The sequence below is a fragment of the Lithobates pipiens genome, unplaced genomic scaffold (genome assembly GCF_037356315.1).
Source record: "Lithobates pipiens isolate NorthernLeopardFrog02 unplaced genomic scaffold, aLitPip1_a1.2 Scaffold_10, whole genome shotgun sequence".
Taxonomy (NCBI): domain Eukaryota; kingdom Metazoa; phylum Chordata; class Amphibia; order Anura; family Ranidae; genus Lithobates; species Lithobates pipiens.
In genome coordinates, this window is record NW_027507686.1 from 58,359,824 (window position 1) to 58,648,181 (window position 288,358).

The 288,358-nt window shown below is 44.3% G+C and overlaps 3 protein-coding genes across 6 annotated transcripts; all 3 read left to right on the forward strand.

Moving 5' to 3' along the window:
• The first annotated feature begins 48,121 nt into the window (after positions 1 to 48,121).
• Positions 48,122 to 77,173, forward strand: LOC143930869 (inactive hydroxysteroid dehydrogenase-like protein 1). Of its 2 annotated transcripts, XM_077455516.1 has the most exons (6): positions 48,129 to 48,205; positions 55,645 to 55,763; positions 57,301 to 57,559; positions 69,990 to 70,435; positions 72,624 to 72,851; positions 76,525 to 77,173. In XM_077455516.1, the coding sequence occupies exons 2-6, from the start codon at positions 55,731 to 55,733 to the stop codon at positions 76,627 to 76,629; spliced, it is 1,071 nt and encodes a 356-aa protein (XP_077311642.1). In that variant the 5' UTR covers positions 48,129 to 48,205; positions 55,645 to 55,730; the 3' UTR covers positions 76,630 to 77,173. The 2 variants fall into 2 exon arrangements, with proteins under 2 accessions (XP_077311652.1, XP_077311642.1); XM_077455526.1 differs by lacking the exon at positions 55,645 to 55,763 and having other exon boundaries at positions 48,122 to 48,205.
• Positions 77,174 to 81,246: 4,073 nt separating this feature from the next.
• Positions 81,247 to 134,044, forward strand: DNAAF1 (dynein axonemal assembly factor 1). 3 transcript variants are annotated; one of them, XM_077455542.1, is made up of 13 exons: positions 81,247 to 81,384; positions 81,484 to 81,588; positions 86,138 to 86,222; positions 88,835 to 88,926; positions 95,604 to 95,825; positions 109,953 to 110,119; positions 113,466 to 113,587; positions 116,035 to 116,198; positions 117,444 to 117,773; positions 119,217 to 119,323; positions 120,504 to 120,578; positions 131,622 to 131,952; positions 133,205 to 134,044. In XM_077455542.1, the coding sequence occupies exons 2-13, from the start codon at positions 81,486 to 81,488 to the stop codon at positions 133,291 to 133,293; spliced, it is 1,887 nt and encodes a 628-aa protein (XP_077311668.1). In that variant the 5' UTR covers positions 81,247 to 81,384; positions 81,484 to 81,485; the 3' UTR covers positions 133,294 to 134,044. The 3 variants fall into 3 exon arrangements, with proteins under 3 accessions (XP_077311668.1, XP_077311674.1, XP_077311682.1); XM_077455548.1 differs by having other exon boundaries at positions 131,625 to 131,952; XM_077455556.1 differs by lacking the exon at positions 81,484 to 81,588 and having other exon boundaries at positions 81,324 to 81,384.
• A 13,520-nt stretch (positions 134,045 to 147,564) lies between these two features.
• LOC143930910 (5-hydroxytryptamine receptor 3A-like) lies at positions 147,565 to 227,511 on the forward strand. Its single transcript, XM_077455598.1, has 9 exons — positions 147,565 to 147,701; positions 171,477 to 171,625; positions 172,786 to 172,830; positions 176,034 to 176,140; positions 178,596 to 178,768; positions 199,000 to 199,136; positions 215,094 to 215,301; positions 220,448 to 220,672; positions 227,065 to 227,511. The coding sequence occupies exons 1-9, from the start codon at positions 147,656 to 147,658 to the stop codon at positions 227,331 to 227,333; spliced, it is 1,359 nt and encodes a 452-aa protein (XP_077311724.1). The 5' UTR covers positions 147,565 to 147,655; the 3' UTR covers positions 227,334 to 227,511.
• Positions 227,512 to 288,358: the final 60,847 nt, after the last annotated feature.

The window sequence follows — 288,358 nt, forward strand, 5'->3', positions numbered from 1 at the left end:
AAGGAGACCAATAGAAGGGTAAATAGGTGGTTCCTGGCCCTACACGAATTTAACTTTACAGTTAAGCATCGCACTGGTGTTAAAATGGGGAATGTGGATGCTTTGTCTCGGATACATGTGTGTCTGACTGCTTGTGTTACAACCCCAAGGTTGAAACAAGAGGGCGTGGGGGAGGTGGCAGCACGCAGGTAAAGTCACCTAGTTGTATCCAGGATGGGAAATATGTGTGCCCTAGATTCAGGCTTTACGCAGACTTGTACAACTAGAGGGGAAGAGTTAATGAGCCCAGCTGAAGTAAGTGGGCTCATTAAGACCTCTACAAAAAACCCCAGCATGCTTAGGGAGATGCTCCATCCTGGAACCAGTTTTGTGTGTATAGACTGGGGAGTGTGATACCTGTTCTGTGCGGTAAGTTAACGCCTGTGTGGCAAACCCCTACAACAGAGACAGGGACTGGGGGCAGCACAAGGCTGCACTCAGTTGTTAGACAGGGAGTCTAAGTGTGTAATTAGAGGTCAAGCTGACCAGGATTTATTTTCATGTTTTATTTTTGTTTGGCTGTTATATGTTTCACTGCATGTAGCATAAATAAACTGCATCTTTTGTGTTTTTGCACCTACAACGCTGTCTGCTGTGCCTAATTTTGTGTTGTGAACCCATCCAGGGGGTCACACACACCCGCTGCCGAGCTAACCCCTCACACCTTAAACCACTCTACGGAGGAAACACTCAACTCCCTGAACAAGGCATTACTGCAATCAGCAGACTCGGTAGCACCAAAACGCAGGGCACTCATCAGGAAGAAAAATGCTGGATGGTTTAATAGCTCCCTCTCCGTACTAAAGCAAGAACGCAGAAGAGCGGAAAGAACATGGAGAAGAAATCCCACCGAGGAAAACCTATTTAACTACAAAGGTCTCACAGAGAATTATCGGAAAGCAATCTTCAAAGCCAAAAAGGACCACTTCTCATATACAATCTCAACGGCCGCAAACCAACACGGGAACTGTTTAAACTGGTTAATCAATCAATGAATCCGGTGTGCCTAGAACCTCCAGAAAGCGAATCCCAGGATTACTGTGACAAACTGTCGGATTTTTTCATCGATAAAGTCAAAACCATCAGGGAAACAATTTGTCAGAAGAAAACATCTAACCTCAGCCAGCAAATACATAAAGAGGATGTCTGCACCAACATACCTCAACCGCCAAAATTTTCACTATCCCCAATTACCGTAGACACCGCAAAAAACATTAATAAACTGCGTGACAGTACCTCACCTATTGACATCATCCCCACAAAACGACTGAAAGAATGCTCCGACATCGTGTCTCCAACCATAACCCACCTCATAAACCGATCATTCCACGAAGGGATTGTTCCCAGCATCCTCAAACAAGGCATCGTCAAACCTCTACTCAAGAAACCAAACCTGGACCCTCAGGATCCAAACAACCATAGGCCAATTACAAGCCTCAACACCATTTCTAAGATCATGGAAAAAGCTGTAGTACGTCAGCTACAACTTCACCTGGATACTCACAAACTCCTGGACCCGCTGCAATCAGGCTTCCGCCCGGGTCATGGAACAGAAACAGCTCTCCTCAAGATTTGGGATGACACCCTCGAAGCAGCAGATGACGGAGAGCCATGTCTCCTCGTACTGCTAGACCTAAGTGCAGCGTTTGATACAGTAGATCACAATACTCTACTCGTCCGCCTCACAGAAGTAGCCGGAGTCCAAGACATAGATCTCCAATGGTTCGCGTCCTTCCTAGGAAATCGGTCACAGACAGTGAAACTTGGAAAATTCCTCTCCGAAACTCGGGCAGTCACCTGCGGAGTCCCTCAAGGCTCTCTGTTGTCACCCGTTCTCTTCAACATTTACATTCGCCCACTCCTTCAAATCATCAGATGCACAGATCTCTGCTTCCACTCTTACGCTGACGACACGCAACTTTATTTCCAGATCAATGGAAAAAAAGATCACCAACAACAACTTGAAAACTGCCTCAAATCAATAGAGGACTGGATGACCACCAACTCCCTCCAGCTGAACGAATCAAAGACAGAGCTTCTTATCTTACACCCAAATCATAAGCCCGCAACCAAAACCTCCTGGTCTCCACCAACCGTCTTTAGGCAGACTATCTCCCCAAAGACCAAAGCGAAGAGTCTCTGGGTTATTTTAGACGCACAAATGTCAATGGATGCGCAAATAGGATCTGTAGTCAGTCGATCTCACCATCTGCTGCCCATTCTTCGCAGACTCATCCCTTTTATCCCAAAGAATGACAAAGCAGTGGTAGTTGGTACAATCATTAATTCACGACTGGACTACGCAAACTCGCTTTACATAGGATTACCACAATATCAACTTGCGCAAATACAACTGATCCAAAACACGGCGGCAAGGCTGATAACAGGAAAAAAACTCTGGGAATCCATCTCTCCTTCACTGAGGAGCTTACATTGGCTAACCGTAAAAAATCGGATCACGTTCAAGACCCTTTGCCTCACCCACAAATGCGTGCATAGAGAAGCTCCGCAATACCTAATGGAGAAAATAAATCATTACACACCAAACCGCAGTCTTCGATCAGCCAACAAAAACCTCCTCCTCGTGCCCAAAGCCCAGTATTAATCCAAGGGTGATCGGAGATTCGCTGTCCAAGGGCCTCGGCTATGGAATGCTCTACCAATCAACATCCGCCTGGAAGAAAATCACCTGGCTTTTAGGAAAAAACTCAAGACCTTCCTCTTTTAGCAGATGATCAAAGCTCGCCACAGCGCCTAGAGGCGATTCAGTTCGCATTGTGCGCTATACAAGTATTTCATTCATTCATTCATTCATTCATAATACCCATTTTTTTTTTTGTAAAATGTAAAATATGATGTTAGGCTAAGTAAATTCATACCAAATAATATGCCATGTCTTAAAATTATGCACACCCGTGCAATAGCGACAAACTACAGTACATCATACAATCATCCATAGACAACATTTTAAAAGCCTTTATTGGGTACCAGTTGAGAGTTAAACCAAAGGTCTGTTTCTAGAATTACTGCTCTTGCTTTGGCATTTGCGGTGATATCTTACATGTGTGGTACGATCATGATTTACATTTGCATGTAGGACCTAGGTATGTATTCGCATTTGCAAGTGAATATGGGGGAACAGTGTGCTTTATTTATTTATTTTCATTTTATTATTTATTTTATTTGCAATTGGTTTTTTTCCATCTCTTTAAATTTTTAAATGAACTTTATTGCTATCACAAGGAAAAAAACAACATCTCTTGTGATAGCATGGGCAGTGACAGGTACCCTTTACTGAGAGATCTCTACTCTGCCCCCAAAAACATTTGATCAAATAGATTTTCGGTTTAACCAGATGCTTTACAAGCCAGGAAAGGCTTGAAGAGATCAATCTGAAACCAGAAGTGACAAAATCCTCAACTCTTCTGGTTTCTTACATTACAGAGGTGGGGGGCAGGTACAAATGTACCTGCTTCCCCTCTGCATTTATCGGACCTGAAAAGGCGCAGCACTCCCAGGCTCCTCAATAGCACTGGAGAGCCCAGGAACAGCAGTATCCTATCAGTCTGCTCATACTTTTATGTTTGCCTTGAAGTTTAAAAAATGCTTTGTATGCCAGGTAGAATTTACTCTTAACAAACTGAATTTTTTTTTAATCAATTTGACCAGACTGATTTAATGTTCTTGTAGGGGTTCAATATTTCTCTAGCAATATAATGGAAAATTTGCTATTAAATACTTACTGTAATTTTCCTTTCCTGATGGACTCCTTGGCAGCATACGTTTGGATAGCCCCACCCTCGCTCCTACCCCATAGGACCCCACTCCCATAAATTTTTAGGCTGAGCCAAAGGCCGCGTTCCGTATCTAGCCTACTCATTACAATGGGAGGGCACCTACTGCCATGTAGTCCATCAGAAAAGGAAAATTACAGTAAGTATTTGATAAGAAATTTTCAGTTTTCCTGACAGACTCCATGTCAGCATATGTTTGGGAACTAACTAGCCCAAAAAACAAGGTTTCCAACATACAGTAGCACTTATCCAACAGAAACCTTATGGATAGATACTAACAGTATAAGGAAGTTAGCCACACCCTATGCCAGAACAGCCTTAATGAGACATGTTACCCCCCCTACAAATATTCCTGGTGCCCTTTCACAAGAAGCCCATGAAGCCTACTAACTCCTGGTTTAGTGTGTTGTCACTGCTTCCATGAGGATTAAGCCCTAAGCTCTATAAGCCTATTGGCTAGCTGGAATGACCCATCCAGCCATGATTCTGGATGATATTGCCACCCCGACGGTTCTACTAAAGAGAGTGACAAATATGTCCCAAAACTCTGAGCAAAGCTGTAGCTTGAGAGTATGCTCAAATTATACCAATATCCATGGCATGGAACCAGTTATCCTTGGTGGTCCTGCACATGGGAGGAACAAATCTTTGTTCTCATTGGATGCCAAAGCCACCTCAGATTGCCGCCCAGTATGGATATAAACACTACCCATACTAGGTAGAATGGCCAGATCCCAGCAGACCTCCTGACTGAGGAAAAAAGAACCCTTAGAGACGCTGCCTTTACTCAAAATTGGACTGAAAGAGATCCCATCTGGAGCAGCAAACTACCAAAGGGTCTTACAGATCCTGATTCTGGCAAACGTCCTTCTGAGGATGTAGCTCTTAGAGAAAATGACAACGTGTTTAAATCCTTACTCCAACTGGACTCAAAGTGATCCCACCTGGAGCCATAAGTCCCCAAACGATCCTTCCTAGCCTAAAGTTTTGATCTTGGCAAACTTCCTGGCTGAAGAAATAGCTCTTAGAGTGTAAGTCTTCATAGCTCAGTCTTTACCCAAGTGTAATGTCTGATTCATCCACTGGGAGCTCAGTCATCTCCACTATCCCCTCAGCCCATTGATGAGGTCTCAGCCCCATCACTTGATACCTCCTCCTCTGTTACCAGGCCTAGTGCACCAGCCACACGTTGCTGCTTACTTCTCCAAGTTTGGGCCAGACAGAGCCCCACTTCATCCTCTTCATTTGGGCTGGATAGAGCCCCACTTCCTCCTCTTCATTTGGGCCAGACAGAGCCCAACTTCATCTTCTTCGTTTGGGCCGGACAGAACCCCACTTCATCCTCTTCGTTTGGGCCAGACAGAGCCCCCACTTACTACTCCTTATTTTGGGCCAATGAACGCTTCACCACCATCTCTCCAGACCTACGGAGTGTCCACATCAGCATAACGCAACTCATTGCAAGTATACCTGAACTGCATAAACTTTGTACTTCTGAACTGCTAATGCCTTGCTGACCCTCCTGATACCTAAGTTATGGCTGTATATAAACTCTATAAATAAACCCCAACTAATCCTTCAACATACCTTCATTCCTTTATCTGTAATTTGCCATAAGGTGTAACCACTTAACTACATAGTATGTATATAACTCCGAAGCTGTGATCCTCTACAAAAACACTACTAGCTCACTGCCTGAGACATTACACCAAGCTGGACTGAAAAGAGATCTCATTTGCAGCTGGCAAGGAAGTCCAGAGCAAGTATTAAATCCCACCTAGAGAGTCTTGGCTCTCCTTCGAGTCTCAGTTGCAGCCCCCCATCAAAGTATTGGATGATTAAGGAATAGTCCACCCAAGAGACATCGGATATGATAGGGACTGCATAGATCTGCCCTGTAAAGAGAGCTTTAGGATCACTTGAAGTCCAGAATGTACCTGACCACAGAACTGAAGCAAAAGAAAACAAAGCGGTCCAAATTTAACAAGATTTATTCAAATCCTTTTGTAAGGTTTATAGATATGTTTTGCGTACACACGATCGCACCAAATTCCAGCCGTCAAGAATGTGGTGATGTAGAACATGTACGACAGGACTAGAAAAAGGAAGTTCAATAACCATTAGCCAATAGCCACGTATACTTACTGTATATACAGTAAGTAGTCTGTATAAATACATCAGCATAGCTCCCATTAGAGGAACTGTCTGTGATTTGGAACAAAGTCCCCCTGTCCCTCTTTCCTCCTCATTTGTCCCTCATTTTGGTATGATCTATATAGTTGTATATAAATGCACTATTTATCTATCAAAAAGTGTTTCCCAGTACTAAACCTTTCATCCAATTTCTAAATTGCTACATTTGTAAATACCAAAAGCCAATTTAAAGGTATAGTAGTGGTAAAAAAAGCACTTGTGGGTTTAACCAATCCTTTTTTTTCTGTTTCAATATTTTTATTGAAAAGTTCAATAAACAGGAATAAACAAGAGACTACAATCTGCTCCTTGTGCGCCCTCGCAGGGGCTACAAAGCATGAATATAAAACCAAAGGGCCAGCCATCACATCATACTTATAATAAACAGAAGAAAAGGAGGGAATGTGAGTAGGGGATGGTATCGAGACTGGTTCCAGAACCAGGCAACTCGTTCCCTCGTCATTTCCGGAGGGCAGGCCCTTCTTCCACCACCCCCTCCTACGGGGTGCAGCAGAATTCGTTAGCAATGGGAGAGATTACAAAGAAGAGTGAATAAAAATAGGGAACAAAAGAAGAAAAGATAGAGAGACAAGAGGGGGAAGGAAGGGGGGGGGAATGTTCGGGTGTGGATGCCTCGCCAAGAGGAGTTAGACCAAGCCCAGGCATGCAGCTTGGAGCGCAGGGAACTCATAGGAGATCCACGGCTCCCAGATTTTTAGAAATTTAGCATGAGAATCATGAACAATACTGGACATACGTTCCTGAAGTAACATTGCAGTCATGTGGGTTTTAACACCTTGAAAATCTACCCGTTGGGACTTCCAGGCTTGGGCAATGGTCCGCTTGGCCGCTATAAATAGATAAGTAGCCAACTTCTGTTGAGGGCCCCGCAAACCAGGTACCGGGCAATGTAGGTGAGCTAGCGTAGCGTCCCTTCGGATGGTTAGGTGGAAAAGTGTCTGCAGCAAACCAAAAATCCTAGACCAGAACCCCACCAGCCTTGGGCAAGTCCACCATGTATGCATAACATCACCTCGCTGTCCACAGTTGCGGAAGCACCTGTCCGTACGCCCAATGGTATGGAAAATGGTCCTGAAGGCGCTGCACCAGTTCCAGAGGGAGGTTAACATTCATCGCTGTGGTCTTGGAGAGGTTAATTTGAAGACCTGAGAAGTCCGACAATCGGTCTAATACTAGTTGCAAGTTGGGCAGGGAGATAAGCAGGTTGGACAGGGTCAATAGGGCGTCGTTCACTTTGTATTGAGTGCCCGCGTAAGGGATTCCCGAGATATCACCACAGGCCCTGATCGCCGCCGCCAGCGGCTCCAATGCCAGGATAAATAGTGCCGGGGACAGGGGGCATCCCTGTCTAGTCCCCCGGAGTATCGGGAAAGGTTCAGAAAGGAAGCCCGCATATTTCACCGACGCCAACGGTGCGGAATAGAGAGCCTGAATCCATTGTAGAAAATGTGGGCCAAATCCCCACCAATCCTTTTTTTTAAAACAATTCTCCTTTAAGGGGGCGTGGGAGTGGTGTGTGTCCAATGCCTACATACTTTTGGTAATAGGTCTCCCTCATCCCCATTTCAGAAAGTTGGGAGGTGTTCTAGCAAACATGCGTACCTTATTAAATATGGGACACAAACATGAAAAATCTTAAGTGCTCATTTTAAAGGCTTATGCAAGTTATTGCCATATAAAGTGTATGGGGACCCAGGTACTGCCCCAGGTGACATGTATCAACGCAAAAAAAGTTTTTAAAACAACCGTTTTTTTAGGAGCAGTGATCTTAAAAATGCTTAAAGTGAAACAATAAAAATTGAATATTCCTTTAAATATCATGCCTGGGTGGTCCCCTTAGTCTGCCTGTAAAGTGATGCATCTGTGCAATGTATAGAACAGTTCTGCAGCAAAATGACATGTCTAAAGGAAAAAATGTCATTCAAACTTGCTCGCTGCTGTAATGTAGTGCTGGCTCCCGGCAATATAGATGAAAAATCAAGTAAAAAAACAGCGTAGGCCCCCCCCCCCCAGTCCATACCAGGCCCTTTCGGTCCTGTAGGGGTTTTAAGGGGAACTGCACGTCATAAATGTAAAATAAATTGGCGTGGGGTTCCCCCCAAAATCCATACCAGACCCTTATCCATGCATGTAGCCTGGAGGTCAGGATGGGGGGCGAGTGAGCGCCTCCCCGAACCATACCAGGCCGCATGCCCTCAACATGGGGAGGGTGCTTTGGAGTCCCCCCTAAGCACCTTATCCTCATGCTAATGGGGACAAGAGCCTCTACAATGTACCCGATAACCATTCACATAAGGGGGGACCAGGACCTAGGGGCCCCCTTGTCAAAGGGGGCTTCCAGATTCCGATAAGCCCTCCACTGGCAGACCACAACAATCAATGGTCAGGGTTGTCAGGAAGAGACAACCCAAAGGATCCTCCCCATGTAGAAAGCAAGCGGCCTGGTATGGTTCAGCCTGCCAGGATGCTTTCTCAGTCTGGTATGCATTTTGGGGGGCCCCACGCAGTTTTTTTTTTAATTGGTGTGGAGTTCTCCTTAAAGTCTATACCAGACCTAAAAGGACCTGGAATGGATTTGGGGGGGGACCCTGCGCCATTTTTTTCTTAATTCTGTAGGGGCTGCTAAGTGCTGTGGCCCATCTGTCACCCCTCCCAGCCTGGCATTCAATCCTCAGTCACGCCAAGGCAACAGTCCATTAGCTTTGTTTTTATTTTATTGAGGGGATTAAACTGGATTGGATAGGGTATAGGAAGTAATGGATGCCCAGTGAATTTTAGAACAATCAATTGGTGAATTTTAGAAAAATCAATTGGTGAATTTTAGAACAATCAATTGGGACAACTTATATACTCTTCAGTATATACAGGCCTCTCTTCCACCAGCACTCTACTTGCATGAGCTTCCAGGCAGAGCTAGCACCGCATGGTTAGGCCTGACACTGGCTTAGCCAGGCCTTAGTAATTGCCCTTCACAGGCAGGGACCATGGGTCCCTATAGTGTAGCAAGATAGAAAGTCAAGAACACTAACCCCTCACAGTTACTCTTGGGCCCTGCTGTTAAAAATTAGTAAAAAAAATGAAATTACATGCCCCTGTCAAACAGGTGCAGAAAATTTGGCCGTTGAACCTTGGCAGTGCCTGAACAATGTAACCCCCCACAGTTACTCTTGCTGGGTGCAGAAATGGGCCCTGCTGTTAAAAAATTGTGAAAAAATTGAAATGAAATGCCCCTGTCAAACAGGTGCAGAGAAATGTGCCCTTCGGTGTTGGTGGTGCCTGAACACTGTAACCCCTTACAGTTAATCTTGTTGGGCACAGGAATGGGCTCTGATGTTAAAAATTATTTTAAAAATTGAAATTACATGCACCTGTTAAACAGGTGCAGAAAAATTGGGCCGTAGGTGTTGGTGGTGCCCTAAACCAAAAATATTGTTGGAAGCTAGCATAATCAAGATTCATGAATAGGATAGGCAGCATAGGCAGTCTTCAAGGGATACCAGATCCCTAGCAAATTCAATCAGTTACATCATCATCAGGGGCTTGATAGCTGCTTATCCAGGACTGAGTCATTTTGATAAATGTAAGCCTACCAACGGAGTCTGTGAACAGGCGCATTCTTTGATCCATTACAAACCCTTCACTGAATGTCCATTCAGAAAGCATGCTGGATACAGGACAGGCCAGTAGCTTGATTGCATAATGAGCAAGTTCTGGCCAGTGGTCCATCCTCAAGACCCAGTAACCCAAGGAATGCTCAGTTGGAAAGGTCTCCAGGTCTGCTCTTGCCCCTAGATATTCCTGCACCATATAATGTAGATGCTGCTGATGGTTGCTCAAACCTAACAGCCCTGGGCGCTAAAGACTAAAGAATTGTTTAAAGTCATCGGTCAGCCGGCCACCTTACCCACCGCTCTCCCCCTGACCAAACTAAGCCTCAGAAACACGTTGTCTAGGACCAGAAAATGATAACCTCCCAGGTTCTGGAAAGGTGTTACACAAAGTTTTCTTAAAGGCATCCTGAAGATGTTTCATCCTCTGCTCCCTCTGCGAAGGCAGGATGAGCTCTGCAATTTTACCCTTGTAACATGGATCAAGAAGGGTTGCAAGTCAGTAATGATTCCTCTCCTTGATACTACAAATCCTCTGGTCCTTTCACAGGCTTTGCAGAATCAGGGAGCCCATGAAGCGTAAGTTTGAAGAAGCATGAGATTCTAAGTCCTCTGGGTCACTAAGGAGGACATTGTCACAAACTACCTCCTCCCAGCCACGTACAACTCCTTGGATTTCTGGGGACTGAAAACCATCCCTTGAAGACTGCTGCATGTTATCCTCTACATCCATGCTGCTCCTCCTCCTCCTCTTCCCCCTGTGTGTTTGGCAACCCCGAAGGAAAATAATTTGCAGAAGGGGGGCCATGAAAGGAAGTCCTCCTTTTCCTCCCTCTGTTTTTCCTCAAGTGCTTTGTCCATGATTGCACAAAGCATGTACTCCAGCAGGAAGACTAGAGGGACAGTGTCACTGATGCATGCATTGTCGCTGCTCATCATGCTTGTGGCCTCTTCAAATGGTGACAGGACAGTGCATGCATCCTTAATCAGTAGCCACTGGCATGTCGAAAAAAAAGCCAAGCTCCCCTGAACCTGTCCTTGTGCCATACTCACACAGGTACTCATTTATAGCTCTCTGCTGTGTGTGCAGCCCCTGCCAGTGTTGAGTTTCACCTGGTGGACATGTCAAAAATGAGGCAGTTGGTGGGCAGGTTGAATTCCAGTTTAATGTCAGCCAGCCGAGCACTGGCATTGAATGACCGCCGGAAATGGCTGCAGAAATTTCTGGCCTGCCTTAGAAGATCTTGTAAGCCTGGATACCTGATTAAGAAATGCTGCACCATCAAATTCGGGATGTATGCCAAGCATGGAACATGTGTCAAGCGAGGGCGGAGAGAAGGTTGGTGCCATTGTCTCATACGACCATTCCTGGCTCAAGCTGCCATCCACCTCTGAGCCTGCCCCTGCAGAGCTGACAGAATCTCTGCCCCAGTGTGGCTCCTGTCCCCTAGACAGACCAACTGAAGCACCGCATGTCATCTTTTAGCCTGACTGTTTGCGTAGCCCTTTTAACACTTAGGGAGCACTGCTGGTTCCGCAGAAGAGGCCATAAAGGAAGAAGAGGAGGATGGGGTGGAGCAGACAGATGCGGCACAACCAATGCCAGCTTTCTGGAGGGTGGTGGTGAAACAAGCTCCAACATTGAACCCTGTCCGGCATCCTTTCCAGCTGCCAGCAGAGTTTCCCAGTGCACCGTGAAGGAAAGTTAACCTCCCTGACCATGCCTGTTGGACCATGAGTGAACCTTGCTGCTGATCGCCCTGTCCAGTGAGGCCAATACATTGCCTTCCATAAGATGGTAGAGAGCTGGAATGGCTTTATGTGAAAAGAAAATTCATTTTGGAGCCTGCCACTGTGGTACAGCACATTCCACAAATTCACAAAAGGGGCAGAGTCTACAAGATTAAAAGGCATCAGTTGTAGTGCTAGAAATTTGGCCAAGCTAGCATTTAGACACTGAGCATATGGATGGCTGGAAGAGTATTTTTTTTTTTTTTTTTTTGACGGTTCGGCAACTGGGGTAGCGAAATGTGCCTGCTGAAATCAACAGGTGGTGTACTGCCAGCAGATTGGCTGCAAGTACTTGTGGCACCTATTGCTATACCTTCATTCCTCTCAGTGCAGGTTTTTGAGAGGACTTGAGGTATAGTAGGGGTTGAGATCCCAGATGAGGAGCAAGAAGTCAATTTTTTTATGATGTGGCTCTTTCAGGTGCTGTTGCCAACGACTGCATGGCAGGTCATCATATGTCTTATCAAGCATGTGGTGCCCAAGCGGGTGGTGTTCTGGCCATGCTTGATCTGCTTCAGACAGAGATTGCAAACAGCAACGTTGTGATCTACTGCACATGTGTTGAAAAAAGCCCACACCAATGAACTTTTGTAAGACAGTGGGAAGTCAGCAGCGCCCTGCACCTGTGGAGCTCTGTGGTGTGATGCAATAGGATGGCTGCCCTTAAACTGGCCCCTGGAGGATACCCTGCCTCGTTGGATGTGTGCCTCCTTCTTCTCCTCCTCACTTTCCTCCTCTCTTCTCTCAGACACCCAAGTACAGTCAGTGACCTCATCATCCCCTCCCTCCTCATCACTAGAGCAAACTTGGCTGTATGCTGCAGATGGGGGAACATGACTGCTAGTTTCTTGTCCTTCTGTGGCACCCCCTCTCTCTAGGCTCACGTTACTCCCTTTCTCAACCTGGGAGCCAAAATTGGAGCATTCAAATTGCTGCGCATCCTCCAGCAGCATGTAAACGACACTATGGTCGAATAATTCTGGTGACTCCTCTGTGCATGATGGTGGGGCTACGGACAATGAGCTGGTGGAATAGTCCGCTTTGGCAGCTGTGTTCGAAGCCAAACTAGTATGAGCCTGGGTGGCAGAGGATGAGGATGGCTTAGTTATCCACTCCACCAACACTTCTGCATGTTGTGGCTCAATAACACAGCCAGCAGCAGAAAAAAAGGACAAGCGTGCCCTGCCTGCAGATTATGCCCCATGTCCAGGACTACCACTGACACAGAGGCTACTTGCGCTCTTTTAGTGGCCTGTGAGCGTCTGCCCCTTCTTGATGGCGTGATAGGGATTTTTTTTCACACAGCACTACACTGTATTATATACTGTACACGGCCTGCACTGTATTATATACTGTACACTGCCTGAAGTGTACTAGAAACTGTGCACACTGTATTATATACTGTGTACACTGCCTGCACTGCATTAGAAATTGTACTCAGAGTCACTCTGTGGATAGTAAGGAAAGGAACAAAGAGCAACAAAGAACATAGACCTGAAGTGTGCCAGGGTCACGTGGTCAGTATGCCTAGAAGGGGGCATACCCAAGTATGAAATGTAATGAAAGAAATTAAAAGAAAAAAGGGAATGGGTGGGTGGGACATGAAAGCCGACGATCACAAGAGGAGGAGGCAGAGGAGGGCAGGCTTTATGCAGCCTGACTCCTCTTACAAATACAAGCTGACCTGCGGTCAGCCTTACACTTGTACTCCGAGTCACTCTGTGTCACTCTGTGGATAGTAAGGAAAGGAACAAAGAGCAACAAAGAACATAGACTTGAAGTGTGCCAGGGTCACGTGGTCAGTATGCCATTGCCTAGAAGGGGGCAAAAATAACACAGTAGGATGAAAGCTTAACAACCATATTACTCCGTGAATAACGTCCAACCTGGGGTGGCGGCAAATGAGGTATGTACTAAACCTGCAGAAAAGGAAGCGCTAGGAAAGGCAGTAGAGGACCAACCCAGCGTAAGACAAATGTAATACAAACAAGCTTGGTATAAAACAACACCAAGCACCACACCATACCAGGCTCCAAGAACCTGATAACAGTGCCGTCCCCGAATGCCAGGTCTTGCGCGCATGCAGGTGTAACAGAAAGGGGCGGGTGCCAACCAGTAGATTGGCTAAAGTAAGTGAGACCCTGGGCCAGAGGCACCACTCCCCTGGCCCAAGGCACCACAAAGCCAGCTAAGCCCCCCCCCTCCAGAGCCCCAAGCTAGTAACCCACGCAAAAGGAGACCTGAGAGTATGTCAAAAACGTCACAAAAATAAGACCCACAATGGAAAGTCAGCTGAGCACAGCAGGGAGTCTACTCTGCTGGAACCTTGGACGGCTTCAAACAAAGGTGCAGAAAAAATAAAACCACCTGACGGATCAAACAACATGAAAAGCTGAAACTTAACTCAATATGCCCAGAAAGTGCTGAGGGCCGATACAAGCTGGAGGAGGCAAAAAGAAAAACAGAAAAGCAAATAGGAACTGGATGTTAACCATCAGGACTGAAAACCTAACCCGGGAGGCCCAGAAACCATGCCAAGCAGTGTCAAGAGCCTACCTGGTATTAAAACAAAACCCAATGATCAAGGCTGCTGCGCCAGCAAAAAGGAAAACCAAGCTACCACAACTGGATCTGAAAAAGTGAGACGCTGGAACCTGCTTCCGAGACCCGGGCCTACAGATACTGGACCGGGCCCCGAGAGGGCCCCGGGATCCATGAAAGCCCCTGAGCCAGTGAAAGCTGACTAACCAATCGTTCCATGCCCTAGCGCAACTCCTGGCTGGCCGCAGCTAGGAAATTGAAGATAGTGAGGAATGACACCCAACTGGTCAGGAACACAACTAGCGAGAGAAAACGTGAGCAGACAAAGAAACCTGCAACAAGAATGTAACCTGCGAGAAGGAAACGTGACTGAACAAGAACATGAGTAGCGTGATCTGATAACCGTGAGCAGCAAAAGAACAGAGGCTGCTAGAAATCACAACCTGCCTAGGAAAAGCAGGTTGCATGAGAAATGCGAAATGATGAAACCTCGGGGACGCCATAGAAAACCCTGGGGACGGCAGAGAAAACCCCTGGGACGCCAGAGAAAACCTGGAAAACAAGAGGAACCTCAAAAACGAGAGAAACGTGACATAGCATGAGAAAAAGTAACATTACATGAGAAACATAACATTACATAAAAACGTAACATTAACCGGAAACAGTAACATTGCATGAGAAACCGAAATCGGCCTGAGAAACGTAAACTGTATGAGAAACGTAAACTGCATGAGAAACGTAAACTGCATGAGAAACGTAAATTGCATGAGAAAACAAAACGTATGAGAACTAACTGCATGAGAAACGTGAGTTTGAACAAAATGTGAGTGGTGTAAGAACAGATGAGAAGACTTGCCACCGACCAAGCCAATTAAAAACGATCACCCATAGACGTGATGGGTAACCCGCGGTGGAAAAACACGGACAACCCAGCTGTGTGTGACAACCAGAAAACCTAACAACCACCCGCCCAAGACACCCCAAACCCCCTGGCACCTGACAAGTAAAGGATGTGGAACCTAAGGTGTAAGGACATAGGCGAACAGCGCATGAATGTGAACCTGATGACAACACCCTAATGAATGCAGAAGTGAGCCCGAGCAACCTGCTGCGCCAAGACAGGAAATTAAAAATGTACACTCAGGGCTGAGGTACCCACAGACAGTGGTGGGTATTAGTAAAAGGTGTAACGGTGAACGTATACGTATGATGTGTGGACTACAGGCGAGAAGATTGTGGGACGACAATCAATTAACAACGAAACCTCAGCCTGTATGGACCTGTAGACGTGACAGATCCTAGATGTATGTACCAGCTATCAGAAAAGCCACAAACGAAGGGCCACATGAAACATACAACATATGGGAAAACATGAACATGGGAAAGACGTAAGCAACATGGGAAAAATATGAGAAACACGGAACACTTATAAAAGCATAAAAAGTTGCCTGAGACACATAAATAGCATCAGACCAGTACAATACAACAGACATGTAAAATGTAAAACCTGGGAACCATAACTACCCTAAAAAACTCAATAAGAACCTAAAACAAAAACGTAAAAACGTCCACCGCCAGAGAAACGCAAAACGCATGAGCAACGCAAAATTGCAAGAAAAAACGCGTAAATTGCAGAAAACTGTAAATTGCATGAAATGAAAATAGCATAAAATCATGAATCGCACGAGAAAACCATGACCACATGAAATGTCCAAATACAAATTTGCATGAGAACCGTAAATTGCGTCAAGCGCAAATGCATAAAGCCGTAAATTGCAAAACGTTAATTGCGTAAATACTCGTAAATTGCCTAAGAAACCGTAACCTGCATGAGAAACCGTAAATCGCATGAGACCGTAAATTGCATGAGAAACCGAACATGCGTGAGAGCCTGAACATTGCATGAGGACCCCCACCAGACGGACGGACCCCCCCCCCCCCCCCCCGACAGAACCAGGCAATCGAATCCCCCCCCAGCAGAACCCCCAGGAGAAGGAGGCAAGCGTGAGAATCGGCTCTCCGGAGCCACCAGGCGGACGAACCCCCCCCCCTCCCTTGGCAGACACAAGTGACCTGAACCTCCCCCCGGCAGAAACGCCTGAACCCCCCCTCCCCAACAGTAAGCCAGCGGGCAGGAGAAACGGGCCACCGTGGAGATGGAGGAGTCATCAGGTGGCTGAACACCCCCCCCCCCGGCGGAACAACTGGGAGCAAAGGGGGGCAACAAGTGGAGCTGACGGGGGACGAACTCCCCCCCCAGCATGAATACCGGGAGAGGAGCTGAGTAACAAAGCAAACAATGATGATGCCATATCAGCTGCCAAATAATTTCCATCTACATGCATTTTGACAGAAGAACACGCCTTAGAGGTTAAGCACAATCTGCCTTATTTATACTGATATAAACATGGCTTGCATCAGAGCACATTTGTCTTTCCTCAAGCTTAAAGTAATTAGCAAAGAAACAAAAACAAAAAGAATATCACATGCACCAACAGATATCTGATTTATACGCAGTATAGCTATCTTTACACGCAAAGTGAGTCCCGCAGCTAGCATCCACAAGGGGGAGGTAGGCATAGGGACGGCATGACATGTGCTGCACAGTCTCAGTTTTAAGGGGGGTGTATGGCCGCTTTAAGGGTTAGGGGGTGGGCGAAGCCCGGGGCGGAGCCACGGCGTCTATCACGAGCTAGCAGGGACAATGCTAGCAGTTGGAGAGCGGAGGAGGAAGCAATCAGACGCACCCTCCCGCTCTGTGCATTCGGAATCCAAGATGGCGGCGGCGGATTTTCTGGCGCAGTTGCGCTCGGCGTTAGATACACGGGGCGCCGCGTGGCTACAACAACAAATAGCGGCCATGGCGGCGGACGGAGGTGCTGCGGACGGCGGGGGAGCGGAGATGACACCTCGGGCGCGGCGTTCCCGGCCACCCGAGCGGTACAGCCAAGATGTCGGTTCGGGGGGCCCCCATGGAGCTTCTGCAGGGATGGATCGGAGGGGGATCGGAGCGGTGGCTCACCCCCAGCTGCAGGACACCCCAGCCTCCACCCCATCGGGGGTCAGGAGCGGCAGGAGGAGGGGCCCAGACACCGCAGTGGAGGAGGCTAGCTTGTCACAGGTTTCCCCCCCCACCAGCCCGGCGCAGATGTTTGTTGCGCAGCACAGATGCCGGAGGGACAGGGGCTGCAGGTCCATCCGGACAGCGGGGGCAGGAGGCTCAGCGGGTGGGGGGCCGGGCGTCAGGCGCGCCCCCCAGTCCCAGCCCAGCCGGAGGACAGTGGAGGGGTGGCCAGGGTGTTGGGCGGCCATCAAGTGCAAGAGGAGGTGCAGAAGGCAGTCAACCTGGACAGCGTAATCAGGCGGGTCAGCAGGTGGGGGACCAGGCATTAGGAACGGCCCCCAGTCCTCGACAGAACGAATTTGGGCGGAGGAGCGGCCGGAGGGCCAGTGGGGTGGTCGAGGAGTCGCTGGACAGAGGGAGGTGGATGGACCGGCGACACAGGAGCATGTTGCCAAGGCAGGAGGGCGGGGCTGGCGGGCGGAGGAGCAGGGACTCTCTTCCACAGCGCACCAGACCCCAGGATGAAGGAGCAGGCTCGTCCGGGATTCACACCCCACGCCAGCAACAAGTGGTCGCAGACGGGAGGTCCGAAGGCGAACTGTCGGGAGTGAGATGTCGAGGAAGAGTGTGGTCGGTCGTCTCCGTTGGGTCTGATGCCGGCGGCTGTGAGGCCTGGTCCTGGGCAGCCCGGTGAGTGCGAATCTTCTGTTTCCATTACATCCTTGTTACATGACTTGCTTGCACAGGGTAGTTCGCGTGGGGGGGACAGGGCTGGGGGGGCGGAGGTGGACCTGCATGGGGGCAGAGCGGCCTGGGGGGTCTGCTGCTGGGGCTCAAGGAGCTGGTTAGGTAGTTCTAACAAGGGGCGAGTGGTCCGGCACAGGCGTGGCGCTCGACGACTGAATCGGCCACTGGCGCGGTTGTGACCAGGGTGCAGGCGTCTGTGGGCGCTTCGGGGGCACCTGCCGAGCAGCTGGCCAGCTCGAGTGCGGTCGGGGAGGTGGCTAAGGCGCCGGAGAAGAGTACAGAGGCGGTGCAGCTGGGGGACGCGGCAAAAAGCAAGGTCTACGTCTGCTTTGAGGGACCGTTGGGAGCACATCTGAAGCCAGAGGTGAAGGAGAAGATTTGGAAAGGTGAGTATATCGAGATCTACACCCTGCTGCCGCTGGAAAAGTTCAACCTGGACAGGTTGAAGCCTGAGGAGAGGAAGAAGGAGGACGAGGAGAAGCGTAGGTATCGGTTGATCCCTCGTACCTTTGCTAACTGGCTGCAGACATTTGTCATTTTGGCAAGAGTGGTTGGGGAAAAGGCTCCGGAACACTGTTCCGTGCTATTCGTGTACTTGGAAGCCATCAGTGAGGCACATAGGACTTATGGTGGAACAGCATGGCTTCGGTATGACGAGCAATTCAGGCAGAGGATGGCAGTCCGACCGTCGCTTCGCTGGGACCATAAGGACATTAGCCTATGGATGAAGTTGATGACGGTGGAGCGGGCACCTAACCAGTTTTTTCAGCTAGGGGTCGGAGGTTCAGCAACCTCAGGGCAACCGACCAAAAAACGTTGGGGTTTCTGCTGGCAGTTTAATGAGGGCTCCTGCAAGTTTGGAGCCAACTGCCAATTCAAGCACATGTGTTCTGGCTGTGGGGGATCCCACGCTCTGGCAAAATGTTTCCGAAAAGGGAAGGGACGTCCTGGAGATCTTGCGAACAAGAGGGACGACTCCGGTGCAGGTGGCAAGGATGCTACATTTTCTGCGTAGATATCCGGACCAGGTTAGGGCGCGCCTGCTGGAGGACGGTTTTACATACAGTTTCAAGATCCCTTGTTCTCTTACGGCCATCCCGCCATTGGCTAACAATTTGAAGTCTGCGTTGCTACACTCGGCGGTAGTCACCTCAAAATTGGGAAAGGAAGTTGCATTGGGACGCATGGCCGGCCCTTTTAAGACAACGCCCCTTCCAGATATGGTGGTATCACTGCTGGGGGTGGTGCCGAAGAAGGAGCCCAATAAGTTTTGGTTAATTCACCACCTGTCCTTCCCAAAAGGGGCTTCCGTCAATGATGCCATCACCCCGGAGGAGTGTGTGGTGTCGTACACTTCTTTTGATGCGTCCATTTCGTGGGTTCGGCGGTATGGCCAAGGGACTATGATGGCAAAATCGGACATTGAATCAGTTTTTGGGTTGCTGCCAGTGCACCCGGATAGCTTTTGACTGTTGGGCTGTCTTTGGAAAGGGGGGTTTTATGTGGATCGGTGCCTGCCGATGGGGTGTTCGATTTCGTGCGCTTTTTTCGAACAGTTTAGCTCCTTCTTGGAATGGGCAGTTCGGGAGGTGTCGGGCATCAACTCGGTCATCCACTATTTGGACAACTTCTTATGTGTTGGCCCAGCATGCACCAATGTCTGCGCAGTTCTTTTGGGGACACTACAACACTTGGTGGAGCGCTTTGGGGTTCCGTTGGCTCCGGAAAAAACGGAGGGCCCATGGACTGCATTGAGTTCTTAGGTATTGTGATCGATTCGGTGAAGATGGAGTGTAGGTTGCCGGTGGACAAGCTGGAGCGGCTTCAGGAGGAAATTCGTGGAACTATTGGGATCCGGAAGCTGCAACTACGGCAGTTGCAGTCACTCCTTGGAAAACTAAATTTCGCATGACGGATTATGCCAATGGGACGGGTGTTTTGCCGCCGGCTGGCGGTCGCTACGGCAGGCATCCGGGCTCCCACTCATTACGTGACCCTTACGCGGGACCATAGGGAGGACCTGAAGGTTTGGCAAGGGTTCTTGGAGTCGTTCAATGGCCGGGCGATTTGGATGTCTGGTCCAATCAGCAATGGGGATCTTGAGTTGTTTACCGATGCGGCGGGGTCCACGGGATTTGAGGCCGTCTTTAAAGGTCAATGGTGTGCAGCTCCCTGGCCAGTGGAATGGTCAGAGGCGGGGTTGCTGAAGAATTCGGTTCTGCTAGAATTGTTCCCCATCGTGGTGGCGGTGGAGATATTGGGGGAGGCGTTCAGAAATATGAAGGTGAGGTATCATTGTGATAACTTAGGGGTGGTTCAGGTGGTCAATCGGCTGACGGCGGCCTCTGGGCTGGTGGTCAGGCTTCTACGACACTTGGTACTGCGGTGTCTACAGGTGAATGCTTTCATTTATGCTGTGCACTTGCCTGGGGTGGAGAACACGATGGCTGACGCTCTGTCTCATTTTCAGTGGGACAGATTTCGGGGACTGGTGCCAGAGGCGGAGCGTCACGTGATCGACTGCCCCACTTGGTTGTGGGGCATTGCGCTGGAGTAACGGCAAGGTGGATTCATCAGTCTGTGAGCAAGGCTACCTGGAGGGCATACTCGAAGGTGTGGCAAGAGTGGTCGGCTTGCCTAGAGGCTATCGGCATGGCCCTGGGCGACACGGGCATGGCTCAAGCGGCCTTTTATTTTCTGGTGCTATGGATAGAGGGGTATCGGCGGCCACAATTGACCGAAAACTGTCGGCATTGGCCTTATTATTCAAATGGCAGGGACAACGGGATCATACAAAGGAGTTTTGGTTGCGGCAGGCGGTGAAAGGCTACAGGAGGGCACACAGGTGTAGGGATGGGAGGCGGCCTGTTTCTTTTGGCCTTCTTCAGGGCTTGTGCCAGGTGGTAGCCGGTGTCTGCAGTTCAGCGTACGAACAGTCACTGTTTCAGGCGGCATTCGCCCTCGCTTTCTTTGGGTGTTGAGGGTTGGCAAACTGGTTAGCCAGTCAAGACAGGCGGTAGGGGGTTTGGTGCTGGGGGATGTGGAGCTGGGCCGGGACAGGGTTCGCCTCTGGATCCGTCGGTCCAAGACTGACCAAGCCAGGAAGGGGGTTGCTGTGGAGGTGGCTAGAATTGAGGAGGACGATATTTGCCCGGCGAAGGCGGTCGACAGATTTTTAGCGGTGCGGCCGAAGGTTGCGGGCCCCTTTTTCATTCATTTGGATGGTTCTTCGCTGTCCAAGTTTCAGTTTGTTTCGATTTTCCGTAAGTGCGTAAGGGAATCAGGCTTTGACCCTCTGAATTTTTCTTCCCATTCCTTTAGGATTGGGGCGGCTACGGAAGCTTCCAGGGCTGGTTTGGGTTCTGCGGCGGTCAGGAGGATTGGGAGGTGGGATTCGGATCCTTTTAAATTATATGTCCGCCCGCAATGGTTAGGTAATTGAGCGGGTTGTGGGGATTAGTGAGGGTTGGTGGGGTATGTTTACATTGGTGCTGACTGTTCTAACCCCCCCTCTTTTGTTTTGTCGTTTACAGGTTATGAAGTTGGCCTGGTATGGATACTGGGCCATTCTTTTGTTTTTTGGGGTGCGAAGAGAGCGCACATTCGGTCGAACGGCAGACAACTCCGCATACCTAGACAGGAGGCACAGGTTCGGTGGATCTGGGTTCCGGGCATGCGTTGGAGCAGGGTCTTGGGAGAAGTCCATAGATTTGCTAGACTGGACAGGCCTCCGAATGTTCTGTTATTTCATGTTGGGGGCAATGACATGGGTGCCAGGTCTATGAGACAACTTATCAGGGATATTAAGTGCGATTTCCTGCGGTTGAAGTCGGATTACCCGGGAATGGTCATGGTCTGGTCGGATATGGTGGGTAGGTCATCCTGGCATTGGGCGTTATCGGATACAAAGGTTGACAGGGCCAGGGTGAAGGTCAACAAAGAAGTCAGCAGGTTCTTCATCAGGAATGGGGGCCTGGCTATCCGCCATAGGGAGTTGGAAGTTGACACCTGGTGGTATTTGCGGAGTGACGGAGTCCACTTGAATGATGTGGGTACTGATCTATGGTCGCTGGGCCTTCAGGATGGCATTCAACGAGGTCTGTGGGTGTGGAGATGCTCGAAAGGGTAAGGTGTTACCCCTTTCGGGCTGTGGCGGTTCTGGGGGCTTTAGATGAGGAAGTGAGGTACAGGTAAAAGGCCTGTTGTACCCATCCATGGGATGGGGGTGGTTTATGTACTTCCAGGTTACGAGGGTTTAACCTGGAAGGGTTTAAAACGGGTAGGTCACTGCTACAGTTGGTTATAGCCTCCGAGACAGGGGTTGCTGTCTGGAGGTCAAGAGGTTACAGTACAGCCTTGGAAAGGCTGGGAAAGTTTTACCGTATTTAAATGTTGGTATTTATTAAAGATTATATTTTGTTAATAAAGTTTAGGCCTGATGGCCATTTACTCCAAATCTGTCCAGTCATTTGTTAAGAGGGACGGGGTTTGGAGGGGGGGCGGGTAGGACGGGTTATGAAGGTTTTGAGGTAATATAGAAATATAGCACTGGGTTGAGTCCTACAAATGTCAAGCCATATAAATAAAACAACGGCTCATAAGTCAAAAGATGACAGTGATTAGGCGCCCTCTCTATAGTTACATAGAAGGAGCACCCATCTTCTAGACATCTACTACACATAAAGGGGACCTCTGTCTCACGTTTGGTTACAAGGTTGAGGAGAATGGTGCGACCTCCAGATCTAAATGTCTGGTGCCACCACTGGCCATGTTAACTCACATTTGGTAGGCGGGACTGCCGCCATACGCAACCCAATCAACTGAAAAGGGGTGGAGCTGCGCCGCCATGGAACCTCAGTCCTATCGAGGTCCTCTACCAGGTTCAGGCAGCCCAGTTTCTGATTGTGTGACAGCTCACTCCGGAGATGGACCAACCATACGGGGGAAGCCTGTGATGGAAAACCTCCCGCCCCCCTCCCCTCCAGCAGAGGCAGCCAGAGAAGGAGGCGGGCGGGAGATAGGCCCCACCTCCCCACCCCAGGAAACCTGTAGCAGAAAAGGCAGCAGGAGAAGGAGGCAGGCGGGAGAAGGGCTCCCTCGTGGAGACAGCCGACAGCAACCCCCCCTCCCTCAGCAGCACCATATGGAGGAAGTCTGCAGCTGGCACCCCCCATTCCCCCCGGTAGTGGAGACAGAAGCTGCAGACGAACACCCCCCCACAGAACCACACGGGGGAAGCCAGTGACAGAACCCTCCATCCCCCCTCCCCTCCAGCAGAGGCAGCCGGAGAAGCAGGTGGGCGGGAGAGAGGCTCCCTCGTGCAGACAGAAGCTGCCGGTGGGTAAAACACCCCCCTCCGTAGGAAGCTAAGACCCATGCCCACAAGAGGCACCGGCGGGGGCCAAGAGCACCCCCCGAGCAGAAAGTAACCACCCGCCCGCCTCCTCTGATCTGCCGCAAGTGACGTCAACACGAAAGCCGACGACCACGAGAGGAGGAGGCAGAGGAGGGCAGGCTTTATGCAGCCTGACTCCTCCTGCGGTCAGCCTTACACCTATACACACTGGCTGCATTGTATTATATACTGTGTACACCACCTGAAGTGTATTAGAAACTGTACACACTGTATTACATACTGAGTACACCGCCTGCACTGTATTATATACTGTAACCGCCTGCACTGTATTATATACTGTAAATCGTCTGCACTGTATATACTGTACACTGACTGCAATGTATTATATATTGTTCACCGCCTGCACTGTATTATATACTGTACACAACCTGCACTGTATTATATAGTGTACACTGACTGCAATGTATTATATATCATACACCACCTGCACTGTATTATATACTGTACACTATGTGATTAGAGTAAGAGCACTACCTCGTGCTAAATACATCAATACCATAAAACAATAACCAAAATGAAAATATCAATAATACCATTAACCATATAAATCAATAATAATAATTGTAGTCAGAGTCTTCAAGCGGGAAATGCGATACTCCTAAGAACCTAGGCCTGAGGTGTGCCTTGGCTTAGCTGGTCAGTATGCCTGAGAAGAGGGCATACCTTGAATGTAAGAATAAGAACAAAATACTATGAGAATGTATGAAATGGGGAACGGGTGGGTGGGAACCCAGAAAACCTACCGACAGTGGCCCTGACAGAGGAGGAGGTTTAAATAGCCCTCTCAGGCTCCTCCTACAAATACAGGCTGGCCTGCGGCCAGCCTTCAACTTGTAGTCAGAGTCTTCAAGCGGGAAATGCGATACTCCTAAGAACCTAGGCCTGAGCAGTGGCGGCTGGTGAAGTTTTTGGATGGGGGGGCGCCAGACCCCGCCCATCATGACCCCACCCATCATTTTGGCCCCTCCCACTTCTCATAAAACACGCCCCTTATGTAATCTGAAAAAAATGTTGCCGTGGGTTCCCCCTCCGAGGGCATACCAGGCCCTTAGGTCTGGTATGGATTCCAAGGGGAACCCCCTACGCCGAAAAAAGGGCGTGGGGGTCCCCCCAGATCCACACCAGACCCTTATCCGAGCACGCTACCCGGCCGGCCAGGAAAGGGGGTGGGGACGAGCGGGCAGCCCCCCCCTCCTGAGCCGTACCAGGCCGCGTGCCCTCAACATGGGGGGGTGCCTTGGGGGAGGGGGGCGTGCGGCCCCCCCACCCCAAAGCACCTTGTCCCCATGTTGATGAGGACAAGGGCCTCTTCCCGACAACCCTGGCCGTTGGTTGTAGGGGTCTGCGGGCGGGGGGCTTATCGGAATCCGGGAGCCCCCTTTAATAAGGGGGCCCCGGATACCGGCCCCCCACCCTATGTGAATGAGTATGGGGTACAATGTACCCCTACCCATTCACCTGTGAAAAAAAAGTACAAAAAAAACACAACACAGGGTTAAAATATTTTATTGCACAGCTCCGGGGGTCTTCCGTCTTCGGGGGTCTTCTCGCCGGACTCCTCCGCTATCTTCTTGTAGCTCTTTTGCTAGCGGAGGAGCCCCGCTTTCTTCCTCGCCGCCGGCCTCTTCTCCCGACTTCGGGGGTCTTGTCCCCCTCTTCGGTTCTTCTGCCGGGCCACCGCGCCTTCTTATAGCTCTTTTACAGGCGGGGGCCCGGTCTTCTGTCGCCGCCGCCGCCGCCGCCGCCGCCGCCCGTTCTTCTTCTTCTTCTTCTTCTCCTTCTTCTCCAGGAGATGTTGCCTCGACGATCTCCCTAGTCGGAATGCCAGGGACGCGCTGCGCTGCCACTTATATAGGGAAAATGGGGCGGTGTCACATGGGTTGATGTCACATGGGTTGGTCACATGGGTTGATGTCACATGTGACATTGTACCCCATACTCATTCACATAGGGTGGGGGGCCGGTATCCGGGGCCCCCTTATTAAAGGGGGCTCCCGAATTCCGATAAGCCCCCCGCCTGCAGACCCCGACAACCAACGGCCAGGGTTGTCGGGAAGAGGCCCTTGTCCTCATCAACATGGGGACAAGGTGCTTTGGGGTGGGGGGGCCGCACGCCCCCCCTCCCCCAAGGCACCCCCCCATGTTGAGGGCACGCGGCCTGGTACGGCTCAGGAGGGGGGGGGCCGCCCGCTCGTCCCCACCCCCTTTCCTGGCCGGCCGGGTAGCGTGCTCGGATAAGGGTCTGGTGTGGATCTGGGGGGGACCACCACGCCGTTTTTTCGGCGTAGGGGGTTCCCCTTGAAATCCATACCAGACCTAAGGGCCTGGTATGCTCTCGGAGGGGAAACCCACGTCAAATTTTTTTTCAGAAATTTGGCGTGGAGTTCCCCTTTCAGAGCTCATTCTCTGATTGGCCACGGCAAAAGTCGCCTGGCCTAGGGAAACCTTTCTGGCTGTGAAAGCTTTTTGCATTCATTCAGCTAAATGCATGAACATTCTCAACAAAGTAGACACTAGAAAGCCTTTATGGGGTGACTCACCTGTCTCACTGTCTGGCAGCTCCGCTCGGGCTAAGGAACGGAGCTGCCGACGTCACTTCCGGGTTTTGTGAAGCAGCCGAAAGCCGGAAGTGACTGCCTGTCTAAGAATGACAATGCTCCCGCCCGTAGAATCACAGTGATTTTACGGGCGGAAGCTAGTCGGCGTTCTGCAGTGCGCCGCAAGGCGGGTTTTTAACCCGCAAATGAAGCGCCATGGATGCAATCTTGTGATTGCATCGACGTGGCGCTTCTCATAGTGCACTGTGACCGGCGCCACAGTACACTATGTCAAATTGTTAAATGACAATTTTTTATTTATTTTTTTAATGTCTTAAAGGGCCCGTTTTTTTTTTTTTAACTTTTTTTTTTTTTTTTTTTACTTTTTTTTTTTTACACCTAGGGAGAGGGGGGGCGGCTCCCGGGCGCCCCCTATGGGCGGGCCGCCACTGGGCCTGAGGTGTGCCTTGGCTTAGCTGGTCAATATGCCTGAGAAGAGGGCAAAAAGACACAAAATTTAGGTGAAGAAGGGAAGGTAAAGAACCATCACGGATAAAGGTGTGCTCCCGGACGGCAGCAGTACGTATCCAGCAAGTAACTGGAAAGTGTTCGCAATGGCAAAAGAACACACCGACTCCTGACTTGGCGATGAGAAGGAACCCCCTATCGAACCTGTGACACTACCCTAAACCCAACTGAACATCCCCTGAAAGATTGAATTGAGCCAGATGCCCGTGACACCCAGACCCGAGAATGAACTGCTTGTGAAATGAGAGGCTACGAGAGGGGAATGGAACAAGGCCTGGCCCGAAGAAACCCCTGCAAAAGATCGCAAAATACCCCAATGAACACCAGTGAAATAGCCCAGAGACATACACCCCCCCAAGAGGGTAAGTGGCAAAAAGACCACTAGCAGGAGTGCGAAAAGCTGGAAACCTGATGGATGTGATGGAGTAAGCGGATAAGACCCAGAAAACCTACCGCCACTGGCCCTGACAGAGGAGGAGGTTTAAATAGCCCTCTCAGGCTCCTCCTACAAATACAGGCTGGCCTGCGGCCAGCCTTCAACTAGTCCATTGAAAATTTAAGTGTGTGTAGCCAAGTCCCGGGCCTCTCCAGACCTAATGGTGACCTCCGGAGTTAAGGACAGCTGACAACCTTCTGTGTAGAGTGGGTTACGAGGCACTTCTTGAACTTATTCACTTCTACAATCTCCTATTGTAGATCTTCACTCAACTGAGCCCCCAGTCTTTAACTAGACTTGCTACTGGATCCCCAAGCTTTTCCAATCTTCTCATTCAGTGTATTCCTCAAGCATCACCCACCGCTTCCCTGCTGGGTTCCTAGCTTGGCACTCACTCCTCAAGTGTCACCCCACTAGCCTGCTTGGTCCCTGGCTTGACACACAATATTGCTCTGCAAGCGTTACCTCCACTGGCTGGGTCACTAGCTTGACATCTGCTAAAGTTTCCCAATTCTTCACCATCCCTGGGTTGGTGAGAATCCTGCTGTGGTACTTGCTACTCACAGTGGCTCTGGTAGTAAGGTGGATGATCCCTTAGTGGTGACAGCTTCCAGGAACATCACTTCTGGTTAGACTGCAAGCCGCAATCACAACTGTACGCTGCTCTCTTGCTTCTGGTTAGGCCCTCAAAAAGCCTAGCAGCCACATGCCCCAGGGATAGGCCTCAGGCTCTGGCTTAGCAGCCTGGGCAGCACAACACACGACCATCCAGACAGCCATCCAGGTGACACAGAACCCTGATCACCTGACCTCATCAAAATAAATAGCCAAGGGACCTAAGAACATCCCTGCCCATTGGCTGACACACCCCATTCATTCCTAATTTGTCCTTGCAATGCCCTTGTCTTATCTAAAGCTACCAGATACCGAGCCATCTAGTGGCAGAAGAGTAGCAATTCCAGAATTAGGATGAAATCAATTGACCTCCTATCAATGGGCCAAGGTAAGTATCACTTGGCAAATACATTTACTAGCAACCCTGCCTAAACATCAGGGTGCTACATGTGTAAAGTTCATGAACTTTAAACGTTGCAGTGCAGTTTCAAAATGTTTCAATATGCGGTATTCCGATGCACAAAATTCTACGGATGCTCTGAATCAATTACGAAACGGAAGCACTCATCTGATAAAACTAGCGTTCGTAATGGAGATTGGAATGGAGCACATTCGGCACGCTGCAAATTTTTACATCTTTTAATGCAGTGCATTCTCTTCTTTATAATGCTAGAATAATGAAGTTGTTTTGCTGCTGATATTCACACAGAGTTCTGAAAAAATAATTTATTTATTATTTCTCCTGATCTCCTGAATAATATTAGTTATTTTTTTCATCAGATCTCCATAATAATGTTTTGAAGTAAAACACATAGGCAAGTATTAAAAAAAAAAAAAAATAGCCATTTATTATGGGTCATAACAAAATAAAGAGGAAGGCACCGCTGGATAAATAAAAGCCTTTGTACCCCAGGGCACACCTCAAAACTATTTTACAGGCAAAATTGGTGGCCTAAAGTGTCCATATAATATTGAGCACAATCCGGTCCAGGAGTCCAAGAGATCAGGAACAGCAGAAGATGACATATGTCCCCAGGCTGTGGTCATACAACAGCCTGCATCTTTTGCGAGACCAGACTAAACCCAGGCCATCACACTCTTGTCTTCCTTAGACACTTCGTTCCAGGCTGTGGCTCCGATCTTGAAGTTGTGGCAGGAGGTGGAGGAGGATGATGGTTGACCTCCTGGCTGCCACTTACCCCATGCCACTTCCTGGCTGAGGCTTTCCTGTGTATGAAAAAGGGACATAGTTTTAGTTTAGTTTTTTTTTGTTTTTTGGTCATTAATCACACACAATTTTGAGCTCATAACTGTTGCAAATTGAATGTTAACAAAAATAAAAGACTATAATTCTGAGGCCAGCATTTTCCATTCTTGTCCCAATCCTTTTTGGCCACTAGTGTCTATTGATATGTAAACCACTTTGTTAAATCAGCAATTAGTGATCAATAATAACATTTAGTTAACATCATTAATTTTACGACAAGAAATATGTTGAACAATGCTCTACCCGACTCCTCCGCATCTTCCTGGGTGAAAGGCCTAGGTTGGACATCGGAAGCCTCAGCTGAGGTCGAAGGAAGCCTTGAAGGAAGAGTGGACAGTGCTGGCCTGGGTTCACTCTGGTCTGACAGAAAATGCAGTCTGTCATAGTACCACAGCCTGGGTACATAAACGTCATCTGCTGCTTCTGATCTCTGGGAATTCTGGACCTTCTTTCACTCCCTAAGATAATTACTCCTCATGCCACCAATTTTGCCTTCAAATAGGTGATGTCTGCCACGGGGATCATCGGCTTCGAATTCAAGCATTTTCTCTAGCGCTGCCTTCCTCTTTCTTAGCTTATTAAAAAATGGGTAGTTTACCTGCCACAGACAGGGCAGCTCCCTGAGCATGTTAATGAATATTGCTAGAAATTCCCTATCATTGAATGGATCCATTTTCTCTGCAAGACCCAACACAAGACAAACCCTAATATCAGGCTAAACTCTTCTAATCTTGTCCCAATATAGGCCTCAATCTAGAAGCAGCATAGGCCACTGATGCACCAAGTTCAAGTTGTACCTTCATTATTACATTCAATGCTTCCACTACTCCTTCCTCCGCTCACAGATCATACGTACGACACACACGTGTTACTCTTAATATACACTGCGCATGCATGAAACTCCACCCGCCCCTGACGTTATTTCTAGTCTATTCCCTACCCCTTGTCTTTCGGCGCAGTGGGAGAGCAAATGACAGAGAAAGAGCAAGTGCATGCAGACAGCAGCTGCAGCGATGAAAGGCCGGAGCCACGGATGTCCCGAGATTTAAGGCGTCAAATATGTGCTTTATAGAGATGGTGGAGATGGTGGACATCTTGAAGAGGGCCGACTATGATGAGAAGCATGGACCTTACCCAAACCGAAATGTGAGAGAGGCCAAGATCATGACTAAAGTTGTGAAAAGTCTGCACAGGAATTTTGAGGTATGACGATCCAAGGATCAATTGAGGAAACTCTGGTCAGAACCTGAAATTGAGGGAGCATGATCAGTACAGAAAGATCAAGAGAGTTCTTCAAAAAAGTAAGTAGTTGTGTGTTCCTATTATTAATATTATTATTACTTACCTGCTGCTCCAAGTGTTTTTCTTTACTGTTGTACAGTTTAAAACGGCAACTTTCAGGTTCATGGGCACAGTGATTGTTTGTAGTAAACATCGTCCGTTCGTCTACTAATAAAATTTTTTGGCAGATCCAGGTTAACTATATTTGTTCAGGCCTATTTGTATTAAAATAAGTTTAGTACATTGTTGTCTAGATGAGTTTGTAGTAGAATGAAATGCAAACTTGATTCAGTGTAAGGAGAGGACACTCAGCAGCTGTTTACATATCTGGATGCAGGAGCACTAGTGTGGGACACCAGAACACCCTTTTTAGGGTGTCCCACACAGGTGCTCCAGTGGATACTAGAGGTGTCTCCATGTGTGAAAATTACAAAAAAGGTAAGTATTCCAGCTTTATAAAGGGAAAAAAAATAATGTCTTCAGCTTGGATCTCTGCCAAAAAAGACAATTGTACGGCACTTCCAAGCAATGTTTCATATTACTATTTCTTGCTTCAAATATCTGTGTGCCAAGTGTACCTTTTTTATTCACATAGGGGAGAAAAGACTTGGGACATCTGAGGACACCAGGGACGCCCCACCTCCTAAAAAAAGGAAATCCCCACACCACAACCAGAAGATGTGGAGGAAGGAGAGGTTTATGAAGTGGGCGAAATAGTGAACACAACAGGTGAGTGTCTGAGACCACAGCTTCAGGTAATAGATGGATGCCTGCATATTTATAATACATGTTGTGTTTTTGAATTTTAGGTGATGTGGATGTTGTGGAAGAAGAAACATCAGAAGATCATGGTGTGCAATCGGTACTTACAGAAGATCAAGGAAGACATAAATGATTTTGAAAAAAAGACTCAAAACATAATTTATGTTTTGGCAGAATATAAAACACACCTAAATTCTTCAATTTGTTTATATTTAAAAAAAATGTTGTAAGTATTTTGAAAGCAAAATTTTGAAGATGCACACAGTGTGTCAACATGTGCTATCTGCCATCACAGATATGTGATGGTAGATAGCACATGGATATCAATGTACAGGTTTTGTGGGTGCAACCCCTTCCTCGCAACTCAAGAGAAAGGGGTTGCACCCCTGAAACACGTCTATTGATCCCCCATGATGGGAGCTAGCATATGTTGACATTAGACATGGGATCAAAAGGGAAATCCCCATTTTGACTCTCAATTTGTGTGCATCTTCAAAATTTGTCTGATGAAGGCAATATCAACACAGTTTGGACATACTAATGTCTGATATTACCTTCACTTTGTCAAAGTTGAACTTTGTAAGTTCCTGAGTTGTGTATTGTTTTATGGTATTAAACATGCCTGTTTTAACAGTTTTCCACTCAACAATGTGTGGCTTCTTCTTTCAATGCTCAATATAATTTTTTGGAATTGGGATTTTTTACTAAAGGAAAATCCACTTTGCACTACAAGTTTACCTTCTGTGCAGTTTCAAGTGCACTTTTGCAGTGCACTTGGAGTGCAAAGTGGATTTTTCTTTAGTAAATAACTCCCACAGTGCTTTATAATTTGCCACAATCATGCCATTTTCATGGCTCACCAAAATTCATTCATGGTGCTGAAAATGATGTATATTTTTTATCACTAATGCATTACATACATTAACAACAAAAACAAGGGGGGTGTGTGTGTGTAGCAGACCCACAACAAAATAATAGTTCACTGAAGAAGATTGTCACCTCATGTATCAAATAAATTACCTTTGCACTATTGAAGAAAATGGCCCAAAAAAAAAGCCCATTGGATAACCTAGGAGACAGCTAAAAGAAACACAAGCAGTAAATCAAAGAAAATATTATTTCAGTTTAACCTCAACATTTTCTGGCATGTCAATGCCTACGCTACCAGAGTACCAAAGTACTCCATATATTTTATACCGACCTCACGTGCACTTTGGGGGGCAAGCACTGAAAACCAGATACGAAGGCACAAGCACAAACTGAAAAGCAGTAACCATCTAAAAAGCACAAGGCTGAAAAGCATGAATTGTCTCTCACCAAACTTCTACTAACTAGCAGAAGGTGCCCAAACGGGGGCGCACTGGCTATTGAACTTCCATATTATAATGCCGTTGTATGCGTTGTACGTAACTGCATTCTTGACATTCAGAATTTCCGACAAGATTTGTGTGACCGTGTGTATGCAAGACAAGTTTGAGCCAACATCCGTCGGAAAAAAACATGGATTTTGTTGTGGGAATGCGTGGCCAAAATCTTAGTAAATGTCAATGTAATTTTTTTTACGCTGGTTCAATTTTATGTATTTTTTTAAGGAGATTTGCACAGATGTCATGTTAGCATATTACGTTGCCAACATGTGACATGCACCTTGTTAAAATTATGTACAACATGCCCCAAATTTGTCAAGCTTCTTACCTGGGTGCAGGTTCCTCCAGCTCCTCCTAAAAGGGCATTAAACCTACCCCCTCTAATACATATGATTTCCTTGGGCTAGCTTTTGCTTTTAAATGGGAACTCCACACTCCATTCTCCAATGCTCATCTATCCCCCCTCTAACCCCTTGCATTTTCATGGGCTAACTTTTGCTTTTAAAGGGGAACTTCATACTCCACTCCATTATCAAAAGGCTGTGAGCTGCCTTCACCAATCCAAACCACATCCCTTTTCAGAGCATAAAACAGGGCTAGCTATGAAAGGGGCGAGAATAGCAATCACTCCACCCCCTCCTGAACCATATAGGCCACATGCACTCAACATAGCTGGCTGCATTTGGGGCATGTTGGGCTCAGCCCAATAACAACCACAAAGCACCTTGTACCCCTAGTTTAAAGGGGCTTTCCACATTCCATAAAGCCCCCTGCCTGCACCCCCCCACAACCCCAGCCTAGGGTTGTGTGGACGAGGCCCTTGTCCCCCTGAATATGGGAATAAGGTGGTTGACTTTTGGGGTGCCCGAGCACCTCCTGCCCCTAAGCATCCACCCCCTTTCATGGGCTGGCTTGCTGTGTGTTTGGCTAGGGGTTTGTTAGTATGTGGGGGGGCACACTATTTTTTGAGTTTGAAGTGGTATTTTTCACATAGGGGTTCTCATTTTAAGCCTTAACTGACCCAAATGGCATGGTATGTATTGGGGGGGAGGCTATTTTTTGTTTTGTGTTAAAATATTGCAGATGCCATATAGATTTGTAACTTTTCTCTAAAGCCGTACATCTTTGCAGCAGTAATTTTGGATACATGCTACAGATGCACCACTGTACAGGCAGTTGCTAGCTTTTAAGAAATGTTAAATTTTTAAAAGGCACTTCTTCTTGTTTCGTTTTTGGGGTTGTCCAAATTGGTGAGATTGATATATGTCCCTTAGGGTGGGACCTGGGCCTCCATACCCATTTTAAGCCCTATAACCAGAAGATAAACCAGCCAAGTGGGGACTAGCAAAATTAACAAGCCAGTTCCCATAGACTTCAATGATATTTGTTGTATAACTTTTGCCCATGTTAGACTCTTTGTTTGCCCCCTGGACTGGGGGGTGTTTGTCCCATCCAGAGGCTTCAGTCAGGCTCTGTCCCCAGCTTGGTAGGAAGGCACAGGCAGGCGACTGAAGTCAGCATGGAGTCTGTACCTATCGTTAGCATGTCACAAAGCCTACTGGACTTGTGCCCAAGTGGAGCGAAGACCACCGAGATGCTGCTTTAAACGAGGCAGGCAACACGGGAAGTTGGAAACCATAGTTCGCCATAAATGGGGACAAACGAGAAGCTGAATTCAAGGCACTATTGTGAGCAAACTCCACCCACGGTAAGAGGTCTAAACAGTTGTTATGATGGTCAGAAATATAGCAACATAGGAATTGCTCCAAGGACTGATTGGCTCGTTCTGTGGCCCCATTACACTGCGGGGGATATGCAGAGGAGAAAGCAAGCTGAATACCCAACTGTGCACAAAAGGCTCGCCAGAACCCGGGAAACACAAACTGACTACCCCGTCTGAGACAATTACCGTCAGTAACCCATGTAAGAGGAAGATCTCCCGAGCAAAAATAGAAGCTAGTTCCTTAGAAGTAGCCAACTTCTTGAGTGGAATACAATGCAACCGGTCAACCACCATAAGGATAACAGTGTTGCTCTGGGAGTTGGGTAACTCCACAATGAAATTCAGCTATGAAGGCGGTTACATCAGCACATAGACTAGGCCACCAAAATTGTTGGGAAATGGACCAAAAGAGTTGATTCTTCCCAGGGTGTGTTAGAATATATCAAATTCTTGTAATGCATAATGATTTTTATCTAATATAAGTTATGCAATCATCAGCCTGACCTTATTATCAGTATAATTTTACCACAAGTTAAAGTAGGAGCTTTGTCTAAGTACACACCTCCAGCAATGGCAAGAACAAAACGTCCTTACCTTGTTTCCTCGTTCCAAGAATACTGGAATCTTAAATTTTGTAGTGTTTGTTTCCAAATGTTCATAGCACACACTGTACATGATTTGTTTTGAGTTAGCAGGACAACTTACTGCCACAAATATTGAAGAGGTATTAACCTCTTGCCGCCCATGCTATACCCGAAAGACGTGGCGTGGGCCTAAATTGCCGGGAGAGTGTCTATATATGTCTTCCCGTGCATGTGATGCCTGCCCGGCCCGTGCAGGGGATGCTCTGTGATCAGAAAGTCCATGAGACAGCTGATCACAGAGCATCACATGATCAGCCAATGACAACTGATCACAGAGCATCACATGATCGGCCAATGACAGCTGATCACAGAGAATCACATAATCAGCCAATAACAGCTGATCAGAGCATCACGTGACCAGCCAATGACAGCTGATGAGGTAAACAGAAGCCAGTAATCAGCTTTTTTTACCCTCACACTGACAGTGTGCCACCTATCAATGCCCACCAGTGCCACCTATCAATGCCCATAAGTGCTGCCAATCAGTGTCACCTACCAGTGCCCATCAGTGCCATCTATCAGTGCCCTTCAGTGCTGCCGAACATTGTCCATCAGTGCCACCAATCAATGCCCATCAGTGCCACTTATCAGTGCCCACCAGTGCCACCTATTAATGCAGCCTCATCAGTGTCTCCTGATCAGTGCCCACAGATTCTGCTTCATCAGTGCCTGCCCATCAGTGCCACCTATGGGGGCCCATCAGTGCCTATCAGTGCAGCCTATCAGTGCCCATCGGTGCTGCCTCATCAGCGCACATCAATGAAAGCGCAAAATTACCTGTTTGCAAAATTTTATAACAAACTCTGAAAGCTTTTTTTTTTTTCAAAATTTCAGTCTTTTATTTGTTTGTTTAGTAAAAAATAAAAACCTCAGTAGTGATTAAATACCACCAAGAAAGCTCTATTTGCGTAAAAAAAAGATAAATATATCAGATGGGTACAGTGTAGCACGACCACGCAATTGTCATTCAAAGTACAACAGCGCTGAAGTCTGAAAATCAGCCTGGGCAGCAAGGGGGTTTAGTGCCCAGTAAGCAAGTGTTTAAGTACTGCCTCAAGTCTTAACCACTTCAAAACAGGGTCCGTTCTGACATTTCTCACATTTGAAAAATGAAAAATTTGAAACATGTTCCATTTCTAAAGTCTGTCAGACTTTTGCAAATCAAAAGTCCACTGCAGCCCACACACGATCGAATAGTCTGCCGGAATCATTCCGTCTGACTTTTGATGTTGAAAAGTCCGGTCGTGTGTACGCGGCATAATACTTAATCCAGGGGTGCCCAACCCTTTGAAGAGAGAGGGCCACTTAAGCGACTTGGTAACCAGACATGGGACACAATGAATGGAGCAGGCAGATGACAGATCTGTGTCCACTCTGCATATGCAGAGCAGACACGGACACAGCCCACTCTACACTATGGGGGTTATTTACGAAAGGCAAATCGACGTTGCACTTTCATGTGAACTTGAAAGTGGACTTGGAAGTAAAGTCATTGTAGATCCGAGGGGGACATGCAAGGAAAATAAAAAACAGCATTTTAGCTTGCACATGATTGGATGACAAAATCAGCAGGGTTTGCACTCATTTTAGATCTATCCCTTAGATTGAGAGCCACTGCACTTTCAGTGCACTTTTAAGTGCATTGCAGTGCAGAGTGGATTTTCCTTTCATAAATAACCCCCTATGGGCCCTCCCATACGATCAGACGGAAAGGGACGGATCCCCTTCTGTTTTTTTTTTTTTGTGGATTGGAGGTAGGCGTGTGTAAATGAACACAAGTTCATTTACAGCTGCTGCTCCATAGAGGTGAATGGAGGTTCTGATTGGGTCAGACCAGTTGTGTGAAAGTGGCCTAAGGCTGCTTTCACAATGATGCACTGTGGTTTACCATAGACCTCTAGTATACCTTGTAAGTGTGTTGCACGTTCAGAAAGTGCACCAAACTCACAGGTAGTAACAGAAGCCTTTAGCACAGTGCAGCTAACCCTGCAGATCAGTTTGAAAGCAGCCAAGTAACTTCTGTAGAACAAATATGCCCATTTACATGTAGCGCACTACCCCCTTGGGGGCTGCTGATTTTGTTAATTTACCTTTTGCCAGCCTTCTCCCATGCAATTCCATAACACAGCACTTCATACTCTGAACTTTTGCTTGCTTTATTTGGGAATACATTTATAGGGCGATCTAATATTAGCTCCCGAGGACATGTGACCCCCCCTTTTATGAGGGACCTCCTTCTGTGACCAATCAAATTAATCATTGGTCAGTTCTCTCACATGGGGTTTCCTGCCACTCAGGTCTCAGCCCATCCTCACTGTCCAGCACACCCACCGTCCAGCAGAGAAGGCATCCCCGAGCCCAAGTGTAGGCGGTCACACCCCTCCCCCCTTAGTCCTGACACTCCTAACACTGAATCCACAACCAGGCCCAGCAAAAAGACATGGCCCTGGCCAAATTTACCTGTCTCTACACCCTACGCTATCAAAACACCACTAAGCACCTACCAAAAAAGTAGGGGGTGCTACATATACACTGTGATTTTAGTAATAAACGTATTTTTAATAACATTCTTCTATTTAGGTATCACCGGCTGTTGCTGTCCCAGGAAGAGCACATTTGGTATCACTCTGCTTGTGACAGGAGCCGGCACTATACAGGAAGCATTGGCTTCCTGCATCCGCTTGCTTCCTCTACTGCTGGCTCCATTCACAACACTGAAGCTCTGGGATGGCGGGTCGGCAACCTACGATCTGGGCTTGCCATCCCAGAGCAGGAGATCTTGGGCCACATCAAAGGGCTCCGCGGGCCACTGGTTGGGCACTCCTGACTTAATCCAGTATGAATACTTTATCTAAGATGATAGTTGCCAATGCAATCCCTGCCTGTGCAAACCCCTGGCTGTGCATCCCCTAGAGAAGGCCTACATTTATACTGATTCTGACAGAATATATGTGTATAAGGTGTAAAAATACAAATTCTATTGATTTTTAGATATTTTTATGTGAAATTTTGTTTTTTCCTTATGTACTTAAATAATAAATTCAACTATTTTTAGACTGTTTACCAGTGTGCCTCTAAAAGTCCAATTACTAATACTGTGTACACACGACCAGACTTTCCGGCATACTAGCTCTGACGATCTTCCCAACAGAGTTCCAATGGACTTTCTGAATGAACGGACTTGGCCACACACAATCACACCAAAGTCCGACGGATTCGAACGTGATGATGTACGATCGGACTAGAATAAGGATGTTCATAGCCAGTAGCCAATAGCTGCCCTAGCGTCGGTTTTCCTCCGATGGACTAGAATACAGACGAGCAGATTTCTCCACAGGAACTGGGTCCGGTGGAGTTCCGGCGGAAAAATTTGAAACATGTTCTATTTCTAAAGTCGGTCAGATTTTTGGACAGCAAAGGTCCGATGGAGCCCACACACGATCAAATTGTCCAACGGATTCGTTCCGTCGAACCTTTGCTGTCAAAAAGTCCAGTCGTGTGTATGTGGAATTAGTTTCTAGACTTTTTCATACATTTATACTGAGTTTGGGTGGGTGAGTTTGGTATTGCCAATTAGTCAGGTTGCATAGGAAGAACACATGGCTAACAGAACAAACTTCTCACACCAAAGGCAAGACACAGCAAAAAAGCAGAAGGGTCATGATTATAAAGATAATAACAGCTCATAATTTAGGTATAGGCAATAAGAAAGCAAGATAAACATCACAGTGATATTGACAGAGGTAAAGAATTTGAAGGCAGCAAAGATTACCATTAAGCACAAAAACAATAAATCAGTTGCAGTACAGTTATAAAGGTGGAAGTTGAAGGCAGCATAGATTACCAAAAGCAAATACACAGAAATAGCAAGCAGATCCCAGTTTAATTTAAAGGTGGAAGATGTGGTTGAGCTGAAACATACCTGTGGAGGGATAGAGAAGAGTTGTTTTAGATTGTGCCGAGCTGAAGTGTAATACTTAATCCAATGTGAATACTTTATCCAAGATGATAGTTGCCAATGCAATCCCTGCCTGTGCAACCCCTGGCCTGTATGTCTACTGTTGTCTATTATATTTCCTACATTATTGTTATATACGGTGGTGGTTGTTCTCTCTCTATGTTATCTCTATGCTATATCCCCCAGCTATGTGGCCACCCAGCGTGGCTGTCTTTCGATCACCTCTATGGTTAGAGCTGTGGCGATTGGAGGATGGAAGGTTCCTCCCCATCTGATCCTACTCTGCTGCTATATTTCACATCAGTGCCAGTCTGGGCGCATGTGCAGCAGCCTGTGGCCAGTCTGGACTACTTAATTTCTGGGCTCCGATATGATGCGTATACAAATAGACGCTTCGGCGTCTAGTACACCTGCCATTACCATGCGGAGGTTCTACCAGTGATGCTATGCCCGAGCACTCCCCAGAGTGGGTACATTTTGAAGACTTTAGTTTTGGTGTGAGCCACTTTTTTCCTTTAGGTTGGAGAAATATTATAATGCAATCTTTTCCTCTCTTTATCTCCATCAGCTGAAAACAATATATACTTTTTTGTAGGCTGCATCGCATCCATAGTGGATGCGATGCAGCCTATCACTGAACCTGCCATCTCTGTATATTGATGTGTTTTGGCGATTATGCATCTTATTGCTGTCCCCAAGCTTAAAGTGGTGTTCCACCCCAAAAAAATAAAAAATAAACCATGAATGTGCCAAAAAAACAAAAACATTTGGAATTTTTTTTTTTTTACTCACCTCTAAATGGCTGTTGCTAGGGGGTCCCTTGTAGTCTGCCTCCTTCAGTGCCTGGGCTCTTGATGACACTTCCTCTTTGCGCAGGAAGAGCTCAGCTCTACCCTCTCCCGCTTGTCAATAATCTGGGACATGTGACAGGTCCCAGATGATTGCGCTGCCAATTACGGCGTGAGGCCGAGTGCCCAAAGTTACAATGCCAGCGCCGCCGAACGGAGGGTGAGACTATAGGATAGGTAAGTGTCCGATTATTAAAAGTCAGCAGCTGCAGTATTTGTAGCTGCTGACTTTTAATTATATATATATATATATATATATATATATATATATATATATATATATATATATAGTGACACCATGAATAATTTGGTGTATTTATCATTTATCATGGAGATTTTTGGGTGTACTTCATCTCGATATATACATACTGAGAGACTGAGAGACCCATCTATCTCGTTTATAGATGCATTTTCCCATTTTCTTCTTTTAAGATACTGATGCAGCCTCAGAATATGGTTATCTGCTCCTTCCTTTTATCTTTTACCCTCTAACCTTGATGCTACTGCATCATTTGTGATGTCAGTGTTACTCTTATGAGAATATACACTTTATAATATTTAGTAAGTACTTTGGGATTGAACTATTGGTACAACCTTATACATACTCCCCTATCTGGGTTGTGGTCTTCTGTGGCTGGGCTACATTGTATTGTTACATCTATGCGTTGAGTTATGGATAATCATTACATAATTATTTAATTTATTATATATTGCTGACTGTTTGTTTTTGTTGTTTTTTTCATCTGTTTTAATATATGCTAAGCTTACTACCTGTTTTCATGTATGATAGATTTCCAAGGTCCTGAAGAAGCGCTGATGCGCGCGACATGTAGAGCAATCCTATGCCATACTTTAACCACAAACTGCATTTAAGTATCTGGAACATCACCTGTCCAATTAGGACACATTTTATTTCTTTTACATATGTATACATAATGGTTTTAATAATATTTAAATAAACTGTTGTTTTTAAACAAAATGTATGTGTATGGGTGTGCCTATAAAGTCCATTTTCAATAAATGTACACAATTTTCCTGGGAGATTTGATCTGAGTATCTCAAGAGGCTGCAGGAGCAGTGGTACTTACTCTGCTCTAGGTTGGAATAGTGGCAGGGGGTGGGGCCAAAATAAAATAAAATAAAGTAAAATATTTAGAAAATAATAAAAATGTCCCCACAATTCTGCTTAGGTGTGTGGAGGGTGGTGGTGGGGGTGTTGGAATGGCACTAACTCCCTATACCTGGGTTCAGTGACCTTCTCCAGCAGCCACCCAAACAGTCTTTTCTTGTTTAAAAAATGAAAAGTAGGCGCACGCAATAATCAAATTATAAAATGACAACAAAATGAATACTCATAAAAAGCCAATAGTCCATACATAGGAGAAGAAAACTAATATTAAATGGACTTTATAAGGCACATGAGTACTCTATCTATAAAACAATTTTATTACAGATATAAATATTGTTACACTTTCACATATATATGGTACAACAATCGTTTACATAATTTTTTTTTATCACTGTAACTAATTTTTTACGCAAACAATTGTTGTACCCTATATATGTGAAAGTGTAACAATATTTATATCTGTAATAAAATTGTTTTATAGATAGAGTACTCATGTACCTTATAAAGTCCATTTAATATTAGTTTTCTTCTCCTATAATCCATATTGGTACGATGGCACATTAATTTAGGTGTGTCCGCAGTGTCACCCTGTGATACATATGTGTTTTTTACACACTTTTTAATCTACAATAATCCATACATATAAAGTCAGTAGGCCCCTTCCACACGGAGGTGTCTCTTTAAATTAGGCTGACAAGAAATTAGTGGATCCCCCACACCTAAATAAAAGTGACTCTTGTGACTCATTTCCACTCAAAACTGATAGTGCCGCCATGTGAAGTGTAGAGTGCTCATTTACCAAAAAAATATTGAGTCCTAATTCCAGTAAAGTCAATGTACACTTTGTGAAACAGTAAAGGTGACTTCTCAGCTTTAGATAAACAATCTTAAAAATTGTCTCACAGTAATGGTTCTCCAGTCACTCAACCTCTTCATCACAGCTCACAAGAAACACCAAGTAACAAGAAAAATGCTTATAGTATAGTATTTATTGCCACAATTAAGATAAAATCCAATTATGGTACAACATATAGTGCTCTCACAATAGATGGTACCGATAAGAGCACCAAAATATACAGTCTGTTTGTATATAGAGGAGGACATGCCACTCTGCTCCCACCGAAGCTGGCATGCTCTCCGAATAACAGAAGTACTTGCCCGGACATGACAACACCGGTTGCCGGAAATGATGACAAAGTTCTCGTCTCAACTCACTTCGTCAATCAGCATCCTCGAAAAGAACTATCATTTGGACTTGAGTAGAAATTAGTCACTTTTATTTAGGTATGGGGGATTCACTAATTTCTTCTCAGCCCTAAACTCACAGACTTTTTATATGCATGAACTATTGTTTTTTTTTATGAATATTAATTTTTTGGTCATTTTATATTTTAAATATTGCAAGTGCCTACTTTTAAACAAGTTTATAGTGTGTTAAAAAAACCTAAGGGGGCAGCACAAGTTCATGTAAAGGTTTTTGTTCTTTTTGTGGTGCTTTTTCCCCCAGAGCTGTGTCGTAATGTGGAAACAACATCTTCCATCAGCCCCTCCCAGCAGGCTTTTGTCTTTCCCATAAGGCACAGCAATCCATATTCTTTTCCTCTGTTTCCCCTGGGTGGTGGTCAGGGATTAAAGGTGAAGTACAGCCAAAACTCAGGCAGAGCAGAGAGGTATCGCCATAAGGGAGGGGGCTGAGCAGACAGCCTTAGACTGCCAGTCAGCAACTCTCTGCTCAGGGAGTGCTACAAACCGAGTGATTAGTAATGTTTGATCGCTCCGTTCTCAGTCTTGGAGCCAGCAGGCCAATGCTGCATATAACAAGGTAAGTATGATTCCACCAAAAAAAAAATTCTTCCCGTAATTCTCTTTTAATCGGGCTGCCCACAGCCCTATTGTGACAATGTACTATCCCTCTTACTGCAGCCACTCCTGTCCCTCTGGCAACTGCAAAGGGGGAGATAACAATGTAAGCTGACAACCTGGTTTCCAAAGCTGCCAGTGTTACCGACCGGGCTACATACAGTATACAAAAGTGAGTACACCCCTCACATTTTTGTAAATATTTTATTATATCTTTTATATCATATTATTATATCTTTATATCAAGTGACAACGCTGAAGAAATGACACGTTTCTACAATGTAAAATAGTGAGTAAAAATAACTCACACAGCCATTAATATCTAAACTGCTGGCAACAAAAGTGAGTACACCCCTAAGTGAAAATGTTCAAATTGGGCCCAATTAGCCATTTTCCCTCTCCGGTGTCATGTGACTCCTTAGTGTTACAAGTTCTCAGGTGTGAATGGGGAGGAGGTGTGTTAAATTTGGTGTTATCGCTCTCACTCTCTCATACTGGTCACTGGAAGTTCAACATGGCACCTCATGGCAAAGAACTCTCTGAGGATCTGAAAAAAATAATTGTTGCCACATAAAGATTGCCTAGGATATAAGAAGATTGCCAAGACCCTGAAACTGAGCTGCAGCACGGTGGCCAAGACCATACAGCGGTTTTACAGAACCAAAGAAGTTGAGTGCACGTGCTCAGATGGCCTAGGATATAAGAAGATTGCCAAGACCCGGAAACTGAGCTGCAGCATAGTGGCCAAGACCATACAGAGGTTTAACAGAACCAAAGTTAAGTGCACGTGCTCAGCATCATATCCAGAGATTGTCATCCTAGAAGAAAGCCTCTTCTAAAGATGAAGCACCACTGTGGTCTGATGAGACCAAGATAAACTTATTTGGTTCAGAAAAATACCACAGCAAAATGACATTTCTAAAGGAAAAAAAAGTCATTTAAAACTGAAATGTATTGTCGGATTGCGGCAATATAGATAAAACTCATTGAAAAAAAGGCATGGGTAACCCCCCGTCCATTACCAGGACCTTTGGGCCTGTTATGAATATTAAGGGGAACCCCCACCAAAATAAAAGGAAAAATTGCATGGGGTCCCCCAAAATCCATACCAGGCCGTTCAGGTCTGGTATGGATATTCAGGGGAACCCTGCGCCAAATAAAAATAAATGGCATAGGGTTTCCCTCCAAAATCCATACCACACCCTTATGGGTCGCAGGTTGCAGGAAAAGAGGGGGGGTGAGAGTCTCCCCTCCTGAACCATACTAGGCCACATGCCCTCAACTTCGGAAGGATGCTTTGAGATCCCCCAAATACACCTTGTCCCCATGTTGATGGGGACCAGGGCCTCGTCCCCACAACCCTTACCCGGTGGGGACACTACAGGCTTCTCACTTTGACAGCTATTATAAAACTGAGGGTGGGGTCACCCGATTGATGTAAACAAGTGACTCAGCCCCCTCTGATGCCACGTGACATCAGTGGAGGGCGGGTCACCCATTTACGTCACTGAGTGGCCCCGTCCTCAGCTATATAACAGCTGTCAAAGCGAGAAGCCTGCAGTGTGCGGCACGTCTCCCATGGAGGCGGAGTTGTTTATTTTTTTGGTATATATAACAATAATGGATGTAGGGACATTTTGGTGGGCATATTTTTTTTTTAAAGGGGGGTATCATTTTATTGAATTCAAGTGGGCTGGTCTGGATTAAGTCCAGGGCTAAATTTTTTTCCCAGTCCAGCCCTAATCAGGGCTGATCTGAGGTTTAAAAGTGCAGGAATCAGGGTTAATCTGAAGTGTGAAGGTGCAGGAATTGGGGCTGATCTGAAGTGTGAAGGTGCAGGAATTGGGGCTGATCTGAGATGTGAAGGTGCAGGGATTGGGGCTGATCTGAGATGTGAAGGTGCAGAGATTGGGGCTGACCTGAGTTGTGAAGGTGCAGGAATCGGAGCTGATCTGGGGTCTGAAGGGGCAGGAATTGGGGCTGATCTGAGGTCTGAATGTGCAAGAATTGGGGCTGATCTGGAGTGTGAAGGTGCAGGAATTGGGGCTGATCGGAGGTCTGAATGTGCAGGAATTGGAGCTGATCTGGGGTGTGAAGGTGCAGGAATTGGGGCTGATCTGAGATCTGAATGTGCAGGAATTGGGGTTGATCTGGGGTGTGAAGGTGCAGGAATTGGGGCTGATCTGAGATCTGAATGTGCAGGAATTGGGGCTGATCTGAGGTCTGAATGTGTGGAGATTGGTGATCTGGGGTGTGCAGGTGCAGGAATTGGGGTTGATCTGACGTCTGAATGTGCAGGAATTGGGGTGATCTGGGGTGTGAAGGTGCAGGAATTGGGGCTGATCTGAGGTGTGAAGGTGCAGGAATTGGGGCTGATCTGAGGTCTGAATGTGCAGGAATTGGGGCTGATCTGAGGTCTGAATGTGCAGGAATTGGGGCTGATCTGTGCTGTTGGTTTACAGCACTTACTTAAAAAGTAAGATTTATTTTTTTGTGTGAAGTTGACAGTTATTTATTTATCTATCGGGCAATCTCAATTTCTTTGAAAACATTTTTTGGCACACTATGACACTTTGGCAGGACTTCACCATCAAGACCTGAGTTAAAATATGACAAAAAACAGCATTGCATGGTAGCTCTGATATAAATTGGCCCCAATCTGTCAGATTAAGCTAAAAAGGGTACTGTAATCGAATCCACACATCTTGGAACCCCAATATTCCATCATCAACCACCCCCACGAACACAAGCACACTGTTTTGTCCCAGTCCAGGCCTTGGTTAACGACTTAGCTGACAAGGCAGCAGCTATGGGTGTACACATGCTGGAGCCACGATGCTTTGCTTCATGACTGCGGCAATAATTATATCACCAGTTGCATTTGGCGGGCACTACCACTCACTGAACACAACCAAGTCAATTAAAAGAGTCTGCTACAACTTTTCCACAACCATTTGCAATGCACATAATTGTAGTGGGGGTGATCCAGCATTTAGGGGGTTAAAACAGGTGGTGTGGAGGCAACATATTGCCTCCTCATGGCCTGGCTAATACCTCTGAAAAGCAATCGATGTGCGGATTGCTTTTCAGAGGAGTTTACAGTAAGAGACTAAGTGCCTGTTCACACTTTTGTGCTGCGAATTTGCAACAAATTCTGCGTGGATTCCACACCACATCCAAATCGCACCCCGTTCGTGCAAACCGCTGAAAGTGTGTGTATTAAGTTAACGACCCCCCAAAATCAGTTCACAAAACACAGTGCGATTTGCAGAATTGGCTTACTTGGGTGTGAACATCCAAGCGATCTGATTCTGGTGAGGCCAAAAAGAAGGGTCCTGCACCATATTGGTGTGGATTTAGTACAAATTCAGCCATACAAAATAATGACTCAACTTGCACTGCTGAAGAATCACATGTGATTTGAATGCGGTGCGATTCCTGTTCAAACTCACATGTGGTTCCCGTACCACGTAATGTGATTCGGCTCTCAAAGCAGCAGAAGAGAAGGATGTATGCAAACATTTTTCAAGTTGAGGGGGAGTGTGTGGAGACACTGAATTTATAGCCCCTTGTCTCCAACTGAAGTTTTCACTTGCTGCATCTGCACACACACACACACCTATCTAGCACCATTGTGTGTGTGTGTGTTTGTGCACACACATCAGGGGGTAGGGTTGCTTGCTAGCATTTTACAAGGGGTCTTCACCACCCTGGGGCCCTGTGCTGTCCACTCTGAATCCTCTTGTGAGATATAGAATGACACTGCAGGATTGGCACAGGTAGCTACAAAGGCAGTTCACTCTGCACCCGTCCCAACCCGCTACCATAGAGACCGTGGAGGCATACCTAAAGCATTTGGCACCCAAAGTGAATCCTACATCTGGCACCCCCCCACCCATAAAATTAACACAGTTGCAGTGAGGTGGTGCAGGTTGTTAGGGATTAAATCAGATGGCGAGGAGGCAATATAATGCTTCCTTGTCGCCTGTCAAACACCCTCTGAAAAGTGCTCCACTCTGGTTTACTCTTCAGAGGGCAACACTAGTGTACCCTAATCTACAGCAATGCCCCTCACAGGGCCGATCCTAGGGTCACAGATGCCTGGGCACAGATATATTTCTGGTGCCCCCACATGGGTGTGGTCATCTTGCTAACCCCTCCCCTTTACAAACGTTTCTATGGCAATGACTGCAGTCTCATCAGTGCCCATCAATGCAGCCTCATCAGTGTAGCCCCACCAGTGCCCATTAATGCAGCCTCAATAATGCAGCATCAAGAGTGGCCATCAGCACAGCCTCATTAGTGTCCATCGGCATCCTCACCAATGCCTATCATTGCAGCCTCACCAGTGCCCATCAAAGCAGCCTCAACAGTGCCCATCAATGGGGGGGGGGCAGCAGGGGGGCGCCTCAGATGTGTCACTTCAAACATGTATGTCCCGCAGGTGATTCCTTTGGAGCTGGGAGCCCGGGACCAGCTGTGCACTGCTGGTACATCTGGTCCTCTCCCTTCCTCCTGGGAACCACCAAGTTGGGCAACTAGGGCAAGAAGATTGGGGGGGGCAAGGTAGAGCGGGCGGGAAGGACTCAAGCCCTGCCTTTTGCAGAATATCAGTCTGTCCTTGATGTTTTTCCTGGGGAGAAGTGGCTTCTTGACACCAGTCCATCCTCCAAAAGTCTTCTCCTCACTGAGCGTGCTGATGTACTCACACCTGCCTGCTGCCATTCCTGAGCAAACTCTGCACTGGTGGTGCCCCGATCCCACAGCTGAATCAACTGTAGGAGACAGTTCTGGCACTTGCAGGACTTTCTTGGGTGCCCTGAACCCTTTTTCAATAATGCAGTGGAAATGTTTTTTATCGGATTAAAGCGGATTTGCACCCACTTTTGAGAGGTGCTCTTAAATGAAAGACCACCTCTCCACCCCTCGTTTTGACTAATTAAAAAAAAAATTTTTCTTCTAACTTACCTTTTTATGAAGTACAGCCTGTACTTCCGACCCAGCCAGTCCGCGGTGCAGGATGTCATATCCTCTTCTTCAGCGAGCCCCCCCCCCAATGTTTCTGGGACATGTGTGTGTCCCAGAACACAGACGGCCATTCACAATGCGCCGCACGACTCATGCATGCACAGTAGGAAACGGGCAGTGAAGCCGCAAGGCTCCACTGCCTGCTTCCCTTAATTAGAATGGCGGTGCCTGCACCTGATCTGATGGACGGATCGGCCTCAGGGGGCCGACATCGTGAGCTCCCTGGACAGGTAAGTGTCCTTATTAAGTCAGCAGCTACAATGTTTGTAGCTGCTGACTTTACTGCCATCGTTAGAGCGAGAGCAATAATTGTACCCCTAGAACTCCTCTGTAACGCAAAACATGGAACCTGTAAAAAAATGTAAACATCGCCTATGGAGATTGAGGGTAAAAGTTTGACGCCATTCCACTAGCAGATCGCGATTTTGAAGCGTGACATGTTGGGTATCAATTTACTCAGTGTAACATTATCTTTCACAATATAAAAAAAATGGGCTAATTTTACTGTTGCCTTATTTTTTTATTCAAAAAAGCTGCGCAAAAGTATTGCAATGACCACAATTTTGTTCTCTAGGGTGTTAGAAAAAAAAATACAATATATAATGTTTGGGGGTTCTAATAAATTTTCTAGCAAAAAAAAAAAAAAGATTTTAAACATGTAAAACAACAAAATCTCAAAACGCCCCCCCCCCCCCCCCCGGGTTTAATTACGTGCTAATACACATGGCATGTTGTAACATCACTTTTATCTCCTCCTTTAGTCTCTGCCTCTTTTCCCTCATTTATCAGGTACTTTTCCTTATGAACGGATTTTCTTCAGCTACTTACTGAACCTTACATGACAAAGGTCTATTTTTAAGGTATTTACTATTACTATAAAATGTATATATAGCCATCCTATGATCATTTTACAATGCAATACATTTTACAATGCCATCTGATCACTCAGCCAGAAGGCCATTCAAACTATTCAAAATATATCACTTTGTATAGCAGAACTTTTCTACGGTAGGTTGCTCAGAATTTTACAAAATAATCTTTTATTTTATTTTATTGTTTTTCTTAGATACAATTTTTATCTATCTCAATATGTAAAGATATCATTGCGTTTTTTTACAAAATGTACACTATTTGCAATATTATTAACTTTTATATATAGGTATTTTTTTGTATAATTATCTTTACGTTTTGTTGATTTTAAGGGAATACGTGTTTAGTTGATCTTTCTCAAAACATTAAAACTTTTTTTGGGGGGTGGTGGGGCAGTATATTTACAAATAATTTTTATAGACATTCCTTATAGGAGTTTATTTTGTCGTTAGTACTATATGCTGTTTTGTGCATGAATGTCTATATATTTAGGCTAAAGACTTGGTCATTTTTTTTTAAGATTATTATTTATTTTTTTGCTTTCAATTTTATAGTATAAACCAGCCTTTCTCAACCTTTTCAACACAGAGGAACCCTTGAAATAGGTCTCTGGTCTCGGGGAACCCCTGCTAAAAATTTGAATTTTTAAACTCATGATACATTAGTGTGATGGTCAGTTGGAAGAATGGTCCTTACACTTGTGGTCATTGGGAAGAATTACCTCCTTACAGATATCTAAAAAGATCAATGGTGTGAATCGGAACTTATCTGAGAGGCAGGAATTGCCCAATGCTGCAGGAACCCCTAGCAACCTCTGGAGGAAGCCTAGGGTTCCACGGAACCCGGTTGAGAATCATTGGTATATACAGCTGTTCTTGTTGATATTTGTATGTTTTTAGCCCTGAGAAAGGGATATTTTCCCCAGAAAGGTGACAGAGATTTATCATCTATCTTCTTTTTCTGATGTTCTTGCATCCAAGTATACTTAGCTATCCCAAGATGTCTGGAACAGTTGTTTCTTTTCCCTTCACCAAATTACAATGAGTGCCTGTGATAGCTTTGTCCGGAGGTGGCCAGCCATTGGGCCATCAAAGTCAGCCAATTCCATCAGATATTCAGTCACCAATCCAGCAACTCTAATAAGACGTTATATGTTCACTTAATCATTTAATTAGACTCAAGACATCGGGTGAACGATATAATAATTTTTAGCTTTAATTTTTTAACCACTTCAATACCAGGCACTTACACCCTCTTCCTGCCCAAGCCAATTTTCAGCTTTCAGCGCTTTCGCTGTTTAATTAATGACATTTGCGTGGTCATGCTACACTGTACCCAAACAGAATTTTTATATTTTTTTCCCCTACAAATAGAGCTTTCTTTTGGTGGTATTTGATAACCTCTGCTTTTTTATTTTTTGCTAAACAAATAAAAAAAGTCAGAAAATTTTGAAAAAAAACGTTTTTCTTTTGTTTCTGTTATAAAATGTTGTAAATAAGTACGTTTTCTCCTTCCTGATGGGCACTGATAAGATGGCACTGACGGGTTGAGCACTGATATGGTCGCACAGATGAGGTGGCAACAATGAGGGGGCACCAATGAGGGGGCACTGGTAGGAGGCACTGATATGCAGCACTGATGGGCATTAAAAGGCGGCACTGATGGGTACTTATGGGTGGAACTGATAGGCGGCACTGCTGAGCACTGAGGGGCACTGATATGCGGCACTGATAGATGGCACCAATAGGCATCACTGGTAGCACTGGCAGGCATTGGTGATGGGCACTGATTGCCAGCTTCCTGGGCACGGATTGGCATTTCCCTGGTGGGTGGCACTGGTATGCACTGATGGGTACTGATAGGCGACACTGATAGGTACTGAAAGGCTGCACTGATAGGTACTTATGGGTGGCACTGATAGGCGGCACTGCTAAGCACTGATGGGCACCGATATCCGACACTGATAGATGCCACTGATAGGCATCACTGATATCACTGGCAGGCATTGGAGATGGGCACTCATTGGCAGCTGCCTGGGCACTGATTGCCATTTCCTTGGTAATCTACGGTGGCATACCTGGTGGTCCAGTGTGGTGGTAATCCCTGGTGGTCCTGGCGGCATCCTGATGGTCCTTGGCAGGCATCCGAGGGGGGGGGGGGCTGGGCTGATTAACAATCAGTACAGACCCCCCCCTGTCAGAAGAGCAGCCCTACTGCTCTCCTCTACTCGCGTCTGTCAGAGGAAAAGCTGATCAACGGCTCTTTGTGTTTACATCGTGATCAGCCGTGATTGTACATGGCTGATCATGTGGTAAAGAGCTTCCATCAGAGGCTCTTTACCGAAATCCATGTAGAGGTGTGTAGAGGTGTGTCAGACTGGCACACCACATCACCAATCGCCGCGATGTGGGCCCCCATGGGCACGTGGCGGCTGCTATCCTGCTGGATGTCATATGACGCCCAGTCAGGATAACTGAACCACCGCCCGGTCGTCATTCTGCTATAGGCCGGATGTGGTTAAACAATTGTTGCCTTATCACAAAACAATTATACAGTACAACACACCAATAACCACCTATACCTTTATATATTATATATATATATATATATATATATATATATATATATATATATATATATATATATATATATATATATATATATTGTTTTGCAGTTATGCAGACCTTTCATACTCTCATTGTGTCAGAACTATAATAGACAGAAAGGTTAGTAGTGATAGTAATTATAACAATATTGCTAGCTGTCACAGTTATTACCACACTTCATCATTAACCACTTTACCTTTTTTGGACATCCAAAATGTGAAGGGATTATAACAAGCCCCCGACTGCACCAGCCATGAGCTTGTATTTGTTTTCTTCTGCCAGCTTCTGGCAGTAATTTAGATTATATAATATAATATTATGTAATATAGCCCTTTTATAGTGCCTTTTACAGACCCCTGATGTCTCCATAAACAGGACCTGTCACCTTCTCAATGCTATCACATACAGGGCTTGTTAGTGCCCTTGTGATAGCAATAAAGTTCAATAAAAAAAGTAAAGAAAAAAATACAATTTAACCACTTCAATTTTGGGCACTTTCACCCCTTCCTGCATGGGCCAGTTTTCAGCTTTCAGTGCTGTCGCACTTTGAATGACTATTTTGTAACTATGCAACACTATACCCATATGACATTTTTATCATTTTTTTAGACAGATATAGCTATCCTTTTCTGATATTTAATCACCACTGGGTTCTTTATTTTTTGATAAACGAGAAAAGACCAAAACTTTTGAGAGAAAAAAAAAAAGTTCTCTTTGTTTCTGTTATAAATTTTAGAGAAAAAAAGTAATTTTTCTTCTTCACTGATGTGTGCTAATGAGGCTGAACTGATCGACACCGATAGGCTGCACTGATGCCCAGATGGCGAGCAATTGTGCTGCAAGTTTGAAAACGACTTGCTAAGGTATTTATAGACTTTCCAGGCTTCACAAGTTTGTTGCACGATTGCAGCAAGTCCACATTGCATGACTCCAGATCAGCTTTCTTTGCTAACATTCTGCAAGTCTGCTGCAAGTTCTGGTTCAGTTATGTTGTACAATAGTCATCCCACCACAGGGGTCACTGTGACTTGCAGAGCTCTTGCTGTAGACTCACCACTGCTCCTACTAGAGAGTTGCCATGGGCAATTGATGGGCACTGATAAGCTGCACTGAGGGGCACTGATAGGCTGCACTGATTATCAGTGCCCTGATTATCAGTGTAAACAGTGTGCTGACAGCCTTGGCAGTTATCGCATCTCCTTTCGTCACACAGAAACAGCCCATCTGGAAAGGACTGCTGATAACCAGAAAGTCAGCTGATCACATGGTAAAGGGATGCTGTAATTAGCCCTTTACTCTGATCTGTGATCAGCTGTGTCAGAAGGATACAGCGTTATCAAAGCGTGCCCAATGCGTGCCTTAGGGGGCACACAAGGGGTAGGGTTCTGAGAGGACGTCTATGTCCAGAACTATAGTACCATGCTGTAGCTGTCTTTTGGCTATAGCACGTTAGTAAGGTGGTTAATAAAAAATATGTAAAAAAATTTAAAACAGCTTCACCCACAAATGCAAAAGCAAGCACAGGGTGCCTAAGCATATGTTAGCGAATATTGTCACACATGGCTTGAGACATTTGGTATCTATTTACTCTATACTACCTCATCTTTTTATACAAACAATTGGGGATTAAATTGTGTTTGTGTGCAATACAATTATCTAAAGCCTCATACACACGTTATGAATCTATACAAACTTTCCCGTGGACTTTTGTACAAAGGGCATTGGCCATGAACTTGTTAAGCATACACACGGCAGGACTTTTTCAGCCAACTTTGACCGAATCACGTGGCTTTTCTGCTCTTTACTGCCACCTTTGGTCAACTTCTGTGTTGTTGTCTGATCTTTTGCATTGGCTCTGAGCATGCGTGTTTGTAAAGTCTTTTTCTGTACACATGATCAGACTTTGCTCTATTGGACTTATGTTGTCGAAAAGTTTGTCCGTTCACACAGCCAACAAAAGTCAGATGAAAAACCGAAAAAGTTTGTCCGATGGAGCATACACGTGGTCAGATGTTGCCTTAAAATAGCTAATTTGCATGTTTGTTGTCAAAAAGTCGGATCGTGTGTACTGGCTTTTAAGCAAATTTCATGCAACAGCAAAAAAAAATAAAAAATGCTACTACCATCTACCATTTGTTTTACCATCTAAGGGTAAAACAAATGCCTGAACACAATTTTGCACCTTTTGACATGTTAAAAACTGTACATATCATCACAACTACTTTGTGTAGACAGGTGGATTAGACTTTGGCTTTTTTTCCAGGACAAAATAGTAAGAAAAGCAGTTTCCTTACTAAATGTAGCTGTATATTTCTTACTATTACCATAACTTACCACCAAAGAACAACACAAAATAAATTCTACTCCTGATGATCACATTGGTACCACATAAGTTCACCTTAGTTGTTGTTTGTACCTGTAGTAGGGCCCAGGAACACAATAATGTACATTTTGCTCTTTCTTTTCTTTTTTTTTTATCCTATGTAAAACACACTGACACTAATTAAAAAAAACGCTTTTAAAAAAAAAAAAATCCTTATAGTGGCTCTAACACTAACCCTGAGTCTGACCTAGCGCAAACCTTGATCTACTGTAGCTATTTTCTTTTCATTTTTTACACACTTTTGTTTGTTTAAATATTTCTCTCCTGCAAGCAAAGAAAGATACAATGTATCTTTCTCTCCATTCAGAAGAGAAAAAGAAAATACACGGACAGACTGCACAGTGGCTGATCACTGTGATAGTCAATAGGAGGCTATCACAGAAATCAGGTAACCAAGGGTAATGGGTACTGATCTTTAGTATGATACCCAGGGATTTCAATGAGTACCTGGTAATTTTGCTGTGAGTGCACTGTGCGGCACGTTCCTAGCATAGGTGGCCTCACGTATAACGACAGCAGGACAGGGGTTAAAGAGGAACATCACCCTTATCGTAAAAATGACAACAAAGGCATCTTTAGAAATGTTTAATAATTACAATCTACAAACAGATATGTGTAGATAATTGCAGGCTATTTATTTTCTGACCTTATTTTTCTTTCGCTCCACATTCAATATGGTGACCATTTTCACTGTGAACAGATGAAACCATCTCCCTTTACTTCCTGGAACTCTGCGCAGAGCTCTGGGTCTGCCTCCTGGAACATGTGACAGGATGCAGCTGTAAGGCCCTGATTATATCACCAGTGCTTCTGTCGCATGGTCCACGTGCAGAGTCCGCCAGGAAGTCGGCGCAGCGCTGCGCTAATCACAGGCAGCGAGACACCCCGATGTGCGGCTGCAGAGATCGGGCAATGTCTCACTGCCTGTGTTTAGCGCCGCGCTGCGCCAACTTCCTGGCGGGCTCTGCACGTGGACCATGCGAACACGCCTGAGCTCATCCCTAGTCAGGAACATGGTGCCAGTCGATAAGCTAAAGTGTGCTGTCTGGCTAGTGCATGTCCACTGCTTTCATGTGGCTTATTTAAATTGGCACTTTAGTCAGAAAATGAAGTCTCGTTGCTATACCCTTTTGCATGTAAAGCTATCTAAAACATTAAAAATAAGTGCCTATACTGTTTAAAGTCTGACAATACACTGTCTCACCCTGCTCTGCACATGCTCTATTTTGAGGCATAGTGTTCAAAATGTAGAGGCCAATTTGCTGACAGCCTAAAGATTTACTGCTGCTCAATGGCTCAGGGCTTCAATAAAATGGCTGCCTTCGACAAGAAGAAGCAGGAATAAGACTGGAGGCAATTTATAGCACACACAATTTTTGGTACATAATTATTAATGTGGACTGTATGTTCCTTGCTAAAGAACATTATTTTTTATCAAGTTGTTATGGGTAAAGTTCTGCTTTAAACTCTGCACTAGCCCTGCTGAATGGTCTTCAGTCTTGTTTTTGTTATCAATTTCTTGATACACATCTTGATCCCGTTGCTGCTTCTTCTCCGACCTTGCTCTCAGATTATCCTTGTCTGCTCATGCTCGCTGTCGGCCTTTGCTACTGACCTCGGCTTGGACTACTGACCACACTTTTTTCTAGTGAACCTGTACCTTAATGTATGATTGTTGCTGACTTCTGCCTTTTTCTGTCTCTGATTTTGCTCATGCCCTAGTGTCCTTCCACTTGGCTATCACTTGTCCAGGCTTGGAAGCGGACTCCACCCTCAATTGGACTTGGCATCTCGATGGTGCACCATCAGATAACTTTGCTAGTTAGATGCCAGTGCTCCCAAGGTTCTGCTCAGTGTCTACAGCCTCACTCAACCAGGAAGCGGAAAAACAGTAACTGTAATGCCCCATACACACGGTCGTACAATCCAACCACAAAATCCGTCTGATTTGTTCCAACGGATTTTGGGCCAAACTTGTCTTGCATACACACGGTCACACAAAGTTGCCGGAAAATCCAATAGTTTGGAACGAGGTGACGTCAAACACGTACGTCTGGAGTATAAACGGGCCAGTAGCCAATAGCTTTCGTCTCTTAGTTTATTCTGAGAATGCGGGGCACATTGTCCGTCGGAATTGTCTACACATGATTGGAATTTAAACGATCGGATTTTGTTGTTGGAAAATATTAGATCCTGCTCTCAAACTTTGTGCGTCGGAAAATCCAACGGAAAAAGTCCGCACACGATCAGATTTTCCGACAACATAATCCGATCAGACTTTTTCCGGTGGAATTTCCGACCGTGTGTATGGGGCAATACTGTAAGTAAAAGTAAAATATGTTTAGCTAATGGATGCAAAATTATTTTATATCAGTATGTAGAGCTGTATGCTGATGTGTTTTTAGTAAAAGGATGGGAAAGGTCTGTTTTAACTAAACTTCGTCCAATGAACGATCTGCCGATTTTCGAATTGTTAGTATGCTGCTTTTGACAGCCGAATTACGATTTTTCGGCAGACAAAAACTGATTGTGCAGGCTTGAAAATGTATGTCTGATGTGACCACAATGTCCAATTTTCTTTTCATTAGTACGGTTTCTGACAAAAAAATATCTGACGAGCAAGACTAGGCATGCTCAGAAATGAAGGAACGCATACAAAACAATTCAACACATTATGTCACTTCTGTCATCAGAATATTTTCTGATGGTGAGTACTCTCTTCACTTTTGATTTGAGACTAGCATCAAACAAAAAACTGATGAAAAATTTTCTAATAATATGACCATGTGTACAAGGCTTTACTTGGAAGTGACCGCTTAGTTAAAAGAAAAGGTCCCTTTTAGCCATTTAGGTCTCCAGTACCCTTCTTCATTTACTTCATTAGCTAATTAATCCTAAAAAATAGAACATTCCACTTCATCACTATAGGAGAAAGCAGTCATGTAGGGGACAGTGAGAGGAACTACAGGGCCCAGGAGGAAATACACTTTCTGACACACCCAAAACTGTGAGATAGCAGGGATACCTGGAGCTCTGCAAGAGAGAGATTTTTCTCACCACATGCAGAGCTACCCTGTTTCTGCGAAAATAAAACATAGTGTGATTGTCGGTGATGGCTGCAATATAAGCTCTACCCCCCATATAAGCCCTAGTTAAAGTCCTTGTAGGTCTTATTTTCAGAGTAGGGCTTATTTTCGGGGAAACAGGGTAGGGCTTATTTGGGGGGTAGGGCAGCCATCACCGACAATCACGCTAGGTCTTATTTTCAGAGAAACAGGGTATTAATGTAAATGCCTTCTTTCACACCTTTACATTTTTTAGTATGCTCTTTAAAAATGTGGTTAATCGATTATTTTTGTTCCTGCTTGAAGTCCATTAAAGTAAGAATATGGTGAGAACAGGTAGCTTTCCAATGCTGACCTGTGCTTCTAAAAATTTCAAGTTGCCCATGAGCAATCCTTATATTTCACACATGGCATGTTTAATTCTTTATCAGTTACCCAAGGCAGCATTTGCTCATGCACAGTACCCCATTCATTTGAATGGGCTGCTGCATCCATTGAAAATGCAGGGGAAAAGTGCCTGCACCTTTTCAGAAAACTCAGCCGCAGGGAAAACATGTAGTGCAGTGTGGTTTTCAGCGTGCATGGGTGCCATTAGGATTAACCCATAGGTGTGCACAGCCTATTGCATCAGAGTGTGCACCCAAAAGCTCAAACACACATGAACGCCACCTGCTGCCATAGGAAGGGGGCTCTGGTGGTGGGAGCCAGTTGATAGGGAGCATATTATGATACACCCTAAATATGGGTGTAACGTTTTCCTAAAGTTTAACCTAGATTTTAATATAATGCGGGCATTTACAATGGCCACTGGCAACCTCAACCACCCACCTGGTGCTGCTCCTGGATAATGCTAATGCACATGGGGTGATTAGGGTGTGCCTAGACACACTCGGCACACCCTGTGCGCATGCCTATAGATTAACCATACCCTCACACATCTCCTGAGTGGCAGCGAGTTTTTTTTTTATCTGCGGGTGATAGTAGGTGCGGTAACAGGTGCGATCCTGTTGTGGCAACCACCCACACAAGTGTGAACCTAGTCTTGGCATGAAAAGGAATCAATAAATGTCTACATGTGCTAGAAACATAACTGTAATGAGATTTATCGCTGTAGGAGACATTACAGTTCTAGTAGAAGTTTTTCTTTTTTTTTGTTCATTTAAATATTTATTAATTCAGATGGAAAGACTTGGCTTCAGGGAAGTGATGGAGACAGCGAATGAGGTGTATAAGATCCCTGTGTTTATATCCAAGAGGATGTTCCAGCTCTATTCCAGTCACATGGAGATCCTGGCTGTAGTTGGAGGGTGTTTCATCGTGTGGAAGGTTTCCAGCTTTCTTCAGTTCTGGTATTCAATGATACAGCAATATGCCATTCCTTGCTTTCTAAGCAGAACCAAGCATATCAGACAGTATGGAGAATGGGCTATAGTTACTGGTGAGTGAGAATATCTGAAACATAAAAGCACGTAACTGAATTATGTTTTATTTCCTACTTGTATTGGTTCACATAATGCCTTCATCTTTGATTTATGCCTTACAGACATACCCCACTTTTAAGTACACAATGAGGTTTATTTACTAAAGCTGGAAAGTGCAAAATCAGACACACTTCTGCATAAAAACCAATGAGCTTCTAGGTTTTATTACCAAAGCGTAATTGAACAAGCTGAGGTTAGAAGCTCATTGGTTTCTATGCAGAAGGGAGCCTGATTTTGCACTTTCCAGCTTTAGTAAATACACCCCATTGCATACTTAAAAGTGGGGTATGCCTCTATTAACAAAGCTCCCTGTAATTCACAGAGCTGAAAAAATCAGCAGATCACACCAAGTATGCATTCCAGTCAAAGTATTATAAAACCCATTCTGGTTAGAAAAGCCGTAGACACAGATTTTCACTGACTGTGTGTTTTTTTTTTTGGAGAATGTCCGGTACAAATGACACTTATGTTCACAGACATAAAATGTAAACTAAATCATAATACTGTATGTGTAACCCAAGCATTAACCACTTAATAAGGACCAAGCCTTTTTCTGAGATTTGTTGTTTACAAGTTAAAAACATTTTTTTTTGCTCCAAAATTACTTAGAACCCCCAAACATTATACATTTTTTTTATAACACCCTAGAAAATAAAATGGCGGTCGTTTCAATACTTTTTGTCACACCGTATTTGTGCAGCAGTCTTAAAGCGCACTTTTTTTGGAAAAAATCGTTTTTTTAAATTAAAAATAAGACAACATTAAAGTTAGCCCAATTGTGAAAGATAAAGTTACGCTGAGTAAATTGATACCCAACATGTCACGCTTCAAAATTGCGCCTGCTCGTGGAATGGCGACAAACTTTTACCCTTAAAAATCTCGATAGGCAACGTTTAAAAAATTCTACAGGTTGCATGTTTTGAGTTACAGAGGAGATCTGGGGCTAGAATTATTGCTTTCACTCTACTGATCGCGGCGATACCTCACATGTGCATTTTGAACACCGTTTTCATATGGGGGCACTACTCATGTATGTGTTCGCTTCTGCACGTGAGCTCGGCGGGACGGGACGCATTTTTATTATTTATTTTACCTTTTATTTTTACACTGTTCTTTTTTTTTTAAATATGTCACTTTTATTCCTATTACAAGGAATGTAAACATCCCTTGTATCTGCCGCAAAAACCACTATTATCGGAAATCGGACCGAAGAAGCGGATACCAGGGTTATGGCAGCTAGCTGCTGCCATAACAAAGATATCCCTCTTCAAAGTTAGGACGTATATTGCTGTGCAGCGGTCCAGAAGTGGATAAATTCACATAGAACCATATGTAAATCTAATTTCATAAGTATGTAGGCAGGTTGAAAAAATTATGGTTCTAGCGCATTAGCAGCTGCCGGCTGTTAACTGATGTGAGCTCATTTCCCAGGCTTTTTGGTCCTAGACAGCTCACTTGTGCTATAATAAGGGGGAAAGCTGAGGTTCAGGAGCCCCTGGTTCTGTTCCCACTCGCGGTTGGAGGTAATGGGACTGCTGCACCTTCTAGTCCGCTAAATGCACCGGGACATTCAGGCATCCAAGCCATGGGGAATACAAAAATGGACCCTCACCTCACAGGGGTATGCCTGGGCAGCCACACTAAAGTAGTTAGCTTAGGAAGAAGGACGTTGGTACCATTGAACTGTTATGCCACACTTGTTCAATAAAGTTACACTGACTGTTCTAAGCCTGGTCTGAAGTTATTCAAAGGGGTGCATGTGCAGGAGAATCTCAATGCTGGGAAGACCTACCAAGGATCTCAATCTGGGTAGACCTGATGGACAGATAGTAAGGACATTTTGTAAAATTTTTTTGTTATTTTTTAATGTTCATTTTCAAAAGGCTCATGTCTTAAAGTGGTTGTAAACCCTTACTACGCACTTTCACCTACAGGTAAGCCTAGATTAAGGCTTACCTGTAGGTGCTTTAAATACCTGGTTTAGGAGATATTTACAATTCCCCGTATGAGGATGTCTTCTGCGCATGCGCCGATGTACTCAGCGCATGCGCACTTTAGAAGGGTCACGGCGTGCCGTTTTCATTAAGCGGCATGCCGTGACTGGCGGCTCCCGTGCGCACGCGCGCGAGTGACGTCACGCGACTCCGGCCAGTTACAGAGCCGGAGTCCGTGACCCAGGAAGGAAGATGGACGCTTCCAGCCAGCGAGGAATTCGGGGACATCGCTGGCTCCTCTGTCAGGTAAGTGACATATAATAGGCTACTATGCGATGCATAGTAGTCCATTATGTTTTGCCTTTGCAGGAAAACAAAGAGGAAGTAAACCCATCAGGGTTGCCTAAGGCCTCACAAAGCTAAAGCCACCTCTGCATCAAGGTATGAAGTAACACTCTTACCAGAGGGTTAACTCAGCAAGATACGGAAGGGCTATGCAGTTGCTAAGAGTAAACAAAAACAAGTTCAAAACGTAAAGCAACCAGTCATTAGGTGTGGTACCTGGTTGAGGTGACAGGTCCTCTGGTAGTGAGGGTGTTGATGTCTGGCTCCCTCTCTAGTGGTCATTATCCAATAGCAACCAGATCTGAACTTGCATTACTGAGATCTATGGCCTGGTCATGAGGTACAGGAAGGAAGGAAGTGCATGCATGAGGTCCACTATGCGCGACATTCTGTTGTGGGAGTGAGGTAACAGAGGTACGCTGGACTGGTGGATTGGACGCAGGCTCAGTACGTCCCTCCTAATGCAACATATAAGTTACAGTGTGTACTGACATGGAACAAGACACTTTTCAGAGGAACTCTGTATTTCTTTACTGCACACAGTAAAGGCTCCTCCCTAAGTGGAGGAACTGGCCTAATGTTAGATTCTTCACATGACTGTAGTCTCTGCCTGGTCCCGGGCATTGATGAGTGTGCTCTGTGTGAAAGGTACTCCTGTGTGGCAAACCAGAACTGCGATAATAGGGATTTCCAGTATATTAAAAAAGGGTCCCCATGGACCAGGAACTATGGTTCTAGATTTAAAGATTTATAATTGTATATTTTTTTACCGTTCTCTCCTCTATAGGATAAAATACATATCGTACTTTGTCCTATATTGCTGGTTGCTTCCTAACCTTTTTAGGTCCAACTAACTCTTAACCCTTGTACACACATATTCTGACAACAAAATCCGTCGGATTTTGTCTGAAACTGGTGTTGCATACACAGGGGCGTACCTAGAGCATTTGGCACCCGGGGCGGATCCTATATCTGGCACCCCCCCCCCCCCCACCATAAAATGTAAAAACACCCACCGTGTCCCCTGCATACCTCTGCATCCTTCAATATCTTTTTGTCACTACTGTGTACCCCCCTCTCCACAACTGCACCTCTGGACCCCTTTAAATTACACAGCACCCTGCACCTCTGGAGCCCTTTACATTACACAGCAGCCTGCACCTCTGGACCCCTTTACATTACACAGCAGCCTGCACCTCTCGACCCCTTTACATTACACAGCAGCCTGCACCTCTCGACCCCTTTACATTACACAGCAGCCTGCACCTCTGGACCCCTTTACATTACACAGCAGCCTGCACCTCTGGACCCCTTTACATTACATAGCTCTTGTACCTCTGGACCCCTTTACATAACATAGCACCCTGAACCTCCTGACCCCTTTACATTACACAGCGCCCTGCACCTCTGGACCCCTTTACATTACACAGCACCCTGTACCTCTGGACCCCTTTACATTACACAGGACCTTGCACCTAAGGACCTCTTTACATTACACAGCAGCCTGCACCTCTGGACCCCTTTACATTACACAGCTCTTATACCTCTGGACCCCTTTACATAACATAGCACCCTGAACCTCCTGATCCCTTTACATTACACAGCCCTTTTACCTATGGATCTCTTTACATTACACAGCACCCTGAACCTCTGGACCTCTGGACCCCTTTACATTACACAGCCCTTGTACCTCTGGACCCCTTTACATTACACAGCACCCTGCACCTCTGCACCCCTTTACATTACACAGCCCCTCACAGCTCTGGACCCTCTGCATGTTACACAGATCCCCTACAGTGCAGACCCCCTCCCTACCATACAGACCCCCATCTACAGTGTAGACCCCCCTACAGTACAGAATCCTCCCCTACAGTGCAGACCCTCCTACAGTACAGACCCCTCCACCCTATAGCGCAGACCCCCCCCTACAGTGCAGACCCTCCTACAGTACAGACCCCTCCCCCAACAGCGCAGACCCCCCTACAGTACAGACTCCCCTACAGACCCCCCTACAGTGCCGAATCTTCCCCTACAGTACAGACCCCCCCTACAGTGCAGGACCCCCCCTACAGTGCAGGACCCCTTCTACAGTGCAGGACCCCCCTACAGTGCAGGACCCCCCTACAGTGCAGGACCCCTTCTACAGTGCAGACCCCCTACAGTGCAGGACCCCCCTACAGTGCAGAACCCCCCTACATTGCAGGACCCCTTCTACAGTGCAGGACCCCTTCTACAGTGCAGGACCCCCCCTACAGTGCAGGACCCCCCTACAGTGCAGGACCCCCTACAGTGCAGGACCCCCCCTACAGTGCAGACCCCCTACAGTGCAGGACCCCCCTACAGTGCAGAACCCCCCTACAGTGCAGGACCCCTTCTACAGTGCAGGACCTCCCTACAGTGCAGGACCCCCTACAGTGCAGGACCCCCCCCCACAGTGCAGGACCCCTTCTACAGTGCAGGACCCCCTACAGTGCAGGACCCCCTACAGTGCAGGACCCCCCTACAGTGCAGACCCCCCTACAGTGCAGGACCCACCACAGTAAAGAACCCCCCTAGAGTGCACAGCCTCCCCTAAGGACCCATAGTGTACCTCGAGCCCAAGGCAGCGGCATTGCAGGGGGAAGGTGTGGGCAGCACCCGAGTGAAGTGTCACCTGTCGGCTCAGTGATCCGGGATCCCCTTCTCTCTGTGGTCGCGTGACTCACGTCTCGCCGCTCTGATCAGTCTCGGGCAGCGGCTGTCACTCACAGCCGAGCAGAGTGAAGCTGCCTCCCCCTCCTTGTCTACACAGTGCTGTGCATAGAGGAGGGGGAGGCGGCTTCACTCTGCTCGGCTGTGAGTGACAGCCGCTGCCCGAGACTGATCAGAATGGCCGCGCAACGTGACCACAGAGAGAAGGGGATTATTGTGCCAGGTCACTGAGCCAGCTGATGTCACTCCACTCGGGTGCTGCTCGCACCCCCCCCCTGCAATGCCGCCCACTGCCAGTGCCTCGGGCTCTCTCTGTGTGGGCTGCGAACCCGAGGCACGGCGCTGTCTGACACTTCAGTTGCGGGGGGGGCGCTGGCCTGACACCCCCCCCCAGTGTGTGGCACCCGGGGCGGCACGCCCCCCCGCCCCCCCACTTAGTACGCCCCTGTGCATACACACGGTCGGATAAAGTTGTCGGAAAATCCGATCGTTCACAACGTGGTGACGTTATTCCATTACGACGGAACTACGTTCAGGCTAGTAGCCAATAGCTTTGCTCTAGGAATTTGATCTGAGCATGCGTGGCACTTTGTCCGATCGTTTTTAGAGAATTCTGATCGGATCGTGTTGTTGGAAATATTTTATAGCCTAGCTCTAAAACTTTGTCGGTCGGATATTCCGATGGAAACAGTGCAATGGAGCCCACACACAGTCGGATTATCCGACAACACGGTCCGATCGGACATTTACCGTTGGAATGTCCGACTGTGTGTGCAAAGGGCTTACAGTGCAGGCGCAACCCCACTACAAGGGAGGAATTTTTTGTTTTTCCCGAAATTCAGTTTAAGGCCGGGTTCACACTGCTGCGGGGGGAGATCCGGATGTGATTCGCTCCGCACTGCAGTGCAAATCACATCCGATCTCCGTAGCGATGCGAGTTCAGCCATACAGATAGTATGGCTGAATTCGCATCGCTCCCGCAGCAAACTCGCACGGGACCCTTTTTTTGGTCCGCAACAGAATCGGATCGCATGGGTGTTCACACCATGCGATCCGATTCCTGTGCGAGTCTGCAGATCGCACTGCGATATGCGGATGGATCTGGGGGTGTCATTAACATTTCATTGACACTCCCAGCCGTTCGCATAGGGCAGTGTGAACTGCCGGCGGGAGTCATGCGATGCGGGAAAACGCAGCGGATTTGCGGCGTTCCCGCATGTGTGAACCCAGCCTTATAAATATTATTTTTCTTAGTCTATTCATCATTATTATGTACAGTAGCACACCCTGGCAGAAGCTGCTAGTTTGGTAATTCCTTTGGTGTCGGCCACTCTGACCCACCCATTACACAAAGAAACCACTTCAATTTAAAATGAGCTTGAATATTTTGAAAGTAATTGAGTCAACAGAGACAAAGATATAATACAACTATAATCACAACCTTGTAATAATCTACTACTATGCAATGCAGTCACAAAACAAACTGGAGATTTATATAGATTGTTTTTACTAATGGTGACTTGGCCCAGATTCCATCACGTTTATAACTTGGTCTGTAATGGGACCACCAGAGTCCAAGAGTCCAAACAGAGTAGCTAAAAGAATGTAGAAAATAAAACTTCAAGGAGCTAAGTTAACTCAGTGACTCAGAGATGGCCCCGCTAAATCAAATTGCCTGCAGGGCTTTGATATAAATAAATAAATAAATATATATATATGTACCCCTGTAGGAGCTGCTGAAATTTGTGGCCCACCTGTCACCCTGCCCAGCCCGGCATTCACTTCCCGATCACCTTGGAGACAATGAACAGTCCATGTGTTTGTTTTTTTATTTTTATCAAGGGTTTTGAACTAGGATACTGATGGGAATATATGGGATGCCCAGTAGAACGCGCAATTGGTGGATTGTATCTCAATTGGTTGGGACAACTATATACAGTTTACAGCTCCAGTCTCCTCTAGCAAAATACTTGCTTGCAGACTGTTTCTCTCTCTCTCTCCTGCACAACTCTTCACTTCCGGGTACAGCTAGCACATGGTTAGGCCCGATATTGACTAAGTCAGGCCCTAGAAATTGCCATTTGCAGGCAGGGACTGCAGGCCCCATTAATATAGCAATAGAATAGAAAGTCTTTGTGTGCTAGCTGACCTATGGTGGACTACTGCTCCCAGTCAGCCCTCTTGAGACTCTGCCAGCCCTCCTGGCTGCAGCTGCCCGACTCCATTGCCCCTGAGATTGCAATCCTTAGTGGCTCCAAACCCAGCTCTGACTGTTTCCTCTCAGTCCTCTCTGGCATCCCTCTCCAGTCCTCCCAATAGCACATGTCATTTACCAGCCCGCTTGGCTGCAAACTGTAGGTTCCCTCCTGAAGCTCCTGCTGTCCTCTCTGACTCCTCTCTGTACCTCCTGTTCAGATCCTTCATGTGTTCTTGAAGAGATCTGCCCTGCAGCCGAGTCCCAGGCCCAAGGTCACCACCCCAGAATGGGGAGCGCCCTTAAAGGTCCCGACAGCCTTGTACTCCATCCACAGTTCTTCCATCCAACAACTCCTCCCCAGCTGGGCTGACCCTGGATATATCAAGGAGGCCTGTCAATCCTAGTTGGGGATTGGTCAGGGCTCCCTGCGATACCCTAGACATTTCCCCATCTCTTCCCCGCCTCTCTTCTAGAACCCTCTAGAAGGAAAAGAGAGGTGACGGTGGAGGTGGAGTGATGCTGTCTGTGAGTCACCAGCCTATTCTCAGCCACTCCTAGCCCACACAGATCAAAACAAAAAGGCCTAGATTCCATCTAGGCCTGCCTAAGAAGAGGGGGCTACATATATATATATGATCTTTAATAAAATAGTAAGACAAGTGCAAATAATTAAAATGAGAGAAGACTGTCCTCAAAATGTAATATTTATTTTCTTTTTGCTAGCTTAGCTGGGGCCCCATCTTTGATGGTTCGCAAATGGTGAATCTTGGTTAGGTCCTTCTAATGGCACGTACACACGTAGCGGACTATCCGGTGGACTTAGTCCGGCGGACTTCCCACCGGACTGTCCGCTGGACTTTCTGAACGGGCTACTTGCCCACACACGGCACTTTTTCAGCGGACTAATATGGCGTACTAAGTCCGCCAGACTATCCGCCGTACTTTTGAAATGAAATGATACGGGCCCCCCACCCTATGTGAATGAGTATGGGGTACAATGTACCCCTACCCATTCACCTGTGGAAAAAATGAAAAATAAAACACAACACACAAGGGTTAAAATAGTTTTTTTGCACAGTTCCGGGGGTCTTCCGTCTTCGGGGGTCTTCTCGCCGGACTCCTCCGCTATCTTCTGCTAGGTCTTTTGCTAGCGGAGGAGCCCGGCTTTCTTCTTCTCCGCCGCCCTCTTTTTCCGACTTCGGGGATCTTGTCCCCCTCTTTGGTTCTTCTTGCCGGGCCACCGCACCTTCTTCTAGCTCTTTTACAGGCGGTCTTCTGTCGCCGCCTTCTGTTCTTCTCTTCAGATGTTGCCTCGTCGCTCTCTCTGCTCACAATGACGGGGACAAGGCGCGCGGCGACTTATACAGGGACATCACCGGATGATGTCCCCGCCTATTATGATGTCACAGTCCCAGCATCGTCTGGGACTGTGACACCATAATGGGCGGGGACATCTTCCGGTGATGTCCCTATATAAGTCGCCGCGCGTCGCGTCCGTGCCATTGCCGCGACGAGGCAACATCTGAAGAGAAGAAGAGAAGAACAGAAGACGGCGAAATCGGCACCAGAAGACCGGGCCACCGCCTGTAAAAGAGCTAGAAGAAGGAGCGGTGGCCTGGCAAGAAGAACCGAAGAGGGGTACAAGACCCCCGAAGTCGGTAGAAGAGGGCGGCAGCGAGGAAGAAAGCCGGGCTCCTCCGCTAGCAAAAGAGCTAGAAGAAAGTAGCGGAGGAGTCCGACGAGAAGACCCCGAAGATGGAAGACCCCCGGAGCTGTGCAATAAACTATTTTAACCCTTGTGTGTTGTGTACATTGTACCCCATACTCATTCACATAGGGTGGGAGGCCGGTATCCGGGGGCCGCCTTATTAAAGGGGGCTCCCGGATTCCGATAAGCCCCCCCGCCTGCAGACCCCGACAACCAACGGCCAGGGTTGTCGGGAAGAGGCCCTTGTCCTCATCAACATGGGGACAAGGAGCTTTGGGGTGGGGGGGCCACGTGGCCCCCCCTTCCCTAAGGCACCCCCCATGTTGAGGGCACGCGGCCTGCTACGGCTCAGGAGGGGGGGGGGCGCTCGCTCGTCCCCCCCTTTCCTGGCCGGCCGGGTAGCGTGCTCGGACAAGGGTCTGATGTGGACCTGGGGGGGACCCCCACGCCGTTTTTTTCGGCGTTGGGGTTCCCCTTTAAGTCCATACCAGGTGACGGAGCCAGCGACGCCTCCTTCGCTGGCCCCGTCTACCTGGAGATGCGCTCAAAATGAGCGGACTTTTCTCCGAGCGGGAAAAGTCCACTCATTTCAAAAGTACGGGGACTGGCATACCAACGCCCGGATTGTCCGCCGAAATGCGAGTCCGGCGGGAAGATTGGAGTGCAAAAATACTTTCTAAGTCCGCCGTACTTTCGGGTAAAAAAAGTTGGAGGCTATCTCACCAATCTTTGTTTGCTGGTCTTAATGGTGAAAGGACCCCTTTCAGCTTTATAGCTTGAACTCCACACAGATTGACCTGATGATGTATGAGGTATGATGAAGGACCACTAGATCAGTACTGAGATGTATAGACTATAAGTTATTTTTGGCAAGTAACATTGGGTAAATGGTTTGGACCAAGCATAAGTTTGGTCCAAACATTTGCTGTTCGGCAAACACCCGAATTATCTGGGCATTCGACCATTTGTTTGGCCAACTGAACGCCCCACAAAACTGTCAGAGCCATGATTGGAGAAAGCAATGATGTTTGTGCCCAGTCATGGCTCATTGTTCATAGACCCACCCCACACTATAAAAGGTTCCTTCACAGAGCAACCATTTGCAGTGTAACATTGGAGTGGAGCTAGATAGAACAGGACTCTGTTCATTGCTACTATTGAGTTAGTGTACTATAGTGTGCTATTGTGAGTGGGAAGCATCAGTGTAGTATGAATATAGTGATAGTGCAGCGTGCGTGTAGTGCGACCTTCTTTTTTTACTTCAGTGTCAGTTTATTGTGTCAGGGCAGGTTTACTGCAGTATATTGAAGTGTGTCAGTTTAGTATGTCAGGGCACTTTTACTGCAGTATCTTGTAGTGTGTCAGGGCACTTTTACTACAGTATATTAAAGTGCACCAGTGAAGTTTTACTGCAGTAGGGGAGAACACTGGTAAACAACAAATTGGCAATGGCAGGTATGTTCTCCCAGTTGAAGCGTATTACCAAGTTGGCTCCAGTGATGATGAGGATGGAGGACATGATGATCACTGCCGTGACCTGGGTGCCAGATAGAGCAGAGGAGGAAAGTGAGGGTGAGGCAAAACCCCAAAGAGGCAGCCATCATGAAAGTTTAGAGAGCAGCCATCCTATTCTTTCACATTGTGGAGCTGTTACCTCCCGGCCCACTTCCCAGCTGTCTGGGCCTTTTTTAGGACGTGCTGGCAATCACACTGTTGCAATTAGCAAACTTGGCCTCAAGCATATCAAGCATACCAGCATACCAGCCATTTGGATACCACATGCTTGACAAGGCATTTAATCTCTCACCACTCAGCCCATTGGCAAGAGCACCTGAAAGCCACACAAAAGGGATGCAATTCTGCTCCTCCTCACTCCTCACCTTTCAGGCTTACCCCCGCTATATTGCATGACCTCTCAGCAGACTCCATTGACAGGGATGATGGTACAGCGAAGGGTGTCACAGGTCCTTGCAGCACTTTTGTCAGCAGCACACCACCAGCTGCAGCAGGCTAATCTCTTGGGCAGCTGCAGCGAAAACCAAAACTACAGTCACTGCCATCCACATGCCCAGCATCTAAACTCCAGCTTGTGCAATAAAGAAAGCTTGCATGGAAAATCAATTTAAATGTATTTTTTTTTCTTTATAAATATCAGTTTTGCTGCAGCAGGTTCTGTACACAGTACAAATGCGCCACGTTATAGGTAGACTAAGGGGACACCCCCCCCTTGACACTATATTTAAATAAATGTATACATTTTTATTGTTTCACTTTAAGCATTGGTAAATCACTGCTCACTTACAAATGATCTTTTTTACAAACTTTTTTCATTGATACATGTCCCCTAAAGCAATACCCGGGACCCCATACCCTTTTTATGCCCAATAACTTGCATATAAGCCTTCAAAATGGGCACTTTTGATTGATTTCTCCAGTTCTTCAATAGGGTTCGTTGTTGGGCTCTGAATTTTTGCAATGTTCGAAAGTTCTAAGATGAACACACCCGGGGGGGGGGGGGGGGGGCGGGGTTGGGGGGATTTGGGTGTTTGGCCCATCTCTATTGGCAAGACTTGCCTTGACTTATTGAGAAGTCACTATAATTGGCTGGAGTCCTCACGTTAAATCAGAGAGGTGTATACAGAAATATACTATCTAACTCCCTTCAAGAAATGACTACCGGCTACACCTTGTTGTAATAGTACTTGTGAGAGAAACTGACAACTCACCCCGGGATTGTTACTGATTATTCAAGATGGCTGCCGTTCTTTATTTTCTGAGGTAATGGTGGCACCCTGTACATAGTTAACTCTTGAGCCCTGCACCCTGTATGTAGCACACCCTTGAGCCTTTTACCCTGCACATAGCGCAATCCTAAGTCCTGCACCTTGTGTGCAGTGCACCCCTGAGGTGTGGACTTTACGTAGGTCACTCCTGGGCCCTGTAGCCTGTACATAGCATACTTATGATTTCTGAACTCTATACGTAGCTTACTTCTGAACTCTGTACTCTGCATGTACAGTGCTCCTAGACTTTGCACTCTAGATGTAGTACTAATGAACCCTGTACTCTGTACATAGCACACGCCTAAACCCTGCACTCTGTATGTACCAACCTCCCAGACACTGCATGCTGTTCATATCACACTCCTGAACCTTTCCCTCAGTATGTAGCACACTCCTGAACCCCGCAGTCTGTATGTAGTGCATGCCTGTGCATAACACAGTCCTGGTATTTAACAATGTCTTTTTAAAACCCTCTAAACGTTAGTCCAATTTGGCCACACCCTCTCTTTGATATGGTGTGCTCTCCCGCTGCGGGGGGTAGCGTGTGGAGGGGGGCACGGTTGAGATCCTGCACCTATTCACTGAGAAAAAGGGCCTGATGATGATGATTATTATTATTATTTGTTTTCAATGTAGCATCAGCATGTCCACCAGATTATTTTTGTGTATTTTACCACAACTTAATGCAGTCTCTATAAATCACTGCAGTTCATCATTTATTTTCCACAGGTGCCACAGAAGGCATTGGTAAAGCATACACAGAGGAGCTGGCAAGTCATGGTATGAACATCATCCTAGTCAGCCGCAACCCTGAGAAGCTTAAGGATGTATCTGAAGCCATTGCTGCAACCTACAAAGTAAAAACTCGCTTCATAGTGGCTGATTTCAGCCTGGGGCGTGAAGTCTATCCTCATATTAAGGAGGCTCTGAGAAATGTAGAAGTGGGTATTTTAGTTAACAATGTTGGAGTGTGCTATCATTACCCACAGATCACTACAGAGGTTCCAGAAGACAAACTATGGGAGATCATTAATATCAATATTGGAGCAGCTGTCATGATGGTTCATATAGTTCTTCCAGGGATGGTACAGAGGAAGAGAGGAGCCATTATTAATGTGTCCTCTGCATCTTGTTGCAAACCCTGCCCTCTAATGAATATTTATGCATCTTCCAAGGTAACGTATCTACCTGACTAATTGTGAGCACATTCCAGAAAAAGTAGAAGTATAATTTACATTTTATATGTAAACTTGATCATTGTAGTCTCATAAAGGCTTTAGCATGCTGATTTCAAAAGTTCTTTTATTTTAATTATGCAGCTTTCATTAAAAATAATACCTGGTGATCCTGCCATGAAGGTTCCTATATAGGCACTTTATGTACAGGGTAGGTCCCAATTGTTCTTGTGTGTTGTCACCATGTATCAAGCAGGGTACATTTTTTTTTTTATTGGTTGAACAGATGGTTTTGTGTCTTTTTTTTAACCTCACTAACTATGTAACACTGCACATGCATGTTCCACTGTGGTAATGATTAGGAAACGCACAGAAAATGACCTGCAGCAGTTGCTGTTAGCATGCATGTAGGCAGTAAGTGGTTGTAAAGAGGCTGCCAGAAATCAACAGTAAATATATGTAACAAAGGATGAAATAAATGTTAAAACAGTATTATTTTTTAAAAGGCGATTGCTTTTGATAAACAGTGCTTTAGCTAATTCAATGTCTTTCATTTAGGGTTTACATGTACTTTAACTATTTCAGCACTCAGGACGTACATACAAATCCTGCTCCATTTGCTTCTTCCCTGGTCACTACAGTCAGTGCAAATGTTACCTGAAACCAGAATTGATTTGCACTCTGTATGTAGTGCACTCCTGGACCCTGCACACTAATGAACCCTGCACACTAATGAACCCTGCACTCTGTACATAGCACACTCCTAAACCCTGCACTCTGTATGTACTGACCTGCTGGACACTTCCAGGTTTTATTAGCTAGGGGAGGTCAGAAAACAGAAGTTTGCTTGTTATTCTCACTGCTACTAAGCGACTCTAACCATGCTGGGTCCATAGGCGGGACAGCGAAGCCAGGAAATTTAATGGTTGAATAGGTAACTATTCCAGTGTCTGTGGGAGTGATCCTTTCCATTTAAAAGCCAACATTTGGCTTGTGAAGTTTACACACATTCCTTGCTGCTATGTCAGCAGTGTGTGTAAAAGCCCCCTACTGCTGCCTGCGCAAGCCTTAAGTTGGTGGCATCAAAGGGGGTAATCAGAAGCAGCATAGGACAGAATATACCAATCAGACCTCTGACAGATTCCTGTGAGGATAGAAGAAATGATGCTATCACATATGGACAAGTAACCTGCTAAAGGTACATGTTTTTACTGATCTGCTGAGTCACAGTAATTATTTTTTCTGTTCACAGACAAATTAAGTATAGGGCTGTTTTTTGCATATGTGACCCTCAGTAATATAGCCGAGAGATTTGTAGTTTTGAATGGCGTAAGTAAGGGTTAGGATCATAATCAATTCATTGTTTCCTGTCCTTGGAGATTTCACTTCCAGTCCCAGGACCACAACAGGAAGTAAGACAAAATCTCTAAACCCTTGTACACGCGGTCGGACATTCCGACAACAAAATCCGTCTGATTTTTTCTGACGGATCTTGTCCAAAACTGGTGTTGCATACACACACGGTAGGACAAAGTTGTCGGAAAATCCGAACGTTCAGAACGTGATTACGTTTGTTCGTTGCGACTGGACTACGTTGTGGATAGTAGCCAATAGCTTTGGTCTCGTAATTTGATCTGAGTATGCGTGGCACTTTGTCCGATCAGAATTCTCTACAAACAATTGGACAAAGTCCGATCGGACCATGTTGTCGGAAAATTTTATATCCAGCTCTCAAACTTTGTTGGTCGGATATTCCGATGGAAAAAGTCCAATGGAGCCCACACACGGTAATTTCCTACCATGTGTACAAGGGCTAAGAGAAGGGAAGGGAAGACCCCCCCCCCCCCAGGACAACGGAAATGTAATAATCCTGACCTGTTCTGGTGACAACTCCAACATTTTGGATTTCCCATCTTCTGTCTCAGTGACAATGGCCAATAGGACAAATGCAGAAAGTTAATCCAGCTTTAAAAGAGACAGACATAAAAACATGACAGAAGTCATAACCCTTCCCTTTCCTGAACTTAAAAAAAAAAAAAGTGAAAATGTTTTACTATTTATACACTTTTGTTTCCACGGAATGCAACCTTTTTTCTTTTTGCATTTGACATACCTGCCATTGAGTAAAAGTATTTTATACAATGTATACCAAATCATGGTAATTTAGAGTGATGTTCTCTCTTTACAGTCTTTTATAGATCAGTTTTCTCGAGCTCTACAATATGAATATGCTTCCAAGGGAATCTTTATTCAGAGCTTGGTCGCGTATTTTGTAAAGACCAATATGACAGCATTTAGTACATTCTTGATGACAAAGCCATTACTTGTTCCTGACGCCAAGGATTATGTTCGTCAAGCAGTAAGAACCATTGGAATATCACAGAGAACAGCAGGACACTTGTCTCATTCTATCCAGGTGAGGATAATAGGATGTATAAGTAAGTACAGGACAGCATACTATACCACATTGGTATTGGGACAGGTTCCTCCAGTGCCAAAGGTAAAGATGTAGAACTGCACTCCACTCCTCCCCCCCCCCCCCCCCTCCCGGGCCACGCTGCTAATGCCATAAGCCATAAATACAGGACAGCATACTATACCACACCGGTACATAGACAGGTTCATCCAGTGCAGGAATGTAGAACTGCACTCCACTCCTCCCCAGGCCCTGCTGAAAATGCATGATGTAGAATAGTTGTATTCTTTGACCCTTGCTAAGGTTGCCCGTAGTTGGCATGGAGTGTTCACTCTAGAAAACAAAAGTACAAGCTGCTGCTCACCCGATACAAGAACTGTCAGTGCGGCATCTGTAAGGAGCTGTGCACTGTAGGCCGATCGTCATGTCATAAATGTCAGCAACCACAGTAAGGCACATGCGACTCTTTATTTCAATCCAGGATAAAATAGATATAAAGTTTCCTCCATGCTCATGTGTTTCCACCCTACACAGGCCTTATTCTTAAATCCTTTACAATATATCTGTGTCTCCCTCACTGATCCTCTCCTGACAGCGAAGTAGTTTATTACATTGCACCTGAGCTGAGTTGAGCGGATTGAAGGGGGCGTTTATAAATAAGATCTAATTGCCAACTCCTAATGCTAAGACTAAGGCCGGCCATACACGGTTCGAACCTCTGAGATCTGAACTATTAGTGGGCAGGCTGAATGTACCAGCCTGCCTGATTCACTTACAATTAGCGCAAGTGGCTGCTATAACTGCTAGCACTATTCACTGTCTTCCCCAGCGGGGACAGCCCCCCCCCCGCCATGGTTGCAGGAAAAAAAATTGCTCCTTGTATGGCTGGCCTAATGCCCGTGTAGGGCGGAGATGCATGAGTATGGCGGAAACTTTGCATATTTTTATCCCAGATTGAAATAAAGAGGGGTGTGTACTGCACATGCATGAACAAACGCTTGCTTTCTAGTTGGTAGGTAGAAGGCAGTTGTGCATGCACAGTGTGTATTTCATGTCAGCTTTGGGTGGATGGGCTGAAGAATGGGCATGTTGGAGCACCATGTGATAGCAGTAGCTGCAGCCAACTGGTGACCAGCCACAGATCTGGTGACATCAGGCCATAAGATTAATATTAAAAAATTGCACAGGGCCTAATCATCCTTGCAATGACCCTAAAACATGTGTTTCTGCAATGAATTGCTAAGCCCCTGCTCTATGGGCATTGTGGTGCCATTCATTGTGAATGGCACCCCAGTACAATATACAGTACAGCCAGATGCACCACAGTATAGCGCAATGCAAATGCAGCTCAGTTTACACAGGTCCTGCGTATAAGCAAGAATCTTGTGCAACCAATCTGTTGAAGTTGAGGTAAGTATTACGGACTTTAGTTCCACTTTAATGCACCGCAAACTATAGCTGACCATAGACAATTTGAATCTCTGCCAGTTCAGAAGTGACCAACTGAGATTCGAACCGTGTATGGACAGACTGAATGTACCCATGTCGATCGATCAATCAACTTGGGTACAACCAGCCTGTCAGGTTTTACATGCAATTATTGCTAGAGGCTATTATAGCCGCTAGCATTAATCACTGTGTTCTCTCGTGGGGACCCCTCCCCCCCACCAGGTGAACACGCTTAGTTCCACACGAGGGATTCCCCCATCAACACTGATTTCCTGCAACCCGTGGTTGCAGGCAGGGCCAGGACAAGGGGTGGGCACAGCTTAACATGACTGCCCTGGGCGCAAAGGTTTTCTGTAGTAATGGAAGCACCTTCCTTCTGTTACAAGGCTAACAGGAGTAGTGATAGCCGTCGTGATTTTGACTTCTGGGCGTAGGATCCCCTAAGCTTGCACAACATGAATGAGGTGGGGGGGGGGGGGGGCACAGCTTAACATTCTTGCCCTGGGCTCTGGATCACCTTGTCTGGTTGCAGGAAAAAAAATGCTCCGACTATGGCCGACTTAACTCATGCCATAACCACCGTAGAGAATTTAAAGAGTAATTCCACTTTTGTTGAGAAAAAAATATACTCCTCTGGGCGATCTATGTACATTGCAGCGATTTTAACAAACTTTGTTGCAGAGTCCTACCGTTTGTTAGTTTGTTTCTCTGTGTCCAAGTAAATTTAATGAGATTGATTTTCTAATTATCAATTTGCTGCTGCGCCTGCTGGGTTCTAATGAGGAAAGTGGCAGGGTCTGCATCATTTTAGTTGTGATTTCTCTTTGGGAGTATCTCATCAAAAATGACATTTTTTTTCAGAGGATGCCCAAAATCTGACTTTTTTCTTAGTGCAGACTCCTGGGGAAAATAATAATAATAAAAAAAACTTATAGCACAATTCCTACTGCAAATGTTAAACTTATTATATAATTGTATACACCATATTATATATATATATATTATTGCTTTTTTTCTCACGAATGTGTTATTACCCTTTAGGTTTGAATTAGCCCTTTTTTTTTGGCTTCAGAATGATATGGAGCTCTTATAAGAATGCAGCAGAGTGGTTAGCACATTCACCTAGCAGCAAGAGGGTTGCTGGTTCAAATCCCGACACCATCTGCCTGTGCCTGCGTGGGTTTCCCCCCACACTCTAAAGACATGCTGGTAGTTTAATTGGATAATGTATGAATGTGTGTTAGGGACCTTAGATTTTTTTAAGCTCCTTGAGGGTATGACCTGATATGCATGTACACTGTATATTTGAAGCGCTATATAAGTAACTCAAATAACTAAATAAATAAGGATGTTTTTCAAGCAATCCACTTAAACGCTAGGAAAAATACAAATCCTTTGACAGATAAGGTAACATGTATGTATTTAACAAATTATTTATCTTTTTTGTCTAGAGTCCAGCTTTAAGGCCCCTTTCACACTGGGGTGGTTTTCAGGCGCTACAGCTCTAAAAATAACGCCTATGTAGCGCCTGAAATAACCGGCCCATTTCACTCCAGTGTGAAAGCCGGAGGGCTTTCACACTGGAGCAGTGCGCTAGCAGGACGTTGAAAAAAGTCCTGCTAGCCGCATCTTTGGAGCGGTGAAAGGAGCGGTGTATTCACCGCTCCTAAACCGCTCCTACCCATTGAAATCAATGGGGCAGCATGGCTATACCGCCGGCAAAGCGCTGCTGCAGCGGCACTTTGCGGGCAGTTTTAACCCTTTTTGGGCCCTTAGCGGGGGGTTAAAACCGCCCCGCTAGCAGTCGCAGACCACCGCTAAAACAACGGTAAATCGCCGCAAAAAATATTGCCGCTTTACCACCGACGCCCACACCGTCCCAGTGTGAAAGGGGCCTAAAGCTAAAACTAAACCAAAGGTTTCCAAAAAACAGTTAGCATTCCTGACATGATGGGAATGTAACTGTCACATTTGCTTGTACTCTCAGCCAAATGTTCAAACCATCAAAAGGCTGGTGTCTAGCTGATCACATGTGCAGCACCATGGCAGTTGCAGATCAAACAGAGGCTAAAATTCCAGCTTCCTTGGCTGAAAATGATGGGGGAATTTAGTTTAAGACGTTCAATCAGATGCACATGCAAAAAATAAAAATAGATGAGCTTGCACTGCTGAGGATAAGCTGTTCTAGTAGAAAGTTGATTTTTGTTAACTTTTTTTCCCACAGTTATCGTTAACTTATTGGATTCCAGATCGGCTTTGGGCTTCCATACTTATCTTTCTTTGCAACATCCTTCGCAAAGAGCACAACCTCAAACCAGTGAAGTTATAAAAATCCACCACTCCAGTTTCTCTACTGTTAAATATGTTAAAGACTTGTAGGAGAGATATTATTCTACCTATATCTATCTCTTTAATTACACAAATGATATTGCATTTACATGTTTTCCTTTTTTATCCTTATTATTGGCTCTATTCACCTATTTTTTTATCAAGTGTTGTATGTATTTTCTTCTTCTTTTGTTATTATTACTTTCATGTCCATTGGTCATATGTAAGTGGTTGTGAACCATTAGGACCCGTTCACACCTGTGCATTCTGGGAAGGCGCACAGAAGCAAGTGTTTCTATGCGTCTTCCCAGAAATTAGTGAGAAATGCACGTTTACTACTAATTTGGTTATTTTTTATCAAAAATTGCAAATATATTATTTTTCATTTTAATGATCATTGTCTTGATTACATTTTACTAGCTAAAAGTAATGGTTATGGTTGAAAATTACCTTTCAATGTATCTTAGTAACCCTTATTTGAAATTATGTTAAATGTGCAACCTGAGTTAAGCTACAAGAAAATAATAAATAAATGATCAAAAAGCTGGGGTTGCTTTCTGGCTATGATAATGGTCACCTCCTTGATGTAAGGCTGCCTACCGACCTACAAGTGTAGTTGACTCTTCCTAGGCAGTGGGATCAGTTGAAACGTCCCTAAGCAGGATCAAAAATATTTATCAACTATGTAGGATGAGAACCTAAACCATCCATTCCATTCATATCCAGTGAAGGTAGGCCGTCACACTTTTTACAGTTGTTATTGGTAAAAAATAGAACTGAACTCTGGAAGCTTTTAGATAGTAGACAGAGTGCATAGAACTAGTCCACAGCATTGTCTTTGGTCTTCCTAAAGCTGATATTATCCACTACTACTATTAACCACCATGTCTTGTTCTGCACTGTCTTTGTGTGGAGGTGGCCATCTTGGTAGAGGCAGGGCTTTTGCTTTCTCATGTCAGAACCTCCAGCAAGGAACATCAGAGAGCAGAACAGTGGTGACAAGACCAAATCTCATGTATCTGGATAGGGAGCCTAAGATAATGAGAGCAGTCTCTTATACTGCTCCAGTCCAAACACTCCTGCATAGGGAGACAGGGAGTGTAGGGACAACAAAGTTGGTGATGTTGGCATCACAGGGGCTTTAAGATTTGGTTAAACACCCCAGGATTGATACAGAAACAGTTGAGCATAGAAGCAGAAGTTTCAGGCAGGTCAAAGAACAAGCTGGGTCAGTAACAGGAATCAGCAAAGCCAGACTTCAGATCGCAAAGGTACTACTGAAGACCTTTGATAACTGAGGCCTGCTAAGGCTTAGCCTAAATAGCCTATTAGGCCCCACTATCTCTTATTAATGGATGGCAATGAGTTGTAAAGCAAAATGCAATAACCTCTAGCAACCAATCTGCTTCTTTTTACAGTCTTTGGACTTCAACCAAATCATAACTGGCCACAAAAGCCTCTTTATTTTTAATAATAAAATGTTTGCATTTCAATTTGCAGCTGTAGCGCTTACCCCCACAGGAACCACTGGCGATGGCAGGTCTTCTGTTCTGACACAACTTTCTTAACTGCTCGGTCCCCACTGACGCACTTGGTCATACACTAAAGCCGTTTACACCTGTGGGTTAGCAGGCTACCACTCTAAAGCCTTGTACACGCGATCGGAGAATCCTATCGGACCGTGTTGTCGGATAATCCGACTGTGTGTGGTATGCATCGGAATGTTTCCGTCGGAATATCCGTCGGACCCAAATTTCCAACTTGTTGGAAATATTTCCCGACCAACTGGTTCGATCGGACATACTCCGATCATGTGTAGAGAATTTTGATCGGACCAAGTGCCACGCATGCTCAGATCAAATTCCTACATCAAAGCTATTGGCTACTAGCCTGAACGTAGTCCCATCTTAACGAAATTACGTCATCACGTTCTGAAAGATCGGATTTTTCGACAATTTAGTCCGACCGTGTGTATGCAACAGTTTCGGACAAGATCCGACGGACAAAATCCGACGGGCAAAATCTGACGGATTTGGTTGTCGAAATCTCCGACCGTGTGTACAGGGGCTAAGAATGCACAAAAATAAAGCCACAAACAGCTCGGAGATAGTTAATTACATTTATTAAGGAAATGCAAACAGAGGGTAAAAGAATAAACTTATTACATAGATTTAAGGATGCTATGGAATGGTTTATTATGCACGAGCTGGCGCTCAAATGTTATAGCAAGATTAAATTAAACTACTCCAGGTATCTATAGTCTCTAAACAACCTCAGCCAGTTCAGAAGAATCAAGAAAAGGTCCTGTTTTACACCTTGTGCATACAACCCCAACAACAGGCAGGTGTATTTATCCATAGTATGGGGATACCCTGAAGGTAGTAGAAAGTACCTGGCGCCTTGTAATTAATAATGGTCGCCTTTTTGTGGGGTCCTTCTTTAGATGGTGCACTATCCCTTTAAGAGTGTTAGTGAGTAAGGCATGGCAGGTGTGCTGCTAAGAAGGAGCAGTCTCTACAAGGGCTAACAGTGAGTTCTGAGCATTTAAAGCGTTTGTAAACCTGCTGATGTTTTTTGTTTTGTTTTTCCACCTCCACCTTTCCCACCTGCACCGCATACTAGCTCATTATAAAATAGTTACCTTAGAACGAGGCCCCGACATCTGGCCCGATCCACGCCAAGGGAGCTGACATGTTCTCTCTGCGTTTCTTCTTCCGGTTATCGCGGCTCTGGCGCTGTGAGTGGCCGGAGCCGCGATATCGTCACTCATACGCATGGGCACGGGAGATTTCTTCCCAGCCGGGTCCAGCGTCTGCCGGGCTTTCAGCCAAGAATCCCCTGCGTGCATGTGCCGCTGCAGTCAGCGGCGCATTGCGAGGGGAATATCTCCTAAACTGTAGAGGTTTAGGAGATATTTTTTTTACCTACAGGTAAGCCTTATTATAGGCTTTCTTGTAGGTAAAAGTCCCAAAAATGACTATACAACCGCTTTAAGATGTGTAGCTCAGCTCACCACTTCCTGGCTGGCAGCTAATCTGGTCCCAATGACTTGGTGATTAGCGCCCCCCAGCAATGAGATCTCATCCCCTCATACAGACCACAGTCTTTCAATGCCAATCCTGAAGATGCAGTGACTTTCTCTCTCTCTATTTCAAATTCAGTCTCTGAACAGAGCGCCGCTGTACAGTGAGGGAAGGCTGTGCCCGTTCTCACTCATTCTATGCCCTTGTCACATGACTGGAGGGAGGAAGAAGATATTTCTCAGGGGGTACGTAGAAGGAGGGAGGGGGGACAACTTACCACAGACCTTCCCTCTCTGCTCCTCCCACAGCCCCCCCCCCCCCCTCTCTCAGAGCTCAGGGCTCACTATAACACATGGAGGTCACACTACTAGATTGTTCTGTGTGATAAGAGACGAATTCTATGCTCTGCACTGTCTGTCTTTCTCCAGAATAAAGCTTCTCCCATCCATGTAGATCTATACCTTATCATTACAAGAATGTCATTAAAAATGATCCTCAGTCATAGAACAGAACATGAAACCAAGATTAACCTCTTCAGCTCCAGAAGATTTACCCTCCATGACCAGGCCATTTTTTGTGATAAGGCTCTGCGTTACTATAAGTTAAAATTGCGCAGTTGTGTGACGTCTTCTGCCAGTATGTGCCCACAAAACAGAGGACAGTATATCAGACTATGGACTGTGAGATGGACAGAATATCTGACTATGGGCTGTGAGGGGGACAGTATATAAGACTATGGGCCCTGAGATGGACAGTATATCAGACTATGGGCTGTGAGGGGGACAGTATATGAAACTATGGACTGTGTGAGATGGACAGTATATCAGACTATGGGCTGTGAGATGGACAGTATATCTGACTATGGGCTGTGAGGGGGACAGTATATCAGACTATGGGCCATGAGAGGGACAGTATATCAGACTATGATCTGTGAGATGGACAGTATATGAGACTATGGGCTGTGAGATGGACAGTATATCAGACTATGGGCTGTGAGGGGGACAGTATATGAGACTATGGGCTGTGAGATGGACAGTATATCAGACTATGGGCTGTGAGGGGGACAGTATATCAGACTATGGGCTGTGAGGGGGACAGTATATCCGACTATGGGCTGTGAGATGGACAGTATATCAGACAATGGGCTGTGAGATGGACAGTATATCCGACCATGGGCTGTGAAATGGACAGTATATCAGACTATGGACTGTGAGATGGACAGTTTATCAGACTATGGGATGGACAGTATATCCGACTATGGGCTGTGAGGGGGACAGTATATCAGACTATGGGCTGTGAGATGGACAGTATATCCGACTATGGGCTGTGAGGGGGACAGTATATCAGACTATGGGCTGTGAGATGGACAGTATATCAGACTATAGGCTGTGAGAGGGACATTTTGGAGTTGTGGTTTTAAAACACATAAGGGACAGAAGAACTTTTTCCAACAATGAACATTATGGATTTATGCAGTTGCTGCTCCTCCCCACTGGGAGGCAGCAGGTGACCCGCTCCTACATTCCCCTGTATATTATGGTGACTTCTCCCCTCAGCACAAAGAGACGCAACACACTTCCGCCCCCTGGTGCCCATGTTAAGCAGCACATAGAGCCAGGTGGAGGCGTGGAAGTCGTCAGGCCACGCTGCATTCTGGGTCCGGGGTTGCTCGTTTCTATGGTGACTGAGGACGCGCTGCTTTTCCTGGACGGTGCTTGGCGGCTGTGGAAGCGGTGAGCGGTCTGTGTACGGGTTATATTCCCGTTTCTTATCCTCCTGTTTGTCGTAGAAGATCTATTTATAGAGTGAGGTGAATGTACGTTTCTTTTTAGAAATGATAATGCAGCTGTGTGCGGGAGAGTGTACAGGTGAGGAGGAGGGACCCCGACCTGCACAGGGGGCGCCCCCACATGGCCAGCACCAGGACATCACTTCAGGTAAGGTCATCATCGGCTGCTTTCAGGCCATGCTGGTATTTGTAGTCCAGCTGGTTAGCCCCACACCTAATTACTGATTGTATTACCAGCACACAACATATCAGGCTATGAAGAGTTTGCTGATATTATTCCGCATTATTTTTTTTCTAACACAAAAGTTCCCATGTAATGATCAGTAAATTGTCTTTTTTCCACCCAATACATGCATCTGGCATTCATGTATTCGCATGTCCTCAGACACAGATTTTTTGGATTATGCCCTATGGATCGGAACGCAGTTCCTGTTTAGGTCCCTGTGTGATTGTCTCCATTCAAAACAATGCAGATCAGATTCGTAAAAAAAAACAAAAAAAAAAACTGGAAGAGATCATTCACGTGGCCATAAAAAAGCTCATATAAAAATGTTTTATAATTACGGATCTGATCTGCATTGCTTTTAATGGATTTAATCACACGGACATAAAAATGAGCTGCGTTCAGATCCATAACACAGAATCCAAAAATCTGCGCCTAAAAACATGATTTACATGTATACACACTTGTATGAATGTAAATTAAGTTGCATCAAGTTATATATGCATACACATCTTTAATTATCTTTATGGGTTTAAATGCATATATACACAAGTATTTTACTGATTATTACACAGGAACTTTTCTCCTAGAAAATGCGTTTATAATGACATCAGCAACATTTTTACGGCAAAGTTAATGAAGCCTAAAATGTCACAAATGACATTTCAATGCTGTGTCCTGCAGTGGCCAATGGTGACTTCAGGTGAGCTGCAGTGCATTGCACAAAAATGCAGAAATGCAATTGCAATGCGCTGCAACCCACTTTAAAGCAATAATAAAGAGGAAGTGAACCCTGATGGGGTAAAGCAAAATGGTATGCATCGCATACTAGCCCATTATGCTGTACTTACCTGCAAACAAAGCCTGCAATGTCCCCGCTGGTGGCTGCGTCCATCTTTACCCCTCTTCCTTCCAGGGCGGTGGACTCTGTGAGTCGCTAGAGTTGCCTGACATCACTCCCGCACCTGCACGCGGGAGCCAACGGTCACGGCGGGGCCCCATAGAAACGGCACGATCGTTCCCTTTCTTTAGTGCGCATGCGCCGATAAAGTCGGGGAAGGCATATATGGTAAATATCTCCTAAATCGTGCAGGTTAAGGAGACATTTCCAGTACCTACAGGTAAGCCTTATTATAGGCTTACCTGTAGGTAAAAGTGGTATGTAAGGGTTTACAACCACTTTAAAGTCTTCTTCTTCTTCTTCTTCTTCCTTCTTCCTTCTTCCTTCTTCCTTCTTCCTTCTTCCTTCTTCCTTCTTCCTTCTTCCTTCTTCCTTCTTCCTTCTTCCTTCTTCCTTCTTCCTTCTTCCTTCTTCCTTCTTCCTTCTTCCTTCTTCCTTCTTCCTTCTTCTTCCTTCTTCTTCCTTCTTCCTTTTTTTTTTTTTTTTTTTGGAATAACAAACATGTTATACTTGCATGTTCTGTGCAATGGTTTTGCACAGAGCGGCCCTGATCCTCCTTTTCTCAGGTCCCATGCTAGCTCCTCCCTCCTGCCCGGTGCCCCCACAGCAAGCAGCTTGCTCTGAGGGTGCCCAAGCGGGTCTGCTCCTGATCCGCAGCTGTGTGTGTGTGTCAATGCACACCTGGAGCCGTGGCTTGGCCCTGTCCCCTCAATCACCTAAATCACTTTGAGTCCCTATGTGAACAAGGCAGATCTCAGTTCTAAAGGGGGGGGGGGGGGGAGGGATGATGTTTGTGTCCCTGCAAGGCAGGGAATAAATTCCATCTCTTCCCCTATTAAAAGCACCTCACACATTATAGTAAAACACTGGTTAGGCCCTCAGTTAACCCTTTTATCACCCCTGATATTAACCCCTTCCCAGGCAGTGTCATTAGTATAGTGACAGTGCATATTTTTACATATTTTTTGCATTAGTGTCACTCATCCTCAAAAAGTGTCAGAATGTATGCCACAATATCACAGTCCAACTATAAGTCGCTGATCACCACCATTATTTGTGAAAAAAAAAAAAAATCCTATAGATGGTAGAAGCTATAACTTTTGCGCAAACCAAACAATACATGCTTATTGGGATTTTTTAGCCAAAAATACAAAGCAGAATACATATTGACCTACATTTTATAAAGAAATTAAAAAATGTTTTCAATTTTTTTTTAATTGGATATGTTTTATAGCAGGAAGTAAAAATTATATATTTTTTTTCAAAATTGTTCTTTTTTTGTTTATAGTACAAAAAATCAAAAATGCAGAGGTGATCAAATATCACCAAAAGAAATCTCTATTTGTGGGGAAAAAAAGACATACATTTTATTTAGGTACAGCGTTGCATGACCGCGCAATAGTCAATTAAAGTAACAAAGTTTCGTATCACAAAACATGGCCTGATCATGAAGGGGGGGGGGGGGGGTAAATCTTCTGGAGGTCAGATGTTTAAAAAGTTACAATAGTGCCCTATCGGAGGACGTGTCAGGGCAGCCAAATGCATCTTTTTTTTTTTTTGTAACCGGTATCGTTTATTAAATTTTGAAAAAAAAAAAAACAGTACGAAATTCAGCACTTCTACAACATTTAGTATACAATAATCAATATATGAGATGCTATACGTTCAAGTGAGATTTGACAGGTTACAACATAGCAGTGTTAAATGGGACATAGATCTATCTTGCAGATCTATTTTGCACATTACACCACAGAGCACATTATACCACAGAGCCATATGGTTGTATGGCATCTATTTAGGATGTGATTTTGTGAGTTTTCTAACTGGTTCTACTGGGGAAGGTGGGGGACTGTTTGAAAAGAGCCAAACACATTGTGTGTGTGTACCCTATAATACAAAGAGAAGAAAACTATGACTGCAAACCAGAAAAGTGCTAAAAAGCCTTGGTCCCCTTTTATTGGAAAACTTGATTATACTGTATTTGAATTTTGCTCCGAGCAGACAGATACACAAGATACATTGATGCAAGGCTAAGGGGTGTGCTTTTCTGCTGTAAAAGTAGATACAATTTTGTATTTAAGGGCTCTATGCTGTTATTATGACAATCAAATGCCTAGAACACAAAAGGCCCACAGGCCAAAGCTGGCTAGCCAGGCCATGCCATGTGGCCCTCACACCCAAAGTTTTTTTTGTCAACCAGAACATAATGGAACTTTGCCACATCCGGCTCTCGCCCTCCGCTCTTTGATCACCACTGTCACTCGTAAACAGCTTTGTTCTCAGCGGCTCTCAGATCCCTGTCTGCACTACACTTATGCCGCGTACACACGATCGGAATTCCGGCCAGAAAAAGACAGATGAGAGCTTTTACGACCGTGTGTATGCTCCATCAGAATTTAGCTGTCCCAATTTCCCGCCAGCCAAAAATTGATAGCATGTTCTCAATTTTCCCGACGGAAAAACTTGTGTGTATGCAATTCCAACATGCCAAAAATCACACATGCTCAGATTCAACTACGAGACAGAATCTATTGGCTACTGCCTATTGAACTTCCTTTTTCTAGTCCCGTCGTATGTGTTGTACATCACCATGTTACGATTGGAATTTGGTGTGACCGTGTGTAGGCAAGAAAGCTTGAGCCGAATTCTGTCGGAATTCCGTTGGGAAAACCATCAGAGCTTTTTCCGACCAGAATTCCGATCATGTGTACGCGGCATTAGGCTGCATTCACACTACAGCGTTTTGAATCGCGTGCAGATTTGACATGGATCTGCCCACGATTTGACCTTTCTGAGGTCTGAATGACACCTCAAATCATGGTGTGGGTCTGCCACGATTATAGCGTCATAAACCGTGCTGCAACCCGCATCGCGGGACGCATGTTGCACAAAAATAGTTCAGGAGCTATGTGATCTGTCCACGATTCAAAACGCTGTAGTGTGAATGCAACCTTACGGTGGGGACAAGGGAGATGCATATGTGGGTGTAGCGTGAGATGGGGCATCGCGTGGTAAGCTGCCGGGTGCACAGATGCCGACCAATGATCTCCCTACACTACAAGGAGGTATTGGAGCTGGGCCGGGTAGCTGAGATGTGAGGAAGATTTTAGGAAATGGGGAAGGAGATGAGGGCTATGGAGGAAGATGTATGGGGAGAGGGAGATAGGGGAGAGTGGTGCAGAGGTCATGGCCAAGGAGAGGTGGAAGTGAGATGTGGACAGACTGTAAAAGAGAGCTGAACCCTGCACTCTATATGTAGCCCACCCCTGAACTCTACACTCTGTGTAGGGCACCCCTGAAATTGCATTCTGTACATAGTGCAGGGTTCAGGGGTGTCAGCTATGTCTATGTCAGCTGGTTGAGTTCCTGCACCTATTTTCTGAGAAAAAAAAATCTCGATATATTTGTATAGTCTTACAGATCTAAGTGGCCCTTTGAAGGCAACCATAATGCTGATATGACCCACAATTAAAATGAGTTTGACTCCCCTGGCCTAGAATAATAACCGTTTCCATTTCTGCCTGAGAATAAAATTTTACATTTATCATTCGTCATTGTTTTGTTTTTTTCAAGCTACCTCAACAGAATGCGGTGATGATATTTCAGGAAAAACATCAACACAAACCAAGATGGAGAATGATAAAGACAGTGGCCCAAGGTAATTATAATAACCCCATTGTAATGAAATGTCATACACTCAGCTTGAGTGTTTCCGTCATCTACTGCTTCCTTCCAGTCTGAATATAGATTTCAGATATTCCAACCACTGCTAATATTTGGGACAATCCCCCCCCCCTTTGCATTCTGGGTGGGAGAAGATAACTGGCTTGAGAGTAACTTGGTTTGAGAGCGTTTTGCAAGTTGAGCAAAATTTTTAAATAAATTTGGTCTGATATACAAGTAGCGTCACGTCACAACTGAGTATAAAAGAGAAGAGAGGCGCCTCTAAGTGTAGAAATATGGTGACATTTAATGAAGGTACAACGTTTAGCAACATATTGCTACACTTAGAGGCGCCTCTCTTCTCTTTCATATTCTGTAGCTCTGGTTGGATTTTGCTTCTAATTCCCCTGTGAAGGTTTCCATTTGTGGATGGACATTTTATGGTTACACAACCTGATCACATTGCTATAATCTTTTTATATGGACGATAAACTAAAGGACCTTTGAATAAATGGTTGTGGAACGAATCATTTGCGTTTTCATGATTTCTTATGGGGAAATTTGCTTTGATATACGAGTGCTTTGAATTAGAAATATGTTTCTGGAACAAATTATGCTCGTAATCCGTGTGTGTGTGTGTGTGTAATTTTATATATATATAACTCTCGCTCTCTCGCTCGCTCTCTCACGCTCGCTCTCTCGCTCTCTCTCCCTCCCCGATTAGTACAGATCAGACTGGATTTGTATGTCACCCTGTGCCCCTGTTAGACACAGGGTGGCTTAGACATAGGACGTCATGGGGAGCTGAAACAAGGGGTTCCCAACCTCCCCAAGGGATTCTGGGTTTCACAGGCCCTCCCATCAGACCCATCAAACTATGAAATACATTCATACTGCAAAGCTTCACATCCAGGATGCAAAAATACTCAATAATCACTTCTTACAAATTTTTTGGTTCACTAAAGGTGCCTACAGATAGAAGAGAACATTCACTTAATCTGGCTGTTTACATTTGGACCGGTGAATGGTCATGTGTTTGTAGTTTCCTTCTTGACGCTGAAAAATGTTCACTGGTTGACCTGCTTAGGATAAAGTTGATTGGCCAGCATAGATTTTGCCACTGGAATAATTTTATTTCCCCTGACAAAGCCAGTGCCCTCAGCACTTTTTTGTCCTCCTTTATTAGCATGCAGAACGTGCAGCTACTAATTTGATGCTACCTGAATTGTAGCTGTTCATGCACCACCATTACATCAGGAAATTAATATATTGGTATAAAGTCTTTGATCTGCAGGTGCATGCTGCCTGAAACGTAGAAGTGTTTCCGCTACACAGTTACCTCAATATCTGCATAGTCTCCCTTTACTGTACCTCTGGACCGTGTGTGTGTGTGTGTGTGTGTGTGTGTGTGTGGCTTACCCTTGCAGGGGTTTTCAGTATCACAATGACTAAAACAGAACATTTTCAGCCTCTTGGCTATTTGAACTCTGTAGTCCCCAAGTCTGTCTCTGCACCAACTCACTACATTATCACATTCGGCCTTATGTCAAACAGACTGCCCAACTTGGGCTGCACAGGCTCCTGCCTAATTACACAGTCTTGGTACCTCTTCAGGCAATGGCCTGTTCAGATTAAATCACCTTCTTGAAACCAGAAGGTACTCTTCCAGTGCATGTTCTTACACACTGCTCCTGCAACAGTTTATCTCCAGAGGAAGAAGCCCTGAACCATAGACCGCACCATGACTGAAAGCCCTGTGCACAATGGGCATGCTGGTTTCCTGTTAAATGTGGACCCAAACTGCAAAACCTGTTTTCTCCACTCAGGACAGACATCCCAAAACCCCTCAACCTGCATAAGTTGGAACCCTGGATGATGGCATCCAACTCTTCTGACGCAGTGACAAGAGAAAATAAGTTCAGTGCTTCCGAACATGTGGCGAATTGTTTTCGAGCATGCGTAGGAATTTTGCGCTTCAGAATTGGTACAGACGATCGGACTTTCCCATCTGAACTTTTTCTGACAGAAAAATTTAGAACCTGCTCTCAATCTTTTGCTGCTGGGAATTCTGCCAACAAAAGTCTGATGGAGCATACACACGGTCTGATTTTCTGACCAAAAGCTCACATTGGACTTTTGCTGGCGGAATTTCCGATCGTGTGTACGGGGCATTAGGAGGACAGTTGTGATTGAAACAAGTTTTGTCACCAGCCTAATTTCTATTCTCCTATCAACTGCTAGTCCACATTCTTTTTTTCCCAGGTATGTCTGATGTTGCCCCTACTCCAGCCCCTGTAGGCAAGACTCTGGGTGTAGAGGTCATGATTATGTGTCTAAAAAGAAATCTTTGCCCAGGCACAATCTGATTGCCCTCCAATGTCTGTAGTCCGCTTTCAATATGAAGCTTGGAGACGTCTTCATAGGTTACAAACCTTTCATATGGGTTCAGCTAAATCAGCAATATTACTGAAGTGAACTGAGTCCTCAGGGCAATTAAATTAGATTTTTGATTGGATGCCATAGGATTGTTAGCTAAAACTTTGTTAACTAATTTATTTTATGACACGTTACATGAATACAAGTCATTTATATTGATTCTTGTCTTAGATTAACCAAAAAGTACCTGCGGGATCTGTGCAAGCGGCAAAAACTGTATATGACTCCATATCTAAATGACACTCTATATTTACATTATAAAGGTAAGTGATATAATGAATCAAGTTATTTAAATAGTTCTAAAAAATATTTTCAGCAGTGCAACCATAAAGAAATAGGCCTTGATTTAAAGAAAAGTGAAGAGGGAGAAAAGGGACCAATAAGTGGAGGTCTTCAGGGAGGAATGAGTCGTATGTAAGCTTGGTTCAAGGGGTCCATTCACACCAGATGTGCTGACCGTATATTGATCATCATATACTAGTGCATATACATTGAAAAAAAGAATGTAATTCAATAAGAGCAGTTCACACTGGTGCGTTTCGCAGCCCTGTGCTGAAGAAAAAAAAATAATTGGCACTATTTTTTTTTTTCAGTGGGCTGCAACACAACGTGTGTAAACGCAACACGCATAAACATCAGAATCAAAATAGTTGGTTGAAGTTTTCTATACAATTAAAGCTTAGTGGAGTTTAACCCCAGAAGATTGACTAGGCCATTTTTTTCTGCGCTAGTTTAACCCCTTCAGCCCCATAAGAATTTACCCCCTTCCTGTCCAGAGCACTTTTTGTGATTTGGCACTGCATTGCTTTAACTGACAATTACGCGGTTGTGCAATATTGTACCCAAACAAAATGGACATCCTTTTTTTTCCAACAAATAGAGCTTTCTTTTGGTGTTATTTGATCGCCTCTGCGTTTTTTTGCACTATAAACAAACAGAGTGCCAATTTTGAAAAAAAAAAAACACATTATTTTTTACTTTTTTCTATAATAAATATCCCCCAAAAATATATATATAAAAAAAATATTTTCCTCAGTTTATATATGTATTTTTCTACATATTTTTGGTTAAAAAAATAAAATTAAAAATTGCAATAAGCATATTGGTTTGCGTAAAAGTTATAGCATCTACCAAATAGGGGATAGGTTTATAGCATTTTTATTATTATTATTATTTTTTTTACTAGTAATGGAGGAGATCTGCCATTTCTATCGTGACTACGACATTATGGCGCAGTCACACCTGTCAGAACAAAACAGGCAAGTGTGTCATCCCCGTTCTGTGCCTCCTGGTCATGATTGCTCGTAGCCGGCAGTCATCGCGACCGTCATGCACGAGCATCGGCACCCCTGCTGTGCAGCGCGCACCTGCTATCTGGACCGCGCGAGCCAACGTACAGTTAGTGATTTCATGCAGGGGAGCCAACCTGCTGCAGTAAAACTCTAGCGGCTGGTCCGGAAGCAGTTAACTGGTAATTGTGTGTAACGCTGTAACCAAACAAAATGTATATCATTTTTGTTTATTTGTTTGTCTATTGATATGGTTAATTTATTAACTGTTTATTATCTGTTAAAAGTCATTGTGACTTTTAGATGTGTTTCTCTCAGGTGAGTGGTTGATTTTAAAGGTGAAATGGATGAAGTACAAGGCATAATTGTAAAGGGCTAGATAGAAGGGGGGTTTTCACCTACCTAGAGATTTAAAGTGATTCTAAACATACTTTTTTAAAACACGTTATACTTATAATACAATAGTTTTGCAGAGAGCAGCCCTTCTCCTCCTTTTCTTGGGTCCCACGCTGGAGCTCCTGGCTCATCCCCTCACCCGCCAAGTACAGTGTGCAGGCTCGCTCCTGAGCCTCTTTGTCTGCGTCTATTGACACAGACAGCGAGACTCAGTGCTGCCCCCACTCCCTTGTCATTGGCTGTTCGGGAATGGGCTCAGGTAGGTATAAGGGGTGCTGGGGGACTGCAAAGAACAATTTTAAGGCAGTAAACAAGATTCTCATGCCTAGGGTATCCCTGATGAAAGCAGTGATGTGTGGTGTAACATTTTAATGGACATTTTCATAAGGGCTCATCTGGAATCTTCCTTTGCATAGAATAGTGCACCAGGCATACTATTTCTACAAGGATAGATCTGAGCCTGTGACTCACTTCTGGAGTTTTATCAAGGGCGTTTTGTGTTGGGTGACCTATTTTAAATGAGAAATTAAGGTTATATGACAGAACAATATGGTCACCAAAAAAAAAATTGGCATTGTGGAAAAAAATATATTTTTAGGAGATATAGTTGTATCTCAAGAATTTAATGATCTGCTGTAAATGGTAATATTTAAAAGTAGTTGTAAGAATGTATCCCATAGTCTGTGCAGTACACAATTAGTCAAAATCTACAGTAAGGTTCAAGTGTTTCAGTATGATACTTAAAACCAGTATACAGAGCGTGTTGGAATTTTCTGGAAATATTTTTTCCCAGACTGGATATACTGTAAGCTTATGCTTGAAACCTTAAGGATCTTCACAGTGTAAGAAAGCTGTACTAGAGAGAGTGTGACTGTAATGCATCCACGTAATATTGGTGCTGTCAATGCGGGCCTGAGAAAAGTGTGTAGTTCTTGCTACTTCATAATACCTTTGTAAATTAGGTATAGAGAGTCCTCCAAGGTGCTTTTGTATATAAAATCTTTTTACTTATTGGTGGTTTACTTTCCAAATTGAAACCTGAAGATCCATTAAATATGATAAAGTGCCACTGGTATGGCAAGAACCTCTAGGTAGTTGAGACCTTTGCCCTACACTCTGCAGCTCGCTATTGGCCCATCCCTATGTGCAGTTTTGTTATCCAGTAGTAAGACGAAAGGAGCAGGGCCAAGCCAACCATTGTAGCTGTTCAAACCAACTGGGGCAGATAACTGAGAAACTAAACAAATATGTAACCATCTGGAGATGCTGGCTTTTAAATAACCAGTAGTGCTTTTACAGAGTGAAGTGGACCTCGGTTTTAATACATCAGAGGTTGAAAACACTGTAAAGAAAAAAACAAACTTATCTGTTACCCGTAAAGTAAATCCAACATCATCCCCTCGGCAGTGTAAAGTCTCCACGAGCTGACACACGGATGTACATACAAATGTATTTCTGAGTTGGAACCCTTTTCATCAGAGCCACCAGGTTTAACAGCATATGTGCAAATCTGTGCTAGGTCATAAATAGAAAAAAAAAATAAAGCAGCTTGCTTAAAAAAAAATAAAAGAAAAGTAATACCAGTTCCAAATAGAAACAAAAAAAAAAACAGTGCATACTTTCCAACAAATAACTACAAATAAGGCGCAATCAATAATTAAAAAAATTTCAAAATAGATCATCAATTATAAAGTGCAACTGATAGTGACTGTGTGAATCCAAATCCAGAGGAAAACCTGTCCCTTGAAGACTTCACTGCTGACAAAATGCGTAGGGTGTGGCCTTTTACAGCGTCATGACGCACAACCTGCCGATCGCTGGTATTTTCTTCCATGCGAACATCAGCCTGCTGCTTCATCCCTGCTTTATTGGATTGCTTGTCAATTGAAGCACTAATGCCGCATATACACGATCAGACTTTACAGCGGAGGTCCGCCGGACTTTCCGAACGAGCGGACTTGCCCACACACGGCCGGACTTTTCCGGCAGACATAGGTCAGGCAGACAATCCACCGGACTTTTGGCGGAGGTGTCAAGATATGAAGACATATGCAACACATATCTGTATATAATCTAGAGTTCCCCTTCAATATACAAAAGTATTTCTTTATATAATGTTTCTTAATTCTTGGGTACTTCTGATATTGCAACACATATCTTGTTATTCACTTTTGTCTTTCTAAATGTCCTGCCAAGTGACATGATAACATACTATTCCCAGAAATGTTGTTTCCAAATGTTCCAAATGTTGTTTCCGGACTTTTCAAATGAACAGACTTACCAACACACACTGAGTAAAGTCCGTTCATTTTGAACGTGACTTAAGGTACGACGGGACTAGAGAAGGAAGTAAATGTCGCCACCTCCATCGGCGAGATTGACACCTTGCTAGCCCCGTCGCCTAGTATGGGATTTAAGGGGAACCCCTACGCCGAAAAAATGCCGTGGGGTCCCCCGAAAGTCCATACCAGACCCTTGGGGATGAGCGAGCGCCCCCCCCTCCTGAGCTGTACCAGGCCGCATACCCTCAACATGGGGGGGGTGAGTGCTTTGGGGAAGGGGGGCCCTGCGGGCCCCCCACCGCAAAGCACCTTGTCCCCATGTTGATGAGGCCTCGTCCCGTCAACCCTGGCCATTGGTTGTCAGGGTCTGCGGACGGGGGGGCTTATCTTTAATAAGGAGGTGCCCAGATTGTGGCCCCCCACCCTATCTGAATGAGTACCCCTACCCATTCACCTGAGGGAAAGTGTCAATAAAAAAAACACACTACACAGGTTTTTAAAGTAGTTCATTAGACAGCTCCGGGGGTCTTCTCGCTGGGCTCCTCCGATATCTACTGCTCTTTTACTAGCGGAGGAGCCCTGCTTTCTCCTTCATCATCCTGGGGTCTTCTTCCGACTTCAGGGGTCTTCTTACGACTTCTCCCGCTCTTCGGTTCTTCTACCGGGCTCCTCCGCTATCTTCTTCCAAAGCGCAGAGAAGTCGGAAGAAAACCCCAGAAGTCGGAAGAAAACCCTTGGACGATGAAGGAGAAAGCCGCCCCTTATGTCACAGTCCCAGCATCCCCCGGGACTGTGACATCATAATGGGCGGAGTCACCATGTAAGTCGCCGCACAATATGTCCCTGACATTACAGCGAGAGAGAGTGTCGTGTCCACATCGGAAGAAGAAGAAGACAGTGATGAACGAGAAGACCGGGCCAACGCTAGTAAAAGAGCTGGAAGAAGATAGCGGAGGAGCCCGGTAGAAGAACCGAAGAGCGGGAGAAGTCGGAAGAAGACCCCAGGATGACGAAGGAGAAAGCTGGGCTCCTCCGCTAGTAAAAGAGCGGTAAAAGAGTAGAAGATATCGGAGGAGCCCTGCGAGAAGACCCCCGGAGCTGTCTAATAAACTACTTTAAAAACCTGTGCAGTGTTTTTTTTTTTTTTTACACTTTTTCCCTCGGGTGAATGGGTAGGGGTACGATGTACCCCATACTCATTCACATAGGGTGGGGGCTGGGATCTGGGGGCCCCCTTATTAAAGGGGGCTCCCGGATTCCGATAAGCCCCCCACCCACAGACCCCAACAACCAACAGCCAGGGTTGTCGGGAAGAGGCCCTTGTCCTCATCAACATGGACACCCCCCCATCTTGAGGGCACATAGCCTGGTGCGGTTTGGGGGGGCACTCACTCGCCCCACCCTCTTTCCTGACCAGCCAGGCTGCGTGCTCAGATAAGGGTCTGGTATGGACTTTGGGGGGGCCCCACGCCATTTTCTTTCGGCGTAGGGGTTCCCCTTAAAATCCATGCCAGGCGACAGGACTAGCAAGGTGTCAATCTCGCCAATGGAGGCGGCGACATTGACTTCGCGAGTCCTGCCGTACCTCAAGTCACGTTCAAAATGAACGGACTTTACTCCGTGTGTGGGCAAGTCCGTTCATTTGAAAAGTCCGGGGGACTAGCACACAGATGAGTGGATTGTCCGTCAGAAAGCCGAGTCTGGCGGACAATTTTGAGTCAAGACTTCTTTCAAAGTCCGCCGGACTTTTGGGAAGAGCAAGTCCGCCGGAGCCCACACGCGGTCGAATTGTCCGATTGTGTGTACGCAGCATAAGCGTTTTCACAATAAAGGTGTAATACGCCTATGATGGAGGTGTATTTCTTTACCCTTCAGTACCACACTACCATTTACTGGGTCTCCCCAGTGGAAGCTAACCTTGGAGATTTACCACATGCATGTCTGGCCATTATAATCTATGTTCCAGCTGTTCCGGTAAGAGACGCCTGGTAACTGCTACTATATTGTGGTGGAGTCCATTTTTTTTTTTTCCTTTTCTTGCACGTATGACCTTTTTTTAGAGGATAATGCACTTTGGATGTTCTGTGATGGAACTTTATATTTCCCATGAATGGCCTGCATATACATATTTTTCAATTAACTTTTTTTTTTGATATTTGGAATTACACATGCACTAGAAAATTGCACTTTATGATTATTTATTTTGGAATTTCTTTATTTATTGATTACACCTTACCATTTTAATAGTAGTTATGGTTATAAAACAGTTTTTTCATGTCTAAACTTTTGGACTGCAGCCCATTTAGTTGCTTTGAGATAGATAATTGGGAAAACTTCAGTCTAGTCAATTTTATAAAATGCTTTACTGAAATGTTAAAAGGCGCTATATTGCTTAAATAAAAGTGAAATAATTTCCCTTTGCAGCACCCCACCACTCACTGCCATTATTATAGGATTGTGAATATACACAGAGCATCTGCATGCTGATGGAGGAATTAGATGACTGGAACTGGAATAAAATATTTTTTTGGGGGTGGGAGGGGATAAAGGTCTCAGACATATAACCAACATCTAAACAGTTAACCTACCACTTAGTTGTAAAAATTCCTACTCCATCTGAGCTGCCAATGCCCCTGTTCCCATCCAAATAGATGATTCCGATGTCTCAACATCATTGCCTGCCAGAAACTACAAACATCACCCATTTATTAAAAAGCTCTAACATATTAAGTTTCTTTTAGGACCCGGTTCTAATATATTTTTTAAAATTAGTAGGCCAGCTTTTTTACAAATTAAAACTTCACCTCTGGCCATAATACTTGCCATTTCTCTATTAAGTCTATTAGCATGCAGGTATCCAGGTATCCTGGAGTAAATGTATACTGTATGTTGTTTTATTTACTGAGCATTTGTCATTTTCTATTGCATTTGTATTGAAGAAATGTTTCTTTTTTTTCTTTTGTTGGTTTTAAGGATTTATGCGTGTTGAAAATCTTGAGGAGTATACAGGCTTGAAATGTCTTTGGCTGGAATCTAATGGTCTGCAGAAGATAGAGAATCTGGATGCTCAGACAGAGTTGCGTTGCCTCTTCTTGCACCAGAACCTTATCAGTAAAATTGAGAATCTTGAACACTTGCAGAAACTTGACTCACTTAATCTTTCAAACAACTGCATCAGGGCAATAGAAAATCTGTGTAAGTAGCTTCAAACAGTGCATGTACCAATAAAAAGTGAGAAATTAGATTGTTTTACCTCCATGTCTGGGGCTCAGTGATTTAATTATTTATGTATTTATTTTTACACAAAAAGGACCTCTTAAAGCAGGGGTGCCCAACCTTTTGAAGAGCGAGGGCCACTTAAGCGACTTGGTAACCGGTCGCGGGCCACAATGAGCAGAGCAGGTGGATAACAGGTCCATGCAGAGTGGACACAGACACAGCCCACTCTACTCTATGGGTCCTCCGATCTGATCCACCCTAACGGAAGGGGATTGATCCCCTCTGTTTTTTTGGTTTTCTTTTTTCTTTTTCTTTTTTGCGAATCAGATTGGTGGTAGGCAGGTGTAAAAGGACACAAATCTGTTTACATTTTCCGTTTCATAGAGGTGAATGGAGGGTTCGCTTGAGTTGGACCGATTGTGTGAAAGGGGCCTTTCACACTAATGCAGCGCGGTGCACCTCTGTCTTTCCTGCGGGTTAGCTACACTTTGCCATAGACTTCTATTATATTATCCTGCAGGTGTGGTGCACTTTCTGAAAGCTCACCAAACAAGCAGGTAATAACAGAAGTCTATGGCTCAGTGCAGGTAACCTGAAGGCGCACTGCACCTGTGGATCAATTTGAAAGCAGCCTGGTAACCACTGCGCAGATATGCCCATATATACAATGCAATTTTAGTAATAAACTGACCTTTAATAACAGTCTTACATTCAGGTATTGCCTGCTGTTGCTGTCCCAGGCAGAGTGCATTTGGTATCACTCTGCCTGTGGCAAGAGACGGCGCTATACAGGAAGCATCAGCTTATACAGCTCTGCTCCACAGCTGCTTGCTTTGCCGGCTTCATTAACAACACAGATGCTCGGGGATGGCGGGTCTGCAACCCATGATCTGGGCTTGCCAATCTGCCATCCCACAAAAGGAGGTCGCGGGCTACATCAGAGGGCTCTGCGGCCCACTGGTTGGGCACCCCTGTCTTAAAGTGTATGTAAAAACATTTTTTTTTTGGATAGATTTGGGAAGGGTTAAAACCCTTGTCACTTTTTTTTTTTTTTTGTCAATAGTGTTCCACTAGGGAGATTGTCCTTCACTTCTGGTCCTGGAATTGCAACAGGAAAGTAGAGAAAATTTCCAACTTAAAGGGATTGTAAAGTGCGCTGGCATGTTATCCTGCTGGACATCATATATGCACAGTCAGGATAACAGAACCACTTCCCGGCCATCATTCTACTATAGGCTGGGCGGGAAGTGGTTAAAGATAACCTTGGGAGAACCTCCCAGGTGCCCACAATGCATGAAAACCAAGTAAATTATTACCTATTTCAGCCATTCTGTGAGAGAAGAGAGCAGCAGCAGAGAGAGAGAAGTGTGCTTGTAGGTAGATGTCCTGTTTGTGTTTTATGTATCCTAGCATGTGTTAGGAAATGCTCCAGATGTTTCTGTTGCTGATGCTCTAAAGAAGTAGAAAATTGCACGAGAGGACCAGAGTTCATTGCTACTGGACTCGCCCATTGATGCAGGCAACAGCATGTGGTGAAAGTTTTTTATTTATTTATTTATTTATTTATTTTTTGTTAGTTTTTTTTAAACATTTTTATATGTTCAAAAAGTATCAGCAATGTTTTCCCCTTTCAAAAAAAATGTCTGTAACCTCAACTGCCTCTAAACTACTATAAATGTCTGAGTGTACATGTACATACAAGATAACCATAAAGGAGAGTTCAGGGGCTACTGAAAAAAACGCCCAACTGCTCCTGAACTTCAGTTTAGCAGCTATAGTGTACATGAGGCTTAAGGCTTCAGGTACAAATAGCCTACTTTGACTGCTGGCCGCAGGAAAATGTGGAAAAAATTGTACCACGATTCTACCATGTTTTGCAGCCGGCATATAAAACGTTTCTTTCCGGAAGAATCGCATTCGGGATAGGAACATTTTGACCACCGGCCGCAAAACATGGCAAAATTGTTTCGGAGAGGCAGGTTGACGCTCTCCTAACCGCAGCAGCTCCTAAACGCTACTAAAAGCCTGTGTGTACATTGACATCTTGGCTTTTATGGAGTTGAGTTTAGGAGCTTTGGCAAAAAAAACACCAAAAGCTCCTAAATTCAAGTTTAGGAACTGTAGTGTACAGGCGCTACCACTAGGCCAATTAGGCAACTGCCTAGGGTGCACTGCCACTGGCTATTTTACTCTCGCACTGTCTGTCCTCCACAGAGCCATGTCAAGCAGCGCTGGCGAGGCTGCATTTGATGGTCGCTGGCGAGGCTGCATTTGATGGTCGCTGGCGAGGCTGCATTTGATGGTCGCTGGCGAGGCGGCATTGGATGGTCGCTGGCGAGGCTGTATTTGATGGGCGCTGGTGAAGTAGCATTGGATGGTCGCTGGTGAGGCTGTATTTGATGGGCGCTGGTGAAACGGCATTAATGGGTGCTGGCGAGATTATATTTGATGGTCACTGGCGAGGCTTTATTTAATGGTCACTGGCGAGGCTTTATTTATTTATTTTTTTTAATTCTTTATTTACGGATTGCAGGTAATACAGAGATAAACTGTAAAAGACATAGAGCACTCAGTTTTCCAGTTTAACAAACGTACATAGTCAACCAACACTTTGTGGGGGATCAGGGGAAACCTATCAGTTTGCGACAGCAGTGGCCCCAGCCGTGGCTAAACCATCACGTTATCTTAGTCAAATGATCTGGCACCCCAGTGTCCACTCAGAAATCAGGGCAAACCCCGGGGCGATGCCCCTCCAGGCCCAGGCCGAGGGGCCTCTGACATCTGTCCCTTTCATTTTATCTGGCAAAAAGCTCAGCCGGGACCCTCCCGAAGGTCACCAACCCCTGGCTGGGAAACCGAGGAAACAAAAAGGAGAGGTTTGTGCAATCACCTTGTATTTTAATTATATGTGGGAGTTAGGTGATAGGGAAAAAGGGGGGAGCAAGAAGTGAGGAGAAGGGGATGGGGGTAGAAAGAGTGAAAGTTATGGGGGGTTAAGAGTGCTACGGAGCAGATGGGGGAAAGTGAATCAGAGTGGAATACGAGAAGGGATAGAAAGGAGGACACCGATGGATTCCCACGGCAGGGCCCTCCCCCTGTATACGTGCCAGAGCCTACAGATAGGATCTGTAAGCGTCGGAAAACCTGAACAGGCTCCAGGGCAACCATCGAGCAGTGTGTTCCTCCTCCCTGTCACCCAGCGCCGAAGTGAGCTTTTCCATACGGTAGATGTCGCAAACTCTCGCAAACCAGTGAGACACCATTGGAGCGGCCTGCTGCTTCCACACGCTAGGTATGCATGCCCTGGCTGCACTCAGAAGATGTTTTAAGAGAGACTTGTGGTACCTCTTGCTCGAGAGTGGGGTCAGATTGAGGAAAATCGCCGCCGGGTTGTTCTGAAGATCGACAGCTGTGAGGTCAAAAATGATAGCGAGAACCTGTCTCCAGAAATGGGCCAGTTGTGAGCATTCCCAAAAGATATGTAGTAACGTGCCAGTCTGTTCACCGCATCTCCAGCACAAAGGGCTGTGACCGGGAAACATAGCTGCCAGGACAGTGGGGGTCCTGTACCATCGGGTCAAAATCTTATAAGCTATTTCCTGGTATTTACTACATAGGGATGACTTGTGCGCAAATAGAAGCGCGCGACTCCTCTGGTCTGGCGAGAGCCGGATACGAAGGTCCCGCTCCCATTTTTCCAAGAACACCAGATTCCCCCGGGAGAGTTGATCCAGTAGGATGCGATATGACAGGGAAAGAGACCCTCGGGTCGGTCCCTCTCCTGAGCACATCTCCTCAAACGATGTTAGGGGTCTGCGGAACTCGCCACTGTTCGGCAGGGATTTCAAGAAGTGGGAGAGTTGGGCAAGTTTCCACTGTCCCAGGGCCGTGGTTGCTAACACCTCGTACATAGTGGAGACCGCTGTCCACGTCCCAGGGCCAAGAAAAGAAGAGGCCCGCACCAAGTCCTGGCCAAGATCGAGGCGGAATGATTTTTCCGTCATGCCTGGTTCAAATCGTGGGTGTCCAATAATAGGAGTCATGGGCGAAGGGAAACTGGGTACGCCCGTCAGCTTAAAATATCTGTCCAACTCTTGTAGCGTTGGCTCAATGAGAGGGTGCGCCCGTGCTGCTCCTGACCAGCTCGGACCACTCCAGGGCAGACCCTCAAGTGGAAATGGTACAGATTCACGTTCCAGTCGAACCCACAGCTGCGAGGCTTTATTTGATGGTCACTGGCGAGGCTTTAATTTGTGGTCACTGGCAAGGCTGTATTTGATGGGCACTGGCTGTACTTGATGGGCACTGGTGAGGGTGTATTTAATGGGTGCTGGCGAGGCTGCATTTGATGGTCGTTCGCGAGGCTGCATTTGATGGGCACTGGCTGTATTTGGGTACTGGGGAGGCTGTATTTAATGGGCGCTGGTGAGGCTGTATTTAATGGGCGCTGGTGAGGCTGTATTTGATGGGCGCTGGTGAGGCTGTATTTGATGGTCGCTTGCGAGGCTGCATTTGATGGTCGCTGGCGAGGCTGCATTTGATGGTCGCTGGCGAGGCTGCATTTGATGGTCGCTGGCGAGGCTGCATTTGATGGTCGCTGGCGAGGCTGCATTTGATGGTCGCTGGCGAGGCTGCATTTGATGGGCGTTGGCGAGGCTGCGTTGGCGAGGCTGAATTTGATGGGCGTTGGCAAGGCTGAATTTGATGGGCGTTGGCGAGGCTGAATTTGATGGGTGCTGGTGAGGCTGCATTTGATGGGCGCTGGTGAAGCGGCATTGATGGGCACTGGCAAGGCTGCATTTGATGGGCGCTGGCGAGGATTTATTTGGGCACTGACAAGGCTGTATTTGATGGTCACTGGCTGTATTTGATGGTCGCTGGCGAGGCTGTATTTGATGGTCGCTGGCGAGGCTGCATTTGATGGTCGCTGGCGAGGCTGCATTTGATGGTCGCTGGCGAGGCTGTATTTGATGGTCGCTGGCGAGGCTGTATTTGATGGGAGCTGGTGAGATGGAATTTGATGGGAGCTGGTGAGATGGAATTTGATGGGAGCTGGTGAGATGGAATTTAATGGGTGCTGGTGAGGCTCTGAGGGGGGGTGGCAAAATGAGGTTTCGCCTAGGGTGTCAAAAATCCTTGCACCAGCCCTGGTAGTGTACACGAAAAATCCGTCAGATTTTTTCCTAAACTGGTGTTGCATACACACAGTCAAAGTTGACGGAAAATCCGAACATTCGGAACGTAATGACGTCCATTCATTACGACGGGACTACATTGTGGCTAGTTGCCAATAGCTTTGGTCTCGTAATTTGATCTGAGCATGTGTGGCACTTTGTCCGAATTCTCTACAAACGATCGGAAAAAGTCTGATCGGATTTTTTTGACGGAAAATTTGAGATCCTGCTCTCAAATTTTTTCCTTCGGATTTTCAAACAAAAAAAGTCTGCTAGAGCCCACACATGATCGGATTTTCCAACAATAAAATCTGATCGGACCTTTTCCGTCTGAATTTCCGACCGTGTGTACAGGGCATTACACTCCTGCAGGTTCCAGGATCAAGTAAAATGTTTAGGAAGTTTTAGCATTTTATAGCCTGAAAATGTCTTCAAAGTTTCTGTCTCATGACTTGCAGAAATATTCTCTTTTCTACAAGCTGTGCTGGTGAGAGGAAAATCACATTATTATTATTATTATTATTATTATTATTATTATTATACAGGTTTTATATAGCGCCAACAGTTTGCTCAGCGCTTTACAACATTCTGGTGATGTAGCCGCCATTTGAGGACTGCATGTCCTGGAGATTAAGTGGTTTTAAAAACAATACTTTGATACAGCTTTAGTAGTATTACTTCTTTACAGTTGCAGATCTGTGAATAGAAATCAGGATTGAGGGGTGAGTGTTATGCGGTGGGACGCATTTGCATGCTGACTGCTGCTAATAACAATAAGTGGATTTATTTTCTGCGCACAACTGCTAGTAACGCCATGACTTTTTTTTAAGTTGTTGCTGCTTACACTATAGTGTGTTCCCACATCATCTGAACTAAATAAAAAAATGCTTTTGTGTCTCAAAGTTATTACCCCTACTTGGCTATTGTGAATGCTCCAATATTAAATTAAATAATAGGTAAATAACACTACTATAAATCAACAGGATCCACTGACACTAGTGCCATGACGATGACACCCCACTCTAGTGCTGGGGGCTACAGGGAGGGAGGTATCTTTAAAGGGGTTGTAAAGAATTGCTTTTTTTTCCCATAAAAATTAACAAACCTGGCTATACTTAAAATATGAAATCAAAAAAATCACAATAACTTGCAAAGATTCACTTTCCCCTAGCGTTCATATATTACAATTGACAATCCAATGCACAAACAGAGGCTACTATAAAAATTCAACAACATAAAATATATGCTTTAACTTCCCCAAAGAAACCAAAAGCATTAGAAGATAGAAATTGGGATAAAATCTTAGAAACAAAGAACACGGAGGAGAGATGGGTTTGCTTTAACCATTTTAGCCCCGGAAGTATTTACCCCCTTCCTGACCAGATTCGCCAATGCGTCGATTTAACGGACATTTGCGCGGTCGTGTGACGCTGTACCCAAACAAAATTGACGTCCCTTTTTTTCCCCACAAATAGAACTTTCTTTTGGTGGTATTTGATCGTCTCTGCGGTTTTTATTTTTTGTACTTTAAACAATAAAGAGCAAGAATTTTGAAAAAAAAAAACACAATATTTTTTACTTTTTGCTATAATAAATATCCCCCAAAAATGTATAAAAAAAAATATATAAAAAAAACATGTTTTTTCCCTCAGTTTAGGCCGATATATATATTCTTCTACATATTTTTGGTTTGCGCAAAATTTATAGCGTTTACAAAATAGGGGATAGCTTTATGGCATTTTTATTATTAATTATTTTTTTTTTTTTATTATTAGTAATGGTGGCGATCTGTGATTTTTTTTTTTTTTTTTTTTTTTTATCGGGACAGATTGGACACTTTTGACACTATTATGGGACCATTGTCATTTATACAGCGATCAGTGATATGAAAATGGATTGATTACTGTGTAAATGACACTGGCAGTGAAGGGGTTATATGTGTCCAAGGGAGTGATTCTAACGGTGAGGGGGAGGGGCTACAACACACATGACAGCAATCACTGCTCTTGATGACAGAGCAGTGATCTCTGTCCTGTCACTAGGCAGAATAGGGAAATGCTTTGTTTACAAAAGCATCTCCCCATTCTACCTCTCCGTGACCCGATCGCTGGCACCCGGTGGACCTCGAAACCTGCGTTCACGGAGAGCGTGGTGGGCATGTGCTCCTAGAACGCCACTTCTTAAATTGGGAGGTACCTGTAAGCCCTTTTGCCCATCACTGCCATTCTGCCAACGTAAATCAGTGTTCGCTGTTCGGGAAGCCTTTAAGAGAAAATTAAGTAAGGGCATTAGCCAGTGCATCCCACTGGGAAATAAATTTAAAAGAGCAAACAAAAGTCATGGATGGTTTAACTCCAATGTAAAAATGCAAAGGAGAAGGCCTTCAAAAAATACAAGGCTGGGGGATCATCATCAGCATTCAGACTTTACAAAGAATACAAGAAGATATGTAAGGGTGCAATTAGGGTGGCTAAGATAGAACATGAAAGACACATAGCGGAGGAGAACAAAAAAAAATCCCAAGAAATTCTTTAAGTATATAAACCGTAAAAAAGAGAGGACAGACCATATTGGGCCCCATAAAGAATTAGGAAGAACATCTGGTTACAAAGAATGGGGAGATAGCGAAGGTATTGAATTTATTCTTCTCCTCGGTCTTCACGAGGGAATCGGGGGGGGGGGGGGGGGGCTTCAGGAACCAAAACTTCAGTGTTTGTCCTCATGATACAACACAGGAAGCACCCTCGTGGCTAACAGAGGACAGAATTTGAAATAGACTTGGGAAACTTAACATTAATAAATCAGCGGACCAGATGGCTTGCACCCGATGGTACTTGGGGAACTCAGTCAAGTAATTGCCAGACCATCATTCCTAATTTTTACTGACAGTTTACTGACTGGAATGGTACCAGCTGATTGGAGAAAAGCCAATGTAGCACCAATATTTAATAAAGAGACAAAATACATCCATGGGAATTACAGACCAGTTAGCCTAACATCAATAGTATGTAAGCTCTTGGAGGGGATAATAAGGGACTATAAACAAGATTTTAGTAATTAAAACGGTATCATTAGTAGTGATCGGCATGGATTCATGAAGAATCATTCTTGCCAAACCAATCTATTAAAGCGGAGGTCCACCCTAAAGTGGACCTTCCGCTCATTGGAACCCTCCCCCCCCTTCGGCGCCACAATTGGCACCTTTCAGGGGGGAGGGGGGTGCAGGTACCTGTACAGTACAGGTATCTGCACCCACTTCCGGCGTAGATTCTGCAGAAGGTATGCCCCTTTCCGCAGAATCTACGCCCCTTTCTGAAGGTCCCCCGCTGCCTGCTGGGAAACACACGGATCCCAGAGACAGCGGGGACCATCCTTATTGCGCAGCGCGACTCGCGCATGCGCAGTAGGGAACCGGGAAATGAAGCCAAAAGGCTCCACTTCCTGATTCCCATACCCAAGATGGCGGCGACAGCACCCGAGAGACGATCGAGAGATCGGCTTCGGGTGCCGACATCGCGGGTGCGCTGGGTGGGTAAGTGTCATTATTTAAAAGTCAGCAGCTGCAGTATTTGTAGCTCCCGGCGGACTCCCGCTTTAACCTTCTATGAGGTGAGCTGCCATCTAGATAAAGGAAGGCCGTAGACGTGGTGTATCTGGATTTTGCAAAAGCATTTGACACATTTCCCCATAAATGTTTACTGTACAAAGTAAAGTCAGTTGGCATGGACCATAGAGTGAGTACATGGATTGAAAACTGGCTACAAGGGCGAGTTCAGAGGGTGGTTATAAATGGGGAATACTCAGAATGGTCACAGATGGGAAGGGGGTTCTGTGCTGGGACCAATCCTGTTCAGTTTTTTCACAAATGACCAGGAGGATGGGATAAACAGTTCAATCTCTGTATTTGCGGACAATACTAAGCTAAGCAGGGCAATAACGTCTGCCCAGGATATGGAAACCTTATAAAAAGATCTGAACAGTGAACACATTAATGGGGTGGGCAACTACATGACAAATGAGGTTTAATGTAAAATAATGCATTTGGGTGGCAAAAATATGAATGCAATCTACTCACTAGGGGGTGAACCTCTGGGGTAATCTAGGATGGAAAAGGACCTGGGGGTCCTAGTAGATGAAAGGCTCAGCAATGACATGCAATGCCAAGTTGCTGCTAACAAAGAAAACAGAATATTGGATATGCATTAAAAAGGTGATTAACTCCAGAGATAAAACAATAATTCTCTCACTCTACAAGACTCTGGTCCGGCCTCAGGAATGATGTACTGGAAATGGAGCAAGTACAAAGAATGGTAACAAAGCCAATAAAGGGTCTGGAGGATATTAGTTATGAAGAAAGGTTGCGAGCACTGAGCACATTCTCTCTGGAGAAGAGACACTTGAGAGGGGATAAGATTTCAATTTACAAATACCATACTGGTGACCCCACAATATTGATAAAACTTTTTGCGGAAGGGAGTTTATTGAGAGAAGTGGTCAATTAGAAGAAATTAGGTTTAACCTTAAACTGCGTAGAGCAGGGGTCTCAAACTGGTGGCCCTCCAGCTGTTGCAAAACTACAAGTCCCATGAGGCATTGCAAGGCTGACAGTTACCAGCATGACTCCCACAGGCAGAGGCATGATGGGATTTGTAGTTTCGCAGCAGCTGGAGGGCCGCCAGTTTGAGACCCCTGGCGTAGAGGGTTTATTTTCTGTAAGAGCGGCAAGGATGTAGAATTCCCTTTCACAGGAGGTGGTTTCAGTGGGGGGCATTGATAGTTTTAAAAAAGCTTTGGGTTAGCACCTGAACGACCACAACATACAAGGATATACAATGTAATACTGACATATAATCACACACATAGGGTGAACTTGAGGGACTTCTTGTCTTTTTTCAGCCTCACCTACTATGTAACTATATACTGTATTAGCAGCGCTTCACACACATAATTTTGGTTACTATGAGGAAGTTTAAAGCATATATTTTTTGCCTATACTTGCCTGCTCCGTGCAAGGATTGTGCACAGAGCAGCCCTGATCCTCCTCTTCTGGGGTCCCCCATCTGGTGCTCTTAGTTCCTCCCCTCCATAGGGTGCCCCCACGGAGAGCCGATTTCTCTGGGGGCACCCGTGTGGATGTACTCCTGAGTCCCACTGCTGCGTCCAATGGCTCTGCTGCTATCAGTCTGTCTAATGAGAGAGACGGGGGTTGAAGCCTCTAGGCTCATTCCCGTTGCTGGAACAGGTAAGTCAAAGGGGGGCTCTGAGGACAGCAGCAGCAAAAAGACTTTACAACCACTTTAAAAACCAGACCATTGACAAGCAGTCTGGATAATGTAGGCTGTCATGTGGCCTAAGGCCTGGTTCACACCTATGCATTTTTTTAGCACGTTTTCAGTTTTGCAGAAACACACTACAGTCCATTTAACATGGTTTCCTATGGATATAGTTCACATTTGTGCATTTTATGGAAAGAGCCAGGGACTTGTTTTTGGTTCCATAGACTTCAATGGATGAAAAGAATGTATTGAAAAACGTAAAATGCACCTGCAATATGCAAACTGCAACCTGCATAAGTGTGAATCAGGTCTAATGCCGAGTACACACAACTGTTTTTTCCGTCAGAATAAACTCTGGTGGTCTTTCTCACGGAGTTGAAACGGACTTACCTACACACGATCACACCAAAGTACATTCGTTTAGAACGCGATGACATACGACGAGACTAGAAAAAGGAAGTTCAATAGCCAGTAGCCAATAGCTGCCCTTGCGTCGTTTTTGGTCTGTCGGAATAGCATACAGACGAATGGTTTTCCAGATAGAAATTGATTCCGTCGGAAAGATTTAAAACATGTTCTATTTCTAGGTCCGTCAGAATTTTTGAAAAAAAAAGTCAGATGAAGCCCACACACGATCGTAATATCCGAGGAAATGTTCCCGTCTGACCTTTTCTGCCGGAAAGTCCGGTCGTGTGTACATGGCATAAAAGAGGTGCTACTGCTGCCATAACAGCAGTTATAATGGTTTTCTGACCATCTTTGGATGACCATTTGTCACCCGATTCTTAACCGCTTCGCGCCCGCCCTATAGCCGAAATACGGCTGCAGAGCGGACGCTAACTGCCGGGAGGCTGTTCTTGAATGGCCTCCTGTTTACTTCCGCAATGCGCGCTCCCGCGAGGGCGCATCGGGGAAGTTCTGTGCTGGCCGTGTCCCTCGGACACAGCCAGTCACAGATTGCTGTAAACGGCCAATCACAGCGGCCGTTTACAGCGCAATCGGCGTGTCCAATGTGAGATGATCTCATATGTAAACATGAGATCATCTCTCAGCACCACTCTCCCTCCTCACACAGACAGCGTGTGAGAAGGGAGAGATCAACGGCTGCAGCGGCCGTAAGTAAAAAAAAAAAAGAAAAAAAGTGCCACCCTCACCCCAGTGCCATCCTCCCCAGAACCACCTGCCCCCAGTGCCACCTGTTAGTGCTATCTGTCCCCAGTGCCATCTGTTATCAGTGCCACATAGTGCCATCTGTCATCAGTGCCACGTATCAGTGCCATTTGTCATCAGTGCCACCTGTCAGTGTCACGTGCCATCTGTTGTCAGTGTCACGTGTCATCAATGCCACTTATCAGTGCCATCTGTCATCAGTGTCACGCGTCATCGGTACCACGTATTAGTGCCATCTGTCATTGGTGCCACATATTAGTGCCATCTGTCAGTGCCACGTATTAGTGCCATGTGTCATCAGTGCCACGAATAAGTGCCATCTGTCTTCAGTGCCGCATATTAGTGCCATCTGTCATCAGTGCCACGTGTCATCAGTGCCACGTATCAGTGCCATCTGTCATGAGTGCCACGTGTCATTGTTCTGGTGCTCCAGGGCCTTCAAAAGTGTAATAGGTAGTCAACAAGTTAGATGTGTAATTTATGCTCCTAGAACACGTGACGGCGCTCCCTGCATGTTGGGCCTCTCTATGTGGCCAGGCTGTGAAAAAGTCCCACACATGTGGTATCGTAATACTCAGGAGGAGTAGCAGAATTTTTTTGGGGGTGTCCTTTTGTGGTATACACATGCCACGTGAAAGAAATAACCTATTACAATGACAATTTTGTGGAAAAAAAAAAAATCTTAATGTTGCAAAGAATTGTGGGAAAAAATTACAACATCAAAAAGCTCACCATGCCTCTTACTAAATACCTTGGAATGTCTACTTTCCAAAAAGGGGTCATTTGGGGGGTACTTTCCTGACTTGTTTGGGTCGCAAGAAGTGAGATCGGCCACCAGTACATCAGATGTGATCAATTTTGTGCGATTCGCACCACAGCTTGTAGACTCTCTAACTTTCTCAAAGACCAAGTAATATCCGCTAATTTGGGATATTTTTACCAAAGATATGTAGCAGTATAAATAGTGGCCAAAATTTATGACGAAAAATTAATAATTTGCATAATTTTATCACAGAAACAAAGAAATATGCATTTTTTTTTTCAAAATTTTCAGTCTTTTTTTCATTTATAGCGCAAAAAATAAAAACCCCAGAGGTGATCAAATACCACCAAAAGAAAGCTCTATTTGTGGGAAAAAAAGGACCAAAAATTCATTTGGGTACAGTGATGCATGACTGAGTAATTGTCATTCAAAGTGTGAGAGCACCGAAAGCTGAAAATTGGTCTGGGCAGGAAGGGTGTTTAAGTGCCCAGTAAGCAAGTGGTTAAAATCCTATTATACAAATACACTTATTAGACAATATAAAATCAAGATCCTTGTACAGGCGTCTCCTGATATGGGATTACAATACAATGCCCTATCCCTTTTTCTAATTGTGCTCCTACATTGTTATTCTGTCCCATGTTCTACCAATGGAGGATAGAGATGGCTGTACTACATTGTCAGACATGTTTCACCTGTACTGAGTAATGACATACAGACAGTACTCGAGCAAGTGATTGTAGAAAGGGAGTGGCTGCAGGTGATCAGCAATGTTGGGCTGAAAAAGGTGTAAACAGTATATTATAAAACAATAAAACATAATCGTTTTTTTTAGGATACAGTTAGGGTTTAGATCTATCGTTGTCAGGTCACCTGAGACCAGGTGACAGGTGCACTCCGTAGGAGTCAGAAGTGCACCGCTATGTAGTGGACCTTAGGACTGACTGCTGCGGATTGTACCCAGGGAGATTCAGGACACAGGTCTACAGGATCACTAACACAGATCCCAATGGGAGCCGGAGCATAGATTCCCCAGGACGCGGAGTCTAAGAGCCAGCGGGTGTTCGCCAGAGCCTCCAGTGGTGAGGATGGACTTCGCTGCAGTCTGGCTCCAGGTCATGACCCCTAGGGTCTTACAGCTCACGCTCACAGGAGAAGGAAGCAGCAGGCTGGAACGACAAGGATAGTAAGGGGATACGGCAGAGGTCAGGGCAACTAATAGACAGGAACAACAGAGTACACACCAAAGGTTAAGGGTCACAGGCAGACAGGGATCGTCGGAGACATGCAAAAGGTCAAGGTTGCAAACAGACAGGAATCATAGAGAACATGCCAAGGTCAGTAGCAGAGTCAAACGTAGAGCACACGGCAAGCAGGAAGCTAGATACACAATGGTTGATCAACACCGCTGGCTTGCGGTGCACAGGTAAATATAGGGTTCCCTGATAGGGCCTGGGGTGGAGCCATGCTTAGAGGAGAGGTTATAAAAACCACCAGGTGGAAGTGGCTGGCCTCTTAGTCAGAACACACGAGGGGAGGTAAGCAAACAGAGGAAGATTACTGCATAACCATGACAACCGTACTTTAAGCACAAAGAATACATGCATTGTTTAAGATGAAGGCAGATCTATAAAAACTTGGAATGCATATTTGGTTACAATTGATGATTAGAATATTTGACATATGTTAGGAATTTAACAGCCTTTTATTTGTATTTCAGCTTTTCTGCAAGTTTTGTCAACTTTGCAAATTGCACACAACCAATTACAAACCGTGGATGATGTACAGCACCTTCAAGAATGCCTTAGTATCAGCGTTCTAGATCTATCCCATAATAAGTTAGATGATCCTGCCGTAATTGATATCCTTGAGAGAATGCCGAATCTGGTGTGTACAGAAAAGTAAATTTTACCATGTGGCCATATTGGGTCAATGATCTCATGAGCATCCCTACCTCTTTGCAATGTCAGCTGGACCCATATCCAAACAAATGCAACCACATCCCTACTAGGCAGGATTCTAGGGTCTGGTAGACTCTTCTGGCGGCCCAGCTGCAACCGTGATACTCCTGCAGTGAGCCAAGCAGAACATTAATTGGTCAAAGTTGTGCAGCTTGTTTGTCCCTTCACAAGGAAGAATGCGCTTTTAGGCTGCTGGTGTCTAATGGCACCATGTTGGTACAGACATTGCAAAAAGGTGGTGGCTACTCTGTGCCTATTGCAATTATCAGTGTCAATCAAAGGGATGGGGGAAAATCTGCTACCTGGCCATGAGTCTTTATCCTGCCTTATCCTTTGTCTGGCTGAAAATCTTTTTCCAGGAGTAATCTACCATAGGAAAACTTTATGTTGTTGCATTCAGCACTTTGCTAGTAAAAGCTAATAATTAGTGACCTGCAATAACTCTCTGCCATTAAACAGTATATCCACATTCGTGATGAAAAAAATAGCAAAAAAAATTAAAATAAATAGCATAGCATATACAAGTCATATTGTAATTGAATGTAATTAAAAATTACCTTTCCTTTTTCAACCTAAAGCGCTGTCATTTTCAAAGCAATATGGCAATCTGGTGGCATTGTGTACACCACTGGTGTACCAAATGGCCCCAGAAATGTAATTTCCTTCTTGTGTGATTGGCTCACTAATTTTCTCCAAACAAACAAGTGTAGGGCGCTCTGGATAATAGGACTGACCAGAGATAATGCCCACAGTGTGGAATAGATGCAAGTCAGACAAACAGATGTCTCAGGACCAGGGTCGTCTTTAATATTGATTGGACCCTGGGCAAACATTTTCTTGCACCCCCACCCCCCCATGCAATTTTGTTCTCCACCTGCTCTAAGGCATACAAAAAATAGCAGTTTACTGAATCAGATCAGACAGCGATTGCGAGATTGCCAGAGGTTACAGTGTACCATTACCTCTCACTGACTGGCTGCTAGAGGTTATAGCGCACATTATGGCTCACTGATTATTTGCTGGAGGTTACAGCACATGGCTTCTGCTTGTTTGGTTGCTAGAGATTACTGTATATCACAACTGCTTACTGATTGGTTGCTAGAGGTTACTGGACATCCTTACCGCTTACTAATTGGTTGCTAGAGTTTACTGCATATTATTACTGCTCATTGATTGGTTGTTAGAGGTTACTGCATATCCTCACCGCTCATTGATTGATTGCAAGAGGTTAGTGCACATTATTACTGCTCACTGATTGGTTGCTAAAGGTTACAGCACATCATCTCCTCACTGCCTGCACACCATGAACTGGGAAGGTGAGGAGACCCATAAATAGACAGAAAACACTTAGGGATCCTAGGACTCCTGGGATCAGTGCCAATGCTGGGGCATAATGGGATCAGTGGCAGTGGTGGGGAGATGGGATTAGTTAGGAGGCAGTACACTGTGGAGTTTCAATGATCATGAGCACGTTGAGGAATCAGCCCAGAACTACACAGGATAATCTTGTCAATGATCTCAAGGCAGCTGGGACCATAGTCACCAAGTAAACAATTGGTAACACACTACGCAGTGAAGGACTGAAATCCTGCAGTGCCTGCAAGGTCCCCCTGCCCAGGAAAGCACAAATACAGGCCCATCTGAAATTTTCTAATGAACATCTGAATGATTCAGAGGGAGAACTGGCTAAAAGTATTGTGGTCAGATGAGACCAAAAATCAAGCTCTTTGGCATCAACTCAACTCACCGTGCTTGGAGGAGGAGGAATGCTACCAATGACCCCAAGAACACCATCCCCACCATCAAACATGGAAGTGGAAACATTATGCTTTTGAGGGGGTTTTTCTGCTAAGGGGACAGGGCAACTTCACTGCATCAAAGGGACAATGGACTTGTCCATGTACTGCCAAATCTTAGGTAAGAACATCATTCCCTCAGCCAGGGCATTGGCAAAATGGGTCATGGATGGGTATTCTATCAGGACAATGACCCAAACACATGGCCAAGGTAACAAAGGAGTGGCTGAAGAAACACATTAAGGTCCTGGAGTGGCCTAGACAGCCTCTAGAGCTTAATCCCATAGAAAATATGTGGAGGGAGCTGAAGGTTTGTGTTACCAAACATCAGCCTCGAAACCTTAAAGACTTGGAGAGGATCTGCAAAGAGGAGTGGGAAAAAAATCCCTCTTGAGATTTCTGCAAAGCTGGTGGCCAACAACAAGAAACGCCTGACCTTTGTGATTGCCAACAAGAGTTTTGCCACCAAGTAGAAAGTCATGTTTTGTGAAGGGGTCAAATACTTATTCCACTTGTTAAAATGTAAATCCATTTATAACCTTTTTTGAAATGATTTTTAATGGATTTATTTGTTACTCTATCACTCACTGTTAAAATAAACCTACCATTAAAATTATAGACTGATCATTTCGTTGTCAGTGGGCAAACATACAAAATCATCAGGGGATCAAATACTTTTTTCCCTCACTGTAACACATTTTCCCACTTGCTTTTGAGAGACTTCAGATGTGTTTTTGCAAAATTTTGCCAGGCTTGGATGTTTTTCTTTGTAAGAAAATAAGTCCTTCTTGCCACTTTACCCCATAGCCCAGACATACGGAAGATTTTTGTCACATGTACCACACAGTCAGTACTTGCCACATATTCCTACAGATCCTCTTGGCAGCCTCCCTGAACATTTTTCTTCTCTTCTTTTCATAAATTTTGGAGGGACATCCAGTTCTTGGTAATGTCACTGTTGTGACATATTTTCTTAACTTGATGACTGTCTTCATTGTGTTCTATGGTATATCTCGTGCCTTGGAAATTCTTTTGTACCCTTCTTCTGACTGATACCTTTTAACAATGAAATACCTCTGATGCTTTGGAAGCTCTCTATGGACCATGGCTTTTGTTGTAGGATGCCACTAAGAAAATGTCAAGAAAGACCTACTAGAACAGCTAAACTTTTATTTGGGGTTAATCAGAGGCACTAAATGATGGCAGGTGTGTACCGACTCCTATTTCATATGAGTTTGAATGCGATTGCTTAATTCTGAACACAGCTACATCCCCAGTTATAAGAGGGTGTGCACACGTCTGCAACCACATACGAATAATAACGAATTATCCGAAAACGTATTAACGTAACATAACGAATATAACAGAACGAAATTATGTATTTTACGAATGACAACGAACCGAAACTAAACAAAATTTTCCATTGTGCATAAGTCTAGTGTGTCAGAACTATAATGTGTCTATATTTCATTGTAGCACGTCTTGAACCTGATGGGAAATAAACTCATTAAGAAGATTCCCAATTATCGAAAAATTGTGACAGTCCGCCTAAGAGGGCTAACTTACCTGGATGATAGGCCGGTGTTTCCTAAAGACAGGTATAAATACTGCACTGTACACAAGCATTACATTCTCTGATAATCTGCTCCCTTGTTATTTATATTGATGTTGGATGGTGGTTATTATTTTGCCCTGAAATATCATAAAGTCACAGTAATCTGGATTTACTTTATTATGATTACATATGGTATATTCAGCATAATTATGTATTTTATGATTTTCCTGTATGGACATTTTGTTTTTAAAACAAAATGTGCATGTCAAATACAAGGTCTCCCTATTTACAGGCTCTACCCTATTATGCAAAGTAACACCTGAGAAAAAAAAACATTAAGTGCCGGTTCACAATGCAGTCGCACAGGAACATGCGATTCAGTGCCCTGAAATTTTCAGTCCATTCAACTGAATGGGCTGAAATCGCACCAAAAGTAGTGCATGCACTACTTTTAAAAACGCACACTGTAACTGGATCCCATGGTACTGCAGTACCATGCCATCCTGTGCAGGCAAATGGCCTGCATTTGCGATCTAAGTTTGGGGTGTCATTAGGAATACATTGACACCCACAGCAGATCACACACCAAGCGTGTTTTGAACACGAGGAGGGAAATGTGCACAGAACGTGGATTTTCCCACACAGTGTTCTGGTGTAAAGTGGCCACAAGAGAAAAAAAGTACAAAATACTTACCATGGACCCTGGATTTTGACTAGGTATGAGTGACATCACTTCCTGGGAAAGGAGAGGTCCCAAATGGTGCAAGAATGCACCTTGGTATTCTTCTGTAGCACAATCTTTCAAGGCTTGAGATCTTCAGGTTTCCCAGAATGTCACGGGAAGGCCCATTCATTTCCCCAGGGCTAGCCAAAGTGGCCAGAAGCTGGGGTCTAAGGTAAATATTTTTTTGCTTGTTCTATTTCTATAGGTGTGACTTTGTGTTTCTTGAATAAAGTTTAGGGGCTTGTAAATTACTTGCATGCATTTTTTGCAAGTTAAATTAATCGAGAGAGGCAATGGACTTGGAAAGCCATCTCCTCATTATTTCTTGGCAACTTTAGTATAAAGACTTTGAGTTTCCAGCTACATCCATTTTCCTCCTTTGCTATCAGTGCTAATATAAAAAAAATATATATATATGTGTGTGTATGTGTATATATATATATATATATATATATATATATATATATATATATATATATATTATATATAATATATATATATATATATATATATGTGTGTATGTATATTTATTAAATAAATAAATTACTTAAAGCAAAGCCAGTTCCACCCAAAAATTGAACTTTCTCTTTACATGAAGGTGGCCCCCTGACATGCCACATTTGGCATGTCAATTTTTTTTTTTTGCGGGGGGGGGCAGATACCCTCTTTTTGTGGGCATCCAGCTCCCACTGAGTTCAGGTACACTAAGCTTTTAAAGAGGAAGTAAACTTCCATCTCAAATTTTTTTACCTATAGGTAAGCTTATAAAGCACCGTTTAGGACATATTTAGTGTACATGCAGCCGGTGACATCACTGATGCATGCGTTCTTAAGGAATGGCCACCCGTGACGCTCCTTCAGAGCCCTTTCCTATGAACATTGGCTCCCGTGCACATACACGGGAGTGATGTCATCACGGCTCCGTCCAGTCAGAGTCCGTGAACCCGGAAGCAAGGTGGTGAAGATGAAAGCGACCTCCAGCGATGAATGATTCGTTATGAGGTAGGTTTCACATAATGTGCTAGTAGGCATTGCCTACTAGCACATTATGCCTTTACCTTGCAGGTAAGGAAAAAAGATGTCCAGTGGTTTACAATCGCTTTAAAGGCATTAAAACTGAAAAATTGAAAATGTGGGATCTACATTTTGCTTTCACTTTTGCAGCTCCTGAACAAGGCTACACCAGCTCAAGTTAAAGCGTTAGTAAACCGCTGGAGAAAAAAAAAGGTCTGCAAGACAATTATATAATGTGCTAGTATGCATTGCATACTAGCACATTATGAAATACTTCCCTTAGAACGAAGCACCCACAGCTGAGCCTGGTCACTGCTAAGGGGACTGACAAGTTACCCCGGCATTTCTTCAGGGTTTGTGTTGTGAGTGGCTAGAGCCGCGATGACGTCACTCCTGAACTAGAGCCCTCGGTTCCGGCACAATACGCCGGACCTTCAGAGCGCATGCACCACTGACTTCAGCATGCAGGGTGGATATCTCCTAAACGGTACACGTTTAGGAGATATTCTTTTTACCTACAGGTAAGCGTTATTATAGGCTTACCTTTAGGTAAAAATCACAAAGTGGGGTATACCACCAGTTTAATATATTTCCTACTGTGTTTTGCGAGCAACCATATATGTTAGCTAAACACTACCTCCTAAATTCTCAGTAGATATCATTAAAGCATTTAGTAGCTGTAAAATAGTGAAATCCATGTCTTCATTTCCTACTGAAAACCCAAAACAAATTTTGAGTATGTGTCCTTGCAGAGCTTGTGCAGAGGCCTGGGCTAGAGGAGGAAAAGAGGCTGAGATAGATGAGAGAGAAAAGTGGGAGACCAGAGAGAGAAAGAAGATTCAAGACAGTATTGATGCTTTATCTGAAATCAAAAGGAGAGCTGAAGAAAAGATGAAAAAAGAGACAGAGGAGAAAGGTAATGGGTTGCGTGAATTGTCATTTGTGTCACTGTGTATATGACGTTTTCTAAAGACAAATGGGCAGTTCTCATTTTGCATGGAAATTTTTCTTAGTAAATATGTTTAAAATTTATTTTGCAAAGAACAGCCAATCATCTGCAAGAAAAAAACAAAAAAAAAAAAGCTGAACTTTTACTTGCGCAGGATTGGATGATGAAAGCAGAGAGCCTCGTCTCATTCACTTAGCAAGGGGAAAATTCCCTTGCAAAGTGAGAAGATTATTTGCTTTTAGTAAATCAACCCAATAGTATTTTATACACAATTTATTTATGTATAATTTTAAAGTGATTCTAAAGGCAATTTAAAATAAATAAACATGTTATACTTGCCTGCTCTGTGCAAAGGTTTTTCACAGAACAGCCCCGATCCTTCTCTTCTCGGCTCCTGCTGCGCCCTCTCTGTCCAATGAGGAGAGAGTTGAGAGAGCCGCTGCTCTTGTGCATATTGCTGGATTGAGATTGGACTCAGATGAGTATAAAGTGGGGCATCTGAAGATATTTGTTTTTATTATTAGTTTTTACCTTTTTTAATGCATTAAGATATATATATATATATATATATATATATATATATATATATATATATATATATATATATATATATATATGTGTATGTATAATGTATGTATATGTACCTTTTTAGAATCACTTTAATTGTTACAAATTATGGAATTTTTGCATTTTATTTTAGACAACTAAATATGAAATATTGCCTATAAAGATGTTGAAAGTAGTATTGTGCACCCTCTTTTACAGTTTCACGTGGCTCACTTTCCTGCGTTGTTGTGTTGTCTGCAGAACCAAATCGCTCAAAGTACACACACAAAGTACACACACTACTAAATATTAGGAGGAGGGCTGATGGCCCCTCCCTTTAAAGATCCTGAATCCTTCATAGAAGCTGTAGCATGCTTGTAGACTTTGAATGGCGGATCTGTCAGGAAGGGGCGGGCATAATCAAGCTCTCTTGTTAAGAGCTCCTAGGATCCGCATACTTGTATTAACCCCCCCCCCCCCACCATGCTTCGGAAGATATAGGGGGTTGGGAGTAGGACAGAGGGAGGCTTTCTACTGAAAGCAGAAGAATCAACACAAGGGACACATTATGCAAAGTATGCTGATTTTTTTAATGCTTTTATTTTTGTCTAAATTTTGGCTGCAATACCTGTCACAGCTTTACACTTTTTATGACTTACTGTTTAGGTCACATTCCTGAAGACATCACTGTACCTTGTGAGGAGCAGGTAAACCACTGCAGAAATGAAGAATCGAGAGAGAAGATCCAGAAGTTTGTTGAAGAGACTATGGAGGTGTGTGATGAGTTGTATCCTGAGAAAGACAACAAGGAAACCCATCTTCCCAAGAGTCAACTTGTACAGTTCATGGACGCAGACAGGAAGACACAGTATGAGGTCCCGGGCCAGAGGAATCCAGAATTCCCAACTATTTCTGCATCTGACATTCCTAACAATAAAGACAAATTGTTGTCTCAGGAGAAACATTTAACAAAGAGCAATGAAACTGCAAATGAGGGTAACTTAATGGGCAATGATGAAATTAATACACATGATGCATACCATGTTTTTTTTTTTTTTTTTTTTTTTTATAATTGCTTCTTTTTGAGACAAAAAATGCACTGGTTCCTTTTAGGCTTAAAAGTTTAAATCTATGTATTATACATATTTATAGTGTTATACATAGAATAACCCTGCAGGATAATACTTAATATGTAAAATTTTGTCATTGAATGCCTACCTTCACCCTACCATGAACCTATTTCACATAATATACTATGTGGACATGCCAGCACAGAGCCATTAAACCCTACCAAACATCTTTGGGATAAATTGGAATACCAATTTCGAATGAGTTCATCACATCCATCAGCAGTAGCTCATCTCACAAATGCTACTTTTTGTTAACTAGGCACACATTCCCATGGACTAGGGATGAGCCGAACACCCCCCAGTTCGATTCGTACCAGAACCTTCGAACGAACCTAAAATTCGTACGAACTTTAGAACCCTATTAAAGTCTATGGGACTCGAACAATCGAAATCAAAAGTGCTAATTTTAAAGGCTAATATGCAAGCTATGCAACAGACAACATCTTCAGGTGTATACTGTACTGGAGGCACACAACACCCACTTTAACTCCTGCAGATGCCTGTATTAGAGAACACCAGCAATAAAGGGTAGATACAGGTGTATACTGCACTGTGCTGGAGGCACACAACAGCCACTAACTCCTGCAGATGCCTGAATTAGAGAACACCAGCAATAAAGGGTAGATACAGGTGTATAGTGCGCTGGAGGCACACAACACCCACTAACTCCTGCAGATGACTGAGAAAAGAACACACTGTCCCTGCCTATCTAGCTCTTTCCCTGCACGCCAACACACCACACAAGGCCACCGCGCTGGCGGGCTTATATAGTGTATGGCGTGTAATAAACTCCCTGAGCTATAATTGGCCACAGGCATTCTGCCTGTGGCCAATTATGGCTCTCTTCGCTACCGGCACTGTGATTGGCCAAGCATGTGGGGTCACAGTGCATGCTTGGCCAATCATGAGCCAGCAATGCACTGCGATGGCGTAGTGCATTGTGGACCGTTCGTGCCACACAAATTTGGTGCGAACGGTCCACAAAGTTCTGAATTTGCCGAACAGACGAACGTCCCATGTTTGAGTCGAACGTGCGTTCAAATCGAACACCGAGCTCATCCCTACCATGGACACATGGCACAATTTTATGAAAAGTTGTTCAAGGGGGGTGGATTTTGGCATAGCTACAAAGACTGTCTCAAAAATTCCCATAACTTTGGAAAGGGATGTTCCTAAAGCTCAAACATTTGGCCATAAAGTGTATATTTTGGTGGACTTCTCTTTAAACTACACAACTATGTAATGACTTAGGTAATACATTTAGGCTTACAAGAAAAAATAATTGAATTGTATCACACTTTGTTCATAGCGTCATACAAAGACTTGAACTTGGAAGGCTCCCTGACTACTAGTCTTGCTGACGCTGAAGATATTGAAACTGTCCCTTTGAAAATGACAGAAAAGCTCTACCTTGATGTAAGTGTCAATTATATTCTATTGTTTGTTTTGTCTGCAATATTATATTTAAGACTGTTCCGTAGTTTGTTTTAATGCTTTTATTATTTTCAACAAGTCACACTGTACTTATCACAATGTTTCTCTAATCAGATCAAGAAAAAGCATGGCATAATACATCAGTTGCTAAAAATACACAAACATAAGCAGATCTACAAACTGTGAGCAAAATGTTTAACACAGAGACACTTGGGCTGATTTACTAGAATCGTATAGGCCAGTGATGGCGAACCTTGGCACCCCAGATGTTTTGGAACTACATTTCCCATGATGCTCTTGCACTCTAGTGTAGTTGAGCATCATGAGAAATGTAGTTCCAAATCATCTGGGGTGCCAAGGTTCGCCATCACTGATATAGGTTGTTCACTTTGCAAATGGATTTTCCCTTTGTGTGTAGTGACTGCGGTAAAGCTCTGCTGACTTCCATCCAATCAGTAAATATTTCAACGCATTGAAGCAGATCTTTACTTCCTCTGAGCACCACAAACCAGATACACTATATAGTTACATAGTTAGTCAGGCTGAAAAAAAAGACACAAGTCCATCAAGTTCTACCAATAACAGGGGAAATATAAAAACATAAAAAAAAAATACTATTTAATTTATTTTTAATATTCAAAGCAAACTTCCCCCTTCTATCCATGACTCTATGCTTTATTTTGTTGAGAAATCCATTTGAAAAACATCCCCTAGCATTTTTGGCCATGGCCATCTTGAGTAAGGGCAAATGGTTCGTGAAGCATTTTCTTCCTTGAATCCATCTGCCCTTAGCTCAAGCATGCATGCAGGAGAGTGTACTTAGCTGAGTAAAGCCCCCTTCCCCTCCTGAAGACTTCTGGGATGTATGACATCAGTTGCCTAGGTAAGAAACCAGGAGGTAGCAGAAAAAAAAAAGTTTAAAACAAGCAATATGATATACTTTCCTATCTATTTGCTAATGCTAGCAACATGAGGATTAAAAATAATCAATGTTGATTGGGAGAATGAAGTTCCACTTTAAGCAAAGAGTTCGTTCCCACGCAAATTCCTTTGCTTTTTAATAGCTCAACCCTATTAAGTTACTGAAGTAAATATTATGATAGATCAATCCAGTTGTTACTGTGTGGTTAACTAGTGATTACATTGCCGTATTACAATTTAGGATTTGCCTGATTTGGAGGATGTGGAAGTTGATGAACCCTCTGGAGAGATACAAATTAACACTGGACAGAACAAGGTAAATACCGCAGCTATTTTAGTAATAATTATCTTTTTGAATTACCAGAAATGAAAAATTATTTAGGTGTATAAATTTGTCAGAGTTATTAATGACTTAACTCTGTTAAAGTTGGCTTGGATATCTAGACATCAATGACTTCTATGCATGAAGGGGTGTTAATTAAGGTGTTGACGAGTCAACATATACAAGCTCACAATTGCTTCAACTTATGTACTTGATGCCTTCCTATAGAGCCACATAAGCACCTGTGGTCTTTTGCTCACATTAGACAAGTTTTGCATTAGCATACAAGTCTTTGGGAATGCAAAACCTCCACACGAAGCAGGTAAAAAGAAGGCAAATTACAGGTCAAATGCACGTGCCAGTGAATTCAGAAGAGTTGCAAACTGATGTAATTGACACAAGCCTAAAATCCATGGTCACGCATCCTTAGACATGCAAAGATGACCTGGTGGCTGCAAACTCAAATCCGCAAAGCCTCCATTGAGAAAAGTTGTTCCATAGCAAACACCAGGGGTGTTAAAACCTGTGACCTTCCTGGGCCACATTGGAAAAAGAAGAATTGTCTTGGGCCACACATAATACACTAACTATAAGGATAGATGATGAGCAGAAGAAGTTGGACAGATCACAAGGTAAAGTGTTTGTTACCCTAAAAAAAAAATCCCTTGAAGCGTGTTATGCAGCACAGTGCCTGTGCAGTGTAATTTGACCCTCTATATCACCTGAAATACCTGGTTGATCCTGCCAGTTTCTGCCCTCCCCCTGTAAACTGACCACGGTTAATCATGGTTGCTGAGCCCTGACACCGTGGTCAGTTTACGTGCCTCCCTCATCCGCAACCCTTTCTGCTCATCTGTGTCCTCCTCCCTCCTTGCCTGTCAGCTAGTCTGTGTGTGACCTGCCCCTCCCTGCCCCTTGTAGTACCGTTCTAAGCAGTGCAAACATTACTGCTCAGAAGCACTGCCAGCCCCACTGCTAGTATAACCTGTAGTGTATACTGTATGCCACTTTTTAAAATTCATCTTCTAAATACCTTATTCTTTCTCCCTGATGTACTCACTAGGGAGGGAGGTCACGTGACCACGTGGCAGAAATTAGTGGGAGAGCTCGGCCTCTCCCTCCCTTGTACATACATCGGAGGGAGAGAGCGACAGGCGCTCACATGAACACTGATCAGGTAGAATGAATAAGGTATTTAGAGTATGAATTTAAAAAAACGGAATACAGTATATACTACAGATTATACTTAACAACCCCTTTAACAATCACTGATTATAGATAATGTACTTATTTAAGTAATACAAATTATTTTTTTGTAATACTTTTTATTATATAAGTAGAAGAGGGCAACAAAAGACCAGTGCAATATTTGACACTTTTTTTTTTTTCCCCAAACAAGATAACACTGTTTTTGATAAACTAACACATCATATGTGTGTGTGTGTATGTGTATATGTGTATGTGTGTGTGTATATATAGATATATATAATGTGTATGTATAGGGGTTCTGAGTAACTTTCTAGCAAAAAAAGAGATGATTTTTACATGTAGGAGAGAAGTGTCAGAATTGGCCTGGGTGGCAAGGGATTAATTAGCATAAGTACATATGTAAGTAATATACAAATAATATATATTATTTTTAAGACAATTTACTATATTTTCAAAAACTGTGCTCAAGCAGGTGGCTTAATGGACAAATTACTGAAGTTTGAAGTTATTACTTCAAACCAGTAATTTTACAGTAAATGGATAAATAATAAATTATTATCTTATCCGGTAATAATATATTATTTAGCTTGTACCTTTTCAGAAGCAGCAGATTCTCATTCTCCCTCTTAACTGTGTGAGAAAAACATGGGATTATGGGTAAATCTTATACCCATAAACCCCTGTTTTTCCTTGTAGTTAAGAGGACTGGGCTGGAAGCAAGCATTTGTCTTTTAGATACATACCCCCTTCTATGACACTGCAGTGAGAGGCGTGCCTCCACTACAGCATTTTTATTGGACAGCTTGGGAAAATGGTACTTTGCTATTGGTCCAAGACTCCAAGCTGTCCATTGAGCTCAGAGCTTCTGACAAGAAGTAAGGAGAGGCAGTGTGAGCTCATTCTTTCAGTCTACTGCAAACAGAGTGTGTCAGCTTCTGACAGGCTGTGCAAAAAGCCCAGTATCTCTGGAACTATAGATGATGGGAGCCCCAAAATGACCAATGGTGGGGTAAGACTTCAGCTACCTACCCCCGAAATTTGGAATCTCTGTAACCCCAGGTCGCCGAGCTAATGACCCTTGAATTTCATGTCCCTCGCTCTACTTCAACTGCCTCCCAAGAACTGCACATCCCTGAATTTATGCATTTATGGTTTTATCGTGTACTGTATCAAAGTACACCAGGTCCACAGGCCTTTACCCAGAGTACAGCTCACTGAAGAGTTGCGCTAAATAAAATAATATAATAATAATATTTAAAAAGTTTCACATCTTTATTTTGCTTATTTATATTTATACACTTAATATATTCTCTAAATATAGTCTCTACACATTTCTTGAAGTAAAGTTCACTTCTTCAGGAGATAACAGAATCCAATTGCCTCTTGGGGGATCAGGAAGGAATTTTTCCCCCTACTGTAGCAAATTGGAACATGCTCTGCTGGTTTTTTTTTTCCTTCCTCTGGATCAACTGTGGGTATGAAATTGGGTATATTGGATTGTACGATATTTTTTATTTTATTTATTGTATTTAAGGTTGAACTGGATGGACTTTTTTCAACCTGACTAACTATGTAACTATATTAATAAGCAATATCTGTGGAGAGACCATGCCATTAAAATATATCATGTTGTAGGAAGTGGTACCCAAATGGTGAGCACAATACTGTACTCTGCTCAAAAGTACGAAGCTCACTTCCTAATAAATATAAATAGTGATACTTACACCACACCAGTCACAAAATCAAGGTGAAATGGGGATCATTTCTCAGAAAATGGTTGGCACTATGGAAGGGCACCAATGGAACAGTCTTGCCTGGTAGCTGTGGATGAAGAGAACAGAATGATAGAGGGCACACAGAGAGGGACAGGAAGACGAAAGGTGTAAAGGCAATGGACTGTAACCTTTGTATAAAATCACTGAAGTAAGAAAATGCAGCCTTTTGTAATCTATCTTCACATGCTCACCAGAGTGATAAGACCAAGCCCAATGAAAAGGGGAGATGAAAACCAATGTGGTCTTGGTCTTTCCTTTTTAAAAGTTTATATGGATTGTGCATAATAAAGATGTGAAACTTTTTATATATTCTGGGTTAATCTTTTTTACTTTCAATAGGTTTTTATTGAGAATAACAGGTAAAATACATATGAAAACATAATGAAACCAGGTTAGACATATCAAGAATAAAGTAATTAATATGTTTTCTAGGAGAGACAAATAGAGTAATTCTATTATTTCAGAGAATAATGGGGCAAAAACATATATCAGCTATAAATCAGAATTTTTGAAGAGAGTTACAGTAATAAAATAACTCCAACAAAGCAGGGAACTAAATGTAGTTAGTCCAGGTGCATCAGCATATACTACCAAAGTTATGCTGAGCTTACAGCCATAAGGACATATAGTACTTGGTCCCTAGTGATCCGACTCGATGGTCATAGGCGACCTTATAAACCTAAATACTAGCGACTACTTATGGTAAAAAAAACTCGGGAAAAATTAGGATAACCTGGTCTAATATGAAAGAAAGGGGACATCATATCATATCATATCCCCGATAGGGAGGATATCAAGTAGATGTAAAAGCAGACAGAAGAAGAATAAAAGTGAAGAGACTAAACTAGGAAATGGGGACAATAGGTGACCGACGGGAAGGAAGCTGATTGTGCTACCTAAGTGGTGCGTGGATCATGGCATCAAAGAAATACACACGTGGTTCGCCCAGGGTTCCCAAATGGTTTCAAATTTCTGCGTTGAGTCCAAAAGCATGCTGACCATCTTTTATCCAGGAAACTTTTCTTTTTGCTTGTAGGACAGATACATGGGAACACTGCGATGGTCAGTTTAGCCTCAAGCAGGATGAAGAATGAGGCATTGCATGCTTTTAAAAGCAGATTCCACTGCAAAATTTAGGAGGGCCACATGTGGTGACTTTGCTATGGGGAGACCCGTAATCTTTCGGATCAAAGAACATTTTATTCCAGAAGCTTCTCATTTTAGGGCATTCCCACCAGATGTGAAGCATATCACCAAGGTGTTCACAGCCTCTGAAACTTAGGGGAGATGCAGTGGGATTTAGTTTTGCAAGTCTGAGCGGGACCGAGTACCACCTCATCATAACTTTCAAATTAGCTTCTATAAGGGCAATGTTCAGTACCCTCTTTTAGGCCCTGAAGAGATTCTTATGCCACACCTCAAGATTCCATTTCTGTGTGAGGTCAGTTTCTCATTCTAGCATATAAGGAGTCTTTGAATGTGTTGAGGATAGTTCTCTGTAGACTACTGAGATGCCCCCCCTCTGCTCCATAGCCTGACCACACCATTGTTCATAAGCTGTGATATTATGCCCTTTGGAAGTTGAAGACCAGAGTTTGTGTAAGCAATTGAAAATTTGAGTAAAGCAGAAGAGTTCAGAAGGCAGCATGTCCAATTTACTAATGCAGTATGCCTTGGTGAGTGGGCCTAAGGGACAAAGAAAATTACTGATTCTGTATAGCCCCTTGTTCAACCACCATCTAAAAGCTTTGATTCCCAACCCTGGTGGAAACAAGGGATTCCTAAATAAATGGGCTAGATGTTTGAGAAAAGAAACTAGCGGAGGGTGCGTACTTAGGTTATCCTAAAGGGAAAAAGAATGGGAAGGAGTAGGGGGGTCTTGATTTTCTTCTGGGACCACAGGAGGAAATCTAGAGTATGTAGAGGTACTGCCTGCCTTTTAATATGAACCCAGTCGGGAATCTCCAAACACAGGTACACTATTGAGATCTGAGCTAGTTGAGCTAGAAAATACCAAGAGATTAGGAAGACCAAAGCCTCCCTGGTTCCGTGCTCGGAATAAAACCAATTTTGAGAGACGATGGCCTATTTCCCCAAATAAATGTAATAATCTTAAACTGTTGGTAAGAAAGCTTTAACTTTCGGGATAGGAAGAGACCTAAAGAAGTATAAAATACGAGGGAGTAAGATCATTTTAATTGCATTGATCCGACCCAGCCAAGAAAGGCCATGATGGGCCCACATGGTAAGGTCGAATTTTAGTTTTTTAAAGAGCGGGGGATAAGCAGAGTACCTAATATATTACTTAGATATCAGAGGGATCAGGGCAGTAGAAACAAAAATATGATCCATCCTGGCAAATGAGCTATGGGGGCTTGAGTAATGAGTAATGAATGTAGTCACGCATCGGTGGGTTGGTTTCTCTCCAAACATCCATCAATCCCCTTTGGAAGATGACCTTGGCAATACAGAGGCTTTGTTTAGAATGGTGGGTGAGACAATCCCCATATGGATGTGATTTGTCAAGGCCCTAGTCAAATGCCACATTAGAATCCCCACTGAGTAGGGGTGCAACGGATCGTTACCGATCCGTGAACCGAACGGGTCACCCCGTTTCGGATCGGCACACGCCGTGATCAGCAAGACGCCGGTTCCTCTCTCCCCTGTGTACTGATCTGTACAGTGGATGGCAGCAGTGCTGTGGGCTGGATCTGTAGTGCCCACAGCGCTGCTCTGTGACAGTTGCAGTCACAGCCATTCCTCCATACTCTGCCATACCCTGCCAATACTCTGCCATACCCTGCCAATGCTCTGCCAATACTCTGCCAGTACTCTGAAATACCCTGCAAATACTCTGCCATACCCTGCCAATACTCTGCCATACCCTGCCAATGCTCTGCCAATGCTCTGCCAATACTCTGCCATACCCTGCCAATACTCTGCCATACCCTGACAATACTCAGCCATACCCCCAGCCATACCCATCCATACTCTGCAATACTCGGTGATACCCAGCCATACTCTGCAATACTCGGTGATACCCAGCCATACTCTGCAATAATCAGCCATACTCTGCAATATTCGGTAATACCCAGCCATACTCTGCAATACCCAGCCATGCTCAGCCATACCCAGCCATACTCAGCCAATATTACAGTGGGGGGAGATGACGTGGATATTACAGTGGGGGAGATTACGTGGATATTACAGTGGGGACTATATGGTGGAGGAATTTTCACAGGTTTTTGCAAATTCAATTATTTGCTGATCTGAAAAATGATCCGATTTGTGACTCTAATCCGAGAAACGATCCAATCCGTGAGTTTTTTGATCCATTGCACCCCTACCGAGGAGTATTGTCCCTTGTTTGGAGCATAATAGGATACGAAAGAGTAGATTTGATTATCAAGTACCCCTTTAACCACTTCCTGACTGGCGCACGCTGATGTACGTTGGCAGAATGGCACGGACAGGCAAATGGGCGTACAGGTATGTCCCTCTAAAATTGCCATCGCGTGCGTGCCGCCGGCGGTGCATTCGTGCACTGGTCAGGACCTCTGCGAGTCCGATCGCGGGTCCCGCGGTCTTTTGCTATTTATTTATTTTTTTACCAAAAATATGTTGAAGAATACGGCCTAAACTGAGGAAAAAAATGTTTTTTTATACATTTTTGGGGGATATTTATTATAGCAAAAAGTAAGAAATAATGTTTTGTTTTGTTTTTCAAAATTGTTGCTCATTTTTTGTTTATAGCACAAAAAAAAAATGCAGGGGTGATCAAATACCACCAAAAGAAAGCTTTTTGTGTGGGGGCCACGTCGCATGACCGCGCAATTGTCAGTTAAAGCAACGCAGTGCCGAATCGCAAAAAGTCGTCTGGTCTTTGGCCAGCAAAATGGTCCGGGGCTTATGTGGTTAACTAAGGTGAAACCCCCCTTAGGATCTTTACGTTCCAGAAGGAGTGAGAATTTACATCTTTAGTAAAAATAATCGCCACACCCTTATGTTTTGTCTTCAGCATTGGCCATAAAAATAAAGGAAATTTGGCGTGGATGAATGAAGGGCTATATTTCTTAGGAAAGTGAGTCTCCTGTAGAACTACATTGAATGGTTGTGAAAATATTGCAAAGTCTTCCTCCTTTAAGTTGGAGAGTTTAGTCCCTTGGTGTTGTGATAAACCACCCGGAGGGGGACAGCGGATGGGGTATACTAGCCATGGAGCAAAAGGATGGAAACAGCCAGCATCATGAAAACATTTACCCAGCGCCACTCAAGGAGATTACCATGGCATCCACCACCAGGAAGAGATTCCGTTACTGTTGCAATCTTCCAGCTAGGTAGATCTGAGTCAGTCAATAAAAAAGAAAGTTAAAGAGAGAAGAAAGAAAGAAGAATGCAAAGGGATATAGAAAGAGGGTAGGGGTGGGGAGAAGCCAACAAGGGTGAGAGGAAAAATGTCCCTCACCACTTGTCAACATTACCATAAATGCCTCCACTTCCAGAGAGGAGACTGTCCGGGAGAGGGAACACTTTCAAATCTCAGACAGGAGGAGGGGCATGAGCACGACTACAGCTATGAGACATCCTGAAAATAAGCAAACCAAAATGGTCCATAGGCCTTAGGCTAAGTGAAGGCATCCATATTAAAAAATGAATCCTTTTTAAACCCAAGCATTTTATTTAAATATGCAAGCACAAGGATGGGATAAAGGATTCGGTTAGGGGTTGCTGCTGGAGGGAATACAGGGGGAGAGGAATTAAAGGCAGGAGAGGGAGTGTTTGGAAGGGGAGGAGGGGATATTGGAGGCCAGTCTGGCCCTAAGATAGTTTTTGAAGGCCAAGGGCACAAGAAATGTAACGTCTGAAGGAGAAAACAAACCCTGTATTGGTAGCGGGTCTAATACTGCTGTAAATAAACAGTGCACAGGGGGAGGAGTCGCTCCAGGAGCAAAGAGCATTTCCTCCCTTTCTGTTAAACAAAGGATAATAAAAAAAAAAAGAAAAAAAAAGGAAACCCCTGTAATAAACACAAGGGGGAAACATATTGGCCTAAGAAGGCCTAAACCGGGTACTAAAAAAAGTATATGTGAGACAACCAGGTCAACTGATTAACCCCAGAGAAAGGTGACCTTCCTAGGAAGAATGAATAGGATAAGGAAGTCCATGGACTCAGAATGTCATGGAGGGAGAGTCTCTTTCGATTTCTTAGACTTGGACTTTTCCCACACCGGAGTCAATGGGCTTGATGGAAGCTGTCGTTTGGAAGAGTTGGCCATGGAGCTGGAGTGTTGTGGATTTGGATTCTGTCGAAGGACAGCCAAGCTTCAGTAACGGATGCTCTCCTTCAGAAAATGAGGCAAATGTGTAGGGTTTATTTATGAAGAGACACTTGAGGTTAAAATGGGAAAAGTCACCAGTATTTAATATCCTTCTCTGGCAGTACCAAGAAGAGCGGTTTAAGAGATCTGCGCTTTTGGATCGTAAATGGTGAGAGGTCAGCAAAAACCTGGATCTCGTGGCCTTGGAATGATAACTTAGGTGTTTGAATCAGAAAAGGGGTGGTGACTCGGATGCTCTTGAATAAAAGTCCTTTATTTGGTTACATGGGTACACGGGTACAAGCTATTCTGACGCATTTTAGCTAAGAAGCCTTCATCAAAGCAATGATGAAGGCTTCTTAGCCAAAACACTTCAGCATAGCCTGTACCCATGTAGCCAAATAAAGGACTTTTATTCAAGATAATCTGAGTTGTCAGCCCTTTTCTGATTCAAGTACTAAATTTTGGGCCCTGAACGTCATGGCTAGAGCACCAGTCCACAGTTCATAGATCATCATATTGGCAGTGGAGCTGGGGTATCATTTTTCTTCTCTTAAAACGTAGGTGTGGTGCGAGATTTACACATCATCTCCTCTTTGACAGCAAAGAAGTGCAGTTTAACTATGACATCCCTGGGGAGTCCATCTGAGCGCGGGGGTTTTAGGGCTTGATGGACACGGTCCAGCTCAAGTCAGTGTTGTAGGATATCGGGTAGGAGTTCCTTAATAACGGAGTGTACAGTTTTGGGTACATCTTTAAAGGATTCCCGGGATCCCCTGGATCATAAAATTATATCTCCTGTTTCTGTTCTCAAGATCGTCGATTTTAGATAAGTCTGTCTCGCGTGTCACATATAGGTTGGACTTGATTGACTTGTGTCTTTTCAACCTCGCCTACTATGTAACGATATAATCCTGCATCTTGGATGCGGTCTTTGTTTAAGTTTGTCCTGGAAATAGTAGATACCAATTTTGTCTCCATGGCTTCAATGCAGGAGCCTAAAGTCTGGATATCCACTTTAATGTCACTAGTGATTTTGGTGGCTATGTTATGTAGGCCACGATCGAGTAGATCAGCAAAACTTGGAGAACAGTGCAGCCATAGCAGCTGGGTGGTCAGGGTTCAGGCTGTAATGTCTGTTGAGGAGAGCTTGTTTCCATGGGGGATAGGCCCAGCTCCTCCAAAGTGTGCCCCAAAAGAGATTCAGTGGAGGTGGGTGAGGGAGGTCTCATATAGAGAGTACTCACATGCAAGCCGTGAGTATGGGAGGGCAAAGGAGAAGGCAGAAGAGAGGCTGAGAGAGAAGCATGTACCTGCATCTGCAGAGCGGTTGCCATCTTGGTGCCTGCGGCCTGTGGAGTTCCTTCTCTGAATTGTCCCGCAAGTCATGGCGGACAGATCCAGTGGACATCAGGAGTAGCAGTGGGGTTTCCTTCACCCAATGGGGGTTAGATGTGCCGTGTAGTGTGGGTGCGGGAGGCGCTAAGGAGTCTCGGGTGGCTGGAGCGGGACGGAGCTTCCTGAATATGCATCCATCTCAGGTGCTACCACACATGCGCCTCCCGCTTTAATCTTTTTTGGTGCAACTCTACAAATGTCCCATGGGCATCTGCTTTATGCTTAGGAATCTATTGCTTCAGGGACTGAGTTATGCCTTTATCTGTGATGCATTGTTCTATCTATAACACAAGCTGGTCTAGGAGGACGGCGGGACTTTTCTCACAGCGCAGCCGGACTTTTCACACTCGGCACTGACCGCTGTGTGTGACATGTAGTGGAGGAGGGGGAGGAGGAAGGAGCAGAGCTCTGAGCCCAAAGCGGCCCCAAGATAGCCAGCCTACCGGGAAATGGCCCGGTATCCCAGCAGGCCAGTCTGACCCTGCGCACCCCCCCCCCCCCATTCTCTACTCACAGGTTTTGAGTGACAGCCAAGCCCGTAAGATAGGGGACAAGAGCGGCTGCAGATGTGCACAAGGCTGGGTCGAGATGGGGCTCAGATAAGTTTTTAGGGGAGGGCTGCAGAGAATACATTAAGGTAACAAAAAAGAAATACTTTTATGCTTACATCCACTTTAAGTCAGCCAGCATTGGTGTAATGAGTATGGTGTCCACTCTGTCCAGACAATTTTGGTTTACATAACAACCCTGCCTTGTTATTTTATTAAACTGAAAATGCATAATAATAGATTATCTTTTTAATGCTCTAATTTGATAATTACAGCATTACATTAATGACATATCAGATAATTCCTGCAGCCTGAAGGTGGCAGTATTCATCTTCATACTGAAGGCTTTAATTGTTTTTAAAATGAAGTCTTCCAACCTAAATGTAACTACTATGGCTTAGCTGACATACTCCCGATTGGTTCCAAATTAACAGTGGGGAACCAAGCTGTCAGTTACAGCCAGGATTGAGAGCCATCAGTTGCACGAAGTGTTGACTGCTGGCTATGAAAGAAATAGTGAATGCATCATCTGCATGAGACATGATGCTGGGGACCATTCACTGTATACACAGATGGTGGACAGGAAGGGGTTCACAAAAGCCACTCTGCTGGAAGTAATGGTGTTTTGATTATGGATTACATGGAATTGGCTTAGTCAGCTAGGTTGTAGACAGATTTTATTGCATGTTATTTTATTGCCTCTAATTAGTTACACCGTTAGCATGTAAATCACCTTTACTTGAGTCATGTTTTCTGGATTTTATTTATTTTACCTTTTCATCTTTGTAGCAGACATATCGACCAAAGATCGAAGTGATATCTTGGGACAGTGATGAAAGTGATGGCGAATGGGAGAGAGATGATGTGACGCCAGAAGTTTATGAGAACGTACAGCCAATGCATCCTGTGCTCAATATATTTAATAAGCCTAGTTATGAACTACCCCTGAGAGAAGACCATCAGCAAAAGCACAGAGGGGTGGATATTGGGCACTTGAAACCAAGAGACAAACCTCTTATTCAGGATGTGGAAGATATGCATGTGGAAGAGGATGATGGAGCACAAGATAATATTGTGGATTGCAATCCTTGCATAGAATCCTTAGCTGCATTAATTTCAGGTTAGTATGTGAATAATTATCTACAGATTTAAAAGAAACTGTAGTCCTTATGTTTTTTTTTTAAAGAAACCTTTACTGACAGCCACTTCTAATACACATACCTGGATGGTAGATTGTCTGATCTTAGATGGCAGTTTCACTGCTGAGTCCTGCTCTGTGTATCAGGAGTCCTGACAGTGGCTCTTGTATGAAGGAAGTCTATTGGTTCCAGCAAAATTGGAATTATGTTTTATGTCTAGATATAACCTACTTTGTAAACTCCACTGTAAAGCTGTTGATGATTATTGCTTTATCTATGCCTCTCTTGATATGACTTAGTTTGTAAATTCAGTTCAAAAAAACATCAGTCCTTTATAGATGCTGGATTTGGGATAGTCACAGTTTATCTTAAAAATAAACAAGGAAATAAAAAAAAAACTGTCTTTGCTTTGGGTCTACAAGGATTAGGGTACCAGTACAAAGCAGTCCTCCTCCCTGTACAACCAGCTCCCCAAAATTGCTACTTTATTTGCTCTTCCTCTGTCGGTGGCACTCTGATGTTATCACGTACAGTGTAGGATGGTTTTGCATTGTAAGTGAGGACGCCAAGGGCTGCCTACAACCCTGAGCGTCGAAGAGAAGAGTTGAGCTTTGCCTGCCAAAAGAGCAAGGGATAAGGTAAAGAAAACTGCTTTTAATGGTACCCTAGGAAAAAAAACAATGTGACCCATATCAGAAGATCTTAAGTGTTCACTATATGATACTGAACACTTGTGTTTCCTTCTGGTACATGTTACTTTTACTCTTTTGTTTTAAAAAGGAAAGTACAGGCTTTGCAAAAAAAAAAAAAAATGTGTATTCTCGCCTAGGTGGATGCAGCATCGACAGACTCTGCAGTGGGAACTGAGCGATCAAACATCGCTATAAGCTGTCAGTCACCGGCTCTCTGCTCTGCCTATCCAGCACTCACTAGAGGGCTGGGCTTTGGAGGGCTTGGCTAACTCTCTCGGAGGATCACTGAGAGGCTAATCCAGGGGCCAGTCTAGGCTTCTGGGTGGATCCTGACCATATGATTGGGATCTTTTTAGAGCCTGGACCGGCTCAATTACATCAGTCGACAGCTAGTTTTAGCCCACTGACAGCTGAAACCGTGTCACAGGAGGACAGAACGAACTGCACTCCTGTGATCCATAGGAAACGTAATAATTAAAAAAACAAGTATTTTAAAGTATATGGACCTTTTCAATCTTCATATTTTACTTTTTTGTAACAGGAGATTTCAACAAGCAGGACAAGACAAAAGGTGGCTCCACTGCATCCCTATGTCCGAAAGATGAAGACATTGAGTTTGGATTGGACTGAGACATAAAATTATTTGTTTTCTCAAAATAAGTTGTGGGGCAAAGAGACTCCCCCCCCCCCCCCCCCCCCCCCATGTGTGGAAGTTCCAGATGAGTTCATGTGCTAATAGAACAAAATAATGACACCATCAGGCTCTGTCTATACCAATCTGGACAGTTGGGGTGCATTTGGTTGATAGATCAACAACTGTATGGAAGACCGGGAGGGATTTTAGAAATTGTTAATTTATTATAGATGCCTGCAAACATTTGCATTAAAGGGTCAGTACAACTAAAGTTGACCTTTTGGCTATAGGTAGCTGATATATTTAGATTTTTTTTTATAGACCAAGCACACCTTTTACAAAAAAAAAAAGTACATATATTTTAGCAAAAAAAATGTGCATTTATTATTTTTTAACAAATTAGCCTGCAAAGCCTTGCAACCGCGATCACAAGTGCAATGCAGACTCTTCCTCCAGCTCTGTCCATACTGAGGTAATGAGTTTCCGTTAGAGAGCTGGAGAAAGTATCAGTGGGCTTGAATTTGGCAGTTAACACCATCTGCTGACAAGGCATGTGCTTGAAAAAACATTGGAAAAATAGCATTTAAAAGGTCCAATTTACCAAATTTAGTCCAATTTAGTCAATCACATTGTTTTCAATCTCAAGCCCTGATAAAGGGGGCATTTGTGGACCCCTGAAACATGTTGGCTACTCTTTGGATTGTCCCCCTGACTCTTATTTGAATAAAGTTGTATCTCGACCTATTAGCAGTGGTGTGATGCTTCATGTTACATTTTTGTTACATTACACTACAAGCCAAAGAGACCGCAGAGATTCTGTGGGTTACAAAAGCCTGCCTTCGAACCAGGTTACTTACATCAATTTTAATACTTTAACCACTTGCCAACCATCCGCCACAGTTGTACTGCAGCAGAATGGCAAGTCTGGGCAAAACGACGTATGTAATGTTGCTTCACCCTCTGGCCACTAGGGGGCACGTGCACGTGGCCAGAGGCGCACACGCACCTCCTGCTCACCCATGGAGCCGATGCGAGTGTCGGCGGTCGCAATCATCACCGGGCTCCCCCGATTGCTCGGGGCACACGGAGAACCGGGATCTGTGTGTAAACGCACAGTTTCCTGTTCTCTGAGGGGGAGAAGTGACAGATCGTCTGTTCATACAGACCTGTCAGAGCGCTGCTCTCCCCTATGGGGGATCGGATGAGGATGGACCGCAGGGTCCGTCGTCACCCGATCCGATCCACAGACGGATGGAAAAGTAAGTTTTTCCTCCATCACACTTTTCGGATCAGAGCGGGTCAGATGTCAGCGGACATGTCACCGCTGACATCTGACTCTCCATAGAGGTCTATAGAGCATCCGTTCAGGTCCACTGAAAAACTGACAAGCGGACCTGAACAGATCGTTTGTGTGAAAGAGGCTTTACACAGTAATTGATGCATTTTTTATTGCACTGATCGATGTATAAATATGAATAGTCCCACAATAGCACCAAAAGGGTCCGATCTGTCCGCCATAATGTCGCAGTCATGGTAAAAATCACTGATCGCCGCCATTACTAGTAAAAAAAAAAATTAATAAAGAAGCGATAAAACTATCCCCTATTTTGTAGACACTAATAACTTTTACGCAAACCAAAAATATGTAGAAGAATACGTATCGGTCTAAACTGAGGGAAAAAATGTTTTTTATATATTCTTTGTGATCAAATACCACCAAAAGAAATCTCTATTTGTGGGGGAAAAAAAGGACATCAATTTTGTTTTGGTGCCACATCACACAACCGCGCAATTGTGAGTTAAAGCGACGCAGTGCCAAATAACAAAAAGTGCTTTGGTCAAGAAGGGGGTAAATCCTTCCGGGGCTGAATTGGTTAAGATAGCAATACCAATAAGACGACCTTTATGGGTCCAGTACTATTTTTCCACTTTCCTCAACCTTCTGTATGATCTCATCACTAGTTCACCTTTTTTGGGCAGAATTTCACTTTTCATTTTTGGCTGAGGCATCCCAATGTGCTTTTAAAAAACATCACTTCCTGTAGATCATATCCTACCATGCACTGGCTTGGTGCATCACAGAAAATGGCATGATAGGGCCTGTTCACCAGTCTGGACCACACCTCCCACATTTCTATACCACCTCTTGTTTTATTTCTACCCACTTTCTGTACAATCTGATTGTACTATCGCTTGTAGATCTACCATCTGCTAAGGCACATCTGCAAAGTGTGGTCCCTAGCTCTATTCTAACATAAAATGAAAAATAAAAGGATAGTTCTGTGCTATGGCCAAAATAAGATGGAAAGAAAATATATAAAATTATAAATAAAAAGTTGCTGCCCCTACTCAATCAACTACCATAGTACAGTCAAAAGTATATAGGAAATGCAAAGTGGATAAGGCCCTGCCTAATTATAGATATTATTATTATGGATATTAGACATTGGTGTATGGAGGTACTTTTGTATATTCATTAGTTGAATTTGCACTTTATTCACATAATCACTGGATGGATATACTAGGAATTTACTGAAGGTGACTACCGTATATTGTTTTTTCCCTCTCGGTACCAGAAGGAGCAGTTTAACACCAGATCATAGTGCTTTATCTAATTAGGCAGCACCATATCCACTTTCCACTTCCTATATATCTATTCTAACATACTTGGCATAAGATGTGTTGCCCAGTATACTTTTTACTTTCTCTATAGGGTTAAATGAAATGAAATATGCAATCACTAATGAAAGACTTGTTATCTGCATACTTGTTATGGGTCAGCGACTTAAAGTGGTTGTACACACACTTTTACCTACAGGTAAGCCTGTATTAAGGCTTACCTGTAGGTGCTGTAAATATCTCCTAAACTTCCACGGTTTAGGAGATATTTACAATAAGGCCGCACGCTGATGTCTACAGCGCATGCGCACTTTAGAAAGGGCAGATCGTGCCGTTTCTAAAGGGGGTCATGCCACAACTGGCGGGAGTGACATCACGCGACTTCAACCAGTCACATAGCCGGAGTTCGCGGCCCCAGAAGGAAGAGGGATGAAGATGGACGCTTGCTGCTAGCGGGGACATTGCAGGCTTCATTTTCAGGTAAGTGACACATAATGGGCTACTATGTGGTGCATAATAGCCCATTATGCTTTACCTTTGCAATGAAATAAAGAGGAAGTAAAACCCATCAGGGTTTACTTCCTCTTTAAATGAACTAGATTAAACAACACTCATGCATGTACATGGGAAGCTCATTAATTCCAGCACCTAGGTATGCTGAAAATGCGCTGCTTAGTGCACATTACAATAAGGATTGCAAAAAAAGCATGAACGTTTGTTTTATTTCAGAAGAGACATAGCATGCACCTTCTGCAATAAAGAACCCACCTGCTTGCAATTTTTTACTTTTTTGTTTGGTCCCACTTCAATAAGCAATGAAGCAAGGATCAGGATAATGGCCCTGGAACATGTTCCTTTAAAAATCAAGTTGACACTGGTAGCTCCAATGTTTCTATCCTGACGGTTTCTCTTGGGGCTCCATGCACATTAGTGTATTTATAAGCTCAAAAAAGGCTAGAAAAGAAGAATGTTGAGTGAAAAATGCTGAGAATGGCATTTTCTGTGCCAGCTTTTGTAGCTTTTTTAGTAACTTTTAGAAGTGTTAGCATTTTATTAAGATTTTTACAGTACATGAAGAAAAAAAAAAAATGCTCCAGAAAACGCTACAAAAATGTATTTTTTTTCCGGTTCCTAGATGCTAAAAAGAAAAAACGCTAACAGCTTAATGTTGTCTGCATGGACACATAGGATAACACTATCCGCGTCTAGGAGCATAAAAAATGCTAATGTGCATGGAGCCTTGATTCACATGAAGTTAAGCAGTGCTGGTTTGCCAATAGGTGAAGTTTATGTAAGGATTTATGAACATAACAGTAGCAGATAACATACAGTGCAAGGCATGGTGGTCTTCAACCCACAGTTCCAGGGACTTCTATTGCTCTGGCTAACTACAGTAGGCAATTTAATAGGCAAATTTTGCCCATAGCCTGAGGTTAAGAGCTAGCGCTACTCCCTCATGCTTTTAATTAGGCATGGAGGAGTTGGAGCCAGGAACTTGGCTATGGGGACTGGTTACTAGTTGCATATCATGGGGACAATTGAGGACAGCTGTGACCTGGCACTACCAGCAATGGCATGCCTCCATTCCTTTTAGATAAATAAAGAAGAAAGTGTTGGGATTTTACATGAGGCATGTCTATGCGAAAAATTATATATATGGTTATGAAATTCATGTGATATAATCTAATTCAATTAAATGTCGCAATCGCGTGAGAAATTCATGATTGCTAGACACATAATAAATCAATTCATAATACTGATAATAATGGTAATATTGATAATATAATAATAATCATAATTATTAAAATAAAAAGATAACATATCAATCGATAATTATAGAATATTTGATACAGATAATCAGTAAGCATAATTGATGAGTATAAATCATAATAATCGTGATTAACACATTAAATGCAGAAGGACAACCTATATCCAGTATATAATATAATTGCATTTTTCACTCCTGATGATTGGCTACAGGCCATGAAAGGCGTAGAGTCTCCAATAATGAGCGTCAAGACAAGCTGGCTCTTATAATGAATTTTTAAATTTTCCAACACTATGTATTGACTTGTATATTGGATGTATGTTGTCCTTCTACATTGTGATGTGTTAATCATGATTATTATGATTTATATTCCCATCAATTATGCTTACAGATTACCTGTATCAAATATTCTATGGTTATTGATATGTTAATTATGTATTAAGTTAAAAAGATATGGTTATTATATTATTATTAATATTGCCATTATTATTATGATTATCATTATCAGTATTATGAATTGATTATGTGTCTAGCAATCGTGCATTTCTCACGTGATTGCGACATTTAATTACATTCGATGATATCACATGAATTTCATAACTGTGTATATATAATTTTTCCCATAGACATGCCTTATGTAAAGTTTCTTCTTTATCCATATTTAGTTGCATATCATAGTGACCCAGAATGCTCCCTGAGTGTTGAAAACAAAAAGCCAAACTAATGTTTGGAAACCTAGAGATTGTAGTTATGATACACTAATAACACAGCTCTAGGGGTTTTGATCTAAAAATCACGTATGCAAAATATTCAGGAGTATTTAATGCCGGCGCAACCCTCTCCCCGGCATTTTGCGCTGTGGTTTTTCCCAATGGTCCCTGACCCAGTACTGTGTCCTGTAAATAAATTAATACTTGGCTCAATTCACAAATCTAACACACCAGGATAAGGGTTCTTGTGTTAAAGCTTCATGAACTGAGCCATTAGTGAGATAAAATACTGATTCGATACAATTAAAGGCTTTTGATGGTTAAAGAGGGATTCCACCTACAAAAAAAATATTAAAAGCCAGCAGCTATAAATACTACAGCTGCTGACTTTTAATAAATGGACACTCACCTGTCCCGGGTTCCAGCGATGCCGGCAGCCGAGGCCGATCGATTGCTCGGCTCTTGGCTGCTGCCGCCACCATTCTAGGTGAGGGAATCAGGAAGTGAAGCGAATCAGCTTCACTTCCCGGTTCCCTACTGCGCATGCGCGAGTCGCGCAGCGCAATAGGAATTGTCCGCGCTGTCTCTGAGACCCGTGTGTGTCCCAGCAGACAGCGCGGCAGGACAGGAAATGGTGTTAACTCCCGTGGGAGTCTATGCCCGGAAGTGGGTGTAAATACCTGTCTTTGACAGGTATCTCCACCCTCCTCCCCCCTGAAAGGTGCCAATTGTGACACCGGAAGGGGGGAGGGTTCCGATCAGTGGAAGTTCCACTTTAGGGTGGAATCCCGCTTTAAGTGTCGGTTCACACTGAGGCAGCACGACTTGCAGAGACTGCCTCAGGCGACCTGGACACGACAGCTGCGGTGACTTGCAAAACGACTTCTCTATAGAAGTCAATGCAAGTCGCCCCCAAAGTTGTACAGGAACCTTTTTCTCGTGTCGCTCCGATTAGAATGGTTCCATTGTACAGAACGCTAAGTCGCCTGACAAGTCGTCCCAGTGTGAACCGGCACTAAAGGATAAGTTCACCTTTTTATGCAGAATTTCACTTTTCATAATAAATAGAAGCGTTTTCCAATGTCATTCCTGACCCAGCCCTCCCAATGAGCTTTTCTCTCTCACTTACCTCATTCACACGATATTTAGAATCTTGTCAGTCTTGTTGTACAGTAAAACCTTGGTTTGAGAGCGTTTTGCAAGACAAGCAAAATGTTTAAATACATTTTGACTTGATATACAAGCAATGTCTTGATATATAAGTAGCGCCTCGTCACAACTGAGCATAAAACAGAGGCGCCTCTAAGTGCAGCAATACGGTTACATTTAATGAAGGTACATTTAGCAACTCACATGGTTGATGATTAAATCAGTCACATCTAAGTATGCAAGCATCCGGGGTAAAGCTGTCCACACAGACTTTCCTCAGCACCGCCATCAACATCTTTCTTTCCATGCTGCGCTCCACGAGCGCTTCAAGCCTTGCTTTCAAAACGCTCTACTGCAGGGTAGTCTTCCCGGTCACAATTGCAGACTGACAGTGGTAAAAGCCAGTAGTGCGGAGGATGGTCTATGTGGACAGCTTTACCCCAGGTGCTTGCAAACTTAGATGTGCCTCTTTTAATCATCAACCATGTGAGTTACTAAATGTTGTATGTTCATTACATGTAACCATATTGCTACACTTAGAGGTGCCATCTTCTCTTTTATATTCTGTAGCTCCAGCTGAATTTTGCTTCTAATCCCCCTGTGAAGGATGCCATTAGTGGATGGACATTTTATGGTTACACAATCACATTGCTATAATATTTTTATATGGACTATAAGCTGAAGGACTTATGAATAAATAGTTGTGGAACGAATCATCTAAGTTTCCATTATTTCTTATGGGGAAATTCACTTTGATATACAAGTGCTTTGGATTACAAGCATGTTTCTGGAACGAATTATGCTCACAATGCAAGGTTTTAGACCCTTCTTCACACTGTTCAGCCCATAGCGTCAGCAGTAAAACGCAGCTATTTCTAGCGGCGTTTTACCCTCGGATTTGTGGCCCATTTTGGCCCCTAGCGGGCGCTTTTAACCCCCGCTAGTGGCCAAGAAAGGGTTAAAACCACCTGCAATGCACTGCAATAGCAGCATTTTGACAGCGGTATAGCCGCGCTGCCCCATTGATTTCAATGAGGAGCAGCGGTGGAGGAGCGGTAAACACACCGCTCCTTCACCGCCCCAAAGAAGCTGCTGGCAGGACTTTTCCTGACACCCTGCCAGCGCAACGCTCCAGTGTGAATGCCCTCGGGCATTCACACTGGAGACAATGGAGCCGCAGTTTGAGGGTGGATTGTAGACGCTATTTTTAACGCTATAGCGTCCGCAAAACGCCCTCAGTGTGACAGGGGTCCTACTGTATCTTTGAATAGATTTTCAGATTACATTGCTTCCTGTAGCTTGTATCAGTATTCGCTTCCTGTTAGGTCATCTCCCAGAAGCCATCACTTCCTTGTTGCATCACAGAAGAGGGCATGATCACCACTGTAGACCACACCTCTCTCATTACAGTACCACCTTCCACCCACTTCCTACACAATCTGATTGTACAATCGCCTTTAGATCTCCCATCAGCTATATAGTACAAGGGCCTGTCTGATTTGCTACAAATTGAATGGATTGTTCATGTGTGTCTTTCTACTCCATAATTCTGGTAAATCTAAAGGAAAGTGTACTGAGATTGTACAATCAGATTGTATAGTGTATGGCGACTTTATACACGTACATAGGAGGGAGTGGATGGAGACACTCAGTCATTAGGCCTCATTCACATCTCCACCTAACAAAAACTCACGTTCCCGCGTGTGTTTGTTTTGGAGTGTTTTCTCTCGTCACACATAGGGCGGTCTATTCAAGTGAATGGGCTGCCCTATGTGCAACAACCACCCCAGAGAAGCACCAGAACTATTTTTGGAGCGGCGCAGGGTGCTTTACCACAGTTCAGTGTGTATGCCGCACTTGGGGAGCCTTTAACATGTGATGACAAGACAAACACGGTGCACATTTGCAGCATTTATGAAATGCATGGCAAAGTGCACAATTTCTGTGCAGTTTGCCATGCGCTTGGAAACACACAATGTGAATGGAGCCTCATTGTTCTTGTGTAAACGCACCGATTTCACTTTCAGGTCCCATTCACACCTAGAGTAGTGGGGTGCATGTTTTTTGCTTTTTGGCCGGGTTCACACTGAAACTGGCTGCGGATCACACAGGAGCGCTGTGCGTCCCTGTTTCAGGGATGAATCAGGGCCGAATCTGTTCTAAAATGGAGCTAAAGACACACAGCGTTCCTGTGCAGTGCGCTCCGCAGCAGCAACAGAGATATGTGAACCGGCTCCATAGGGAGCCGGTCACATTCTCTTGCTATGCAAATTGGATGCAGTGAAATCCGCATCTAATTCACAAAGGTGTGAACCCAGCCTTACAGTGACACACATAGGGCAGCCAATCTAATTCAATGGGCTGCGCTCTACCTGGCAAAGTAGCTCATAGGACATATTTGTCAATTTGTTACTGCATTTGTCACCTGTTTTGTTCATGTGGCAAAAAGTGTGTTTTCTTCTGTGTTTGGCATGCCGTTAACAATTAATGACACTGAAAGCGCAACTCGTAATTTTAAGTGTATAAATGTGGCCATACACTATACAATCTGATTGTACAATCTCTCCACAATCTTTTTGATTTGCCAAAACGATATAATAGGAGGAGACACTATCAATCCAATCACTCTGTATCCAATGAGGCAGACTCTTGCACAACATCAGGGATGTTCCATGGGCTGCATGGAGTTTATCATGCACCAGGCTCCCACAATCGCTCGTGGCACACTGAGAACCGGGATCTGTGTGTATAAACACACAGTTTAAGGTTCTCTGAGGGGAGAAGAGACTGATCGTCTGTTCATACAAAGTATAAACAGCGATCTGTCATCTCCCCTAGACAGTCCCCTCCCACTTTCAGTTAGAACACAGTTAACCTCTTGATCGCCCCCTAGTGTTAACCCCTTCCCTGCCGGTGACATTTTTACAGTAATCAGTGCATATTTATAGCACTGATCCCTGTATAAATGCCAATGGTCCCAAAAATGCATCCAAAGTGTCCGCCATAATGTCGCAGTCCTGATAAAAATTACAGTTTGCCGCCATTACTAGTAAAAAAAATAAAAATAATAAAAATGCTATCAATTTATCCCCTATTTTTTAGAAGCTATAACTTTTTCAATCAATATACTCTTATTGTGATTTTTATTACCAAAAATATGTAGAAGAATACATATCGGTCTAAACTGAGAAAAATAATATTTTTTTTAAAAAGGGGATATTTTTTATAGCAAAAAGTACAAAATATTGTGTTTTCTTGCATCTGAATCGATGCAATGACAAAAAAAAGGGTGTGATATGAAGAATTACCACTGGGTGGTGATAACAGAACAAAGGTAGTGTGTGTGAGCAAATTATTTAAATGTTTTAAGTTTGTAAGAGCGCATACTTTATCCCTATTGCTTTCTCCCATACAAGTCATTGTTGATACAAAAGCAACCCTGATGCAGACTAAACACAGTAAGGTCCTGTATTGAACTTGCTTAACCACTTAAAGGGGTTGTAAAGGTAATTTTTTTATTTTCTACATAGGTTCCTCTAAGCTAGTGCATTGTTGGTTCACTTACCTTTTCCTTTGATTTCCCTTCTAAATGTTTTTTTGCTTTGTCTGAATATCTCACTTCCTGTTTCTCCTCAGTAAACTTCTCACCATCATTCGAGCTGGTGGTTAGTCAGCCAGAACAGCTTACTGAACAGCTTACTGAGGAGGAACAGGAAGTGAGAAATTCAGACAAAGAAAACAAAGAAAAAAAAACATTTAGAAGGGAAATCGAAGGAAAAGATAAGTGAACCAACAATGCACTAGCTTAAAGGAAGCTATGTAGAAAATAAAAAATTTACCTTTACAACCCCTTTAAGCCCCGGACCATTTTCCAGCTAAAGGACCAGGCCCCTTTTTGCGATTCGGCACTGCGTCGCTTTAACTGACAATTGCGCAGCCGTGCGACGTGACTCCCAAACAAAATTGGCGTCCTTTTTTCCCCCACAAATAGAGCTTTCTTTTGGTGGTATTTGATCACCTCTGCGGTTTTTAGTTTTTGCGCTATAAACAAAAATAGAGCGACAATTTTGAAAAAAATTCAATATTTTTTACTTTTTGCTATAATAAATATCCCCAAATCTACATATTTTTGATATATAATAATAATAATAAGCGTTTATTGATTGGTTTGAGCAAAAGTTATAGCGTCTACAAAATAGGGGATAGTTTTATGGCATTTTTATAAAAAAAAATTTTTTACTAGTAATGGCGGCGATCAGCGATTTTTTTTTTTATTTTTATTTTTTTTTTAATTGTGACTGCGACATTAAGGCGGACGCGTCGGACAATTTTGACACATTTTTGGGACCATTGGCATTAATAAAGCGATCAGTGCGATTAAAAATGCACTGATTACTGTAAAAATGTCACTGGCAGTGAAGGAGTTAAGTGTGTGTGTTTTTTTTTTTTTTACTGTAGGGGGCGTGGCTTGGTGTGTGACGTCACTGATTGTCTTTCCCTATGACAGGAAACAGACGATCAGTGACAGCCTCACTAGGAAGCACGGGGAGAGGTTTGTTTACACTTACCTCTCCTGATGGCAGTTTTTCCAGAGATAGTGGCTTTCCATCGGACCGCGGCTTCACCTTTTCCTTTGCCATCACGCTGGCCGACCCAGCAAACCGATCTGTGGAGAATGGTTTGTTACCCTCCGGCGAGCCCAGACCACGCCGGTGAGCAGGTCTGCAGTCCGGATTTAGATCAGGATCTCTTGGTGCAGCAGAGACATTGGCGCCTCCCATGCTGCACAGTTGCATCGATGGATGCCATCAGCTCCTCACTGCACCGGGGATCTCCAGTAGGCTCTTATTCTTTTTATCCATTATTCCAGCACTGGCTTGTGGATCAAGTTCCTTTATAATCGTCATTGAATAAACTTGTCATGTTCTTTATCACTGCCATTAAGGGATTTAACTTAATTTAACCCATTGAGCGCTGACATCCTTTGTTTTGTGTTGCTGAGAAATAACAGCGGCACTATTGCCTCCCGCTGCTGTCAATCAAAGTCAGTTATCCAATCAGGAGAGAGAGAGGGCGGAGCTGAACCACAGGTTCATGCCTGAATAAACACACGGAGCTGTAGCTCGGCTCAGGTGCAGACACTCGACAGGAGGGAGGGACCAGGAGCAGCGAATAGGGACCCGAAAAGAGGAGGATCCAGGCTGCCTTGTGCAAATCCACTGCACAAGGCAGGTAAGTATAACATGTTTGTTATTTAAAAAAACAAAAAACATTAAAATAACTTTTTGTGATGTCTATGTATATGAACCTTAAAGTATATGTAAACTCTCACATTTGTGTAGAGAAATATATAAAATAAATTATAAATACTAGTTTTCCCTTTTCTATATGTGATTACATGCCCTCTATTCTCAGCTGCATCAGAGAGCTGGGGGGGGGGGGGGGGAAACAACAGTACACTGGTCTTTTCAGTGTATGGCTGTGTGGGGAGCAAGACAAGTTTGATTATTGGAGGAGAGCAGGTTTCATTTTTAGCACCATGATGTGTTATCCTGCTTAATGTGGTCACTTTTTAAAAGAAAAGCAGAGGAAGCAACAAAGAGAACATGATACATTTCCATAAAAGTACATGGTACTTGGCATATTCTTTAATACAATCATGGCTATCAGAGGCCAACTTTTCCCAACAGTGAAAACTGTAACCTATATACCTATAACTCCCCCTCCCCCTGATGAAGAATATATTGTTGACTGCACTGCAGTCCTGTTACAGCTGGTTGTCCACTCTCTAGCCATCCTACGTCATCAAATGCAATGCAGGACTATCCACCACCTCTACAGGATGGGGGGAATTGTATGTGACGTCGTTGACAAGAAGAGTGGTGACAAGACCAATCTGGGTAGGGGGGAATTAGACCAATTTTACTAATTTTTTCTTTACCTTTCATTGAGTAACACAGAGATTCAGAGACCTTTTGAGTTATATTGCCGCCTGCAGGAGAATCGCAAACTGGCAAAAAAATAAAATAAAAAATGTGGCCATCCGAGTATAGCTATTCCCACTCCCAGTGTGTCTCAGTTTTTGCTGGACTAGAATGGACACCATTGCTCTGTAGAGGAAATAACATTTTTGCAAGCTACCCGCTCCTTCAATCAAGATTCCTGCTACATCACTGCTGAGCTGGTCCAGCTATCCAGATTGTGCTTGGCTAAGCCTGACTTTGAAGTGTTGTACCCAGACCCTGCTGGGCTGGACATGCAAAGCTAGAATGAAGTATGATTTTCTGGCGCTGGGCTCTGTATTCTAGTGTTTGAGACCAGTGTACAGTGTTAGTTAGCAGCAGATCTCTCTCCAAAGCCTTGGCACAAGCCCAGGTTTGACCTTGTCTCTGAAGACTCACTTCCTGAGAAGGCTTTTTGGGTTGAGCACCAGGAGCTACTTTGTTACTAGGTCTATTAGGCATCGGTTATAATTCTCGTTTTCCACTGGTTTCCAGCAGATGGAGTTAACACTGAGGCATTAAGAACTGATTCACTCTCTGCTCTCCCTTTCCTACTATTTATTGTTGTTGATTTAATAATGGCAGTGTCTTTTGCACTTTGGGTATTCATCAAAGTGCTGGTCCCTGTGCTAGTTTTGCTACACTCCAAGGGCATCGCTATTGTGAGATATTTAGACACCGTCCTGCTGAGGGAGCAGACGGAAAAGTTCCTGATCCCGCAATAGTCAGCACTGGAACCAACTCATTTGAATATCTTCTTCAAGACACAGCTCCGTTCCCCGGACTCTCCAGTCCAAGAGTCACCAGACTCTTCAATTCTGCAGGAAAGTCCTGGAACTTATGATGGTCTCATTTAAGGTAGTCCATTTATTTAGTTGCACTTCAGACCCCTACAACAAAACATTTTATTGTGGGACAAGTTAGTTGATTTCTTGTACAGACCAATTTGTTTGGTACTGAGGACCAGGAATCCTGCTCTGGAGCTGGGGAATTTCTTCCTTCAATTCCTCTGGAAAATCCTCCTGACATATGCCAGCCGTTCAGGTTGTGGAAGAGTCCTAGGTGCCTGACCAAAGAGAAGGAATCTTATCTCCTGATCAACATTCTGAAACTTTGACCAATTTGGCTGTTCCTGCAGGAAACAGAAGTCTTGCCACCACAAAAGAAGTGGAAGAAATCATACCTTGAGCAGAACTTCGTGGTTCAGCCTTGTCAGCTGTGTGCATTCCATGTGCAGGACAATTGGCAGGCAGACTTCCTCAGCCAGCAGCGCTTGAACCCAGGAAATGGCCCCTACAGCCTGAGGTGTTCCAGGACCAGTGGGCAGGCGGGGGATGCCAGATGTGGACTTTCCTGCTCTTAAATACAAGCTGGACAGGACAGGAAATGGCCCCTACAGCCTGAGGTGTTCCTGGACCAGTGGGCAGGCGGGGCATGCCAGATGTGGACTTTCCTGCTCTTAAATACAAGCTGGACAGGTTTGTCTCAAGGTTCAGGGATCCTCCAGTGCAGTTGTCTCCAAACTGTGGTCCTTTACTTACCTTTATCTGACTCTTGGGGTACTATTCCCCAAACTGACACCAACAATGAAGGGCCATTCATTCCACTTATGCCAACAGTGGGGCATAATTCCTCCCACTGACACCCATGATAGGGTTCTACCACTGATACCAGCGCTGGGGCACTTCTCCTTTCCACTGACACCAACAGTGTTGCAATATTTCTTTAATATATAGTTGTTGTTGCCCACTCCTTAGGTGGACTGCTTTTGGACATCCCAACAGTGTCTGTCCTTGACAGCAATTGTCTCTCAATGAACTCCCAGAAACCGATTTTAGAAGTAGGACAGAAAACCCATTATCATTGTTAAATTTAGCATATTCATTTTTAGCGTAATGATTTTCAAGGCTAAAGGAAATAAAGAGAACTGATCATATCAAGAGAGACTGACACGTAAACCACATTTGCATATACTGTATAGGTCAACTAGCTTCAGGTTTCATACATTTTTTTTTAAACAAGTTCATCCACTCTACGGATAATGTTATCAATGCTGAATGAGTTTTCAATACAGTTTGTCAGTTAGCCCCATTTCTGTCTTCTTGTTACAATGTCTCTGAACGGAGTGTTTGTGCTACTCATGGCTTCTTTAGTAGGTAAGTAATTCTCTTGGCACATAATGCTTTTTTTGGGGAAATAATTGCTTACTATTAACATTCGCAGTGACACTGGTCATTTAAAACTAACATGGATGACATTTATAAACAGCATCTCAAACACTGTACCTTCATTTTGAGATATTCATGGATTAAAATGCTAATTATGCTTAAATTGCTATTAATGATATTCTATCATGTTGAGTTATAAATATAGTATTTAAATACATAATTTAAAAATGTTCATATTTTAACTCCCAAGGATATTGGGACAACTTATTGGTAGATGAGGAAAATTAAATTTTAACTGTAGATAATAAAAAGAAATTACATTTATGCTGATTCTATTATTCATTGTTGAATAACCGAAGAAAAAAAAAGTATTAGTACACTTTCTAATACAATTTAACTCTACAGTTGAACAGATGCCTGTTGAGGAAAGGAAAGTGTAGTACTAGACTTGACCATAAATATTAACATACATCTTTACAATTTTAATATCACCGTTTTTCTATTTTCTTGAATTGTATCTAAAGCCAAAAACTTTTTTTTTTTTTTTTTTAAATAGTTTGGGGAAGAGTTAAAACCCCAGTCATGTTCTGTTTTTCTGTTTGTGTCTCATTTTGGAGAGGCTATTTTTTATAATTCCTGTCCCAGAGATAATATGAAGTAATAGGAGATCTCTCCAAAGTGAGGGGAATTTGCCTCTTAGACAATTGCCACCAAAACAAGTGTTCCCATTGGAATATTCCCCCTCACCTCTTGTTCTAGTGACAATGATTACCAGAACAAATAGAGCAGGGACACAGAAAGCAAAAAAATAAAAATAAAAAGCCTATATAGCCTATAACCCTTCCCACTCTTTCTTAAACCAAAATTAAAAAAATATCTTTAGATACAATGTAAACCCAAAGTTGCATTTTATGTAAAAAAAAAAAAAAAAACTGTCCACAAAGTGCCAATACATACAATTCTGCTAAAATAAGAGACATGTTGGATTCATTTTTAAAATTTAAAGCCAAAGTTGCATCTTATGTAAAAAAAAAGAAAATAAATCAGTGCACAAAGTTGTATAACTTTTCAAGCTTTACTGAAAAAAGAAACATTTGCATCAGTCCACAGAGGCTATGAGTTATTTAATATGCATTTTATCTTTTTTTTAACTCGCAAAATTTTTTTGCATTAGAATATTCACAGAAATAAATATTGCAGTGGTAATTAATCTTTATTTTTCCACATATAAATGCTACATTTCTAATAAGTCCTCTGTGTTTTATCTTATACATTCTTATTTTATGCCTCCTCTTCGTACTCTCTCCAATAGACACCAAGTAGAAACCTACTGTTAACATCAGCCCGAGGTCAGGAATAACAAATGGAATAGCTCAATGTTATTGCAGTATGTTTGATTTACCATGTCAAGCAGTTCTGATTATAGTGAATAGTTGGCATTGCTCTCCGTTATTTCCTTAATAATTATACATGGAGATACAATTATTGAAAGTGCCACAAATTAATATCATTAATTTCTTAATTGGAATTGTGGAAAACATTTTACTTTAGCCACTAGATAAATCTTATTAGCTAGCATTTTCTGGAATTACATTCAACACATAGGCGTGTACACAGGGTGTACCAGGTGTGCCCGGGCACACCCTAATCACCCAGTGTGGCGCAGATTCCCCCTGTGTAGACCCCTGATATTTTACCAAAGCCACCTAATGGGGCTCCTAAAAAAATTGTAAATAAAAAAAATAAAGATAATAAAAATAAAAACTACTGACAATGTTCACTGCCCTAATGACACCAAACTCTGCCCTACTGACACCGTCCATTGCTCTGCTGACACAGTCCCTATATATACACATGCACACTCAAGCAAATGTGTTTGAGCTTTTGGATGCACACCCTAATGCAATAGACTGCAATAGATTATGCACACCTATGGTTCAACATATGCCAAATGCCCATTTGTGCCTGCTTCTCTTTAGGCCTTTTACAGCTGGCTGTACTGTTATGTTACTGCACACACACTATATGCTGTTTTTTATACATTAAAATACATTGCATTCAGACAGCCCAGTCATTAAGAATGGTCTGCCAATGCACACCTACAGAACAAAAAATAGACCTACGTTTCTTTAATGCATTGTACCACAATGCGTGGTATATGTGTTGTTGCGCACTGCAGTGCAGGTCCCTTGGCACCTACTGTATTTGTACATTGGGGTACTATTCTAAATGAATGACACAGAACTCTACGTGCTGTGGTAACTTGTTGTAATTTGTACATTTTACTGTGCTGTGGTAACTTGTTGTAATTTGTGCATGTATTACTTCAATGTAATTGCACGTGTGAAGCCAATCCTGAGGTACTTCTGAAGTATCTTTTTGATTCTAAACACAAAGTACTAACTACTTAAAAAACAAACTAAAAAAATAGATTTCTGTAAATGTTGAACAATTTATTTTGCTTATTATTTAGTTGTTTTTTTTTCATTTGAGATTATGGAAATATGACTGAAAATGTATTACCATTGTGTATTTTTTGTTTTGTTTTTTGTTTTAAAGGTTTTAACATCCCCTCTTCTTCTCCTATGAAATAAATTATTTTTTGGTGCACATATAACCTTAATACAGGTCACCACTCCAATGTAATTATATCTTAAAAATGGAAACATATGCAAATATATTACTTGGTAATTGAGAAATTATAGAGGCTAAAAAAATTACATACAACACCAATTCACCTTTACTGATTTGTGCTGCCTTAAAATGACCTTTTAGGTTTCTCTATATCCCAAATGCAGCAATATAATTGACCAATAGATTGTCCAACCTATATTACTTATAAAAGTACAACTACATAATAATATTAAGCTGCTTAAAAAAACAATGTCCCACTAACAATTTCTTGTACTCTCATAACCCTGTGTATAAGAATCTTTATATTAAAGCAGTATTTAACATACAACCAAAAATTACTAATAGCCTTACTAGCTATTAGTGAACTTATTTTATGAGTTAATTTTAGTCTGTTTTTAATAAATCACCATTGGTAATTTAAAGCGGTAAAACACTATGTTGCTTTCTATTCCTTTTTATATATATACATAATCTTTATTTAAGGTGTTATACAGAAAAAAAGGGTCATAAATAAAATAAAATAAAAAGAAGAAATAAAACATAGAGAAATAACTAAACATTTTATAAAAGACTACATCGTTAACCAGTGAGCAGTATCGACCCTATCTTAAGCCTTGTACACACAATCGGATTTTTCCGACGTAAAATGTGTGATGACAGGCTGTTGGCAGAAAATCAGACCATTTGCATGCTCCATTGGACAATTGTCAGATTTTCCACAGACAAATGTTGGATGGCAGGATTTAAAATTTTCCACGGACAAATGTCTGTTGTTGGATTTTCCGTGTGTACATAAGTCCGTCGGACAAAAGTCCAAAGTACAAACACGCATGCTCGGCAGCAAGGACGAGCCAGAAGAGGTCAGTCTTGTAAACTAGCGTTCGTAATGGAGAATTAACATTAGTGACGTGGCATATAATGAAATGTCGAAATGCAGCGCACATTCTCGTCTTCTTTAATGGGATAATAATGAAGCTGCTTTGCTGGTGATTGTCATTTTAATGATGTTCATGCGGCCCATCAACGTAAAGATTTCCTTATCCCATGACTTTAGATCTGTACTCAGAGGTATGTAGTTGTATGTGTATAGGGTATCCAGTTTGCTCGTGAGGTGTATGCCGAGGTGTCGTATGGAGGAAGACGTCCAGGTAAAGGGGAATGAGCCTTTCAGAGCAGAGGCCATCGCTGGAGGGACAGTAATGGGCAGGATTTCCAAACTAATTACACCAAATCAGAAGTTGGAAAATTGCCTGTAGGCTGATAGTTCCTCTAGTAGGTTAGGCAGTGAGACAGTGGGGTTTACAATGTGGAAAAGAACATTGTTCACGTAAGTAAAGAGCTAATGTTCCGTGGGGCCTACAGGGATGTTCGGATTTGATCTTATTCTCCGCAGCAAGGGCTCCAGGACCAGGGAAAATAGTAGGGGTGAGAGTGGACACCCCTGTCTTGTGCCATTCCGAATAGGGAACACTGAGGATAGACCACCATTCACTTTTACCAGTGCTGTGGGAGACATGTAAGGTGCCGTAATCCATCGCAACATATGCGGGCCTAGGCCTAGCCTCCTTAGCACAGTCCTAAGGAAATCCCAGCCCACGCGGTCAAGCACCCTCTCTGTGTCAGTTGAGAGAATTAAATAGGGAGGCAGATGATCGTGTGTATGGGCCCAATGAATGAGCTGGAGAGCTCTGATGGAGTTGTCTCTTGCCTCCCGCCCTATTATAAACCCCTCTGGCCAGGGTGGACTATACCAAGGAGGAGGTGTTTAAGACGTTTGGCCAGGATCCTAGCAAATAGCTTCAGGTCTGTGTTCAATAAATAAATCTGCTGGTAATTCTGTGAGAGGCTATGATCCTTCCCCTCCTTAGGTAGGACTGAGATGTAAGCTAGCGGGGCCCCCAGCGGGAAGTGCTCAGTAGTAGAAAGAGAGTTAAAAGACATACACATAGGGGCCTGCATTTGTGTGAAAAACTTTAAGTAGTAGGCCTTCATATATCTGTCAGGACCAGGGCTCTTTCCGTTAGGGAAAGAGCGCACCGTAGCCAGCAGCTCGGCGGGAGTAATAGGAAGCTCCAAATCCATCTGCTGCTCAGAGGACAAGCTAGGGAAGCTTGAAGAGGAAAGATAAGCCTCGATGTGTGCTTGCTTCTGTTCGGTTGTCTGTTGGGGATGCGTTTGAGTCTGATGCCGCGTACACATGACCGTGTGTACACGGCATAAGTCATATAGGGCCACATAATAGTCATGAAACATTGATGCAATTCTTGAGGTGTGCTGGACCGGTTCACCTGAGGAGTGAAGTTTATGAATATGTGACGACATGTGATTTTTTTGTTTCTCTAAGTGCCCAAGCCAACATCCTCCCACGTTTGTTACCGTACTCGTAGTACTTGTGTGCCACATATCGCAACCGCCGTCTAATTTGGTGATCTAAGAGTTTAGAAGAGTGTGCATAATTCTGTCAAGGATCGGAACTCCTCTGGATCCGCCGTGTGCTTATGACCCAGTTTGGCTCAGTGCAGGGCCCCAAGGACCCGCTGAAAATCAGCCTGCCTCTCACTGTTCAGCTTGGAGCCCCAAGCAATGAAGGAGCCTAGCACTATTGCCTTGTGGCCCTCCCACGATATCCCATCTGTGACCTCCCCATTAGCTTTTTCAGTAAAGTAGTTGGTTAAAGTCTCCTCTATCCCTGTCACTACCCAGAGATCATCCAGCGGGTTCTCATTAAGCTTCCAATGCCAGGTCCTGGCTGAATGGTGAGGCAATGAAAGCATGAGGGTCACTGGGGCATGGTCAGACATGGTGATCTGTTCTATAGTGGAGTCCATCAGCAGGTGCAAGGTAGTTTGGTCTGTCAGCAGAAGGTTGATTCGTGTGTATACCCAGTGAATCTTGGAATAGTAACTATAATCTCTTGCTGGAGGGCACTGCATGCCTCGGAAATCGACCAATGCGTGTGTCAGAAACCCTGAATCAGACCGAGACAGAAGTACAATTAAATCACACTTGTTTATTAAATAAAAAATAAAAAGGTAAATAGAAAAAGCCTAGTCAAAGCATAGCCAGAGTCCAGTAACCGGATAGAGTAGTCAGCCAGGCCAGAGTTCAATAACCAGATTGGGTAATCAGCCAGGCCAGAAGTCAGGGATCAAAGCAGAGCAACAGCAAGCAGGATAAGGAGTCAGAAGGGATTTCAGCAAGCCAGTCTTTAAAAAGAGCCGCAGGAGATGGTTTCTTGTGATGCGCCCACGGAACCTACGGGAGTCAACCATGGATTGTACGTCATACTCCTCACGGTTCTCAACCTGAATAGGGTGAGGGCGTGACACCGAGGTGGTAAATCGGTTACAGACCAATGGTTTCAATAAGGAGGATGTGCATACTAGGAGGAAGGTCCAACGCGTAAGCCACTGGGTTAATCCTGCGAAGGATACGGAAAGGCCCAATAAACCGAGGTGCAAACTTCAGTGAGGGAACACGAAGCTGGAGGTTGCGAGATGACAGCCAGAACCTGTCCCCAACCTGGTAGGAAGGCGCAGGCAGGCGTCTACGGTCAGCATGGAGTCTGTACCAATCATTAGCATGACGCAAAGCCTCCTCGACTTGTACTCAAGTGGAACGAAGACCACAAAGATGCTCCTCTAACGCAGGAATACTCTGCGGAACAAACGAGTCAGGCAACATGGAAGGTTGGAAACCATAATTCGCCATAAATGGTGACAATCGGGATGCAGAATTCAAGGCACTGTTGTGCGCAAACTCTTCCCATGGTAATAGGTCTGACCAGTTGTTATGGTGGTCAAAAATATAGCAAAGTAGGAATTGCTCCAAGGACTGATTGGCTCGCTCTGCAGCCCCATTAGACTGCGGGTGATACGCAGAAGAGAAAGCAAGCTGGATTCCCAACTGTGCACAAAAGGCTTGCCAGAACTGGGAGACAAACTGACTGCCCCTGTCCAAGACAATAACCTTGGGTAGCCCATGTAAACGAAAGATCTCCAGAGCAAAAATGAAAGCCAGTTCCTTAGAGGTAGGCAACTTCTTAAGTGGAATACAATGACACATCTTTGAGAACCGGTCAACCCCCATAAGGATAACAGTGTTGCCTTGGGAGTTGGGCAACTCCACAATGAAATCCATTAACAGGTGAGTCCAGGGCCTCTCTCCATTGGGTATGGGTTGTAGGAGGCCCACTGGAAGGTGTTGTGGAGTCTTACTCTGAGCACACATGGGACAGGCAGCTACAAAGGCAGTAACATCAGCCTGTAGACTAGGCCACCAGAATTGTTGGGAAATGGCCCAAATTAGTTGATTCTTCCCAGGATGGCCAGCTGCCTTGGGAGAATGGTAAGTCTGGAGCACAGCAGTACGGAGACTCTCTGGGACAATGCAGCGGTCACAAGGTTTCTCAGGAGGACCATGGACCCGAGCAGCAAGAATTTTTGTCACCCAAAGGAGAAGTAAGACTGGTGTGAACCATAGCCAAGATACGATCAGGAGGAATCATAAGAACTGGAACAGACTCCGACTTGGAAGTGGAGGAAAATTGTCGTGACAAGGCATCAGCCCTTACATTCTTAGTACTGGGTAAGAATGAGACAATGTAATTAAAGCTTGACAAGAAAAGAGCACATCACCCCCTTCTGGGAGAGAGTCGCTTAGCCGCAGACAAGAATGTAAGATTCTTATGGTCAGTAAGAATAAGAACAGGCACAGTGGTACCTTCAAGGAGATGTCTCCATTCTTTCAGGGCTAAAATGATCGCCAACAGCTCTCTGTCACCAACCTCATAATTGCACTCAGCAGGTGACAATTTCTTGGAAAAGGAGCCACATGGATGCATAGTGCTCTCAGAGTTAGGATGTTGAGACAGAAGGGCACCAACTCCAGTCTCAGAAGCATCAACTTCTAGGATAAAAGGCAACGTAGGATCAGGATGCGCCAACATAGGAGCAGAAACAAAAGCAGCCTTGAGAGTCTCAAAGGCCTTAATGGACTCCGGAGACCAACTCTGTGGGTTACCGTCCTTTCTGGTCATATCAGTCAGGGGCTTGACCAGAGACAAGAAGTTACGAACAAACTTCCGATAGTAATTGGCAAAACCCAGGAAATGCTGCAGAGGACGTAAACCCACAGGTCAAGGCCACTGTAGGACTGCAGAAAGTTTCTCTGGGTCCATCGAAAAACCAGCAGTGGAAATGACATGCCCAGGAAAGTAACCTGTTAATGATGGAACTCGTACTTCTCCAGTTTACAATAGAGATTGTTCTCTCTAAGTTTCTGAAGCACACAACAGATATTTGTGTGGTGGCTCTCCAGAGACTTGGAAAATATGAGGATATCATCAAGATAAACCACCACACATAACTGCAACAAATCTCAGAGGACATCGTTAATAAATTCTTGGAAAACTGAAGGGGAGTTACAAAGGCCAAAAGGCATTACCAGGTATTCATAATGGGAACAGAGGGGCAGCAGACTGAGTGCAGTATAAATCATATATTTAATAAAAACAAGTAGTAACTCACAGGTTAAATTAGATGAGTTCAGTATGCAGTGAAAATCGCCAGTCCTGGAGTCTCATAAATGTCTTCCCTTTGCAGCCTGGGGCACTGGTGTGATCTTACAGGGATCCAGAAAATGCTGGGAACCAGGAGGCAGGAAACAAGAAGCAGCTGGTCGTGACTTCACAGGAACAGGAAGTGTGATTATTCACAGTGGCAAGGAATGGTAATGCATTTCGAAGCTACAGCTTCTTCATCAGACCATTCATAATGGCCTGTTCTGGTATTAAACTTAGTTTTCCACTTGTTGCCCTCCTTAATGCGCACAAGATTGTATGCCCCTCTCAAGTCAAGCTTTGTGAAAACCGTTGCTCCCTTGAGGCGGGCAAATAACTCTGTAATCAATGGAATTGGGTAAGCATTCTTAATCGTGAGACGATTGAGACCCCTATAATCTATACAAGGTCTCAGTTCACCGCTCTTCTTCTTCACAAAGAAGAAACCAGCACCAACAGGAGACGAAGATTTGCGGATGAAACCTCGAGAAAGTGCATCAGCAACATACTCCTCCATGGCTTTATCCTCCAAGACCGACAAAGGGTAAACCTGGCAACGAGGAGGTATGGCACCAGGTTGAAGGTCAATTGCACAATCATAAGACCGGAGTGGAGGCAAACTACCGGCTTGACCTTCACCAAAGACATCGCTAAAATCGCGGTACTCCTCCGGCAGGGAGGGGAGTGAAGAGTTGCACAGGACCTTGGATACCTTCAGGAAGCATGTCTCACTGCATTGTGGTGACCAGGAGAGAACCTCAGCACGAAGCCAATCAAAAGAGGGGTTCTGCCTCTGTAACCAAGGATAACCAATGGAATGTCGGGGGGCGTGGCCGGATGGAGGAGTGCGAGTGAGTGAGAGAGGGAATCCAGTTGCACCATCCCTGCCTCCCGTCAATCTCCCCAATGGTAATTTTGAGCGTATGATGAGAAGCGCCTACCGCCTGATGGGACTTGCTGTCCGTGGTGCTTCCTTGCCCCTTCCTTGCTGAGCTGAGCCCTGAGTGCTGTGAGTCGACTCAGAGGAGCGTTCGTGCTCCCGAAGTGAACCGAAGGAGTTCTCGCCGCTGCCCGGGTTCTCGCGAGATTCCCCAGCAGCACAGTGGAACGCAGCGCTCCGAAGAAGTCGGGGAAATCTCGCCGCCGGCTGAGCTGGGACCCTGGTGCGATACAGCCAACTGGGGAAGAACGGCGCGCTGTGGAAGACCTGACCCTACCTTCGCTTATCAAAAGAGCCTGCATTAAAACGAGTGAGGGAGCCTCTGAACAGCCTGTGGCAACGGCCTAGGCGGACGGTAAAGGACTGGCACAATAACGAGGAGAGAGTGGGGAGGGGGGGAGAGGAGGTAGGGGGGAAGCATAAGGAAAGAGAGGAGAAAAAGGAGAGAGAAAAGGGGTTGCCGATAGCGACGCTAACAACACAGCAGTAGCAGCAGCTGGCTTGAGAGCGGTGAAGCGGTTTGTCCCCCCCTCCCCTTCTTACAGCACTATTAAAGTTCACTCCTATATGGACAACTAGTTTGGTGGACTAAGGACATTGCATTTAAACACTCCCGGCAGAGTGGACAGATGGGAAGTTGAGAAATTGGAGATAAGGCGGTTGTTGTGTTCCCTTCCTCCTCTGTTTTCTCTCTCCTCCTCTCTTTTTTTTTTTCTTTTGGAGGACCTGGGTATTAGTCCTGCTATTGGCTAATCTCTCCGCTGGCTGATCGTTCCTTTGGGTCCTATTATCCAGCAATATAAGTCTGTGATTATGCTAAGCAAGAGGTCCACCGAAGATATGCCGCATGGTGAGGGGAGCCAGAAAACTCGGGCAGCTAAAGAGAAAGCGAACCTGGTCTCTGCGGCGGCAACAGCCGCAAAACTTGAACGTTTTGCTCATGCGACTTCACCGCCAAAGGGAGGCCACCATTAGCTAGCGGGGCAAACAAAGTCGATGGGTGTAACTTCAGATAGGAGAAGCACCAGTCAATTGGCACCAAGCTCCGCCACCCCAAGTACCAGGAAAAATGCAAGCAACTCAGGTTTGTTGGTAAGGCAGCTCACAGTGTAGCAAATCCTGCAGAACACCCCGAGATTGAGGAAGGCGGACCCACATTGCAGGATATATTTCAGGCAATTAATGAGTGTAAAGACTATTTCTGGCCTCAATAACCAGTTGAGTAGTATCAAGAATGAATTACACTCCATGAGCCAATTGCTGAGCAATACAGTAGAAAGAACTACCACACTTGAAGGAAGATTAAGCACGGTTGAGGATGAGCTATCCCTATTACAACAAAAAATTATGGCATTACAGAACCAAATTTCTATGCAGGCATCTAAAATAGATGAAATGGACAATAGAAATCGCAGGAATAATGTGAGTCTGGTAGGTCTGCCAGAAGGTAGTGAAGGCTCTAACCCTATAGCCTTCCTGGAAAGCTGGCTTAAAGAGCTCCTAGGGGATACCCCTTTCTCTCCACTCTTTGCTATAGAAAGGGCCCATAGAGTCCCTGCTAGGTCCCGGCAGCCAAATAAACGCACCAGACCATTGCTATTTAAGTTGGTGAACTACAATGACCGGATGATTCTGCTGCGAAAGACTAGAGAAATGAGGGACATTTTCAATAAGGGGACTAGAGTGTCGTTCTATTCGGACTTTTCACCGGACTTACAGAAGAAGTGGGCAGAGTTTATCCCTGTCAAGCGTATTCTTCAAAAACATAAGATAATTTATGCTTTGCTGTACCCGGCTCGACTACGGTTGACCGCTCTGGGCTCAACCTTACTCTTCAATACTCCGATTGAGGTTGAGAGGTGGTTGGAAGAACACAAAGGGGACCTTTAAGACTGTAATGCTTAAGAAATTAAAAAACCTTTCCCTTCCCCCCCCCCTTTTTTTTCTTGAATTAGTTATAGTGAATAATAGACAAGAGACGTGGTAAATGTAGTGTGATTCACTAGTAGATGTGAAAATATCAGCTGAAGGGTGCTTAGTAGTGATGGCCGAACGGTTCGCCCGGCGGTCGTTTCGCGGCGAATTTCGGACGTTCGCGGTCCGCTCGTTCGGCGGACTATTGGCGTCGTTCGCCCTTACGTGTTTAATGTGTAAAAGAACTTTGACCTATGATGACACATCCATCATGGGGTACAGGACAGCCAATTGAGACATGACAGCACATGAACACTTGGACATTCCCCATAACTTATAAATACACCCGATCCGGCGGCCATTTTACATTCTTTCTTCTGTCACTATAGGGAAAGGTTGCTCTTTGGAGCAGGGACAGATAAAACGCTAGCTATTTGGTACACAAAAGTTCTTTTCAGCACTGGTATAGGTGTTAGGTGTATATAGGTTTGCTGTGCTACTGATTCTTGCAGCAGCCTGAGTGTCTTTTGTCAGTTTAGATAAAGGGACAGAGCGCTGTGTCTGCTGCTATTTTAGGGACAGCCAGATTAGTCATCATCATCATCATCATCATTAGCTGTTACTATCAGGTCCACAAAAGAGCTATTCGAGTAACCAGTAATTGTTCCAGTCTCCTCTGTTTTGCCAGTTTGTATAGGGACAGGAAGGAAGCAGTGTGTCAGGCAGTGAGGGTCAGTTTAAAGAGTTGCTGTTACTATTAGTTCCACAAAGGTTCTTTTCAGGACTGGTATCAGTGGTACGGTAATAGGCTTGTACACGTATAATATTCTTTCTTCCAAATATAGAAAGAATATTATACTTGACTGCTGCCCTTCTGCTGCAGTCTGCTAATCATTCACAACTCACTTGTTCCACAAAGCTCTTTATCAGGACTGGTAACTTGGTCTGTGTAGGGTGCTACAGTACATAGGGTTGAGTGCGGTACAGTCTGCTGTTCTGTAAGGACCGCTATCGGTCCACAATACATAGGGTTGAGGTGCACCACTGCTGACCGCTGCCCTATACTGCAGCAGTCCTTCAGCAGTATAGGGACTGACGTACAGTCTGCTAATCAGTCACACACAACCTACTTGGTCCTCAAAGGTCCTTATAAGGACTGGTAACTTGGTGAAGGGTGCTACAGTACATAGGGTTGAGTGAGGTACAGTCTGCTGTTCTGTAAGGACCGCTATCGGTCCACAATACATAGGGTTGAGGTGCACCACTGCTGACCGCTGCCCTATACTGCAGCAGTCCTTCATCGGTATAGGGACTAACAGTTTTGTCACAGGGTGATTTAAAAAATGACAGGCAGAGGAAGAGGCAGGCCCTTCCGCAGGGGTGGTAGGGGTGGGGCAGGAGCACCAGCCTTGAGCCAAAGTGGGAAGTTGCAGAAGGTGCGTTCAATTACTTTAAAGGACGCACCAGACTTGGTTGAGTGGCTCACTCAGCCTTACTCTTCTGCACCCTCCTCATCCTCTCGATCTGCACCCTCTTCTTCACTCTCTGCTATGTGCACCCCCAAAGACACTACCACCAACAACACCCCCACCACCACCACCACATACCTTCCGCTTGAGTCACAGGAATTATTTTCCGATCCATATCAAGAGGACATTTCTGATGCGCAGCCACTCTTGGTATTGGATCAGGAAGAGGAGATAGCAACAACCGCTACTCAGCAGTCTGACGACAGTACCCAGATCAGCCCAAGGAGGAGGTTGGTCCCCGGTGTTGCTGCCTACTCCGAGATCTCTACTTATAGCGGTGGGGAAGGTGACGTTGATGATGACGTGTCTAGTGATGTCACGTGGGTGCCCACAAGAGAGGAAGAGGAGGGGAGTTCAGAGGGAGATATGGACCAGCAGATAGGGAGGAGAAGCAGGACTAACTTACATTGCACAGGAGGGACAAAGCAGACTGCAAATGTATCAGGAGCGAGTCATCGACCATGTACGTTCACATCTGGCGCTCCCAGGACACCGGCACATGGCTCCGCAGTGTGGGCTTTTTTTAACGTGTCCGCTGCTGACAATAGCGTTGCCATCTGCAATCTTTGCAGTCAACGCATTAGTCGCGGTAAGCCCAACACTCACCTAGGGACGACCGCCTTAAGAAGGCACATGGGCAGCCATCACCGAGCCGAGTGGGAGCAACGGAACACACAAAGCCACACTGCAGGCTCTCACCGTCCAGCCTCGTCTTCTACTTCTCCTTTTCCTCTCTGCTCACAATTGTCCTCCACTCCACCTTCCATCACGCCAAGCTCACATTTTCCTGCAAAAAGGCAGGCTTCCGTGGGCCTAATGTTCGAGCGTAAAAAAATGATGACGCCGGATAACCCTCTTGCCCAACGATTGACGGCTGGCTTGTCAGAACTCATAGCCCGCCAACTACTGCCATATAAACTGGTGGACTCGGAGGCCTTTCGCAAATTTGTGGCCATTGGAACTCCACAATGGAAGGTCCCAGGAAGGAAGTATTTCTCAGAGAAGGGCATCCCAGAGCTATATGGCCATGTTCAGCGGCAAGTGAATGTATCTCTGGCACACAGTGTCGGTGCCAAGAAACATCTGACCACAGACACGTGGTCTAGCAAACACGGGCAGGGAAGGTATATCACTTTTACTGCCCACTGGGTGAACCTTCTGGACGGCCGTCAAGCATGTAACCCGTGGCACCTGCGTAGATTTGGTTTTACCGCCACGGATTGCATGCAGGCCTGACTCTTCTTCTCCTCCTACTCCATCCTCCTCCCTCTCCTCCTCAGCTGCCTCCTCCTTTTCCGCTGCTAGCGTCTCTTCCGCTGCACCGCCCAAGCTCCCCAGAACCTATTCCACATGCCAGGTGAGACGTTGCCATGCCGTGCTGCGTCTGTTGTGCCTGGAAGCCAAGAGCCACACTGGCCCGGCACTCCTTTCAGCTTTGCGTTCACAGGCAGATCAGTGGCTAACACCGCTCAATTTGACAGTTGGTAAAGTGGTGTGTGACAACGGTGCCAATCTGCTTAGCGCATTGAAACAGGGCAAAATCACACACGTGCCATGCATGGCACACGTCTTAGACTTGGTCGTGCAGCGATTCCTTGTCAAATACCCTGGGGTCCAGGACATCTTGCGGCAGGCATGGAAAATCTCGGCCCATTTCAGAAGATCTTACACGGCCATGGCTCGCCTTGCTGACATTCAGCGGCGACACCATCTGCCGGTCAGACGTCTTATTTGTGATTGCCCGACGCGATGGAACTCAACCTCCTATATGCTTGATAGGCTGCTCCAGCAGAAACGTGCAGTTAACATCTACCTGTATGAACTCTGCGAAAGAAACGGTTCTGGGGAGCTGGTTTTTTTTTCACCGGGCCAGTGGCTGCTCATGCGCGATGCATGCAGACTTCTGTGGCCATTTGAGGAGATCACCAAACTGGTCAGTCGTAGCCATGGCGCCATCAGTGACATGGTACCTTATGCCTTCTTTATGGAGCGTGCATTGCGTCGTGTGATCAAGCTGTGGAGGAGCAGGAGCGGGAAGATGAGGAAGTCGCAATGCTGGATGAATTCCCAGGGGGGGCTACTCTATCTGAGACAAGTCAACAACAGGAGTCTGATGAGGAGTCAGAGGAGGATGGTGCCGGGGCGGATGAGGAGGAGCAAGAAGAGCATGCTTTAAACCTTTCTGGGATCCCTGTGCGTGGATGGGGAGAGGAGAATGAAGAGGATGACATTATCCTGGATGATGAGCAGGAGCCAGGCCACCACACCGCTTCCACTTTAGTGCAAATGGGGGCCTTCACGCTCCAGTGTTTTAATAGGGACCCCCGTATAAAAAGCATAAGGGTCAAGGACCAGTAGTGGGTGGCAACGTACTTAGACCCCCGGTACAATCACAAAATGGCGGAAATGTTACCGCCGTCGCAGAGGGCTGTCAGAATGCAGCACTTCCAGGCCTTGCTTTTGCGTGCGCTGGCAGAGGAGCAATTCCCACTCCCAGAGAAGGATTTGCGGGTACCAATCCAACAGTGCCTGCAAGAAGAGGCCGGTTTGAAGATGTGTTGGTTACTTCGGATATGAGGTCATTCTTTCAGCCGACCCATCGACAGGTGTCATCCGGATCCAGCATCAGGGAACGCCTAGACCATCAGGTGTCCGACTACATTGGGTTAACGGCCGATGTGGACGCTCTGAGGAGTGATGAACCCCTGGACTACTGGGTGGGCAGGCTTGACCTCTGGCCAGAGCTTGCCCAATTTGCAATCGAACTGTTGGCTTGCCCCTCATCCAGTGTCCTGTCCGAAAGGACGTTCAGCGCAGCAGGGGGGATCGTGACCGATAAGCATACTCGCCTAGCTCACGACAGTGTTAACTACCTCACATTTCTAAAAAAGAATGAGGCATGGATCTCGGAGGAATTCAACACATGTGACCAGTAGACCATGTATATGTCTATAAACAATTTTTTTAATCAAGCACACAGACCTTCTTTCTTAATTTGGCTCACTTCCTTGTCCCAAAAAAGCACACCGTACTATATGCCCCTACCCTCCTCTTTGAAGAGGTTGAGCGGTGTCATATTTCTACTGGGGCTGCTTATGAGGGGATCACACCATCCCTGTGCTGTGCTGACTTCCTCCTGGGGGTTCTTATTATGAGGGGATCACACCATCCCTGTCCTGTGCTGAGTTTATCCTGGGCCTGCTTATTATGAGGGGATCACACCATCCCTGTGCTGTGCTGACTTCCTCCTGGGGGTTCTTATTATGAGGGGATCACACCATCCCTGTGCTGTGCTGAGTTTCTCCTGGGCCTGCTTATTATGAGGGGATCACACCATCCCTGTGCTGTGCTGACTTCCTCCTGGGCCTGCTTATTATGAGGGGATCACACCATCCCTGCGCTGTGCTGACTTCCTCCTGGGGGTTCTTTCTATGAGGGGATCACACCATCCCTGTGCTGTGCTGACTTCCTCCTGGGGGTTCTTATTATGAGGGGATCACACCATCCCTGTGCTGTGCTGACTTCCTCCTGGGGGTTCTTATTATGAGGGGATCACACCATCCCTGTGCTGTGTTGACTTCCTCCTGGGGGTTCTTATTATGAGGGGATCACATTATCCCTGTGCTGTGCTGAGTTTCTCCTGGGCCTGCTTATTATGAGGGGATCACACCATCCCTGTGCTGTGCCGACTTCCTCCTGGGGGTTCTTATTATGAGGGGATCACACCATCCCTGTGCTGTGCTGAGTTTCTCCCGGGCCTGCTTATTATGAGGGGATCACACCATCCCTGTGCTGTGCTGACTTACTCCTGGGCCTGCTTATTATGAGGGGATCACACCATCCCTGTGCTGTGCTGACTTCGTCCTGGGGGTTCTTATTATGAGGGGATCACACCATCCCTGTCCTGTGCTGAGTTTCTCCTGGGCCTGCTTATTATGAGGGGATCACACCATCCCTGTGCTGTGCCGACTTCCTCCTGGGGGTTCTTATTATGAGGGAATCACACCATCCCTGTCCTGTGCTGACTTCCTCCTGGGGGTTCTTATTATGAGGGGATCACACCATCCCTGTGCTGTGCTGACTTCCTCCTGGGGGTTCTTATTATGAGGGGATCACACCATCCCTGTGCTGTGCTGACTTCCTCCTGGGGGTTCTTATTATGAGGGGATCACATTATCCCTGTGCTGTGCTGAGTTTCTCCTGGGCCTGCTTATTATGAGGGGATCACACCATCCCTGTGCTGTGCTGACTTCCTCCTGGGGGTTCTTATTATGAGGGGATCACACCATCCCTGTGCTGTGCTGAGTTTCTCCTGGGCCTGCTTATTATTAGGGGATCACACCATCCCTGTGCTGTGCTGACTTCCTCCTGGGCCTGCTTATTATGAGGGGATCACACCATCCCTGTGCTGTGCTGACTTACTCATGGGCCTGCTTATTATGAGGGGATCACACCATCCCTGTGCTGTGCTGACTTCGTCCTGGGGGTTCTTATTATGAGGGGATCACACCATCCCTGTCCTGTGCTGAGTTTCTCCTGGGCCTGCTTATTATGAGGGGATCACACCATCCCTGTGCTGTGCCGACTTCCTCCTGGGGGTTCTTATTATGAGGGAATCACACCATCCCTGTGCTGTGCTTACTTCCTCCTGGGGGTTCTTATTATGAGGGGATCACACCTTCCCTGTGCTGTGCTGACTTCCTCCTGGGGGTTCTTATTATGAGGGGATCACACCATCCCTGTGCTGTGCTGACTTCCTCCTGGGGGTTCTTATTATGAGGGGATCAAACCATCCCTGTGCTGTGCTGACTTCCTCCTGGGGGTTCTTATTATGAGGGGATCACACCATCCCTGTGCTGTGCTGACTTCCTCCTGGGGGTTCTTATTATGAGGGGATCACACCATCCCTGTGCTGTGCTGACTTCCTCCTGGGGGTTCTTATTATGAGGGGATCACACCATCCCTGTGCTGTGCTTACTTCCTCCTGGGGGTTCTTATTATGAGGGGATCACACCATCCCTGTGCTGTGCTGACTTCCTCCTGGGGGTTCTTATTATGAGGGGATCACACCATCCCTGTGCTGTGCTGACTTACTCCTGGGCCTGCTTATTATGAGGGGATCACACCATCCCTGTGCTGTGCTGACTTACTCCTGGGCCTGCTTATTATGAGGGGATCACACCATCCCTGTGCTGTGCTGAGTTTCTCCTGGGCCTGCTTATTATGAGGGGATCACACCATCCCTGTGCTGTGCTAATTTTCTCCTGGGCCTGCTTATTATGAGGGGATCACACCATCCCTGTGCTGTGCTGACTTACTCCTGGGCCTGCTTATTATGAGGGGATCACACCATCCCTGTGCTGTGCTGACTTCCTCCTGGGGCTGCTTACGGTGCTGCTGTCAGTGCTGTATATCACGGTGCTGGTGTGAGTGCTTACTGTCACGCTGCTGATGTCAGTGCTCTCTGTCACGGTGCTGCTGTCAGTGCTGTATATCACGGTGCTGATGTCAGTGCTGTATGTCACGCTTCTGATGTCAGTGCTCTCTATCACGGTGCTGCTGTCAGTGCTGTATATCACGGTGCTGATGTCAGTGCTGTATGTCACGCTGCTGATGTCAGTGCTCTCTATCACGGTGCTGCTGTCAGTGCTGTATATCACGGTGCTGATGTCAGTGCTGTATGTCACGCTTCTGATGTCAGTGCTCTCTATCACGGTGTTGCTGTCAATGCTGTATGTCACAGTGCTGGTGTTAATGCTTTATGTCACGCTGCTGATGTCAGTTCCCTCTATCACGGTGCTGTTGTCAGATGACTCTATCACGGTGCAGGTGTCATTGCTGTGTGTCACGCTTCTGATGTCAGTGCCCTCTATCATGGTGCTGTTGTCAGATGACTCTATCACGGTGCAGGTGTCATTGCTGTATGTCACGCTGCTGGTGATCATCTCCTGCACCCTCTTCTTTGCCTACCCTGGTCCCTGACCTTCCCTCTCCTCCATTGCCTTCATGCGCTCCACAGTCCTGAATTGTCAGAACAATTTCCCATATAAAAAAAGAATGCTTGTAGTTATCGATCCCAAATTCACCTCATACATGTGTTATGTCATTGGCCATGTGGTGGGACTATGTTTGCCCAGCTAATAATTATCTTGTGGCTGCAAATTTGACCTAAAGGTTTGCGAAGTTCGCCTCCCATTGAAGTCAGTGGGGCCCGCCGCAAACGTTCGGTTTCGCGAACGGTCGGCCGCATTCGCGGTCCGCGTTCGCAAAACGTCCCGTCGGAAGTTCGTCCATCACTAGTGCTTAGTGCTAGATAGATAGTGATCATGAGGAAGGCGGCGGGGGGGGGGGGGGGGGAAACGACACATATATGAGGAATTTTTTAACGGGTAATAATGCTTATCACATTTGCTCACTTAAAAATTTTATGAATTTATTATTTTCCTTATTTTGTATTGGCAAAAAGGAATGTGGTGTCTAGAAGAATTTATTAATTAATAATATTGGTCATATTAACTGTATTGAACTTAGATGGGGCGAGGGGTGTTATGCTATTAATTGCAAATATATCACAAGGGGGGAGGGGAGGGGGTATTTGAAATGGGAGGAATTTTATTCATAATAAGTATGCTATATAAATATATACGTTCATTGGGGGTGGGGGGCGGGGTTCTTCCCCCTTTCCTGGCCCCTTCTCCTTTTTCTCCCCCCCCCCCTTTCTTTTCCCTTGAGGGCTCAATCCTAAACGGGCCAGGGCAGGGCCATGAAATTTGATGCCTAACAGATTTTTTGTAACTGGGAAGGTGGGGTGTATATCTGAAGGGGGGAGGGGGGCGGGACTGAGTGCCTTGGAATTAAGGAGGGTAGTGAATGAGAGGGCCACAGCAGGGACCCCTAGGGGAGGCTCAATTGGGCAGAGTTGGGTGGGTTGGGAGGGTAGGGGGGTAGGGTGGGAAAGATAGTGCACACTGCTCGGGAGGGTTGGGGATGTGGCGGGACCTGGGGGGGTGGGGGGACAGGTTGCGCCGCCATTAGTGGTGGTGCTGCTCTCCCTCTCCCCAGTTTTTGTTTCTTTTTGGTTTGTTTTTTTCTTGACTTAGACATCACTCATGCAAACAAATAAGGTAGATATTATCTCGTGGAATGTGAGGGGACTGGGTGATTTAAATAAAAGAAGCGTGGTCCTGGCCGAGTTGGAGGGGAGGGGACCTGGCCTATTATTCTTGCAGGAGACACATCTGACTCCTAGCACAGCCGTAAATTTCAAACCTATTATCATTCTTTCCACTCCTCATATTCAAGGGGAGTTAGTATTTTAGTAAAAAGGGGGACGGACTTCTTCTGTAGGGAGTCCTCCATTGATCTGGAGGGTAGGTATGTCTTCTTGCATTGATCGATTGGTAAACAAAACTATATCCTGGCAAATATTTATATAACCCCTCCCTTCAAGCTGGAGGTGATGTATAGGCTTTTTGCGTTTAGTCTGGATAAACCAGGGACCCCAATAATAATACTGGGAGATTTCAATGAAACATTAGACAGGAACCTGGACAGATTCCCTATACCTGATGGGAACAGGGCTGAAAGGGGTGGTCGCCTGCAACGGAAACAGGATTAAGCGACTTATGGCGTATCCGACATCCACAGGAAAGACAGTACTCTTGTTTTTCAAGTACGTACCATACCCTCTCGAGGATAGATATGGTCTTGGGAAACAGAGAGGCGTCGGGGCTGGTGCAGGATATAGAATATGGGTTAAGAGGGATCTCAGACCATTCCCCCTTGATTATATCTGTATGGGCAGGCGATGGAATTACCCGGGGGGAATGGAGAATAAATCCTAGTTGGTTGGAACTGATTGGTACCCCAAGTGCTCTGATAGATAGGATTAGGGAATTCCTCCAAATTAATGGGGGCTCAGCAACACCAGGAGTGGTTTGGGACTCATTAAAGGCTTATCTCAGAGGGATATTAATCCAGCAAGTGGCAAAAATTAAGAAGGAATCTCGGGAACAGGACAGGGAAATAGGAAAAGGAGTTGCCCATGCAGAAAAAGCATACATTGAAGATCCGACGCCCGAAAAACAGAAGAAATGGCTAGATAGTCAGCAGGTGCATAAAATGATGCTTATGAAAAGGGCCGAGAACAGGCGAATATTTCAACATCAACATTATTTTGGCGAAGGGGAGAGGGTGGGACGTGCCCTCTCTCTTTTGATCCAATCAAATAACTCTCCTGGTTCGATCCAGGTAATAAAAGCCCGCCAGAGATCATGAATGTACTTGCTGACTACTATGAAAATCTATATAAATCAGCCATAAAGGGTCGAGACAGAATAGCAATTGATTTCTTGCATCAAACGACAATCCCAGTTCTAACAGAACAAGACAGAACGAGCCTCGACGCACCTCTTACACTTGAAGAGCTAAAAAATGCAGTAACTGAAATGCCCAACTCGGGGGAAGAAAAAATTGCTTTGTTTGCTTTTTTTATTGGGGACATAAATCCTACCTTAAATAATGTGATGCAGATGATGGGCGAGTTTGAACAACAGTCGGGCTTGGGAATCAATTGGAGTAAATCAGCGCTTTTGCCACTCATTAGACCAGGGGACCAACCGTTACCTATGATTCCATGTCTGGATGTGGTAACTAAGCTAAAATACTTAGGCGTCTGGGTCTCTGGAGATGTAAACCATTATGTTAGTGAGAACTTAGTACCATTACTAGCAAAGTTAAAACAAAAAGTGAATATTTGGTGTTGCCTTCCCCTCTCGGTAGCAGGACGCTGCAATTTAATTAAAATGATCTGGCTCCCGCAAATACTATATATTTTGCACAATTCTCCCATTTGGATCAACCAGAAGTGGTTCAAGAAATTGGAATCGCTATTGTGAGACTTGATCTGGAAGAAGGGCTATGCTCGGATCGGTTTGCAAATATTGCAGCTTCCTGCTGGGAGGGGAGGAGTGGCAATTCCACATCCAAGGTTATATTTTTTGTCAGCCCAGCTCCAGCATTTAGTCGGGGCTGGTGTTCATGGCAGAGAGTGTTCAAGTAATAACATGATGTTCGAGAGAACACCCTATAAGCTACTGGTTGAGGTTTTGGAGGCCAATTCATTTGCCTTCAAGTGCCCTACTAGTATCTTACTGAGGAAAGTGTGGCAGGTAACTAAGTAAATTATGGGATATACGGGGGTGACCAATTATACTCCCTTGTGGTATAACGGAAATCTACCAGAGCTAAGTAGTATAGACAGGCCTCTGGAGTGGGAAAGGCAGGGAATTAATAGATTAATGCAATTATATGAAGGAAACCTCATGAAATCTTTTGAAGATCGCAGACGAGATTTTTGTATTTCGAATAGGGAGTTCTATAAATATTTACAAATTAGGCATGGGATTGGGGCCCAGTTTGGGTCGTTGACTATAGAGAGGGTTGAAACTCCCTTGCCTCGGGGACTGGTTGAGCATATGCAAAAGAAAGGGGTGATCTCCAAGTTATATATTAAACTCAGGGACAAGCTTTTGAAGGGAGAGGGATCAGATGGAGTAGGAGGGGATGGGCTAGAGATATAGGGCCAGTCAAATCCTTACCAGGACAAATCCTGGTAAAAGAACAGGTGAGCTTCATCAAAATCAAAATGAGGGTGCTTGCACCTACGTTGCATGATTTCTTCCTTTTACCGTAAACTTGTGCAGTTTACAAATTATGTCTCTAGGATTCGCAACATCCTGTGAAGGCGGTTTGAGGGCCTTGTATGCTCTATCAATTTCAATTAGTGCAGTAGGGGGCAAACCCAGAATCTCCCTGAATATATCTTGTAGTGTGGGGATAATTTCCTTGGCAGCAGTTGCCTTGGGCAGCCAATGAATGCGGATATTAGAGCAGCGACTATGGTTTTCATAGTCATCCAGCTGGCATACCAGGGCCTCAATCTGATGATCCTGTAACACACATTTGTCTCTGAGCTAGGTAATGGCAGGAAGAGAATCCTCAAATCTTTGTACCAGGGTCTCTAGTCTGTTGCCCAGCTGAGTTGTATCTGTTTTCAGCTGCTCGATTTCCTGTGTCAGGGCCTTCTCCCTGGTAGGGAGAGACCATATGTGTTGCCTCAGATCCCTTTCTCCATGCAGCTCTGAGACATCTGAGCTCTGGTCTTGGGAGGTGGAGGAGCCAGGGGACTCTGGAGGGGCTGTACCACTCATCAACTTTGGCGATGGGATAGGGGAGACTGCCGGCTGCAGAGAGCAGTGGGCCGCGGGAGGAGTGTCTTTACCTCTACCACGGCCGGGCATCATCTTAGAAGCTCCACCACGCGTCTGTCCTCCGTCAGTAAAATAGGAATCTATGGAGCCCTGGATGGCCTTTGCTGTGTTCTACGGCTGCGATTATGCCCGGCGGCAGTGAGACATCTCTCGGTGTGCCCGAAAATGGCCGTGTAAGCCCTGGTAAATGCTGGAAAAGTGGCATTCTGTAAGGGGCTGTGGAGCTATGCTGCCTCACTTGGTCGGATTCCAGGGGAGGTACCTGGATACCTGGAGCTGCCAATTAAGACCACTTAAAGGGGAAAGGGCATTAGGACCTATATTGCTGAAGAGGTCAATTTATCAAGGTGAGCATGGATAGTGAATGGTGTTATTGTGGCACGGCCCCCTTGAGGACCGTTTTGATTTACCTGTTCATCTGCCATGACCCTGTGAACATTCCAACCCACCTGACCCTCTGGGTTCAGACATCTTTTACAGCACCTTTTTAAATGTCACACAAATCAAATATGTTTATATTATCTCAGTTTTTACTGGAGTAAGCAATGTGGTATTTACATACAAAGGAGGGTAATTGGTCAACCAAGCTCTGGATAACAGACCAGACTCAGGAGAACAATTTCCCGACAAGACAGCTTAGGAACAGTTCAACAGCACAAGAGCATAATATACATATATGTTCAATGAAGTACCACCTGGAGCATGACTTGCAAGGACAGTAAAGGGTTAGCTATCTAAGGTAGGTAGTCTCACACTAAAGGAGAACCCCAGGCTGGCCCATTCAACCTGTATATCCTAATGAGAGATCAGACAGAGTAGGGCTAAGATAGGGCCCTTTAAATGTGTTCAAACAGAAGCGCAGTAAGCATACATCACAAATTAAAATTTGTTACATTTCCTTTTGTTTTTTCTTAGGTTTTTGCCCATGTTCTGCCTGCAATTACCTGGAACTATCAGATGCTTTGAACATGTCTTCTGCTAATCTGGCTGTGCGTCCAGTAAAAAACTGGAAAAACACGACGACTGTGAAAGTTAACATAATTCTGTACACCGTTGTAAAGCTGGTGAGATCCTGTGGAACATTTAGAGTGCTTTCTACATAGCTCAAATTTGCAGCCTGGTTTTTTTAGAGTACACAGTCCAAACTCTATATGTGTCAAGCTGGCCGCCATTACTAGTAAACAAAAAAATTATAATAAAAATGTTATCCCCTATTTTGTAGACGCTATAACTTTTGCGCAAACCAATCAATATACGCTCATTTCGATTTTTTTCTTACCAAAAATATGTAGAAGAATACATATCGGCCCAAACTGAGAAAAAAATCACTCTTTAAAAAAAAAAAAAAAAAATGGGGGTATTTATTATATTAAAAAGTACAAAATATTGCGTTTTTTCAAAATTGACGCTCTTTTTTTGTTTTGTTTATAGCGCAAAAAATACCACCAAAAGAAAGTTCTATTTGTGGGGAAAAAAGGACATCAATTTTGATTGGGTGCAGCACCGCACGACCGCACACTCGTCAGTTATAGAGATGCAATGCCAAATCGCAAAAAATAGCCTGGTCATTCAGCAGCCAAATCTTCCGGGGCTGAAGCTGTTAAAGTGACCTTGTCACTATGGTAAAAAAAAAAAACCATTAAACTGTAAAAGAAGAGATTAGTTTGCTTCCTGGCAGGGGGTGAATCAAATCTTCACTTTCTTGAAGAGCTATAGATGTTGCTCACATTCAACACTTCTTGGTGTTTTAGGTTCCTGGCCACTGTTGGTTCTGTGGTTCCTCCCTCCAGCTGTTACATTACTACTGTTTCCTGTATTATTGTAACACCTGGTGGGGGAACCACAGTGCCCGGCAGGAGGAGATCTCCAACACAACCAGAACCAGTACCAGTGGCTCTTCAAGTAGCTTTTCAAGTTTTGAGTTGCCAAAAATATGGGTAGTAAATCTCTTCTTTTACAGGGTCATTCTGTTTCATTTCTTTTAGCATAACATCAGGATTGTTTAGTGCAGATGTGGATATCTTCATGTAGTGCAGTGCAGCATGATACCTGTGCTTTGTCACCTGTTTGAAAGTATCAGTTGAAATACACTTTTCCTGCTCTATGCCACAGGGGCAGCAATCAATGGCACCTATATGTGGGCAACTGAGAGAAGTCATATGTACAAATAGCAAATGTTTATATATGGTGTTCCAAACTGAACAATTTTTCTATATTTTTTTAGGATACAAGCACACAGACCCTGACAACATTTTTATGGTTTACAATGGTAAGAGAACCATTGATAAGTTTATTTTCTCTGCCTAAATACTGTATGCTACAAATATGTTTTGTGATACTTAACATTACATAAGAAAATGATCTTGTCATTTGTAAAAAGTGACAAGCTCCTCAAGGTAACTTTCAAAACACCTTTGGGCCTATATGAATTTAACAGAATGTATTTAAAGTGGAACCAAACTATAACTAAGCACTATAAACTGAAAATGCTATGTAGTTCTTTTTTAATATTTAAAGCAAGTTCCCCACTGCGTTCATGACTACATGCTTTATTTTGTTGAGAAATCACCCCCCTGGAAACACCTTTCCAGTTAAGGGTCAATCGCCCCCCTGGAATTTTACTGTGGCAGGCTATGGTTCCCTCCCTTCCCAGAGGCTTCCTACTCCTCTCCTCTTTCTCTACTCTCTTCTTCTTCCCTCCTTTTTTCTTTTCTTTTTTTTCCCCTTGCTTCTATCTACTTGATCCTCATTGGAGCTGTAAGCTGATACTAGATGGTCCCTGAGGTGCCTTATTCACTATTATGCCCCGTACACACGAGATTTTCCGTCGGAAAAAACTCTGATGTTTTTTCTGACGGAATTCCGCTCAAGCTTGGCTTGCATACACACAGTCGCACAAGAGTTCTCTGAACTTTCGACCACCAAGAACATGGTGACGTACAACACTACGGTGAGCCGAGAAAATTAAGTTCAATTTTAAGTTCAATTTTAAGAAATTTAAATTCAAAATTAAGTTTAGGTTGGAAGACCATCTAGGTTGGAAGACCCAAATTGGGCAGAAAAGGCGAGTCAGGGAGCTGGCATTTGCATTTAAGCACCTCAAATATTAACAGCACCCCATTTCTGACTACTGAGCCCACTATCTTTATCCCATATCTCGTTTAAATAATTGGGTTAGGATAGGAGAAAAACTGAGGCAGCTGGGGATTATACGAGAGTATTAGTTCTGTTTTAAAGTCTAAAGATCTAAACTTAAGAGTTCAATATAGTGCAGCTTAGTAGTCTATGAATGAGGTAGCTTTTTTTGTTTTCAGACTTGTTTTCCTTTAGGGCCGGTTCACACAGGGGGCGATGCGAGGCGACACCGACTTGCCTCGCCGCGACCTGCCGCGACCTGAGCGGCGACTTGCAAATGACTTCTGTATAGAAGTCAATGCAAGTCGCCCCGAGGTCGCCCAAAAGTAGTACAGGAACCTTTTTTCTGAGTCGGAGCGACTCGAGTCGCTCCTCTCAGAACGGTTCCATTGTACAGAATGGGGGCGACTTGTCAGATCGCGGCGAGGCAAGTCGTGTCGCCTCGCATCGCCCCCAGTGTGAACCGGCCCTTACTTTCACCTGGTGATCCTACTAGTAAAATTTGCTTACTGATTAGCCTGGGAGGAGGATCAGTGTCTCAATAGTAAATATTAATTTGCTATTGTAACACGCCTGGGTGGGCTCGTAGCGCAATGCTCTGCGCCCCAAGCCCACCATTTGTAGCCTATTAGGGCCTCTGTCTCTAATCGGGTGCTTCAACCGCCCCCTTCATTGGAGTCCATGCATATGAAAGGGGCCGGATGCATGGACAGGTCGGCCATGGATAGGGGAGGTGGATTGGAAAGACTGGCACTGACAGGTGGCACTGATTGGCACAGGCAGGTGGCACTGATTGGCCTTGAGAGGTGGCACTGATTGGTGCTGAGAGGAGACACTGATTGGTACTGGCAGGTGATACTGGTGCTGAGAGGTGGCACTGATTGGCGCTGACAGGAGACACTGATTGGCACTGGCAGGTGGCACTGATTGGCAGTGACAGGTGACACTGATGGAGGAGAGGGAGTTTCACACTGAGCCAATATTGGCTTAGTGAAACTGTGTTAAACTGACATGTAATGTAAATGCATGCAGAGAGAGACGAGCTGTCAAAATTCAGCGCTGATGTCAGGGATGGGTGGGACCCAGGTGGACGGGACCCAGCAGCTATCAAACACCAGCCAATGATTGGCTGCTTAAGAAAGGGGGCCGTGGCCACATAATGTAGCACCCCACCCAGACCTGGGACAGGTGACTGTATGGGTACAACTTGTAACTGCCGGCTGCTGCCCCTCTTAAAATGCCGCCTGGGACAGGCCTACTTTCAGGGTAAAAGCTATCTAATCCTGAAAATGTATTTGCATTCAGTTTTTCTAGTCTAGTTTTCTAGTCTAGTTTTTTTTTAACCCCGATTTCTGTCCTCCTCCAAGGTACATTTAGTACATTGTTATTAGCATTACTGTTTGTTTATTAAATCAGTCTTTTTCGTCTGCATAAACTAAAGAGAAGAATATATTAATTACATCAGTCTTCTCCCTCTTGTAATGGAAGCCAGTTCCCACAGTATGTCTATTCCTGAGACCAATCAATATACGCTTATTGCGATTTATTTATTTTTTTACCAAAAATATGTAGAAGTATACTAATACATAAACTGAGGAAAAAAATAGTTTTTTTTTATATATTTTTGGGAGATATTTATTATAGCAAAATTTAAAAAATAATGTGTTTTTTTTTCAAAATTGTCTGCCGTTTTTTGTTTATAGCGCAAAAAATTAAAAACGCAGAGGCGATCAAATACCACCAAAAGGAAGCTCTATTTATGGGAAAAAAAGGACATGAATTTTGTTTGTGTGCAACGTCGCATAACTGCGCAATTGTCAGTTAAAGCGATGCAGTGCCGAATCGCAAATAGTGCTCTGGTCAGGAAGGGGGTAAAATCTTCCGGGGCTGAATCGGTTAAGTCGGGAAGGAGAAGTTCTACATACAGCAGATTGTACAGAAGGCCCATGCTAGATTGCTGGATTAAAGACAAAAACAAACCTTGGCTACCAGTGAGCGGTTCCTTATGGAAATCCTGATTATGCAATACACGTTTTGTTTTGTATATAGCACACACAGGCCAAGTGTAAATCCATACTGACAGGTGTCAGACTGGAAATAAAGAGGACCAATGAGATCTAAAGCACATGAAAATGCATTTGTGGGGAAAATGCATTTGTGGGAATATCCAAACCTGCACAGAACAATAATAATAAACTGACCACGGTTGAAATTCACCTTAGGTGATAAGCCCTGGGTTCAAAGCATTATAGAAGTTTAATGATTAAAAACTGCTTAAAATTACAAATGTATCTTATTTCACCAGAATGATATCAGCTCTTATATTTCATAATGCAGGAATGGACAAATGAATTTATATCCTGGATTCCAGAAAATTATTGTGGGATTAAAAGCTTTTTTGGGTCATTTGACATGTGGCAACCAGACATCTATATTTATGAAATGTAAGTCTAAAATGTACATAATGTCGAAAGAGAAGATCCATATTACAGTGTATTACTTTCAAACAATACAAAAAATTTCATATTTACTCTAATGTACAGTATATATATGTTAGTGAGTAGAATAAACTAAAACTATATTACATTTTATTTGTAGACATGTGCATTAGTTTTCGTCCGAATGCATTTTTGTCCGAATTTTGGGTATTTTCGTTATAGTTGTGAAAAAAACGATAACGAACGTACAGAATCCGAAAACCGAAAGATCTAACTTAAACAAATGCTTTATTTTCATTTTTGTTGCAACAACAGTTTGATATAGATAGGATGACACTGACAATAGCAATCTGTGTCCATCAAACCTGTGGTTGAATGTGCCTAAGCTTAGCTCTATTAGTCCGAGATTATTCTACATAGAAAGAAAAGATTCGACATAGAGAGAAAAGATTTGACATTATAGAGACAATAGCAAAAAAGGTTGAATGTGCCTAACCTAACTCTTAGTCCAAGATTATTCGACATAGAGAGAAAAGATTCGACATTAAGATTTGACGAAGCAGTCGCCGCGAGTGGACATTTATGGTCAAATGCTCCGCCCATAGGCTATAGAAGAATTCTAATGTTAGTTGACTAGTAATAATAATTAATAAATATAATTATTACTAGTGTCATACAACATTAGAATTCTACTATAGCTTGTAGGCAGAACATTCGACCGGAAATGTACGATTCGTGGCGTCGTACAGTTTAGCTGCTCCGTCGAATCTTCTTAGAACATTCGACAGACACCATAAGCCTTCAATGACAGATTCGACCTTAACCACTTAAGGACCAGGCCTCTTTTTCAGACTTGGTGTTTACATGTTTAAAACAGTTTTTTTTTGCTAGAAAATTACTTAGAACCCCAAACATTTTATATTGTTTTTTTTCTAACACCCTAGAGAATAAAATAGCGGTCATTGAAATACTTTTTTTCACAGACCGCAGTGATCTTACAAGCGCACTTTTTTTGGAAAAAAATTCACTTTTTTGAATAAAAATATAAGACAACAGTAAAATTAGCCCAATTTTTTTTATATTGTGAAAGATAATGGTACGCCGAGTAAATTGATACCCAACATGTCACGCTTAAAATATGCGCCCGCTCGTGGAATGGCGTCAAACTTTTAGCCTCAAAAATCTCCATAAGCGACATTTAAAAAATTCTACAGGTTGCATTTTTTGCGTTACAGAGGAGGTCTAGGACTAGAATTATTGCTCTCGCTCTACCGATCGTGGCAATACCTCACATGTGTGGTTTGACCACCGTTTTCATATGCAGGCGCTACTCACATATACGCTCGCTTCTGTGCGCAAGCTATTCGGGACGGGGTGTTTTTAAAAAAAAAAAAAAATTCTTATTTATTTTAATTGATTTTATTTATTTTTACACTGTTTAAAAAAAAATAAAAAAATAAAAAATGGATCACTTTTATTCCTATTACAAGGAATGAAAAACATCCCTTGTAATAGAAAAAAGCATGACAGGTCCTCTTAAATATGAGATCTGGGGTCAAAAAGTCCTCAGATCTCATATTTGGGCTAAAATGCAAAAAAAAAAAAAAAAAAAAAAAAAAAAAAAAAAAAGGAAGAAGAAAATCTGACATTTAAAAAAAATATACCTTTAAGAGGTATGGGCGGAAGTGACGTTTTGACGTCGCTTCCGCCCTCCTATGGTATAGAGACGAGTGGGGGACCATCTTAGCCTCACTTGTCTCTATGCCCAGCAGATGAAAGGAACCGATCGCCTCCGCCGCTACTGACGGCTCTGGTAAGCGGCAGAAGGTGCGGGAGGGCGGCGGGAGGGGGGGTGGCACCTCTCCCGCCGCCGATAGCGGTGATCTCGCGGCGAATCCGCCGCGGAGACCACCGTTATCGTACAGCCGACCGCCGCCTGAAGAGATGGATATGTCGGTTGTGGCAGCAGCTGCTGCCGTTACCGAGATATCCCTCTTCAAAAATAGGACGTACATCGTCGTGCGGCGGTCGGCAAGTGGTTAATTATTTCGGATTTTCGGACTAATGCATTTTTTAACAAAACTAAATAACCAAAAAACGAATTTCGTGAGTAACTAAATAAATTTATTTTTCGGACGAAAACGAAATTCCAAAACAAAATATTTCGGTGTGCACATGTCTAGTTATTTGTTTATTTAATTTATGTTAGTTAAGTAAAATAAGCTCATATATGTCAGCTTTTAAAGCCTGATGCTCTCTTTTTCAGGCAATTTTCTTTGATGGCTAACATGGTACAACCCTCTGCTGCTATTTTGTACATTGTTATATTTTAAATCATGATACAGTCTAGATTATTAAGATAAGGCTATTGCTCAGGGACAGAATGAAGTTTATTGATGAGATAAATTGAAACTTGACTTAGAACTAACTTTTGTTTGATTACATGTGTTTTATTATGCAGGACTGAGGCAGATAACAAGAATCCTGTTATTCTGTACCACAATATTCATTTTAATGGAACCATCAAAGATAGCAAACCATTACGGATTGTGAGCACCTGCAATCTTAATATTTTTATGTACCCTTTTGATATCCAGCACTGTAATCTATCCTTCTTAACATTTTTTGAGAATAGTAAGTTTTTAAACCTCATAGGTTGCTAACAAAGTTGATTCAGATAGAGAATGTATTAAGTCTGTAAAGTTCCCCATAATGACATAAATAAAACAGTCAATAGTAATCCTGATTATACCTTTATAAAGTTCAACTGCATAACATAAAAAAACTCACCTTTAAATTAAGAAGATATACACCACCATTTTGATTGATAGAGTGATGTGCATTAATTTTTTTGTGCCTATTCACCAAATCTGACTCTTATCAAGTCAGTGTCATGGTTATGCAATAGAGTTCATCAGCTTACCTGTCTCCATGTGTTCATCTCTAGAGACCAGCCGACCCTCACCTGACTGTTTTTGTAATCCATCCTCTGGCATGGCTCCACCCTAGCTCCTATCAGAGAACTCTATATTAACCTGTGCACTGCAGGCCAACCCTGCTGATCAACCTTTGTGTGTTTAGCTTTCTGTTACCTGCCATGTGCTCTTCTGTTGTTCCGTTACCGACTTTGGCGTATCCTTGACTATCCCTGTTTGCCTGTGATCCTGACCTTTTCGCGTGTCCCTGACTATTCCTGTCTGCTTGTGGCCCCGACTTTGGCTTTATCCCTCACTATCCCTATCCTCCTGTTGCCTACTGTGGGTGTGAGCTGGGGGACCCCGGGGGTCGCGACCTGGAGACAGTTGCAGCCAAGAGGCTCTGGTGAACACCTGCTGGCTCTTAGAATCCGCGCCCCAGGGAATCTTACGTTCTAACCCCGGTGGGATCCGTCTTGGTGTTCTGGCGGCCCTGCCTTCCTTATCACCTTGACCCCCGTCCGCAGCAGTCAGCCGTAGGGTCCACAACCTTGCGGTGCACTCCTGATCCCTCAAGGTGACCTGACAGTCAGCTTAGATGCTGCCTGCCTGTATGCTGCCAGACCTTGGTGACTGATCCATTGCCCTGGGAGAACCCATAATTGGTGAGCTGTAAACAGATTCTGTACTCCCTGAATACTCTTCCTCTCATCGCCCCCCCCCCCCCCATTTACCCATTTACCCTCCTTTTCCAACCCCTCTCTCTCTCCACCTTCTTTGATTCTCCATCTCTGTCAGAAACCATGAAATCAGACCGAGACAGAAGTACATTTGTTTAATAATAACAGTAATTAGAACAAACATAGTCAAAACATAGCCAAAGTTCAGTAACAGGAACAGATAGTCAGCCAAGCCAGAAGTCAGGGATCAATGTAGTGGAACAGCAAGCAGGATCTGAAGCCAGAAGGGATGTCAGCAAAATCAGTCTTTAAAAAGGAACGTAGGAGATAGTTTCTTGTGATGTGACCAAGGCGAATGCAGAGCTCCTCTGGACTGGATGGCTTAAAGAGGAGGGTACCTTAAACAAAAAATATTAAAAGTCAGCAGCTACAAATACTGCAGCTGCTGACTTTTAATAAATGGACACTTACCTGTCCCAGGGTCCAGCGATGTCAGCAGCAGATGGTGAGCAATCGCTCGTCTCTCAACTGCCCCCGCTGCCATCCTCTGTCAGGGAATCAGGAAGTGAAGCATTGTGGCTTCACTGCCCGGTTCCCTACTGCGCATGCACGAGTCGCGATGCACGTCTTTACTGGTCCCCTTTGTGTCCTGGGAACTGTGTGTTTCCCAGAACACAACGGGGGGGCGGAGCATCTGTGGCTAGCTATTCCCGGAAGTGGGTGCAGATATGCAGAAAAGTGGCAATTGTGACACCGGAGGGGGGGAGGGTTCCGATGAGCGGAACTTCCACTTTAGGGTGGAGGTGCACTTTAAGTAGGCAGGACTGATGACCAGGATCATCAAAAGCTGAGTAACTGTGGAGAGAGATGGGGGCTGGCAATTAGCCTACAGCTGATTGGTCAGCTCAGAGAAGGAAGGGCTGTTCCCAGCCCTGACAATCCCCCTCACCATCTTCCTCTCTCCTACCTCTCTCTCGCTCCCTTTACTTGGTCATGGCTAAATGTTCATTGTCTCAACAGCTGCTGCTAAAGAACTTGTTCTTAGACTTAGACTTTTTTTTTTTTTTTATTCTTTATTTAAATTTTTCATTTAAGTTGCGTACAAAACATAATCAGGTATTAAAAGAAAACCATAGAACCAATATACATTCATGCCTTTCAATTTTTCACATTATCCTGGGTTTTCTTTCTTTACTTCTCGAGTTCTTCTAAAATATCTCCCTCCCACCCCTCTTCCCACCCCTACCGACCCATTACCTCGTTGAAGATCATAGATTGTCTAAAGATTTTCCAGTATTTCCATTTCACATGGAATCTCTTTTTTTCTCTTTCTTCCTCCATTCCCAGCCCTTCAATGCTGTACATTTCCTCAACTTTTCCTAACCATTCCTTTACTTTGGGTGCTTCTATTTCTTTCCATTTTTTCGGAATCAGACTTTTTGCCGCGTTTATTAATGAGCTTGTACGGGAATTCCTATACTCCTTAATTGGGGTATCTACTGCATGGAATAGGCATACCCATGGGTTCTCAGGTAGCTGTATTTTAGCTATTACTTCTATATATCTTATTATTTCTCTCCAATATTCTTTAATCTTGGGACAATCCCACCATATATGGGCCAAACTTCCCGTTTGTCCACAATTCCTCCAACATTTCCCAGATTGTCCCTCCTGGTACTTTGCCATTATATCTGGGGTCCTATACCATCTTACTAAAATTTTAGAATTTGTTTCTATCGTCTTACTATTTTCTGTGGATCTGTGCACCATCTTCAATATTTTTTCTATATTTTGGTTTTCACCCCGTGCTCCTATCTCTTCTTCCCATTTTTTAATGAAGATTGGTACCTCCGCTTCATGTTCCCGTCTCAAGACCTTATAAAACTGGGCAATACCTGCCCTTGGGGATTTCCCCTCACATATCCGCTCCAAGGCAGTCAAATTTTCTCCATCTCTAAGCGGTTGTGGTAGTCTTGAGACGAAATGTCTAAGCTGCAGGTATCGCCACTCATTCAACTCCATCCAGTCATTTTCTTTCTGTAATATTGCTAGTGTTTTCAATTTCCCCTCTTTAATTATGTGTCGTAAATTGCATATTATCTTGTTTTATCCATTTCCCTCCTATTGTACTTTTACCAGGTGCAAAAAAATCATTATCTTTTAGATAAATTAAAGGGGAATTATATTTCCACTTGTTATGTTTGTGTATTCCCTCCCATACTCTAAACACATTTTTTGTGACCAAAGGTGTTGTCTTCCCTAGTGATCTATATTTTAAAGGAGTCCAGATTTCTCTACCTAGATTTGTGCCTGATAAACTGTGTTCTATTTTTCCCCATCTTTTTTTACTTTCTAATTTTGCCCATTCCACCACCCGTGTTAACACTGCTGCTTCGTAATATTTTCTAAAGTCTGGGACATTCAGACCCCCCTCATCTTTTCCCTTTTGCAAAGTCTTCAGTGGGATTCTAGGTTTCTTGTTGTTCCAGATAAATTTAGAAATTAAAGAATTTATCATTTTAAAATATAGGGGGGGGGGGATATATATTGGTAATAGCTGAAATTTATAAAGGATTTTAGATTGAATAATCATTTTTAAGGCATTAATTCTTCCTAACCATGACAGGGGCTTTGTTCTCATTCTCCTTATTTCTTCTCTCAATTCTTCTAGAAGGGGGATATAGTTTATTTGGTATATTTTTTCTATTGATGCAGTCAGTTTAATCCCTAAATATTTAATTTCTTTTTGCCATAGAAATGGGAATTCTCTCTTAATGTCAAGTTCTTCTCTCGGATTTATATTTACGTTTAAGATTTCTGACTTGCTTGGGTTAATTTTAAAGTTAGATAATTCCCCGTATTCCTGTAAAGCCTTTAACAAGTTTGGCATGGAGATTCGTGGGCTAGATACATAGAACAGAATATCATCCGCAAATGCGGCTGTCTTATGTATTCCCCCCTCTATCTCAACCCCCTTTATATCTGGGTTTCTCCTTATCGTCTCCAGGAGTGGCTCCAATGCCAGAACGAACAATAGGGGGGACAGCGGACACCCCTGTCTAGTCCCATAGTTCATTCTGAAGGCTGTTGATAGTACCCCATTAACTCTTACCACTGCCTTGGGGCTGTTATATAGTGCCTTTATCCACTTCAAAATTTTGGGTCCAAACCCCATTCCCCTTAGGGTGCCCATCATGAATCCCCAGTCTACTTGATCAAAAGCTTTCTCAGCATCTATTGATAGGAGTAGACTGGGGATTCTACTCTCCTTCATCCTCTGAAGCAGTAATATTGACCTTACTCCATTATCTTTTCCTTCTCGCCCCTCGATGAATCCCACCTGATCTGCGTGGACTAAGCTAGGCATTAACTTCTTTATTCTAGCGGCCAATATTTTTGCGAACAATTTAACGTCCGTATTGAGTAGTGAGATCGGTCTATAGTTTGATCATATTGTATTCTCTTTTCCCTCTTTCAATATCGTGGAGATTGTCGCAGTGGAGGCCTCCTCGCTCAGTCCATATTTTGTACCTAGTCCATTATAATATGCACATAAAATTGGGGCTAGTATGTCTCCAAACTTTTTTAGATATTCTATTATATAGCCATCAGGCCCTGGGCTCTTTCCTCCTTTGGTCTCTTTTATTGCCTGTATTACTTCTTGGACTGAGATTGGATTCTCCAGTTCCTGCGCCAATTCCCCCGGTATTTTAGGGATGTTTGCTTGAAGTATATAGTCTTTAATTTTTCCCCTTCTCTTCATCTCTTGTTTTCCTGTCTCTTTTTTTCTCACGGAATATAACTGCTCATAATATTCTCTAAAAACTTCTGCTATTTCCTTAGTTTTATAGACTGGCTCTCCCTCTTTATTTAGTATTTTCTCTATATAATTCTTCGATCTTTTTTTCCTCAATATCTTTGCTAAGATCTTACTATTTTTAATGCCGCTATAATATCTCTCTTTAGTAATCCTATTATATGTCGTCCTTATTTCCTGTTCCATTAATTCCCCGAGTTCCTCTCTTTTCATAGCCAGTTTATGTAATAGGTCCACTACCTGTCCACTTTCCCTGCCATTTGCCTTTTTATGTTCTTGCTCTAATCCGTGGATTTCCTCCCTCAACTCCCTACTCTTTTTAATACCTTCTCTCTTCCTATTTGTACCTAATGAAATATATATCCCTCTTATATAAGCTTTATGTGTCTCCCAAATAATATTTTCCATATTCTCTTCATTTAAATTAATGGTAAAAAAAAACTCCAATTCTATTCTAATTATTTCCTCTCCCTTCTCGTCCAGCAGTTCCCTATTCAATTTCCAGGAAAAAGGAGATTTCTGAAATCCTGGGATTTTGATCTTCAGGCATATTGGAGAATGATCAGACAATGTTCTAATTCCTATATCTGTGGATATCACCTCGTCCAGAACCCTATGTTCCACTAACCAGTAGTCGATCCTTGTGTACGTCCCGTGTACAGGGGAATAGAACGAGTAGTCTCGTGTCCTTGGGTGCATAGTTCTCCACGCATCCATAAGCTGATACTGATATAGCCTGTGTTTTAGTATTCTCCTCTGCTATTTCCCAATCCCCTGCACACGGGACGAACTATCCATTTGTGGATTCATACAAAAGTTCATATCTCCAGCTATAATTAACCTCTTTTAAAATCCCATAATTTCTCCAATATTCCTTTCAGAAAAACCATTGGACTTCTATTTGGGCAGTATATGTTAGCGAGGGTAGTCTACTCCCCATAGTTTCCCCTTCAGAAAGAGGAATCTACCCTCCGGGTCGACTAATCTTTCTTCTATTTTATAATATACCTCCCGTCCTATACCGATAGCTACCCCTTTTGAGTTCCTTGAGTAAGAATCTCCATAAAACCACACCGGGAACCTAGGGGAATATATTCTAATCTTGCTTTCGTATGATAGATGGGTTTCCTGTAAAAACACTATGCCCGCTTCATATTGTTCTATTTCTTTCAAAATTTTAAACCGCTTTGCTGATTCATTTAGCCCCCTAACGTTATATGACAAACAATTAACTATAGACATAGATTTTAGTCAGGCTGGTTTTTTCTCTTTTCTCACTTAACGAGGTTTTCTGCTGTCGGGTCTTCTTTCTCCCCCCGCCCCTCCCACCTCCCCTCCCAACCTCCTCCCAACCTTCCCAGACCCCTCTTTGGTCATTGTACCTATATCCAGAATATATCCCCATCCTGGAATATGTACCTCACCCCTTGGGGTGAAGCTCCAAGCCCGGCATTCCGTGTCCCTCCACTCCCCCCCGGCCATGAAGGCCCAGTAGTCATAGGGGGGGAGAGGAGGGAGCAGATAGTCCAGGGAGGCTCTTCCCGTTTCCACCCATACCCGCATTAACTTTTATTTACTTTACCTCTCCCATCTCGTTTCTTTTGTAATAAATTACACCAGCCCCCCCTCCCCCCTCTCCCCCTACCCCCCCCCCCCCACATTAAGCTCTCTGCCCTATTCCCTCTTCAATTAGTCTTTCTTCTCTTTCCATTCGCTTAGGTATACTAATGGTTGGAATCTGTAACTCTGTACAGAAGTCCTGTACTTCTTCCGGAAATTTCAATCTAACCGTCTTTCCGTCCCTATATACTATCAAAGCTGCAGGGAACCCCCAACTATATTTAATATTAGCTTGTCTTAAATGTTCTAGTAATGGTTTTAGTTGTCTTCTTCTGGATAATGTTTCACTTGACAAGTCCGCAAATACTTGCAAAGTTGTTTGCTCGTATTGCAGCGGGTGTCTCTCTCTGAGGTTCCTCCATATTTTCTCCTTGTCTGTATACCGATGGAATTTAACAATGACATCTCGTGGGGTTTCCTCCTTCATTCCTAGAGGCTTTCTAATTCTATGTACTCTATCAATCTTTAACTCCTCGTCCTCTTCTCGTCCTAGTAGGGGGTTAAATATTTTCATTATTTTTTCCTCCAGTCTCTCTCCGTTTTGCTCTGGGAGGGCTCTTATCCTTAGATTTTGGCGTCTATTTTGGTTTTCCTGTGCTTCCATTTTATAAAAGGTATTTCTTTGGTTTATTTGCAGTGCTTTCACTTGCGATTTTAATTCTGCGATTTCTTGTGTTTGTTTCTCAGTTCTCTCCTCAGCCTCTTCTACTCTCCGCAGCAAATGGCCCAGATCCATCCGGACATTTGTAATCTCACTCTTGATTAATCTTTCCATCCTTTTAAACATTGCCATCATCTCGATCTTTGTGGGCATTTGAGCTATACTTCGCTGTTCTTCCCCTTCCCCCTCGTAAGTTTCCATCAATCTCTCTGTTTGTGTTTCTTCTCTTGTTTTATCTCCTTGGGCTCCTTTTAACTTAGCCGTTTCCTTTTTTGCGTTTTTGGTTGGCAAGGATGTTTTTTTTTTTACATCTGGGCTTTTTTGGTTACCCTCTTTAGTTGTCAAATATTTTTGTATTGAACTAGCGGTTACACTAGTATTTAAACTCTCCCTCGGGGTTTTAGGTTCTATTGTTTTATGTGATCTTCCCCTCATCATGTATCTTGTTCACTTATCTTGTTTGACAAAATAGTTGTCCTGTATGGAGGGGAGTATCTCTCGGTTCCAATCTTTGCTTTTATTAATTTGAAAGGAAGGGTAAGGGGAGAGAAGAATATCCTGCCGTTTCACCTCTCAGGCTCCCAGTTTAGATGAAATACTTCTCTTCACTTTTGCTTTAAGAATTGAAAATTCTGCGACTTGATGGATTTTTTTTTTTTTCCTTTACTTATATTATTAGGGCACCTGTAAAGATCCTGTACAGGGCCTATAAAAAGCGTACCCTTCGTCCCTTTTTTCCGATCTCTATATAGCGTAAGCGGGGCGAGAGGACACGTAGAGAGAGAGAGGAAGAGAAAAAAAAAAAAGGGGAATGTCCTTACTTTTGCAGCTCTATTTCAGCTTGACCCAATTGTCTAATCAGCTGCTATCCACCACAGAGTGGAAAGTTGCTCTCCAGTAGATATCGCTTCGAGCTTATCGCATAGTTGAATCGCAGAGTTCATCACTTAATTCCCAGCATTAGTTCGTAACATAGTTCATAACCTTTCAAATCAGTACTACGCTGTATCAATACATAGTCCTTAAGTAAACTAAGAACTCAATACTAGTTTCAGCTATCAGTTTAGTAATTCCAGCGTTTAATCAATTGAGCCGCTCCTAGGGTTATTAGGTAGTCATTTCAATAGGTCTTCTCGTTAATACAGTTCATGCAAAATTCCATAGATCTCATGGGTTCATAGTTTTCAGACAAAATCATTGCTCCATTAAGACCTCTCTTATGTCTCCAGTCACTTAACCCTCTCAGGCCCCCTAGTTTAGATGGAATTGAAAATTCTGCGACTTGATGGATTTTTTTTTTTTTGTATTTTATTTTGCTGGAGCATCTATGAAAAACGTACCATTCATCCCTCTTTCCCGGTCTCTGTATAGCGTAAGAGAGGCGGGAGGAAAGAAAAAGAAAACCACAGAGGGGGGGGGGGGTAGGAAAAAAAAAAGGAATGTCCTTATACCCTTGCAGCTCTATATTAGCTTAACCCAATTATCTAATCAGCTGCTTTTGCAGCTCTATTTCAGCTTGACCCAATTGTCTATTCGGCTGCTATCCACCACAGGAAGAAAAGTTACTCTCCAGTAGAAATCGCTCCGAGTTTATCGCATAGTGAAATCGGAGAGTTCATCACTTAATTCATCACTTAATTTGCAGCTTAGTTCATATTATAGTTCATAACCTTTCAGTCAGTACTAAGCTGTATCAATACTTAGTCCTTAAGTGAACTTAAAACTCAGTACTAATTTCAACTATCAGTTTAGTAGTTCCAGTACTTCCAGCATTTAATCAATTGAGCCACTCCTAGGGTTATTGGCAGTCATTGACATTTAAACAGGCCCTCTCATTGGTACAGTTCAAACAGACATTTAAATTCCGTAGCTCTCATAAATCCATAGGTTCCAAAAAGAATCCTTGCTCCATCAAGACCTCTCTTATGTCTCCTGTCGTTTAAATTTTAGCCAGCCCCAGCTGCTGTATCTCTCCCTTAGTTAGTCATCAAATCTCTTTAGCTTCCACAGCAAACACAGTTCAAACACAGTTCACGATGCAACAGCGCTAGATAATCTAGGGGCTCCGGAGGGTAGTATACAGAGCACACAAAGGCAAATATAAGAGGGGGGGCGCATGGAGGAGACAGAGGGGAGGCCAGCACCAACAATCACTCGTGGGGTCTCAGGATCAGGTGTTTTCTCTTGCAGCCACTTTTGGTTGTACCAGGGATATCTCTCACTTACCCCTGTTCAGTTTCCTGCGTCCATTATTTCTGTCCACCCCGATCTATCAGTCGCTCCTCCTTGGTCTCCTGATCAAATATTGTGGGGAATAGGCATCTGCGGGGGTCACCATGTGCGGTCCTCTAGCACAGTGTTCTATCCCACTTCACCAGCAACTGTATTGGACTTGCTGCCATGGTTCTCCTGCCTCCCCTTCCATCCTCACAGACACCGTCTCGGGCTCCTCCCCCAGCCTTCCCGCATCACATCCTCCCCCAGCAAGTGGCTTCCCCCTTAGACTTAGACTTAACCACTTACCTACTGGGCACTTAAACCCCCTTCCTAACCAGACCAATTTTCAGCTTTCGGGTCTCTCACATTTTAAATGACAATTACTATAGTCATGCAACACTGTAACCGTATGAAGTTTCAGTCCTTTTTTTCACACAAATAGAGATTTCTTTTGGTGGTATTTAATCACCGTTTTTTTTATTTTTTGCGCTATAAAAGAAAAAAGACCAAAAATTCTGTAAAAGAAATGCAGGGACAGGAAAAACAAGAACTAACACAGGAAGACATGTTAACCCTCTTGTAGGCACCTGCATTCACCCCTTATCAGGCACATTAGCACATTAACCTCTTTGTCTTCAACCCCCTGCTGTATGCGTCCAGAACATTAACCCCATTCATATCCTTATTCCTCTGTGTATAACCTGCATGCACTGTATCTAGTGTGCATTACGCATGGCAGAAGTGATGTCACTGGAAGGATATGAGGTACCAGATGAGAAGGGAAACAAGGTTCCATGCTTGGAGCATTTGGCTCCTTATACAGGATTAAGAGAGCATTACCATAGGTGGCTTGTTCTAGTAGTGGTTGGACCTGTGGTTGGAGGACTACAAGGACCAGTGGCTCCACCATATAGAAAAAGGCACAGAATTTTCAGGATATAACAAAACTACTATGATACAGTAATATGAGGATTTCCAATTAGATGATAACTCAAAAGAACCACACAATTAAAAGGGTCTGTGCTGATAATCAAAGTTGTCCACCAAAATGCCAATCAGTGCCTATCAAAGTGCCCATCAGTTACACCAATCAGTGCCCATCAGTAATGACTATCAGTGCCATCTATTAGTGCCCAGTGTCGCCTATTAGTGCCCTTCAGTGCCACCTATCAGTACGCCCCATCAGTGCCCATCAGGGCTGCATATCAGTGCCGCCTATCGGTGCTGCACATAAGTGCCTCCTCATGAGTGCCCATCAGTGCCGCCTCATCAATGCCTGATAGTGCAACCTCATCAGTGCCCGAAATAGGAAATGCAATAGGAAATGCAAGAGGAAATGCAAGAGCTGAAATAGATTATCAGAGCCACATTGCTGAGGAGATTAAAAGAAATAACCCAATTTTTTTTCAAATATATATATATATATAGTACAAAAAGGCATGCCAGAGCATATTGTCCCCGTGAAAGATGATCAGGGGAAGTAGGTCACAACTGATATGGAGAAGGCAATTATTATTATTATTATTTAATATTATTATTAAATTCATTCTTTAATTGGCCGAAAATAAAGGGTGTAATAAACAAGATAGTAATGCTAAAAATATTATATTGAATGTATCCTTGTGGCTGAAAGAAACCTGTATTCAAAAAAGGCTAGAAAAACGAATGCCACATACACTCGGTCCGAATTTCTGACAGAAAATGTTCACTGGGAGCCTTGTGTCGGAAATTCTGACTGTGTGTAGGCTCCACTGGACAGTTTCCATGGGAATTTCCTTCGCACAAAATTTTTGATCTGGTTCTCAAATTTTCCGACAACAACATCCATCTGTGCAAATTTTGATTCTGTGTAGACAATTCCGACACACAAAGTGCCACGCATGCTCAGAATAAACTACGAGACGGAAGCACTCGGTCTGGTAAAACTACCGTTCGTAATGGAGACAGCACATTCGTCATGCTGCAATTTTTTAAATAATTAATGCTGCGTACACTCTGTAAGGAGCTCCCCTGTTTGTCTTCCTTGCTCGAGCTGGATTTTCACTGGAAAAACTCTCTTCAATCGATCGGGGTGGTTATTCAAAAAGGACCAGACACACACACTGGTTTGATTCTGAATACACACACTTTAATTTCCTCTTTACCAGTCTTTTATGATTCAAAACATTGTATTATCAACCAATGAGAATTAGACAAGACATTCACCAATCAAATAGCGTTGACATTCTAGTGCGTCATACAGTTAGCGGACTTTTCTAGGGGAATTCTGATCAAAGGTCTCCAGACATACAGACATATATTTATATAAATGACCTTAAGAAATCATCTATAATTAAACCACATAGCATCATTTCACCTTATGAATATTTCCTACTTCCTATAAATTCTAACAGCTAGCTCTAACCACAAATGCATCCTGTTTCTTGCAGACTTCAGAAGTAACTTGCAAAGCATGGTGTTTCACTAAACTTCAGTAAATATCTGTTCAAGCAGAGTCTAAATGTAATAAGACGAGTTTAAACTTAAAGGGTGACTCTCCCTACCCTTACAATCCCTCCTCTGATCATGAAGGACGAAGTCCTTTCTTGATCATTCTCAGAACCACCTATGTCTGTCTGCCTGTCTGGGTCTGAAGTGGAAGGATTGATTTTGGTAATTCTACCCATTTAGACAAAATATAATCTTAATGGTGGCATAAATTGCAATTCCCAGGATAAGTATGATGATGAGGATCATTCCTACTTTCTTAAAGAAATTCATGATACTATCCCAGAACGAACCAAACCAACCTCCCACTCCAGAGAATGGATTCCAGGAGTCTCCCAGACGTCTCATTCGGTCCTGCAATTTCGCCCTTTCATCATTGTGTCCCTTTATATGTTGCTAACAATATGATTGCTGCTATATTACATGTCCCCTCCCTCCTCTGAATGTGATACTCAGTTGTTGCTGCAATTTGTGCTTTTGACATTATATCTCCTGTCTATATACAGCAGGGATAATTATAAATCATTTCTGTAAATGTTGCTCTACCCCTGACCCCTATACTGTTATTCCTACTCATTCCGCTTGAAGATGTAAGCCAGCACCCAAAAACAGTTAATAAGAATACCTTCATGGTTAATGCAATTGACAAAATAAGAATAATTTTAACATTGCACCTTCTGGGCTTTGTGAATTGGGGCTTGGGGGACCCTAGAAGGAAGGCAGCTTGGCTGTGGGACAAAGGGGCCTCCTTCTTTCCACAGAACCAACACACCCCACTTCTGGTACCACTTGTAAGGTGCGCCCCCCCTCCTTGATTAGCAACCAAATAGGTTTGAGATTATTTGTATACAAATAATAAGCCTGTTAAACACTCAGGGCAGCGTCCTGCCAACAAATACCCAGGAAAATGTCCTGACATTAATTTTAGAGGTTTCCAGTGACCAGTCCTTTGTAATTGAAAACTTAAATTTTCAATTATTTGTCTATATTCTTATGCTTTATCCCGGCCATCCTAGCGAGGATTTTTTTTTATCTTCTCCTGACCCCGGCCAACCTAGCGAGGGTCTCAACACTTATAACTCTTTAACTGAGCGAGCTTCCTTTTTTCAAAGACAGAGACAGATTATATCACTGTTTTGAAAACCACAATCAAGTACAGCAAATGTTCAAGTGTTCTAGGTACAGCATTAAAACAGGCAAGTTTCTCAAAAAGACTTATAAAAAGTAATTTCAAAGAAAGTTCACCTGTTCAATGACTGCACCCCACTTCTGGTACCATCTGTAAGGAGCGCCCCTGTTTGTCTTCCTTGCTCGAGCTGGACTTTCACTGGAAAAACTCTCTTCAATCGATCGGGGTGGTTATTCAAAAAGAACCAGACACACACACTGGTTTGATTCTGAATACACACACTTTAATTTCCTCTTTACCAGTCTTTTATGATTCAAAACATTGTATTATCAACCAATGAGAATTAGACAAGACATTCACCAATCAAATAGCGTTGACATTCTATTGCGTCATACAGTTAGCGGACTTTTTTTAGGGGAATTCTGATCAAAGGTCTCCAGACATACAGACATATATTTATATAAATGACCTTAAGAAATCATCTATAATTAAACCACATAGCGTCATTTCACCTTATGAATATTTCCTACTTCCTATAAATTCTAACAGCTAGCTCTAACCACAAATGCATCCTGTTTCTTGCAGACTTCAGAAGTAATTGCAAAGCATGGTGTTTCACTAAACTTCAGTAAATATCTGTTCAATGTAATGTAATAAGACGAGTTTAAACTTAAAGGGTGACTCTCCCTACCCTTACAAACACGACCAGACTTTCCGGCAGACTAGGTCCAACGGTCTTCCCGACGGACTTTCGGCAGAGTTCTGATGGACTTTCCGAATGAACGGACTTGGCCACACACAATCACACCAAAGTCCGATGGATTCAAACGTGATGATGTACGACCGGACTGGAATAAGGAAGTTCATAGCCAGTAGCTGCCAAAGCGTCGGTTTTTGTCCGTCAGACTAGCATACAGACGAGCGGATTTCTCCATAGGAACTGGGTCTGGCAGAAAGATTTGAAACATGTTCTATTTCTAAAGTCTGTCAGATTTTTGGAAAGCAAAAGTCAGATCTCCATAATAATGTTTATAATTTTTTTTTTGTTTTTTTTGTTTTTTTTAAATCAAGATCTGCATATATTTTTTTTTTGTGCTCTCCACAATATTATTTCTCGTTTTGTGTGTCAAGTTACCACAACACCATTATTATCTTGTATATATTAACCTCAAGGAGGTTGGTTGGTATTGGTGTCACTTGTTAATTTGACCTTGTATTTTTGAAATGTACCTGCCTACTCACAAACAAACTGTCCTTTCTGAAGTAAAACACATAGCTAAGTATTTCTGAAAAAGAAATAGCCATTTATTCTGGGTCATAACAAAATAAAGAGGAAGGCAATGCTGGAGAAACTGGTGAAATTTGCGAAGCCTCTGCAAGACACAACACAAGACAAATCCTAATGTCAGGCAAAACTCTCCTAATCTTGACCCAATATAGGCCTCAATCGATAAGCAGTACAGGCCACTGATGCACCAAGTTAAAATTCTACTTTCATTATAACGTTCGTCGCTTCCGTTACACCGTCCTCCGCTCACAGATCGTATGTACGACACAGGCGTGATATGCTTTATATACACTGTGCATGCGGGAAACTCCACCCACTCCTGACGTTCTTTCTAGTCTATTCCTCGCCCCTTGTCTTTCAGCGCAGTTGGAGAGTACATGGTGGAGAGACAACAGCTGCAAAGGAAAAAGGCCTGAGCCCCGGACCTCCCGATCCCGGAGGAGATTGAAGGCCTCAATTATGGGCTTTATAGAGATGGTGGAGATGGTGGACATCTTCAAGAGGGCCGACTATGATGGGAAGTATGAACCGTACCCAAACCCAAATGTGAGAAAGGCCAAGATCATGCCTAAAGTTGTGAAAAGTCTGCCCAGGAATTTTGGGGTACGTTGATCCAAGGGTCAACTGAGCAAACGATGGTCAGACCTTAAATTGAGGGAGCACGATCAGTACAGAAGAATCAAGAGAGTGCTGCAAAAAAGTAAGTATTTTGTTGTGTGTTCCTATTCTTCTTCTTAAGGTTCGTGCTGCTCTATGTGCTTTTCTTTAGTGTTGTACATTTTAAAATGGCAACTTTCATGTTCATGGGCACAGTAATCGGTCGTAGGATACATTGTTTATTCGCCCACTTATAAGATGTTTTTGGCAGATACAGGTTAACTACATTTGTTCAGGCCTATTTGTATTAAAATAAGTTTGTTGTCTAGAGGGGTTTGTAACTAGAATGAAATGCAAACTTGATTCAGTGTAAGGAGAGGACACTCAGCAGCTGTTTACACATCTGGACGCAGGAGCACTAGTGTGGGACACCAGAACAAACTTTTTAGGGTGTCCCACACAGGTGCTCTAGTGGATACTATAGGGGTGTCTACATGTGTGATACTTTAACAAAAAAGGGAAGTATTAAAGCTTTAGAAAGGAAATAAAATGTTCTTCAGCTTGGAACTCTGCCAACATAGACAATTGTACGACACTTCCAAGCAATGTTTCATATTCCTATTTCTGCCCTCCAATATCTGTGTGCTAAGTATACCTATTTTTTATTCACATAGGGGAGAAAAGACTCGGGACATCTGAGGACACCAGGGACCCCCCACCTCCTAAAGAAGGGGAAATCCCCACACCACAAGCAGAGGATGAGGACGGAGGGAGAGGTTTATGAAGTGGGCGAAACTGTCACCACAACATGTGAGTGTCTGAAACCACAGCTTCGGGTAAGAGGTATTCCTGCATATTTATAATACATGGTATGTTTTTTTATTTTAGGGGATGTGGATGTTATGGAAGAAGAACCTCATTTCACCAGTGAAAGTGCCCAGATCCTCATCGAGGAGAGAATGGGGTGCACTCGTGATTTAGAAAATATAAAGGAAAACATTAATGATGTTCAAAATAAATTAAGAACATCATTGATGTTTTAGGCAGAATTTAAAACACACAAAAATTGGACCATTTTCTCATGTATTTCTGAAATTTAAAAAACTGTTTTAAAGTATTTTAAAAGCCAAATTTTTAAGATGCACACAGTGTGTCAACATTTGCTTTCTGCCATCATGGGATATCAATGCTATGCGTTTTGTGGGTGCAACCCCTTCCTCCCAACTCAATTAGGTGAGAGGAAGGGGTTGCACCCCAAAACACATCCATTGTTCCACATGATGGGAGCTAGCACATGTTGACATTAGGTATGGGATCAGGAGGGAAATCCCCAGTTTGAATCCCAATATGTGTGCATCTTAAAAATTTGGCTTTTACAGGGGTGACATCACCCCATCTGATGAAGGCAATATCAACACAGTTTGAACATACTCATGTCTGATATTGCCTTTATCAAAGGTGAACTTTGTAAGTTCCTGAGTTGTGTATGTTATGCTCTGAAACATGCCTGTTTAACCAAAAAAGGATATTTATAATGTGAAAAAATATATATACACCAAAGATGTTGGTTTGTTCAAAAACCCTTTTCTAACGCACATGTGAATGTGCTTTGAGTAAAATGTTTTCTACTCAACAATGTGTGGCTTCTTTCAATGCCCAATAGCAATTGTTGTAGTAAGTTGGTGTTTACAGTGACAATGGGGGTTAGTTACTAAAGGCAAATCCACTTTTCACTACAAGTGCAGTTTCATGTGCACTTCTAAGTGCACTTGGAGTGCAAAGTGGAATTTCCTTTAGTAAATAACTCCCACAGTGCTTTCTAATTTTCCACAATCACGCCATTTTCATGGCTCAAACACAAAATTAATTCATGGTGCTGAAAATTATGAATATTTTTGTCAGTAATGCATTACATACATTAACAACAAAAACAAGGTGTGTATAGCAGACCCACAACACAATAATAGTTCACTGAAGAAGAGATTGCCACCTCATGTATGAAATAAATTACATTTGCACTATTGAAGAAAATGTCCAAAAAGAAAAGCCCATTGGAGAACCTAGGAGACAGCTAAAAGATACCCAGGCAGTAAATCAAAGGAAATCTTTCAGTTTAATTAAAAAAAATTTAGGACAAAATGTTTCTTAAACAGTTTCTGGCATATCGATTGCTCCCCACCCGCAAAATACTCGACATACTTCTGTCTTACTTCCCGGGTGCTTTGGGGGGGCAAGCCAGGATGCCCAGCTTCAAGCGCCGTCAGGGTTTCTTGTTGAAGTCCGGCCTCAGGTCCAACTGAGGCCACATAGTTTATTAAATTTCTCCTTAAATAGTTGTGAGGGTAGTTATAAACTCTCTGGTCCGGAGTGAGCATCCTCATGGCTTCAAAACGGTCGGCTGGTCAGAACGAACTAACGGAAAGCACTGAAAAACAAAGGCCAAAGCTGAAAATCAGATATGAGCAGACAAGAACACACTGAAAATCAAATACGTAATAGAAATACGAACCCACAATCACAAACTGAAGAGCAGTATTGATCGGAAAAGCAGGAGTCTGAAAAACGTGAATGGTCTGTCACCAAACTTCTCCACGAGATTAGCGGAAGGAGCCCAAAGGGTGGTGCACTCGGTATTGAACTTCCTCTTTATAGTGCCGTCATATGCGTTGTACGTCACCGCATTCTTGACATTCGCAAATTCCGACCAACTTTGTGTGACCGTGTGTATGCAAGACAAGTTTGAGCCAACATCCATTGGAAAAAAAACATGGATTTTGTTGTCGGAATGTGCGATCGTGTGTACGAGGCATAACTGTGGGTAAATCACCAGGACCAGATGTGTTGCACCCAAGAGTTCTCAAAGAAGGCCATGTTATAGCCAGACCATTGACTTGTATTGTCTTGTATTGTCTGTATTGAAATAAAGTTTCAAAACAGAGTACATAAAAACACTTAAAGACTGCACCTCACCCCCGTTTCTCAAATTCCCTCCTATCCTTATATTACAAAATATGCCGACTATAGATTTCAGTTATGTGTTTTGTAGAGATTTGCTACTGTCAGAACAATGTGCAAGCACTTGAATAGGTGGAAAATAGGAAGAGAAAAGGCAGGTTTTATCTTACAAAAAAATTTAAGCAAATGATCTAAGAGGCAATAGTCGCAAATATTGTGCAGTGGCTGGATAGTACAAGCATACCTCACTTTTAAGTACACAATGGGGTTTATTTACTAAAGCTGGAAAGTGCAAAATCAGGCTCACTTCTGCACATAGAAACCAATGAGCTTCTAACTCCAGCTTGTTCAATTAAGCTTTGGTAATAAAACCTGGAAGCTCATTGGTTTCTAAGCAGAAGTGAGCCTGATTTTGCACTTTCCAGCTTTAGTAAATAAACCCCATTGTGCACTTAAAAGTGGGGTATGCTTTAAAATAAAATAATCAAATACAATTGAATATTCAAAAAGATAGCAGCTGGCAATCACACAACAGAACAATCGTGTAAAAACAGTATATAAGAAGCTTGGTTAGGCTGCAATAAAAGAGGGAGAGATGAGACAGGTGTTATCTTGAAATAGAAAAAGGAGTGTATTATTTCAGAGACAATTGCCACAAATAACGTCCAGTGACTGGACAGTATGTAAGTGGCTTAGTTAGGACACAAAATAAGGAGGGAAGACAAGGTAGATTTTATCTGCAAATAGAAACTAAAGTGTATTATTTGAAAATCTATAGCCACAAATAATTTACAATGGCTGTACAGTGCAGTTTCAGATGGCAGTGGGCATCAGCTAAACTAAACTCCCACACTGTCAGCTAATATATTTGAATGGATGCACGACCTACTGCAGAAGACACCTGTTCAGCTGAACCGTAGCAGATAGATAAATTGATAAGTAATAATGGTGCTGCGTTGTGGGATATCTGATGAGTGCTGTGAAAATATCTACATCAAAGTGCAAGTGCAAATAATAAAAATGTGAAAGGATAAATCATGAACATGGGTGACAAATGATAAAAAACTGATTGATTGAAGGTGCAAAATATAAACTGATTGGTGCAAACCAAAAAACACATCCAATGATGTCTATATTAAAGTGCAAAGTGCAAACGGTAAAATGTGTGCAACAATGAATTCTAAGCATTAATAACACATGAATAGTGGGCATCAGCTGCCATCTGAAGATGATAAAAACCTACACTTTAACAATCCCCAAATCCCACAATCTTAGCCCCATTTTTTGTCTTCTCTTATATAATCTGATGGCTATTTTGTGGTATGTGTTGCCCCAAAGTGGTAAATTCCCAGCCCTTTGTGTTTCTATTTATTTTCTGCCTTATTTTTGTTTGTTTCTTCTTATTGCTTATATGTATTTATATATTTTTTTAATTTTCTATACATTTTTGATATTGATGTGTTGGTTGGGCTGCAACCCCTCTTTTATATAATCTGATGGCTATTTATTGGTATGGGTTGCCTCAAAGTGGCAGATTCCCTGCTCTTTTTGTTTCTATTTATTTTCTGTCCTATTTTTGTTTGTTTCTTTTTATTCTTTACACACACACATATATATATATATATATATATATATATATATATTTTAGATATTGATGTGTTGGTTGGGTGCCAGCCAAATCTGCAATTCCTCTGCTTTATCTAGCATATATTTTCTCCCATTAGTGGCCGGTTGTATATTTTTGTTTATAGTTATTTGTTTTAATATAAACCTTTACATACTGTATACACAATGAACGACCAGTCTCAGATACACAGAGATGAAACAAATCCTCCTACATAAGTTGTATCTGCTTATCTGCAGTCCTCTCTTCTCTACAGCTTTCTAAAACACACATTTTACACAGCATTTTTCAGCTCTGAAAAGCAGGGGACAATGATCCGAAGTCTCACATTGGCCCTTCTAAACCAGCTGACCTAAGGTCAAAGGCCAGGCAGTGTGTTAGGATTATAAAGAGTTCAGTCTGGAGAACTTCTGCATACATTTGCTAGGTTTATGAATGTCGAACCTGTTGATTCCATCTAAAATCTGAAGCTCACCTTCATTGAACAATCTTTAGGCCTTGTTCACCCCATATGTGCAAAAACACTGAATGGAAAAAATGCGCAGATTTCACTTGCAGCAAGACAAATTTACATCAGTTTTCATGCGCTTTTCAGTGAATTTATACCTGCTGCAGATTCCTGCTTTGAAAAAATCTGCACGTGATACTAATGTTGTGGTGTGAACAGGGCACATAGGGAACAATTGTTGTCTTTGTGCCCTGGCAGAACGCATGCAGAAAAACTGACGTCTCTGCACCGTGATGTGAACAAGGCCTTACTACTTTAGTAAACTAATTTTAAGATATTTAATTATGAACTGCACAGATAAAAATATCTAAAAAGCCTTAGTACAATTTCTTACAACCATTTTATGGTCTATTTCATTCTTTTGCAGGTGAGTGTGTTAAAATAGAAAATATATATAATTCTGAAACAGTATCTAAGCTTTCGAAAGCATCTTTCTTTGGCATAGGGGAATGGAACCTGCTAGACGTGTCAGTGTTGCTGGATGACAACATAGTCACATATACGGTAAGATGGTTGAAGCATTTATGCCTTTAAAAGGGATTATTGGCTAAAATCAACACTTTGCATGAACCAGTAGATCATGTCAGGATCAACACCTTCTATGGCACCTACGGTACCATGGGCAACCTTGATTGAATGGGTGAATGAGCGGGGTGTCAGAAAACAACAGCTCAGCGGGGGAGATCGCTGTACTAATGTCGCATAGTAGTACAGCAGTTCTGACCATAGCTGTCAGGTTTTTTTGTGCAACCAGTAGGTTGCTTGAAAAAGAAAACTGTTATGACTTTACACATGGTCGCACATTCCGACGACAAAATCGGTCGGATTTTTTCCGGCGGATTTTGGCCCAAACTTGTCTTGCATACACATGGTCGCACAAAGTTGTCGGAAAATCCAATTGTTCAGAATGAGGCGACGTACAACATGACTATAAAGAGGCCAGTAGCCAATAGCTTTCGTCTCGTAATTTATTCTGAGCATGCGTTGCACTTTGTCCGTCGGAATTGTCTACACACGATCGGAATTTGAACAAGCGGATTTTGTTGTCGGAAAATTTTAGATCCAGCTCTTAAACTTTGTGTGTCGGAAATTCAGACGGAAAAAGTCAAATGGAGCCCACACACAATCGGATTATTCAACAACACGATCCAAACGCACATTTTCTGTCGGAAAGTCCAACCGTGTGTACAGGGCATTAATGTGCACCAGGCTGCAGGCTACCGTGGGCATTGTCCTGTTATCAGAAAAGATAGCATACCTACATTTTAAGTTAAATAGACACTGTCTGGTAGACTTGTTGTGAAATATGACAATAAGGAAGATAAAACCAAGAAGCAAAGCTTGTGTGTATATAATGAGCAAATTTGATCCCCTCTGCTTTTGGAAATATAGAAATATACAAACAAAAGTGCAGCGCTTATCAATATAAGTGACAGAAAAAATGTACAGTATATGATCTAGTGTATACTCCTAAACATGCAATCAATTGCTCCAACACCTTATACAGATGGCACAACATAAAAATATACATAAGTGAAATCAAGTTCAAAAAGTGCAAAGAAAAAAGTGTGCATGAAGAGAACCAGCCGTGAATCCTCCGTGAATAAAACCAGTGAGGGGTGGCTGCTTACCATAAAACATTGGGTTATATGCAAGTAATTGGTCATAAAAGGAGTATGGGGGCCTGGGTACTGCCCGCAGGAACATGTATCAATGCAAAAAAGTTTGAAAAACAATTATTTTTTCAAGAGCAGTGATTTTAACCGCATCAGCCCCGGAAGATTTGGCTGCTGAATGACAAGGCCATCTTTTGCGATTCTGCACTGCATAGCTTTAACTGACAAGTGCGCGGTCGTGCGACGTTGCACCCAAACAAAATTGACGTCCTTTTTTTTCCCCACAAATAGAGATATTTTTTGGTGGTATTTGATCATCTCTGCAGTTTTTAATTTTTGTGCTATAAACAAAAAAAAGAGCAACAATTTTGAAAAAAAACACAATATTTGGTACTTTTTGCTATAATAAATACCCCCATTTTTTTTTAAAAAAAGCACATTTCTTCCTCAGATTACGCAGATACGTATTCTTCTACATATTTTTGGTTAAAAAAATTGCATTAAGCGTATATTAATTGGTTTGCGCAAAAGGTATAGCGTCTACAAAATAGGGGATAGATTTATAGCATTTTTATTATTATGCGGTGATCTGCGATTTTTACCAGAATTGCGGGGGTGACACTTTAATGTGCAGGGACACTGTAATATGAAGGGGACTGCACTGTAAAGGGGAGCTGTAATGATTAGAGTGCAGTCCTCTTTGCAGTCCTTGTCCTATTGTGGCGATACAATGCTAGTACTGTCTGTCTCCTATTGTGCCCACACTGCCCAGTGACACTGACCTGCTCTCTTTTTTGGTCCTGGACAGCATGGCACTCTCATGGCTCTCTGATGGTGCAGGTACAGCGTGGCTCTCTTTGGTGGTGCGGGTATAGCGTGGCTCTCATGGCTCTCTGATAGTGCGGGTACAGCGTGGCTCTCATGGCTCTCTGATGGTGTGGGTACAGCCTGGCTCTCTCTGGTGGTGTGGGTACAGTGTGGCTCTCTGGTGGTGCAGGTATAGCGTGGCTCTCTCTGGTGGTGCCGGTACAGTGTGTCTCTCTCTGGTGGTGTGGGTACAGCGTGGCTCTCTCTGGTGGTGCTGGGGCTATTAGTTCCTCAGCACAGTACTCTTTCTTTTTCCATGTCTCCTGTAGTGCCTGCTTGTTTCCAGGTTTTCTCTCCCCACCCCCCCCCCAGCAGAGTACATGCTGGCAACTGTAGCCGTCTTCCTGCTGATATCAATTGGGCCTCTTATCTCTACTACATTTCCCATGATGCCCCACTATTTTTTTTTGATTGGCCCTCTGCTGTGGGCAATTGGCAGGAATCTTTCTTCTCTTCCATGCTGCAAACAAGCCCGACATGAGACAGGGGGGACATCCTGACAGCGGCCCACAGCCTACACCCCCCCCCCACCCTACTGTGCAGAGGGACACCTATGGCTGGAGGAGGAGGAGCAGTAGTCCGTAGGGGCCGAGAGCGGAACTGTCAGCGCGGCTCTAAGACAGAGCTGTGTGTGAGAGACACACAGCTCAGCCCATGCAGCCTCTGGAGAAGGTACAGGCATGGCCGCATAGCGGTAGGCAAGCGGCGGCCGTGGCCTGTGTTAACCCTGTCCAGGTCGCGGTCGCCGCTTACCTCCCGCTGTGCGGCCTGATCATTAACAGGCTGTGGAGCGGGCGGCCCACCGGGCAAATGCCCGGTCTGACCTATGGCCAGTCCGCTCCTGCAGATCGCTGTTCATACTTTGTATAAACAGACCATCTGTCTCTTCTCTCCTCAGAGAACATATAGCCCCCTTACACACGGTTGGAAATTCCGACCACAAAATCCGATGGATTTTTCCTGATGGATTTTGTCCAAAACTGGTGTTGCATACACACTGTCGGACAAAGTTTGAAGATTCAATCATTCGGAATGTGATGACGTTAGTTCGTTATGATGGAACTACGTTCGGACTAGTAGCCAATAGCTTTGGTCTCCTAATTTGATCTGAGCATGCGTGGCACTTTGTCTGATCGGAATTCTGTTGTCCGATCGGACCATGTTGTCGGAAAATTTTATATCCAGCTCTCAAACTTTGTTGTTCGGACATTCCGACGGAAAAAGTCAGATGGAGCCCACACAGAGTTCGTGGGAGCCCAGCGGTCATTGCACCCACCGGGCACTTGCACCGGCTCCGGGGAGAAGTCACTTAACATGACGGAGTTTTGCACACCCGTTCCAGTCAGCCTCAGTAAAACAGTGATGGCTGGTCGGGAAGTGGTTAATGATGCTTAAAGTGCTACAATAACATTTTTTAATTCCTTTAAATATAGTGCCTGGGGTTCCCTTTAGTCTGCCTGTAACGTGGCGCATCTGTGGCCTATATAGAAAATGCTACAGTAAAACTGACATATATAAATTTTAAAAAAATTGTCAAATTGCATTTAAAATGACTCGCAGTTACAATTGCCGGCACCCGGCGGAAAAAATGGTGTGGGGTCCCCCTCCAGTCTATACCAGGACTTCAGGTCCGATATGGATATTGTGCGGGAACCCACGCCATTTTCTTTTTATATTTTTAGTTCCCCACTCTGCTTTTTTTTTTTAACTGACACTTTTTTTTTCATTCAGCTGTCTGTGGGGAAACCCATTGACAGCTGATGACTCATCGGTCAAACCATTCTCCCAGCACCTGAAAAACGCTAGCAGTGTGAAAGGGGTCTTAAGGCTGAACTCCAACCTTGTTTTCACTAGAACTGAATGAAATGATCAATTCCAGCATAGATCATATTTCTGTACCATGTTGTTCAGTTGTCTGCAGATCCCCTGATATTCTGGGTTTAGTTGTGGCTTTGTATCATGTGACACTCATCATGTGCATATCCTGCTGATAGACTCTGTCTCTTCCATAGCCACTTCCTGCAATGCTCAGAGTCTGTACACTCCCCTCTATAGTCTTTTAGACTCTGTAAATGATGTCATTGCCCTCACAGCTCTGATGGTGGGTGGGATTGAATACATCCTGATTAGCATTCAGTCCGGCCTAGTCACACCTTCAGGAAGAATCCAAATTTCCCAAGCCCCACCTCACAGATCCCAGCTTTATTTAAGAAGGAAACCCCTTCACATAATATACGCAGCCTGCTGGGAAAGATAGCTGTGCTGATGCTGGGAGGGATTGGATTACAATCGGCCCTGGTCCACACTAACACAACATGAATGTTCTGCCAATTTCAGCTCGACGTTGCTGTATGACTTCCTCCCGACCAGGTGTGACTTCAAAGCGACTTTACTGATAAGATTCCTATATGATTTTGATGGATCTGTGTTTTTTTGTCTGACCACGTACATATACTGTGGCAGGGTGACCCTTAAGCATGAAATCACGTACTTGTATGTCACCAGGGACCCACTCTTGCTGTGTTTGGACACAGCGGGAACCAACCAGCAGGTCTGGCGGGTCCCAATGTTCGCCGACACCCGACGTTCGTTACCAAGAGAGGCAGAATGGCGATCTGCCTATGTAAGCAAGGCAGATCGGCGTTCTGTCAGTGGGGAAGATGGAGATCTTGTGTTTCTGCTAAGCAGGAACATGGATTTCTGTCTTCCTCTAGTCAAAGCACCTCCCACACAGTTAGAAAGCACTTCCAGTGAACACATTTAACCCTTTGATCGCCCCTGGTGTTAGCCCCTTCCCTGCCAGTGTCATTAGTACAATGACAGTACTTTTTTTTGTATAGCAGTGATCACTGTATTGGTGTCACTGGTCCCCTTCAGATTTGTCCGCTGCAATTTCACAGTCCCACTAAAAATCACTGATCGCCGCCATTACTAGTAAAAAAAAAAAGTCCATAAATCTATCCCATAGTTTGTAAATGCTATAACTTTTGCGCAAACCAATCTATATACGCTTATTGGGATTTTTCTTACCAAAAATATGTAGCAGAATACACATTGGCCTAAATTGATGAAGAAATTTGATTTTTTAAAATTTTTTGTTGGATATGTTTTATAGCAGAAAGTAAAAAAAAATTATTTTGTCAAAATTGTCGGTCTTTTTTTTATTTATAGCACATAAAATAAAAACCACAGAGGTGCTCATATACCACCAAAAGAAAGCTCTATTTGTGGTGAAAATAAGGACATTTATTTGGGTACAGCGTCGCACAACCACGCAATCGTCAGTTAAAGAAATGCAGTGCTGTATCGCAAAAAATTGTCCGGTCATGAAGGGGGGTAAATCTTCCCGAAGGCAAGCGGTTAAACCTCACCTCTCCTCCCAGGTCATCCTTGCTGCCTAAAAACTTCCTCCCAAGCACATTACATTCACACCGGAAATGCATGTTCCCACACAGTTTTTTTTGCAAGCGTAACCATACGTCGCACATAGGGCAGCCTGTACACTTGAATGGGCTGTCTTATGCATGACAAATGCTCCAAAATAGCACTAGAACGTTTTCAGTCATGGAGTGTAACATGTTTTTCAGTGAGCGTTTTGGCGCATTTGTCACGCAGCAAAACACACATCTGCTAATCGTGATTGGGGTGTCATTACGAATTGTGCTGTATTTACATGTGCATGTTTACAAATGCACGAAAACGCTTGCTTTGCTACACATTTCATAAATGTGCTGCAAACATGCATTGCACTTGCTTCACCATAAAGGCAAGCGCAATGCGCGTTCCCAGCCAAGCGTGCGTTTTCTGTGTGGGTTGATTCACATTCAGAAATGCTCAAATGTGAACGCAGCCTAAATGATAATGCAAACGTGATGCACATTGTCACACGTTTTCAAAGCGCACGGCAAAGCTTACATTTTCTTGCAGGTTGCCATGTGTTTAGAAACGTGCTGTTGCTAACAAATGGTAATGCAAGCACTATGAGCATTGCCGCTCGTTTTTAAAATGCATGGCAAAGCGTGTGTTTTCTTGCGGGTTGCCACGTGTTTGGAAAGGCGCAGATGCAAACGAACGGCAACGTAAACAGATGTTGCCGTGCAGGTTTTGAAATGCAGGGCAAAATGTAAATTTTCTTGTGGGTTGGAAACATGCGCATTGCGGTTGTGCAACCACTGTACCCAAATATAATTGATGTCCTTTTTTCCGACAAGTAGAGCTTTCTTTTGGTGTATTTTGCTACATATTTTTGGTAAACAAAAACCCAATAAGCGTATATATTATTGAATGGTTTGTGCAAAAGGTATTGTGTCTACAAACTATTGGATGTTTTTATGGCATTTTTATTTATTTATTTATTTACTAGTAATGGCGGCGATCAGCCATTTTTAGCGGGACTTGACACTTTTTTTGGGAACCAGTTACATTATTATAGTGATCAGTGTTAAAAATATGCACTGTTACTATACTAATGACACTGGCAGGGAAAAGGTTAACACCATTGGTGATCAAAGTATTAAGTGTGTTCCTAAGGGGTGCTTGCTAACTGTGTGGGGGACAGACTGACTGGGGGAACCCAGAGATCCGTGTTCCTGCTTAGCATCTGCCTCTCTGGGGAATGATCGGCAGGTCCCAGCGGACATTGCTGAATGGCTCCCCTTCTGGCCAATCAGCGTGCGCGCATGCTTCTACCGGCGCATGTGCACCACTGTCAATTGCACGAAATGAGGTACAGCTACGTGGTTTTGCACAATAGAGCTGAGATACCACAGTATATCTGCGGTAGGTGGTTGGCAATCGGTTAATAACAAAGCCCTCATACAGAATTAATATCCTCTATGATTCTAAAGGGTAACTGCTGATAAATTGCTGTATCTTTTATATTATTATTCCTACCAGGGCCTCATCAAGCATTAGTGTCTGATGTGAACATAAAAGGGAGCTCTGCAGCTTACAAAAAAAATCCCACTGGATTAGGGTCTGCTAGGAAAGGGAACTCCATATCAAAAATGTAAAACTGTGTAGGGTTCCCCTGTAATATTATATTAAACCCTCATACAGGAATAATGTCTGATATGAATATGAAGGATAACTGTGGCAAAAAAATTAAAATTGTGGTGTTCCCTTTTAATATCCATACCAGGCCCACATACAGAATTAGGGTCTGCTATGAGTATAAAGGGGAACTCTCCTGCTGCTGTCAATCACAGCCATTGAGGAGGGCACAGGGGGGTACTGCTGATCAGCGCTCTGTGTGTCTATGCAAGTTACTTGCTATGGGGACACTGGGCGGGGGACCAGGAGCGCTGGCAGGGGACCCAAGAAGAGAAGGATCGGAGCAGATTTGTACAAATTCACTGCACAGAGCAAGTATAATATGTTGATTTTTTTTTTAAACGCCTTTAGAATTACTTACATTTTCTGCCTAAAGTTATACTTCAAAGCAGTTATACTTCCTACTTGTTCCCTATCTACTGTACAGAGCAATGGAGTATACAGCACAATGGAGTGTGCAAAGTGAACAGTCATTTGTAACTAGGGTTGCCACCTGTCCAGGATTCACCCGGACAGTTTGGGTTTGGAATCATGCGTCCAGGTTTCAGACTGTCTGAAACCCGGACACATTATTTAGACTGGACTATGGTTTCCCAGCAGGGTTTCTGGCTGCAGTTTTCACTGCTGAGAGTGTCTGTTACACTGTCTTTCACACTGCCCAAAGCCACCACTAACAAACCATACCCTCCACCCCCCCACCAACACATACCGACGGGAGAAGAGAGAGGGCTTGATCTGCACCTCTTCCCTCCCATCCCTACCCCTTTGTGTCTGCCCACACTCCAATCCCCGGCACTGTGCCTCAGAAAAGGAAAGTTGAGGCTGGAAATTTGAAGTCCAGCAGCCTCAGATCCATCTGAATGAGAGGTGCAGTCTGCCAAGGGGTGAGTGAGCTCACCATCCATCCCTGTCTCTGAATGAAGTCTCCCCCCTTCCCTCTCCTTCCTCAGAGAGAGTACACTAAGTCAAATCAGGGTTCTCAGAGCACCCCTTACATCAGAGTTACCCTTTACACCAGTGTTTCCCCTTACAGCAGAGTCCTCTCTGTACATCAGAGTACTCAGTGTTCCCCCATAAATCAGGGTTCACAGAGCATCCCTTATGTCAGAGTCCCCAGAGTTCAGAGGTAAAAGGGGAACTCTGTGGACTCTGATGTAAAAGAGGACTTTTGTTATTAACTTATATACATATGATTAGAAATGTTATTTAGTAGCAAAATATATGTATAGCTTATACTATAAAAAAGAAATTTCTGTGCGCCACAAAACTGTTCGGGTTTGACTTGAAGAAAAGGTGGCAACCCTATTTGTAACACACATATAGTGATGGCCGAACGGTTCGCCCGGCGGTCGTTTCGCGGCGAATTTCCGACATTCGCGGTCCGCACGTTCGAACGCCTTTTTCCGTCGTTCGCCGCGGCGGACTTACGTGTTTAATGTATACAAGAACTTTAACCTTTGGTGACACGTTTATCATGTGATACAGGACAGCCAATTGAGACATGACAGCACATGGACACTTGTACATTCCCCCTAACCTATAAATACACCCGATCCGGTGGCCATTTTACATTCTTTCTTCTGTTAAGATAGGGACAGGTTCCTGTGTGGAGTAGGGAGAGATAAACCACTAGCTATTTGGTACACAAAAGTTCTTTTCAGGACTGGTATAGGTGTTAGGTGTTGATAGGTTTGCTGTGCTGCTGATTCTTGCAGCAGCCTGAGTGTCTTTTGTTAGTTTAGAGAAAGGGAAAGGACGGTGTATGCTACAGGGACAGCCAGATTAGTCTTTCATCATCATCATCATCATCATCATCATTAGCTGTTACTATCAAGGTCCACAAAAGAGCTGTTCCAGTAACCACTAATCGTTCTCTTTTTTTGCCAATTTGTATAGGGACAGGAAGGAAGCAGTGTTGTCAGGCAGTGAGGGTAATTTTAAAGACTTGCTGTTATTATTAGTTCCACAAAGGTTCTTTTCAGGACTGGTATCAGTGGTACAGTAATAGGCTTGTACATGTATAATATTCTTTCTTCCAAATATAGAAAGGATATTATACTTGACTGCTGCCCTTCTGCTGCAGTCTGCTAAACATTCACAACTCACTTGTTCCACAAAAGTTCTTATAAGGACTGGTAACTTGGTATAGGGTGCTACGGTACATAGGCTTGAGTGCGGTACAGTCTGCTGTTCTGTAAGGACCGCTATCGGTCCACAATAGATAGGGTTGACGTGCACCACTGCTGACCGCTGCCCTATACTGCAGCAGTCCTTCAGCGGTATAGGGACTGACGTACAGTCTGCTAATCACTAACACACAACCTGCTTGTTCCACAAAAGTTCTTATAAGGACTGGTAACTTGGTATAGGGTGCTACGGTACATAGGCTTGAGTGCGGTACAGTCTGCTGTTCTGTAAGGACCGCTATCGGTCCACAATAGATAGGGTTGACGTGCACCACTGCTGACCGCTGCCCTATACTGCAGCAGTCCTTCAGCGGTATAGGGACTGACGTACAGTCTGCTAAACACTAATACACAACCTGCTTGGTCCACAAAAGTTCTTATAAGGACTGGTAACTTGGTATAGGGTGCTACGGTACATAGGCTTGAGTGCGGTACAGTCTGCTGTTCTGTAAGGACCGCTATCGGTCCACAATAGATAGGGTTGACGTGCACCACTGCTGACCGCTGCCCTATACTGCAGCAGTCCTTCAGCGGTATAGGGACTGACGTACAGTCTGCTAAACACTAATACACAACCTGCTTGGTCCACAAAAGTTCTTATAAGGACTGGTAACTTGGTATAGGGTGCTACGGTACATAGGCTTGAGTGCGGTACAGTCTGCTGTTCTGTAAGGACCGCTATCGGTCCACAATAGATAGGGTTGACGTGCACCACTGCTGACCGCTCACCTATACTGCAGCAGTCCTTCAGCGGTATAGGGACTGACGTACAGTCTGCTAATCACTAACACACAACCTGCTTGTTCCACAAAAGTTCTTATAAGGACTGGTAACTTGGTATAGGGTGCTACGGTACATAGGCTTGAGTGCGGTACAGTCTGCTGTTCTGTAAGGACCGCTATCGGTCCACAATAGATAGGGTTGACGTGCACCACTGCTGACCGCTGCCCTATACTGCAGCAGTCCTTCAGCGGTATAGGGACTGACGTACAGTCTGCTAAACACTAACACACAACCTGCTTGGTCCACAAAAGTTCTTATAAGGACTGGTAACTTGGTATAGGGTGCTACGGTACATAGGCTTGAGTGCGGTACAGTCTGCTGTTCTGTAAGGACCGCTATCGGTCCACAATAGATAGGGTTGACGTGCACCACTGCTGACCGCTGCCCTATACTGCAGCAGTCCTTCAGCGGTATAGGGACTGACGTACAGTCTGCTAAACACTAATACACAACCTGCTTGGTCCACAAAAGTTCTTATAAGGACTGGTAACTTGGTATAGGGTGCTACGGTACATAGGCTTGAGTGCGGTACAGTCTGCTGTTCTGTAAGGACCGCTATCGGTCCACAATAGATAGGGTTGACGTGCACCACTGCTGACCGCTCACCTATACTGCAGCAGTCCTTCAGCGGTATAGGGACTGACGTACAGTCTGCTAATCACTAACACACAACCTGCTTGTTCCACAAAAGTTCTTATAAGGACTGGTAACTTGGTATAGGGTGCTACGGTACATAGGCTTGAGTGCGGTACAGTCTGCTGTTCTGTAAGGACCGCTATCGGTCCACAATAGATAGGGTTGACGTGCACCACTGCTGACCGCTGCCCTATACTGCAGCAGTCCTTCAGCGGTATAGGGACTGACGTACAGTCTGCTAAACACTAATACACAACCTGCTTGGTCCACAAAAGTTCTTATAAGGACTGGTAACTTGGTATAGGGTGCTACGGTACATAGGCTTGAGTGCGGTACAGTCTGCTGTTCTGTAAGGACCGCTATCGGTCCACAATAGATAGGGTTGACGTGCACCACTGCTGACCGCTGCCCTATACTGCAGCAGTCCTTCAGCGGTATAGGGACTGACGTACAGTCTGCTAAACACTAATACACAACCTGCTTGGTCCACAAAAGTTCTTATAAGGACTGGTAACTTGGTATAGGGTGCTACGGTACATAGGCTTGAGTGCGGTACAGTCTGCTGTTCTGTAAGGACCGCTATAGGTCCACAATAGATAGGGTTGACGTGCACCACTGCTGACCGCTCACCTATACTGCAGCAGTCCTTCAGCGGTATAGGGACTAAGAGTTTTGTCACAGGGTCATTTAAAAAATGACATGCAGAGGAAGAGGCAGGCCCTTCCGCAGGGGTGGTAGGGGTAGGGCAGGAGCAACAGGCTTGAGCCAAAGTGGGAAGTTGCAGAAGGTGCGTTCAATTACTTTAAAGGATGCACCAGACTTGGTTGAGTGGCTCGCTCAGCCTTACTCTTCTGCACCCTCCTCATCCTCTCGATCTGCACCCTCTTCTTCACTCTCTGCTATGTGCACCCCCAAAGACACTACCACCAACAACACGACCACCACCACCACCACCACATACCTTCCGCTTGAGTCACTGGAATTATTTTCCGATCCATATCAAGAGGACATTTCTGATGCGCAGCCACTCTTGGTATTGGATCAGGAAGAGGAGGTAGCAACAAGCGCTACTCAGCAGTCTGACGCCAGTACCCAGATCAGCCCAAGGAGGAGGTTGGTCCCCGGTGTTGCTGCCTACTCTACTTATAGCGGTGGGGAAGGTGACGTTGATGATGACGTGTCTAGTGATGTCACGTGGGTGCCCACAAGAGAGGAAGAGGAGGGGAGTTCAGAGGGAGATATGGACCAGCAGATAGGGAGGAGAAGCAGCAATGACTTACATTGCACAGCAGGGACAAAGCAGACTGCAAATGTATCAGGAGCGAGTCATCGACCATGTACGGTCACATCTGGCGCTCCCAGGACACCGGCACATGGCTCCGCAGTGTGGGCTTTTTTTAACGTGTCCGCTGCTGACAATAGCGTTGCCATCTGCAATCTTTGCAGTCAACGCGTTAGTCGCGGTAAGCCCAATACTCACCTAGGGACGACCGCCTTAAGAAGGCACATGAGCAGCCATCACCGAGCCCAGTGGGAGCAACGGAACACACAAAGCCACACTGCAGGCTCTCACCGTCCAGCCTCGTCTTCTACTTCTCCTTCTCCTCTCTCCTCACAATTGTCCTCCACTCCACCTTCCATCACGCCAAGCTCACATTTTTCTGCAAAAAGGCAGGCTTCCGTGGGCCTAATGTTTGAGCGTAAAAAAATGATGACGCCGGATAACCCTCTTGCCCAACGGTTGGCGGCTGGCTTGTCAGAACTCATAGCCCGCCAACTACTGCCATATAAACTGGTGGACTCGGAGGCCTTTCGCAAATTTGTGGCCATTGGAACACCACAATGGAAGGTCCCAGGAAGGAAGTATTTCTCAGAGAAGGGCATCCCAGAGCTATATGGCCATGTTCAGCGGCAAGTGAATGTATCTCTGGCACACAGTGTCGGTGCCAAGATACATCTGACCACAGACACGTGGTCTAGCAAACACGGGCAGGGAAGGTATATCAGTTTTACTGCCCACTGGGTGAACCTTCTGACGGCCGTCAAGCATGTAACCCGTGGCACCCGTGTAGATTTGGTTTTACCGCCACGGATTGCATGCAGGCCTGACTCTTCTTCTCCTCCTCCTACTCCATCCTCCTCCCTCTCCTCCTCAGCTGCCTCCTCCTTTTCCGCTGCTAGCGTCTCTTCCACTGCACCGCCCAAGCTCCCCAGAACCTATTCCACATGCCAGGTGAGACGTTGCCATGCCGTGCTGCGTCTGTTGTGCCTGGAAGCAAAGAGCCACACTGGCCCGGCACTCCTTTCAGCTTTGCGTTCACAGGCAGATGAGTGGCTAACACCGCTCAATTTGACAGTTGGTAAAGTGGTGTGTGACAACGGTGCCAATCTGCTTAGCGCATTGAAACAGGGCAAAATCACGCACGTGCCGTGCATGGCACACGTCTTAAACTTGGTCGTGCAGCGATTCCTTGTCAAATACCCTGGGGTCCAGGACATCTTGCGGCAGGCAAGGAAAATCTCGGCCCATTTCAGAAGATCTTACACGGCCATGGCTCGCCTTGCTGACATTCAGCGGCGACACCATCTGCCGGTCAGACGTCTTATTTGCGATTGCCCGACGCGATGGAACTCAACCTTCTATATGCTTGATAGGCTGCTCCAGCAGAAACGTGCAGTTAACGTCTACCTGTATGAACTCTGCGAAAGAAACGGTTCTGGGGAGCTGGGTTTTTTTTCACCGCGCCAGTGGCTGCTCATGCGCGACACATGCAGACTTCTGCGGCCATTTGAGGAGATCACCAAACTGGTCAGTCGCAGCCATGGCGCCATCAGTGACATGGTACCTTATGCCTTCTTTCTGGAGCGTGCATTGCGTCGTGTCATTGATCAGGCTGTGGAGGAGCAGGAGCGGGAAGATGAGGAAGTCGCAATGCTGGATGAATTCCCAGGGGGGGCTACTCTATCTGAGACAAGTCAACAACAGGAGTCTGATGAGGAGTCAGAGGAGGATGGTGCCGGGGCGGATGAGCAGGAGCAAGAAGAGCATGCTTTAAACCTTTCTGGGATCCCTGTTGTGCGAGGATGGGGAGAGGAGAATGAAGAGGACGACATTATCCTGGATGATGAGCAGGAGCCAGGCCACCACACCGCTTCCACTTTAGTGCAAATGGGGGCCTTCATGCTCCAGTGTTTTAATAGGGACCCCCGTATAAAAAGCATGAGGGTCAAGGACCAGTACTGGGTGGCAACGTACTTAGACCCCCGGTACAAACACAAAATGGCGGAAATGTTACCGCCGTCGCAGAGGGCTGTCAGAATGCAGCACTTCCAGGCCTTGCTTCGAGAAATGCTGCATTCTGCTTTTGCGTGCGCTGGCAGAGGAGCAATTCCCACTCCCAGAGAAGGATTTGCGGGTACCAATCCAACAGCGCCTGCAAGAAGAGGCCGGTTTGAAGATGTGTTGGTGACTTCGGATATGAGGTCATTCTTTCAGCCGACCCATCGACAGGTGTCATCCGGATCCAGCATCAGGGAACGCCTAGACCGTCAGGTGTCCGACTACATTGGGTTAACGGCCGATGTGGACGCTCTGAGGAGTGATGAACCCCTAGACTACTGGGTGGGCAGGCTTGACCTCTGGCCAGAGCTTGCCCAATTTGCAATCGAACTGTTGGCTTGCCCCTCATCCAGTGTCCTGTCCGAAAGGACGTTCAGCGCAGCAGGGGGGATTGTGACCGATAAGCGTACTCGCCTAGCTCACCACAGTGTTAACTACCTCACATTTCTAAAAATGAATGAGGCATGGATCTCGGAGGAATTCAACACATGTGATCAGTAGACCATGTATATGTCTATAAACAATTTTTGGAATCAAGCACACAGACCTTCTTAATTCATTTGGCTCACTTCCCTGACCCAAAAAAGCACACCGTACTATATGCCCCTACCCTCCTCTTTGAAGAGGTTGAGCGGTGTCATATTTCTACTGGGGCTGCTTATTATGAGGGGTTCCCACCATCCCTGTGCTGTGCTGACTTCCTCCTGGGTGTTCTTATTATGAGGGGCTCCCACCATCCCTGTGCTGTGCTGACTTCCTCCTGGGGGTTCTTATTATGAGGGGATCACACCATCCCTGTGCTGTGCTGACTTCCTCCTGGGGCTGCTTACGGTGCTGCTGTCAGCGCTGTATGTCACGGAGCTGCTGTCAGCGCTGTATGTCACGGAGCTGCTGTCAGCGCTGTATGTCACGGAGCTGCTGTCAGCGCTGTATGTCACGGAGCTGCTGTCAGCGCTGTATGTCACGGAGCTGCTGTCAGCGCTGTATGTCACGGAGCTGCTGTCAGCGCTGTATGTCACGGAGCTGCTGTCAGCGCTGTATGTCACGGAGCTGCTGTCAGCGCTGTATGTCACGGAGCTGCTGTCAGCGCTGTATGTCACGGAGCTGCTGTCAGCGCTGTATGTCACGGAGCTGCTGTCAGCGCTGTATGTCACGGTGCTGCTGTCAGCGCTGTATGTCACGGAGCTGCTGTCAGCGCTGTATGTCACGGAGCTGCTGTCAGCGCTGTATGTCACGGAGCTGCTGTCAGCGCTGTATGTCACGGAGCTGCTGTCAGCGCTGTATGTCACGGTGCTGCTGTCAGCGCTGTATGTCACGGTGCTGCTGTCAGCGCTGTATGTCACGGAGCTGCTGTCAGCGCTGTATGTCACGGAGCTGCTGTCAGCGCTGTATGTCACGGAGCTGCTGTCAGCGCTGTATGTCACGGAGCTGCTGTCAGCGCTGTATGTCACGGAGCTGCTGTCAGCGCTGTATGTCACGGTGCTGATGTCAGTGCTCTGTATTACGGTGCTGCTGTCAGTGCTCTGTATCTCCTGCACCCTCTTGTTTGCCTACCCTGGTCCCTGACCTTCCCTCTCCTCCATTGCCTTCATTAGCTCCATAGTCCTGAATTGTCAGAACAATTTCCCAAATAAAAAAAAAATGCTTGTAGTTATCGATCCCAAATTCACCTCATACATGTATTATGCTATTGTCCAGGTGGTGGGACTACGTGCTACCCCCTAATAATTACCCCGTGGCCGCAAATTCGACCTAAAGGTTTGCGAAATTCGCCTCCCATTGAAGTCAATGGAGCCCGCGGCGAACGGTCGTTTTCGCGAACGTTTGTGTCCGTTCGCGTTTCGCGTTCGCGAAACGTCCCGTCGGAAGTTCGTCCATCACTACACACATATACTGTACAAGCTTTATGAATGTAAGGTAAGATTTATGTGACAGGAGACTGCTGTATTATGTATATAACAACATCTCTTCTATTTTATAGATTTCTTTGAAAAGGAGCTCCACAGTTCAAATCATTGCATTTATTATTCCAATTTGCTTTTTGGTCATTTTGGATGTAGCTGGCATGTTTATCAATTTCATGGAAGGGAATAGGATTATGTTTAAAATTGTGGTTGTTTTGGGATTCTCTGTGCTGATTGTTGTCCTGAACCAAATTCTCCCCACCACCGACAGTCCTCCATTGTTATGTAAGTTTGCTATAAATATATATATATATAAGGAGCAAAATTATAAATGCAACACTTTTGTGTTTGCCCCTATTTATCATGAGCTGTACACGAAAGGCCTATTTCTCTCAAATATTGTTCAGAAATCTGTCTAAATCTGTGTTAGTGAGACACATGTGATGAAAAAAAATATAACGTAAACGATTTTTTTTACAAAAAAAGAAAAATTACACTCAAGCACATACAATCTCCCCCCAAAAAAATGTGAGGGCCCCCCACCCCCACATATATACACACACGAACGTAAAAGCATGCGTCGTAGCACCCACATGTGAAAACGTTGATTGTGATGCACATGTTACATATCGCAGGAGTGAGAGCAATAATTCTAGCTCCAGGCCTCCTCTGTAACACTAAACTGATACCTTTAAGGGGACCTTTGAAGTGTTTGAAGTGTCGCCTATAGAAAATATAGGGTACTGAAGTTTGATGCCATTTCTCAGGCACTAAAAAATTCTAAGTTTGCCATGTTGGGTCTCTGTTTACTCGGCACAACCTCGTCTTTTATAATTTACCAAATATTTGGGCAATTTATTGCGTTTGTTTGCCCTAATGTTCACGTTATGCTGCGTACACATGGTCGGATTATCCAGCGGACTTGGTCCGGCGGACCAGAGTCTGCCGCACAATCTGTCTGTGTGTGGGCTCTGGCGGACTTTTTCTACCCAAAAGTCCGGCGGACTTAGAAAGAAGTTTTGACTCAAAATTGTGCGACAGAAGACCGGGCCAACGCTAGTAAAAGAGCTGGAAGAAGAAAGCAGAGGCCCGGCAAGAAGAACCGAAGAGTGGGACAAGACCTCCGAAGAGCGGGACAAGACCCCCGGACAGCGGCGGCGACGAAGGACAAAGCCAGGCTCCTCCGCTAGTAAAAGAGCTAGCAGAAAATAGCGGAGGAGTCTGGCGAGAAGACCCCATCAAGACGGAAGAAGACCACCAGAGCTGTCTAATAAAGTATTTTAAAAACCTGTGTTGTGTTTTTTTATTTACACTTTTTTCCCCAGGTGAATGGGTAGGGGTACATTGTACCCCATACTCATTCACATAGGGTGGGGGGCCAGAATCTGGGGGCCCCCTTATTAAAGGGGGCTCCCGGATTCTGATAAGCCCCCCGCCTGCAGACCCCAACAACCAACAGCCAGGGTTGTCGGGAAGAGGCTCTTGTCCTCATCAACATGGGGACAAGGTGCTTTGGGGTGGGGGGGCTGCAGGTCCCCCTTCTCCAAAGCAACCCCCCATGTTGAGGGCACGTGGCCTAGTATGGCTCAGGAGGGGGGGGGGGGCGCTCGCTCGTCCCCACCCCCTTTCCTGACCAGCCGGGCTGCGTGCTCGGACAAGGGTCTGCTATGGACTTTCGGGGGATCCCCACACCGTTTTTTTGGCGTAGGGCTTCCCCTTTAAATCCATACCAGGTGGCGGGGCTTGCGAGGTGTCAATCTCGCCAATGGAGGCGGCAACATTGACTTCCTTCGCTAGTTCCGTCTACCTGGAGCCACGTTCAAAATGAATGGACTTTTCTCTGTGTGTGGGCAAGTCCGCCATAGTCCGGTGGATTGTCCGCCAGACCTAGTGCGCAGGAAAAGTCTGGTCATGTGTGGGCAGGTCTGCTCGGTCCGGCGGACCTCCACTGCAAAGTCTGGCGGGGTTGTCCGCCAGAGTCTGCCGGATAGTCCGATCGTGTTGTACGCAGCATTAGTGTGTTTTTTACTGAAATATTGCGTTTCCTAGACCTTTGTGGTAATATCATGCAACATAAAAAATGGAACTATGGCTATTTTATTTTCTAGAATGTCTGCTTTCAGAAAATATATAATGTTTGGGGTTTTGTGTAATCTTCAGACCTAAAAAATGTTTTACATTTTTTTCAAAAAAAAACGCAAAAATGGCTCTGGCAGCGAAAGGGTTAAAAGCTGATTGGCTAAAATGCACACTGTGCCAGATTTTACACTTTGCAATTTTAGTAAATCAACCCCCCCGAGACAGGAATAATGCCTTACATCATTACCATGGAGTTCCGCAAGAGAAAAAAATACAATATATAGGAATTAAACATAACACTACGACATTATAATGGTTGTCAGTATAAACATCTTGCTAACTGTAGCTCACCACACTGCAGTCCACTATAAAGCACTGTGGGGGTTATTTACTAAAGGAAATGCCACTTTGCACTGAAAGTGCACTTAGAAGTAAGTTACTGCAGATCTGAGGGGGACATGCAAGGACAATAAAAAACAGCATTTTAGCTTGCACATGATTGGATGATAAAATCAGCAGAGCTTCCACTCATTTCAGCTCTACCCCTAAGATTTAGAGCGACTGCACTTCCAAGTGCACTTTCAGTGCAATGTGGATTTGCCTTTCGTAAATAACCCCCTGTATCTTTCTCTATGCAGATTTCTCATCTTTTCCCCAACCAGCTACAATACAAACTAACAAGATGGATGGTGAGAGGCTGACCTTAAATAGTGAGGGAGATAGCATGTTCATTTATTTGGATAATTGCCTCTCATGGTGCCATCATTGTTGCATCTAAATTGCTTTTTCCCCATCAAAGTTAATTCAAATGCAAAAACCTAAATAAATCCAGGAAGCAAGTCAGGTCAGAATTATTCCAGAATTAGCTTAAAGCGATTGTATACCCGCTGAATTTATTTTTATTTTTTTAAACTAACCTGCAAAGGAAAAGGCATAATGAGCTAGTAGTAGTGCACTGCATACTAGCTCATTATGAAATACTTACCTTTGAACGAGGCCCCGACATCTGGCCCGATCCACGCCGAGGGAGCTGACATGTTCCCTCGGGCGTTTCTTCCGGGTATCACGGCTCCAGCGCTGTGAGTGGCCGGAGCCACGATATCGGCGATTTCTTCCTGGCAGAGTCCGGCTTCTGCCGGACTTTCAGCCGAGAATCCCCTGTGCGCATGCACCGCTGCAGTCAGCGGCACATTGCGAGGGAAATATCTCCTAAACCATACAGGTTTAGGAGATTTTTTTTACCTACAGGTAAGCCTTATTATAGGCTTTCCTGTAGGTAAAAGTACCAAAATTGAATATACAACCACTTTAAAGGTGAGCTGACCTCAGACAACATGATGTGTTTGACCAGCTTTTGAGCCCATTCACACCCTAAGTCAGTGATGGCACCCCAGATGTTTTGGAACTACATTTCCCATGATGCTCCACTACACTGCAGAGTGCCAGAGCATCATAGGAAATGTAGTTCCAAAACATCTGGGGTGCCAATGTTCGCCATCACTGCCCTAAGTAGTCAACTCTCCTAAGTATTCCAAGTAATACAAAAAGTTGCTTTTCACAATAACTGAACAATGTTCAGCCTTAAAGTATCAATGTTTATACCTGCTAAGAACTGACAAAAATCGAAAAGGGAAAATACACAAAAAAAAGCTTGTCTTAGTTTGTATGGTATTACGGAAGAAATCAGCCCGGTATTTCTACCCCAGGCTTAGGAATAATACAAAAAATAATAAATGAGGGACACAAGTCGCTATAATAGTGAGGGGACTTGCTAGTTCATTCCTTCAGATTATTGACTCTTATCATTGTTGCATCTAAATTACCCCCCCCAACGTGATGTGTTTGACCAGCTTTTGAGCCCACGTATGTATACACACCCTAGATAGTCAACTCTCTTAGCCCTTGTATACATGGTCGGATGTTCCGACGGAAAATGTCCGATTGGACCGTGTTGTCGGATAATCCGACTGTGTGTGGGCTCCATCGGACTGTTTCCGTCTGAATATCCGGCGGACAAAGTTTTAGAGCTGGGCTATAAAACTTTCCGACAACATGATCCGAACTGACTTTTTCCGATTGTGTGTAAAGAATTCCGAGTGGACAAAGTGCCACGCATGCTCAGATCAAATTCCTAGACCAAAGCTATTGGCTACTAGCCTGAACGTAGTCCCATCATAACGAAATAACGTCATCACATTACGTATGATTGGATTTTCCGACAACTTTGTCCGACCATGTGTATGCAACACAAGTTTCGGACAAAATTCGTCAGTCAAAATCCGACGGATTTTGTTGTCGGAATGTCTGACCGTTTGTACAAGGTCTTAAATATTCTAAAGGCCCGTACACACGGTCGGACTTTTTGACAACAAACATGCAAATGAGCTGTTTTGGAGCAACATCCGACTGTGTGTACGCTCCATCGGACAAACTTTTTCTGTTTTCATCGGACTTTTGTTGGCTGTGCGAATGGACAAACTTTCTGGCAACAAAAGTCCGATGGAGCAAAGTCCGACCGTGTGTATGCAAAAGCATCGGACTTTTGTACAAGGTACAAACACGCATGCTCAGAACCAATGCAAAAGATCAGACTACAATACAGAAGTTCACCAAAGGTGGCGCTGGAGTCATTGAACGTCCTCTTTTGAAGCAGCGTCAGTACGTTGTGACGTCATTACGTTCGTGTTTGTTGTCAAAAAGTCCGACCGTGTGTATGCAATACAAACTTGTGGATCACGCCCTTTGTACAAAAGTCCACGGAAAAGTTTGTACAAAGTCCGACCGTGTGTATGGGGCTTAAGGCTCGATGCACACTGGAGCTGATAAACTGCAGTTTATTGGAGTTTGGGCGTTTTTTGTAAAAGCCCATAAACTCCACTCTCCACTGCATGGAGCCTAAGTATTGCAAGCTATTGTTGTGTGTCACAGTAACTGAGCAAGGTTCAGACTTTAAGTATCAATGCTTAAACCTGCTAAGAACTGCCAAAAATCTAAAAGGGAAAATATAAAAAAGAGAAGATTCATGCAATTATGTAATCTCATATCAGGTGCCTTCTTTAGACTCAGATGATAGGAGATCTACTAGGTCTACTAAATGTTAGTGTAATAATAGTGCATGTGGGGGGAAGTAACACAATGTAGTAGTCAGGAATGTGGGAAGGGTTAAATGCAGCAGATAATATACTTTTGTGAAGTATATTAGAATATTCTCATTCAGATGCAGAATAAAAAAACTAAAAAAACAAAAAAAAAATCAAGAAAGGCACATATGGTACATTTCTACATTGTTAATTTCATAAACAAATGGTTTATTTTGAGATCTCTAACAAGCATACTGGCTTTTCTTTTTAAGGTTTATTCTGCTTTACTTGCATGGCCCTTATGGTTGTCAGTCTTATGGGTTGCATCGCAACTTCCTACATGTTAAACCTCTCTGAGACTTCCACCCACGCCCCTCCTTGGATGAAATTCTGTATCGAAACATGGTTGGCACGATTTCTCTTTTTCAACATAAATTGCTCAAAACGAGACCAAATTGCTCTACATGAGACCAAGTCTGATGATTTTATAGAAAATGGTGAGTTTGTGCAGTGGCATTGAAATGAAAGGCCCATTAAAGCTGCAGATTACTTTTCATATTTTCTGTTTGAAATATTTACGTTTACAGTGGAAGTTCAGTCAAACACTAACTATACTTAAAGGGGTTGTAAAGGTTTGTTTTTTATTTTCTAAATAGGTTCCTTTAAGCTAGTGCATTGTTGGTTCACTTACCTTTTCTTTCGATTCCCCCTCTAAGGCCGCGTACACACGGGCGGACTGTTCGCCCAACTTTGTCCGCTGAACAGTGTTTGGGCGGACAGTCCGCTCGTGTGTGGGCTTTCAGCGGACAGTTTCAGCGGACAGTTTCAGCGGACAGTTTGACGAACAAGGTTTTTCGGAAATTCCGTAAAACTGTCCGCTGAAACCTTGTTTCAGCGAACAGTCCGCTCGTGTGTAGGCTTGTTCGTCAAACAAAGTTGCGCGCATGCTCAGAAAGGATTTTCACGCCGAAAGTTATAATGCAGTGTATAGGACGTCGTATTTTTCGTCCCGTCGTACGTGCCGTTCACGTCATCGCGCACGGTTTCAGCAAACTGTTCGTTCGTCGTGTGTGGCCATGTCCGTCCATGCTAATTTTGAGCGGACTGTTTGCCGAAACTGTTTGACGGACAAAGTTGGGCGAACAGTCCGCCCGTGTGTACGCGGCCTAAATGTTTTTTTTCTTTGTCTGAATTAAACTGCCTTGCATACATACACGGTCACACCAAATTCTGACCGTTAAGAACGTGGTGACATACAACACGTACGACGGGACTAGAAAAAGTAAGTTCAATAGCCAGTAGCCAATAGCTTCCGTCTCGTAGTTGAATCTGAGCATGCGTGAGTTTTTGCGTGTTGGAATTGCATACACACAAAAGCATTTTCGGATAGGAACTTTTTACGACCAAGAACATGCTCTCAATCTTTTGCTGGCTGAAATTCGGCCAGCAAAAGTCTGATGGAGCATACACACATTCAAAAGCTCTCATCTGTCTTTTGCTGGCCAAATTTCCGATCGTGTGTCATAAGCCTATTCTATCTACCCTGTGAAAGGAAAGAACTATATACTTACTAATTCTAAAGGCATTCTGGTCTGGTCACATGATCAAATCCCAGTGCCGGCTTCAGTGTGGAGAAGGGACAGCCAAACATGCATGCCCCATAGTAAGCCTATGGGTGACGTCATTGCCCAGTCTCTGCAGCCATTGTCTGATCTCTTCTCTTTACTGAAGCTGGCACTGGGACCCAATCTTGTGACCGAAACGGAGCACCCTCAGCATTGGTAAGTATGCATATCTTTCTTTTACAGGGTCAACAGAATAGGCTTAGAATGGGGTTGGGAGTAAATTTAAGTATACGCTGTAGTTAGTGTTTGACTAAACTTCCACATTGATTACCTTTATTCCCACCAGTATTGTCATTAGATCATTTATATTGCTTACTGTTTGCCAATATTTGTGCAGTGATTATCTGGTCACACTGCCCCCCTCCATAGCTGTAATATAAAATATAAAAATAGGTAATTACATTTTCTTGTGATTGTACCTCTTCATGTCTTCATGCCTACTGATCGCTTATTTGTTTAAAAATGAATTCCTGGTATGTTTATTTTAAACATAGTTACATTGTTCCAGCTTAGACCAATTTAAATATATACTGTATATATACAATATCTCACAAAACTTTTTAACTTTTCATGTGACAACACTGAAGAAATTACACTTTGCTACAATATAAAGTAGTGAGTGTACAGCTTGCATAACGGTGTTAATTTTATGTCCCCTCAAAACAACTCAACACACAGCCATTAATGTCTAAACTGCTGGCAACAAAAGCCAGTACACCCCTAAGTGAAAATGTCCAAATTGGGCCCAAAGTGTCAATATTTTGTGTGGCCACCATTTTTGTCCAGCACCACCAGCACTGAATTAACCCTCTTGGGCATGGAGTTCGCCAGAGCTTCACAGGTTGCCACTGGAGTCCTCTTCCACTCCTCCATGATGACATCACGGAGCTGGTGAATGTTGGAGACCTTGCACTCCTCCACCTTCCGTTTGAGGATGCCCCACAGATGCTCAATAGGGTTTAGGTCTGGAGTCATGCTTGGCTAGTCCATCACCTTTAACCTCAGCTTCTTTAGCAAGGCAGTGGAGGTGTGTTTGGGGTCTCCAAAGGGAGGGGGTCATGCTCTGCTTCAGTATGTCACAGTAAATGTTGGCATTCATGGTTCCCTCAATGAACTGTAGCTTCTCAGTGCTGGCAGCACTTATGCAGCCCCAGACCATGACTCTCCCACCACCATGCTTGACTGTAGACAAAACACACTTAGTTCCCAGAGGACATCACTGCAACCTGCATCAGGACTCCTCTCAAAAAAACCCTAGTCCTGATTTATTTATTTGTGACAAGTACTTAAATAGCACAGTCAATTTAGTCAGCACTTTACATACAGTATATATTGTATATTCACATCAGTCCCTGCCTGTCACGGTACTACTTACAGCGAACCCACAGGCGAGCAGGTGACACAGGATCCCCCAGGGCGTGGAATCTAAGAGTCAGCCGGTCTTCCGCCAGGGACCATCTCACGAAGGTTTGGACTTAGCTGCGTGCTGACCCCAGGTCACAACCCCCGGGTTCACCCTGCTCGCTAGGGAAGTACCAGAAGACACTGTAGAGAAGGATGGATGGATGAAGCAAGGAAAGCCAGGTAGTGAGCCAAGATCAGGGCGGGCTGCAGACAACGTAATCAGAACAAGCCGGGTCGGTACACAGAAGATCAGTTCACAAGAAGTCAGGTAAAATGGGTTACACAGGGGAGCTTCAGAAACAAACGTTGCTCAAGCAATGGTAGCAAGTTAGGAAGGGATTTAAATAGAGAAGCACATGAGGGGCTGGACAGGAAGTAGCAGGAAGGAAACATATCAGGCAACAGGTGAAGGGCGTCGACGCCCATAGCTGCAGAGTGCACAGAGCTGAACACCTGACAGTGGACAACAGATGCCAGCCGACCCACTGCAGTAAAGGTGAGACACAGATCAGCTCCGCAGCTGATCTGTGACACTGCCCTCAAGGAGATTGCAGTCTAATATCCCTAACTCACATTCATACATACACATATCGGGCCAGTATAGACAGGAGCCAATTAACCTACCAGCATGTCTTTGGAGTGTGGGAAGAAACCGGAAACCCCTGAGGAAACCCATGTAGAGCATGAAAATTCAGTTTGAACCAATGACCCTACCGTTGATAGGTGGAAATGCAAGCCACTTAGCCACTGTGCAAGCAAGGGGCTGCTTCTAATTAGGAGTTATGCAAATATCAAAATGCCTTGATGGGTGGATGTCATTATGGTGAAATGGGCATCCCTAGGCCATTAGCATTTGCAGGCAGATTGCCCTAGTTAATGCCCACATGCATATCTCCCAACATTTTGAGATGGGAATGAGGGACACCTACTAGCAAATGTATGTAGGCATAGGACACGCCCCCTGCCACACCCCCTTAAAGGAGAATTAACCAAAAATAAAAGGTTAATTAAATCCACAAGGGCTTTTTTCTTACCACTACTATTACTTTATATTAGCTTTTTAAATTTACAAATGCAGCAATTTAGAATTTGGATGAAAGGTTTAGCATCGGGAAACACTTTTTGAAAGATAAAAAGTACATTTTATGTACAACTATATAGATCAGACCAAAATGAGGGACAAAGGAGGGGGACAGAGGGACATTGCTTCTAATCAGGGACAGTCCCTTGAAATCAGGGACGGTTAAGAGCTATGCACATGCGATGCTAAGCCTCCATAATTAACCACTTGCTTCTTGGGCACCTTCACCCTCTTCCTGCCCAGGCCTATTTTCAGCATTCAGCTCTATCGCATTTGAATGACAATTGCTCGGTCATGTAAAACTGTACCCAAATGTAATTTTTATAATTTTTTTTTAGACAAATAGAGCTTTCTTTTGGTGGTGATTATTAACTACTGGAATTTTACATTTTTTACTAAAGAAACGAAGAAAAGGGGAAAATGTTGAAAATTTCTGTTCTAGAAGTTTGCAAAAATTTTCTCTTTCACTGATGTGCACTGATGAGGCTACACTGATGGACACTGATAGGCTGCAGCGATGGGCACAAATAGGGGGCACTGATAAGGCTGCACTGATATGCGGCACTGGTAGCTGACAATAATAAGCAGAACTGATGGGCACTGATAGGTGGCACTGATGAGGAGGCACTGATGGGCAGCATTGATGGGGTTGCACTAATAATTATGATCAGTGCCCTGGTTATCTGTGTACATGTCCCCTGTCAGGATTGCCGGGTAATGGCTCTCCGATAGCTCCCAGCTGTCCCTGATTTCGAGGGACTGTCCCTGATTTGGAGCAATGTCCTTCTGTCCCTCATTCCTCTTCATTTTGGCCTGATCTATATAGATGCATATAAAATGCACTTTTTATCTATCAAAGCGTGTTTTCCACCTTTCATCTGATTTCTAAACTGCTGCATTTATAAATGCCGAAAGCCAATAAAAAAAGGAATAGTAGTGGTAAAAAAAAACACTTGTGAGTTTAACTAATCTTGTTTTTTTGTACAATTCTCTTTTAAGGAGATGTGGCAAGGGGTGTGTCCTATGACTGCATACTTTTGCTGATAAGTGTTCCTCATTCCCATCTCAAAAAGTTGGGAGGTATGGGCTCTCCTCTCCTTATACTGTAACAGCATGTGAGGAAAGTACTGCCGATAACCAGCAAGTCTGTTTATACTGTGATCAGCTGTGATTAGACACAGTGGATCATGTGGTAAATGACCGCTGTAATTGGCCCTTTATCACGATCCGTGATTGGGTGTGAAGAAAAAGAAAAGCCACTCAAAGCACAGGTTTCAAATGATACACCACCTTTGATAGGCACTCAGGGAACAAACGAATAAGCCTGGATAGCAGCACTCAGATACAACACCTTAACATCTTTATTCGATTAAAATCCAACGTACAGAAGTCAATCCATACAGTACAAAAGAGGGGGATGCAAGCAGCTTACATGTTTCACATGTGATCCGGTGTGACCAAAGGACACACCGCTTATTGAGCCACCCGGATGCACACCCCAGGGGGTGGGGTTCTGGGAGAATGGCCATGGATGCCCTCCTGGAACAACAGAGCCATGCATTAGCCATCTTTCAGCTATAGCATGGTAAGGAAGTGGTTCAAAGAACTGAAATGTAATGAATGAAAGTGGTGAGCCAGGGACAGTAAGGCTTGGGGTGAAAGGACTAGATGACGCTGAACGTCTTCCAGCCAGGAAATGGGGCAGGAGATATCAGATTTTTTTTCAGCTTCTAATGCACAACGTGAGAAGCCCAATTTCAGTACTGGTTAGAAACCTATGTAATGCCCCGTACACACGATCTGATTTTCCAACAACAAATGTTGGATGTGAGGTTGTTGGCATAAAGTCCAACCATGTGTATGCTCCATCAAAGATTTGTTGTCGGACTTTCCGGCAACAAATGTTGGCTAGCAGGTTCTCAGATTTTCCACCAACAAATTGTTGTTGAACTTTCTGATCGTGTGTACACAAGTCCGTCAGACAAAAGTCCACATGTGCTCAGAATCAAGTACGAGCCGGAAGCGCTCGGCCTTGTAAAACTAGTGTTCATAATGGATGTGGCATAAAAATGCAAGATTGACGGTAAGACTGGAGTAGAACTTTAACTGAATCGCTGGTGAATCAGCTCCTTTATACTTTATGTATTTCATCTGTGTACTTTGCTGCTTACCCAGAGCTCAGCTTTAACAATTGTAAAGATTCAAATGCTGAAATGACAACCAGAAAAAAAAATACAAATATTAATTTCCAAATGTTAATGTCTAAAGCCTCGCACACACGATCGGACTTCAAACAAACTTTACTTTGGATTTCGGCCGTGATTGGCCGTGAACTTGTTAAGCATACACACGGCAGAACTTTTTCAGCCAGATTTTACCAAATCACGTAGTTTTTCTGCTATTTACCGCCACCTTTGATCAACTTGTGTATTGTTGTCTGATCTTTTTAATTGGTTCTGAGCATGCGTGTTTGTACTTTGGACTAAAGTCTTATGGTTTTCTGTACACAAGATCGGACTTTGCTCCATCTGACTTTTGTTGCCGAAAAGTTTGTCTGTTTGCAGAACAAACTTTTGTCCGATGAAAACCGAAAAAGTTTGTCCGATGGAGCGTACACACGGTCGGATGTTGCCTTAAAACAGCTAATTTGCATGTTTGTTGTCAAAAAGTTTGATCCTGTGTATGGGCCTTTACACGTATTGAGTTGCTCGTTATATTTCTTGGTTTTCTAATATCTTTTTTAAAACCTGTTGTTTGTGCCACTGTTATTACTTTTTAGGCACTATTAATCCAAGATTTGCCCATAAGAGGGAAGATGCTTCACCTGTAACCGTAGATATAAATAATATAACGGAAAACCAACTTTTGGAGATGTTGCTGTTAGAAGTTCAAACTATCCAGCAGGAACTGATCTCTCATGAGACTAAAGAAGATGGTGAATCAGATTGGTACATTATCGCAATGGTGTTGAATCGATTGTTCATAATATTGTATTTGCTATCTATTATCATTACATTTATAGTAGTCTTCTCTCGTTGGGGGTCATAAGGAATACCCCTTATAGTAGTAATGGAGCTCCTGTAGTTTTGAAATAAATGATGTGCTCTAAAGTAACACAAAGTTCAGTGCTGTTAGGAACAAAGATATACCTTGCTTGCCATATTGTTTGAGCCCCAATTTATTTTGATTGCCATCATATACCATTAAATCGGAACTCTAGCCATAACTTTATTTATTTTTTGCTTTGGGTGGTGTGGGGAGGTGTTAGAACATCTTAACGTTTATATTGCTGTGTTTGTTCCCACTGGGGGAATGTACCCACACTTCCTGTTCTGGTGGCCACTCCAGGCTGCTAGACTGGCTACCAGAACAGGCTCTTCGGCTCGGTTCACACTACTGTGATGCAATTTTCAGTGCCATTTTGTAGTACTATTTTAATGTGAGTTTGATGTAAATTGGCTGTGCAACACTCTATGTGGCCAAGTCACACTGTAAATTGTGACAACACAGGAACCTTTTCCAAAATCACACACACATTGAGATAAATGGGCACTAGAGCTGCAAGTTTCTGGCCAAAATGAGAATCATAATTTTTTTGCTTAGAATAAAAAGATCACGATTCTCAATGTAAAATCTTTTTACATTATACAAAAAAAAAATGGGGCTTTAATGATTTTTTTTTAAAATCCACTAAAGTGTATTTTTTTCCCAAAAAATTACATTTGAACGACTGCTGCGCAAATACAGTGCGACATAAACTATTGCAACAACCACCATTTTATTCTCTAGGGTCTCTACTAAAAAAAAATCTATATAATGTTTGTGGGTTCTAAGTAGTTTTCTAGCAAAAAAAAATGATTTTAACTTGAAATCAACAAATGTCAGAAAAAGATTTAGCGTTTAAGTGGTTAAACTTCCCTCGTTTTCAAACCAAAGTGTATTACTTTGATCCAAAGGACAAATTGTTACAATGTTTCTACTTAGTTCCACTGCTAAAAATTTTTGTGATTTTTGACAGACTGCCCTTTTTTTTTTCCTTTCTTTTGATTGCTGTCGGCTTTAGCAAAGCAGAGAGAATTTTCTGCATAGAAAGAATCGGAAAAAAATACTTTTTTCAAGATCGCAACGGGGAAACAATTACGATAACGATTCGCTCTAATGGGCACCATTAAATACAATCTGATTTTCCTTGTCATGCAATTCTGTGCGACTCAAGTCGCCACAGAAGTCAATCCACGTTAGAGAAATCTACTCCAGGATACCACTTCTTAATACAACTTTCTTTTAACCCACACCTGCATATATATATATATATATATATATATATATATATATATATATATATATATATATATATATACATACATATATATATATAATGCAAATATAATCTGATTTCCCTTGTCATGCAATTCTGTGTAAGTTAAATCGCATCAGTTAAATTGAACTGCACTGTCAAATCAATATATTCATGCTACCAAATTTACTGCTGCCAATCCAGGGACCTCTTCTTTAAAACCATGGGATCTTAGAGAGCAGCCCCTTAACTTAAATATCAACAGTGACCTACCAATTCCAATTACCTAACAACAAATAATAACAATTATTTGTATTATTAATTATTTTATGAATATACACTCACCAGCCACTTTATTAGATACACCCTGGACCCCCCTTTGGCTTTAGAACTGCCTTAATTCTTCATCGCATAGATCCAACAAGGTGTCGGAAACATTCCTCTGAGATTTTGGTCCATAGTGACATGATAGCATCACACATTTGCTGCAGATTTGTCGGCTGCATATCCATAATGTGAATCTCTTCCACCACATCCCAAAGGTGCTCTATTGGATTGAGATCTGGTGACTGTGGAGGGTCATTGGAGTACAGTGATCTCATTGTCATGTTCAATAAACCAGTGATGAAAGAGGCGATTGCATCTCTGCGATCAAAGCTGCCTGGAAAGACAAAATTGCATAAGGGGAACTACTGTTAAATAAGGAAAGAGAGTGCTCGGGGGCCCATGCTGACTCTCCGACAGAGGCCAATTATTCTGCTCTGTTGGAGACTCTGCAACTTGTTTCTTTACATTTCCAAGAACTGGGCCGAGCTGGGGTTGGGAAGAAGGCGGAGTTGTTATTTGCTCAAGGGGAAAAAAATGGCAAACTTCTAGCCCTTTTAGCGGTGGAACAAATAACACCAGTTAGTATTCCTATCATTAAAACCAGTGTAGAGAGTGAAGTTTCAGTCCCTTCTGATATTCTAGAGGAATTTGTGCGGTATTATACCACACTATATTCTCCTATACCGTCATATGATGCTAGTGGGCTGGATGGGCTTTTAAGTGACCTCTCTTTCCCCACGTTATCAGACTCAGATGTTGCACTTCTTGATGCTGACATATCTGCTCTAGAAATAGAGGCAGCGATCCTAGCTTTTCCACCACACAAGTCTCCGGGCCTGGATGGCTTCCCGGCGGACTTCTATCAGCATTTTATGCCACAACTAGCCCAAAGACTCAGTGTTCTTTTTGACCATTGCCTTAAAAATGGAGCTCTCCCGAGTTCAATGATGGAAGCATAAATGGTCCTGCTGTTGAAACTGGGTAAAGACCCACAAGAGTGTTTGTCCGACTGCCCCATTGCTTTACTAAATGCCGATTTAAAGATATTAACCAAAGTGTTGGCATCACGTCTGGCCAAGGTCATTCCTTCACTAGTGGACATTGACCAGACGGGATTTATGCCCGGGAAATCTACTGACACCAACCTTCGGAGATTGTTCACCCATTTACAATTAGATTCTACAGAAATGCCAGAAAAAGTTATAGTGCCTATAAACATTGAAAAAGCTTTTGACTCAGTCGACTGGCACTATATGCACAAAGTATTGGAAAATATGGGTTTTGGACCTAATTTCCGATGATGGGTTAATTTATTGTAGAGTGGCCCGCGGACGGCAATTTGGTTGGGGCTCCTGACTTCAAGGCTCTATGCGGTGGGAAGGGCTGTCCCCTTTCCCCCCTTCCTCTTTGCCCTAATGATGGAGCCTATAGCAAGAGCACTACGTCAATCTCGGGAAGTGGGTACCATTCAGGTGGGTTCCATACAGGAGAGCCTTGCTCTCTATGCAGATGACCTGCTTCTGTTCCTCAGAGACCCGAAAACATCTCTACAAGCGGCCTTGCGAATACTCAACAAGTTTGCCTCCTTCTCGGGTATTCGGGTGAATTTGACCAAGTCTTCAATATTACCATTGGGTCTGAGGGCGCGAAGAGTAGATGAGAATAGAATCCCACTGCAATGGGTCTCCACTATCACGTACCTGGGGGTCAAAGTCACGGCCAATGTACAAGATTATATGGCACTAAACCTTCTACCACTAGTTCCTCGCCTGACGCAAAAAATACAGGCTTGGAAACGGCTTCCTCTATCTCTATTAGGACGTAAAAATCTCCTCAAAATGAAGTTCTTGCCAGTAATTCGATATTTCCTAAGTCACTCTCCAGGGAGGGTCTCCAAATCATTTTTCCACAAACTGAATAGTATTATTAGTTCCTTTCTGTGGTCTCCCAAACCAACCTGCATAAGCATAAAGGTACTTCAGGAACCATGGGGGCAGGGGGGACTTGCACTACCTGATTGACAGAATTACTACTTAGCTGGACAGATGTTTTTTTTTGCAAGACGCTGGTTGATGGCGGAGGATGGGGACTAGGCCACGGTCCTTGAGGCTGCTCACTTGGGCTCCTATGAGAGTTTGAGACTTGCGCTCTATAGAGGCCCAACATCTAATCTACCTTTAACGGATTCCATGAAGGCAACAATTAAACCCTGGGAAATAGCCACAACTCAAATGTCCCCCAGCTATGTGTGAATTACTCCATCTGCCCCATTATGGATGAACCCCAACCTACCTCAATTCTTTTCCCTGCCAGATCCCATAGTTTGGGCTAGTAGGAGGTTAAAGTACTAGGAGACATTACAAGAGAGGGTGAACTCTTAACGTTTGACCAACTAAAAGCAAGACATAACTTACCTAACTCTCACTTTTTCTGGTATTTACAACTACGCCATGCGTTCCAGACACAATTTTCCACTCAGAGGGTGAAAGTAATACCCTCTGCTCTGGAAGATCTATTGGCGGAAGAGGAATTGCCCAAACCTCTATCAACTACGTATAAATCCTTTTTAAAAAAAACGCCACCCACAGTAACTAGATGTAAGGAAAAAGGGGTAGAGGATATCCCTGAAATCCAAGGAGAAGACTGGGAGGATATTTGGAACCACCCCTTTAAGCACCTGGTATCTGCTAGGGACTGCCTTTATACATTTTAAGTATCTGCATAGGATCTACTATACTATAAGTGTTTTTAGATGGGCAAGTGACACAAAGGAGCTCTAACTACAATTGACTGGTGTAATGTTTATCCTTGACTAGTGCTGATGGTTGAGTTTTTGGGGGGCATGGGGAAGGGGGTTGTTGACTTTACTATGTGGTTAGTTGGACTATGTTAGTTCCAATGTTAGCCCTGTGCGGCCAAGAGGAGAGAGTGTATGTTGGCCTCTCGACCTCTATGTTTTGTGTTTGTAAAATATGTGTGAAAAAACTGAATAAAAAGAATTTATAAAAAAAAGAAACCAGTGGTGAGATGATTTGAGCTTTGTGCCATGGTGCATTATCCTGCTGGAAGGAGCCATCAGAAGATGGGTACACTGTAGTAATAAAGCAATGGACATGGTCAGCAACAATACTCAGGTAGGCCTTGGTATTTAAACAATGCTCAATTGGTACTAAGGGGCCAAAAGTGTGCCAAGAAAATATCCCCCACATAATTACACCACCACCACCAGCCTGAACCGTTGATCCAATGCAGGATGGATCCATGCTTTCATGTTGTTTACACCAAATTCTGACCCTACCATCTGAATGTTGCAGCTGAAACCTGGACTTGCCAGACCAGGCAATGTTTTCCATTCTTCTATTGTCCAATTTTGATGAGCCTGTGTGAATTGTAGCCTCGGTTTCCTGTTCTTAGCTGACAGGAATTTCTCCCGGTGTGGTCTTCTGCTACTGTAGCCCATCTGCTTCAAGGTCCAATGTATTGTCCATTCAAAGATGGTATTCTGCATACCGTGGTTGAATACAAGTAGTTATTTCAGTTACTGTTGCCTTTCTATCATCTAAAACCAGTCTGTCCATTAACCTCTGACATGAACAGGGCATTTTCTCCACACAACTGCTGCTCACTGGATATTTTCTCTTCTTTAGACCATTATCTGTAAAGATGAGAGATGGTTGAATGTGAAAATCCCAGTAGATCAGCAGTTTTAAAATTCTGGGATCAGCCCGTCTGCCACCAACAGCCATGCAACGTTCAAGGTCCCTTAAATCCCCTTTCTTCCCCATTCTGGTGCTCAGTTTGAACTTCAAGTCCTCTTCACCATGTCTAGATACCTAAATGCATTGTGTTGCTGCCATGTGATTGATTGATTAGCAATTTGTGTTACTGAGCAAGGTTTACCTAATAAAGTTGTCGATGAGTGTATATAAAGTATAGGGTGAGTACAAAAGTGAGTACACCCCTCATATTTTTGTATATAATATTTTATATTACGTCTTTTCATGTGACAACACTGAAGAAATGACACTTTGCTACAATGTAAAGTAGTGAGTGTACAGCTTGTATAACAGTATAAATTTGCTGTCCCCTCAAAATAACTCAACACACAGCCATTAATGTCTAAACAACTGGCAACAAAAGTCAGTACACCCCTAAGTAAAAATGTCCAAATTGGGACCAATTAGCCATTTTCCCTCCCCGGTGTCATGTGACTTGTTAGTGTTACAAGGTCTCAGGTGTGAATGGGGAGCAGGTGTGTTAAATTTGGTGTTATCGTTCTCACTCTCTCATACTGGTCACTGGACGTTCAACATGGCACCTCATGGCAAAGAACTCTGAGGATCTGAAAAAAACTAATGTTGTTCTATATAAAGATGGCCTAGGCTATAAGAAGATTGCCAAGACCCTGAAACTGAGCTGCAGCACGGTGGCAAGACCATGCAGCGGTTTAACAGGACAGGTTCCATTAAGAACAGGCCTTGCCATGGTCAACCAAAGTAATTCAATGCACGTGCTCAGCGTTATATCTGGAAGTTGTCTTTGGGAAATAGACTTATGAGTGCTTCCAGCATTGCTGCAGAGGTTGAAGAGGTGGGGGGTCAGCCTGTTAGTAATCAGACCACACACTGCACACTGCATCAAATTGGTCTGCATGGCTGTTTTCCCAGAAGGAAGCCTCTTCTAAAGATGATGCACAAGAAGGCCCGCAAGCAGTTAGCTGAAGACAAGCAGAGTAAGGCCATGGATTACTGGAACCATGTCCTGTGGTCTGATGCGTCCAAGAGAAAGTGTCAAGCGTATGTGGCGGTAACCAGGTGAGGAGTACAAAGACAAGTGTGTTTTGCCTACAGTCAAACATGGTGATGGGAGTGTCATGGTCTGGGGCTGCATGAGTGCTACCAGCACTGGTTGTGGGAACCATGAATGCCAACATGTACTGTGACATACTGAAGCAGAGCATAATCCCCTCCCTTCAGACACTGGGCCACAGGGCAGTATTCCAACATGATAACGACCCCAAACACACCTCCAAGACAACCATCGCCTTGCTAAAGAAGCTGAGGGTAAAGGTGATGGACTGGCCAAGCATGACTCCAGACCTAAACCCTATTGAGCATCTGTGGGGCATCCTCAAACAGAAGCTGAGGGAGCACAAGGTCTCTAACATCCACCAACTCCGTGATGTCATCATGGAGGAGGGGAAGAGGTCTCCAGTGGCAACCTGTGAAGCTCTGGTGAACTCCATGCCCTCGAGGGTTAAGTCAGTGCTGGAAAGTAATGGTGACCACACAAAATATTGACACTTTGGGCCCAATTTGGACATTTTCACTTAGGCGTGTACTCGCTTTTGTTGCCAGCGGGTTAGACATCAATGGCTCTGTGTTGAGTTATTTTGAGGGGACAGCAATATATATATATATACCAGGTATATATATATATATACCATATATAATAATAATAATAATAAGTATTATTGTTATTTAACAGCTAACAATAGCCTGAAATTACTAGATAGAAATATGGAAATAGGAGAGATATAAAAAAACACTTTGTGGCTAGTTAGTGGATATCTCAAATATATCATTGTAAAGGGGTGCCATCATCCTTAATGAATAGAGATTAAAAAAAAAGGAAAAATAGGGACTTTGGGATTTTAAAGGCACCAGGTAAATTCAAGAGTATAGAGCGTCGTAGTTTTTTTTTTTTTTATATAAATTTATTCGAAATATGAAAAAACATATACATAATAGGATAGTTAAAAGTTTTGACACAGAAAATGTATCCACACATGTAAGGATCTACCTCAGAATTACATCACAGATCAGATAATATCATTCAAAATATATATACAGGAGATCTTATCACCCAAAGATATATAGATTAGCGTGTGTAACCGCTATGGTGATGAGCTGATGTAGCATCCACAAAACTTGCCCATCCTATCCTATTATGTATGTTTTTTCATATTTCGAATAAATTTATATAAAAAACAAAAAACTACTACTCTCTATACTGTTGAATTTACCTGGTGCCTTTAAAATCCCAAAGTCCCTATTTTTCCTTTTTTTTAAATAGCCTGAAATTAATCCTATTTTGACTCTTCACCATCAAATGCTTATCTAAACGTAGGGGTCACATGTGAACGAGGTCTACAAGTGGCCCACAAATTCGCCTCTCTGAAATTGGTCCACCCCCCCTATAGTGGTAGTCTTCAGATGACCATCTTCTTAAGATTTACTGGGTAGTGAATTGGAACTTCCCTATTTAGTGTGATGCATAAATACTAATATTACCAGTTATCTCCCATGTGTTCTGAATGCCATGCCTGTTCTATTAAATTAGGTGCTGCAAAATTTTAAATCAAGACTGAAGGATGGGCCGTGATTGTTGTCAACCTGGGAAGGAGTGAAGGAGTTCAATATATTTAATAAAAAAATATCAAAAAAATAATTATTTGTTCAGCAGAGGTAGCGAGTCAGTCAACATGAAGTGCATTCAAATATGCTTGGGACTAGGGATGAGCTTCGTGTTCGAGTCGAACATACGTTCAACTCGAACATCGGCTGTTCGCCCGTTCGGCGAATTCCGAGCGTTATGGGCTGTTCGCGCCAAATTTGTGTGGCGTTCACGGCCCACAATGCACTGCGATGGCGCAGTGCATTGCTGGCTCATGATTGGTCAAGCATGCACTGTGACCCCGCATGCTTGGCCAATCACAGCGCCGGCAGCGAGGAGAGCCTTGATTGGCCACAGGCAGGATGCCTGTGGCCAATCATAGCTCAGGCTGTGTAGTACACGCCCCACACTATATAAGGCCGCCAGCGCGGCGGCCTTGTGTAGTGTGTTGGCGTCTGGAGCAGTTAGTGGGTGTTCTGTGTACCTTCAACACAGTATACACCGATCGTTATCGGCCGATTTGTCGATCTTGCTCTTCTGTAGTGGTTGTTGTCTGTGTGCCCTGACCGCAGTATACACCGCTATATTCACCTCACCTATATAGCTAACGATATATCAATCTTTTATAATAGAGCTTGCAGTCAGTGTTGGGAGCTTGTGCGTGCTCTCTGCGTGCTCTGTACCCAGTACACACCGCTATATCCACCTACATAGCTCTTCTCTATTTGAGCCATCTGCCATCTGCAGGAGTTATTGGAAGTTGTGTGTGCCTCCAGCACAGCACAGTATACATCTGTATTTACCCTTTATTGCTGGTGTTCTATAATAAAGGCATCTGCAGGAGTTAGTGGGTGTTGTGTGCCTCCAGCACAATATACACCTGTATCTACCCTTTATTGTTGTTCTCTAATAGAGCCATCTGCAGGGCTTAGTGGGTGTTGTGTGCCTCCAGTACAGTATACCCCCTTATCTACCCTTTATTGCTGGTGTTCTATAATAAAGGCATCTGCAGGAGTTAGTGGGTGTTGTGTGCCTCCAGCACAATATACACTACCCAATTGCTGTTTTACCCATTACCATGTCTGGAAGGCCAGCAAGGAGAGGCAGACAGGCGCGAGCCGATAAAAGAGGGCAAGCAGGCTCTGTGTCTAGAGACAACAGTGCTGGTCGTGGACGCGGTGCATTGTCATCATCAGCACGTGGCCATGGGACACGCTTGTCCTTCTTTTCGGCAGCTGGACATGTTGAGCCACAACATGCCAACGACTTGGTAGAGTGGATGACCAAGCCCTCTTCATCCTCCTCATCCTCTCTCACCCAGGCTCAGGGTACTGGCAAAGCAGCTGCCAACGCATCGTCTTCCCTCCTCTCAATGTCATCATCAGTGACTCCTTCCCAAGACCCACCACGTCCTCCTGAGGAGTCCCCTGAACTCTTTGAGCACAGTGTTGGGTACATGCTCCAGGAGGATGCCCAGTGTTTTGTAGGCTCTGATGATGATACTCAGCTAGAGGAAGGCAGTAGCGTGAGCGCAGAGAGAGGGGGTGCTCAAGAAGGACAGCAATCTGGCAGTCATGTTCCACAAGCTGCAGCATACTGCCAGGTTTGCTCCAGCAATGAAGAGGGAGGGGATGAGGAGGGCACTGACTCCACGTGGGTGCCTGGTAGGAGAGAGGAGGAGGAGGCACATGTCCAACGAGGCAGGATGCCCTCCGGGGGCCAGCTTAGGGGCAGCACACCGACTGAATCACACCGCAGAGCTCCGCCTGTGCAGGGCGCTGCCTCTGCGCGTTATTCTAAAAGTTCTTTGGTGTGGGCCTTTTTTGAGACGAGTGCATCAGATCGCACCGCTGCTATTTGCAACATATGTCTCAAGCGTATCTCGCGTGGCCAAAACATCAGCCGCTTGGGCACCACATGCTTGACCAGACATATGTTGACCTGCCATGCAGCTCGTTGGCAAGCGTACCTCAAAGACCCACACCAAAGAACAAAGCGGACCTCTCCTTGCTCCTCATCAGCTGGCATCTCCAACCCCACTAGACCTTCAGTCCTCTCTGAAACCTGCTCTGAGAGGAATGAAGGTGTAGAATTAGGTGTGTCACAGCCAAGTGCTTCCGGGCACTCTGCTAGCAGTACACCCACGTCTGATTATAGCAGGCAAATGTCCCTGCCCCAGCTGCTGGACCGGCGAAAAAAGTTCACTCCCAGCCATCCACATGCCCAGCGGTTGAATGCTAGCTTGGCTAAATTGCTAGCACTTCAACTGCTGCCTTTTCAGTTGGTAGAATCGGCCCCCTTCCGTGAGTTTGTACAATGTGCGGTTCCTCAGTGGCAGGTCCCCAAACGCCACTTTTTCTCATGGAAGGTGATTCCTGCTCTCTACTGGCATGTGGAAGGCAATGTTCTTGCCTCGCTGGACAGGGTGGTCAGCGGTAAGGTGCATATTACCGCTGACTCATGGTCCAGCAGGCATGGACAGGGACGTTACCTGTCTTTCACGGCCCATTGGGTCACTCTTCTGGCAGCTGGGAAGGATGCAGGACAAGGTGCATTAGTGTTGGAGGTTGTTCCGCCACCACGCCTCCAAAATGCTACTATTGGTTGTGAAACACCTCTCTACTCCACCCCCTGCTCTTCTTCTTCCTCCATGGCCTCTTCCAGTGCTCTGTCCTCAGAACCAGCAGTGCTCCGTAGGCGTTCCAGGGGCTACGCAAGTACGCAGGCAAAACGATGCCATGCCGTGCTTGCGCTGGTTTGTTTGGGGGACAGGAGCCACACTGGGGCGGATGTTTTGTCAGCTCTGCAGGGGCAGGCCGAGAGGTGGTTGACGCCAAGCCAGCTTAATGGCACCAACCTCCTCTCCGCCCTCCGACAGGGACAACTGACCCATGTGCCCTGTGTAGCTCACGTCCTTAACCTGGTGGTGCAGCGGTTCTTGGGCAGGCACCCGGGCTTACAGGATGTCCTGAAGCAGGCCAGGAAAGTCTGTGTGCATTTCCGCCGATCATTTAATGCCTGTGCTCAACTGGCTGAGCTCCAAAAGGAGTTGAACCTGCCCAAGAACCGCCTTATATGTGACATGCCCACCAGGTGGAACTCAACGTTGGCCATGCTGCAGCGGCTGCACATGCAGCAGAGGGCCATCAATGAGTACCTGTGCGACTACGACACCAGGACAGGGTCAGGGGAGCTCGGTTTTTTCTCACCACGCCAGTGGGGCATGATCAGGGATGCATGCACTGTCCTGTCACCGTTTGAGGAGGCCACAAGGATGGTGAGCAGTGACAGTGCATGCATCAGTGACACTGTACCTCTTGTCCACCTCTTGGAGCATACGCTGCGTGGAATAATGGACAGGGCACTTGAGGCAGAACAGAGGCAGGAAGAGGAGGACTTCCTTGCCTCTCAAGGCCCCCTTTATCCAGACAGTGTTCCTGCTGTGCCACCCATCACACAGGAAGAGGATGAGGAGGAGGAAGAGGAGGAGGAGGATGATGATTGTGTCAGCATGGAGGTGGAGGCTGGCACTCAGCATCAGCAGCAACAGCAGTCTTGTAGGGATGATTTACAGTCCCAAGAAACCCGTGGACTTGTATGTGGCTGGGAGGAGGTAGCTGCGGATCATGTTGTCCTTAGTGACCCAGAGGACTCCGGACCGAATGCCTCAGCTAACCTACACTGCATGGCCTCCCTGATCCTGCAAAGCCTGCGGAAGGATCCTCGTATTCTTCGGATCAAGGAGAGGGACCATTACTGGCTGGCCACTCTCCTTGATCCACAGTACAAAGGTAAGGTTGCAGACCTTATCTTGCCATCGCAGAGGGAGCAGAGGATGAGACATCTCCGGGAGGCCTTGCAGAAAGGTCTGTGCAACGCGTTCCCAGAGACTGGGAGGTTACAAACTCCTGGTCCTGGACAACGTGTTGCTGAGGCATCGGTCAGAAGGAGCGGTGGAGAAGGTGGCCGTCTGACTGATGCTTTCAGACAATTTTTTAGTCCGCAGCCCCAAGGTATGATCGGTTCCAGCAACCATCGCCAGCGTCTGATTTACATGGTGCAGGAATACCTAGGGGCAAGGTCAGACTTGGACACCTTTCCCACCGAAAATCCTCTGGCTTACTGGGTCTTGAGGATGGATCACTGGCCAGAGCTTGCACAGTATGCAATTGAGCTACTGGCCTGTCCTGCATCTAACGTTCTTTTGGAACGCACCTTCAGTGCTGCTGGTGGCTTTGTTACCGATCACAGGGTGCGCCTGTCCACCGAATCAGTTGATCGACTGACCTTCATCAAGATGAATCAGTCTTGGATAACCCACAGCTACCAAGCACCTGAAGCTGATGTAACCGAATAATTTTTTTTGAAATATCACATCCCTTCAAGACTGCCTATGCTGATGCTGAGTGACTGTCCTGTTATGTTGATTGTCTATCCTCTTCCTCCCCCGCTGATATGTTGGAAGAACATTTCTGGTTCTGGGTGATGCCATGAGCCCAATTTTTCTGCCCCTGTTTAACAGGGGCGTTTAATTACAGTTTTTGATGCAATGCTTTGCAGCAGGGCTAATTCCTGCAATAAAACTATAGTATATGGGAGAGGTTGCAGTGTGGTGGCACCAGCACCAGTGCCTAAGGCTCAATTTTTCTGCCCCTGTTTAACAGGGGCGTTTATGTGTAGAAACAGAACGAAATTCTGGATAGCCGCACTCCGGATTGTGTAAAAATTAGATGCCTTTATTTCTTCAAAATGCAAGTGCAAAACTCCATTGAACAAAACGTCACAGCAGAAAGGGAACAAAAAAGTTTTTTTGAATAAAATAGCAAACGCGTTTCACGCTACAAACAGCGCTTACTCATAGCTAATGGTAGCTATGAGTAAGCGCTGTTTGTAGCGTGAAACGCGTTAGCTATTTTATTCAAAAAACCTTTTTAGTTCCCTTTTTGCTGTGACATTTTGTTCAATGGAGTTTTGCACTTGCATTTTGAAGAAATAAAGGCATCTAATTTTTACACAATCCGAAGTGCGGCTATCCAGAGTTTCGTTCTGTTTCTACACATTTGGCTTATGCAATCAGCCTGCACCTGGAACCCCCATCCATTTGGAGAGCTAGCAGCCTGTCAGTGGTTTTGTCTTGGAGCGGTGAAATCTCTGTTTGTTTTAACAGGGGCGTTTAATTACAATTTTTGATGCAATGCTTTGCAGCAGGGCTAATTCCTGCAATAAAACTAGAGTATATGGGAGAGGTTGCAGTGTCGTGGCACCAGCACCAGTGCCTAAGGCCCAATTTTTCTGCCCCTGTTTAACAGGGACATGTAATTACAATTCTTGATATAATATTTCACAGGAGGGCCCGTTCCTGTGCCCACCCAGAGTAACTGTGAGGACTTATAGTGTTGTGGCACCAGCACCACAACCACCAAAGGTCAATTTGTCTACCACTGTTCAACAATGGCATGTAATTACAATTCTTGATATAATCGTTCACAGCAGGGCGCTCCAGCGCCCACCAAGAGTCACTTTGAGGGCTTACAATGTTGTGGCAAAACCAACACCTTGTTCCGCCATTTCTGCAGAGCATATAGGGCAGGCCCCTGCTTTCAAACATCCAACTTACAAACATCTCCTACTTGCAAACGGAAGGAGACAACAGCAAGTGAGATGAAAAAAGATGGACGACAAAAAAAATTATACAGGGGAGATAACCCTTCCCTATGTTTTCCAAAAAGCTTAAAAATAGTTTTTTTGACTGGAGTTACACTTTAAAAATGTACCAGTTGAAAATTACAAACAGATTCAACTTAACACAACAAACCTACACAGTCCCTGTCTTGTTTGCACCGCCTGTATACTGCTGTTCTGAGTATATAGGGCCAGGGGGCCACACGTATTTCCTTTTTTTAATATGGGTACAGGGTTCCCCTTAATATGCGTACAAGACCCAAAGGGGCTGGTAATGGGCAGGGAGGGCTACCCATGCCATTTTTCTCAATGATTTTCAACCATATTGCAGGAACCAGATATAACATTAAAACCGCAAGCAGTTTTAAATGACGTTATTTCCGTTAAATGTCATTTTGTGCAGGGACTGTTCTAAACACGGGAAACACGTGGCACTTCACAGGCATACTACAGACACCCCCCAGGCACGCTTTTTAAAGGAATATTTAACTTTTTTTTCACTTTAATCGTCATTAAAATCAGTGCTCCCACCAAAACGGCCATTTTTAAAAACATTTTAGGCATTGACCCATGTCCCCTGGGGCAGGAGTCAGGTCCCCAAACCCGTTTTAGGACAGCATCTTGCATATTAGCCGTTAAAATTAGCACTTTTAATTTCGAACGTTCGAGTCTCATAGACTTCAATGGGGTTCTAAAGTTCGTACGAATTTGGGGTCCATTCGAAAGTTCTGGTGCGAACCGAACCGGGGGGTGTTTGGCTCATCCCTACTTGGGACAATCATAGATCTATAAGATGAAAAAAAGTTAAAAAACAAAAAAAACCCACATATATATACTTTGCTCTTCAAATAAACATTTAAATTCATGACAAAAGAATTCCAGAGAACTAAAGAGACAGTATAGCAGATGCTATCTGCTTTGAGATTTGAGACACAACTGACTGAAACTTTAGACTTTAGACTAAACCATCAGGTACTTAAAGTGTTACTAAACCCTTGCAAGACCTTGCATTTATCTGATCTTCAACAGTACACAGAACATGGAAATACAATTGTTTTAGTAAATATAAACTGCTTAATACCTTTTCTAATCAGCGGTATACAGCAGTCTTGTGACTTCTATCAGTGTCTGGTTAAAACTTGTAGGAGGAGTTTTTATTCTCTTCTGACTGTCCTATGAGGCTGCATGTCTCCTGATGCTTTGTCTGAACAGTGCTAATTTGGCCCTGTGTGGATCACAAAACGCTCTAGCAATACACACCAAACTGAGTATGTGCAGAGTGCCCCCAAGGTTCTGTTGTGTCAGCAGGTGTATTGGGGACAGTAAAAGAAGGGGTGGATCAGAGAAGACAGGATCAAACAGCCTTTTTACATAATGAATGCAGAGGATTAACCACTTTGTTTCCACAGTGCATACAACAAGCATTATTTACTACATATACAGACTGATTTTACTTATGTGGATTTAGTAATACTTTAATATAGTTGACAGTAAAATCAGTCAATGAATCCAGTAAAGTATGCTTGTTATACTTAGTGTGGAACCTAAGGGGTTAATCCTTTGCATTGTGTAAAAAGGTTGCTTGATCCTGTCTTCTCAGATTTTCCCATTGTCCCCTAATTGTTTCCTGATAGTACAAAGTCAGGGACCAGCTGCACATGAGCAGTTTGTGTATTGCTAACAGTTTTCTTTTCTTTTTTTCTCTTGGAGAAGTGCATGTGATTAGCACAGAGCCAATCAGCGCTGTCCAGACAGAGGGTCAGGGGTCCTGCATCCTTAATGGATGATCAGTGGAGAATGAAAACCCCTCCTACAAGCTTTAACCAGACACTGATAGAAGTCACAAGACTTCTCTAATGGCTATATACTGCTGATGAGAAAAGGTATTTAGCAGTTTACATTTACTAAAATAATTAAATTTCCATGTTCTGTGTACTGTGAGAGACCAGATATAATTAATGCAGGGTCCTGGGTTTAGTAACACTTTAATATACTGAGTTTCAAGTGTGGCATATTTAGTATTTAATACTCTATGCATTCCTATTAAGACTTAATCTTAGCCCTAAAATGTAACTTAAACTCAAACCACTAAAACTTAAATCTAGAATTAATTTAAAGTAGAAGTTCAGCCTAAAACTAACTAACTCTAAATCTACTGGCACCCACATTCTAAAACTAATCTATCTAACCCTGTAAAGCAAAAATCACTATACATACCTTTTTTGCAACTGCTCTGGTCCCATGCTGAGCTATCAGTGGCGGCTTCTCTATGTTGGAGTGTGCAGGAGAGGCAGCTGAAAACGGGAGCCCCATAGTAATTCTATGGGTGGCGTCACTTCCCAAGCATTTCCCAGCCATTGTTGGCCGTCTCTTCCACACAGCATCCCCCGCTGGGGACCGGACCAGATCGCCTACAGAAAAGGTATGTATAGCGTTTTTTGCTTTACAGGGTTGGACAGATTAGTCTAAAGCAGTGATGGTGAACCTTGGCACTCCAGATGTTTTGGAACTACATTTCCTATGATGCTCAGGCACTCTGCAGTGTAGGAGAGCATCATGGGAATTGTAGTTCCAAAACACCTGGGGTGCCAAGGTTCACCATCACTGGTCTAAAGCCTCGTACACACGCTTAGATTTTCCGTTTTCACCGAGCATCCGTTTTTTGTGGCATGGCTCATGTCGAAAGTCAAGAGGTTACACAATACAAAAATTTTCATTCGACAGAATAAGTCAGAAGTGACGTAATGTGTTGAATAATTTTGTATGTATTCTTTTGTTTCTGAGCATGCTTAGTCTAGAAAATCGTACTAATGAAATGAAAATCGGTGTTGAGTTCACATCCGAAATTTTATAGCCTGCACATCCAGCTTTTGTCTGACGAAAAAGAGAAATTGGCTGTCAAAAGCACCGTTCAAACCATCCGTAAACCGTTCGGCAACCAGACATGTTGCGGAATCGAAGGAGATAACATGTTATTTATTATTGGCTTGGAGTTATTGCTTTGACATTATTTTTTCGGTTGAATAATAATGATTTGATTTGGTATATTTTCGATATTTTTGGATACATAGAATGCACTTTTTGGTTAAGTTCTATTGGAAGATAGCATGTCTAATTTTATTTGTTTTCTTTTTTTAATGCACAATAAAAAAAAATTGTGGAGAATAATACTTTGCTATGTGTTTTACTTCAAATGACAGTTTGGGAGTAGGCAGTTACATAAAAAAAAAATACAATGGAAAATTGACAAGGGACACCAACATAGTTGTATCTTTGATCTTAAAAACTAGGGGATAATGGTGTTGTGGTATCCTGGCCAAAAAAATAAATAATAAAATATAATATTATTCTTGATATCCCTAGAAAAAAAAAAAGCCTTTGAAAATTTGTTTGCAGTAACTCCATCAGTATCACCAGCAAAGCGGGTTCATTATTATCCCATTAAAAAGAAGAAGAGAATGTGCGCTGCATTTTGAGATTTCATAATTTGCCCCGTCATAAATGTTAATTCTCCATTACAAATGCTAGTTTACAAGACCAACTGCTTCTGGCTCATCCTTGCTTCCGAGCATGCGTGTTTGTACTTTGCACTTTTGTATAAATACGACAACAGACATTTGTCCGTGGAAAATTTTAAAACATGCTATCCAACGTTTGTCCGCGGAAAATCCGACAACAATTGTCTGATGGAGTGTACACATGGTCAGATTTTCTGCCAATAGCCTGTCATCACACATTTCCCATTGGAAAATCTGATCGTGTGTACGAGGCTTAAGCCTAAAAAAAGCATTTGGGATGAAACATGGAAAAAAGTTACATAGTTATTGACTTATTGCAAATCAATGTTAACACATTGCTGCTCATCTCCCTGAGAATATTGCAGAGTTAGCATCATGTTGTATGATTATTTTCAGTGGTGGAGATGGAACAACTGATCAGGATGAAGGGTAAAAGGAATGCCAAATGCATCCTAATCCTTATTAAAACCCTTTTAGTCTGTAAGAAACCCAGAATGGGTTGGAGGCTAAATGTCTACCTATAAACTATCAAAACTAAACTGCATTGGGGGTTTAAAACCAATAACCTAAATATTTTAGAAAGACGAAGCCTAGAACTTATTCCAACTAAGAATATGTGACAAGAATGTAAATTACTTCTCACCAAATGTCCCCATCCAACCTTAGATTTTGGTAGGAAGAATGGGGGAAAATATTGGTGACTGTGTTTGCATCCAAAGGTGTTTTGTGATTTGGGGTTAACACTTATTCAAATCTCTGCTTGTTTGATTATTTTACTTTTCAGCACAATAAAAAATATTCTGCATCTTCAAAATGTTAAGTATGTTGTGTAAATTATATGGTAAAACCCCCCCAAAACATTTACTGTAAACCCAGGTTATAATCCTACAAAGTGTGAAAAAGTCAAGCAGGGGTGATTTCTCTGTAGGTATTATGTCTTATAATGTATATTATAAAGTGGTGGTAATGCCCTCTGTAACAATGACATGCAAACCGGTGCCATCCTGTGAAGATCAGGTTGCTCATTTGCTATTACAACCTAGAGTCGACTTGGGTACATTCAGCCTAATTATAGATCGTTCAAATCTCGGCCAGTCCCTGCTAAACCGGGCAAGATTCATACCATCTATGGTATGCTTAAGGAGAACCTAAAAACTCCTCAACATTATGACCTACCCCACTCCAGCTCACTTCACTCTATTCTTTACTTACATGTAGAGATAAAGGATGGTACAACCAGTTCTGTTCACTTATCCAAAAAAATCCTAAAAAGGTATAAATTGTCAGCCCAGCAATTTCTCTATTGCACTGCTCATATAGACTACATGCAGCTGATCTTTTCAAACAGTGTTTATAGCCTCTAGTACTTATTGCCCAAACAATTGGCAGGCAGCAGTTAAATGATGAAGTGTCTGCCTAAAACTGACTATCATTTTCTATGCCTACACCCTTGATTTCTAAAATGTTTATTACTGCTAGAAAAAGGATTATGTAGAACTTTGGCCCTGGAGTAAAATCTATACATTAACTCTTTGTTGACTAGGCTACATATACGTCAATATATAAAAAAGTAATACAAACAATTCATCAAGATAAATCTGAGAATATCCGCATTAAAACAGCGCTCTGTAGAAAGTCCTTTACAGAAATAGCAATGTACGAGCAATCACTAAAAAGTTCTTAATGTGCAGATAAGGTGTCTATAGTGATCTAATCAGCATTGCACGGTGATCAAAGTGCTGTCGACCTTTCTTCCACCATAAACCGGGAGTGCATCACCACATGCGATGCGTACCCCCTAGGGGGTTAAACTCACCAGACACTGCTGAAAACACAAGCCTTAAGGAGTAGTCACTTCCTTGAGTATGGTAATATATCACCTTAGCGTTGCAGTTCCAAACAGTCCTCCAAGTTTGTCATAAAAATAAAACAAAGTGTGCACATAGCGTAATACTGTTTTATTTTTTAAAAGGTTCGCACAAAATAATAAAATCACCCATTTAAATATCTGCGTACATTGTTTAAAACATCATCAGCATTTCAAAATTGTGTACTTCACCGATTATTCAGATCCCCGAGCCATCCACAAGTGTTCCTCTGTGTACACTGTGCATCACTTCCTGGTCTGTGGTCAGCGGTGGAGCGCACACCTCACTTCCGGTAGCGTCGTGTAGGCCACGCCCTGACGCGTTTCGTCACTTCCGACTTCAACAGAGGGCGTGGCTACACGACGCCGACGGCCAATATATATTCAACAGTCTCACACCCTGTCAACCAATCACGTAGCCCTGCACTATCCAGCCCATATGACGCTGCACATCGTCATGGTAACCGGACGCGGCCAGCTCGGTTCTCAATACAGGGGAGAGATAATTGAATGAACACAAACGATCGCCGAACTACTGGCGACCTCCTTAGCAGAACAGGCAAAATGAACATTACGCCAAAAACAATACATGAAAGAAAGAAACATAGACCTCCTAATTAAAATTACCCTTAATATACACATAAATAAAAATATAAATACAAAATTACATAGTACAGGAAGATAGTGAACTACCCATTAGATCCTCACATGATCCATGTATGTTTGTGTAATATGTGAGCAAGGACCTATATACACATACAAGGTCCATAAGCTGTCTCCCTAATCCTCCCACTTTGTGGGAAAAAGAAGGGTTTTTTGCTTGTAGACGTTGCAGGGCGTGTAAAGAAGTAAACACACCAATAAGAGCAATGGAACGCTTTTTAGCAACAGAGAATAATAAAGAATTTACAATCAAAGGGTTTATTACCTGTAATACATCGTATGTTGTGTATGCTTTACAATGCCCATGTGGGTTGATCTATATTGGCCGGACTAAAAGACTTCTAAGGATAAGAATAGCGGAACATGTGGCTAATATTAAACTGGGTTTTAAGGATCATAATGTATCCCTACACTTTAAGCTTTACCATAATCAGGATCCTTCTGGACTCAGATTTTGGGGTGTAGAACATATGAAACCCTCCTGGAGAGGGGTAAATATGGTACGAGAGTTATCCAAACGTGAAACGGAATGGATATATTTGATTGACACTTTAACACCAAAGGGGTTAAATGTGGACCTAGATATTAATTGTTTCATTAGTGATTATTAAATTGTCTGGTTTACGATCCCTTCCTCTTAATATTTAAACATTTTAATGTTTTAAGTAGTAATCCTTTAAGTAGTATCTAGGTAGATGCTTATGTAGGTGATATAGTGTATGGAGTAATGAAGACATTCACGGTACGGTCTTTGATGTTTGCATCATTGCATATCTGTACCAATTTTATATATAAATACTATAGACATATAGGGGTTTGGTAATTATAATCACTCTATGGCTGATACACTACTAATGATTAAATTTTTGACATGAGTTGACTAATACTATTATAAAGGCTATTATAGAAGGATCATGTTCAAATATGTGCTGACTCACAATATTTACGTTATTTTGAATATTTTTAATATTTTTTATATATTTTAAATAATTTTAGGTTTTTGCGTCGGTTCTCGCCTGTGATTTTATTTTAGTAAGAAGCTCCCTTCAACCGAAATGACACCTCATAGAGATAAAAATCTCGGAGGTGGTGGATATATGGTATATATTCACAACTCTTTGCTCATTGCCACTATAACTTCAGCGTTATATGGGGTGCATTTAGTGTATGCATTAGCGATATATACATGTATAAGTATAGGTATATTTTGGATGATGCACATGACATACACACTAGCTTTTTCTAAATAGGATGTATCTCTTAGGGAGACAGCTTATGGACCTTGTATGTGTATATAGGTCCTTGCTCACATATTACACAAACATACATGGATCATGTGAGGATCTAATGGGTAGTTCACTATCTTCCTGTACTATGTAATTTTGTATTTATATTTTTATTTATGTGTATATTAAGGGTAATTTTAATTAGGAGGTCTATGTTTCTTTCTTTCATGTATTGTTTTTGGCGTAATGTTCATTTTGCCTGTTCTGCTAAGGAGGTCGCCAGTAGTTCGGCGATCGTTTGTGTTCATTCAATTATCTCTCCCCTGTATTGAGAACCGAGCTGGCCGCGTCCGGTTACCATGACGATGTGCAGCGTCATATGGGCTGGATAGTGCAGGGCTACGTGATTGGTTGACAGGGTGTGAGACTGTTGAATATATATTGGCCGTCGGCGTCGTGTAGCCACGCCCTCTGTTGAAGTCGGAAGTGACGAAACGCGTCAGGGCGTGGCCTACACGACGCTACCGGAAGTGAGGTGTGCGCTCCACCGCTGACCACAGACCAGGAAGTGATGCACAGTGTACACAGAGGAACACTTGTGGATGGCTCGGGGATCTGAATAATCGGTGAAGTACACAATTTTGAAATGCTGATGATGTTTTAAACAATGTACGCAGATATTTAAATGGGTGATTTTATTATTTTGTGCGAACCTTTTAAAAAATAAAACAGTATTACGCTATGTGCACACTTTGTTTTATTTTTATGACAAACTTGGAGGACTGTTTGGAACTGCAACGCTAAGGTGATATATTACCATACTCAAGGAAGTGACTACTCCTTAAGGCTTGTGTTTTCAGCAGTGTCTGGTGAGTTGAATATATATTGGCCGTCGGCGTCGTGTAGCCACGCCCTCTGTTGAAGTCGGAAGTGACGAAACGCGTCAGGGCGTGGCCTACACGACGCTACCGGAAGTGAGGTGTGCGCTCCACCGCTGACCACAGACCAGGAAGTGATGCACAGTGTACACAGAGGAACACTTGTGGATGGCTCGGGGATCTGAATAATCGGTGAAGTACACAATTTTGAAATGCTGATGATGTTTTAAACAATGTACGCAGATATTTAAATGGGTGATTTTATTATTTTGTGCGAACCTTTTAAAAAATAAAACAGTATTACGCTATGTGCACACTTTGTTTTATTTTTATGACAAACTTGGAGGACTGTTTGGAACTGCAACGCTAAGGTGATATATTACCATACTCAAGGAAGTGACTACTCCTTAAGGCTTGTGTTTTCAGCAGTGTCTGGTGAGTTTAACCCCCTAGGGGGTACGCATCGCATGTGGTGACGCACTCCCGGTTTATGGTGGAAGAAAGGTCGACAGCACTTTGATCACCGTGCAATGCTGATTAGATCACTATAGACACCTTATCTGCACATTAAGAACTTTTTAGTGATTGCTCGTACATTGCTATTTCTGTAAAGGACTTTCTACAGAGCGCTGTTTTAATGCGGATATTCTCAGATTTATCTTGATGAATTGTTTGTATTACTTTTTTATGTATTTGTATGTTAACTTTTTAACGGCTGCTATTTTTGTCCGGACTGTTAGGTTTTAATATACTTAGCAGTCATTATTTAGTTTACTGTGGTTTTATAAGTATTATTATTGCAGGCATCTGCATATAGTAAAATCTTTGTTTTTATATATGTGGGTGCACCATATAGATTGGTGCATATACATATATATATATATTGAGGGAGTGTGTGAAGGTCTTAGTTTGGCGCAGAGAGGTATATGATAGGCCGGTTTTAAAATATACCCTTTTTGTTTTGGTGCATATACGTCAATATACAAAATTCTCAAAAGTTAAAATACAGTAGCTTTGCAACTCATTTACACAGAAACTTTCCACTGACAAACCCAATAAGGTTGATTTACTAATGATAGTAGCGCATGTTTACTTTGCAAAGGAATTTTCACTTAAGAAAGCAGAAGAAGCAGCACACAGGCATCAATAAAGCTGCATACACACGATCAAACAAACCGGTGGAAAAGTCAGACGGACTTGAGTCCGCCGGACAATCCCCCTGTGTGTGGGCTCCGGCAGACTTTTTTTTACCCAAAAATTCGGCTTTCATCTAAGAAAGTAGTTTTGCACCTAAATATGTCCGCCGGACTCGCATTTCGGCGGACAATGCGGCCGTGTGAGTGTGCTAGTCCGCCGTACTTTTGAAATGAACGGACTTTTCCCGCCCGGAGAAAAGTCTGCTCATTTTGAACACGGCTCCAGGTAGCCGGGACCAGCGAAGGAGGCGTCGCTGGCCCCGTCACCTGGTATGGAGTTAAAAGGGAAGCCCTACGCCGAAAAAATGGCGTGGGGGTTCCCCCAGGTCCATATCAGACCCTTATCCGAGCATGCTACCCGGCCGGTCAGGAAAGAGGGTGTGGACGAGCGAGCCCCCCCCTCCTGAGCCGTGCCAGGCCGCGTGCCCTCAACATAGGGGGGTGCTTTGGGGAAGGGGGGCCACGCGCCCCCCACCCCAAAGCACCTTGTCCCCATGTTGATGAGGACAAGGGCCTCTTCCCGACAACCCTGGCCATTGGTTGTCGGGGTCTGTGGGCAGGGGGCTTATTGGAATCCGTGAGCCCCCTTTAGTAAGGGGGCCCCAGGATCCTGGCCCCCCACCCTATATGAATGAGTATGGGGTACAATGTATCCCTACCCATTCACCTGTGGAAAAACACAAGGGTTAAAATAGTTTATTGCACAGCTCTGGGGGTCTTATTCCATCTTCGGGGGTCTTCTCGCCGGGCTCCTCTACTTCCTTCTGCTAGCTCTTTTACTAGCGGAGGAGCCCGGCTTACTTCTTCGCCGCCGCCCTCTTCTTCCGATTTCTGGGGGGTCTTGTCCCCCTCTTTGGTTCATCTTGCCGGGCCACCGCGCCTTCTTCTAGCTCTTTTACAAGCGGTTGCCTGGTCTTCTGTCGCGGCTCTCGTCGCTGTTGCTGTCTTCTGTTCTTCTCTTCTTGAGCTGTTGCCTCGTCGCTGTCTCTGGCCACAATAACAGGCACGTGGCGTGCAGCGACTTATATAGGGACAGATATTGTCCTAAAAGGGGTTTGGGAACCCGGCTCCTGCCCCAGGGCACATGGGTCAATGGCAATTTTGTTTTTAAAAACTGACATTTTTTCGGGAGCACTGATTTTAATGATGATTAAAGTTAAAAAAATAATGAAATATTCCTTTAAATATCGTGCCTGGGGGGGCGTCTATAGTATGCCTGTGAAGTGGCATGTGTTTCCCGTGTTTAGAACAGTCCCTGCACAAAATGACATTTAACGGAAAAAAGTCATTTAAAACTGCTTGCGGTTTTAATGTCATGTCTGGCTCCGGCAATACGGATGAAAATCATTGAGAAGAAAATGCCATGAGTAACCCCCCCTGCCCATTACCAGCCCCTTTGGGTCTTGTACAGATATTAAGGGGAACCCTGTACCTAAATTAAAAAAAGGAAAGGTGTGGGGCACCCAGGACCTATATACTCAGAACAGCAGTATAAAGGCGGTGCAAACAAGACAGGAACTGTGTAGGTTTGTTGTGTTAAATAGAATCTGTTTGTAATTTTGAACTGGTACATTTTTAAAGTTTAGCTCCAGTCAAAAAATCTATTTTTACGTTTTTTGGAAAACATAGGGAAGGGTTATCACCCCAGTATAATTTTTTTGGCCGTCCGTCTTTTTTCATCTCACTTCCTGTTGTCTCCTTCCGTTTGCAAGTAGGAGACATTTGTAAGTTGGATGTTTGAATGTAGGGGCCTGCCCTATATGCTCTGCAGAAATGGAGGCCTAAGTTGTTGGTGTTGCCACAACACTGTAAGCCCTCAAAGTGACTCTTGGTGGGTGCTGGAGCGCCCTGCGGTGAACAATTTTATCAAGAATTGTAATTACATGCCATTGTTGAACAGTGGTAGAAAAATTCAGCCTTTGGTGGTTGTGGTGGTGGTGCTAGTGCCACAACACTATAAGTCCTCACAGTTACTCTCGGTGGGCACAGGAACGGACCCTGCTGTGAAATATTATATCAAGAATTGTAATTACATGCCACTGTTAAACAGAGGCTGAACAATGTGGCTTTAGGCACTGCTTGCTGGTGCCACGATATTGCAACCTCTCCCAGATACTCTAGTTGGAGTGCAGGAATGAGCCCTGCTGCAAAGCATTGCATCAAAAATTGTAATTACATGCTCCTGTTAAACAGAGGCTAAAAAATTGGGCCTTAGGCACTGGTGCTGTTGCCACGACACTGCAACATCTCCCAGATACTCTAGCTGGAGTGCAAGAATGAGCACTGCTGCAAAGCATTGCATCACAAATTGTAATTACATGCCCCTGTTAAACAGGGGCTGAATATTGGGCCTTATGCACTGGTGCTGGTGCCACGACACTGCAACCTCTCCCATATACTCTAGTTGGAGTGCAGGAATGAGCCCTGCTGCAAAGCATTGCATCCAAATTGTAATTACGCACCCCTGTTAAACAGGGGCTGAAAAATGGGCTGGTGGCGTCACCCAGAACCAAAAATGTTCTTCCAAGCTACCAGCAGGATCATTGAGGAAGAAGAGGATAGTCAGTCAACATAACAGGACAGTCACTCAGCATCAGCATAGGCAGTCTTGAAGGGATGTGACATTTCAAAAAAAATTATTTGGTTACATCAGCTTCAGGTGCTTGGTAGCTGGTGGTGATCCAAGACTGATTCATCTTTATGAAGGTCAGTCAATCCACCGAGTCGGTAGACAGGCGCACCCTGTGATCGGTTACAAAGCCTTCAGTAGCACTGAAGGTGCGTTCCGAAAGAACACTGGATGCAGGACAGGCCAGTAGCTCAATTGCATACTGTGCAATCCTCAAGACCCAGTAAGCCAGAGGCTTTTCGGTGGGAAAGGTGTCCAAGTCTGACCTTGCCCCTAGGTATTCCTGCACCATGTAAATCAGACGCTGGTGATGGTTGCTGGAACCGATCATGCCTTAGGGCTGCGGACTAAAAAATTGTCTGAACGCATCTGTCAGATGGCCATCTTCTCCACCGCTCCTTCTGTGACTGACCGAAGCCTCAGCAACACGTTGTCCAGGACCAGGAGTTTGTAACCTCCCAGTCTCTGAGAACTTTTCACAGACCTTTCTGCAAGGTCTCCCGGAGATGTCTCATCCTCCACTCCCTCTGCGATGGCAAGATAAGGTCCGCAACCTCACCCTTGTACCGTGGATCAAGGAGAGTGGCCAGCCAGTAATGGTCCCTCTACTTGATCTGAAGAATACGAGGATCCTTCCGCAGGCTTTGCAGGATCAGGGAGGCCATGCAGCGTAGGTTAGCTGAGGCATTCGGTCTGGAGTCCTCTGGGTCACTAAGGACAACATGATCCGCAGCCACCTCCTCCCAGCCACGTACAAGTACACAGGTTTCTTGGGACTGTAAATCATCCCTGCTGATGCTGAGTGGCAGGCTCCACCGACATGCTGACACAAGCCTCCTCCTCCTCCTCCTCATCCTCTTCCTGTGTGATGGGTGGGACAGCAGGAACACTGTCTGGATAAAGGAGGCCTTGAGCGGCAAGGAAGTCCTCCTCTTCCTGCCTCTGTTCTGCCTCAAGTGCCCTGTCCATTATTCCATGCAGCGTGTGCACCAACAGGTGGACAAGAGGTACTGAGTCACTGATGCATGCACTGTCACTGCTCACCATCCTCGTGGCCTCCTCAAATGGTGACAGGACAGTGCATTCATGCCTGATTATGCCCCACTGGCGTGGTGAAAAAAAAGCAAGCTCCCCTGACCCTGTCTTGGTGCCGTAGTCGCACAGGTACTTATTGATGGCCCTCTACCACGCATTCAGCCGCTGCAGCATGGCCAACGTTGAGTTCCACCTGGTGGGCATGTCACATATAAGGCGGTTCTTGGGCAGGTTCAACTCCTTTTGGAGCTCAGCCAGCCGAGCAATGGCATTAAATGATTGGCAGAAATGCACACAGACTTTCCTGGCCTGCCTCAGGACATCCTGTAAGCCCGGGTACCTGCCCAAGAACCGCTGCACCACCAGGTTAAGGACGTGAGCCGCACAGGGCACATGGGTCAGTTGTCCCTGTTGGAGGGCGGAGAGGAGGTTGGTGCCATTGTCGCAAACCACTGGCTCACGCTCCTGCCTTCCTCTAGCTGGGTATCATCATCAGAGCCTTCTAAATGCTGGGCATCCTCCTGGAGCATGTACCCAACACTGTGCTCAAACAGTTCGGGGGGACTACTCGGGAGGACTTGGTGGGTCTAGGGAAGGAGTGACTGATGACATTGATATGAGGGAAGAGGACGTGTTGGCAGCTGCTCTGCTAGTACCCTGAGCCTGGGTGAGAGAGGATGAGGAGGATGAGGAGGGTTTGGTCATCCACTCTATCAAGTCTTCGGCATGTTGCGGCTCAACACATCCAGCTGCCGAAAATAAGGACAAGCGTGTCCCATGGCCACGTGCTGATGATGATGCACCGCATCCATGATCAGCACTGTTGTCTCTAGGCACAGAGCCTGCTTGCCCTCTTTTATTGGCTTGTGACTGTCTGCCTCTCCTTGTTGGCCTTCCAGACATAGTGATGATCTGCTGGGAGATGGGAAAATCAGAAATTGGGTAGTGTATACTGTGCAGGAGGCACACAACACCCACTGTAAATGCTGCAGATGCCTGTATTAGAGAACACCACCAATAAAGGGTAGCTACAGGTGTATACAGTGCTGGAGGCACACAACACACACTTTAACTCCTGCAGATGCCTGTATTAGAGAACACCAGAAATAAAGGGTAGCTACAGGTGTATACTGTGCTGGATGCACACAACACCCACTTTAACTCCTGCAGATGCCTGTATTAGAGAACACCAGCAATAAAGGGTAGATATAGGTGTATACTGTGCTGGAGGCACGCAACACCCACTTTAACTCCTGCAGATGCCTGTATTAGAGAACACCAGCAATAAAGGGTAGATAGCAAAGGGGGGAAAGTAAATGGGGCTAAGGCAGGGTAACCAAAAGACGCATGTAATAGCCTGCAAAGCAGTGTCAAACCACACCAGGGAAGGGAGGAGACTAGGGCAGTAGAAGAGGACATCAGAGGGGAAAGAAGTTTGCAACCCCCTTCCCAAGAAGAAGCCCCATCTATAAAGGGAGGCTGGCAGAGATGTTTGCAAAAATGGAAACATCTCTAAAAGCAGAAATATCAGGGGTAAGGGCAGATATAGGCTTGGTCCTAGAGAGAGTGGAGGATATTGAGGAAAGATTAGCTAACCAAGACAAAAGGCTTGACGAGGTAACAGAACAAATTAAATCTCTTCAGAGAGTGAATAGAACCCTCCAATACAGATTAGAGGATCAAGAGAATCGGAATAGGAGGAAGAATGTACACATCAAAGGCCTCCCAGAAAAACATGGCAATGGGGAATTAAAGAACATAGTTCAACAGCTATTTAACCCGTTATTAGATAGAGAGCCCACAGAAACCCTAAAGATAGATATAGTTCATAGGATTACACGACAGGTGACAACAAGGGCAGAGAATCCAAGAGATGTGATAATAATAATAATAGGGAAGTTACGGACACTCCCTGGGGTGTCCTATGAAGGCGCAGAGCTGCAGGTGTACTCCGATCTAGCAGCAGAGACCCTAGCAAGAAGGACACTATTAAAGCCACTCAGTGAACAGATGGTAGCCTCAGGAATATCATGCCAATGGGGCTTCCCAGCCTGTTTGAAAGGAAAAAAAGCTCTGCAGTCCTGCGCTTTCCAGAGGACTTGAGGGTCTTTTGTGAACGCATAAATATTCCTCCACCCCTATTACCGGGATGGGGAGAGGAAGATGGAGTCAGGCCCATTCAAAGAAAGTCAAGATGGAAGAGAGTGAGAGGAGCAGAGAATAGTGAGGGGGAAGAGATAAAATAGCAGTAGTGAATAAGTAAAACAGGGGAGTGGAGAGGAACTAAGGTGAAAAGTGGTGGGGGAACGGGGGGGGGCGAAGTGGGTTGGGGTAGGGAGGGTTTTTCCTAGGCGGCCGTGGGTGTGAGCCCCCAGGTAATTATGAAAAGAAGGCGACACCAGGAAGATGTTTGCCTAGTCCATATACTCAACAAAAAAAAGGGGAGACTCTGGCCAACCTTATTAGGTTTTTTTCTCTTACTCCCTCTCTGTCCTACAGTAATGTGCCTTCTGGGTCAGCTCAAGCGGGCCAATGTACTTCTTGAATAGTGATACATGGTAGCGATTAACGTGATAATGTATAATGTTAGGGGTTTGAATACAAAGGAAAAAAGATATAAAATTAGTAATGAACTCCAATTTTTGTGAGCGAATGTAGTATGTCTACAGGAGACGTATACAGTGGTGTGAAAAAGTGTTTGCCCCCTTCCTCATTTCCTGTTTCTTTGCATGTTTGTCACACTTAAGTGTTTCGGAACATGTGGATAATGGCTCTCACTGTGGTTCGCTGGATTCCCAAAGCTTTGGAAATGTCTTTATAACCCTTTCCAGACTGATAGATCTCAATTACTTTCTTTCTCAATTGTTCCTGAATTTCTTTGGGTCTCGGCATGATGTGTAGCTTTTAAGGATCTTCTGGTGGACCTTACTGTGTCAAGCAGCTCCTATTTAAGTGATGCCTTGATTGTAAACAGGTGTGGCAATAATCAGGCCTGGGTGTGGCTAGAGAAATTGAACTCAGGTGTGGACAACCACAGTTATAGTATGTTTTAACAAGGGGGGCAATCACTTTTTCACATAGGGCCATGATGGTTTGGATTTTTTTTCACCTTTAATAATAAACACCTTCATTTACAAATTGCATTTTGTGTTTACTTGTGTTGTCCTTGACTATTGTTTAAATTGGTTTGATGTTCCGAAACACTTAAGTGTGACAAACATGCAAAGGAACAGGAAATGAGGAAGGGGGCAAACACTTTTTCACACCACTGTATCACCCATGCGTCAGGGATTAAATTAACCTCATCTCAATTTCCATTGTGGTTTTATGGGGACACGCCTTCAGCACACTCTAGAGGAGTGGCAATTGGCTTCAACAAGACATCTAGGTTTGAAGTAGAGGAACGCCAGGCTGACCCAGAGGGAAGGTACTTGTTTATAAAAGGGTAACTGCTTGATATGAAATGCACGATAGTAAATGTATATGCACCAAATAGGAACCCAGATACATTTTTTAAGAAAGTCCTAAAAAGATTAGAGGACTTCAAGGTGGGCAAATTGATTGTCGCAGGGGATTTGAACTGGACCTTTGACTCAAGATTAGATACTTCGGGGGGAGAAACCCGAGTGTCTGAGCAGAGACAAAGAGCAATCAAGAAAGTACTGTCCAATTGGCAGGTACAAGATGCATGGAGGATCTCCCACTTAAAAGGATGGGACTGTACCCATTTCTCTGCTGCCCATAACTCTTTTGCGAGATTGGATTATATATTAATAGAACATCAACTAGTGACAAATGTTAAAAAGGCAGAAATTAAACCCATCACTCTGTCAGACCATGCCCCAGTGGAAATACAACTAGAGGTACAAGGAGACAGGGAGATAGGGAGAACTTGGAAGTTAAATTATTTACTCATTCAAGATTAGCAAGATAGAGCAGGCGTTGATGACCTTTTTTGAGTTAAATGACACGCCAGAAATTCCCAGAGCTATACTCTGGGAAACACATGAAGCAGTCATAAGAGGGACTCTGATCGGGATTGGAGCAGGGAAAAAGAAGGAAAGGGAGAAAAAGAAGGCCCAGCTGTACAGGGAGATCCAGGAACTTGAGCAAAAAACTAGACCTAAGGGACTCCAGGAAAGACAAGAGCTGATAGTAAAAAAAAAGAGAGCTAGAGGAATGTCTAGAACAAGAGAGGAAGTCAGCATTTCATAAAATAAACAAAGATAGATACCAGTGGGGAAATAAGTCAGGTAAATGGATGGCGAGAAGAGTGAAGGAATATAAGAACAGGACCTATATCCCGATGATAAGAGGCAGAAGGGGCAGATGCGATTTGCCACTCCGGAAATCGCAGAAAACTTCCACGCCTACTACAGCGCTCTTTATAATATCAGCTTGAGAGGTGGAGATAGGGCAAAAAGGAAAGAAGCAATAGGAGAGTATCTACGGAACCTGGACTTCCCAAGGGGGGGAAAAGGAAGAAATGGAGGCACTAGGGGCCCCCATATCGATAGAACTAGTTAAGAGAGCAATAAAAAGTACAGTCCTAGGGGGAAGCCCAGGCCCCGATGGATACTCTATCCTGTACTATAAAAAGTTCCAGAGGTACTGAGCCTCCAAGCTGTGTGGATATTTTAACGCAGTGGGAGTTGGGGAGAACTTCCGCGAGGAGGCACTTCTCGCTCATATCACTTTAATATTGAAAGAGGGTAAGGACCCAGCAGCCCAGGAGAGCTACCGACCAATCTCGTTACTAAATATGGACATAAAGATTTTCGCGAAAGTAATAGCAGATAGATTGAAAGTATCTCTCCCGAAATGGCTACACACAGATCAGGTTGGGTTTGTCCAAGGGCGGCAGGGGAGAGATTATTCCCTGAAGTCCATATTTTTGATCCGAGAAGCTACCAGGAGGGGTACCCCCACAGTACTTATGTCGGTGGATGCAGAAAAGGCTTTCGACAGAGTTGATTGGGAGTTTATGTATGAGACGTTGAAATGTTTGAGGCTAGGTAAGAGGATGATGGGATGGATTAGGTCGATATATGCTCACCCGACGGCCAGAATTAGAGTTAACGGCTCCCTGTCTGCCCCCTTGAATTGTTCAACGGGACGAGGCAGGGATGCTCATTCTCACCACTCTTGTTTGTAATTATTCTGGAGCCCCTCCTGGTGGCAATTCGTAAGGACCAAGATATTCAGGGTATTCGGGTTGGAGAGAGAGAATATAAAGCGTCCGCGTTTGCGGATGACCTATTACTATACATATCCAGTCCTAGAACAACCATCCCGACATTTCTCAAAGAATTAGAGCAGTATGGGCGATTATCTAATTTCAAAATAAATATGTCTAAGTCAGAGATTCTGAATTTGAATCTACCAGAAGTACAGCAGAGAGCCATCTCAGCCCACCTCCCGTTTAAGTGTTGTAAAGGAGAATTGAGCTATTTAGGCTTAAAATTGACAGCCCAAATGACCAACTTGTATGAAGCTAATTTTATCCCCGTTCTTAACAAAATTAAAGACCATCTGAATAACATACAGTATAAAGCACTCACATGGATGGGTAAGATAAATGCAATTAAAATGTTTACCGTATATACTCGAGTATAAGCCGAGATTTTCAGCCTCTTTTTTGAGGCTGAAAGTGCCCCCCTCGGCTTATACTCGAGTCATCGCTGTCTGCCCGCTCGATCAGCGTGTCGAGCAGACAGACAGCGGCCATTCTGATTCAAAAGCCGCGCCTCCGGCTCCGCCTTCGCCTGTGATAGGCGGAACACTGAATTTCCCAGCAGCCTGTGTTCCGCCTATCACGGGCATCTTCTCATCCTCGTACTACGGACGAGGATGATACGACGTCCGTGATAGGCGGAACACAGGCTGCTGGGAAATTCAGTGTTCCGCCTATCACAGGCGAAGGAGGAGGCGCGGCTTTTGAATTTTACAATGGCCGCCGACGAAGAGGGCACGGGACGGAGGCAAGGCAAGGCACGGCACGGGACAGGACGGGACGGGACGGGACGGGACGGGACGAAGGCAAGGCACGACACGGGACGAAGGCTCGGGACAAAGGCTCGGGACACAGGTAGGCTGGACACACACACACACACACACACACACACACACACACACACACACACACACACACGGATGGAGACACACACACACGGATGGATGGATGGATGGAGACACACACACACACAGGGATGGATGGATACACACACACACAGGGATGGATGGATGGATGGATGGAGACACACACACACAGGGATGGATGGATGGATGGATGGATGGAGACACACACACAGGGATGGATGGATGGATGGATGGAGACACACACACACAGGGATGGATGGATGGATGGACACACACACACACAGGGATGGATGGACGGACACACAGGGATGGACGGACACACAGGGATGGACGGACACACAGGGATGGACGGACACACACACAGGGATGGACAGGCATGTCTCACCCTCGGCTTATACACGAGTCAATAAGTTTGCCAGTTTTTTTGGGGGTAAATTGGGGGCCTCGGCTTATATTCGGGTCGGCCTATACTCGAGTATATACGGTATATTGCCAATGGCAATTTATACATTTCAAATGGTACCAGTCCCCCTCCCCCATAGTTATTTTAGTAAACTAAAGTCGATGGTAGTGAAGTTTATTTGGGCGCACAAAAGCCCTCGTATTACTTACAGTACTTTGGTGAAAGATAAAGATAAAGGAGGAGTAGCATTCCCAGAATTTAAAAAATACTATGAGGCAATAGTGATCTCTAGACTATTTGACTGGCTCCACAATAAGAAAGAGAAGAGTTGGGCGGAGTTAGAAATTACGTTAAGTAGGACAGATATAGGCAAGATGATATGGACACCACCTCAGTTTTGAGACTTAGGAGTAAGCACGAGCACTTTAAAAATGAACACATTCAAAATTTGGGATAAAATAGATACACAAATGGAACTATAATTCCACACTAATGTCACTGTTAGATACAAATTATTTTCCCCCTGGGAAGGAGGAGCGTTTATATTTTAGTAGGTGGGTGAAGAGGGATGAAATAACACTGCAGGAAGTGATGAAAGGGAACAGTATATGTACCTACAGGGAGATTACACAAGAATGGGGGCACAAACCACTAGATAGATGGAGACATACTCAAATTCTACATTTTGCACAAGGTTTACCACAGTTACTACGAGGTATGACACATCTTAGACCCCTAGAGAAACTATTGAAGTCATCGCAAAGTCTAGAGAGAAGGATATCAAAAATATATAAAATACTAAGCTGGGAGGCAGACTGTGAGTATCCTGCTTACCTTGAAAAATGGGAAAGGCAGTTAGGCCCATTAAGAAATGACGATCATAGGAATAAAATAATTAGAATGACACACTCACTTCCAAAAGATGTACAAACGATTGAACTATCCTATAAGCTATTAGCAAGGTGGTATATGACCCCCCCAAAGGGTACAGAGGATTAGAGGAGATGCCTTGCTTACCTGCTGGAGGGGTTGCACGGCACTGGGGACTTTTAAACTGTGGTGGGAATGCCCTAAATCAGGGATATGCAATTAGCGGACCTCCAGCTGTTGCAGAACTACAATTCCCATGAGGCATAGCAAGACTCTGACAACCACAAGCATGACACCCAGAGGCAGAGGCATGATGGGACTTGTAGTTTTGCAGCAGCTGGAGGTCCGCTAATTGCATATCCCTGCCCTAAAATAACACCTTACTGGAACAAAATAATAGAAATAATATTTTTGATAACAGGGGAAAGGATTGAAAAACACCCATGGATATGTCTGTTCCACGACTCAGAGAAGGGGGCAGCACAATACAAATGGACATTAACCCCATACCTATTAAATGCAGCCAAAGCTCTGATCCATAACATTGGAAAACCCAGCAGGTTCCGACAATAAAAGAGTGGGTCGTGAGGTTTGAGCGGATAAGAATAATAGAAGAGTCGATACACTCAATGGAACAAACAAGGGGAAAATATCAGCGGGTATGGCTTGCATTTTTGAAAATAGAGAGATATTGTTTAATATGAGAGGGTAACGAGGACAGAGAGGTAGGGGAGCGAGAGAAGGGTTATGGTAGATGTGTTTTTTTTGTTTTGTTTTTTGGGGTTGGGGGGAGGGAGAGGGCGATGTTAAGTTATGTTTAAATGTAATGCTAAACATAGTTGTTTAAGAAGTATGTTTTAAAAGAAAGATATCTGTATAATTGCATTAAATATTAAAATAAATTATATATATATATATATATATATATATATATATATATATAAAAGGGTAGATACAGGTTTATACTGTGCTGGATGCACACAACACCCACTTTAACTCCTGCAGATGCCTGTATTAGAGAACACCAGCAATAAAGGGTAGATACAGGTGTATACTGTGCTGGAGGCACACAACACCCACTTTAACTCCTGAAGATGCCTGTATTAGAGAACACCAGCAAAAAAAGGTAGATACAGGTGTATACTGTGCTGGAGGCGCGCAACACCCACTTTAACTCCTGCAGATGCCTGTATTAGAGAACACCAGCAATAAAGGGTATATATAGGTGTATACTGTGCTGGAGGCACACAACACCCACTTTAACTCCTGCAGATGCCTGTATTAGAGAACACCAGCAATAAAGGGTAGATACAGGTGTATACTGTGCTGGAGGCACACAACACCCACTTTAACTCCTGCAGATGCCGTGTATACTGTGCTGGAGGCACACAATACCCACTTTAACTCCTGCAGATGCCTCGATTAGAGAACACCAGCAATAAAAGGTAGATACAGGTGTATACTGTGCTGGACACACACAACACCCACTTTAACTCCTACAGATTCCTGTATTAGAGTACACCAGCAAAAAACAGTAGATACAGATGTATACTGTGCTGGAGGCACACAACACCCACTTTAACTCCTGCAGATGCCTGAGAAAAGAACATACTGTCCCTGCCTATCCTTCTCTCCCTGCACGCCGGAACACACTACACAAGGCTGCCCCCTCCGCGAACGTTACGGTTCGCGAACTATCGCCGCGTTCGCGGTCCGCGTTCGTGAAACATCCCGTCGGAAGTTCGTCCATCACTAGTCCCCTGACAATAACTTGCATATAAGCCTTTAAAATTAGCACTTTAGATTTCTCCCATATACTTTTACAGGGTGTTCCGCGGCTTTTCGAATTTGTTCAGCAAACAGGCGAACATTAGTTCGACTCAAACTGGAAGCTCATCCCTACCCACAAACACACCTCCAGGACATTTTGGTGGACCACTGGAGGGGTTTGTGTGCAGCTTTTGTTATTTAAAAAAGCTGGCAGTGAATATTTTTTCATATTATTTTCAGCAATTTTAACTGAATTTTTTTTCTGAGTAAATACCATTTGTATTATAGCACAGCCTTCAGCAAGAATTATAAAAAAAACAACTGCATAGTTCCCCCCCATCCCCCCAATAAATACATACCCTGATCTGGTATACATTTTAAGGGGGCTCTACACAGAAGAACACAACAAAAATGTGTGCACTCCTCCTAAAAATTCATACTAGACCTTAAAGTGTAAGTAAACCCCCCTATCGTTTTCTGCCAAGGAAGCTGCCATCTTTGCCTCTGTTTACTCTACAACTGCCATGATGCTGCACGTCATCAGTTAAAACATAAGCCAATGGATGGTTTGACAGTTTGGTTGAGAGCACAATCAATGGGAGTGTTACATTTCCAGCACATGTTTTATGGATGGGTTTACTTCTACTTTAACCCTAGCAAGCAGGCTAGCTGGCCAGGTGAGGGGAAGATGAGCATGCACCCCCCCCCCCCCCCCACCCCCCAGCAATACCAGCCCACTCAACATGTGGGAATCCCACATGGCAAAGTACTGTGAACTCATTTTGATAAGGACAAATGCCTTACCCCCACAACCCTGGGCAGTGCTTGTAGGGTTCTGCGGGCATAGGGCTTATCAGAATCAGGAAGCCCCTTTTAGTAAAATAAGGAGGACCCCAGATAGCCCCTTCCCATGATAATAAGTATGGGGTACATAGTGACCCTACCCATTCACTAAAAAAAAAAGCTATTTTTTTTGGCAAAAATAAAAAATCTCCAAAAAGCCCCCTCTTTTTATGTTCATAATCTTTCATCTTTCATCTTCATACCACCTAGAGACTCCCACCTATTATATGGGAGACTCTGTTGGTGGTCCCGCATCCTCTCGGGGAGTTCTAAATACTTCCCTAAGATGCTCACACACCCTATTATTTAACTTTTACCTAAAGATATTGTGTCTTCATATTGGGCTAGATTGATTGTTTTATTTCTTCTTTCTATACCTTTTACTATTCCCTTTTAACTGTACGGTTAGTGGTTTTGGCTCTCAGTACCTTGCTTATTATGATATAATGTTCAGCCCATCTTGACTTAGATCTTTTTCTGACGGATTCAGCAGATAAGCTCATACGCAAACGCCAGCGTGTTCATTACCTTAAGGCAAACAAACCTGACACACCCATGGTTAGAATCTTAAAGAATTTGCAACATAAACAGACACCTATCAGATTGAAAATATACCGAGAAGCGCACACTTGTAACCCAGTAAAGATTCTTGAGATCTTTTGTTCTAATTTGGCTAAATTATATTCCTCTACTCCGAATTTTGATAAAACCAAAGCAGATACTCTGTTTTCTAATATCACGCTTCCTAACCTTGACCAACAGCAGCAAGATCTTCTTGAAAGCCCAATTACTGATGCTGAAGTTTTAAATGCAATAAAATCTTTAAAATTATGTAAGAGACCAGGCCCAGATGGATTCTCGGCAGCATATTATAGACAGTTTTCACATATCTTAATGCTTATCTTAACCAAGGCCTTCAACTTGATCCTTAAGGGACAATCATTTAGAACTGAGACACTCACCTCCATTTTAGCTATGATTCCCAAACCACATTCCGACTCTACTTCCTGGACTAAATATCGTCCTATATCTCTCCTCAACCTAGATATAGAATGAATAGCTAAAATCTTGGCCACCAGATTGAACAATATTATAGGCCATCTAATCCATAAGGACCAAACTGGTTTTATACCAAAACACCAGGCAGGGGATAATATTAGGCAAGCACTCGCCCATGCTCGTAAAACCAGAAGAATCCCAGCTTGCCTTGTATCCTTGTATATAAGAAAAGCATTTGACTCTGTCACTTGGTCATATATGGAATGTATCCTTCAAAAATTGGGTTTTGGTAACCATTTCTTGACCCGGTCTCCTCTTTATACAATAATCCTAGAGGTTGTATCAAATATGCTGGCTATAAGTCAACAATGCTCAATATTAGAAGAGGCACTAGACAAGGTTGTCCCCTTTCCCCATTACTTTTTGCCCTATTAATTGAACCTTTGGCACAACTAATTAGAACCAATCCTGATATTAAAAGTATTGAATTAGGTGGCCACCATCATAAATTATGCCTCTTTACGGATGATATCCTCATATTTTTGTCACATCCTCATATATCTACCCCTAACTTACTCCCATACTTAGGGGTACCAAAACAACTCCCATACTTAGGGGTACAACTCACAATCTCCCTCAAGGATCTTTTTACAGCTAATTATCTACCTCTGAAACAAATTACTGGCTTCATGAAGCAATGGGCTTCTCTTCCATTGTCATGGTTGGTAAGGATTAATGCTGCAAAGATGTCAAAATTGCCAACATTTTTATACTTATTTAGGGTACTTCCTATACCACTACCATCTTATTTTCTAAGACTTATTCAAAGCAGAGTTATGTCCTTTATATGGGGAACCACCAAACCTTATATACCTAAATCCACGTTATACCTAAATAAATTGAGAGGAGGTTTGGGATTATCCAACTTTTCCTCTTATTTCAGTGCTGCACAGATTGCAATTCTTCCCAAATATCATGCTATGGTTGAAACACCCCTATGGGTAGCTATCGAATGGGTAGATACTGACCCTATCTTTGTGGCAAATATGTTATGGCTCCGCCCTGCTGATAGAGTACATCTTTCTAATCCTATAACAAAACATACATTGGCAATTTGGGATAAATGTAAGTGTTTACATAAGCTCCAATCACCACATAATCACCTGCTTTAATTCCTTAATAATCCAATCTTTTATCCTGCTTGGAAATTTCCAAGATCATTCTCTGTATGGTCCTCTACGAACCTGACTCGCTTATACAATCTATCCTCTCCAACCACTATCCTTACCTTTCCTGTACTATGTGAAACCTTTGGGCCGGTTCACACTGCAGGCGCGGCGAGGCGTCTCCGACTTGCCTCGCCGCGACCTGCGGGGACCTCAGCGGCGACTTGCAGAGGACTTCTGTATAGAAGTCAATGCAAGTCGCCCCCGAAGTCGCCCAGAAGTAGTACAGGAACCTTTTTTCTGAGTCGGAGCGACTCGAGTCGCTCCTCTCAGAACGGTTCCATTGTACAGAACGGGGGCGACTTGCGGGAGCGAGGCGAGGCGAGTCGTGTCGCCTCGCATCGCCCGCTGTGTGAACCGGCCCTTAGGGTTACCTAGAACGGAAATATTTTGTTATTTACAAATTAAAAATTTTTACGAACCATTTCTTAATACAGGCTCAACTCTCAACCAAATGACTCAATTCGAGTGGATCTGTATAAGTGACCCACACATTAGAGGACTTATCTCATTATTATATCATCAACTCAATGAGGTTTCCAGTGAATTTCTACCCTCATACGCTACTAAATGGGCACAGGATATGAACCGAGAGTTAGATAATAAAGATTGGTCTATTAGCCACCAAAACTTCCTCTCCTAACTGTTTCGCTGTAGAAAAAAATTACAAGGTTCTAGCACGCTGGTACCCAGTACCGGCTAGAATAGCTAAATTCACCTCCACATATTTACCTAATTGCTTTAGAGGGTGTGACATGCCAGGTACACATTTCCACATTTGGTGGCAATATCCAGTTGTCGAAGAATTTTGGAAGAATATATTTCTTATGGCTTCTAAAGCTCTGGAAATTACAATTCCTCCAGATCCTGCTATGATACTTTTAAATCTTAAGCCCACTATGCTCACCCACACTCAGTTTAAATTGTTTATTCATCTTAGTACTGCAGCTAAACAAACAATTGCCAAGGCATAGAAGTCTCAAACTCTAATTTTAGCCAAAGCTAAACACAGAATGAACAGAGCACTCATATATGCAAAGATGACAGCTATTGAACAAAATAAGATCAATACATTTTGCAAAATATGGCAACCATTGGTTAAACACTACTTCCCCACCGACTTTGACCAATCTTTGTTGTTACCACTCTAGGTATTATAGTATATTTATCAATCAAATGTGTTTATCTACTGTGAGCCAGGACACCACCCCTGGCATTTCCTACCTTCTATCTTTTCCTTTTCCCCCTCTTTATTATTTTATTTTATTTATACATAAAATAAAAAAGGGAAAAAAAATTTACTCAGTTTGACTATTTGATTATCATCCTTACACCTACACTTTTTATTTACAGTGTATATAAAGTAAATACAGTTGTAAGATGGCTCTAAACTTACTACTATAATGTAAAACGTTTTGAATGTATGTTATGTATCCATGCATAATATTATTTTATTTTTCTTTGTGAAAACTCAATAAATATATTTAACAAGGAAAAGGGGTGTACTGACTTTTGTGAGATACTGTATTATAGTAATGAGTGAGGGACTGCTGGTCCTCCCCTCCTCTACACCCATTATAGTTTGTCCGCTAGTGCATTCCTGTGTGATTCCTGTGTAATTTGACTACAGTGCGATTGCAGCCGATTCAAATGAATAGGCTGAAATTGCACCGCATCAAAAGTAGTACCTGCACTACTTTAACCACTTGGGACCCGCGCTATAGCCGAGTGACGGCTACTGCGCGGATCTCCTTTTCCGGGACTACGTCTATTGACGTAGTCCCGTGCACGAGCGGCCTGCGCACCCCCTGAAGGGCGCGCACGGCACGCTCTGTGATCGGCGAGTCTATGAGACCCGCCTGATCACCGATCAGAGCAAGGGGTCGATCCCGACCCCTTATCACGTGATCAGCTGTCAGCCAATGACAGCTCATCATGTGATATAACAGAGTCGGTAATCGGCTATTATTCCTCCTCGCGCTGACAGCGCGAGGAGAAAAAAAACATCAGTCCCGATCACGGCCAGCCCTGCCAGTGCCCACCTGCCCCCTGCCACTGCCCACCTGCCCCCTCATCAAGAAAGATGATAAATTAATAAGTGCCCCCCGTCAGTGCCACCCAGCAGTGCCCATAGTGCCACCCAGCAGTGCCCACAGTGCCACCCAGCAGTGCCCACAGTGCCACCCAGCAGTGTCCACAATCTGCCTCAACAAAGGTGCTGCACCCCAGTGCCACATATCCGTGCCCATCAGTGTCATCTACCAGTGCCCATCAGTGCCCAGCAGTGCCGCCCATCAGTGCCCAGCAGTGCCACCTATCAGAGCCACCTATCAGTGCCACCTATCAGTGCCCATCAGTCCCATCTATCAGTGGTACCTATCAGTGCCCCTTAGTGCCACCCATCCATGCCACCCATCTGTGCCACCCATCCGTGCCATCTTATCTGTGCCCATCTTTGCCCATCAGTGCCGCCTTATCTGTGCCCATCGGTGCCGACTTATCTGTGCCTATTAGTGCCGCCTTAACTATGCAGCCTATCAGTGCCCACCATTGCAGCCTATCAGTGCCCACCAATGCAGCCTATCAGTGCCCACCAGTGCAGCCTATCAGTGCCGCCTCATCAGCGCAATTCAATGAAGGAGAAAAATGACCTGTTTGCAAAATTTTATAACAAACTATTAAACATGATTTTTTTTTTGCATCTTTTTTTGTTTGTTTAGCAAAAAATAAAACTCCCAGCTGTAATTAAATACCACCAAAAGAAAGCTCTATTTGTGGGGAAAAAAATGATAAAAATTTCATTTGGGTACAGTGTTGTATGCCTGCGCAATTGTCATTCAAAGTGCATCAGCGCTGAAAGCTGAAAATTGGTCTGGGACTGAGGGGGGTTTAAGTGCCCAGTAAGCAAGTGGTTAAAAAACACACTGCAAACAGAGCACATGGTACTTTTGTATCATGCAATCCTGTCCAGGCAAACACAGTGCATTTGTAACCTGCGTTTGGGGTGTAGTTAGCATTGCATTGATACCCGCTGCGGATCACAAGTGCAGTGCATTTTGAATACACTGGTTTCCCGCACTGTGTTCTGGTGTGAATGGACCAATAAGCTATCTATGCCTTCTTGCCTTTCCAAAGGAAAATCATTTTATCAAAAAATATACATGAGAAACCAGATCAGGGTCTTGATAGGGCATAAGTACAAGACGTTTAGTCATTCAAATTTAATCTGAACTTTAGGTATGTTTGGCAGGAATTGCCCCTCCAAACATCCAATAGTGCACTGAAAACAACTGTCATTGGCCAAAGTTTTGTACCTTGCCCAAAGGGAGAGGCAGAAATTGTTCTCAATCAGCTATCAGGGAGTATAGAGCATCTGTATCCATAAGCCAAGAACGGATAAGCCGAAACAACCCCTGATTCGGTTTGCAGCAGAACATGTGAACAGGCAAAAAATGTGTGCGAACACGTGAACACTGTTAAAGTCTATGGGGCTCAATTTTAAAGGCCAATATGCAAGTTATTGTCATAAAAAAAGTGTTTGGGGACCCGGGTTCTGCCCCATGGGACATGTATTAATGCAAAAAAATTTTTTTAAAAACTGCAGTTTTTTCAGGAGCAGTGATTTTAATAATGCTTAAGTGAAACAATAAAAGTGAAATATTCCTTTAAATATCGTGCCTGGGGGTTGAGTATAGCATGCCTGTAAAGTGGCGCATTTTTCCGGTGTTTAGAACAGTCCCTGCACAAAATGACATTTCTAAAGGAATAAAAGTCATTTAAAACTGCTTGTGGTTGTAATGTAATGTTGCCCCCCCCCCCAGCCCATAACCAGGCCCTTTGGGTCTGCTATGGATATTAGGGGGAACCCCACACCCAAATAAAAAAAAGGCATGGGGCTCCCAGGCCCTATATACTCTGAACAGCAGCAGTATATAGGTGGTCCCCTGGTTACAAACAAGATAGGGACTGTAGGTTTGTTCTTAAGTTGAATCTGTTTGTAATTTGGAACAGGTACATTTTATAAGTTTAGCTCCAGCAAAAAAATCTATTTTTAAGCTTTTTGGATAACATAGGGAAGGGTTATCACCCCTGTAACATTTGTTTTGCTGTATGTGCCCCTGTTCAGAAGATTTCACCTCACTTTCTGTCCCAATGAAAATTGCATTTAGAAAATTTGGGGTTATAAGGGAAACAAGGACTGGTGATAAAGCATCGGTGGAAACACCTTTTTCCCATATTAACTCTAATGCCGCGTACACACGATCGGAAATTCGGTCAGCAAAAGACCGATGAGAGCTTTTGACTGGGAAATGCCATCGTGTGTATGCTCCATCGGACTTTGAGATTGAGAGCATGTTCTCAATTTTGCGATCGGAAAAAGCTATACGAAAATGTGTTTGTGTGTATGCAATTCTGACGCGCAAAAATTCACGCATGCTCAGATTCAACTACGAGACGGAAGCTATTGGCTACTGGCTATTGAACTTCCTTTTTCTAGTCCCGTCGTATGTGTTGTACGTCACCGCATTCTTGACAGTTGGAATTTGGTGTGACCGTGTGTATGCAAGACAGCTTGAGCGAAATCCCATCGGAATTCCGTCGGGAAAACCATCAGAGCTTTTTCCAACTAAAATTCCGATCGTGTGTACGCGGCATTACAGGAGATCATTTCTCTTCCTAGGGGTAGATTTCCTCTCCTGTTGTCTCCCTCCGTTTCTAAGTAGGAGTCATTTGTAAGTCAGATGTTTGAAAATAGGGGACCGCTAGTATATACTATATGGCCTGCCCTATACAATCTGTAGAAAATTGGGCCTTAGGTGTTGATGGTACCAGAATACTGTAAGCCCTCACAGTTACTCTTGGTGAATGCTGGAACAGGCCCTGCTGTCAAATATTATATCAAGAATTGTAAATAGGCGCCCTTGGTAAACAGGGACATAAAAATTGGGCCTTAGGCGGTGGTGGTGGTGGCACAACAATGTAAAGCCTCACAGATACTTTTGTTGAGCGCAGGAACAGGCCCTGCTGTGAAATATTAGATTAAAAATTACGCGCCCCTGTTCCCGTGCACCGGTTTCCGATCGCTGCATGTACTTATACGTCGACAGAATGGCACGGCTGCGCAAATGGGTATACCTGTACGTCCTTTGGAGTTTGCCATTGTGTGCGTGCGCACCTGCCATGCGCTCCGCGAGTAGGATCACGTCTCACGGAGAGGAAGAACGGTAAAATGCTATTGTAAGCAAGCATTTCCACGTTCTGCCTAGTGACACTGTCACTGATCACTGCTCCCTGTAATCGGGAGCGGTGATCAGTGATGTATCACACGTAGCCCCACCCCCCCACAGTAAGAATCACTCCCTAGGACACAATTAACCTCTGCAGTGCCACCTAGTGTTAACCCTTCACTGCCAGTCACATTTACACAGTAATCAATGCATTTTTAATCGCACTGATCGCTGTATAAATATGAATGGTCCAAAAATCGATGATCGCCGCCATTGCTAGTAAAAAAAAAAGAATATTAATAAAAATGCCATACAACTATCCCCTACTTTGTAGATGTTATAACTTTTGCGCAAACCAATCAATAATCGCTTATTGCAATTTTTTACCAAAAATGTAGAAGAATACGTATCGGCCTAAACTGAGGAAAAAAACATTTTTTTTATATATTTTTGGGGAATATTTATTATACCAAAAAGTAAAAAATAATGAATTTTTTTTTCAAAATTGTCACAATTTTTTTGTTTATAGAGCAAAAAATAAAAACCGCAGAGGTGATAAAATACCACCATAAGAAAGCTTCGAATTAATGAATGAAGAATCGCACGGCCGTACAATTGTCAGTTGAAGTGACACAGTGCCGAATCGCAAAAAGTGCTCTAGTCTTTGGCCAGCCATATGGCCCGGGGCTGAAGTGGTTAAACTGGGGCATAAAAATTGGGCCTTAGGCAGTGGTGGTGGTGGCACAACACTGTAAAACCTCACAGATACTTTTTTTAAGCGCAGGAACAGGCCCTGCTGTGAAATATTAGATCAAAAATTGTAATTACACACCCCTGTTAAACAGGGGCAGAAAAATTTGACCTTAGGCAGATGTGGTGGTGCGCTGAACCAAAAATATTCCTAGAAGCTATCATCATGAAGATTGAGGCGGAATAGGATAGTCACTCAGCATAATAGGATAGTCATTTAGCATATGCAATCTTCAAGGGATCCCACATCCATAGATAAATTAATTGGTTACATCAGCATCAGGTGCTTGGTAGCTGGTGATCCAAGACTGATTCACTTTTATGAATGTGAGACGATCAACAGAGTCTGTGGACAGGCGCACTCTGTGGTCGGTTACAAAGCCTCCAGCAGCACTGAATGTGCGTTCAGAAAGAACGCTGGATGCAAGATAGGCCAGTAGCTCAATTGCATATTGAGCAAGCTCTGGCCAGTGGTCTATCCTCAAGACCCAGTAACCTAGTGGATTCAGACGCTGGCAATGGTTGCGGGAACCGATCAGACCTTGGCGCTGAGGACTGAAGAATTGTCTGAAGGCATTGGTCAGCCAGCCACCTTCTTTCTGTGACTAAACAAAGCCTCAATAACACGTTGTCCAGCACCTGGAAATTGTAACCTCCCAGGCTCTGGAAACGCATTGCACACACCTTTCTGCAAGGCCTCCCGAAGATGTTTCATCCTCTGCTCCCTCTGCGAAGGCTGGATAAGTTCTGCAACCTTACCCTTTTAACATGGATCAAGAAGGGTTGCCAGCCAGTAATGATCCCTCTCCTTGATATCACAAATCCTAGGGTCCTTTTGCAGGCTTTGAAGGGTCAGGGAGGCCATGCAGTGTAACTTTGGCATTTGGGAACCTGCCACTGAGGTACCACTCATTCCACAAATTCACGAAAGAGGGCAGAGTCTACCAACTGAAAAGGTAGCAGTTCAGTGCTAGCAATTTGGCCAAGCTAGCATTCAGATGCTGAGCATGTGGATGGCTGGGACCGAATTTCTTTAGACGGTTTAGCAACTGGGGTAGGGAAATTTGCCTGCTAAAATCCGATGTTGGTGTACCTCTAGCAGATTGGCCGCAAGTACATGGGACACCTATCTATATACCTTCATTCCTCTCAGTGCAGGATTCTGAGAGGACTGGAGGTATAGTGGGGTTGGAGATCCCAGCAAATGAGGAGCAAGGAGAGGTCCACCTTGTTCTTTGATGTGGGTCTTTTAAGTGCTGTTGCCAAGGGACTGCATGGGAGATCGTCATATGTCTGGTCAAGCATGTGGTGCCCAAGTGGCTGCTGTTTTGGCCACCCTTGATACGCTTCAGACATATGTTGCAAACGGCAATGGTGCAATCTGCTGCAAAAAGGCCCAAACTAAAGAACTTTTCAAAATACGTGGGGAGTCAGTAGTGCCCTTAGCTCTGCAGTGTGATGCAATAGGGTGGCTGCCCTTAAGCTGCCCCCTGGAGGGCATCCGGCCTCGTTGAAGATGTGCCTCCTCCTCCTCCTCTCTTCTATCAGGGTCACGAAACTGGCAGTCATGTTCCCTGAGTTCCCTGCAGCTCAGGGAACATGACTGCCAGTATCTTGACCCTCTTGGGCACCCCCTCTCTATGCTCACGTTACTCCCTTCCTCAACCTGGGTACCATCATCAGAGCCTTCAAATCACTGCACATTCTCCTGCAGCATGTACCCGACACTGTGGTCAAATAGGTCGGGGACTCCTCCATGCATGATGGTGGGGCTAGAGAAGGAGTGACTGTTGACATGGAGCCGATGGAATAAGCTGCTTTGGCAGCTGCATTGGCAGGCAAACTACTCTGAGCTTGGGTGACAGAGGATGAGGAGGATATGAAGGGCTTTGTTATCCATTCCACCAACTCTTCTGTATGTTGTGGCTCAATAACACGGGCAGCTGCCGAAAAAAGGACAAGCGTGCCCCACGGCCACGTGCTGGGGATGCACCATGTCCATGACCAACACTGTTGACTGTAGACACAGAGCCTGCTTGCCGTCTTTTAGTGGCCTGTGAGCATCTGCCTCTCCTTGGTGGCCTTCCGGACATGCTGTAAATTTTGTTTAGCAAAACCACACAACACTGTATTGTGTACTGTGTACACCACCAGAAAAGTAGTAGCAAGTGCACCAGTGGTGCACAGTACTGTGTACATCACAGAAGATTAATAACAGCAATGGGTGCACTGTATGTATTGTGTACACCACCAGGAAAGTAGTAGCAACTGCACTAGGGGTGCACGGCACTGTTTACACCAAGAGAAGCTTAATAACAACTATGGGTGTACTGTATGTATTGTGTACTGTGTACACCACCAGAAAAGTAGTAGCAAGTGCACTATGGGTGCACAGTACTGTGTACACCAACAGAAGTGTAATAACAACTATGGGTGTACTGTATAAATTGTGTACTGTGTATACCACCAGAAAAGTAGTAGCAAGTGCACTAGGGGTGCACGGTACTGTGTACACCACCAGAAGTGTAATAACAACTATGGGTGTACTGTATGTATTATGTAGAGATGGCCTTGCGGTTTGCCCTGCGGTCAGTTCACGGCGAATTTTGCTTGTTCTTGATTCGCCAAGCCGGCGGACTTCTGGTGCTGTTCGCGCGGCAGACATATGCGTTTACATTGTGAAGAACTTTGACCCATGACACATCCATCATGGGGTACAGGACAGCCAATTGAGACATTTCAGCACATGAACATTTGGACATATATAGGGTTGTACACGTATAATATACTTTCTTTCAAATATAGAAAGTATATTATGGTGCACTGCTGACTGCTGTGCTGCTGAGTGCTGACTGATTCTGCAGCTGTCTTTTATCAGTGTAGGGACTGAGGGACAGTTTGGTGTTTGGAGCAGGGACAGTCAGCAAATCACTAGCTACTAGGTCTGCAAAGGTCCTTTTAAGCACTGGTATAGGTGTACAGTATATAGGGTTGTACACGTATAATATACTTTCTTTCAAATATAGAAAGTATATTATACTTCACTGCTGTGCTGCTGAATGCTGACAGATTCTGCAGCTGTCTTTTATCAGTGTAGGGACTGAGGGACAGTTTGGTGTTTGGAGCATGAACAGTCTGCAAATCACTAGCTACTAGGTCCACAAAGGTCCTTTTAAGGACTGGTATAGGTGTACAATATATAGGGTTGTAATACACGTATAATATACTTTCTTTCAAATATAGAAAACATATTATAGTGCACTGCATGCAGTGCTGCTGACCGATTCTGCAGCTGTCGTTTCTCAGTGTAGGGAGGGACAGTTTGGTTTTTGGAGCAGGGACAGTCTGCAATTCACTAGCTACTAGCTAGCTACTATTAGGTCCACAAAGGTCCTTTTAAGGACTGGTATAGATGTACTATTTGGTGTGCAGTATATGGGGGTGTATTACACGTATAAAATACTTTCAAATATAGAAAGCATAGTATTGTGCATTTTCACTGTGCAGCATTGTGACTGCTGAGCGGTTCTGCAGTGATACTACAAAGAGTGACAAACGCAATTAGAAAAAAGTATTATAACTGATGTGATAGACCAGTGGCCCCCCAAAATGACAGATTGAAGCGGGGTGTTATATATCTTGTTCCACATATACTGCACTTCTCTAGAGACTTTTGTCACAGGGTCATTTAAAAAATGACAGGCAGAGGAAGAGGCAGGCCCTTCCGCAGTGGTGGTAGGGGTAGGGCAGGAGCAACAGGCTTGAGCCAAAGTGGAAAATTGCAGAAAGTGCATTCGATTATGTCAAAGGACGCACCAAAATTGGTTGAGTGGCTCACTCAGCCTTACTCTTCTGCACCCTCCTCACCCTCTTGATCTGCACCCTCTTCTTCACTCTCTGCTGTGTGCACCCCCAAAGACACTACCACCAACAGCACCATATACCCTCCGCTTGAGTCACAGGAATTATTTTCTGATCCATCACAAGACATTTCCGATGCGCAGCCACTCTTGGCATTGGATCAGGAAGAGGAAGTAGCAACAACCATCACTCAGCAGTCTGACGACAGTACCCAGATCAGCCCAAGGAGGAGATTGGTCCCCGGGGTTGCTGCCTACTCCAAGATCTCTAATTATAGCGGTGGGTAAGGTGACATCGATGATGACGTGTCTAGTGATGTCATGTGGGTGTCCACAAGAGAGGAAGAGGAGGGAAGTTCAGAGGGAGATATGGACCAGCAGATAGGGAGGAGAAGCAGGCGGAACTTACATTGCACAGGAGGGACAAAACAGACTACTAATGTATCAGGAGCGAGGCATCAACCATGTACGGTCACATCTGGTGCTCCCAGGACACCAGCTAATGGCTCCACAGTGTGGGCTTTTTTAACGTGTCCACTGCTGACAATAGTGTTGCCATCTGCAGCCTTTGCAGTCAACGCATAAGTCTTGGTAAGCCCAACACTCACCTAGGGACGACCGCCTTAAGAAGGCACATGAGCTGCCATCACCGATCCCAGTGGGAGCAACGGAACACACAAAGCCACACTCCAGGCTTTCACCGTCCGGCCTTGTCTTCTACTTCTCCTTCTCCTCTCTCCTCACAATTGTCCTCCACTCCACCTTCCATCATGCCGTCCTCACGTTTTTCTGGAAAAAGGCAGGCTTCCGTGGGCCAAATGTGCTTGTCAGGACTGATAGCCCGCCAACTACTGCCATATAAACTGGTGGACTCAGAGGCCTTTCGAAAATCTGTGGCCATTGGAACACCACAATGGAAGGTCCCAGGAAGGAAGTATTTCTCACAGAAGGGCATCCCAGAGCTATATGGCCATGTTTAGCGGCAAGTGAATGTATCTCTGGCACACAGTGTCGGTGCCAAGATACATCTGACCACAGACACGTGGTCTAGCAAACACGGGCAGGGAAGGTGTATAACTTTTACTGCCCACTCGGTGAACCTTCTGACGGCCGTCAAGCATGTAAATCGTGGCACCCATGTAGATTTTGTTTTACCGCCACGGATTGCATGCAGGCCTGCCTCTTCTCCTCCTACTCCATCCTCCCTCTCCTCCTTGGCTGACTCCTCCTTTTCTGCTGCTAGCGTCTCTTCCGCTGCGCCACCCAAGATCCCCAGAACCTATTCGACATGCCAGGTGAGACGTTGCCATGCTGTGCTGCATCTGTTGTGCCTGGAAGCCAAGAGCCACACTGGCCCTGCACTCCTTTCAGCTTTGCGTTCCCAGGCAGATCAGTGGCTAACACCGCTCAATTTAACAGTTGGTAAAGTGGTGTGTGACAATAGTGCCAATCTGCTTAGCGCATTGAAACAGGGCAAAATTACACACGTGCCATGCATGGCACACGTCTTAAACTTGGTCGTGCAGCGATTCGTTGTCAAATACTCTGGGGTCCTGGACATCTTGCGGCAGGCAAGGAAAATCTTGGCCCATTTCAGAAGATCTTACACGGCCATGGCTCGCCTTGCTGACATTCAGTGGTGAAACTGAAACTGCCGGTCATATGTCTTATTTGCGATTGCCCGATGCAATGAAACTCAACCTTCTATGCTTGATAGGCTGCTCCAGCAGAAACGTGCAGTTAACGACTACCTGTACGAACTCTGCGGAAGAACAGGTGCTTGGGAGCTTGTTTTTTTTCACTGCGCCAGTGGCTGCTCATGCGCGACACATGCAGACTTCTGAGGCCATTTGATGAAATCGCCAAACTGGTTAGTCGCAGCGATGGCGCCATCAGTGACATCGTACTTTATGCCTTCTTTATGGAGCGTGCATTGCGTCGTGTCATTGATCAAGCCGTGGAGGAGCAGGAAGGTGAGGAAATCGCAATGCTGGATGAATTCCCGGGGGGCTACTCTATCTGAGACTAGTCAACAACAGGAGTCTGAAAAGGAGTCAGAGGAGAATGGTGCAGGGGCGGATGAGGAGGAGCAAGAAGAGCATGCTTTAAACCTTTCTGGGATCCCTGTTGTTGTCCGTGGATGGGGAGAGGAGAACGAGGAGGATGACAACATTATCCTGGATGATGAGCAGGAGCCAGGCCACCACACCGCTTCCAGTTTAGTGCAATTGGGGCCTTCATGCTCCAGTGTTTTAACAGGGACCGTCGTATAAAAAGCATAAAGGTCAAGGAGCAGAACTGGGTGGCAACGTACTTAGACCCCCGGTACAAACACAAAATGGCAGAAATGTTACCACCATCACAGAGGGCTGTCAGAATGGAGCACTTACAGGCCTTGCTGCGAGAAATGCTGCATTCTGCTTTTGTGTGCACTGGCAGAGGAGGAATTCCCACTCCCAGAGAAAGAGTTGCGGGTACCAATCCAACAGCACCTGCAAGAAGAGGGTTTGAAGATGTTTTGGTCACTTCTGATATGAGATCATTCTTTCAGCCAACCCATCGACAGGTGTCATCCAGATCCAGCATCAGGGAACGCCTAGACTGACAGGTGTCCGACTAGATCGGTTTAATGGCCGATGTGGACGCTCTGAGAAGTGATGAACCCCCCGGACTACTGGGTGGGCAGGCCTGACCTCTGGCCAGAGCTTTCCCAATTTGCAATGGAACTGTTGGCTTGCCCCTCGTCCAGTGTCCTGTCCGAAAGGACGTTCAGCGCAGCAGGGGGGATCATGACTGATAAGCGCACCCGCCTAGCTCACAACAGTGTTGACTACCTCACATTTAGAAAAATGAATGAGGCTTGGCTCTCGGAGAAATTCAACACATGTGACCATTAGACCATGTGTATGCATAACTCTATAAACGATTTATTTAATTGAGCACACAGACCTTTTTTCTAACTTTGGCTTACTTCTTTGTACAAAAAAAGCACACCGTACTATATGCCCATACCCTCCTGTATGAAAAGGTTGAGCGGTGTCATATTTTTGGGTCCCGCAGCGAGTTGCCGGTATCAGTGCTGGTGTCAGTGCTCTCTATCTCTGTGCTGGTGTTGTGTCAGTGCTCTATATCACGGTGCTGGTGTCAGTGCTCTCTCACTATCTCGGTGCTGGTGTCAGTGCTCTCTATCATGGTGCTGGTGTCAGTGCTTTCTATCTCGGTGCTGGTATCAGTTCTCTCTATCACGGTGTTGGTAGTGTCAGTGCTCTCTATCACGTTGCTAGTGTCAGTGCTCTCTATCACGGTGCTGGTGTCAGTGCTCTCTATCACAGTGCTGGTGTCAGTGCTCTCTATCTCGGTGCTGGTGTCAGTGCTCTCTATCACAGTGCTGGTGTCAGTGCTCTCTATCTCGGTGCTGGTGTCAGTGTTCTCTACCTCGGTGCTGGTGCCAGTGCTTTCTATAACGGTGCTGGTGTCAGTGCTCTCTATCTCTGTGCTGGGGTCAGTACTCTCCATCATGGTGCTGGTGTCAGTGCTCTCTATCACAGTGCTGGTGTCAGTGCTCTCTACCACGGTGCTGGTGTCAGTGCTCTCTATCTCGGTGCTGGTGTCAGTGCTCTCTATCACAGTGCTGGTGTCAGTGCTCTCTATCTTGGTGCTGGTGTCAGTGCTCTCTATCACAGTGCTGGTGTCAGTGCTCTCTATCTCGGTGCTGGTGTCAGTGTTCTCTATCTCGGTGCTGGTGCCAGTGCTCTCTATCACGGTGCTGGTGTCAGTGCTCTCTATCTCGGTGCTGGTGTCAGTGCTCTCCATCATGGTGCTGGTGTCAGTGCTCTCTATCACAGTGCTGGTGTCAGTGCTCTCTATCACGGTGCTGGTGTGGTGTCAGTGCTCTCTATCTCGGTGCTGGTGTCAGTGCTTCAGTGCTCTCTATCTCTGTGCTGGTGTCAGTGCTCTCTATCACGGTGCTGGTGTCAGTTTTCTCTATCTCGGTGCTGGTGTCAGTGCTCTCTATCACGGTGCTGGTGTCAGTGGTCTCTATCTCGGTGCTGGTGTCAGTGCTTTCCATCATGGTGCTGGTGTCAGTGCTCTCCATCATGGTGCTGGTGTCAGTGCTCTCCATCACGGTGCTGGTGTCAGTGCTCTCTATCACGGTGCTGGTGTGGTGTCAGTGCTCTCTATCTCGGTGCTGGTGTCAGTGCTCTCTATCTCGTTGCTGGTGTCAGTGCTCTCTATCATAACTATGATGCCTCCACCAGCATACTTCACAATTGGGATGAGGTTTTGTGTTGGTGTGCTGTGCCTCTTTTTCTCCACACATAGTGTTATGTGTTTTTTCCAAACAACTCAACTTTGATTTCATCTGTCCATAGAATATTTTGCCAGTACTGCTGTGGAACATCCAGGTGCTCTTGTGCAAATGTTTTTTTTTTTTGGACAGCAGTGGCTTCCTCTGTGGTATCCTCCCAAAAGCTCAAATTCAACTATGAGACGGAAACTATTGGCTACTGGCTATTGAGCTTCCTTTTTCTAGTCCTGTCGTACGTGTTGTACGTCACCGCATTCTAAACAATTGGAATTTGGTGTGACCGTGTGTAGGCAAGACAGCTTAAGCAGAATTCCGTTGGAATTCCGTCGGGAAAACCATTTTCCGACGAGAATTTCGATCATGTGTACGCGCCATCAGAGTCCTGACCTCAACCCGATTGAGATGCTGTGGCATGACCTCAAGAAATCGATTCACACCAGACATTCCAAGAATATTGCTGAACTGAAACAGTTCTGTAAAGAGGAATGGTCAAGAATTACTCTTGACCGTTGTGCACATCTGAACTACAACTACAGGAAACGTTTGGTTGAAGTTATTGCTGCCAAAGGAGGTTCAACCAGTTATTAAATCCAAGGGCTCACATACTTTTTCCACCTGCACTGTGAATGTTTACATAGTGTGTTCAATAAAAACATGGTAACATTTAATTATTTGTATGTTATTAGTTTAAGCAGACTGTAATTGTCTATTGTTGTGACATAGATGAAGATCAGATCACATTTTATGACCAATTTGTGCAGAAATCCATATCATTCCAAAAGGGTTCACATACTTTCTTTTTGCAACTGTATGTTAAATACACTGCAGCTAACTGAATAACCTGCCTGCCTGAAGTATATTAGAAAAAGTACACCAGGAATGGCCTACAGTCAGATATAGCTAAAATAACAATTATCCAGCAGACAGTCAGTATATCATATGACTTAGGTCAGCTTGTTCTTGCTCTGCTCTACATTTTACGTGTTCAGTAATGCTTCATCAGGAGATTTAGCATATTATTCCCAAAAAACACGGTGGGTAGGATAATGCTAGATTGAGCAGGGAATGGAATGAGAGGAGTGGGAGTAAGCTTTTTTGTCCTATTAGGGTAATCTATTGACACACTTGGAGGAATACTGGTATAGACAGAAACATTCAAGGGTACCCAACTATGAAATAGGGTCAGCCTGAAGTACCTCCAATGTTGGGAAGCCAGAGATCCAAAGGGGAATAAATGTTTCCTAATAGAGATCTTAAAGATTAGCATTCCTCACAACCCCCGCTCAAAATGACAGTACTACGCCGGGTAGAGGATACCCTTGAATGTTTCTGTCTATACCAGTATTCATCCCAGTGTGTCTGGCAATAACACTACACGGGGCCAACGTGCAGGCAGCCTTATATGGTGTGTGGCATGGACTTAGTTCTCCTGAGCCATGATTGGCAAAAGGCACCCTTAGCTGAGGGCACTGGGATTGGCCAAAGCATGCAGGTCATGGTGCCTGCTTTGGCCAATCATCATACAACAATGCACTGCTCTCCCGCAATGCATTATGGGCAGTTACATGCTGCTCGAATTTGGCACAAACGGCCCATAATGTTCGGTCTTTGATGAATGGGAGAACAGCCAATGTTTGAGTCAAACTCATGTTCGACCCGAACAGAAAGCTCATCCCTACTGCCAAGCTGGCTCCAGCCATGGGGAAGGGGAGAGGTGAGATCTTCAACCATACCTGGGTGTCAAGTATAGTGAAAGAGGAAAGTGGGAAAGTATAACATTGTTTAGAGAGGTTGTTATCCAGGTTGCAGCTCATACAGAAGTGGAGGGACCAGCCATCCTATTCCATTGAATGGCAGAGCTCCATGGGTGCAGGGGACTGTTATCCCCTAATATACTTAGTAATGCCACAGTCCTGCAGACTGTCTGTGTGGCTGTCTGTCTGTACCTACGATGTGGCCAGGCAGTTATACTTTGACAGGAAGCTCAATGAACTACCCAGCATGCTCAACAGCGGCCTGGTAGTTCATTGAGAACTACAAGCTGACAGCCATAAAAGCTGTCGAGACTTGTAGTTTTACCATTCACAGAATACTGTGAATGGATGATACGGCCAGTCAAGTGGAGCCCCACACAGCCACACTTTTTTAGATTGTAAAATCGAGCAGGGGGAGAAGATCACCTGCTCGCTGTGAAAACAGTGACTCAGGGGGGTGTGGGGGCCAGTGCATTTGTAACGTGTTACATGTTACATCCTGAATATAGGTATAACATGTAACATGTTACAAAAGGTGAACTCATCCTTTAATCGTGGCAACATCATCAGTCATTTGGGTAACATGTATGAAGAGACACATGATTTAATATGCCAGCTCCTTGCCTCCCAAATTGTCTACCTTGAAAAAGCATTTGATTTTGTTAAGCAAATCCATACAAATTACTCGTGGTGTCTTAAAAATACACGTTTATTTAATTTTAAACGCTGAAATAGGACTAATTCCTGTCTACAAGATTAGCTCTTATTAAATTAATAAGATTATTTTAACTTAATCCATAAGGTTTTTATATAGTATCTTTCTAGAAAGTACATTTGTTTTTTGTATTTTTGGCTAAAAGAAGCCAACTCTGCTTTAAATGTGCTTAATATTAAAAAGAATGAGATTCTGTTTTGAAAATATAAGCAATTTTTAGACGTTATTAACAATATTTTAATGATACATGTAATTAGGGATGAGCTTCGTGTTCGAGTCGAACGCATGTTCGACTCGAACATCGGTCGTTCGTGCGTTCGCCGAATTCCGAACGTTTGGGCCGTTCGCGGCAAAATTCGTGTGGCCCACAATGCACTGCGATGGCGCAATGCATTGCTGTCTCACGATTGGCCAAGCATGCACTGTGACCCCGCATGCTTGGCCAATCGCAGCGCCAGTAGCGGGAAGAGCAATGGTTGGTCACAGGCATCCTGCCTGTGGCCAATCATAGCTCAGACAGTGTAGTGCACGCCCCACACTATATAAAGCTGCCTTTCAGGCGGCCTCGTGTAGTGTTTGTTAGCATCTGAAGCAGTGGGTGTTCTGTGTACCTTCAACACAGTTACACACCAATCGTTTTTGGCTGATTTACTATTTTGCTCTTGTGTAGTGGTTACTGTCTGTGCCCTGACCGCAGTATACACCACTATATTCACCTCACCTATATAGCTAGTGATCTAGCTTTAATAATAGAGCTTGCAGTCAGTAGTGTTAGTGCGTGCTGTCTGCGTGCTCTGTACCCAGTACATACCACTATATACACCTACATAGCTGTTCTCTATTTGAGCCCGATTGTCATTTGCTGGAGTTATTGGAAGTTGTGTGTGCCTCCAGCACAGCACAGTATACAGCTGTATATACCCCTTTAACTCTGCTGTTTTCTTGTTATTGTCTGCGTGCCCTGACCGCAGTATACACCGTGATATTCACCTCACCTATATAGCTAGTGGTCCATCTTTAACAATAGAGCTTGCAGTCAGCAGTGTCACTCAGGAGATAGTGCGTGCTGTGTGCCTGCTCTGTACCCAGTACATACCGCTATTATCCACCTACATAGCTGTTCTCTATTTGGGCCCGATTGACATCTGCTGGAGTTATTGGAAGTTGTGTGTGCCTCCAGCACAGCACAGTATACAGCTGTATATACCCCTTTAACTCTGCTGTTTTCTTGTTATTGTCTGCGTGCCCTGACCGCAGTATACACCGTGATATTCACCTCACCTATATAGCTAGTGGTCCATCTTTAACAATAGAGCTTGCAGTCAGCAGTGTCACTCAGGAGATAGTGCGTGCTGTGTGCCTGCTCTGTACCCAGTACATACCGCTATTATCCACCTACATAGCTGTTCTGTATTTGGGCCCGATTGGCATCTGCTGGAGTTATTGGAAGTTGTGTGTGCTTCCAGCACAGCACAATATACATCTGTATATACCCCTTTAACTCTGCTGTTCTATAAAAAAGGCATCTGCAGGAGTTAGTGGGTGTTGTGTGCCTCCAGCACAATATAAACTACCCAACTACTGTTTTACCCAACTCCCTTCAGGCCATTACCATGTCTGGAAGGCCAGCAAGGAGAGGCAGACAGGCGCGAGCCGATAAAAGAGGGCAAGCAGGCTCTGTGTCTAGAGACAACAGTGCTGGTCGGGGACGCGGTGCATTGTCATCAGCACGTGGCCATGGGACATGCTTGTCCTTCTTTTCTGCAGCTGGACATGTTGAACCGCAACATGCCAACGACTTGGTAGAGTGGATGACCAAGCCCTCTTCATCCTCCTCATCCTCTCTCACCCAGTCTCAGGGTAGTAGAAAAGCAGCTGCCAACACATCGTCGTCCCTCCTCTCAATGTCATCATCAGTGACTCCTTCCCTAGACCCACCACGTCCTCCTGAGGAGTCTCCTGAACTCTTTGAGCACAGTGTTGGGTACATGCTCCAGGAGGATGCCCAGTGTTTGGTGGGCTCTGATGATGACACTCAGCTAGAGGAAGGCAGTAGCGTGAGCACAGAGAGAGGGGATGCTCAAGAAGGACAGCAATCTGGCAGTAATGTTCCACAAGCTGCAGCATACTGCCAGGTTTGCTACAGCGATGAAGAGGGAGGGGATGATGAGGGCACTGACTCCACATGGGTGCCTGGAAGGAGGGAGGAGGAGGAGGAGGAGGAGGAGGAGGAGGCACATGTCCAACGAGGCAGGATGCCCTCCGGGGGCCAGCTTAGGGGCAGCACACCGACTGAATCACACCGCAGAGCTCCGCCTGCGCAGAGCGCTTCCTCTGCGCAGAGCGCTTCCTCTGCGCGTTATTCTAAAAGTTCTTTGGTGTGGGCCTTTTTTGAGACGAGTGCATCAGATCGCACCGCTGCTATTTGCAACATATGTCTCAAGCGTATCTCACGTGGCCAAAACATCAGCCGCTTGGGCACCACATGCTTGACCAGACATATGTTGACCTGCCATGCAGCTCGTTGGCAAGCATACCTCAAAGACCCACACCAAAGAACAAAGCGGACCTCTCCTTGCTCCTCATCAGCTGGCATCTCCAACCCCACTAGACCTTCAGTCCTCTCTGAAACCTGCTCTGAGAGGAATGAAGGTGTAGAATTAGGTGTGTCACAGCCAAGTGCTTCCAGGAACTCTGCTAGTGGTACATCCACGTCCGATTATAGCAGACAAATGTCCCTGCCCCAGCTGCTGGACCGGCGGAAGAAATTTACTCCCAGCCATCCACATGCCCAGCGGTTGAATGCTAGCTTGGCTAAATTGCTAGCACTTCAACTGCTGCCTTTTCAGTTGGTAGATTCGGCCCCCTTCGGTGAGTTTGTACAATGTGCGGTTCCTCAGTGGCAGGTCCCCAAACGCCACTTTTTCTCACGGAAGGCAATTCCGGCTCTCTACCGGCATGTGGAAGGCAATGTCCTTGCCTCGCTGGACAGGGCGGTCAGCGGTAAGGTGCATATTACCGCTGACTCATGGTCCAGCAGGCATGGACAGGGACGTTACCTGTCTTTCACGGCCCATTGGGTCACTCTTCTGGCTGCTGGGAAGGATGCAGGACAAGGTGCAGTAGTATTGGAGGTTGTTCCGCCACCACGCCTCCAAAATGCTACTATTGGTTGTGACACACCTCTCTCCTCCACCCCCTCCTCTTCTTCTTCCTCCACGGCCTCTTCCAGTGCTCTGTCCTCAGAACCAGCGGTGCTCCGTAGGCGTTGCAGGGGCTACGCAAGTACGCAGGCAAAACGATGCCATGCCGTGCTTGCGCTGGTTTGTTTGGGGGACAGGAGCCACACTGGGGCGGATGTTTTGTCAGCTCTGCAGGGGCAGGCCGAGAGGTGGTTGACGCCACGCCAGCTTAAGCCAGGAATGGTGGTTTGCGACAATGGCACCAACCTCCTCTCCGCCCTCCGACAGGGACAACTGACCCATGTGCCCTGTGTAGCTCACGTCCTTAACCTGGTGGTGCAGCGGTTCTTGGGCAGGTACCCCGGCTTACAGGATGTCCTGAAACAGGCCAGGAGAGTCTGTGTGCATTTCCGCCGATCATTTAATGCCTGTGCTCGGCTGGCTGAGCTCCAAAAGGAGTTGAACCTGCCCAAGAACCGCCTTATATGTGACATGCCCACCAGATGGAACTCAACATTGGCCATGCTGCAGCGGCTGCACACGCAGCAGAGGGCCATCAATGAGTACCTGTGCGACTACGGCACCAGGACAGGGTCAGGAGAGCTTGGTTTTTTCTCACCACGCCAGTGGGGCATGATCAGGGATGCATGCACTGTCCTGTCACCGTTTGAGGAGGCCACAAGGATGGTGAGCAGTGACAGTGCATGCATCAGTGACACTATACCTCTTGTCCACCTCTTGGAGCATACGCTGCGTGGAATAATGGACAGGGCACTTGAGGCAGAACAGAGGCAGGAAGAGGAGGACTTCCTTGCCTCTCAAGGCCCCCTTTATCCAGACAGTGTTCCTGCTGTGCCACCCATCACACAGGAAGAGGGTGAGGAGGAGGAAGAGGAGGAGGAGGATGATTGTGTCAGCATGGAGGTGGAGGCTGGCACTCAGCATCAGCAGCAGCAGTCTTATAGGGATGATTTACAGTCCCAAGAAACACGTGGACTTGTACGTGGCTGGGAGGAGGTAGCTGCGGATCATGTTGTCCTTAGTGACCCAGAGGACTCCGGACCGAATGCCTCAGCTAACCTACGCTGCATGGCCTCCCTGATCCTGCAAAGCCTGCGGAAGGATCCTCGTATTCTTCGGATCAAGGAGAGGGACCATTACTGGCTGGCCACTCTCCTTGATCCACGGTACAAGGGTAAGGTTGCCGACCTTATCTTGCCATCGCAGAGGGAGCAGAGGATGAGACATCTCCGGGAGGCCTTGCAGAAAGCTCTGTGCAACGCGTTCCCAGAGACTGGGAGGTCACAAACTCCTGGTCCTGGACAACGTGTTGCTGAGGCATCAGTCAGAAGGAGCGGTGGAGAAGGTGGCCGTCTGACTGATGCGTTCAGACAATTTTTTAGTCCGCAGCCCCAAGGTATGATTGGTTCCAGCACCCATCGCCAGCGTCTAATTTACATGGTGCAGGAATACCTAGGGGCAAGGTCAGACTTGGACACCTTTCCCACTGAAAATCCTCTGGCTTACTGGGTCTTGAGGATGGATCACTGGCCAGAGCTTGCACAGTATGCAATTGAGCTCCTGGCCTGTCCTGCATCCAGCGTTCTTTCGGAACGCACCTTCAGTGCTGCTGGTGGCTTCGTTACCGATCACAGGGTGCGCCTGTCCACCGAATCAGTTGATCGACTGACCTTCATCAAGATGAATCAGTCTTGGATCACCCACAGCTACCAAGCACCTGAAGCTGATGTAACCGAATAATTTTTTTTGAAATACCACATCCCTTCAAGACTGCCTATGCTGATGCTGAGTGACTGTCCTGTTATGTTGATTGTCTATCCTCTTCCTCCTCCGCTGATATGTTGGAAGAACATTTTTGGTTCTGGGTGATGCCAGCAGCCCAATTTTTCTGCCCCTGTTTAACAGGGGTGTTTAAGTACAATTTTTGATGCAATGCTTTGCAGCAGGGCTAATTCCTGCAAAAAAACTAGAGTGTATGGCAGAGGTTGCAGTGTGATGGCACCAGTGCCTAAGGCCCAATTTTTCTGCCCCTGTTTAACAGGGGCGTTTAAGTACAATTTTTGATGCAATGCTTTGCAGCAGGGCTAATTCCTGCAATAAAACTAGAGTGTATGGCAGAGGTTGCAGTGTGATGGCACCAGTGCCTAAGGCCCAATTTTTCTGCCCCTGTTTAACAGGGGCGTTTAAGTACAATTTTTGATGCAATGCTTTGCAGCAGGGCTAATTCCTGCAATAAAACTAGAGTGTATGGCAGAGGTTGCAGTGTGATGGCACCAGTGCCTAAGGCCCAATTTTTCTGCCCCTGTTTAACAGGGGCGTTTAAGTACAAT

Coding starts and splice junctions, on each gene's coding strand:
- LOC143930869 (XM_077455516.1), top strand. CDS start 55,731: ATGTCACTTCTGTCATCAGAATATTTTCTGATG. Junction 55,764..57,300: donor CATCAGAATATTTTCTGATG/GTGAGTACTCTC, acceptor TTATTAATTCAG/ATGGAAAGACTTGGCTTCAG. Junction 72,852..76,524: donor ACTTGTCTCATTCTATCCAG/GTGAGGATAATA, acceptor TTTTTCCCACAG/TTATCGTTAACTTATTGGAT.
- DNAAF1 (XM_077455542.1), top strand. CDS start 81,486: ATGATAATGCAGCTGTGTGCGGGAGAGTGTACAGGTGAGGAGGAGGGA. Junction 116,199..117,443: donor AAAAGAGACAGAGGAGAAAG/GTAATGGGTTGC, acceptor CTTACTGTTTAG/GTCACATTCCTGAAGACATC. Junction 119,324..120,503: donor CAGAAAAGCTCTACCTTGAT/GTAAGTGTCAAT, acceptor ATTACAATTTAG/GATTTGCCTGATTTGGAGGA.
- LOC143930910 (XM_077455598.1), top strand. CDS start 147,656: ATGTCTCTGAACGGAGTGTTTGTGCTACTCATGGCTTCTTTAGTAG. Junction 172,831..176,033: donor CATTTTTATGGTTTACAATG/GTAAGAGAACCA, acceptor TTCATAATGCAG/GAATGGACAAATGAATTTAT. Junction 178,769..198,999: donor CTTAACATTTTTTGAGAATA/GTAAGTTTTTAA, acceptor ATTCTTTTGCAG/GTGAGTGTGTTAAAATAGAA.